At 40.7% G+C, this 288,358-nt stretch overlaps 5 protein-coding genes across 30 annotated transcripts; all 5 read right to left on the bottom strand.

Moving 5' to 3' along the window:
• Window positions 1–22,780: 22,780 nt before the first annotated feature.
• LOC139587536 (endogenous retrovirus group K member 9 Gag polyprotein-like) lies at window positions 22,781–24,910 on the bottom strand. Its single transcript, XM_071421970.1, has one exon. It carries the CDS (start codon window positions 24,908–24,910, stop codon window positions 22,781–22,783), a length of 2,130 nt encoding a protein of 709 aa, XP_071278071.1.
• A 51,542-nt stretch (window positions 24,911–76,452) lies between these two features.
• Window positions 76,453–96,015, bottom strand: AKAIN1 (A-kinase anchor inhibitor 1). Its single transcript, XM_071417677.1, has 2 exons — window positions 95,722–96,015; window positions 76,453–80,753 (listed from the first exon to the last, which is right to left on the bottom strand). Exons 1-2 carry the CDS (start codon window positions 95,735–95,737, stop codon window positions 80,563–80,565), a joined length of 207 nt encoding a protein of 68 aa, XP_071273778.1. The 5' UTR covers window positions 95,738–96,015; the 3' UTR covers window positions 76,453–80,562.
• Window positions 96,016–106,570: 10,555 nt separating this feature from the next.
• On the bottom strand, window positions 106,571–112,959 carry ZBTB14 (zinc finger and BTB domain containing 14). The gene is made up of 3 exons (XM_071417665.1): window positions 112,551–112,959; window positions 110,273–110,341; window positions 106,571–109,869 (listed from the first exon to the last, which is right to left on the bottom strand). The coding sequence occupies exons 2-3, from the start codon at window positions 110,273–110,275 to the stop codon at window positions 108,526–108,528; spliced, it is 1,347 nt and encodes a 448-aa protein (XP_071273766.1). The 5' UTR covers window positions 110,276–110,341; window positions 112,551–112,959; the 3' UTR covers window positions 106,571–108,525.
• Window positions 112,960–136,529: 23,570 nt separating this feature from the next.
• EPB41L3 (erythrocyte membrane protein band 4.1 like 3) lies at window positions 136,530–233,833 on the bottom strand. 26 transcript variants are annotated; one of them, XM_071417562.1, is made up of 26 exons: window positions 233,632–233,833; window positions 202,498–202,718; window positions 197,491–197,688; window positions 178,311–178,415; window positions 176,023–176,065; window positions 173,196–173,271; window positions 171,436–171,654; window positions 171,035–171,122; window positions 167,371–167,523; window positions 165,222–165,319; window positions 163,700–163,875; window positions 161,393–161,613; window positions 157,288–157,854; window positions 153,221–153,274; window positions 151,305–151,340; window positions 151,072–151,137; window positions 150,404–150,595; window positions 147,116–147,190; window positions 146,606–146,707; window positions 144,494–144,616; window positions 143,891–143,974; window positions 142,433–142,564; window positions 141,896–141,994; window positions 140,742–140,822; window positions 140,359–140,475; window positions 136,530–139,124 (listed from the first exon to the last, which is right to left on the bottom strand). In XM_071417562.1, exons 2-25 carry the CDS (start codon window positions 202,705–202,707, stop codon window positions 140,365–140,367), a joined length of 3,309 nt encoding a protein of 1,102 aa, XP_071273663.1. In that variant the 5' UTR covers window positions 202,708–202,718; window positions 233,632–233,833; the 3' UTR covers window positions 136,530–139,124; window positions 140,359–140,364. The 26 variants fall into 26 exon arrangements, with proteins under 26 accessions (XP_071273663.1, XP_071273561.1, XP_071273608.1 ...); XM_071417460.1 differs by having other exon boundaries at window positions 143,582–143,974; window positions 233,632–233,830; XM_071417507.1 differs by having other exon boundaries at window positions 143,582–143,974; window positions 161,393–161,559; window positions 233,632–233,830.
• LOC139587569 (uncharacterized) lies at window positions 144,623–146,289 on the bottom strand. The gene is made up of 2 exons (XM_071422005.1): window positions 146,272–146,289; window positions 144,623–145,857 (listed from the first exon to the last, which is right to left on the bottom strand). Exons 1-2 carry the CDS (start codon window positions 146,287–146,289, stop codon window positions 144,850–144,852), a joined length of 1,026 nt encoding a protein of 341 aa, XP_071278106.1. The 3' UTR covers window positions 144,623–144,849.
• Window positions 233,834–288,358: the final 54,525 nt, after the last annotated feature.

The raw sequence follows: 288,358 nt of genomic DNA, 5'->3' as shown, positions 1-288,358 counted from the left end.
TTTATATACCACATCATTAAAAGAATAGTTTAGCTGTGGCTTTTTGACCTAACCAAAGAAAAGACAGTAAGCCAACAGAAAGAGTCTGACCTAGCTGATCACACTTTTAGGTCCATAACTTCTAAGTGCAAAAGGTTAAAAATAAACAATACTAACTGTCAAAACTTTTTTTCCTGGTTAGGCAGTGTGCAATTGTTTTGCTTTTTTGATTCTCCCATTGAAGGTAACATATGACCACATAGGAAAATCTGCCCACGCAGTGCACAAAGCATCCACATCTTTTCCACCCATCACAATATTTTAAACAAAACTATTTCTTCCCTCAAATACAAGATCCTAGCATATCTGCCACACCTTCTCCCCCCACCCCCCCCCCTCAAGAAAGGCAAACAGCATTTTAATCCCTGAGAAATAAAGATCATTTTCTGTGTGTAGCTAATATGTATGGTTGCTATGGTGACACAAGAGTTGGCTAAATTCAATCAGTTCTCCCTATTATATGGTATTTTGTTTAAGAAATCACTGCTTCAAGAAGAAAGCTCCCTTACCCCCTTTCCCTTCCCCCATCATTTAAGAGTACTCAACAAGTTCATTACTGTACTGATCACTGTGACACCATGACCTTGATGTGAAGTCTCTTCTTGAGGAAACCCCCAATGAGCACCAAGAATAAACAGCTAATCAACTGTGAAGACATATGACACATTGCATTCTCCCTTTACCTTCCTCTATCTTATTTGATACATTCCTGAATACTTATACACAAAAATAGCCTCCGCAAAGACATATTAAACACACCACTGACCTAAGCAGCTGGATTGCTCCTTCCTCCCACCCCCATCAAGTTTTCCTTTTCTGACATTTCTCAAAGAAGCAGAATTCCATTTTCAGCTATGCAGAAGTTTAGCCACAATGGAATCACTTTGAAACCCCACAGTAACATGTGTAGTGTTCAACATCAATAGGACTGGGAGCTTTTTAGTCACTAAAGGAAAGTTCCACTTTCCAAATAAGTATTAAGGCTTACTAAGAGAGTTTGAAAAAAAAAAAAAATTGATTGAAGTAGATGAGACATGAGCTCAGTCCAATAAATATGTCTAAAACGGCCATAAAAACAGTGACAAACGAGTATAGTTAATATGGGATCAGAGAAATCTCAGCACAGGAAAGACATGGACTTACTGGAGCTGAAACACCTCTCCTATGAAGAACAGGCTGAGAAAACTGGGGTGGTTTAGCCTTGTAAAGAAAATGCTCCAGGGAGATTGTGTTGTGACTTTCCAGTATCTAAAGGGGGTGCTTTAGGAAAGATGGGGCAGATGTTTTAGAAGGGCCTGTAGCAATAGGACAAGAGGTAATAGTTTTAAATTTAAAAAGGATAGATTTAGGCCACAAGGAAGAAATGTTTTACAATGAGGGTGGTGAAACACTGGAATGGTTTGCCCAGACAGGTGCCTGGAAACATTCAAGGTCAGGTTGGATTGGACTCTGAGCAACGTGCTCAAGTTGGAGACACTCCTGTCCATGGTGGGGAGGTTGGACTAGATGAGTTAGAAGTCATCTTCAAACTACTCTATGATTTGATAATTCCACATAGCACCCAGGGTGTTTGTCAAGGCTTTAAGAACCTGGTTGTTAGATTGTTAATGGGTTTGTCTTAAAACTGAGCCTTTTGTGCCCTACTTCATGATGCAAGCAACCTCTAGAGACTCCGTAGTAAAAATACAGAGAACAAGGGCACAGAATGCCTCTACCTTGCCAGCAGAGTGAAACAGTGGTCTCTGTGCAACATCTTCAGATAATTGTGGTAAATTTGAATTTGAGCAAGACTTTTACCTAGGCATATAGTAATAGACAAGGGGCAATGCCTTTATACTGAAAAAGTGTGTCTTTAGATTATGTATTAGGAAGAAATTATTCACAATGAAGATAGCAAGACCCTGGAACTGGGTTGTCATCTTATTGCAAAAGTTCCATACCTTCTCAGCGATTTTCCATGGGCAGCTCCTCGCAGCACTAACTTTTTCTTCACAGCACAGCCAACATACTCCAGTTCTCTTCTTGATCAGCTAACCCACTCTTTTATAGCATTCATCCACATTGGACACAGCTGTGGCCTGTTAAGGGCAGGCTTGCTCCTAATGTTAGGTAATTAGCACAGCTGCAACTCCTCAGGGATGAGATTGCCTTCTGCACTATCTCTATTCTCTCACATTCTATCCCCCCACAGAGCTAGTTACCCTGAGAATCGATGCGCTGTTCCCAAAGTTATTAAGGTTGGATGGGGCTTTGACAAACTGGACTAGTGGAATGTGCCCTTGTCCATGGTGGGAGGATGGAATTAGAGGACCTTTAAGGTTTCTTCCAACCCAAACCCATCTGTGAAAACTGCAGACGTTAGCAAGATGTAAGTTTTTTACACATGCAGAGACTAACACTGAAATCTGGGAGTTTCAGATATGCACTTCCTTTTTAACCCTGTCCACCCTTGTTGCCACTCATGGAAGCAGGATCCAGGTTTACTGATGGCCTTGAGCCAGTGCAGGGAGAAACAAATTGTTTCACTTCCTCATCCTGCTGTTGGAAAAGAAATACTGCCAGAATTGATGATCTCTTGGGACAGAGAATAAAGCCTGAGCTGAGGCAAGCTTTGCACTGTCTCTGCAGCATCTCAGTAACATTAGGGGTTCCTTTCAGCTTTTGTCTTTTGCTTCTCATACTTGCTGTTCATTCATCATAGAAATAGACAAGCTCATATTTTAATGACAACTTGAAAGATCTCTTTTCGTCTCTTTCTAGCCAAGGACATTGAACTCAACTCAAAATACTGTTTCAAAATGTTTTCCCCACTTAAAAACCCCAATGAGCTTTTAATACACATTTAAGAAATGCTAAAAAATGTATTTTATGCAGCAGTTGGAAATTATGCTAATCCTAACAACCATCTTCCAAATTCAAATTGTTGCAATAATAGAATTGTGTAAATTTGTATTGTAAGAATGCTTATACCACCAACATGGCAGCACAAAAAATCTCACATCTAACCAAAGGAACTCTCAATAAGATGTATGGCTCATAATGGTGACAAGCCTGAGGCCATTTATTTGCCATAATTCTTCAATTCCACTTTTATTTTTATTCTAAAGTTGTATAGTTAAACTGACAGTAAAGAAAACAAAGCCACAGGTAAACAGAGAATTGTAAGGTATTTTAATGTAAAAAAAAAATTCAAGGTTTTAAAAAGGATTGTCTGCCACAAATCTGCAAAGCAAATCTGAGACTATCATGGAATGTGTTATGTTATTTGCATTCAATTATTTGCACTAAGCCCTCACTGACTGATGCCTGGCAGAAGAGATTTATTTTGTGCATCAAAGGATCTTTCATTTGGAGTTTACAATGAGCAGATGGGAGCAACTGAGAGTAATAATCTTTCTCTCCCAGTGTACTTAAATAAGTCACCAGATATTGCTTGGTGTTAAAACAGAATGGAGCTAATGCCCTCTATAGATATTACTGAACTTTCTATGCAGAGAAATGCTTAGGAAGTTTAGAGAGTTGTTTGGATAGTACCAAAAAGTCCTTTCAGGATCCTGCTCTTTACCGTGGGATAAAATAACTTTTAAAAGACAGACACTAATGGCATCAATAACTTTACTTGATAGGTACCATAGCAACACCACTACCAAACTCTGATGAGCTCTGGAAGGTGTCAGAAACATTTCAGCAGTTTTATTGAATTTTCAAAGCAGATTTACAAAGGTTAATGCACGTCAATTATTTACTTGCAAACCTTCTGAAGGTTGTTGGGTTTTGAAGCATGTAATTGATGGAGGAGCGTGAAAGTGGAGGCTTCATGGACTGCCTCAGCTAGATGGCATAAACATGCCTGAGAAGTCATAGCCCTTCTTTAGGGAGAAAGTGCTCCAAAACTTTGGGCCAGGGACCTTGCCAGCAGCTCACAATATTAGACAAAGTCTTTAAGTTACATTTTTGCTGCTGATTTGAATCTTTTTAGGTAAACCTAGCTTGAAAATGCAGTCACATGTAACAGAAAGTTGAAACTACCAAGGCAAATTATTTTGGCAGAAGATGAACTGTGCAAGGAGCAGAGATGGGAGAACCAGGAAGCCAACACTTGAGCTAGACATCTGTGTGAATGGTTGAAGAAGAAAGCAAGAAATTACAGGCAGCTTTTATAAATTCATCACCAAAATAGAACCCACATTCCTTTCTACTCTTTGCCTGCCCTTAATTCACCTTTCCTTTTGCTGTACTTGGGCTCATGTCCTCATTCACCATATTTTTTCTTCAGAGAAAGACTCAGAACTGGTGAAGCCCCAGTACCAGCTGGCATGAAAGCAAGGTCATTTCAGAAGAAGCATTACTAGGATGGCTTGGTTTTCTCAAAGAAAAGAAAATGGGAATGACAAGCTTAAAATTACTGTAAAATATGGAAATGCTTACTGAATACCTGTGTGCTTTTGTTGGGTTGTGGTTTCTGTTTGGGTTTTTTGTTTTTTGTTTTGTTTTTTTTTAAATCATGACTCTTCTAGATTTCCTGTTCAGAGAAGACACTGCAGCATAAATTTTAAAATAATTTGCATATACCAGCATTGAAAGATTTAACAAAAGGCTCTAGGAAACATTGATTTCCAAATAATTTTTGTTGAAACACTGAACACACAAAGCAAAAAAACCTGCCCAACATTTACACAAGCAGAGCATCTGTTTGTCTCACTGAGTAGAAGAAATAAAAAATATGTTTTTCCCACAGAAGAGAAAAAAATTTTAAGAAACTGATTTGTATTTGGTTCAAGAAGCAACCAAGATAGTCTCAGGAACTTCCTGCAACACCACAGTTCTGAAGAGACTGGCTTAGCCAGTCTTAGAATCTTAAAAGTTTTAGCTCTGCACAGATGTGAAATAACCCTATACCAAAGCAGCTCAGTGCTCAGCCATACCTAAATCTAATTAAGGCTCAACATTTCTGTGCCCATATCTTTGACAGTTTAATCCAATGAAACATACTCAGATTGGTACTACTGTATACTAACAGGATTAGTTCTTCTTGCCATCAAGCACATTTTACTAAGGATGGCTAATGTCACTCTACCTTCTGAGCACATTTTATGAAAAAGGACCCTTTCCACTGACTTACTGAAGAGGAGGAGTTTGTAAAGGGGAAATGAGCTGCAAGTTGTCAGGAGGGCTCTTCAGGCAGGTGCTCCAAGTCAGCAGAGATGTGGTGTCTTGAAGTATGAGTCAGACTCACATCACTGCACAGACTTGTAATCAAGGTAAGGTTCCATGGCACCTTGGATGACTTTCATTTCAGAGGGCACTCAGGACCTTGTGTGTCCCATATTCTCTGCTGATGAGTCTGGGTACCTGAGCTCAGCCTCACTTGGGACTGTTCCTGCTTCAGCACCCTAAACTTCACCTTCGTTGGTTCTAGCCCTTCAGTTCCTGTGGCAAAGCAAGCCATTTTCTCAAAAAACGCAAACAAATTTTGGAAGCCAGGAATTGAATGCCAAAAATGGTCCTTTGAGCTACTACACAGCTCCTAGAAGAGCAGTGGAAATCAAAACTTTCACAACAGAGCATTTGAAACAAGTCATATGCACTTTCCAAAGAGGAGGGTATGAGGATATTTGAAGCACAGGCACATACAAATATCTGGGGCCTAGGTAAGCTTGGTCATTTCAGTGTAGCTCTGCAAGGTGGGGGTTTTTGCAGCTATAGGAAGGAACTCTTTCCTCAGCTCAGCATATCAGCAACACAGCTTTCATTTAAAAAACACCCAAACTACACTTAAGAGAATGTAATGTCTGGAATAGATCCTCTTTTTGAAGATACTGGATGTACATATAACAAGGAAATAAGTTGCTATTTATAAAGATTCTCCTGAATACCTTAATCAAATAGGCATTGGTGGATAGCTGAGACAAATATTTCCACCCTCTATATTTCTACCTGAATTCAACAACTTATACATATAAATGAAAAGCCCCACAGGATTAATACATTCCCAGGTTTCATCAGCACCTAGAAATGGCTCATTTTGCACTACCTCTGATCATCTGTCCTCATCTGCTTGATTGCTAGGATTAATCTTGAAATTAAAATGCCCAACAAAATTTCAAAGATTCACATTACGTTCTACAGCATGGTGGTGTTTTTTAATTTTTAAATAACTTGCCTGTAATGCTGTGACTCAGAAGAAGTGTGAATGACAGAAGGAAACTTATTAGATTAAAAACAGTTTGTTGGAGAGAGTAGGGAAAATGAATTCACCCACAGGAACAGGTCCAATGTTTTATTTTATTAGCAGAGATTCAGGAGCCTTCTTCCCACTCCACTCTCCAGCTCATGCACTAATCAATGTTGTAAGGAGCCATTCGAGTCAAGGCCATACAAAGCCTGAATATGGATTAAATTTGTCTCAAATAATGTAAGAGTAGTCCTAAAGTTGAGTTCAGTTTAGGTTACAGCTTGAAGAAATCCATTCACCTCTGGATGTTCCAGAAGGTAGGATTTTCCCAGCTTTTATCGCAGAAGCCCCCTATGGAGATAGGTCCCCAAAAGCACTTTGCCTTTAGGTACTGAGCAGCCCTTCTCAGTCAATGCATAGCCTGCAGTACCTTAGCAGATTATTGCAATCCCCTCTATCTACTTTAAACATTTTCCTCAAAACAGCAAAAACCTTGCATATGCCAGCCACACGCTTTCCCACTTTCAGCCTTTGCCTCCAGGACCCCTTAATCAGGTTTTTTCCCCTAGTGCCACAACCGAAGCAAGCAGGTGTATTTGCATGCCCCAAAAGCAAGCCCCAAAAAGAGCTGAAGTAAAAGACAGTGCCCTTTTACACTCAGTGCTGAAATGAAGCCAGCAAAGTCCTGGTCACAGAAGTCACATTTTTCTCAGGAACATGAAAGTTTTCATCACTGACTCTCCAGCACACCATGAGACATGTCCTGGAACCACCTACACACACTCTGCCCTTCCGCACATCCGCACAGGAAATGCACAGGGAAAAGTTTCTAAGTCCACATAACACTTGTGTGCTGACCAAGTAACAGCAGTTATTCTTACAGCCCTGTCATGCAGGGTTAGAACAAGACTGTGGCAAGGGTTTTTGGCATTTGAAAGGCAAACTGTGGTGGAAGAAAAGGTTGTAGAGTGGAAGTCTAGCATTTGCCCACAAAAATGATTTCACAGTTATAAGGAAGGCAAAATTTGGGAATTGCTGGGAAAATATGAGGTAATGGTGATTAGTGCTGAAAGGAAAGAAGTAGCAGAAGGCTGGACCAAAGCAGGCTACATAGCAGTGCTGAGTTTAAAAAAAATCAGTTGTTGGTGATTCAAATGTATCATTAAGTATTTCTTGACAGTCTCACAACTTCTTCCACTGGAAGTATTCCTCAGACACAAACATACTGATATTTATTATAAGAAAGTACACTTTAATCTCTCAACAGATTGCTGAAGATCTGCCATTGCAAAGAAATTAAAGCACGCACGGAGAAAAGGGCAGATGGAGTAGGAGATACTGGTCAGGCAGCAGGTAGAAAGACAAGTTTATTTGGGCAAAAGAAAGACCTGAGCTAGAAAATTTTGTGCCCTGGAATTGTGTCCTGCTGTACCAGGATATTCAGTGTAAGAGAAGTGATTCTCCTTTAGTGGTTTTTTGTAAGGAACAGGCAAGTTACACTGTTCAAGGAGAGGTCCCAGCTAGCAAGTGCACACAGAACAGGCAGTTCAGCACTTGGAGTTGTGTGATGAACTTACAGCCAAACTGATATCAATTTCTGAAGGCAGTGACTCTGTCTTACCAGACTATCTTGTTGTATTTAGCACAAAATGATCAACTGAATAGAACAGTTCAGCATATTATCAGAAGAGGCAACACCCTTGTAGGACTTACCCAAAAGAGAAGTTTAAGGTTCTTGAAGAGAGTGATTTTCTTTCTTATCACTCAAATTTCCCTCAGTGTTTCAAATAAAAAACTTTTTTTTAAAAAATAAAAACTACTTAATGGAATAATTTATTCTGGTTTTCATTCATAGAACTGTCAGATAACATAGTAATTTGCTTCACATAAAAGATCTGAACATTCAAACATAGTTATAGAGAAACTTCAAAATATACACCTTTTCATTAAATCAGTATAATTATTTTGCTGTCTAAACAGAAAACATCTTTTACTAACTATTTAAAATACTGATATTAATTTTTTAAAAAGGTACAAAAATTCAAGATTTTTTAAAGCCAGTTCCCACCCACATGACATTCTACCACTCCACTGTGTGCTCACAAACTTGAAGGCTATGATTACACATGTGAAATCCACAGCTGCATTAGGATTTCAGCAGAAGGTATGAAACTCAGTTATTCAATACTTGCATCACATTTGGTGACCTGACAGATGTTTTACTAGCAGCTGGGAAAGAAATAATTGGCAAATTGAGCACACACTAAAGTAACACAATCTGCTTCTGAGAAGCAGGTGTAGGGTTCAGGACTGAAATAGCCACATACAGACAAGTGTATTAGCAAGATACCCCAGGGAAGGAATAAAAATTAACCAGCCTCCTGACACAGAAAATGGCAGGTGAAATATTCTAGGAGAGAGGAAAAATAGGGCTGGTTTACTTCAGATTTTGAAGAACATGAACCTGGCTTAGGTTTTGTGCAATACATATCTGTTAAATATAGAAAAGGTATATGCCACCTCAAAACTAAACTATAAAAATTCTTGTAATTCACAGATCACATAGGAACAGCTTTTTTTCTTTCCTACAAAGTAAGTAGACAAGAAAAAAGGAGAAAGTAATCTAAGGCTTCCATATGTTATTTTCAACCCATTTGACTACTGATATTACAACAAGCAGCCTATTATATCATTTTCCTTCTTCCTGTCTTTCAAAGGTACCTGTGGCTTTCTCAGGTCCTCTGAGTACAAGAAATGTCACATCAGATAAAATAACTGTGGTAATGGCAAGGCAATTTCAGGTTGTGAAATAGAATTGCAAAGTACAACTGGGGAAAAGCCCTAAATTGTGCCAAAAGACTGCTGAATTAATGCAGGCACAGAGTATTTAACATAAGCTTTTATGTTGGAAGCAGTTGCCTTGGCAAAACAAAGTTTTCTAGAAACAGAATAAAATCCTTACAGCTTGTTGTACTGAACAGGAGCAAGCAAGCAGGAAGGACAGAGCTGCACTAGTGTCTGCCTCTTCTGTGTGCCTTTAGTGTCACTCCTCACTCACTGTGCGATTAAAAGAAACAAAACCTTTGATGTCATTGTGGCTTCATGTCTAATCAGTGATGGTGGTCTATAATGCAGTTGCTTAGATATGCATGATCTTGGTTTGGGAGAATGAGGCCTAGGACTAAATCATAGAGTGAGGGATTGGCTTGAGTTGGAAAGGACCTTCAAAAGCCATCTAGTCCAACCCCCTGCCATGGGCAGGGACACCTTCCACTAGACCAGGTTTCTCAAAGCTCTGTCTGATGTGATCTTGAACACCTCAGGAAGGGAGCATCCACAACTTCTCTGGACAATCTGTTTCAGTGTTTTACCATCCTCACCATTAAAATTTTCTTCCTTATATAGAATTAAAATATTCCCTTCCTCACTAAAATCATTGCCCCTTCTCCTGTTACTAAAAGCCCTTGTAAAAAGTGTTTTTCCATGTGTCTTGTAAGTACCTTGAAGATCTCATAGTTGTGCACCATGCTATATATCATCTACATTCCTTCCATAAGAGATCCTCAGAATGCTTAATAAACATCTAATGATTTTAATAACACCCTGGGAAATGTGCATGACATTTTACAGAGGGATGAAGAGGTATCGAAAGATTAATTGCCTTGCCATACACTGACTTTGCAACAAGCACCTGTCAGATATTTTGAAATGCACAGATGACTTCAACTTCTCAAGGAAAGTCAAAGCTCCAGTGACTTTGATACAATTATGTGTACAGGCACATGCTGAGGATAAGACCAAAGCAATGAGATAGCTTAGTAGAAATGTGAAAAGAAAACAAAGATTTCCTCCTGGTGAAATTTGGATCTGAACACCTATGTCATATCTCTGAGATTAAATATTGTTCCTGTGTAGTATACCCTGAAATATTTCTTCAGGAGCATGATTTTTAATCAAAACATTTAAAGTTTTAGAAAAAAAATTTTAGAATTTAGAAAAAAATATCGTTTTCAGAATATAGGGAAAAATAATCTTTCAACTTTTTTAAATGTTTCATATCAGTATTTTTATTGTTGCAAATTCCACATTACCTAAGCACATGCAAACATCAGTCAGTGCAAAAGTTGTCTAAAAATCTCAACACTGTGAATGACCCTAGAAGTTGATGCAATGAATCAGTTTGAGTTAGAAGGTCTTAGACATAAACATGTATTTTCCAAATTTATTCCAGGTTCATCTCTCTATTCCTCCTTTTGTTCTACACTGCTGTTGTCAAACAAAAGTGTGTAAGAAAAGGGCTTGGCACAGTATCCTCTAGGTTCAATTGAAATTACTCAAATGAATTATGCAGTGGTAACAACTTCAGACAGTTTTCACAGAAGACAAATGAGTGAGTCTTATGTCAAAATATGTTAATGTTTCAAAAAGAACATTTTTTATTGGCAAGAATTGCAATCTTAAAAGCTGTAGAAGCCACACCTTTCTCAGGCCCTGTGATCAGTATTTCAAGGGCAAATGAAACTGCTAAGCAAATCAAGAATTACTATCCAGGTTGTCCATTTATTTGAAGCATTTCCACTGACGTGAACATAGTGTGCATTGACAAGATTATCTTTGGGGAATAAAATAGTCATAGTCTCCATGGAAATGATGCATACCAAAGAGCAAAAAAAGCAGGCTGAAAATTTTGGGGTGGGATTTTTTTATCTGGTTTGGTTTTATTTTTTTACAGAGATAACAGCTCTATTATGTGCCTCTTAGAAATATTTACAGTCTCCATTATGACATCAGTGATCCTTAAAAGGCTTTTAGGTCTAGGCCCTAAAGTAGCAGAAATTTTCACATATCTCCCCCTGTTAGACGAATACAATACATTTACCTCAAGAAAATGATGTGTAAATAATGTCTGTTATGATTTGTGCTTTCTCCCAAGTAATCACATGAGTATACAAGTTGGTGGTTTGTCCTGCTTCATTTTTACCCTTTAAAAAGGGGAAAAAAAATTGGTCTATTAACATTACATAAAGTCACCAAGTCCAAGGGCTATTTTCAATAGTTGCTTGGGTTTGTTTTTAGCCCTCAGGGAATTAATCATACTTTCTTTAGACTTTGAATCCTCACCCCCCTTCAGTGGAGTCCAACAGAGCACAAACTAAATTGCCAGGTGTTGGGGGCGTTTTTTTAAAAAGGTACTGTAAAAGACTCAACCAGTTTATGTAAGCTACCTGTTCCTGTGGAAAAAAGATGTGCCTACCTTACTCCAGTCAACAAGACTTGTCTCACTTCCACCAGCATAAATGTAGCTGGACTCCACCAACAATGTTTGAGGTCAATGGTTTCCATACCAGCTTACTTCTCAGCTGCAGAGTCTGAAACAGCAGAAAAACATTGTTTTATTTCTGTTCCTAAAATTTAACTTTCTTTACACCTTACCTGGACTTGTGACTCCCTTTTGTGCTACACATTCACAGACTGCATTGCTATGTTGGAAGATAAATACAAAAAAAGGAGCTACTGCTTTGCCATAAGCAAACAACACCTAATCCTATTTATTTTCTTCCTAAAGCACTGAAGATTTGGCTCCATCTTATACTCTGTCTTCAGTTCGCAAAAAATAACTGTTGCATAAGGCGTGAATAATATTGTGTTATATAAATATCTTGTAGTATATGAACGTGAAAGTGTATATTTATGGAGTGAAAAATGCGTAAAAAGCCAATTGCTTTCTTCCATTTTAACTTAGTGGGAGTTTTCTGCAACAGTTTTTAACTATACTCTTTAAAGCTTAAGTGTTTTCCAGGCAGATTTGGGAAAAGCTGGCAAAATTCCTTGAACTTCAGACCCCACAAAATGAGTATCATTTCTTCCCAGTTTCTTATGTCCTCACAGATATGAGCTACATAAGAAGTCTCCTGCTATCATGCTGCTTGTCTCATTATTAATGTTGTATCTGAATTTCAAACCAGTAATGAGACAAGGAGGCCTGGGAGATATTTACTATAATAACAATATCATGATGATGCTGCATTCTAGTATTCCCTAGTTGTTACAGCAGTGGTGGCTAATTCCATGTCAAATGGAATATTTGCTATTAAACTGACTTCCCTATGTTCCTTTACACAGCAGTGTGGGAGTCCTTTATTTTCCAACTGGGTTGTTTTCCTTTGATGTTGCTTTGCTAGTGAGTATATCTCTTCTGTTTTGCTCATGCAAAAAAGCTAAAGCAGAAAGCCAAAAATAAAATTGCAATAATTACCATTTTGTACTTTTACTCTCTGAAGGGACTAGCTGACATAAGAGATTTGCAAGAGCTTCTATATCTTTCTGAATCCAGCATAAGGCAGTTGTCTACTATTTACCCATAATTCTGCACTCTTTTTTTTACTTACTTACTCTTGTAGGGTTGGTTTTTGCCTATTTTAGAAAAGGTACACTTTTTAAAAAAGAAAATATTATTCACTCTTAGTGTGGTAGCAAAATCTGAGGTAACTTAATCTAGTTGTTTACCAAGGCAAGACAAAATTATTTTAGTGTGTCCCTTACTACTTCAGGCAAGATGAACCTGTCTTCCAGAAGGCTTGCCTTTATCTTGCCCTTCAAATGCTCATGTTTTACTGAGGTACAACAATAAAGAAGCCAGCCTGTAATGTCACCACCTCAAGGTATTTCCATGATTTCATTAAAATGCACCTTTCTGAAAACTCAATCAAGATTACTTTTCTCCTTAGCAAGACATAAAAATGCTTTTGAACAAAACAGAAAAGAAGAGGCCAAACTAAAAGATGTGGCTCAAATTAGTTTTGAAAACCAAGGAAGTGAAACTGCCTCAGGACCTCTTTCATGCATGATTTTTATCTGTTTGTAGAAGTATGGATAGCAGCTATTTGTAACAGCATCTATTTATTACAGAAACAGCCTTACCCTGGGTTTGATGACTTTATTTCACAACAGAATTACCCCCTTACATAATGCACTGACAAAACTGCAACTCTACACAGCCCAGTGGATACATGCAGAGCACACATTTGCACTACCATCACCAGAGAAGTTTCACAGTTACGTAACTTATTGGTACAGGCACAAATTAACCTTGCAAATAAGAAAAGCCAAAGATGAGAGAGACAAAGAGAAGACCAGATACTTTAGGTGAATTGCAAGCAACTTTAATGAGGCCTTTGTTTGATTTTTTGCACTTGTTGCCCTTTCTTCTTGCACTGAAACTCAAACCTCCCATGGCTGCTACTCATCGCAAGGGTGGCCATGGGGTCACGGAACTCAAGGCCACCAACACTTCACCTAAGCCAGAATGCAGTAAGATATGAAAGCAGACACTGGTCTGCACCACCTGCCTCCACTCCATGAGCTGAGACATGAGTTACCTTAAGGGGAAGGGCAGGAGCTGCAGTGGAGGTAACACTGAGCAGGCACCACATAACCCCAGAGACTCCAACCAGGGGGAAAGAGCCTCTGTGCTGTGGAGCATGCAAGATGTGTCATACTGTAAATCACAACTCCGTGGTAGTTGCTGTGGTAACCACACCTTTTTAAAAACCAGTTGGCAGATAAAACATTTATACACTATCACACCCTTCTTTTGCACATAGGTGAAAGCTGCAAAAGCCCTCATTTGGCATAGGCTTTTATTTTCCTTCCATGCATTCTCTACCACCACTTCCTCAAGTACTCAAGACAGGTCTGCAAAGAATGAGATATAGACTGGTTTCCCCAATTTCTCTATACAGAAATGAATAGTAGCAGCCACTCAGGGATAAAAAAAAAACCAAAAACAACAAAACCCAGCTTTAATCTTTTATTGTCTTTTCCTCCTGTCCCTATTGTTCAAGATTTTGAATGCATTGTTCCTAACTTGAATTTCAGCTAAGCTGTCTTGCTTGTTTTGATACACAGACAGCTCTTTTCCATGAGTTTACAGAAAAAATGTTACCATATTACAGTGCTACTAGGATGCTTTATTACTTTTATTATTAGAAGGTACCATGCTAAATGTATCAGTACAATTCCTTATTAATTAGAGAGTCTTCCATAGCACAAGAAATCCTAATGCTCACCCCACAGAGGACAAGTGTAGGACCTATATTTGAACTTGATCCCAGTTCACTCTAAGTGACTTTGGCATGAAGAATCCCCTAACACTGCTTGGTATTCCATGTAATGGAACCATCACTGGAACCTCTCCTTTGACCTTGCTCAAAGTGTGCTGGATCTGCTCTCCTCCAAATCACATTGAAAAGACAGAAATGAAAGGGAAACCCTGGCAAAAACAGTTCCAAACACAACTCTTAGGTTGTACAAGGACAAAATTAATGAGCAAACATTTCTGGTACACTGAAATATCACAACAGTTTGTCCTACAAGAGAATTCATGATACCCCACAAACCAACCTAATGCATCCAAAAAACTTATGGATGGATTGTTTCACATATACTAAATTCCTGTATGTTCCCAGGAATTCTGTTTATTTATTAATGGATGAATTATCATAAAAGCCTCATGGTTAGCTGCTGCTGAAGGCCTATTTACTGTATTTAACTAGGCCTGAAAGCACAATACAATATATTACAGGCTCATAAATAAAATGCAATTTTAAACACTGAGCTCAGGATGCATAGATTTTTAGCCTACTGTCCTCAGGATCTTGAGAACAGAAGGCTTATCTGTGGTGTCATGGGGTCTGTATAATGATCCTTTTATTAATTAGTATTAAGGGAAGAAAAACCCAATCAATGGTGCACTACTCTTGTACTTAAGAAAATCAAAGTACAACAAAACACAGTCCCCAGCTATTTCTATTTTTCTTAGGGGGAAAACAAGCCACGACATGACAGAAAACAAGCCAAGCATGCCCTGTGCTAATCTACAGAAATATATTAGGAATTTATTTAAAAGATTCCTTACCAAATAGATGTCTTATTGAAGTTGAGAGTGAGACTTTACATATAGGGTTGTTCACCACCCTCAGAGGCTATTTGTGACCACAACAAAGAAATAGCGGAGATCAAGATACTTGCAGAATCAGAATTGAAATTGAGGGTTTGGTAGAAAAAAAATACCAAAATGGTTAAAAATGCTGCCATGGCTCATGGAGCATCTGTATGCTCATGCATGAGAATTCAGGGCCTAATTTATTTCCTGATGATGTTCCCAGAGAGGAGACAAATTTGAACCAATATTGTCATTGCAGTTTCCGCATTCTGAAGGAGGAAAAGAAAAAAGCCAAAGTTGTTTCTTGCCAATACATGGGAAGGAGATAAATGTGCATTCCCACCAGTGCATTGTGCCAGTGGAAGGTGGCGCCTCCTTCCTGCCAGCCCACCCAGCTGTTCACTAGCAGCTGGTGCTGGGGATTTCTGTCTTCCTCAAATCCCCTTCCATCAAAACACACAAAGACCAATCTTTGCAGCTTGAACCAAGACAGATAATTTTGCTTGATTTGGAAGGATTTCTCACTTGTGCAAAAATCTTAGCCAACAAAAATGAGGGGGAATCACTCTGATGGGGTGGGGAAAACAAGACAAGTTAGCAGGCAGAGGTTTCCTGCCTGCAGTTTAAGTGTTGGTGAGATGACGACTCTTTTTATTTTATTTTTTTAAATTTTCTTAAACATGAAGAATTTCTCCAAATTAAAATTTCAGAGTTAATCTAATGATGAAAAACAGTATTGAGGACTATGTCACAGGCAGAGTATAGCCTATCTTTTTAAAAGGGTAAAAACCTGTCACTGAGCCAGCAGCTCAGGGGACAATATTCCATAGAGGAAAGATGGTGCAGCTTCACTGACTTTGTCCTTTAATGCCTACCTGCAAGGATCTTCTGCATTCTGCATGTGTGATGGATGATCATTCCTCAACTATGGGAGGTGGTTCTCATTATCTTCATTTCATGAGGTACACTCCCAAAGGCATTTATATTATTTCCCCTATATCTGATTAAAAAAAACCAAAAACAAACCCACAGGAAGAAAAAGTCCCAAAATCCAAAAGCAAACAAACCCCACTGTCCCACTGTTTGCCACAAATCAAAATATCTAAAGCAGCAATAAAAAGCTTTATTTCAATTATGCATTTATTATTAGTTATGCTCTACTCATTGATTTTATTAGCAGGGAATTAAATTGTATTATAAGGTTATTTGTGTCACTTGCAAAGCTGGGACTTTTATCTTATTCATCTCTTGAATGTGTAACTATGTTTACTTTCAGCGTAACCACATTTGCTTTCATCAGGAGGGAGTCTGGCTTATTATCTCAAATGTTATTGCCATATACTAAGTGCAAGAAAATCCCAGTAAGAAATGCTTTCATAAAACAGAGATTGTTTTGCACTAATGAACTTGCCTGTTAGTGGAAAAGTGAAAAAGGTAAGAAACAATAGTGTCCTTCAATGAGGAAACAAAATAAAGCTTCCACACACATTGCCATGACTCTTTTCTACAAATAATGGTTTGTGTCTACGATATCCTATATATCAAAACCACTTCTAATGCTGTTGCTATAACAAAGCACCCTGCTTCTACTGTGGGAATGATCTTTTTACCCCCCTCCCTTTTTCACTAGTGGCTCATATACAGCATATGTTCAAAATCCCAGCAAAGCCTGAAAAACACAGCACTTACTCACTGATGATTCCTCTATTGATTCAAAGGCATTCAAGTTATTATTAGTCTCCCTCTGTGGATGCATCACCACCAGTACTAGCTGACTTCCAATGGTAATTGTCCACCTCTGTGAGACTGAAATTGTCAATATCTCAAATCAAAACAATTGGCCTGAGACCAGCTTAGATCGATAGAGCTGATGGATGATGCACACTCCCACTCCACTTAGGTTGGTAATACAAGCAATTTTAATGTTTTTTCATTCTGTACTTCCTACAGCCCAGTCATTAATACTCTGGGATAATTGGGGTTGAAGGATTATTGAAGTGAGCACAGTGCAACTGAATCAAGGTGACTCTTTCCCCACACTTGTCTCCAACCCTTGTTAGATGTACTACAGCCTGAGCAGCTGCTGTGTTCAGCCCACGCCAGGTATGAAGCACTTCAGCTCTGCCTTTAGCTTTGTGATCATTACAGCAGGTCAATGTTGTTGCACACTGAAGCAGGAAAGAAGCAAAAGGAAGAGACAAAATAGAAAAGGAATAGAAAAATTGCAGGGTAGAAAGAAAAGTCCACCATCAGATACTGTGTTCCTTTTCCCCACCCCTCATTTTGTTATTATTAGCTTGCCCTCCCTTCACAGTTTACGACACCGTTGAAATTTCTATGTAACTATTCATGAATTAGGCTTATTTTGTAACTTTTCTAACAGTTTAGGAATAACACAGAGACTCTGGAATCCTTTCTGAGCCTGAGAGGTAACTGAACCAGACTCAGAAAGGATTAGAAAAGAAAATTAATATTTGTCTAAGAGGTAGTTTCTGAAGACTGAGGAACTGAGAAATATTGTCAAACAAAATGACTTCTGATGCAAAAAAAAATTCCTTTTTCTGCTTTTAGATACCATAGACATGGGTTGTCTGCATTTTAATACTTGGTTGTTTATTTCTTCCTAAAAAAAATCACTTAGAATTGCTGTTTTCATTATATACTGATTATTAGTGATTAAGTATATCTATCAGACTGATACCATTTGCCATAGGTTAAATGTTCTCAAGATGTGGAATTATTTTAGAAGTAAGCACAGAAATGTCTGCAGTACTAGGAATATTAGCAACAGCTGACACACTGCCTCTAAAAGAGTATTTTGTACAAGGAAACTAACAAAAAATTTAAAAAACCCAATCTTCTCAGTTTTGGATGCTCAAAGTATCTATGAAGGCCTAAACCAAGCCAACTCCGACTCAGATCCTCCCTTCAATTGCTACAAAAGTAGCTTTAGATGCTTTGAAATCCATGACCCAGTCCCAGCTTTTACTTGGGATTGCTGCTCCAAGTCACACTAGAAAAGGCAATCACACAAACAAAATATTTGGGACTTATGATGGGCATCAACTCCTCCCCAGCAGCACTGAGGTTCAGAACAAAGACATTGTCATGTACTTTGGAAATCAGATTTCACAAAAGCACTGGTTTGCATTTGCCTGCCACAAATGTTTCCACTGAGACACCTTTTTAATTTGTAATATGAGCAATTTTTAAATTAAACCAAGGTCTCCAAGAACAAGTCCTTTCATTGCTAAAACTTAAACCTGAAAAAAAAACCAAAAAAAAATCTTCTTTCTTCTCGAGGACTCTGCCAGCCACTTTCCTCAATTTTAATGCCTTAGAGCATCCTTGATCATGCTCTTATGAGAGCACTGCTTTTTTAGTCTTATGCAGACATTTAAAAAGGTAGCATCTTATCAACATACTATGTGCATAGTAGGAAGTTCAGAAGATCTTCTCTCCAGAAACCTTCTCTGCTTCTCAGTTTTCTCTGCTGAATACAGCATCAATATCTTTCCACAGAATGGCTTCCCATTTTAATGCAGTTGTAAGATCACAAGCAGCAAACATCTTCTAACATGAATACAGTGCTTTTCTCTTCAATCAGCAACAACCCCCACCAAGCCCTCTGTATGCTTTTTTAAAATTTTTTGATGTGTATTTCAGAACCGAGAAATCAAAGTCAATGCCTTTCAAAATGAGGTCATGCATAGCTCCAAAATTATTTCCCTGCCAGACTTCCATTTTCAAATAAAAATAGAAGACCAAAATTTATTTTTACTGTCGCTGTCGAGGCGGTCACGACATAAAGCAGAGACCACAAGCAGTCTCAGTTGGCAACACTTTATTATTGAATATGGCTGATTTTTATACACTTTCCAGTTGTTTATCCTTCTTCTATCCTTACTATTGGCCACAATAGATCAACATAATACTATTGGTGAAAAAGTTACGGTGACTTAATTAACTTTCTAAAAATGTTTCATCCAGCTGCAAAGTTCTTCTGTCCCTCCTCTCTCGGTCTCCTTGGTTACAGCCTTGGAGAGAGCTCCTTATCAGTTTCTTCTTACTTCTCAGCTTCTTCTCGCTCCTTTAGCTAACAGGCCCGCTGTTAGCCCCTTCCACAATTCCCCCTTTTTGTTTTTGGACTGTAAATACAGCTGCTATGGACTTTTGCAGGGCCCTTTGCAAAAATCCCAGCAGAGAGGGGACATACAAAACCCACAATCACAACCATCGACAAAATTCCCACTCTTAATACAATCATTCCTGTCCTTCATCCATCTTTGAGTACTGATATATGGCCTTAGCCAGTGTCATCCGCATGTTCTGCTTCAACTGCGGAACCATCCATCCTGTCCTTTCCTGCACGTTCTAGGTAAGGTTTAACACAGCGAGCAGGAACCCATCGAGGACCATTATCTGTCAAAACACAAGCATAACCCCTCCCCCAGGTTATCAGTTCCACTGGGCCAGACCATATACCAGTGATCAAATCCTTAACCCATACCTTAACATTTCTACGGAGATCTGGTTGCTTAGAATTCAAAGAAGAAAAATGGTAAAAGATTGGAGATAACTGTGAATCAGGTAGGGGACGCAAAAAGTTTAACACATAAACAGCTTTATCTAATCTCACTTGAGGTGACTCCTGTTGCATTCCCCCTTTTTGTTTTTGAACCTGACGTTTAAGTAGTCCGTGAGCTCTTTCAATAATTGCTTGGCCCGTGGGGACATGTGGAATGCCTGTAGAATGCTCAATGCCCCAAGCACGAAAGAATGCTTGCATTTTCTGCGAAGCATATGCTGGGCCGTTATCTGTTTTTATGTGACACGGAACACCTAGAATAGAAAAGGCGTGATAAAAATGACGAATAGCATCACGAGTTTTTTCTCCTGTGAATGCTGAAGCAACCATTGCATGAGAAAAAGTATCAACTGTAACATGAACATACTTAAAGCGACCAAATTCTGGTATTTTAGTAACATCAGTTTGCCATTCTTCTAACGCCGAAAGGCCCCTAGGGTTGGTACCATAATACTGAGTGACATGAGTCATGTGACAGTCAGGACAAGAAGAAAGGATTGATTTTGCTTCACCAGAAGACAATTTGAATTGCTGCTGTAAAGCTTGAGCACTCTGATGAAAAAATTGATGAGATAAAATTGCCTGCTGCAACACATTGGGTACAGTTTTGATTGCAGCAGCAGCTACTAGAGAATCAACATAGGCATTGCCTTCAACAAAAAATCCTGGTAATGATGTATGGCTGCGAATGTGCATGATGAAGTAAGGATGTTTTCGAGTGCCAATAACTGTCCATAGCTTTACTAACATATTAAACAATGGCTTCTCTTGAACATTATACAACACTGCTTGATCTAAATGCTTAACCAAATTGGCAACATAAATGGAATCGGTAACTATATTTACAAGACCAGGAAACAAAGTAAAAGCCAAAAGAACAGCAGAAAGTTCAACCAGTTGAGGAGATCCCTGCTGAATCATTGTCTCATATTCCCAGTGATCATCCTTTCTCCAAGCCACAGCTGCTTTTCCGGTTTTCCCGGATCCATCTGTAAAAACCGTTATACCTTCCACTGGAACAGGAGAACAAATTTGTTTCCCCTCAAAAGGAATCTCTTTAGTCAGGGTTAGAACAGGATGAGAAGGCAAATGGTATGCGATCTGGCCTGTAAAACAAGATAAGGCAGACTGCAATTCATGATTATTTTGAAAGCACCATTCAAAATACCACTGTTGTACAGGTATCACAATGGTCACAGGGTCATGTCCCAAAATCTCATGACATCGCCTGCGGCCCTTGATGATAATGTCTGCAAAAAGCTCATAAAGTCCTGGAGCTGTTTTCCGAGATCTGAAAGATAAAAATATCCATTCCAGAATATGCAGTTGATCTTCCCAATTATCATTCCATTGACACAGTATCCCACATGGTATTTCATGGTCTTTCAAAATAAACAATTGAACACCAACAGAGATATCTATCCTGTTAACAAATTTGTGTGCTAGGGCTAATTCTATTTCTTCTAGGGTCTTTTTTGCCGCTGAGGTCAATTGCCTCCTATCAGTAGAGGAGGTGATGCCTGACAGCAAATCAAACAATGGCTGCATCTGATGATTAGTTATACCTAAATATGATCGAATCCAACCTATCAAACCAACCAATTTCTGTACATCAGTAGCAGTTTTAACATCAATGTCTAACTTTACAGGTTGAGGCATAACTTGAGTGTTGGTCACCAACATACCTAGATATTTCCAAGGCATGTGTTCCTGCACCTTCTCTGGAGCAATGATCAGGCCAAAAGCCTTCAAATTTGTCACAGCACATTGTTTAAGAGCTGATAACTGTTGTTTGTTGTCAGATGCCAACAAGATATCATCCATGTAGTGATAACAGTAGCAATTTTTAAATTGCTCCCGCACTTTTGACAAGGCCTGTGCCACAAACCATTGACAAATAGTTGGCGAATTTTTCATGCCTTGGGGAAGTACCTTCCATTGATATCTTTTATCAGGTTCCGCATGATTTATAGAAGGCACAGTGAAAGCGAACTTTTCTTTGTCCTGCTCAGCCAATGGAATAGTGAAGAAACAATCTTTCAGATCAATGACAACTATTTGCCATTCCTGTGGAATCATTGTGGGTGTAGGAAGGCCTGGTTGTAAAGCTCCCATTGTTGCCATTACAGCATTTATCTGCCGTAAATCATGTAAAAGTCTCCATTTTCCCGATTTCTTTTTTATTACAAAAACAGGGGTATTCCAGGGACTGAATGATTCCTCAATATGTCCTGCTTGCAATTGTTCTGTGACTAATTCTTGCAGGGCAGTAAGCTTTTCAGTAGTAAGGGGCCACTGGCGAACCCAGACAGGCTTATCTGTCAACCATGTCAGGGCTACGACTGGACGTTCATTGCCCTGCATCACAGTGGCCCCCATTAAAAATCCGTAGTAATTTTGACACCCCATTGAGATAAGCAATCTCGTCCCCACAAACTCTGAGGAGCATCGGCAACATAGGGTCTGATGTTAGCTTGTTGGCCATCAGGATGTTTCACATTAATTACAGTGGCTGACAGGCCACCTGTTGTAGCACCACCCAACCCCAGGAGTCCAAAACTTGCATGAGTGAGAGGCCACGATTGAGGCCAGCAAAGTCGCGAGAGTATTGTGACATCTGCTCCAGTGTCAATCAAACCTGTTACTGATATAGTTCCTGGATGACATCCACTGGCAGTGAGAGTGCATGTCTTTTCTGGACGGCTCTCCGTTACTTTCTCAGTCCAGAACACTTGAGGTACTCCTGTTGATCCAAAACTTCCTGCGCCGCGACTTCGGTCCACTGTATTTGGAACAGAACTTACAAAAGGTACAATTTGAGCAATGCAGGTTCCTTTCTGAATAGTGACAGGAGGGTCATCGATGGATACCATGGCATGAATCTGTCCTAAATAATCGGCATCAATAAGCCCTAGATGCACATGAATACCTCTAAGTGTAGTACTTGACCTCCCTATTAAAAATGCACTCAATCCCCGTCCTATCGGACCATAGGCATCAAGGGGCACTTTACATATTTCTTTTGTCAAAATGGTTACTGTGTCAGCGGTGGGTATATCAATCCCTGCGGACCCGCTTGTTGCCCCTGAGTATTGCTCGCAAATGGGTAGCTTTGCAGTGCTGGGAAGGCCCGCATTTGCTGTTGTGGTAGTTGTTGTTGTTGGGGTATTTGTTTCCCCACGCGCCCCTTCGCGCTCCTCTTTGGGTTTCCCTGCAATAGCTGACCATTTGCGTGATATTTACTCCTGCACTGTTTAACATAGTGCCCAAGTTTAGCACAGCGATTGCACACAACATCGCTGCTTGCACTTGGCTTAAATGTTGTTTTCCGGACAGCATTTGACACTGTGGTACACTGTGATCTTACATGCCCTTGTTGTCCACAATTATAACATTTTGCTGAAGGTCTTAGCACTGCAGCAAGAGCTGCCATTTTATGCTCGACTGAACCAACTTTTGAGCAAGCAGTAACCATTTCAGACAAGGTGGGTTCCCCAGGTAAAGTATCAATAATCTTTCTGCAATCTGGGTTTGCATTTTCTTTAGCCAATTGTACACACAATTTGTCTCGCAAGGTTTCATCTTCTACCTGTTTCTCAATAGCTGCAGCAAGTTTTTCTGCAAATTGCAAAAATGGTTCTCTCGTCCCTTGCTGTATAGTGACATATTTCTGTTTTGGAGCTGCCATTTCCATTGTTTTAGTTAAGGCACTCATGCCAATTTGTTGAGCTTGTGCCAAAATCGAAGGATCCCACCTTGCCTGTAAATCTGGATTGGCAAAAGGCCCAGTGCCCAGTAGGGCATCAACACCCACAGCATGACGAGGGTCGTGTTGAGGCAACTGCATGTTTGTTAAAGCAGTGCGTTCAGCCGCTCGCCTCCAAGTTTCTTGAAATACACCGTATTGTACTGGCTGGAATAAAATTGTAGCAAGATGCGCGATGTCATAAGGTGAAAGCAAATCTGCATTAATCACACGTATTAATTGCATTACCTCTGAGGAATTAATACCGTACTGAGCCACTTTCGATTGGAGGTCTTGCACAACCCTCCAGGCAAAGACGTGATGACTGTCATCCTGCCCTGTTCCAGGAGCTGCTTTAAAAACTGGAAAAGCCATAGGGTTATCACAAGCAACATTTGCATTGACACTGTTCTCCTGAGGTACTCTTGGAGCACCTAACCTTTCTATGGTGTCCCAATTCTTTTCTTCAACTGCTTTCTTCCTAACAAATTCCCAAAACTCCTTAGGGTGTCGAGGAAGCACAGTTACTTGACATGGAGGCAAAGTCCATGGGGCAGCAAGGCTAGAGCTCTTTGGAGGTAAAGAGACCAGAGCTCCTTGCCCCAACTCAGGTGTTACTGCAGGCGACTCATCACTTGCTTCGCTGCTGCTGTCACTGTCAGGTAACGGAGGATACGGCCTTGCAGGTTGTTCAAGCCGCTCAGACGGGAGCGGGGGGGCGGACGGCTGGACTAGAGCGGAGGGAAGCGGGGGGGCAGATGGCTGGGTTTGTCTCTCTGCTAAAGACATTTCAGCTAACTGGCGTAGCGGTGTAGTATATACAGGCACCATTGCGAGCTGCTGTGCAGGTGTGTGATAAGGAGGTTTAGGGGTCTGATAAGAGGATGCTACGGCAGGTTGCCCAGAAGTTTTGGCAGCTTTCCCAGAAGCCTTGGCAGCTTGCCCAGAAGCTCTGGCAGCCTTCCTGGAAGCTTTGGCAGCCTTCCCGGAAGCTCTGGCAGCTTGCCAGGTAACTTGCATGGCACCCGGACTTTCTTCAAGTTCCCCATCAGAGGCCCCCTCTGCCTCATCCCCCCCGTCAGGTTCTGTTATCAGCCCCAACTCTTCGTCCGCATCCCGCTCTGCTTGTTCTCGCTCTGTTTTCCATTCCTTTAATGCCTCAAAGAGCGATTCCCAAGTAACTGCTAGATCGACAACCGTTTTATCTCCCTTTCGGATGACTTCCCACAGTCTGTCCCCGACTTTTTTCCATGCCTTAACACTAAATGCTGTGTGGGGATCAGTGCCAAAATTCTGTGATTTAGCCCACAGCAGTATATTTCGAAGGGCATAGTCTGACGTATTAATTCCCTTATTTCTTAACAAAACTTTCCATGTAGCCAAAACATTTTCTTCCTCTTTAGTTAAGTTATGTCCCATTATTACTAGTTGGTGGCTCACCTTCTTCCAGGTGTCTTGATTGGAGAAAATCAGGTCCGGACCTCCCTGTGGCTTCCACCTGCCACTCTCAGCTGCACCAACGCCGCCTCCCCCACTACGTCCCAGTGGGTCACGGTTGCCAGTTGCTAGGACCTCGTATGGGCCCCCACCGACTTCTTATCACGTCGGGGATCACCAAATGTCGCTGTCGAGGCGGTCACGACATAAAGCAGAGACCACAAGCAGTCTCAGTTGGCAACACTTTATTATTGAATATGGCTGATTTTTATACACTTTCCAGTTGTTTATCCTTCTTCTATCCTTACTATTGGCCACAATAGATCAACATAATACTATTGGTGAAAAAGTTACGGTGACTTAATTAACTTTCTAAAAATGTTTCATCCAGCTGCAAAGTTCTTCTGTCCCTCCTCTCTCGGTCTCCTTGGTTACAGCCTTGGAGAGAGCTCCTTATCAGTTTCTTCTTACTTCTCAGCTTCTTCTCGCTCCTTTAGCTAACAGGCCCGCTGTTAGCCCCTTCCACATTTTACAGCAGACGAATAGTCTCTGTTCAGGGGTAGAAATTTTGTTTTTTCAAACATCTGAAATCAAACATCTGGCTCCACAGGGAAGGCCGAATTACAGAAAAATATCAGTTCAAAAGACGAAAACAAGAAGCCATTGCTGGCAACTGGAAAAAGGAAGCTGAACAGAGAATATTATGCAGCTGATGCTAAAACAAGTCCTGCCAAGCCTCAATGGTAATACTTCACATTCAACTAGTGTCCTCAGAGGCATGCAATAGTGCACACCAGAAATTTCTGCATAGAACTAGAGCTCCCACTTCAGCCTTGGAGTGTTTTACTTCAGTCATAACATAATAACTCAATTTTATAGTGCTCTTTGACATTGTAGGAGAAAGTAATTTACAAACAGGGGGACATGATGTGCTCCAACAGGAAGCCTGCTACCTCACAGCTCCACCTGATTTATTAATTTCAAAGGAAAAAGAGAATGGCAACTGCAGCCGTAACAAGTGTTTTATTTTCTTTTCAAGTCTAGCACCCATTAATAAAACTAGGGAGAAAGAAACTTTCAATGACATAATAATATACACTGTACACCTCAACATATCCAACACCCAGAACAGTGGTGACAACACTTGTTCAGGGACTACCTTGAAACAGCTTATTTTGTACTGCTGAAAGACATTTATGTGTCAAAATGATAGGTGAAAGCATCACCAGCAAGACAATTTCCTGCAAGATCCCAGCGTAAAGTGTTTCTATACAATACCAGTCATAGGTTCAGCTGTTCAGTCCTTCATCTCCAGACAACATTATTCCCATCATTATCTTCACCACAATGTAGTAGAAATAGTTATTTTAGTGGCATAAAGGCATGTATTTTGCTTTTTTTTTGATCTCTTTAATAGTGGAATTGAAGCCATTTTTGCTGTCTGATCTTTCTTACTGATTTTGTTTTATTTCAGCTCTTAAGTTAGCCATCAACATGCTTCAGAAGCAGTTTCCAAACAAACATAATATATCTGTGAGGTCTTCTCAGAGCTGACTGGAGATTACAAGACTGTAAGCGTGCATTACTAAGGTGGTACAGTTTTAAGTTTCTGGTGAGATCTGGGTGAAGCTATCCTTATGTCAGTAAACAGCTTCCTAAAGTCCTCCTGAGGTTAAATTACTTCTAAAACTGACTCTGCATCTTGTCCCTTTCAGGTACTTCTTCAATCCCTCTTAATTTGTATTAAGAAGAAAACGCTAAAAGTTTTAGCAGTTTTCAGTGCACTCTAAGTTTTATGCATAGTGAAGGTTTCGTATCCATCTGTTTTAATTTTCTTTTAAAGATATGTTGGCCCAAAAGAGATCTGTTTATTCCATCCTGAGTAAAGTAGCTTGTGACTGTGTGCAATATTGACAATCTGCAGTGCCATGCTGATTATAGCATCATAGTTGGCTATCTGTACGTTGTATGAAATGCACAATCACTATACAGTATCAGTCAGAGCTAACAGGCTATTCAAATTCTTAAATAGCAAACGTCAAATACCGTCCGCAACATCCAGACTTGTTCCCAGCTGCCAGAAGTATAGGCACTTTCTCCTTGAGCAGCTCTTCCTCCATCTTTTCAGAAGCAAGGAAGAGATCAGCATGAGTCAAGACAATGGTTATTGCACCCTAGAGACACAACAGAACCCAAATTTTACTCAGTTCCTAATGAAACCTGATTTGTCTTCTTCCCCTTGAGAAAGGCCCAATGTAAACTTAGTTATTTACAGTCTAACTTACTCAACAAATAAAATATTCAATTTAATGGCCTTTATTGCAGCCATGGAGAAGCTTGTGCTGGGTTCTTTGATAACCCAATAGTAGGTCCACTCACAGAGCATGATTCTGAAAATCAGCTGAAAATGTAAGATTTCATAAAGTCCAAAGCCTTAATTCTTCATCCCTCACTTGAGTGTCCTTCTCTCCCTCACTGTTTCTCCCAGTTTAACTATTAAGCTCCACTTCCAAGATTAAATTTTCATAAGGACACTATATTTTTATAGCTCACTTTTCCTGTTTAGTGATTTCAAACCAGAACACTTTAGACTGTTATTTTACCAAGTGTAAAGTCTCACAAACTGTAGCACTTTGGCCCCCTTACTGTTTGATAGTGCCAAAAGCTGTAGCTCACAGACATGCCAAAAATATGTTGTCATACTTCAAATAGCATCTTATGTTTAGCATGATCATTCCAACATAGATAAGATTTCAGGGAAACAATTGGCACCTTTATGTTCAACTTCAAACAACACCAGAGAGGTCCATATTGAAGACAAACATTTACTGCTCCCTGAGATCGGAGGCCTATTCAAGGTCAACTGAGCAACAGATTTGAAACAAAAAAAATTTGACTATTTCTGGAAACCTTAGCTACATAGCTTGCAGTTTGTTGATTAGTTGTGTTTCATTGCCATGAAGTTATGCTAAAACCATGACAGACATTGCTGCTTCTGTATAAACAGTGCATGAGAAGTGATTGCTCTTCCACTCAGGCACAGCATGATAAGGCACAAAGAAATAAAAAAAGAAAAGATTCCTACACAGCCATAAAAATAGTACATCACTTGCTTAAAAATTTTAGATATAATTTTAAATACATGCAGAAAGCAGATAACACAACCTTGTAATGATTGTAATAATTATCAAGTAAGCTTTTTGAAATTGTGAGGCTAATGGCATTGGACCTAGAGCAGAGTCTAAGCAATGAAAGCAGCAATTGTAAAGCAATTAACCTTGTTCTACTGCTGTAACTTTTTAGGATAATATTAAAAACCACTTGCCATTTTTGACCTTTAGAAAATAATGAAAGACTAGGAGATATTATTCAACCAAGAGAAAATTTTGCTTCAATGTGTATTTCCCTCTCATTATTTGGAGTGATTGGATTCTACTTTGAGCTCAAAGAACAATCCTGTGCTGGTGTAAATTGCTGGTAAGATATTAAATTTTTGTTACAGGTCAGGTTATACCTTGCTTGGATTGCTGCATTTAACTCTGCTTTAAATAGTTAGATAGCTTTAAAAGATAGCTAGACATATTACAGTTAAAAGGGCAAGAGCAAGGCACTTCTTGAATAGAGCACTCTGGCTTGAGAGTCTCCATTAGTATCAGATGAGAACCAAGGCAGAGAGGAAGCAGTAGAAATGGTATTGTTTTAACAAAGTAAAAGCTTCTTGTTTGGGAGGCTCTATACACAAGCGTGGATGAAATACACAACCATTTGCAACAAAACATATTAGCAAAGATTATTACCAGGCCTGGAGAAGTTCCTCCAGTGCAAAGCACCTATGCAGCCTGAGTTGGTCTCTCTTCTGCACCTCCCCTGATGACTTTGAGGAAAGAACAGATATAGCATTCAAATAAAAATTATGGAAAAAAAGGAGAGACACCAAGATGAAGAAGTAGCAAAATACTATGGAGGACAAAGCCATCATGACTATGATAAATTGGACAAGTGGTGCAAGAATATGAAAGACAATAAAGAATGAAGTGATTGATTTTTCTACTGCTAAATTGAACACCTAACTGCAAAACAAGGACCACAGCCTCACAAGGACTGGAGTTTCAAGTGCAAAATAATAAGTAGAAGTCCTTCTCACCAAAACCACCTTCTAATGCAGATGAAGTTGGGTACATGTGCTGCATTTATGACAGCTGCATTTATGGCAAATGGTCTGTTCTACTTCACACTGATGACAGCCGTCACTGAGCCTCCAGTTTTAAGCACTACACTTAGAGAGACAGAAAAAAAGATAGTAAAATAAGACACCAAGGCGCTCATTCCTGTTGTGAGGGGGGTCACTAGCATGAGAGGGGTCAGGTTGTTTGGCACCTGAAGGGCTGGCTCCTAATGTAGCTGCCATCACTCCCACTCTTCCCATTTTATCCACCAGAAATGATCCACCTCCCTCTTCCGACATGCTCTATCTGCCCTTGCACTCCTGTGTCTTTGGTCTCTGCATGGCAAGTGTTTAATTGTTTTATTTTCAGTTCTCATATAAGTATGACTGTACTTGAATTGTACTTTCCAAAGTGGAAATACACATTGAAATCAAGGTGCACTCTTAAGTCTGATTACCCCAGGTAGATTCATATTGCTCAAAGGATAAAAAGTTTTATGATTAGCAATGCTACTAACCAAAGAGATTAAATCAATAAACTGATACTTTAGTCTTCTTGTGCTCAGTCCTTGGAAGGGGGGTAGTTGTATATGTTGACACAAATAAACAAATAGAAAATAATCTTCCTAGACTACTAGAATAACAGTTGGATTGCATACTACTAGAAAGATAGTTTTGTGTTTAAAATTTGTCGAACACTTCCCTTGGATTGATATTCATGCTGTATTTATCCAATCATGCAATTCATGTAAACAGCCTTGAGGGAAGGAAAAAAAAATTACCTAAGACACTCTGGTTCAAATATTTCAGAGCAGCAGCTTCCCATCCAATTAGATTTTCATGCCTTGGATCAAGTTCTATATCAGATCTAGTTTTTTGTGCTATTCTGTACACCATAAGCATTGTAACAAACACCCCTATCTTTGAATTTTATGCCATGATATTTCATTTGGAAAAAACCCAAACAAACCACTTTTCATGGAATATTGCTACAATAATTCTAGAGTCTTTTTTAAACTTCTAGTTTTTATGAATAGCATTGTCAGCCTACACGTTCCCTTACTGCATGGCTACTCTGATAACTGCTTAATTGCTACAGCAAAATAAATTTTAAAAAGTGAAATCTTACATGTCATATATTAATGTTTTATGTTCTATATTCTTCTTGGCTACCTTCCTATTGAAAAGGCATTATCCTAGCATGTAGTGACATCAATTCTTGTTGGGACATTTGTCTGGCTTTGCTTGAAATACCATCTAAAGTTTCTGTGTGTTCACCTCAGAGCAGAATTCTACAGGGCCTTGCAAATTACTATATTCCACTCAATGCTGCCACTGAGATGTGAAATACAAGCACTTCTTTAAACTATAAAACAACCTATAAGACTCATTTTCAAGAAACAAAAATCTTCTATGTCACCACAAAGATGCTTGTTTCTCTTCATGTTTGAGGGTTCTTACATCTTTCCAGAGACACAGAACAGCAGAGTCCAAGGCCACCATGATATTCTCTGTGTTCATGTTTCAAGGAACTAATGTGGCTCAGGTATTACCCCGATATCGCCAGAAGGAGCCTGTGTCTCCCTCTCTTTCTAAATTTAATGTTGATCTAAATTATTGATATAAGCATCTTAAAAAAAAAAAATCAGAAACAAAGTTTTGAGGGGGTCAGTGTCCACCTTTCACTCTGCCCCATTTTTAAAGATATCAGGGTGGTTTGATGCCTCCCTGAGAGGAAGGGAGACAGAAAAGTGGATGGGATGGGAAACCAAACACATGTCCTCCTAGTCCAGAGCCAGCTGGCTCAATCCCTAGAGTGAATTTTTCGGGAATGAACCAGTAACACTTCTCCATGGGGAAGTAATGAAGAACGTTTATTTTTTCTGTCTGTCCTCCACCTGTGGATGTACTCTCTAAACTTTTGGCTAGTTTTAGCTACAAAATAAAGAACTAAAGATAGTAATGTTTTCATTAGCTTCACCCTGCCTTGTATCATTTGACCCAAACCATCAATAACTTCAGGGAGCTTGAGCACACACTGATTCAGAACAAGAACAGACACTTTATGAATGTGGATGCTTGCCTTATCACACAGAATAGTTAGGGTTGGAAGGGACCTCTGGAGATCATCTAGTCCAACCCCCCCACCAAGGCAGAGTCACTCAGAGAACACATCCAGGTGGACTTTGAATGTCTGAATTCTCTCCAGTATCAAAGAACAGTTTGAGTTGGAAAGCACCTTAAAAACCACCTAGTTCCCAACCCCTTGCCATGGTCAGGGACACCTTCCCCTTGGCCAGGTTGCTCAAAGCCATACCCAGCCTGGCCTTGTACACTTCCTGAGATGAGGCACCAGCTACATCTTTGGGCAACCTGTTCCAGTACATTACCACCCTCATAGTAAAGAATTTCTTCTTAATATCTAATCTAAACCTACTCTCTTCCAGTTAAAAGCCATTGTCCCTGGTCCTACATGTCACTACATGCCCTTGTAAAGAAGTCTTTATCTATCTTGTGGGTCCCCCTTTACACAGGAGAAGGACACAATAAGTTCACCCCAAAGCCTTCTCTTTTCCAGACTGAACATCCCAAATTTTCTCAGTCTTTCCTCATAGGAGAGGGGCATCATCTCTTTAATCATCTTAGTGGCCTTCCTCTGGAATCATAAGAACAGCTCTATGCCCTTTCTGTGCTGAGGACCCCACAGCTGGATGTAGTATTCCAGGTGGGATCTCACCAGAACAGAACAGAGGAGCAAAATCCACTCCCTTGCTCTGCTGGCCATGCTGCTTTTGCTGCAGCCCAGGACACATTTGGCTTTCCTGGCAGTGAATGCACATGGCTGGGTCATGTCCAGTCACTCATCCACCAGCACCCTCAAGTCCTCCTCAGCAGGGCTGCTCTCAATCTCTTCATCATTCAGCCTGTGTTGATATCATGACTTTTCCTTGCACTGGGTCATCCTAGAAGACACGAGATTCCCATGGGCCCACTTCTTGAGTTTATGCATCTGAATGCATCCCATCCTTCAGGTGTGTCTCTGTCTTGCACTGCAGGGCAAAGGGACACAACACTCCTGGCTCCCCGTGAGTGTTTTTGCAGTACTAGGCCAATACACACAGAATGTGGCAAGTTGACTACCATGATTCCTAATTTTCTTGTGTGAATGCTGCTTGCAGTCTTCCAGTTTATATTATGGTCTTACTCTTTTACAGTCATTCAGCATTTGGTCTGAGCAAGTGTTACAAGTTCTAACAGACACTGGACACCTCACAGTATCTGTCACTGACTTTTTTAAAAATAGATAAACCTCTTTCTTTGCATCAAGCAGAACATGGAGAACTTTCCATTACAGTTTTCTCTAGCAATACAGCAAAAGATTTGCTGCACTTAAGCACAATGACATTTTACACAAAGATGGGCTGCACACAAGAACAGTGGGCAGAAGCCTGGGCTTTCTCAAAAAGATCCACAAAAAAACCAAAACAATTAAAATAATAGCTGACAGAACAAAAAGAATCAGGTACTCAGTTGAAATGCTGCTTCATTTTACAATTCTCTAATGAGGTGTACTATGACACAGTGACCAAAATAACTTTTGGTAATGGGACTACCTCTATTAATCTACTTATAAGGAAGCTGTTCATTAATTAGGGTGGACAGAGCAATCACAGGGTTGCTGAACAAAAGCAATACCAATTCACACTGTTGACAAGTACCTAATTAGAAATTAATGGTAGAAAACTGTCCAAATATATAAGCCCCATCTATCAGAGACGTACATAGCACAGGTGTACATAATGAGAGAATCTAACACATCCATCTTCAAAATAGATTCAGGAATCTGTTTAGAAAACATTAACCCTTCATTATACTACTAGTTCAAAGCAAGAGTGTTGTTAAAACCATCTCATTATTTCAATTGTAAGTCCTTTGGAGTAGACCTCCAAATTTTTGCTTACTTGAAGACTGACAACCCCAAATCCACCAAACAATAAAAAACTCCAAACCAAAACCTGGCAGCCAAACCTAAACCAAGCTAAAGTAAAAAACCCACCCAAACCCATCAGCACAAAATACTCAGGAGCTACCAAACCTCTGAGCAAAGATGGTCACGAAAGAAGATTTTTGGAACTCCTAATTATTCTGTGTACAATAAGGAGAATATAGGAGATGGCTTTACACCTTGGGACAGCATGCTAAGGAAAGCTATTTATGCAAGACAAACCTAACAACTTGTACATGTGCGTGTATGTGGATTTGTTTGGGTTTTTGCTTAAACTTTGAGAAGGATGAATATATGACAGTCATATTTTCTGTCATCCATCTCAAGCAGGGCACAACAAATACTTCACAAACAGTTTATTCATCTGGAAATGCTGATACGCTTTAAAGATTGAAAGACCAAGGGCTTGATAAGCAAGCTTATTGCAGTGCATATCTTGCCTCCTCAATGATTTTTTTATTTTTTAATAACAAACTACATTTATTAATCCCATATCTCCTAACACATCATGTGGAGCTAAGTAATTAGTGCAAAATCTTTCATAAGCTATGTTAATAAACCCTAGACTCTCTGTGCATGCTTTGGGAGAAATTCAATAAGCAAAAGGACTTAAACTTCCAAATAACATTTGAGAAATTCATGTCTGAGGCAATTTTTCTTCCCTCACAAAAAAACCTTAAGCCTTTCTTTCGTTCGTGATGTCCTAGACAAGGAGGGAGACCTGACTTGACCTTTTTGCAGGTCTGTGCTCTGGGAGTGCGACTGCTCGCCTCTGGGGACCACAGAAGTATGTTTATTCCCTTGAGGCGTGTCAGCCTTCTTTGAAGGGCAGGGATTGCTGCCCTTCCAGGGCCCTAGATGCTGACAAAGCCAAGGTCCATCAGGACAACAGTAAGTATTGGCAGTGTTCGTGACTTCAAGACAGAGTGAGACACATCTCACTTGCTCATACTCAACGTACACTTTTCCCACACATCACTGATGGTCTGTACTTGTGAGGAGCAGGACTTTGGCACTTTCTTGATCCCTCTCCTGGCTTTGTTCCTGTGACAGATTAGGATTCTCAGCAAATTACGTGGGTATAAGGTATGTGTGGTAAGGCACCTGAAGAGAGTTTTGTAGCGCCTTTGGACAAGGCAACATATTCTGGCTGTATTTTCATGCAGATGTTTGGGTGCTCAGCCTCAGATGTTTTCAGTTTGTACTCTAGCTTTTTAGGATGAACAAGAAAGGGTTTAGTCCTTCTTTTTTAAACTGACACTTTCTTTCTAGTAGATGTCTGTTTCTGATCTTCAGGCATCCAGAATTTGTTCTTACTAGTGCAACAGACTGAATAATCTGTTGCACTAGTAAAAGCAACCTCTGCTACAAGGTAAGAGCAACACTTAGGCCAGATTCTGAAGGTGGCAGCGAGGTAGCCCACACCCATTTGGAGGCACAGACAGACTCCAGCTGCATCCCACAGAGTACACAGCTACAGCAGCACTCACTTGGTTATTTCTGAACTCTTAGCTCAGGTACTGGCTTTTCATCTATATGAAGGACAATGCTGACAAGTTGGTGTTTTTGTTTCAGCTGAAATAGAAGAAATTTTCTTCTATGTATCTTGTACAGTGCTATGTTATGGATTTAGTATGAGAATAATGTTGAAAACGCTGGTGTTTTAGTTGTTGCTAGGTAGTGCTTCCTCTGAATGAAGGCGTTTTCTGTTGCCCAGGCTCTGCCTCAACACCAGGAGGGAGCAGAGCCGGAACAGGTGACCTGAACTGGCAAAGGGATATTCCACACCATGGAATGTCATTCTCACTCTATGAACTGGGGAAAATTGACTGGGAGCCACAGAGAGCCGCCCAGGGACAGGTTGGGCATTGGACAGTGGGTGGTGAGAAATTGTACTGTGCATCACTTGCTCCTCTTAGGTTTTATTCCTCTCTTTTTATCACAGCTTTTTTGTTTGTTTTTGTTCTGTTTTTGTTGTTTGTTTGGCTTTTATATTTCCATTATTAAATTTATTTAAACACAGAAGGGTTATCTTTAGTTTCTGATTCTCCTCTTCACTGGGGAGGGGGGCAGTGAGCAAACAGTTGTGTGGTGCCTGATGGACAGCTGGGGTTAAACCATTACAGCTGGGTAACTTCACCTAGCCTGAAGGCCAAATCACTCTGCAGCTAGCTGAATACCACTTACACTGTAATCCTAATGCAGATTTTGCAGCTTTTTATCTTGTTTACAGAAGCATGCAGTAGGAAGACACTCAGCTTTCCCACACTGTTGTTTACATCTATCTTAAATCAAGGCCAGTTAGTTCCCTCCCCTTGCTGTGCTTTGCACATCTTTTGCAGGCTACAGAATGCAGTGGTCTTCTGTCCTCACTCTGTGGTACTTGCTCATGAGAGAACCAATGCAGACATGTCTCCTGCCCTCTGAAGCTGAGCAGAGAAAGAAGAGAAACCTGTATTTTCCTTACTACTGTAGCCCATCCTGCTTCATGCTTGAAAATAAAGGTGGGGGAGGAGACAGAGGGAAAACAAACAGACCACTAACCGTGAATGTGGTCTCACCAAATTACTTTTTGTGTTAATGTGAACATTTCCCTCTGTTTCAGTGCCGTACAGCTTTACTTCATTATTTGTAGCTAACTGTGATGATGGAAGATAATGATTCCGCACCGTAAATTAGATCCTATTATATGAGTTGTTTCAGATTGTCATCTTGACATTAAGACAATGTTACATTTTTAGAAGTAGACAGGAAATTTGCTCTTTTACTTGGGAAACTGGAAGCAAAATTTTGCTTTTTCAAAATGCATGCATTCATGAATGGCTGAACAAATCAATTTCCCCGTGGACACGCATCATTTATCAAACATACTGGAGGATCTGATCCTGAAATCCCTGTCACACAACAGTCCCACTGAGGCCAGTAAGGTCATTCTCAGAGCTACAGGACCAGGCTTCTTCATTTGCTGGCAAACAACTATTTTGCAGACTACTTTTAGATCCACTCTCCAGAAATACCCTGAGTTGCCAGCAGTGACCTTTGGATAAGCCCTCACTGTTGATCTGTCCTGACAATTTGGCAATAACCTACAATCTCAGCATTTCAGAATTGCAAACAGAGATTGAGAAGATGATCTGTCTCTCTACGGTATGGGAGTGTGGCATATTTATCTAAGAGATGCAGCTCATCCTAAGAAAAAGGCACATCTAGAAACAGCTAAAAAAGGAGTAGAGAAATAAGAAAAATAAAGGAGATTACATTGAAAGGCAATGGAGAACTGTAGAAAGAACATGAGCTACAGTCAGATACAAGAGGAGTGGTGCTGCCCCAGTCATTTATTTCTGGGTACAAGCCATGGACAGGGGTGAAAGAAGTGCTTGGTTACACTCAATCCTATGCATAAGTAGTCTGATGCCACACCAGCAGCTGCTACTATCAGGAGCAGTGGTAACCAAGCAAATCTTTATGTGCGTGCATGTTCTGATGCAATCCCTTGCATCTATTGATACTGGAATACCTGCATATATTCTGTTTGCACTACAAATCAATGTAATTTGGGATAAATGTTTTCTTTCCAATGAAATCTTCATGTGCCTCTGGAAATGCTAACAAGGAACTGCATAGTTAACAGCCATCCAGGCAACACTTATTTCACTGAGTTAACATCTCTAGATGACACAGTGCTGTTCTTGAACAGAGACTGGTAGGGTAAACATGGCCAGATTTATAAAACTTCCTTCAGAGCAAAAGTCAGTCAATTCGCTATATGGGCAATGAAGACATAAGGGCTTTTGAAGAGTGCCCCAGTCATTCAGCAAGTCCACTCCACTGCCTGTGGAGTTCATCTCCTGAAAGGCCTCAGAGGCCATGAAGGACAAGCAGCTGAATGTGAGCCAGCAGCATGTCCTGGCAGCACAAAAGGTTATACAGCAATCTTGGGCTGCTCATATCAGAAGCACAGTCAGCAGACCAAGAGATGGGATGACCCCCTTCAGATAAGCATTTTTTATATTGCATTTGGAGTACTGTGCACAGATTTTGAGTCCCCCAACACATGGGTTCAGCAAAGTACCACTAGGTTGGTCAGGGTTTGGGCACCTGCTCTCTGAGGAGAGGTTCAAGGATCAAGGCATGTTAAACCTGAAGACAAGACAGCTCCAGGGGCATCTAAAAGGAGACCCTCAGTACCTTTGAGGTTACCCAGATAATGGAGGCATTCTCACCACAGCAGTGCACAGTGGGGAGACACTGGGGATAGGAAGAAGTCAGAGGCACAGACTGGATTCAAAGACAGAATTTTGCACACTGAAAAGAGCTGTGCACTGATCCAGATTGGCAAGAGAGGCAGTGCAGGATATGTCTTGTAGTTTTCAAGACCAGAAATCCCATAATAATCTGTTCACTTTGCTTGGAGCAGAAGGCTGAACCAGAGATCTGCTGAAGTCCTTGCTCTGAATGAAGTCTTTTTTCATATGTGTCCATGAAACAAACTGACCTTGAAAGGCAACAGTACTCCACCCTGTCACCCTCACAGCAACACCATCCTCCTCTGTCTCATAGTCCCACTGCTTACTCAGGGGATGTTTTCTCAAGCTGGTAGCTCATCTTCCTTTGGGGTGCACAAGCAGGTCTCCAGCCAGGTAACTGGGGCAATACCTCAAAGCTGAGAACTGTCAATCCCAGGACAGAAGGGGCTCAGGTCCAGATCTCCTGACCCCCAGAGAGAAGGTGGACAGAAGGAGCAACAACAACACTGACTGCTCCAGTGTTGGGTAGGAGATGAACATGAAGCTACTGGTTCGTCCAGCAAAACTGAGAGACTAAGTGGACTTTAGGTCTGCCTCAAAAGCAAACTGGCTAATAATGGACAGGAATACCCAAGTCTGGATTATGAACTTTCCACAGTAGCTGAAGATTGGATCTGTTTGGATTTGGGGGGTCATCACTGCTAGATGACACCATGAATAGGCAGGCTGGAGAACTTTCTTGGATGCAGGAGACAAGAATTCACCCAAGATGGACTTATGCCCCTCTGTAGGCAACCCACAGCTTTCAGTGATTTGAGGTGGAGAAGCTGTCAAAATTCAGTGCTTATGGCACAGCACAGCTCTCAGAAGAAAGAAAAAAATCTCATACTTATATTTAGCAAGTGAGCAATGAAGCAAAATGGCATAGCAAATGCTGACGGTAGTGGTGAGGCTGTGGGGGTGGGAAGGGGGCGTGAAAACTGGCAAGAGCTTCAGAAGAGTGAGTTTTGGTATTTCAGATTAGGAGGTAAAGGCTAGCTGCTCTGCAGCAGGTACTGAAATTCCAGTGCTGTAAAAATTTAAACATCATCTGAGCTTTCTCCTATCTCCCACCCTTCTGTCTTGTTTGAAAAATATTTACAAGGGGGTGAAAGGCAACCTTCAGACGTGTGACCATAGCTGTGTGCTGATGGTTTCTATAAATATGGGTTTGCTGAAGCACTGAACTATATTCTGCTGCAGTATGGCATTATGGCTTCTGCTCAGCAAAAGCTGTTCCTATTCTCATTTCAGACCCCCGCTAGTGTTGGCATCTGGCTCTCAGCTCCATGACTTTTTTGCCCTCCATCATCAGAGCAGAGAAAACCAAATACTTTCAAATCAAGCTTTGGCTGTAAGGAGCAAAGTTTGGGTTTGTGGCTCAGACCTACATAATCAACAACAAAAATAAAAGTGATTTTAAAAGTCTGATGATTCCAGTCTTCATTCTGGGCACTGCAAATAATTTTGTGCTTAGCCATCATTCCTTTTGTGGTTTTGTCTGTGTCCATTCAGTTGTCTGGAGCAGCGACAGAGAGTGCAGACAATTTGCATTTTATTTCCCCGCTTTTCACAGCTTACTCCTTCCCTTTCTTCAATAGTCCTGCCACCTGCATGTCTGTGGTAGACCCATTTGAAACCAAATTGCCCTGGGGTACAAGCATAGGTTTACATTCACAGCCCTTCAGTAGTGGCAGGAGGCTTGCAAAAAACTGCATGCTTTTTTCTCCCACAAAATCATATCTCTTTTATACCTTCTCCATACTGTGGAGTGGCAAGTCCAGTTCATGTTACAAAGAGAGAAACTTTGTTATCCTAAATATAGGAAAGGGGTTGCACAGAGATATGTGCTGGAGAAATAATTTGTATTTTATATTGGTAGGCTTAAAGCAAAATGGCTCTAATGTCTAAAAATGTCTGCAGCTCAAGTTATACATAGAATCAGTAGCCAGGAAATTTTTATTTGCTTTATTGCATCATTTTCCTCCACTTAGAAATCATATAAAGTCAATAAAGCATGGAAGTGTGAGACTCAAACATTCAATTTTACTGCTCCCTTTCTTCTCTTACCTACTACCTCTACTAAGTATTCTATTTTTCCATTGAATTTTTCTCCTTTAAATGGAAAGAGGATTTGTTTATGTGCTTATTTTAGCCTTATTTGGGCTGTAAAAGAAAAAAACCTTAAAATTATCTTTTTCACATGCTTTGTTATAGAGCTTCTTCAGTTCACACATTGCAGTTTCACAAAGCCTAAACTGATCATCATGTAGATTATTTCCAACTAAATAGTATTGTGTGGTTCTGGATGTGTCCATCCATGAAATAACCTCATACCTGACCTAGAAGCAAAAATTACTTCCACATTCTATTTTTCTAAAGGCCTTCCTGCTTTGGCATCTATGCTGACTTGCATTGGTAATTTGGGGAACAGCCAAGAGGGAGATTGGTTTGGTTTTTTCTTTTTAAATCATCTTCCCAGAAGCATCTGTTTCAGACATTCCTGGAAAGAGGCTGTTGGACAAGATGAACCTCTGGCCTGACCCAGTGTGGGTGTTCTGCATCCTCCAAGGGCAGAAGGTCATGTCACATTTAAAGGGCTTGCAGCCAAACACTTCATTCCAAAGAGCCTTGAGATACACATTTGAATCAAAATACAACAAAGGCTATGAAAGTCAAGGAGTTGGAAGACCTGGTCAGGAAATGATAAAGACACTGTAGATAGACATGTGCAAGAAGCAATTCAAGCAAGAGAAAGTGGTGAAAATTTGTTAATACAAAAGTTCTGGGTTTAATAGTGACAGCAGGCTTACTAATTAGACTTTAGTAATCCGTCCCTCCCAGTTGTGCTGTTCTTTTAATAAAACCTGTTCTAATAAACAACACAATTTTGAAAATTAAATACAAAGGTTATAAGTGTACCTATATATTTCAGATTTGTTCATGTTATTTTAATCTAGCAGCAAGGATTTACTGAAAAAAAAATATAACCTGAAAGAAGAGCTAAGTCATGAACAAAACCCCAAAATGAAAACAACTCTACAAATTCAACCTTGAAATAAGTTGCCTTTTCTTAGCTGTGAGGATAATTAGATATTAAAAGAGCTTATCTGGTAGGTGGTAGACTCAGCAGAGACTGGAGTCTTCAAAGATTAAATATTTAAAGAGATAACTCAATCCAATGTGGGAAATAACCTCTTAAAATCCATCATGAGAAGAAAGCCCCCCAAACACTAAATCACCAGAGGTCTCTTGTGACCATAACATCTGAACATATAGATAACACTATATATTTCCTCCTCCGGAAACCATGCAAGACAGTTTAAGACACTTTGGAAGCAGCAGAAAATAGAATCCTTCCTTTCTCCTGAGTTCTGGATGGCGCTATCAGACAGGGGCTTGCAGCCTCCATAACCCTGCGGAAAGATCTTCAGGGAGCAGGACAGGCTCACCCAATCTGTGCCACTGTGTGGACACACACAAGAACTTGTGGCACCTTCCCCTGCCAAGAAAACCAGTTGGCTGAAGGTTGGATTGGGCACTGTAGTCTCTAACTGAAGGGTATGCTGGTTTGGTGTTTTTCTTTAAGCAGACAGACTCCAGCAAAATTCTACTTCTCACACAATCTGCATGTGGCATTTCACCTACTTTCCTGCAATTTTGGGAGTCCTGAGTATTGTGAACAGTCACACTTGCTCTCTGCCTGTAAGTTTCTTTTCCAGGGGCCAAACTGTACAGTGCTAATGAAAGTACCACAAGTTAGGTCATCTGAGGGAAACTGGACAGCTTAAATCTCAGAAGCAGTCAGCCATGCCAACAGAGAGGTTTTTGTAATTTAAGACCTGAAAAGCCTTTTTAAGCTGCAGGTTTGCTTTTCACTATAGCTTTCCTACAAATCATGAGCAGAGCAGCAGCAGCAGGAAAGCACAGTGCTATTCTTATGAATCACTCCCCTGCTCCGCTGCATCTCTATTTGTGCTTAACATGTGACATTAAGGCCTTTTCAGAGTGTCTAGAATCACAGAGCAAATGACAATAATACCTCATCAAACAGTCTCCCAAGTATATAAATAACATTTCATACAAGTCTTCCCAAAGCATACATTTACATTACTTTAAAATAAAAAAGCCCACAAAAATTTACCTGCCTCACACTGTTCTTCAAAACAGTAAAAAAAACCAACCAACTATTCAAGACTCTTGGGAAAATGAGTGAGTATGCAACAGATTAACATGCTGTGAAGCAACTGTTCTCCTGGAGCTACTGGGAACCTAATGATATTTTTATCCTTGAGAGCTGTAGATTTTTTTCTTGCTCCTTTGGAGAAGGGCCACTACCAAGCCCAGGTTTTGCTTCAATAAGACATAGACAGCAGTCAGCCCAAGAGTCCACTTTCTTTTCCAGCTGTACCCCCTCAGCACATCCCCAAGCAACAGCAGAGCTTGGGAAAGCTCATGGAGCTATTGAGGGACACAACTGACACTCATTTCATTTCATCAAGGGTTCACTAGGCACAGGGAAACACTCAAGTCAATGGTAACAGAACTCTGGTTATAAAACAGCTGTAAAAGAGAAGATGATTTACTAGAACCAACAACTGTTAGAAGATACTTCTAATTTAAGCATCTTTGATAATGGAGCATTTTATTGCCTCAGTGTCCAGGTTTACATCTGCCTCAATTTCTGTAGCTCCTCCAGGCCATACTGCTGCTGGAGCACTGACCTTTCCAGAGCAAGATGAAGTCTAGTGCAAGCCAGCTTATGGCACTAACCCAGCCTCGGCAGCCTCATGCCAAAACTCTTGGGACATTGTCCTTGCCAAGAACCCCACAAAAGAGACCCCTGACAAGAGGACCTAAATAAGTGGGGTGGGGAAGAAGTTTGCCATGCTAGGTAGACTCCCTCTAGAAGCCACTGCCCTCTTATTCAAAATTTAAGACCAGGTGCTGTTAAACCTGATCTCCTACCCTTCAAGGATTGACAGCTCTTCACAGTTCGACTATAACATGATTTTGCCCAACATTTTTTAAAACATCCAATTATTAAGCTCAATGCTTACCACAATCTTTTGGAAAAAAAAGTCACAGGACTTTCAGTACTGTTGCCAACTTGACCTCACATCTACATACTCATGCCCCAGCCCCACCAAAGCAAAAAACCCATTTTTCTTCCCTTCAATAGCAGCAAGCATCATGGTTGTCCACAGAATAAAAATTTTCTCTAAGTTCTTAAGGGAAGAGATGGGGAAAAGAAAAAAAAAATCAAGTCACCTGGAAGATATTAGCAATGTGCTCTGCTGCACCAGTAAGTCATATTTTGTTGTCATACACAGCAAGAGTGGGGCAGCTTCAGCAGATTAGGGCCCACCAGTCCATATGGTGCCTACCTCCATCTCTTCATACCCCTTGGAAAGGAGAACATGGGAAAGTTTTAGTCACTTCTATCCTCCTGCAGTTTAAATTTCAGTTTTTAGGTAAGTGATACCGAGGAGACAGTTGCAAATCAGTTTTTAACCAAGAACACATGGACTAAGAATAGTCACCAGCAATTTGGATACATCTTCCTTCTAACATCCCACAGCAGCTAGAAGTTGCACACTTCTGTAGTTTCCCCAGGAAATATATTCAGACATTTTGCAACTCTCAGCATTGATTTGTCACTGAAAATACATGGAATATCAAACAATTCTTTCCTGACTTTTATCTTTATGAAATATAAAATTTCCCACCTTCCTATACCAGGAGGGATTTCTGTTTAATGATTATGGTTATTGAAAACTTGGTGCAAGTCAAGCTAAAAAGTTCTCTTTGGCTTCCAATTTAGCTATTTGCTCAGTCGCTTTTTATGACCTCTGAAAGTGGCCCAGAATCTAGACAAAGTTTCAGTTTAATCTTTTTTACTGCTGTAACCAGTATTATGCTGTTAGTGTGTCATCAGAGGATGGTTTCATTCGGTGCATCTTTCTTCCATCCTCAAAAGGCTCCTACTGAGAATTGTCCCACTTGCTGTCTTTGGAAAGGGTCCTTTCATTATTCCTTCAGTGATTTTTGAACGGCCACAGCCTGGCTCCCTGAATGGGCTTGACCTGGTCAGGAGTTTTGATTCTTCTTTTTGTCCCCTCCCTGCAGTCCCTGGGGCTCTGGCACCCCTGTGCAGTTTCTTCAGAGTAACCCCCTGTAAAACTCTGCAACTTATTGCAAACTTGGTAAATGGAAAGCATTAGGACAAAGGATTAGAACAGATATAGAATTTCAGATGCTGATGTTGACCTCAAAAGTTAAAAACTGCCCTTTTCAAGCCATCAGTGTCACTGCCAATAGCTGTGACAGTCATATGTCCCTGACACTTTGGAGGGAAAAGCAGAGAGAGGAAACAGTCTCATCATACAAGTGCTTATTTGTTGCACACTCTTCTGTGGCTGACCACCCATATCCCAGTCAGATGTGCCCACTAACATCTGCAGTTTACTGAATATGCATTTATCTGTTAAAGCAAGATGCTGAACATCCTGAAAATAACACATCCACCAGAATTTTGACCCCTAACTATTCTGTCTCTTCCAGATACTGATCTCTGTTGGATGAAGAGTTCTTGTTTGCAATTTTGTGAGAATTTCTGACAGCCTTTTCTGAGCAAGGTTTAAAGCAAGTGAACTGGAGATCTCTTGTACAAGTAATTTAAGTCAGAGCACAGGAAAGAATTGTTAAGAATTGCAATACAAATTTTTCCATAGCAATTTGAATTAGCAAGGTTAAGAAGAGAAACAAAACTCACAGTCAGCTATTTCCCACTAGACTAAATCACAATAACTCACTCCTAGTAGTTGTATAACTTACTCATGTAAGTTGTGTCTAGAAAAATCTGCTTTCTGTAATACAACTCTAGATTCAAGTGCTTGAGCCAACAGCTGGTGAGGATGTGGCCAAGATATTTTCTAATCCCAAATCCAAAGTGATGCATATTTTCATTTAGCACATGAAGCCAGTTGACACCCCTTGCAAACACATTTAAGTTTGCTCCATCTTGTAATTAGCACTAGATGATGACGGATCTGCAAAAAACTCTTTTTCTATAAATGTTATATCTTAATTAAGATCCTACAATCCATGGTCTACTTATTGGCTTCTACAAACAAAACAGAGTAGTGAAAGCCTAAGCTAATAGCATTTCATATTTACTCAAATACCAAATTCTTACACCACTTTCTAAAACACATCCACTGAACAGCCCAGGCCATTGCATGTCTAGGTACTGGACAGTCTTGATTTATCAGACAGATAGCCAATAGTTTCAGACATTCACCAAGTCTGGGCCCAGAGCATAATACTAGTACTCTTTTAGCTTATGCCAAAGGAGCCATATCTTCTCTACAAAAATATTTTTCCAACTAACAAGACACAGCCAACACAGCCAGCTAGGGACCCAACATGACCAGCTGGGGTTGATAATAGTATATTATTTGCTTGAGAATTTAACAAAGAGTCTCCAGGTCCAATGTGAAGATGTCTAATTGCATTTGCAGTCATGGTAACTAGTTGATCCTCAGTAAAAGTCCATCTGGAAAAACTTGTAAGGCCTGTGCAATGATGATCCAAAGTTAATTTCTGACTGTATCTTCATATACATTGTTTCCATTGACAAGATCTTCTAAATATCTGACTGCTGTTGGATTTACAGCACCATCTTCAGTACCTTTGCCCTGCTCTGGGTTTGCAGCCATGAATCCCTGTGCAGCTCCCTCCACTCCTCTGCCCTCCCTTCTCCTTGCCTCACCTACATAATGCTAAGATGGGAAAGGTCCGTCACCAATCTATTCCCTGGTGAAGTTCCTTAACCATTCTTCTGGGAAAAAACCTCAAGCCTCAGTTTTTTCCCTTTCCTCCTTTCTGACCCTCTACCAAGCTCTGATCCCTCCTTTCTGCTCTCTGCTATTTTCTACTCCTTACTGCACTTCAGCTCTGTTCACACCCCCTCTCAACCTGCTGGATTTGAGCAGCTTCTTCCCAGCTGAGCATTACCTAAATATAGTGGGGCTGGGGGGAAATCCTAAATAAAAAACCACAAGCCAATCTCTGCTCTGTAGGCACTGTCAGTCTCAGGTGCATTAGCAGGGAAAACAAATGCTTTCAAATAGGGAAAAAAAAATCCCAATGACATCTATAAATGAATCAATAAAACTGATATATCAGATGCATCAATGGACTTTTCATAATTGCAGAGAGTGCTCTGGAGGGCAGTCACATAAAAAAAAAATACAATTTTAAAAACCATGTGGCTTGTATATGGCTAGTTGGAATGAGAGCAGCAATCTAAGATGAAAGTCACTACAGAACAACTTAAGCTTTTTAAGCACCTCTCTCATGTATATTTGAGCTGTGTACAACTAGGGACATGCATCTTAGAAAAATATTCTTCCAACACAGTGAGATTACTGCTGCCTGGAAATTTTTTGAATCCCATTTCACTTATAGCTCCCGACAATGTTAGTGACAGCCATGTCACAAAGCATTAGGTAAAATTGTGAGAATTAATTATGTGCTATTTGTTTAACTTCTCTTGTCATCCATCTCCTCTCCTTCTATTTGAAAATTCATTCGCTCACCTAAATCATTTTCTTCTCACTCTCACTGTGTGTTACCCAGTCCCACATTTGCATTAAGCACTTATCTCCTTTTTTTCAGGAAAGGAACAAATTTGAAAAAATGGAAAACCCTTAAAGTGTTTATGCTCCATTAAAACTTAATTCTGCTTTTAATCCCAGACCAGACTGTTGATAGATTAATTCATATTAAATGGAACTTGAGTCTCTGTAGTCCCTTTTTCTCTAATGAGGCTAGAACAGAAAGAGGATGCTACTCATTGTGAGCAGGGATATCGCTTTCTGGTCCCACTATTTAATTCTACCTTATTATGCGTGTTCAAAAACTTTACTTCATTCTCTAGCTCCCATTTCAGCTTTCATTAACTACATAGTCACAGTTCACAGAACAGAATTGGAACAATTACTATGAGGGTCACAGTTCTTTAGGAAGAGAAAAGCAGTTGAGAAATGCTATCTTCCCTGACTGCTAAAACATAAGCTCTTTGACTCAAACATTCCTTTTACCATGCCAGGCTATTTCTAAACCTCATATACAGATCCAACATTTACCTTAAGACAAGCTGTAATACTGTCATGCTTGGCAATATCTGTTATTGTGATTTGCTATTGATATGATTCCTCAAAATAAACCCCAAGCAGAACATCATTGAAATGTTGTCAATACACCAGGTGCTTCTAATTATAAAAAAACCCAACAAAACAACAAAACATGCAGGCTTGTACAAGCACACCTCAGCTCTGCCAGTTCTGTTTCTATTTCTTAGTAGCATTTAATAGCTTTAAGCACCAAGTTATCTTTTTAAACATTTCCACTCTTTGTTTGAAGACATGACATAACTGTTCATAAAGCCTCATTCTCTAAATTCCTGAAATGCCAAATCCTTCCCTTTGCACTTGGAAGGGATCATGGAGAGCAGTCACCATGGAATGAATCTTTGCCCTGCTATATCACAGCTGTGCTCAAAGCAAACCCACACTAGACAAGCTCACTTTCTGTGCTCAGCTCCTGAGGTGTTTGCTCTGGGGTCACTGCAGTCTCTGGAGCAGGCAGTGACACCACCAGCTGCAAGGGGCACTGCCATGCAAGCACTTTCCTGGACCACAGTTTGCTCCCATCCACACATAGGAGAAATCATTTCCCTTGTTAACATCACACTGACAATGCAGACAGCATCCTGCCCGCCAGCCAGGCAGCTGCTCCCACTCCTGGGGAGCTGTGCATCAGCAGAGCCTGCCTGTCCCCACTGCCCACCACAGCTCACTGCACAGCACTGCCTGGCTCCTGCAAAGATCCCTTGGCTTTCTGCACCCCTCAGGGCAGGGTGGAGGACTCTGTGTTTGTTGTGGTGTCTTTGTCACCTCTACATTTTCACCAGCCCTCTGGTACATGTCTGAGCATATTTCCTTCTGCAGTAGGGTTTCCAAGAGGAGAATGCAACAGGGCAGACCAGGCTGTGTATTCTGCTGAGAACAAAAGGGGTGTGCGATGACCAGACCTTGATTTCCACACAGCTTTTCTTAGGCTTCTCCAGGAAAAGGATGAGGTATTTCCAGCACAACAGCTCAGTCTAGCAGAGGTCTGATTATCTAGCAACCCTTGTAATTTTGTGAGCTTCTGCTAAGCCATCCCATGGCACCAAATTTACTAGGCAAGATTTGACTGTGTTATGCTGCCCACCAGATGTGTGTGTGAAAAACAGGCACTCCAGCTGCCCCAAGAGAGTAAACTCTGCTGACAGTCTGGGGCTTTTAAGGCTTCCCTGAAATATTTAGTGAAGAAAGTGTTCACCTGAACACAAACACAAAGTCCTGCTTTCCCTTTGGAGAGGAGGGCGTAAAAGCAAGAGGAAAAGTAAGTGGAAATAAAAAGAAAACCAAAGATTAACTGTGATTTTGTCAGTGGAAAGGTACCTGTGTTTCAGCCTCATCACTTCTGCTCACACTGTACTTGGCAAGTTTACAGCTGTCCTGGTCAGTTGCAAGTAGAAGCAGCAGGGTACCTGGATGCAGAAAAGAGCCTATGGGTCTAGGCAGTGATCCCTTGGAAGCAAACAGCTGGAGCTAATAGGATAACACATGAACAAGTCCAAGTGAGTCCACAAACAGACACCCTAGATGTGCCTAAGATTCAGGCCCACAATCCTCACCACTGCAGCACTTAGATCACATAGGCTCACTGACTGCTATGGAAACATCCTCAAAATAGTTTGCTTTTCTAAGTAAAGAATGGTGATTGAGCCAGTAATTATTTATTAATTAAAACTAATATTTTAAATTAATATTTAATTATTATTTAACCCTTATGAGAACCTTCAAGAGAGAGGAAAAGGTAAGGTATGTTCAGCAGCATGGTGATGTACAGAAGGAAAACCATCTGCACTGCCAAAGGCCACAGAACAACCTGTAAATCCTGAGTTACAAGTAACAAATAAAAAAGCATTGAGACATCTGAAGTGACTCAGAAACCCATTAAAAATAAAAGAGTCCCACAATACTAGCCAATAGAAGAAATGAATTGTCTTGTTTGGGTAATTTAAGTAATAATAATGTTTTTGAACAAAGTCTACAGAGTGATAAATGCAAAACATAAATCACAACTGACTGATCTTGTTTAGCAGCACCAGGAAATTTCCCTCTTGGAGATGGAAGACAGGGGAAGCCTCTTTCTCTAAGAAAGATAAACTGGAAATCTTTATCATAGCTTTTTGATAATAGCATTTTACAAGCTTTCTGTGGACACATTTGCATTTGAATTCATCTGTCTTCATAAAAGGTCTCCTTCCCTCTAATCTCCCTAGGTGAAATTTCCCCTTTTTTCCACTCAACTTCTGCAGACACTTGCAGACAATGTTACACCAAGCAGCTTTAATTATCTGTCAGCAGCTAACAGCAGCAACCATCAGGACAAGGAAGATGGAGAATGGGAATATTTACCAAGCTGCAGCCAGCAGTGCAGGGTAGGCAGCTGCTGGCCAGCTTGCAGCCAAAGCCCTACACTTTTCATCTCTCACCTGGCTACACTGTTGGAAAAATACTTGGACAAGCACCTTGGTTCTTCCTTGTGTTTGCTGGCAGCACATCTGTACTCTGACCTATATGGCATTAACTTTCCTTAGCAAAGCAGAGGTACTCAGTCATTTACATCCCTGGTAAAAGGGAGAAAAGAGGGGAAAAAAGGTAGTGTTCCTACTCTCAAAGGATCATGCTGTGAATTGTATCAGGTACATTTCAACAGCTTGAACACTAATCCAAAAAGATGTACAGAGAAGTGAGGGGCTGCAACTGCATACAGCAAAGCTAAAGGGATTTCAGTGTAACATATACTCTGCTTTTGGTTACCTTCCTTATTGAACCATCTATCTAAACACAAACCAAACAGACAATCCACAGACAAATCCCCAGCGTGATATTTAAAGGCAGGTGGTGTAAATAATGCAGAAGAATAACAAAGGAGCTTCTGGCCAGCACAGGAAAATTCATCTTACACACCCTCAGACTCCACTCCTAACCTGATGTTCAGAATCCCATTGCAGTTTCTGCACTGAAATATTTGTGACACTTCACTGCCACCAAGAGCTTCAAAGGACATACTGTGCCATTTCCTTTTTTGAAATAGGCCTTTTTTCCCCCCTTTCAGGGGGAAGACAGTGATAGACAATGAAAAGATAATGCTATTTTAGTTTCTTTGCTACTTCAAATGTTCCCTCTCCCAGCCTGTTATAACATTGCATTACACAGGGAAGAAACTGTTCCACTTCTGGGGTTTCCTCTACTTCTGTTTAATGTCAGTGACTCTTATTTCCAGTGCAGAGATTGTTATGCTTAAAGCAGATTAGCACTTCCAGAAAGAGGCATCAAGAACACATTGCTTATACAGGAGCAGAAATGTCATTAGCAGGAATCAATGGTAGCAATATAAGTCAGAAGACAGAAAGGTTTGTACGGAAGTATATCAAGATGTTTGGTAGCAAATCCTACCCAAAATCAATAGGTACTCTATGAAAAGGATGCATACACCTTCACAACTTGCAGTGTAAAGAACTTTCATCCTAATTACAAATCCAACACTTCTTGCAAGACACCTGCCACCATAGCAGGCTGCAGCAGCAAAAGGGTGCACTCTGACTTTCCTACCCATTGCTCAGGTGTGTCTTTTCTCCTCATTCTCCCACATGAGATAAGGGCCCAGACACTGCCCCAGTGGTTCTGGTTCACCATTCTGCTGTCAGCATTACCTCCAGTTTATTACATAAATTCCTCAAAAGGCAAACATGTGACAAAGGACTACAGCACCCTAAGAACCAAACCCTTCATGGCTACTGATCTCAAGTTTTACTTTCCAAAGAGCAACTCTCCTGTACTTTAAGGCAGAGAGAGGAAAAACTTGAAAGAAGCATCAGTTCTCAGATTCAAACCTATCTGGGTTCTTTCCAGCATATAACAAAACCAAAACCACAACATGACCCTTTTGGTTCTTCCTAATCCTCTATTTGAATATGGGACTTTGCATATGTAAAATAGGTGTTTCATTGAAAAGCATCATGCTCTTCACAATTTTTTCTATAATTGCAAGTAACACAGAACAAAAAATTCTGCTCTCTGGAACATATCACTGTTTCATGCAAGGATTTCCACCATGATTTAGAAACCTCATGGTACAGAACACAATAAATCATTTAGCTGTATACCCTAATTATACATTTCCAGAATAAGTAGCAATCATTTAAATGACAATTTCCCCTTCTAGGACGTTTTTTTTATTTGATTAATGAACTACAACTCTATCTGAGAATTTCTGCTGTCAACAGTTTGGAATCATTCAGATATTCATAGATCACAAACACAACAAGAGGAAACACTTTGAACTGTTCCTTAATTAACCACACATCAAGTAATCATTAGTTGTGCAAGTGATAACAGCAATTAGTCACAAAGTACATGAAACAACATCATCAGCTTTTTTATATGTTAGAACAATGCCTGAGGGCTTCTAATGGAAAGCCACCGTTCCAGCAACTCACAAAGAACTTGGTCTTATCCTCAAGAGGCTTTAGGATTCAAATGGAAGAGAACAGCAGAGGAAGCAGGTGAAAAAAAAAAATAGGACAGAAACAAAACAAAACAGGAAGAGTTTTGACACACAAGTATCAGATTTTTTTAAACTTTTATTCCAGGACTCACTTAGAAAAGGAGCATTTAAAGAAGAGATGAAATCTAACAAAAGGCAGGAACATATGGGAAGTAACTAAGAGAAGAGGGAAGTCAGCCCAGGGCAGAGAGAAAGAGAGAAAGAAGCTTCTCTCAAAAAAGGCAACCAACCCCACAGAAGAGCCCCCCTAACCACAAGTGTTATGAGCACATTACTAGCAGCCATGGTACCTTTTCCTTTCAATCTCTGCTTCCCATTGATCACAATGCAGCTTTTCCTCAGATTACTTCAAAACTTTAAGAATCAAGTCAGCTAAGATAAAAACACTGACTACCAAGTCTCCCAACAGAGGCCCATCCTGCTCTTTTGTAGCTGTGGGTGGTAGAGAGGTGAGTAATCCCAGCTGGAGCCTGTTGCCTGAAGTAGGTCTGCACACCTGCCTGCCTTTCTTCACAGGTGGGTACACAGCTATTGTGCTTATTAAGGAAAACATTCTGAATGATTCAGTATAGACTTATTATAGAAATGTTGCAACAATGAAATCAAGTAATTAAGCTAAGCTTAATTAACATAAACCCATAGAGCACCTTTGTGCTCCTTATCTTTTCCTTCTTTGCTTCTCTGGGTGATAAAGTGATGGCGTGCATCAGGGATTACCAGATGGTGAAAAAGAGTGAACATGTGTGTGCACTGAGAGATGGATAGCACAGTAAATGCAGTAATGTCTAGACTGTGATACAGAAAACACTGTGGGGAAAACAAGAGCAAGCCTCGAGCTCTGAAGTGTGATTGTCTTACTTTCCAGAGAGGAGCAAAAAGCAATTTGCTGAGATTTGCTGTTCTAATAAAAAAGAGGTTGCACTTCAGATCTCTGGCTGCAGCATGCCCAGATGTATAGCTTACAGGTAAGGAGCAGTTAAAATCTCTCAGGGTGGGTACCACCAAGGTGTAGAGTAGCTTGAGGCCTTCAGGTTGCCTGAGTACCTGGGGGCTGCACTCCTGTGCTGTGCCTGCACCTGTATTTAACTGGTACCTCAGGGATACCTCTGTGTTCTGCTTTAGGATCTCAGGTGGCCTCTCCCAAAGCAGTGGGGAGAGTCTGAGATGGAAGGCAGGTTGGGCAGCACAGCACAGCACTGTGGCTGCAACTGGAAAAGCAATAGGGAAGGCATGTCAGGAAAAAATCAGTCAGAGCTGAGAAAAAAAAGCACATGAAGTGGCAACAGTGACAGCTCAGGCTAGCCTATGTGTTTGGCAGGTAAGTGCAATGTAATGTGCATTATATCAGCAGGAAATGAGGCTTCATGTGGCCATCACTCTAGCAAGAAAACTCTAATTGTCACATAAGCCACTCATATTTTATTCAGGCTGAAATTACAGCCTCAGAATGTGGCTTCAGCTGCTTTAAATCTGCATGACTCCACAAATGCCGGAACAGGCATGCTGATTTAAACCAGCTAAGTACCTGGCCCTGAACACTGACCAAAGAGGCATCCTGTGCCTGCTGGATTTATGGACATGCTGTGTTAGCATGGATGAGCTCCTCCTTGCAAGCCACCCCTTTGTGTGGCCCTGTGCTTTGAGCCTGGTCCCAGCTGGGCCATGCCTGTGCTGCAGAGTGTGCTTAGTCCAAGCCAGAGTGCCCTACTTGCCCATGTGCCACCGTGCAGGGAGGCAGGGATATTGCATCCTGATGCCCCACTGGGATTCATCTGAGGCACATCCCCAGTCTTGGGGCTCCCTCTGGGATTCCCTCTGTGACCCATTCTCACTAGGCTGAGGAGCATCCCTGTCCAGCCCCTGTTGCACCAGTGCTACAGCAGGAGCCAAGGAGACCAGAGGGCTGCTGTGCAGCACCCACTGTATGTGCATCTGGTCTGGCCATTAGCAAGCATAAGAGAACCATTAGATGCTGTATAAAAAGTTGCAGTTTTCCTGGCTATTTTCATCTTAGGGTCCTCTGCACAAAGCCCTCTTGGTGCTGTGTCCCCTACAATGCCTATTTACACAGAAAAGTGTGGCTTCTGCTCTAACCCAAAACCTAGGCTTTTTCTCTTTGCAGAAGGAGGTTGAAAAGTGCACATTGCTTTTGAAATCTGTCTCTGAACATTTCTTTTAGCTGCAACCACAGATCACATCTCATAAACAGCCACATTTTTCAATATGAGTTTCATATTTGTTGGTTCCAATCTAATTATTTATAGAAATGCCCTTTTCCTGTGATCCATAATCTTCTCAAATTTCAATAGTTTCTTGCTGTGAAAAATGATTCACTCTGGGCTGACTGTATGGTGGTAGCTGCATATTTGTTCATTGTGATGCATTTTTATCCAGAAAACTAAGTCTGGAAATGATTCCTGGGTAACAGTTGCCCTGAAGAGCACTGCCAGTAGGCTAATCCAGTCTCCAAATGTCCAGAATCCTCCTGAAATTAACTGGAAGTGATTGCAGAAGTGGAGTAAAGGTCCTTAGCATATTCTGTCAAATATTTATTGCATCTATTTTCTCCCCATTGACAGATTACACAACTGATGTTTCAAGGCAATTTCCACCCATGAAACATAAGCTCTTTGAATTAAAAAAGTGAATTCTAGTGTTTAGATAGACCCACACAAGCTTAAATTTGCATTCAAAATGAGAACTGGAAAGCTTAAATGCTTTCATGAATGCCTATCAAATCTTCCTGGTCCCTGAAACCAAACACAGACCAGGTTGCTTGTGGGACTGCAGCTATAGTCCTTCCAAGGCAGGGGGTAAGTGCAAAGGAAAAGAAGCCCTTGGGAAGGAAATTGACCCCAGTTTTGGTGAGCTGAAAGAGCCTCATTCAAGTCAAGTTTACTGCAGGACCACAGCATTGTGCAGACAGTCAGAAATTCCTTTCAGATTTTCTACAGTATATTTTAATAGTCCTCTTCAAGGTAATAGCTTGTAAGCAGAGCTTTTTTGCCTTTGAAGGTAGATTTTTACCTTGGAGAGGAGAAAGAAGTATACTGTTTCACCATTGAGAATTCCATTGAGATTGGAATTGTTACAAAAAATCACTCGGGCAGTCCATATTAACATGTTAATTATTATTCAACAAGTTTTCCATGGCAGCCTAACATCAGTGTTAATTTCTCTGGGTAAGTTTTGTTACAAACCACTGCAGCATAGTAAACAGAAAACAGATCATTGCTGGGAGGGTTTGCTTTGTCAGGTGTCACCCTAATTCGTGACAAATGCAGCCTTGTGGGCAGAGTTAGATGCGTTGGGTTGGGAGCAGGGAAGGTTTTTCCCTGTTGGATTGAGCTGGTTGCATGACCCCACAGCCCTGCAAACTGCAAAATGGAGCATGGCAAGCTGGATGTGTTTCAATCAATAATTAGACTCATTAGTGTGGCGTGGTGAGCTGGCCTCCTGTTTACCTGCAGCAGCGGAGAACCAAATTTGTGTCATTTCTGATTCCTGCCCTCCACGTCGCAGCTGCTCAGCACAGACACTTTTTCCCAGGCAATTAGAGAACCTCAGACAGGAGTTGGAGTGAGATGGAAGACACTGTGTGTTAATTAGGGGTTTTTCAACTAATTGACCCAGTCATGCAAAGGGAGTATCTGAGATTTATTGTCATTTTTGCTAATTTCACCATTCACATCCCTGAAGCAGTGTTACATTGCATCAACTTAAAACCTTCCCCAAACATCCAGAATTTCAATAATAAAAGGTTTTGCTCTGTGAGAGTTTTGGTGTGGGAAAAAAGGACCCATTTATCAACTATGTCTAAAATATCTGAAAAATTCTACAGCACAATAATATTAGCACTGTTTTCTAGAATGAGGAATATTAACATATGAAAATTGTTTCTATGAAAATATACAGTGAAACAATGAATCAAACAAATTAATTAACCCAATTAATCCAAACAAATCTTGGGTTCTAGTATTTTTACCCAAGAAAGAAAGAAAGAAGAAAGAAAGATAGAAAGACAAAATTTGTACTGTTCCTGATTTCCCTAATGTAGTCTCCTAGGTGAGTCTTTGGTGGCAAAGTCTTGTTTCCTATCCAGCTTTTCAAGGTTTGCAGTGGCACTCAATGTTTGAACAAGCTATAAGCCTTGTTTTGGATGCATGTGATCTTCCACACTTGTACAGGCTTTATCTCAGCATCACATCTCAGAACCTGTATTTTTTGTCCAGGTTGTTTTGACCAGGTACAATGATGATGCACTACTTCCATGCTATGCCCTCTAAATCCTACCTCTGTCATCTGGAAAGCCACTAATTCTCACCATTTCCAGGGATATGGGACTTCTGCCCTGGCAGTAAGGTTGTTCTTTCACCAGTAGAAAGGGGACAGCCTTGTGTGAGCAGCCAGCTCGAGCAGGAGGCTGGAGAATTAACAATCAGAATCGGTGGGTTTGCCAGCAGCTATTTAGATTAGATTAGAAAAGGTGTTAGGAGAGATTAGCTGGGGATGGGCTCAGAGATAGTGATAGGGGCCAGTGGGGACATTAGAGGGCATCCAGGGACAAGACTTTCTGGACACAGGCATTCTCCAGTCTCAGGGGAAAGGTTGTGTCAGGTATTGCTCAGTGCCTTGGAGGAGGAGGTGATGGACACAGCCCCAAATGACCATGCTCTGTAGCCTCTGGCTGAACATTGCTGCTGCACTCCTGTCCCAAACTGTAAATTGTCCTGAGAAATCAGCTGGTCAGACACCTTCAGGATCCTGAGGAAATTCACAGCAGGTCTGTGTACACATGGCAATGTTGAGCACTTCCATGGTGGGCTTGTGTTCTCTTGGCTTGCCCATGAATTGAGATTTACAGAACAGGCAGCTTTCTGAGGACAATGTAATTTCCATTTGGACGTTCAACAGGAGATCATTACCTTCCACAGTGGCATTGTCTTCATCAAGCAAGATGATCTTCACCATGAACATTACCTGACTTGTAATCCTCTCCTTTAGCCCCTATTCCATGCTGTTGAGGGTCTGCCCATGCTGCCATCCCATGGCTGCAATTCTGCCCCATCTCTAACTTCATCTGCATATAACTATTTTCCTTGCTCTGCTGCTCTTCCATCTCTCACCTGGAGTTGTTGTAAATGACCTTGGAGGGGAGACACATCTGGCTTGTTTTTCTTGGTCCTTGTAGACAAATGGTTGTCCAAAAGAGTCCTCCACTTTTTTTATACATTCCTCAAGGTAAAATTCACCTACTTCTTGGTCCTGGATCCTCTCTGCACACATTCTCCTCCTGAGATCTTCACAAAACCCCCAATAATTACAGTAACCAGATCCACCACAGGGTGGGAGAGAAGACTTGTGAGTTTGCAGTTTTCCATGCTGGTAGTTCAGTAGTTTGCAGTTTTCCATGCTGGTAGTTCCATGTAGTAGTTCAGGAGGCTTAATCCTTGCTCGGCATAATACACTCATGTCTCAAAATCCACCTTTCCTCTAGTAATGTGGAGGAGCATCAGCAAAGGAGGACAAGGTGGTCCTCAAATCAAGAGGCCAAGGTCAGCCAAGGTGGGAGAGGAATGCCAGGGAGATAAAAGGCACTCTGCATGGAGGAGAAGCCCCCATATATTTAGGTGGCATGGTCTGCATAAAGATGCCTCACAACAGGCCTGCTTGGAAAATAAGGCTCAACAGACTGGGAAGTAAAATGCTTTCCCAAATTCAGAAAATTGAAAATGTAGGGAGTAATTTTTAACAGCCTTGGCTCTGCCCTGAACGTACAATGAATATAAATTCCAAGTGGACACAGGTGATAAGAGGAAAAATGTAGGACATGGCATAAACTGCATTTGCTCTTTCAAAAAATGCAGATGCTGCAGTGAGCATCCAAAGGTCTGTGAGTCACTTCATTCAAGCATCTTCCCAAAACAAGGGGGCACACAGAAGCCAATGGTTCTGAAGCATCATTCGCTCTTGAGGGAATGCAGCCCCACCACAGCAGCCTGGTATCTCCACTCCTGCACATCTGATTTTTGGGCAAAAAATTGATTTCATAGAGCTAAAAAACAATAAATCAAAACCTGTAACCAAATCAAGAGGGTAAAAAAGCCAAAGCCCAAACGAAGCAAACATATAGCTATACAAAATGAAAAACTTTTTTCTATGGGGCAGCTGGGCTACTTACACCTAAACAACCACAGCACTTATAAGGATAGGTTCAGAAGCAGAAAAAATTATTTGGGACAGTGAAGATTAAATCTTCAAAGCAATAGGATAACAAGCTTGAAAACACAGTAAATTTTGCTCATTTTTATTGGACTGTTGTTTTACAACTATAAATAATTTCTAGGTTCATTGACAGCACGAGAGCTGCCGGGCTTGCTTTGACCCCCTTCGGGCTTTACCGCCGTTTCCCGGAGGTGCTGCCGGCAGTGCCGTGCTCGCCCCTCGCTCAGCCCCGCCCGGGCCGGGGAGCGGCGCTGCCAACGCGGGCGGGTGCGGAGACACCGCGCCTGCGCTGGCGGCAGCGCGCCGCCAGGTGGCGCCATCGCACCGCCGCCCGCCTCCGCGGCTCCCGCGCACCGGGACGGCACCAACCGGGCATGGTCCTGGTACCGACCTGGCACCGACCTGGCACCAACCTGGCACCGACCTGGCATGGTCCTGGCACCCCTGGCATGGTCCTGGTACCGACCTGACATGGTCCTGACACCAACTTGGCACCCCTGGCATGGTCTTGGTACCAATCTGGCGTGGTCCTGGCACCGACCTGGCACCGCCTCGGCATGGTCCTGACACCAACCCGGCATGGTCCTGGCACCCCCGGCATCGCCCTGGCACCTCCAGCATGGTCCTGGCACCCCTGGCATCATCCTGGCACCGTCCTGGCACCCCCAGCACCATGCTAGCACACCCGGAATCGCCCTGGCACCAACCTGGTGTCGTCCTGGCACCACCTGGCTTCACCCTGGCACTGAGCTGTCATCACCCTCACACTGCCCAGCATCGCCCTGGCATTGCTCTGACACTGCCCTGGCACCGCTCAGGCACACCCGCATTGCCCTGGCATCACCCAGCACCACTGCAGTGCCCAGCAGCACCTGGCAGCACCTGGCACCAGTTGGCATCACCCTGGCACCGATTTGTCAGCACCTGGCACTGCTGGTCATTGCCCTGGTACTGGCTTGGGAGCACCTGCCAAGTGCTGCATGGCTGCCCTGTCACCACTCTGGCTTTGCCTTGCATCACTGCAGTGTTGCCCAGTGCTACTCAGCATCAGCTGGTCCTGAGCCTGAACTGGCCTGGCATCACCTGGCAGCAGCCCAGCACTACCTTGACATCACCTTGGCATTACTCTGGCATTGCTCCAGCACTGACCAATAGATTCAGGGAGACTCTTCAGGACATGTTCATTTCCCTCTACATAATTAATACAAACACAGTTTATTAAATGCATACATTGCTTTCCATTTTTAATCCAATGAATTATTCAGGATGAGTACTTTATTAGGCTGTTCGTCTTCTCTCCTTCCCCCTTGGGCTGGGTCTCTCATATTTATCACCAGAGGGATGCAGCACAGTCATTTCTGCAGAGAAAAACTTGTCTGGGGACTGGTTCTAAGTTTATGCTGTGTGGGCAGCTTTTCAAATAAAGTTAAATTTTTCTTCTTCCAGAAATAGAGGTGCGGTACAAAAGTTTTGTGTTGGAAAGTTGCAACCCAGTTTATCACTCAGTGTTTTTAGAGCAATTCTTTGGTCTGTGCTTCATGTGACTTTTATCTTAGTGCATTCACATAAATCATGGAATCATTTAGATTGGAAAAGACCTTTCAGGTCATCAATTCCAACCACTTATCCCAGCACTGCCTGTCCACCACTAAATCACATCCCCAAGTGCCACACCTACAAGTCTCTTAAATCCCTCCAGGGATGATGACTCTACTCCTCCTTTGGGCAGCCTGTTCCAGTGCTCAACAACCCTTTCAGTGAAGAATTTTTTCCTAATATCCAATCTAAACATCTCTTCTGGCCATTTCCTCTCATCCCAGCACTTGCTACCTGAGAGCAAAGACTGGCAGATGCCCTGCTCACTACACCCTCCTTTCAGGTTATAGAGAGTGAAAAGGTCCCCCCCGAGCCTCCTTTTTTGTCAGACTAAACAAGCCCAGCTCCCTCAGCTGCACTGGTAACACTTGTGCTCCAGACCCTCCAGGATTTCCACTGCCCTTTTCTGGACACACACGACAAACTGCGAATAACAATGAAGTGTGCAAAAGAACTACTTTCTCCCTGAGCAAGTTGGTCTTGCTTTTCTAGTGCAGACTCCAAAGTGGCTGAAAAATATCTGTTTCTGAATTAGGGGAAATTCCATCAGATCAGGAAACAGTTTGATTGGATACTTCTGTCAGCAGTGCTGGCTGACAGCAAACATGGGCACACCCAGCTGCACAGAGCTCAATGGGCTTCTCTATGAATTTTGTCTGGCCTTCCTACACTTTGAGGCACATTTCGAGAGAAAAAAAAAAAAAAAGCAAAACAAACAAAAAAGTCTCAAACCAAAATAAAACAAAAAAACCCCAAAAAACAAAAACAAAAAAAAAATCAGGAATTAAAATATATACAACTGTTGATATATCTTGACAGATTGTCTGTCAGTTTGTTTTCTGTCTAAGTTCTGTATGTTTTTTCAACAGCTTTATGAAACGTGATTGATGAAGAGAAAGATTTCTGAAATGTTTCTCAGGGTCACGGTGGAAATAATTTTTCAGCAGAGGATTGTGAGCATTTCCATGCCAGAGCAGCCATGGAAGGAGCATCATCCTGCAAGCTCTTGTTCATACAAATACTAGATGATTTCCAGAGGGGCCCTTCACACTAAACTATTCCTATCTGTCTGTCCCCTTCCCATTGCTCTTCTGGGAGTTTTGCTGTTTCTGGGAGGTGCTGCTCATTCTCTGTACCTGCCAAAGTTCATAGGACCTGAATCATTCAGTGCTGCCCTTTCCCAGACTGAGTCCAAAAACCCTACAGCTAAGCAAGTCTTGGAGAGTTTTTTCCCAAGAGCTCTCAAACAGCCACAGCAATGACCCTCCTCAGCTGGGCTGCCCAAAAATGCCCACAGGGAACAGCTGAGGTGTCTGACACCTCAATGAGGAAGGGCAAAACAAAACAAAACGGTCCAAACACCAAAACTGAGTTTCAAAGGAAAGTGAGCTGGACCAGCTTTATGCTTATGAAGCATTAAATAACCAGTGCCAGCTTTGTTTTTACAAAATACATCTCCTTAAGGAAAGTTAAATGTGCTGTTTAGTGTCTACAAAGAGATCAGCAAAGATTTATTCTTTCTTTTAAATACATAGTAGAATGGTCTTGGTATGTATATAATAAGTAACCCATAAAACCTTAAGGGGAATTTTTATCCCAGAGACTCATCTCTGTCCTTGATGATTTAGTAGTAAAACTACAATCAAGCTTTGGACACATGGGATTATGAAAAAAGATTTAAAACATTTTTTTAAATGCCTAATGACACAGACTCTTAAAATATTTTGAGAAAGGAATGCTGGAATCCTTTGAAGTGACTTTCAATTAGGCTTTTAAATGAATTAGGATGTTATTTCTGTGTAACAGCTAGACCATAAATTTAGTTTCTAATTAAATACCGTGTGAAAACTTCATGTCACACGTCACTGCTTGCAAATTTATTGGCTGTTGGATTTGACTGAAGTTACTTAGGGAGATGCTTTTTTCTCCTTTTCAGGGGCACAGCAACTTCCCTCTGGGAAAACAAAGGAAACATTCCATTGTGCTGTTCTATGGGAAAATAGCAGTTTCATTACTATAAAAACCCAACTCACAGACTTCTTTTGCAGCTCTGGTCAAGATTTCATTTGACTTTCTCTGCCATAGTCTCCCAAGCCTATCTCTGTTCTCTGGAGGAAGCCCCCTGTGCCTGGTGTCACATCATTCCTCAAAGGGTTAATGAAATTCATTTTTACTGGACCAGTTTCAGTCATATCATACTTTAAGAAAAATATGAGCAGCTTTCACTATTTTATCACAAAAGCTAAGAAGCAGATGATGCCAAGTCCTATTGGCAGCATTAAGGGACAATGTATTTTTAATAATTACACAGTATTACAGGTATAACTGTTTCTCTGAACATTATGCCTGATAGCTCTTTTGTCTCTGTCCTTTCTTACCCTTTATTTCTCCATCTCTCTAAGCATCTCCTCAATTTCTTCACCTAATTAAAATTAATATACCATATTTCAGGCTGTAAAAATAACCCTACCCTTTTCATTTTTGTTCTCTTTGCTCTGATTCCAAATGACATCAGTTCAAAGCAAACTATTATTGGACACTCAAACATTTTTTTCCCAAGGTAACCCTTAAGTATTCCCAGCATTTAGTGATGACCAGTTACATGGATAAGTCAGTAGTTCACTGTGACAAAAAGAACATAAATTCCTTCATTTCCTTCATAATTTGGTGAGAGTAGTCACCAGAGAATCACCTGAGGCTAGTTTTTGAGCTGTTTAGTTACAGAAATGTGTCTCTCTATGAGGCAAGACGCTGTGGTTCTTTCCTCCAGGCCATCCTTTTCAAGCCTTGTGTCTGTGTGGCCAACAACATGAGTGCAGTGGGGCAGGAGCATGGCACAGCACAATCCCTGCCCCTGCATGTTGCAGCTCCCTATTCAGAACTAAATCCCCACCTTAAGATGGCATTGCAGAATTGCTTGACCTGACACAGCAGCCTGCAGCAGCCTTCTCCAGAGGTAACTTGGTGATACATTGCTAAGGAGCTCATGGAAGCATTGGTGGCACACATTATTTCCCCTGGGCTGAGCAGTGCACTGTGAACTCTACCCTGAATTTCTGGCTGAGGCACTCCTGCTGTCACAGCTGCAGGGTCTGGGACACCAAAGACCCAGCCACAGGTTTATGCTGCTGAACATTACACTGTCCACTCGCTCTGCCTGGACCATTCAGAGGGGCTTTCCATAACATTTCACACTTTTTTACCTAAATCTTCTCATGAGTGTGTGGTTTAGGATTCCCCACATTAACCATATATGAAGAGTTTCAACAATCACTGTCCTTCATTGTTGAAGCCAAGGAATAAAATTGTGCTCTTGTTGTTTTGACCTAAAAGCAATAGAATATAGATGGTTGTTAATATTTAACTGTACCCTAATCTTTTTATTCATGAAGAATATTTACTCATGTTCCATGAGGGTGGGATTTGCCTGACACAATCAGGAATTGGAAAGTGTCCTGTACTTTTTTTTCTAAACAACTGAGTTGGAAACAGAAGTGCTCTCAGCCCCTCCCATGCAATATAGCCAAATGTTGGAAGTGTTGTAGCAGACACTGGTCTGGATAATCAAGCACCCAGAAACAGACCTTTGGTTTAGAGATGCTGTAGGCAAATATAATCTCAAAAAAACCCTCAACTGGAGCCTGACCAAGCTTAGACTGCAATGTAGACCCTCCCAAAAAGTCTACATAGGTGTTGTGCTTGATGCAATTACTGCAGTCTAAATCCTACCACTCTTACTAACAGGTATTTTTCCTACCTCACAGGCTTCATGATTTTACTCCTCTTTTTTTTTTAATTTAATTTTTATATGAACATAAGCCAAAATTTTAAAACTGTTGACTGATTCTGTGTTTGATTTGCCATCTCTCCAAAGTTCTGATTTTCCTAGTATGTGGGGCCAAAATTTTGTGAGTTCAGACCACATTAAAATGTCAGAAGTCAGACAAAATACAGGCTCTCAAAATGCAAATGGCAAATGGAATCACTAGCAGACTCATAAGTGAGATGAACAAATTTTATTGCCAGAAAACATCATTACCAGGTTCCATTAAAAGAAATGTTCAAATGAGGGCTTCTCTAAATACATGTCTAAAAGGCTTTCAGAACAACAGAAATGGGAAGGTGAAGTTTGCTGTCTGCTTTCATTTAGGTTTAACAAAGGTCTAGCAAACAGAGAAATTAGGCTCTTGCAAAGTCTGTGAAAACAGCTAGCTGCACAGGCCATCTGGGGGAGTCTTCAGTGAGACTTCCTAAATTACTAGACACTAGAGAATCCACTTAGAAGACAGATTTGTCCAGATGCCATTATTAGGGAAAATACCTTTTGTTGTTGTTTTCTGTTTGGTTTGTTTTGCTTGTTTTTTTTTTTTTTTTTTGATTTTTAATATGTCAGCCATAAGACTCCAACTCTGAAGTCTGTTCTATTTAGCATTGTGCCTTCAGAACAAGTTTAATTTTCTGTCTTTACAAAGTTCATTGCTCCAGAATTTTTCCCCTAGGTAACTTCTGAGAAGTCCTTTTTCTGGCCAGCATTTTAGAGGATGTTATTTTACTTTTCAGGATGATGCAGTGGCTTTGTTGCAACCCTGTGAAAGTTATAGAAATGCAGGTTCCAGCTGTACAGAATCCACTACGTAAATGACATGACTGCTCAAATGTCTCTCTTGCCATTTCTGAAAGGACTCAATTCCTACTAGAAATAGTGCAAGTACATGAATCTTCTTATTGACTACACTCCTGCTCACTTTTTCTTAAGGTCAAGTCTTTCCTGTCATGATATGTACCCCATGCTTGGGTACACAATTTTCACTAACCACAGAGTGGTCTCCATCTTTATCATGGAAAGCCCTCTCCCCTCTTCCCACAGCCTTCAACAAATCCATCTTCTTGTGTTTCCAGGAGGAAGAAGAAAAACCCTTCTTTCCCTCCTCCTCTGTGTGCATTGTATATCAGAATTAGAAAATGGGTTCTTCTAAAGAGTTAGCCCAGTGGTGCCAAAATAATTGAAATAATTTGTGTGTTTGGAAAGAATCTTCATCTGGAATATTTATCATCTTTTATCTACAGAAGACATTAAAAAGACTCAGAATTGTGCTAAATATACAAAATTAAAATGATGATCTGAAGTATCCTGTGGTATTTCAATATGCACTGGCAAGTGGAAAAGGTGTGTTGATGTGGAAAATTCTTAATTAACATTTAAGTAAGTATCCTCTGTGTAACTGTGTGTCTATCCTCAGCTCACTGTGAAAGACTTTAATATCCTCATGAATTCCCTGCACTATAAATCCTCAGTTTTGCATCAGGGAGTGTCATGTATGATCAACAGTTTCCTATTATAAATTGTGATGGGTACTATTGAGCTACTTACCAATAGGATACTTGCCTCGGACTTGGAATGAATATTAATAAAGCTGTTAGTCCTCTGTCAATAAAGCAAGTACCTTCTCAGTTTCAGTAACTGAGCACAGTAATTGCCATCACTATCCTTAAATGTCAAATTCATTATTTCACCTCCAGAGCAGCCAACACAAAAAGTTATTTAACATAGTTCTTAAACATCAAAATTATTTTATTTTATTTTATTTTATTTTGAAGGAACTTGAAAGCAGCATATCTGTTTGTCAGGCAATGAAAAGAAATACCAAACACCACTGAAAATCTGTGTTTTCCTCATTGACTTTCCATGCTAGCATGGCTCCCAATAATTTCTGATCTGTGAAGACAACAGTAGATGACAAACAAAAGTGAAGGATATTCCTGCAGGGCTGAGGGGTACCCAGCACATAATTCAGTTGATGTTCTTTTGTTTTTTTTTTTCCCTGTGTAAAGTAAAGGAACCCATGGCTGGTGATCAGGATTGCTACCTGTAGCTGGGTTCCCTTAAAAAGACTTTTACTACCTCTCCCAGCTTTGCAGACCAACCTAAATTTTCTAGAAGAGACAATTGCATGTTCCAGAGGTACAACCAAGGGCACACAGAACACTCTGGGGCTGTTGGAGCAGACTGGCAAAGATGGGATAGAGATGTGGGAGGCTGAACTCAGTTGTCAAAGAGGCACGAGACGACTCGTACCACTCCTGTCTCTTCTCAGTTGGATACTCCACAGGAATCAGAGACAATTGGGTTAGAGCCTGAGAGAGGGGTTAAAGTGCTCTGGAACAAAAAAAACAGCCTCAGAAATTATGATAGGAAAAGTACTCAAAGAATCACAGGTAATCTTCCTGTTCTTTCTAGACAGTCAAATTTTGAATCTAATATTCACATAAACTGATTTAAAATGTTTTGTTTAGAAGATCCCAGACTATGCTGTAAAAAACCACTCAGAATAAGCAGAAAAAACCCAAATTTCCCATGTTCATAGATCAGAGAAAGCCATTTATAACAAAGGTTAATTTAGGGATCTAATTAATGAACAATTGATGTGTGTGTTGTACTCAGAGAAGTTATACACTTCTCAAAACCTCAGCTATTGCCTCATTGGTTGATGAGAAGCTCAACATGAGCCAGCAATGCACCTTCACAGCCCAGGAACACAACCATATCCTGAGCTACATCAAAATAAATGTTGCCAGCAGGTCAAGGGAGGTGATTCTGCCCTTCTACTCCACTCTTGTGAGAGCCCACCTGGAGTTTTTCATCCAGCTTTGGTATCCCCAGCAGAGGACAGATGTGGAACTGTTGGATTCAGTCCAGAGGAGGGCCATAAAGGTGATCAGAGGGTTGGAGCATCTCTCCTGTGAGGACAGGCTGAGAGAACTAGGATTATTCATCTTGGAGAAGAGACGGATCTAGGAAGTCCTTGGAAAGCCTTAGAACATATTCCAGTGTCCAAAAGGGCCTAAAAACAGCTGGAGAGGAACTTTAGATAAGGGCATGTAGTGATAAAACAAGGGCAAATGTCTTTAAACTGAAATAGATTAGATATGGATTAGATATTTGGAAAAAAATTCTTCATTGTGAGGGTGGTGAGGCACAGGAACAGGTTGCCCAGAGAAGCTGTGCAACCTGCAATGCCCCATCCAGGGAAGTGTTTGAGTCTGGGCTGGACGGGGCTTTGAGCAACCTGGTCCAGTGGAAAGTTCCCTTGCCCATGGTAGGAGGCTTGTGCTAGGTTGCCTTTAAAGGTCCTTTCCACCCCAAACCATTGTCTAATCTTATGATACAGCATTAAAAATAATTTAGATTTTGAGAGAATATTTTGTTTTTAATATTTGGCCTGAAAAATGCTGAAGAGAGGGCCTCTGAGAATGGCCCATTAGCTGCCAGTGAAATTGAAACGGTCAGATCAAAAAAATGATTGGGGTAGAAGCAGTATTCTTGGATCCATATTTGCAGGTCTCTTTTCATCCCAGGAAATGGTTCAGAAAATGCCAAGACTGTGAAGACACCCAAGGCTGAAGAGCAGGAACTCTGTTGGAACTGCATCAGCCAAGTGGGCCAGCCAAACCAGACACTGTTCCAAGGGATTATTCTTCCTTCACCCCCATGTGCAGGTTGCTCTGCAGCACACAGCAGCTGCCTTTCACCATCCTTATAACTGGCACACTAATTGTGCCATTTTGAACAGCTCTAAAATAAACCAGACTGTAGTCACATTGAAAAAAATCATATAATATGTCTGTATCTGAAAGCTGACTACAATCTAATTTCTTTAAAGGTTGCCTAATAACTATATCACAAGAAACAGTTCTGCAGGAGCAAGGATTGATTCCGCTTCCTCTCTTTTCTCAGGGAATAACCTTAAAAAAACTTTCAAATTGATGGTAATTTACAAAGGCCAGACAAAATAAATCTAATAAAAAGGTTTGCCCCAAAAAGGAACAGGCTGTTTAAAGAGCTTAGACCTCCAAATAGTCAGCCTGTGTGCTCTCTAATTTAATACTGGGGATCTTGGCTAACTTCATTAAGAGGATGACAGTGAAATTGAGATAAATCATCCTTTGGTGAGGGGGGGACCAATACAGAGAAAATTACAACCAGCAGGACAAATAGGTTATATTATCACACAGGTAACTTAATTCCATTTTAGTGTTAGAATTAATTTCATTAACACAAAATATGTATTTTACATTGGAGCCAATGTCATTATGAAATTAAGCACATTGTATGATTCACATAAATGCATCCACAAGATGCTGGACCATTCTTCAGATTAGTTCTTGGCTATTTTCCCACTCATTGAGTGGGAACTTTCAAATTTTTTGTAGTAACTTTACAGTTGAAAACATCATTATTTTGATTTTTACATCTTCACGAACTAATATGTCAAAAATATCTTTACTAACTCTGTCACTCAGTCTCAGAGTTGTTCAACAATTAGCTTCTGTTAAGTTTGAAAAAAAATCACTATGAAAATATGCCTGTTCTTACTATCTCTTAATATTCATGCTAGGCAAATACAGGTCTTGGTGGCCAGAAATAACCCAATATTAAGAGGTTTAACCCATTTCATAGAGCTTTAGTTCTGTCTTGTAACTGCTGTCTGAGGTTTTTTTCCCCTGCAGGGAATATCAGTGATTCCTCTAAAGACTTTTCCTCCAGAAAGCTGAGTCACTTTTTTTATTAAATTTATTCAGCATAAACTGTGCATTTTAATAACAATTTTTTCTGTATTTTGATTAAAATTGCACTGAATAACATTCCATTCTTTCTATTCAAAATATAACTTAAAATGAAATAATTTAAAATTTTATTTCAAGCTTTGTAATAGCAGCTTCTCAACACCAGCCTTCCATTGCTCTTCATCTGTTTGTGTCCATTCCTTTCCAAAGGCAGAGTGCTTGATGCAGAGGGAAAGGCTGCCCTGCCTCTGCCATTCTTTTATCTCATTTTTGGGCTGTTGGTGGTGTACATCTATAGGACTGTTTCCATTCCATGGTTTGGAGGTGACCTGAAAGGGATAGATGTGGGTTGTTTTTGGCTGAGCCCAGCCCTTCTGCTCTCATCTTCTCCCCTTTGCACTTCCCATGGGTTACTTGTCCCCTCTGGATGGGAGTCTCAGTGGAAGTACAAGTTTTGACTGTGGATAAACACTGAGCATCACAAGACAGTGCCCCATTAGTCATTTCCCAGTGCATCATGCAATGCTGTGTTTCACATGGCAGCTGCCTGACACCCTGCACTTTTCAACGACAAACTCAGCTTTAGAAAATGGAGTTTAGTCAGTCCAGCTAAGGAGCACACAACCAAAATGTGTTCTAGTTCTTGTTCAGTCCTACTTATGGACCCTGTCATATTGAATTTACTAATTTCCTGAAACAAAGTTTATATTTCAACATAAAATACTGTAATGTAAGACTGAATGAAACCCAAGAGCCTTGTCTGGACTAGGAAATCTCTTTTTAATACTTTTATCCCATTTGCATTGAGTTAGAATACATTTCCTTTAGTAAATGCACAGGAAAATATTCTTCTTATAATTGATTGATTTAAAAGGGTTCTGCTCTACATCACCAAAGGGGAATAATACAGACCTGTTGTGTCAGACAACCTGATTTTGAAATAAGAGCACTAAACATTATCAACTGCAGTAACTGACCTGTCACATCACCTACATGAAAAAGACTTGAACAGTTACTTATAATCAAAATTGTAGAGTGGAGAATCACTGTGTATGTCTGACTAATTCCTTGCAGATGTGTGCTAATGTTAAAATTGGAGCAGTGACAAGGGTTACAATGTCAATGTTAGGTTGGATGTGACATATACACATGATTGGGGTCTAAGAAGAAAAAATTTTTTATTCTGCGTGTTCTCTAGCTTATACACTCTTAACAAAGTATGATCTTAAGTTATTAACTACATTACAATAACATTATATTCATTGGTGCAAAGCAGTTAGCATCAATATAATTGGCAAAAGTTTTAGAGAAATTTAATAAGGCACATATACACATCTACTTAGTCTAGTTTACAAAAATTTTCCTGTATCTTTTCTAATCTGTTTCCATGCTGACAGCCTTGTCTTCTTCCTTGCTATAGATACACTTGAAAATCACCAGTTGTTATTTCTTCTATTAACTCAGCTTTGCTTGCAGGCCAGCTGTCAAGCCCCTCCATATTACACAAACTATTATCTGCCATCACCATCCATGATAGGTCTCCTGGCTCTCTCTCATGGCCATGTCCCTGGCCACGAGCTGGCCTCTGCCTTACTTGGGCAGGGACAGGAGGTGTCTGGTCCTGCCCTGTCTCATGCATGGGGCAGAGTCTGTGGAGAGCCAGTTGCCCAGGATGACATCTATGTCCAGGTGGCTTTTTAATATCTCCTGGGATGGTGACTTCACAGTCTCTCTGGGCAACCTGTGCCAGTGCCTGGTTACCTTCACAGTGAAATGCACGCAACAAAATTAAATAATCACAGAATAAAAAAAAAAAAAAGAAAAAGAAAAAAAAATTTCTTTTTAAAGTCTGAAAGATTGCTGGGAAGGTTTCTAAACCATTCTGAGGATGGGAGCAGCTGTGTCTACAGTGGCACTGCCACAAGAGCTCCCTAAAATTTCCACACAGGGGTACCAGCCATGCAAAAAATGCATGAGACACCTCAGGGGGGCTCTGTGATATAGCCTGACATGACACAGCAGAGTGCAGTGCTGCCTGCATGGCTGAGGAAGCTGCAGGGCTCTGTGGTTGGAGCCCTGGGAAAGGCTCACAAGGGAAAGGTAGTGCTTTTGAGGTTAAAACAATGTTTAAAAGGAAAACTAAATTGAAAAATAGATTGAAAACCTCTGCCAGAAAGCTCTCTGAGATACTGACCTTTTTTGGACTGCTTCACTGCAAACACGGATGAAAGCCTTTTTTTCTAGCATCCACAAAAAACAGAGCTATGTAGGCTGTTAAAAAACCCTATTTCTTATTTTGCTGGCATCTCTTTGTAGAAAGGAATTCAAGACTTTAGCAAAAGCGTATTTTCCTCTGATGCCACAATTCACAGAAATATAAAATATTCCTAAGAGTTATTAAAATATTTATAAGAGTTGGGAATATTCACAAATTTAGGGAATGACTGCAGTAATTTAACTACGGCAAATTCAGCATCAGTGACCAATAAGGAAAGAATTTTCATGGGAAAATAGTGTCATCATTTGAATTTTCAATCATTTTCCAACTGTTTCAGACTGCAAGTGATGTTTTGCTTAAATGTTCAGAAATCCTGAGGCATATCTTCACTGAGTGGTTACTTTTGCATTTGCAGCTAAAGAATCTTAACAAGTTTTCTATGTTCCTGGCATTTCTGTCTGTGAATCAGGTAAAAAATGCATAGCTGCAATTTTTATTTTATATATTAAAAGGATTGAGAGTAGTCTTCAGTGAATAAATAAATAATACTACTATTTCTTTTACCATATGAGAAGTTACTCTGGACATTAAGACCAATCAGAGCCTGCATTTGCTGCAGCTCATAATGTAATGCATTCTTTGAAGAGTGAGTTTCAACAAAGACTAAATAACAAGTTCTTTGGTTGTAGATACATCTTTTGGCTAAAACTCATAATTACAATGGAGAAGAAAAAGAAAGTGTAATTTGTTTGTGTATCTTGGTACAAAAGAAAGAATTTGTTGTAGCTACTGTTTCTGAGTTGTGTGTGTGTCTCACAAAGTTTTAAGCATTATTGAAACCTGATAAAAGCAGGTAATAACATGTTTATATGAAGAATAGTGAATGCAGTCAATGATTTCCCATATTTTAGCAAGAAATTGTTCTCTCCTTTTTAATATGTGCATTTACTCTCCCTTTCTCTCCTTTATGTGTGAATTTTGATTTTTCCTTTGTTAAAGTACCTATGGAGAGAATATTTGCCCTTTGTAAACATTTGCTTAGATAGCAAATATTTCTGCATAGGTATCAAATAAAGGGTGCTCCTGTAATTCATGTAAAGAATTCAAAACCTTCAAGAAAACCCCCCAATCTCCAAAAGTCCAGGTCTACTGAGATGTCTCACAATGAAGTAAATCCTGTTACAAATAAGCCCTAGAGTAATCACATTTTATATAAAGTGTATATCATATAAAGTAATCATATTTTATACAATGCTCAGGCAGGCTCAGGAGAACTGCTTTTTCCTTAAAGCATCCCTCAAAATCAAGCCTTCCCCATTATTTTTCCCTAGATGCCCCATCTTTGAGCAGGAAGGGGTGTCACATCTTGAGACCCTTCTGTCAGGTTTCGTTGCATGGGCCAACAGATACAAAAGATTTCAGGAGACACAAGTCCTGACAGCTAATGCGAGCGTGTAAACCTCACTTTCTCAGGAAGTCAGGCAAAGAAAACTTCACCACTGACCCCAGATGATCACATAGAGGGGTAACTTGGGTTCAGCTGAGCTCATTGTGCATTGTTGCATAAGGTTTGTTGCCAAGACATGGACTGCAATTTGTACAATGTGAAAGCAGCAGTTGCAGCTTTGAAGCCACTGTTGGAAGTGTAATTGGGTAAAATCCAGACTTCTTTCAAGATAGTGAGAATCCTGCCAGGATTTTTAAGAGCTTGGGTTCATTAACTGTAACTGGGTTCAGAAATAAAGGCAAACATGAATAATATTTTCTCAGCTCCTAGGAGAAATATTCTATAGCTCATTCTAATTATTGATTTATTTACATGACTCTTCTAAGGTAATTTTAGAAACAGGTAGACTGCAGACTTCAAAATGGTAATGAGCTAGAGCCAGTGCCCCTCCAGGTGCTGTTCTTACAGGAACATCATGTACCTTTAATGCAATTAAAACATACGCACGTACAATTTCTAAATCCCAGCTGGAGCCTTTGGCTTTTCTTCTTGATTTGCCCTGAGTGATGCATAATGGCTAACTTGGCAGGCTGCCTTTTCTGCACAGAGACAGGTAGAGCTAGTATGTGAAAAGAGATGACTTATAAAATCCCTTACCCCACTTGCTAGAGAAAAAAATTCTCCCTATCATTGATTTATCTCTAGGAGGTTCAGCTGAGAATATATGTTAAACCAAAAAGCTGCTCATATGAGATTTTAGGACTACTATGGCTGACAGTGAGATCTTAAGGAGTTCATTTATAGTACTAGGAAAGTTGCCTGTCAAAAGTAGAGCCTACTGAATATTTATCAGCTACTCCTGCTCTGACATGTTCCAGAAAACACCCTTAGAAATCTTTGTGTTTTGAAGTTGCTAATGGCTTCTGAATCCATCCACGTACCAACTGTGAACACAAAAGTGCAGCTGCTCTCTCACCCCTTGATTTCTTTCAGCTTCAGCCAGAACAAGTTTTCTTTGTTTCCAGATAAGTTAATGGTTTCCCCTTAACAGCAAAAGATTTTTTTAAAAAGACAAAACTGGCACCAACCTGTCTCTCTCTCTCCCACAAATACAAGCAGAAGACTTGTCAGAAAACTACCAACAACAAGTAGCAGTGTGAAAGACTTTTGGGATGGAGTTGACTATGAAAACAATTCTGACAGTCTGACCCATATGTTTAGTTGTGGGTTTCATGTCACATCACAAGCTTTCTGCTTTCATGCATTAACCCTAACCCCAAAAAATTAATGGGGGTGTGATGTGAGCTATCACAGAGCCTGTGATAGCTCAAATCACACTCCCATTACTGCATTTGAGATTTGGGGCTTTTTTTCCATGCATAATGGAAATTAACTGCATTTGAAGTTTGGGGCTTTTTTTCCATGCATAATGCACACATGAAGTAGGCAAGAAAGACTGAGTAGTGAGGATCTGCTCTGGTCTGGGCAAGTTTATAGTGGTAAATAATTTATTTTCCCAAAAGAGACTCCTGTTTCATTTACCCCAAAACAAACCATGATTTATGTTATAAAGGAATAAAGATTTGTAGGGTGCATCTGTAGGAGAATGGTTTCCTCAGAGCATCCCTGTAGATCTAGTGTCCCCTCAGAATTTGGACTGGTGTTTTCAAAAGTCTTTCATGCCCATTTATGGCCTGTATTCCCCTTCCTTTCAGTGTTGGTGGTCTGGTGGTGTCCTTTTATATTTTGATAAGGAAGGAAATGTAACAGAGGAGGCCAGGGCCACTAACCCTGTAGCTTCATTACTGCATGCCAGGAAGACTGGGTAGGAAATAGAGTTTTTAGCTCTACTTTTGTGTAGCTAGGCCAAAACCATGGCTTCATCACGTCTCTTTATAAAAAGTTGTTGTTCTCCATGTGACTCCAGTGTTGGAGTCTCAGTCCAAGGCAGAGGCAAAATGACAGCAGGAGAGACACAGTCACAAAAAGCGACAGTCACAAAACAAAGAGGAGTTGTCTGTCTCCTGTAGGTGTCTGCAAATGTACACTGAAGCCTTAGGCTGATGTGTTGTTCCTCTAGAGAGGCATACTGAGAGGAAAATGGGTTTCTTTTGGCCTTCTGCAGAGCATTTGGCGTCTCCCTGCGTGATGACACATTTGTTGTCACCACCAACATGAAAATTCCTATGTGAAAGTATTTTTTGTGTCTGTAGATATGGGTGCTTGAGTGAAATGAGGTGATCACAAAATAATAAGGAACGTGGCAATTACCAGCAGAACTCATTTGTTATCTGTTGTAGAGCCTCAGCGGTGGAGGAAACAGTCATCTGGGCACCCTAATGAAATGTGACAGACGTTCAGAGAGCGAGGGCTGATATTTCCTGACAGCATCACCATCTGCACTCTGAAAGCTGTAGAATCCAGACATCATAATCTGTTATGGGCTGTTTATTATTGTACCTCCTCATCACAGGCCACGCGGATCCTGGGCTTACATGTCATCAGCTTTGGATGCAGTCCCCTCACCTCAGCTAGGATCCTAATCCACAGACTCTCACCCTGCTCCCTAGTTGGATGTTTAGCTTTCCAAATAATCATGTCAGTAGCCTCAGATGCAAATATTTGAAAAGGGTGGGGGAAAAAAATGAAAGAAAGGAAAAGTCTTCTAGCCTCCCAGCAAGCAAAATAGATGTTAACCTAATTCTTACCAGGGCAGATGGGGTTGTATAATCTGATTTCCAGGAGTAAGGAATTTTTTCAAGGAAGTAATGTTTTAGTATATATGATACTACAACAGTTTTCACAGCTTCAAAATCCTAATGTGGCAGTGGTTTTATGATCCTACTTCTACACCCAACACAGGCACAGGGAAAATTGTTAAAGAATCAAACATGCAAAAAACCCCAGAGTTTTGCCTAAATCGAGGAAAAATATGTTGCCTCAGATAGACTGGAGCACAGAGATTTAGACGGAGACTACAGGACTAACCCAATCCTTTCTTTTTCCATGCATCTTTTTCAGATAAAAAAGATTTAAAAAGTGACCTTGAGAGAAAAAAGTACGGCCTAATTAAAGAAAAAATAAGCAGGGAAAAAACCCAAAATAACCAAACAGTGAGGGTTAACTTTACCCTGCATAAATGAGTATTTCCTTACGTTATAAGGAAGAGGGGGAAAGTCTGAAGGCACAAATCAAGTTACCAAAGCAGTGGTCAAGTTACCACTTTGGCCTTGAAAAAAATGCTTTTTTCTGAGGTACCTTACCCTGAAGAGTGGCCTTGAATTTCCAACTTGTTGGTGAGTGTACTGTGTTTTCTTTTCTGCCTGGTAGTGAGGTAGCAAACATGGGGCACTCAAGGTCTCAATTTTTTCTCTTTTAAATGAAACAAAACTGAACAAAAGACCGACACAGTCCCCCCCAGAAGGAGTGTCTTGTTTTGCTTCTCTGTCTCATGGAGGAGTACTCCTATCCTGATCATGTGAAAGCCCAGGGTCTTTTGCAAAGTGTTATTCCTCAGAGCCTGGCTTGAGACGTTGCTTTGTTGTACACTCTGCCCCTCTGAGCACAGTGATGAGCAAGCTGTCACCTGACACAGGCACTGATCTTTGAAGCCACCTTTAGCAACTAGAAGGAGTTCACATAAGTCCTGAACTGAAACAGCTCTTCACTTGGTTGCATCCCAGTGTCTCAAGTGCTGAGAAAAAATGGAGAATTCGAGTCTTGTGTTCCTTTAGCTAGTTACCAGTAGGATGTATGACCTGGGGCTGATTTCACAGAATCACAGAATTCTTTAAGTTGGAAAGGATCTCTGAGATTATTGAGTTCAGCCTTTGACTGATCACCTTGTAACTAGCCCTTGTTAATTGGACTGTTAATGTTAATATTTCTTAACCCTGAAAAGCTATAAAATTGAGAATGATGTGGGGACACACTTGGTTCTTGCACCACTGGTATCTCAGATATCCCTGTTTTGTGGGTCTCCTGATTTGCCTGATTTCTGGAAGTAAATACATAAAAGTAAAGAAACATGAGGTGAAGAGAAGAGCCACAAAAGCAGTTCAGCGCTGAGAGGGTCATTGGCATAAACAGTGCAGTTCTGACACTCTCTGCAGGTCTCAGTGATTGAAACAGAGGAGGACAACAAGGCTCCCTGTTCCTGCCTATAGATTTAGCAAGTGTAATACTCAGTAAAACAAAGTAGTTGTATAAAAGTATCTATGATTCTGGGAAATATGATGGGAAGAATTACAAGATCTGAAAAGTTTTACATTAAGTTCTACTTTGTGACATATATAAACTTTTTCAGCTGGTGGACTACCAAGAAAACTATTAGATCCTCAGCAATGTAGATATTAGACCTAAAAGTCTGCTCTTATACCATAGGGGATAAAAAACCAAATCATGTATGTCATCAGCTGAAGTCAGCTGGGTCTAATAAACTGTGACAAGTCAGGACAAACTCTGTTCCTGAAGCAGTTTTTCCTTGGAAGGAAATATTGAAGATCACTTGGCTAAACTTTATGGGTAAAACATCAGCCAGTGATAGCAAGGAAGCATTGGCTAACAGAGTTGTCCTCTTTGGAAATAAACACATACAGGGATATGTGGGAAAGAGCCAATATCCCTCCAATGAGGCAAAGAAGATTTATTATATTCACTCTCCCATTTCGGGAAGCAGATGGCTTCTACAGTTAGTCCTGTAACTGAGGATGTTTAGAATGAGCTGCTTCACGGGAAAGAAATGAGGGGGAACAGCATTAGTAGGAGTTATGTTTGCTAAGCAAATACAAGGCAAAGGCATCTACTGTAGCAACTGAAGAGAGGAGCTAAACCTTCTGGGATTCATGTGCACACAGAAGAGCAGCTAATTCGCTCCATAGGGCAGGAGCAAATGGGTCACCTTGCCAAAAGACACAGTTCAAAGTCTTCCACAGACACAAGGAGGTATCATTTAAATCTTCAGAACAATACAGTAGTACTTATTTTCCACCTCATATTACAAAGCAAGCAATTACAGTCTTCACTAGCTGGTGTTTCTAAATGGGGTTCAACTCTCAAAGCGCACAGGAATATTTTCCTTAAACTGTCAGGAGTGTCTTACTCTAACATTTTAGAATCAGCCTAGAATAACTGAATTCAGTTTCCAGCTTATGTAAGAGTAAATTTTCTCTCTTTCTGTGCAAGTTCTACATTGAGCTACTGTCACAGTGCATGTGAATGAGTCATGATGATTTGCCCCATGTGGTCTTCTGCTAGAGGCAAAAGGAGGAGAAAAAAGCAAGCCCCAAAAATGCCAACACAACTACAACTCCCACACAAACTCCTTCTCTTTAGTACATCATTTATTTTTACTCATCTTTAGTGAAAGAAAAGATGAAAACCACACCAAAATGGAACATGTAACACCTCAGGGGTTCTAATGAAAGCCAAACTATAAATGTCAACTATTGTTGTTTTAGTGTTAGAACTAGCAAGCTCGTACAACAAAATCCAAGTAGCAAGTCACTGGAGGAAAAGTGATGAGAAAAGAAAAGCTGCTTATGTTAATTAAACAAAGAAAATCTGCCTGACAGACAAGAACAGCTTAGAAGCAAATGAATTTAAAATATGTATCTATTTCTTGGTGTTCCCTGAGCACACAGATAATATATGTGCTCACCCATTCAGTCTTAGGGATTAAAGAAATCACTGGGCATGTTGACTAAATCCAGGGAAGATGATCTTTAAAAACAAAAGTTCATGCATGTCCACCTGGTTTTGTGAATGAAGTTCTGGAAGCAAAGAATAGAGATCTTACTTGTACTTGTTTTGAACAGCAGGATACATCACAAATTAAAAACCTATTACCCAAAATAGGGAAAAAGATTCTGCCAGACCACACCATGAGACACCAAAAGCTAATGAAGAGAAAACCCATTCATCAGGCTCCATCAGTACTGCTGCTCACTCCTTACTGAAGCAGTGAAGAAGACATTTACTAATAGTTCAGGTTCTCCTCCCAGCTCCCACAAACTCTTTTGGCAACTTGATCCCTGTGTTGTAGGAACCCCATTGTGAAAAATACTTTATGTCAAGAGTCAGGTTTTTATTAATTTAATTTCTTCTCAGACCTGAGTGGATAACCAAAGGAATGGGTAAATCACATATTCTTTCAAGAATTCATTTTACTTCCTTTTATATTTTCTACTAATTGAAATTAAACTTTTTTTTTAGCAAAGCCTTCAGTAATGACACATTAACTGTGTATTTGACATAGGCACACATTTAAAGAACAACTGCAGCATATTTCATGGTAATCATATTAAGAATAGTTACAAAGAAATTTTATGTTCTTACCATTGTAAACATACTATAATCTGAGACATTGAAAAATATCACCAGAAAAAAATAGTCATACATAACTTGAGTAGAGTCAGTCAATCACCAAGACTTCTAGGTGATTGTTTGCTATTGAATAAACATCCAAGAATCTCCAACTCATAATATTATCACAGAATGCTTTTTTATTTTTCTGAAATGACAAAATTAATATGGCTGTTTCCAAGTCACAGTTGTTGGTTTTATTTATTTTAGAGCAGAGATTTCCAGTGTAACCACACAGGACCAAAAACTTGATGTACAGTGGCATTTAGTAGTCTGTTACAACATCCTGCTGTGGCCATGTGAATCTCCATTTAGGCATTGCTGCTTTATTAATCTTACAAAGAAGAGTGCATCATGATAATAAAATTGTTATAATCAACCTGAATGACAACATAACAAGCATAGTGCAGGATAGCCACACACACATGATTCCTCTGCTCTTATGGAGTTGTGATAAATATAATTTCACATATTTGTACAACATTTTACTTACCACTATAAGTGCTAATAAGTGGTAAGTTTGTTTTAATTACTTATAGATACCTTTTTGATTGCCTTGTATTTCTAAGATATGTATTCTTTTGTGCTGAATAATGCATCAATTACTACAAACCTCATGAGCACAGAGTACTTCATGAGATTGTCTAATAAGCATATAAGAAGCCAAGGCTCCCAGCCATTTTTTATTTTCCAAGATATTAGACTTCTGATGGCATTGGTATTCTGACAATGATGGACATGACTATTAAACAGTTGAGTAATAAATAGTGTGCCTAACAGGACTAGGGCAGTAGCAAAGGGACAGTAAAGGGATATTGTAGAAGTGCACAGTGGGAGGAGGAGTGGAATAGGCTCATATGAAGCAGTGGCAGAAGAAGTGGCAAAAGCAGTGGTAAAGGCCCTGGATTTTGAAATTCTTCTTTTGCCAAAATGATTAATTAAAAAAAAAAAGGCATAAAAAGGAACAGTTTCAAAAATACATGAAGGTTATTATCAGTAACAAAAAACCAAAACATAAAAAATCAAAACCAACAACAACAAAAAAAACACCCAACCAAAAGAAAACACCTAACCCAAACATATTTCAAATGTCTGGGGACAAAAAGCATTTAAAAAGTAAAATAATTTTGAAGAAGTGGAGATGTTCTGTATCTTTCCTTCCTGCAGCATGGTGAGTCCATGGCAAAAACCATTTTGCACCACAGAGTCTCTCCAACAGGTTTGCTCTCTCTCATCCACCAGACTTGTCTGCTCATCAGCCTCAGAACTGAACCTTTATTCATGATCAGTTTTCTTAGGCTCTCAGAGAGAAAAATGCAAAGAGTGCTTAGAAAAGAGTTACCTCCCAAACAAAGGTGAACTGGTGAAAAAGCTAATGGTTAAAAAATCCCTATTACAAAAACACATACATACCTCAGGACCCAACTACTTTCACCTTTCAAAGTTTGCTTGAATAAAAATTCACCCAGTGTCTACAGAAGTGAACCACCTGTTACTTGGAATCCAGGTCAGTTTTTATTACTAGATTATTTGGAACACTTTCAATCATGTTGAATTCCTCTTTGCATTGTTAAATGAAAGAAAATTGAGCTAAATCACTGTCTTGTACGAGTCAGTGCTGTTAAATTTAAAAAAGAAAAAAAAAAGAAACCAAGCAGATTACCAAGACTTAATATTACAGTATTTGGTTATTCATGATTAAGCCTCTGTCTGAGAGAAGGAATCCCAAAATCATTTAACACAAGCAACAGGACACAGTAATAGCCAATTATTTAACCCACAGTCTCTTTGAGGATCATCTAGCTGAGTAGAAAAGCCATTAAGAAAGTTTTGCAGGGCATCTTCCTCTTTGTATTTCCAGGTGTATTACTACAGGAATTCATTTGAAGCAGAGCTACAAGCCACTTCTGGAATTAAATATACTGTTATTCATTTCACATGTGTAGTAGTGCAATCATCATTACATAAAGGGAGCAATAAAAGTGAAGGGTACATTTATTTACTTTATATTTTCAGAAACATCATGGATTTCTTCAGCTATATAGAGCAGTTGAAAGGATAAGCTCTATATCACCAGCTTCACGCAGTGCTATTTAAGTTGAATATGTAACAACTGCAAATATCCAAAGTCACTTTACACCCAGCAGGTGAGAAATACCTACCATGACAGAATTCAGATACTGTATATTTTCATCCTTAAAGATATTAATATATTCAACCCCCCTTTTTTTAAGACACTTCAGTCTTCACTGTCTGTAAACCAAGACCCAGAAGAATTGCAAAACTGGAGCAAATTTTGGCCAAATCCTTTTCTTCACATGAGTTCCTTTTCTTTCAATACCAAGAAAATTAAAAGGAATAGTTGAGGCACAAGTGATTTTTATGCAGAAGTATAGAAGTATTTAAATAAGTAGACTAAAACTTCAGTATTTATCTTCTTTTAAAAAAAGACATAGATCATAGGTATATGATCATAGTCATAGATCACAGTCACTGCAGTCATACTGGATTGCCTTTTTTTTTTTCCCCCAAGATGAAAAAATACACTGGTTCACAGAACTTACCAAATCCACTTTATACTGCCATTTCACATAGTTCATATCTAATCAAAGCAAAGTACAAACCCGTGCTTCAAGGGAGCCTGAAATCATTCTGCTACACCTGACAATAAACGATTTCTTCAGCCAAGAGAGCTTCAGTGAGCCCAGTAATGCAGAGAAGAGTCCGTCCAGCTGAACTGACGTAAATGGTGCTCGCAGAACTTAGCATGAAAGTGCACTGGCAACAAGCTTTTGAGAATAAGCTCATATCTTTAGAGCTTGTGCTTGAAACTACTTTTACAGCTATGGTTATATTGTTTCTGTTAAGAGGCACTGCATAAATATGGAGTTATTCATCTAATGCACTTAGTATTTCTCAGATGAGGACTATTGCAGTTTTTCCCTATGTCTAGGTGTGATAATACTTTGGTTTGCTTTACAGCAGTAGCATTGCACTAGCAATACAGCTGATACTAAAGAGAAGGCTGAAAACACTTGCAGACTGGAGTAGAAAAACCCCAATCTCCTCCTTTACTTCTTTTCATGCTTCTTGGTTAGTTTTCCTCTTTCTAGTTGGAGGCTTGTACCGGTGTTTGTCCGCTTCTCCTTTTGCTGGCTCTCCTGGGAAACTTGTTGCACTGCTCGGAGGATGGCAGTCTGCACAATCTGCTTGCTGGCAATCTGCAGCTTAACTTCATCTTGCTCCAGCCCTGGCTTCTCACCTGCCAGAGCCAAACAAAAAAGAAAAGGAACTAAGAATTTGGGGCTAGTCCATGAAAACGTGAAGGACAGAAAAAGAGGAGGGGGGAAGCAAAATCACAGAGTGACTGAGGACAGTTTATTACATAGGAGACCTGCCAATACTGAAGAAGATAAATTAGGGAGGAAAGTGCCTGTGCGTGCTCAGCACCACAGGACTGAAAGAAGGGGGAGATTTTGAGTCATACAGCTCAATTACCCACTCCCCAGCACTGGGGACAGCTGTAACTTCACAGCTGAAACAAAAACAGATGTGTTATGCAGTAAGACAGGAAAGGAAGGTTTTCTCATGCAGCTGTGATTCACATCCATTTTGTCTTGAGCTATGCCTCTGGATAGGGAATTGGACTTTATTTTGCAAACCTGATATGTATTCCCTCACCACCACATAGAAAAAAACAACTGTTTCATTAACATTTCTTTTATTTTTACTTCAGATTAAAAGCCCTCATCTATCAAATCCCAATTGACTTCAAGGTACAAGATTTTGTTTAGGGTAGCTTTTTAACCCTTAGAAAGATTTTCAAAAATATCTGCAAAACATTAAGAAATACTCAGATTCCTGTAGGTAAAACAGAGAACATTTTCTATGACAACCTGTCAAATACATATTTTTATGCGAAACTTCCTTGTTTGGCTAAAGTGTTAAAATTTGGAGAAAAATGATGTAGTATGACTACTGACATCTGGTAATGAAGAAGAGTAGTTTATGTTAAGAGGTTTGCCTTTAAAAGTATTTTGACTCCTGACAAAAGTGGCAATTTGGACAATATAGAATAGTCTGTAATGGTCACAGCTGATACTGATTTAAAAAAAGAATTCTTATGTGCACTTATTGGCATATAGGAAATCAGTTTCTAATTGAAATGCTTAGCCTAGGTGCTACTGACATCACTAGATTTGATTTTAAAGATGCTCATCTCAGTTCTTTCTTAGTTAACTGTTATGCTCAAGTATTTCATTACATAGGATTTGTAGTTTACTGTCTGTTTTAATTACATATATTAAGAATTGTATCCTGAGAGAAATCAAACAGAGTGAATTAAAGATCAGGTGCTTTTATGAGAGGTGCATATCTGAAATTGTGATGAATTCCCAATGTTCAGGTTTTTTTCAAGGAAACTTAACATAGAAAGAAAAGAATCACTTGTTTCCTTAGGGAATATGCTATATGCTTGAGGGAAGAGACAAGGGGTCTTGCACCTGGGTCAAAGTAATGCCTAATATCAATGCAGACTGGGTGGTGAATTTATTACCAGCAGATTTGTGGAGAAGTACTTGGGGATACTGGCAGACAAAAAGCTGGAACTAAGATGGCTTGTAGTCCAGAAATGTATGCTGGTCTTTACAAAAAGGGCATGGCCAGGAGTAAAGGGAGGTGATTCTACCCCTGTGCTCAGCTCCAGTCAGACTCTGGTGTGTTGTGCCCAGGTCTGGGGTGCTCATCACTGTAAAGAAAAGTAAGAGGTTAAAGCCTGTGAAAACATAGAAAAAGTGTTTTAAACTCGAAAAGCTGACTGAAGAAATCACTTGAATTCTTGGCACAGTCAGCTTCCCTGATTCAGTTTTTTCCATTCCTCAGCACTTGAAACAGTGTGGTTTTGGACGGAATTAAATGTTATTTAACAGATCAAGTATAGATAGTTCTTTACTACTCAAATATAAACTCACATTTTATCACACAACTAATTAGTCTTCTTGCCTGGCTGAAAAAGATCAGTCAACATATCTGATGTTCAGGAGATAATGTATTAACAAAAGCAGGGATAAACATAAAATTCTAAATAAAAATGAATATGTTGGAATAGACAATGAGGTTATATGAAATGTAAGAAATTTGCCAATCCTCAAAGCCACAAACCCCCAGAATATATAATTGAAAACATACTGTGATTAAGCACATCGCTGTTGAAAATTACTCAGTTTGCTCTCCTTAGGGATGCTTTGTTATTTATTTGGTCCTTGCCAATTAATCTACAAAGTCTGATGTCTAAATATTTTTACTTTAGAAAGGTCATCCATAGCAACAATCAGTTGAACAAAAAGAGATTTCAAGTGCATTTCTCTCTGGGCTTTTCAGTTGTTTATTCAGGAGCAAAACCTGTCTGAAAGCACCACACAGATAAGTGAGATGTAGAGTATGTCTGCTCAGCTCTAAGTCATTAGATGATTCTTTTATTTGCTGAGATAACCAAGAACAGAGAACTCAAAACCTCTGGACTACCTCTGCCCAGCCTCTGAGGGTTTAGGTATGCACAGAATGGAAATGAAGCAGCTTGAATAAACTTAATTAATATTTGTGTAAAATTGTTAGGATGATAGCAACCCGGATAACAAGAGATAATTGGCTTCAGACACAGAGAGAATCAAAGCTGTTGGCCCGGGGTGATGTGAACAATGAGACCATTGGCAGCTTGTGTGGACCATCTAAATTAGAAACCAAGTGAAAATGATAGTTATTTTGGAGGGTGATATCTGACACTGTGTTTGACCCAGGTCTGAGCCTGAGTTGGGACCATTATTTGTAGGAGCTGGACTGCCAGAGATTTCAAGCAGTCAAAAACAAACATCCAGCTCCCCTGGGTATATCGTACATATTACAGCTGGTCCAACAGGACGTGATCCTGGGCAAGTGGTTCTAGATGACCCTGCTTGAGTAGGAGCTGGGCAAGATGACCTTTAGAGGTCCCTTCCAACCACAAACTACTCCATTCCTGGGGATTTAGCTGGCTAGGCTGCAATAAATCACAACTTTTCCACTTCCCGAATGAGTAAACAGCAGTTTCCCAAAAAAGCATCCCCACTACCTCCTCTTCTTCCAATTATTAATTTCAAGGAAAGCAGTTGGAAAGTTGTTTTCTGAGAAGCTCACTTATTTATTGATACACTGGACCTACTCTGAGCAAGAAGAAAGGAAAGCAGAGATGACTCATACAAGAATCCCAAAGGGTCTGAGCTGGAACATATCTATATCCACCTTGCTGAAATACAGACTGCTGTGGACATCCAGGCAGAAATTTGAGTACCTATAGAATTAATTAGGTACTTTAAGAACTGCACTTTTTCAGTCAAGTGAAAAAAAATACATAGCTCCTGCTGGCTAAGTGTTTCATGTTTAGCTAATCAAAATGAGAGTTACTAAGATGATAAAATATAATTCTTTTTTACCTACCATTTTTTTAAGATTTGAAGTATAACTGTTAAGTTAAAATTCCATGACAAATATGTCATTTGAAGTAATTTCTGGGAAAAACTTGAACAACATCAGAAACACATGCAGCCTATTAGTTTTCCTTCTCTAAAGACTACATTTTTCTCTTGAAGTTAGAAAATCTTTACTTGTTCTCTATCTTTGGATGCTCGCCCCTCACACCCAGCACCCCAATTCTGTAAATAAAATACTGAAATGTCTGGGTTAAGGGATGTTAAATACAAACCAGCAATTTTATCATCAACACATGATGAAGCCTCTTTAGCATGTTTTTATTACCTTGTGCTACTCTCCATAAATTTTATGCCAACTAACTCAGCAGATGAAAAGTAACTTTTAAACACTGGTCTGGTTCTGCAATCCAAAATACAGTTTGAGAGATCCAAAACACATCAAAATCTTGGACTGGCTGCAGGAGTCAGTCACATATTCCATTTCTACCTAAAATTAGAGGCATGTATCAGTGCCTTGAAATTGGCTTGCTTGAGGATGTTTGCCATGAAGGGAAATATGACAGAAGTTTGGAAAAAGAATAAAAATATTTGAAGTAAATTCCAAGTATTCATTTCAATTAATAGAACTAATATTAGTTTAAGTCTAAGGACTCCTTGCGTGTAAGACGTTACATCCTCTGAGAAATTTCTACACTATTTAATATTCTAGAAAGTTATACATGGAAAAAATACACTAAAGAGAAAAAGCATTTAGACATCAAATGTTTAGGAAATTTACTCTGGTTGCACATCAGCCTTCTCTCATTTATACACTTCATTTTCTTCAAAGTATCCTGAGTCACTTCCTTTCTAGCCTGCAATCAAAGTAGTCTCCCACACTTTCTGTTGATATCCCCTGGGGCTATTTCCTTTCAGCTAGCTAGAAGTTAAATTTATTTCACCTTTATAAAACACTCCTAATAAGTAACACTCAATAATGGCTGATAAGTTTGACTCAACAACTAAGCTCCCTGCTGTACATTTTCCTAGGATTATTTGGAATACTATCATGAAGGTAAACTATGACAGGCATGATCTTGCAAAGATGCAAGTCTATCCCAGATCCACTAATGCTGTCAATAAACAGTGAGGAGTTAAAGACCTTTACACTCACCTTTCCCCAAAGCTCGTAACGTTTATTGTTCCTGTATGTTGTATAAACCACTTTGAATTTTAACTGTATCTAAAAATAAGAATAAAAATCACATTTCCCTAAATAAACTGGTCAATTTAAAACTCAGAATTACGCATAATGCATTCCCCTGTTAGCTATAATTTAAATTTATGCAACAATTCTGAAGCTGAAAGAGCCAAGAAGTAAATATATTTTTTCTTCAAATTTACATAAGATTGTACAGGTATAGTCTTTAACTAAAAATTTACCATTAGTTTTATCAATATGTTGCTTTGGATTGCAATAATTAATGATTATTCTTTCCTGCAGCACCGCAACATTAGAATTAGTTTTTAAATAAGAATTATTGTTATTACTATTATTAATTCAGGAAAAATGAAAATTTTAAATGGAATGAAAGTGTAAATAGACAAGACCATGATGATTTTACTTCATCAGAAGGTCCAGTGTGGATGCATGGGAGCTGTGCATACAGCAAAAAGCTGCATGTTATTATGTAAATCGTGTTTATAAACTACAGATTTTGAAAAACCTTACAGAATCTGGCAGGTTTGTAATGACATCATGTATGTGTGAATGTTGTAATAATTAACATTAACATTCTTTGCATCAATATTGATATTCTTCTACAAGAAACCAAGCTCAGTTCTTTAGCTTCCCTTTGCCATTAGGCAGTAACATATCTCTCCATCTTGTTGGCCACAATATAGAAGTTGAGCCTCCTCTGGCAAATATTTTGTAACCTGTGAATTGATGTGGTTAAGATTTCTCCTTCTTTGATTTGCTTTAGAGGTTGGTGCTGGGATTTCAGCACAAGAAGCCTAATTTGAAGAAGAGATTCACAATCACAAAATGTTGATGAGTCATGTTAATTACATTCAGAGTGAATGAACATGGCAATCAGCCAGGGCTGAAGACTTCACAACACATGTGCACAAACCAACTTTGCACATGGGAGTCACTAAAATATTCTACAGAATTAGAAACCCAATTTGTCTCAATGTCAGTAATGGTGCAAGCTCAGAGACCTCATTAAAAGGTCCTACAACGAAGTTACAAATTTAATATTTAAAATAAAAAAATAGTAATAAATGTATTCTTAACTGCACTAGAGTTAATTCTGTCGAGTACCATTTCTCATGCTCTAAAATAGAGCCCAGTGAGGTCCTGACTAATAGCTGTCAAGCAGCAGGAGACAGTACTCACTTACCCTGACTCCTTGAGGAAGAGAGGACACTGAACATATCAGAAATGCCAGAAATACTTTAATGTAGGATCCTGTGTTTTTCCAATTTCCTGACATGCTGTGCGCAGGGGATTTCTACTTAAAGTCAATGTTGCAAAGTTAAGGTTCAGTTCAGGTTTATTTTCTGCCCTAGCCTCATACCCAGTTCTTGCTGTTCAGCCAGCATGGAAGAGGGACTGTATCATGAAGGGGGCCAGCACAGACTACTTTGCTCTTCAAAACAAATTTTAAGAATGAAGCTGGAATAACTATGCTCTGAATACAAATAGAGGAGGAATATAAAGGCAAAAGAGAAGAGCAGAAATGCAGATAAGCTGTCTCAAAAGACATACTAATGTCTACACAGCAATACTTCATTGTACCTTTTTATTCAGACATTAGCTATATCTCAACTCAGGTTTTGTAATTTTTTTCCACTGAGTTTTTATTCTTTCTTAAGAGATAAGAATATCTGAAATTCTCTTTGGGTTTTTTGCTATATATAAAGCTATCTTTTTAAAGACTCCAGCAAGTTATTTAATACAATTTGAAATATGCCAGTGAAAATGAATTTTTTAGATTAAGAGATTGCTGAGACCTCTCTATTCTTAAGCATTTTTTCAATGTTTTAGTAAGATTTCTTGCCATAGTTCAATAATATTAACTAGAACCAGATTATACACTTCAGTTTATATATTTTCTAGGTATTTTCACATATAGGAATAACTTCACTCCTTAAGGACTGCATCTTTCAGCTTTGAAGTCTGAATGTAGTTAAAAATATTAATCACTGACAATTCTGTCACACCCAAACTCAAAAATGCGTTACTCAGATTTTGGTCCCAAAAGGAATATTTCTGAATTCAACACTGTAAACTAAGATTAATTTAACAGGGTTTTTGAGTCTTAGGCTGCAGTTCAGTGTATTAAAAAGAAGATATTCCCTAAAGAGCATCTGGGACCAGCTGCTTCAAAGTTAATGAAAAATTTATTTTCTCTTCATCTGCACAATTTTCCTACTTCTTTTAGAGAGCACGTTGCAAATACTAAAATAAGAAACCTCTCTACACCAAAAGCTGATTCTTCCAAGGTGGGAGAGGTCCAGTGGCACAGGTGACCCTTATCATAGAATCATAGATTGGTTTGGGCTGGAAGGGAGCTTAAAGAATATCTAATTCTAAACCCCCTGCCATGGGGCATCCAGAACCTCTCTGGGCAACCTCTTTCTGTACCTCACCATGCTCACAGTGAAGAATTTCTTCCTAATATCTAATCTAAACCTTCCCTCTTTTAGTTTAAAACCACTCCCCCTTGTTTTATCACTATCTACCCATATAAAAACTCAATCTCCCTGTCCTTATAAGCCCTTTTTATGCACTGGAAGGCTCCCTGAAGGTCTCCCCACTGTCTTCCCTTCTCCAGGCTGAACAACCCCAACTCCCTCAAACTGACTTCATTGGAGAAGTGCTCCAGGCCTCTCTTCATCTTTTTTTTTCCTCTTCTCTGAACCCACTCTAACAGGTCCATGCCCTTCTTGTGTTGAGGATGCCAGAGCTGGATGCAGCACTACAGGTGGGATCTCACCAGAGTGGAGTGGGGGAACCACCTCCCTTGACCTGCTGGGCACACTACTTTTGATGTAGCCCAGGATATGGTTGGGTTTCAGGGCTGTAAGTGCACATTGCTGGCTCACATCCAGTTTTTCATCCACCAGTAGCCCCAAGACCTTCTCATCATGGCTGCTTTCAATGAGTTCTTCCAGTCTGTGCTCATCTCTGGAATTGCCTCAACCCATGTGCAGTACTTTGCACTTGGACTTTTGAACTTTATGAAGTTCTCAAGTTTGTCCAGGTCCCTCTGGACAGCATCCCATTCTTCTGCTGGGCCAACTGCAGAGCTCAGCTTTGTGTCATCTGCAAACTTGCAGAGGGTGCACTCAATCCCACTGCCTGTGTCACTGATGAAGGTATCAAAGAGCACCAGTTTCAAGATGGGGCCCTGAATGACACCACTCATCATCTGACCCCCTCTGCCTTCTATTTTCTACAGTTCAGGTGCTCAGAGATTCCTATCTAAAAAGAAAACATTAAGCACAGAAATCTACATAACTTTTATGTAGGTCTTCTGAATCTGTATCAAAAAGCTCATTTAGATCCCCATTGAAACACAGCTTTTGTGTTAGAAGACTTTCAGTATCCACCACTGTAGAGCATAAGCAAAGGGCAAGTTTTCAATGGAAGTTTATTTTGCTAGCTGCTGTGTTTGTGTTTCTACAAATTTTGTGGGTTTTGGTCTTAAAGAACTATATATAGGTTAATTAAAATTTGCAATATCTGAACCTGCTTTTCTTTTTAAGTGTAGAAAATAGGGAAAAGGTTACATAAGCTGTAAAAAGCCAGCAAAAATTCTGCTTTCGCCAGTGAAAACACCCTGCTACATTTTAGATATATTTCAATTTATACCAGATTATTCAGAGTCAAAAATTGAATTGTCTGGCCAAATGTCAGGTGAAGCAGAGCCCTTCTCTTGCTCTAAAATAAACCCCAAACCCCATAATAAAAACCCCCAGGAAAAAAAAATCCCCCACAAAAAGCCCTAAATATGCACATGCACAGCAGTACAGAAAAATTTCCCTGTTTATTTTAGAATGTGAGTGGAGTATGAAAGCTGTAAATGCAGCTATTAGCAACTGAGCCTGAGATTATATATACTCATATATATATAATATATATGTGTATAGATATATATGTATATATATATATGTATGTATATATATAGGTATGTATGTATCTATGTATATATATGTAGATGTAGAATTTTGTAGATGTAGAATCTCAGAATTACAGAATATGCTGAGTTGGAGGGGACCCATCAGGATTATTGGGTCCAACTCCTGCCCTGTTTGGCACAATCCCCAGGAGTCACACCATGTGCCTGAGAGTGCTGTCCAAATACTTTTGAACTCTGTTAGGCTTGGTGCCATGACCAGCTCCCTGGGGAGCCTATTTTAGTGCCATGACCACCCCTTGGGTGAAGAACCATTTTCTAATATCCAACCTAAATCTCCCCTGACACAGCTTCAGGCCATTCCCATGGGCATATACACATGCATGTATATGCACAAAGTCATGACAGAAAGTAAAACACAGATTATATAAACCTAAAAGGTACCTAGAAAGAGCAAAACCCTTTTTTGGAATTTTTAATTTCGTAGCTGTAATCTTGACAGAATCTCTCTACAACAGGATGCCATCACATGTTGTTTTCTACTCTTGGAATTGATTCTCTGTCTTCCCAGAGAAATATTTTCTGCTATATTAAGAAAACTTCAAGACAAAATGTCATGCCAATCAGCAAGTATTTAACAGAAGTGTTAATGGATATGCAACCCTTCTGTACTGATAAATCATGAGTGGATTCACTGCCCAAAGACAGAAAATTTAGGATTATTCTATCAATACACATACTACAAAGTGAAGCAAACACAAGTAATCCACAGGAGGTTATGTCTGCCTCACCACTAGTGAAATGCCTGAGTAGAACATGGCTCAATTTACTTCTTCAGGCAAAAAAATTTCAAACTCTCTTGAAGGATGAAAGACAGCATCTTCTAGAAACACAACTACAGGATTTGCAAGGGCAGATGACAGAAACACAGAGCTCACATCCCCTGACTTCCATTGCAAGGCACTCTAAAGGAACCTGAAGCATTTTAGGGCTATTCAAGTCAGCTTTTAATTTCTGCTAACATCAGTAAAGACTCTGTTCCAATTGATATCCACTAAATTTCTGTATAATCTTTCAAGTTTTTGTGTAAAAGACATGATGTGCATGGCCAACTAATAGCCAAAAAACTTCACAAAAGCTATAAATAAATTCGAATGCATTGCTTGCAAATAATTTTTGTTTAACCTAGTATTTGTAACATAATACAATGCATTATGTCCTTAAAATCTTTAATAGACAAGATTGGAGGTATAGAAAAAATCTACCATTCACTGTATTTTACAGTAAGGGCATTTATTTCCATTAGCACAATAAAAATTATACGATTGGAATGATATTATTTATGTCTATAACAAGTAAAAGAAAACAATTCACCTTCAAGAACAATGACTTGGAGGGACAAACTCTAGAGGTCAGTGTAACTCATTCCTTTTCAACATTTACAATTTGACTTTCCTGCTCAATAAACAGTTCAGTAAGGATGTTAATAAGGACTATATCACTTATTACCACTATCTCCCAACTATGAACAACTCCTTCAATATAGGCCATACACAGCCACTGTGATAACAGAATTCTTCTCACACCTAGGATTTAATCCAGTGACAGCGAAGTGAAAGGTGCCAGCCTCACTTATTCAAGCCTTCAGTTCTGTTAAATATTTGAAACAACAAATTGTGTGCCATTTTTAAACACTATGTTGAATCATACTTTAAAGAAAGATTGTACCTAGGACTGCTGATTGTTTTCTTAACTTGCTAATTTCATCACATTTCTGAATATCTATGAACTAAATTTCTTTCACCTCACTAATGAGGTCTGCTAGTGGAGTTTCACAGCAGGGGAAAGATGAATGTGTCACTGGGAAAAGGTCAGCACAAGAAACATTTTTCTTCAGCAAAAGAGAATAGGGAATTTCCTCCTATATGATTTCTTCCTACCAGGTGGCAAACACTTTGAACTATTGTTGAGAGCTGTAAATGCATTCAGACACTTCTGGGCAGCAACTGGCCTCCATACTCACTACCAGCCATAACAAACACCTGACAAAACCTCTATTATTTCAGACTGTATGAGGCTGACAAATAGTTTTGGTTTTCACTTTCAAATTATGTCCTACACACCGACTTTATCAACATTAAGCTATCAAATAAGAATCCTATATGTACACACTTTTACATTTTTTATTAGAGATTTTTGGGAGGGACTGCAGAACTTAGAGCAGTAGCAGAATGTAGCACAGCAGTTAATAAGGACAATAACTGTATCCTGTCTTGTTCTCATGGATGAAAGGCACTGCATAACTGAGTGCCAGAGTACCACAGTCAGCACAAAGACTGGAGATATCCCACAATAGTGTACCTTCAAAGAATTAAAGTTATTGATAGCAATTTTTGCATTCATGAACAGGCCCTTCCATACTGTCTTGATCTGGTTATTGTGGTCAGGAATCTGCAATAGTACCTGTAACACTGTAATCAAAAAAAAAAAAGAAAAATTAAGTCAAGAAATTTCACATCTTCACATTCTGCAACACAACAGGTTGTTGTTATCCCAGTTTTTCCACTGGAGAAGATCAGGACTATTCAGACCAGTAAGAACATCTGTTTCAGTTTGCAGCTGCTATTTCTTCAATTGCAGTGTAATGAGATTCCTAAAATGTTTGGTACAGGATGCATTTCTGATCTTCACTGTCATTATACAAGTCTGCTGTGTTGCTCCCAGCTTAAAAATGTCAAGAACAGCTGCACTGATGAAAAGCTCATTGAAAACCTACTGGTGTTGCTGTTGCATGAAAAAGGCGCTGAGCTGTGAACATTCTGACTTCTCTAATGTCTATCTTTAAACTTTGTGTTCACACTTTTTTAACATAAAAATATTGATACAAAAATTAATTCTATATCCTCCTCCTTCTAGAACTATAGGGTGTTGAATAAAGCATCTGAGTTTCTAGTTATAGAGAAACTGCCAGGTAAAAAGAATTCTTCAAATTAAACTGACAAATAACAAGATTCACCTGAAAGATGAAATCACACAATTCGAAGCAGACACAAGCTTAAGAAAGGGAGTGTTTGACCTGAAACAACCTGTCAATGTAAATATTCCAATCTTTTTTGAGGTATTCAGTTCAAAATTGATTCCTTTCTAAACTATGCCAACAAACAAACAAACAAATAAACGAAAAAACAAAACCCAGAAAATCACAGCTTTGTACTGGATGAAACAATTATGGCCTGCAGTGATGAGACTCTATTATTTGGTTACTTTATTTATGGTTTTACAGAGTAAGAGTAAGACATGTGTTTGAGTGATTTGTGCAAAATAGTATCAGAAAAAAATTCTTGAAGCATGAAAAACACCTTTGTATTGTGTTTGTGCAGACAAATCATAAGTAAATTTTATTTTTTTTATCTTTGCATTAGGAAAACATTTTGGAAATGAAAAGAAGCAAGGAATATGCCCAAGGTAATTTTTGGAAAAGTGAAATTTTGCAAAGAAGTAGCTTGATTAACAACATTTAAAGTTACTGTTAAATCTGGTAAATGCTGATACTGGAAGTGATCACATCTTGGTAAACTAATGATCTGCTATCAGCAAAAATCTTGCTGCATAATCTAATTTTTACTAATGTATTAGAACAAATAAATGTTTTAATGCCCCTTTATTTCCTACCTCACAATGGCATATATTTAATCTGTGGAATTATTTATAGTTAGCAATATTTTATAGGCTAATCTGGTACTGATATTTTTAAAATTCTGGATTATACCATCTTCTAAATAAAATTTAAGAAAAACTTTTTAAGATCTGCCAATTCAAAATTATGACTTCTCTCTGCTTTTTGGTCTAATCCTTGAAATTTCATGGTTCTCTACTGCAGTCTCATACATACTTCCATCCTTACATGCAATTTAAAATAATATATTGTTATATAGTTATTGTAATCTACATTTCAAACTGCCTAAAGCATTTCAATTCAGGAAAATTAAAGAAACTAAACCTTGTAATGTGTAGCTTGTGTGAATTTCATGTATCATCCCCCCATTCTAGAGGGCAGTACAACATGTGTGAATTATCCAGGAAAATGAATGCCCAGACATCTCACAGAGCTTGGACTGCATTTCCTATACATCAGCACATCATTAATCAATCAGCACAAGACAATGCAATGAAGCCCCAGCCAAATTAAAACAAGAAAAGGAAAAATGCCCTCCTAGTTCCTTTTCTGGAACAGTATCAATGTTAATTTTAAGTGGGAAGAATATGAATAAATGTAGAAAATGAAGAATACCTTTTTGCAGTACACTGTCTAAAATGAGCCAGGAGGTCCAATTTTGGCATGGAATACTGGCCATTTTATTCGAGTTTTTCTATCTATCTATTTATCTATCTATCTATCTATCTATCTATCTATCTATCTATCTATCTATCCATCTCAGTAATAGCCAGGCTTCTTTGGAGGCTGTTTGTTTTTGTGCTGTTTTGTTGTGTTATTTTTCTCAACACAGGAGATAATAAGTTTTAGGGAGTTGAAGATTAACAGGAAAGTATGTATTCAGTAAATAGTCAGTCAGCTTCTCCTTTTAAAAAGTAATTTAAACTTGATAAGCTGCTTCTACTTAACAGTTTATAAATATAGTCCATTAATTCAGAGTTCCAAAATAATATGTCCAAGACCTTAAGAAAAAGACCATCGTCCTTTTCATCTGCAAAATCTTTTCTTTGCTGTCAGCTAAATTACTTCCATAATTTTTATTTCTGGAAGAGAATTTTCTTTTGATTGTTGTTTTGTTTTCTTTTTTCTATCCCATCCTGGAACTTTATAATCTGACCCTAACCATTTACAGTTAGATAAATCTTTTACTTCCTCCTTCACACCCCAACAAATAAATGGAACAGAAAATGAGGTCATTCATCACAGTGAGATAAAATCAGAAAGTTGACAGAAGAAATGAAAGTCAGTTTCTTAGTAGACTTATAGTATTTTTACATCATATGGCCTTAAGTACTATGAAGATGCTAAAGATGCATAAACCTCTTAATTTTTTTTTTAATATCTGGTGAAGGGATAATGCCAGGGCAGAGCTGATTTGCAGGGAAGAAAAGCAGTAAAAATTGGAATCTACTCAGGCTTGCTCTGTTTGAACACAATAGATTGTTTTATCATCTCTTTTACTAATTCCCATTTAGTTGCCCTAAGTATTTTATGGCAATATTTGCAAGGAGACCATGGTCTTTTCTTTGAGTAAAGGAAAACTGAAGAATGACTATATAAAACAGTTTTAGACAGAGGATTTTTTTTCCATCTATGGATTAGAGTTGTGAAAAGAACAATTCATGCAGTTATTAATGAGCTTTGGGCTTTGTTCTCCTTCAGTCTTTGGATAAAAAATGTGCATGTTTTCATTATTTTAGCGGTAATCTCTTCCTGAAGTATTCCAGTCCCACAGAGCATTTCAAAAACTTGTACAGTTAATGGTGACAGTGTGACAGACAAAAGGAGTTCAGGAAAGAGCCACTAATGCTGAAGGTGTATTACAAAAATCAGTGGATTGTTCTATTAAGACAAATAACTTGATCCCAATTTCAGAGCATGATGTAAACATGAACATATGAAATAGAGAGCAACCAGGCAATTAAATAGACAAAATTAATGAGATTGTTAAAAAGAGATACTGTTTTTTATAAAATTTAACTGAATTGGGTAGCAAAGTTAGACCCAAGATTTTTTTTTAATACGAAAGTGTAAAACTTTTGGATTCTTACCCTTTCAGAGATTGGATATAGAATTTCATGAAAGATAAAACTTCTGTTAGCTTTGCAAAACAAAAGTATTAATAGTTATTCATTGTCAAGTTGCAGCATTTGCTTTGCCTTTTCTATTGACCCACTATTTTACTGAAAGTTATACATCTTTAATGAAGTTATTTTCAAGTCATGTCCCTACAGAAGATATTACTCATGACTTACATTTACACCCTGGAGCTACTGGGCCTCTCATCTCTCTCCATCCTTTTCTGAACAACCAACTGCCTATTTCCAAGCAGAATGTACCAAATCCAATTGAAAATTGCCATAGTTTTGCTTCTTTTATGAGTTAACACAAAAGTATACTATGCACTAGAGATTCTGCTCTCTTATACAGTGAACTCTCACATTAGACATGAACTGCTGAAATCTTCAATTTAGCTCCAGTAAAAACTGGACTAAACAAACTTTCTGTTCTTTTTAATTCAAATACTTATTTTATTTTGAGGGGGAGGAAAGAGGAAATGAAATTTATAAATTATTTCCATTAGTTTCAGGGATGGTCATATTAGCAGCCACTGTTGTGGGTGCAGAGGGGGATTCACTCTCCAGTCACTGAAAGGCCACATCCCCCTTCATGACCCTTTAGTGCAGTCTGACAAGCACAGCACCCTTCACACTTCTACAGGAGGCTCCTGTCCATGATGAGAACCCTCATAACCTTCGGATCCACAAAGAAATTCTAAGCTAAACATCCTCGTTTGAACCTACCTGCCTCTGCCTGCTGGCAGCTCTGCCTCACCCATTACCCACTCCCCACAGCACCTCTCCGGCACGACCAGGGCCTTCCTGCTAGGCTACCAGGCTGGGATCGGGATGCAGCTGTCCTTACCTGGAGCGAAAACCATGGTGCCGCCAGGGCAGCACGGCTCAGCACCTCAGACAGCTCCCGGCCCCGCTGGAATCAGAACCCGGCCGTCGCCCGGCCCCGCTGGGATCAGCACCTCGGCCAGCGCCCGGCCCTACTGGATCAGCACCTCGGCCAGCGCCCGTCCCGCCGGGCTCAGCACCACGGACAGCGCCCGGCCCCGCACGGCGGCGGAGGCGGCCGCGGTCCCTCCCTCCACAATGCGGCGGGGCGGGGAGGGGGCCGGGGCGCTCGCACGGACACACACACACACACACGCACACACTCTCTCTCTCACACACACACACACTCTCCCTCCCTCTCTCTCTCTCTCTCTCTCTCTCTCTCTCTCTACCAGGGAAGCATCACTGCCATAACTCCTTAGCCTGCGGTGACAGCAGGGGTAAGGGCAAAAAGGAGAAAGGCAGCAGCGATCTGCCCGGCAGGGAGACTGGCTAATTGCTCCTAATTAGCCCTCTCGACAACAGTCCCGCTGCCTGACATTTTGGGGTGCGCTGCTTTCAATGCAAGCTGACAGCACTGGTAATAGGCTTCAGCAACACCATACTTTGTCACAGCATTTTTGCTTCCAAAAGCTCAGATGCTGAGGAATTTATACTCTGATTTCACAGGCCCGTTAACCCAGCTGTACCCAACAGCAGCACTTTAAGAGGCAACATGAATATTTCGGCATATAAAAGACAACATCAAAGCAAAACAGTAAAGAAAATAATGAATAGCAATAAAATAAAGACTATGAGGGTCAACAACAGAAGACTACATAAAATTTCCTACCAACTTTTATGTTTCAGGTTTAATTTACTTTTGTTTGTACAAAAGTCAGGATTCCTTTGGGCCATGAACTTCTACAGCAGAAGTGAGAAACATGCATCCAGATGGGACAAGCTTTACAAAAACTAACTCTCCTCTTTAAGCCTAACTTACAAGAGGGATTCTGAAAAATATTATCAGTGCAAATTATAGAAAGTACATTAAAAGAAAAAGCATACCTTTTTGCATGTATATGTTTGCAATAGGCAATATATTTTCCAATCATATTTTCATAACCTAAGATACTCTCACAAGCTTATTTCATTCTTTTCATAGTCAAGCATTTCACAGACACAGAATTCTCCAGTTAACCTGAAATACTTGTAGTCTTAAAACAAGGCCTTATTCTTAAAATACAGAAAAGATGACCTCCTTAAATAATATTGCTTGTATACTTCAGCTAGAACTCAAGAGTGGCATCACTGTCAAAGTTAAACTAATTATTTGGTGGTGGGTTTTTTGGGGGGGAGGTGGGTTGTTGGTTTGGTTTTTGTTTGTTTTTTTTCTTTTTTTTTTAAGTGTATAACATCATTTCTCCTTGGGAATTCATTCCAGATTTATCTTCACTTACCATTTCTAGTATCCAGTTTCTGGATATTCATTTTATTCCTCTTAGCAATTTCAGCTTCTTATTGCTATTTGTTTCCCTCTTCTGTCTTATATTTCAGGGATCAGTTTCACTTCTCTCAGATGGCAACTGAATTAATGAACATAAACATACCCCTGGTTGCTCAGAAATGGTGTTCCCTTTAAAAATGTCACTTCAAAAATCTCTATTCTAACCTTTTCTCATCCATCATTATTCCCATTCACCTTAAGTATGGGAATGAATTACAGAAGAACTCAATTAGAAGAATTTCTAGTAAAAGTATCCCACACAAAATACAGAAACGAATACAGTCCTCAATATTCAGCATTCTTAAGAGAAAGGTAAAAGATACCCCATAATCTTTAGAAAATATTGACTGATCCATAATCTGAAAAGATTGCAAGAAAACTTACACTGGTATTTTTATGGTATAACTGTTATGTGACCCTTAATGCTCGATGGAGAGTTATCTATAATTTAAAAAAGGTATTAAAGCACTTCTCAAAAAAATTTCTATTGAACATATTTCTATTACATACATTCTCAAATTATATGGATGTTTCTAAGGGATTGTGTTTTGGGATGGTGGAGCAGCTTGCTAAAAGTTTAGTAAAACAATAAATACTATACAGTGATATCAAAGTCTGTAAGTAACCTGCAAAATTCTAGGTGGGTGTATGCAACTTGGTAACAGAACCTACATCATTTTGGTGAAAGAATCCAGTTCGTTAACAATAATGTCAATGAGCATCTTTCTTTAACTGCTGTCTGTATTTAATCTGATAAATAACTCAAACCAGTCACATTTTATTCTAGAGTTTTCAGTTTTCTTGCTCAAATTAAAGCTAACAGCAATGTTTTCTGTTAGAGGAAAAAATGTTATCAAAAAGCTTTTTGAACTTATTTTTGTTATAAAGGTAATTTCTGGATTTTGGATTGCGTCACAAGTTCAAATGCATCCAAAAAATCACTGAGATAACTGCACAGGACAGAGGTCTATAGTAAACTGTCACCTCAGAAAGAGTGTGCAGTTAATGCAGTACAACCCTGGAAACAAAGAGTGCACCACTAATTTTTTTTCATTTAACTTCAGATAAGTGGAAAACAACATTAGTTATGCCCACTTATACAAAAAAAATCCCTTGAGAATTAAGCATATTGGTAAAAAGGAGACTATATAATTACACACAATACATTTAAAGATGTTCCATCAACATGTATGAAATAGGAAGTACAAAAACACAAAAACATCTGCATATATTTTTATCAGTAATTATACAGTCCCTGCCTTGTATATCATTTAAATTATTGATCTTTAAGTGAAGAATTACTGATTTCATAACACCTGCCAATGTAAAATTCTTTGGTATGTAGCTTTAAATACTTTTTTAAGGATGTCTTGGCTTACTTATAAAGTACTTTGTTAAAAACTTGAACACTTTTTTAACAGACAGCTAACATTTCTAGACAGTTACAGAAATCATGTTGACTGATGTCACTTTAAATCATCCATGCTATTCATAATTCTGTAGATTTAGATCTGAAGCAAGCCCTTTATTCTAATGGAGCTGAGAACAATTATTTGGTCACATAGGTTCAGAAGCTTAGTAAATCTCTATTCAGGAAGGAGCCCTTTCCACCTGGTGACGTGCAAGGTTTCTATGTTTTGCTAACAAGAACGTACAACTAACATTTTACAGGTAGTATTTTAAACTCTTTTCTAAAAGAGTCATGCAGAATAAATCACCTAAACATAAATGAACGCATTCTATAATAAAATTAATATAAAGAGATAAGACTTCATATGTCTTACATCAACTACATTCAAAAGTATTATATTTTGTAAAATTTTTTTTTTTTTACCTAACTTCGAGAACGAATTATCTCTGAGCCTTTTTTCTTTATTTCTTCCCACACTTATACATTAATAATCAAATCTAGATTTTTGGGAGGGAAAAGTAGGAAACTGCTTGAATTATTTGATGTCTTTTGCTATATTGGCTAAGATCATAATGGTCTTCAAAAAGCAATTACAGTCACTGTAATCTTACAGTTAAGCTTAACATAAAAATCTTTACTAGCCGATGCAATATATTACATCTGAAACTGCAAGGAAGCTGTCTAGAGGAAATTGTGACTGGGTGTCATCAAGAAATATCTAAACATTAGATGACTATTTGAAATGTCAAATTGCAATCTGTACAGCGGGGATCACAATAGTCAGGATCCTAGATTTAGAAATCTAACATTTAAAATCTCTCTGATTAATATACCTCTAACAGATAGAAGTAGAGAATAAACAGAGAAAGTAGAACAAAAAGTAAAAATAGACACAAGTGCCATTCTCCTGAAAAAATAATGAAATGAAAAGCCGGTTACCTTTCCATGAGTGTTTCAGAGGAATAGCGCTGCACAGAGGCCAAAGAGATGACACCGTGAAAGCCAGAAATGCAACATTTCCCCCAAGACAGTAAAAAGTGAATACCATTAAAGATAAGTGTGGCCAATAGTATTTTACTACTGGTAAGTTGGTATATTAAAATAGTATTTTAATTCACTGGTCTATTCATTTTTCTTAATTAAGCTGATAAACTACATAATAGTCCAGGGCTGTGATTTACAACTATGAAAATATTTTAGACAGAGACTAGGAGAAATAGCTGTACAGTTTTGTGGTGTTTTTTTTGATTTGTTTGTTTGGGTTCTTTAAAGTATCACAAAGATGCATCCACCCCAGGACTTCTCACAGCCTGTAAAGATATCCCAAAACACCCACATCCATCTAGGTAATATTTCTAGCTGATTATATTGCCACCCTCACATCTGAATGCCTCGCCCCATTAATGATTATCTTCAAACAGTCCCAAAAAGAGTAAATTGGTATCTTTCTGTTATAGACAGGAGTCAATATTAGAGAAGCTGAACCCAAATCAACAAAAATCAACAAAAAAAATCAACCCAATCAACAAAACAAAGACCTAGATAAACCTCAGGAGGTTTAAATAAAAGATTCAATGACTCACCTAAAATATTAGTACATACACAACTGTGCAGTGGAGCCAAAGTAATCACTGTTCCCACCTGCCACACATCTGCTGGTTGTCAGTGTCCTTTCACCAAGACAGAGGAATGAGTCACAGTCCAAAATTTAGAGTCTCTCCATCACACAGGAATTCATTTCAGTCAAGTCCTTGGCTAATGACTTTGGATCTAGCAGAAACACTGTGAAACATAGGCAGAGGTTTTAAAGGACCTCACACACAACCACTGTTGTGTGACGTCTCCTGACATGTCTCCATGGACAAGGCCATTCTGCATCATACTGAAAATGAATAGGATGAGTTGGAAGCCTCCTTCAAGTGAAAGTCTCACCTTCAAACCTTTTCTGTTCCTATCAGCAAAACATTCACTTCACTAAAAATGAACATTTTTGTATGTGTCTTTCTTTTTTCTATGAAAACTGTTTTAAGACTCTGATCATGCCACAGCTTATTGGTGTGTGCAATTTGACACACAAGTCATAAAATTAGGCCTTTTTCTCAAGTTTTCAAGGAACTTAAATGGAGAGAAGCATTTATGACCCATGGCAGACCAGCTAGCCAATGAGCTAAGGAGAAGAAAAGTCAGCTTTAGAATGAATGAAGATTTCTAGACTTAGAAAAAAATACTATTAGAATTCTCAATCAATCAATTATATATTTTGATAAAAGTAAACCTAAATATTAAACCACATGCTTAATTTAATGCTCAAAGAAAAGAAAAAAGGTCAGTAAGATGTAAATACCAAAGCCATAATTTGAACGGGCTACTAAATAGCTTAGATTGTTCAAGAACTGAGAATAGGGAAATTATACTGAATCGCAGCAATATGAAATACAAATGGTAAATACACAATGCAGCTTCCTAACTGGTCTTATAAAGGCAAAAGAATGGGGATTTCATCATGCTTGGCTAAAAATTAAGCAATGTGAAGAAATAAGATAAATATGTGAATTTTAAATTAAGTTTGAAAACATCAACTTTGATACAAAAGAAAGGATATAAAACAGTAGAGTTCTAAAACTTTAAATTATGACAGCAAGACTCTCGGAGCGTAATCCATGTCCATTTGGAAAGCATCTATAACAGGACAATCCTATGCTGGTAGAATTTATCACATCCATCAAGTCATAGCTCCTGTTTGACTCAATTTAATATGTCCTTGAAAAAATGGAAGATCTGCAAGAAAGTCACACAGCTGGATAGAAGTTAATTATTGAAGTGGAAAATGAAACCTACACTTCAGATTGAAAACATTGACTAAGACTCTCAAAATGGGTAATTGTTCACTTCAATTAAAACATTTGTGTCTAACATATGTCTGATTAGGATGGCAGCAATGACATTTTAAAGTAAGCATTTCTCATGTATTTCAGGGTTGGTTTTTTTGTGCAGACTGAATTGCAAAGCAATTCAGCATAAGCAAACCTGTCAGGCTTTTTAAAACTGTAAGTTTTAATTGTTTCTATATAGAGTTGTAGATAACTGTTAGTCTAGTAACCAAGCCCAGTTATGTTCAGACCTTTAACTCCTCTGAAATACAAAAGGGTAGAGCTGCTACTTTCCAAATGGACTGTTGAATTATTTTTCCTAATTTGATCTCAGATTAAAAAAATTCAGAAACACAAAGAGAACACACATATGCAAATATTTTGAAAAATCAATTATTTCCAATACAAGCAGTCAAAGAGATCTTACTGCTTTTCAGGAGTATAAGATTTCCTGTACAGTCCTGTTAAGTTAAAGACTGAAACCTCACACCAGCATTACAAAGTTTATGTCTCCAAATCCTGGTATAAGTTCTATTTTATGTTTTAAAAGGAAGCATGCATATAGGGACCATGCTTGTTATCAGAGTTACTGGAGAATGTGGATGAATCAGTAAAACATCAAAATCAGTAATAGCTATAATAAGGCACCTTGTAAAAAGGAAATATTTAAATGCTATTACTTCAAATGGGGAAAAAATTCTTGTTAAATTAGCATAGAGAACCATGAGAAAAATCAGTGAGCAGAACTCATTTCCAGGGAAGAACTTTACACTGAAAGAAGGCCACTCTTAACAAAGAATGCCTCCTGGAGCCTCAGCTACACAGTTGAAGAATTACATTTAAAACTCATTATTGTCAAGTACCAAGTGGAAATTTAAGAAAACCTACGATTTTTATATCCAGGCCTTTAAACTGATTCCTATTTATAGGTAGAAATAAGCCAAAATCACTCAAACTTTAGGTTTGCCACAGAACCCTAAACTGAAAAGGCAGAAAATTAAATTATGATAAAAGCAGTCTAGCTGACATTACCTAGTGAAATACAGAATCTGTTCCTATACTTTGGATATATATTATCTGCATTAACTAAAAAAAGTGATTATTTTCTTTTCCCAGCATGGTATCTAAACCAGATCTACAAGAGATGTAAATTACTATGAAGTGAATATTGTTTACTTCTAATACTTGCAAAAATTAAATTATGTTGAAAATGTTTTTTTTCAGACTTTTGGGATTCTAGTTGTGTCCTTCAGTGAACTAAATACCTTTGTCTTTTATTAAGAACCCTTTCTCCTTAAGTTGAGCAATTTGCCACCATTCAAGACTGTGCAGAACTGTTGAATAAGAGGCAAACAGGAGTAAATTAATTTAAACAACAAAGGAGAAGGAGAAAAATAGCTCCCACAACTTCAATCCCCAAATTCCATCCTCCTGAAAAAGCAGAAGTGACGCACACAGATCACCCTGTTCAAAATCCCACAAGTCTACCAGCAATGGATGCTGCAAGGAAACGGTGCCTGATCCCTTCTGTTGCCTGGCAGCTTCTCACAAACACTGTGCAACATGTGCTGTGCTTCACCACTTTGTATTTAATGCCAAAATTGGGCAAGCCCTGCTCCTTTCCTTCTAACTCCAGCAACATGCTCCTGCCACTTACTTTGGATCAAACCTAATGAATTGGTTCAATTTAAAACTAACTCACATAAGCACTGAATTGCTTTCTTATGTAAAATCACTCCACTGACTTACTGTAAAGCCACAAAAGCCACTAAACCTGAGACAAACAAGAAGGAAATGTGCAAAAGGTAACAGGAAGAAAGAAAAAGAGAAAATGAGATTACCCCTTTTAGCAACAGTTTGCAGTTCACTATGACTGCAGTCAAAATACAAAGCTGCTGTCTCAGGAGGCAGCTCCACAATAGCTTAAGCTGCTCCAAACTGAGGCTGTTTTTCCACTGACCCTCGTGGAAGCCCCACCAGTGGAGCAAGTGGAGCTCCACTATACTCCATTCTCCTGTCTGAGCAATTTGAAATGCCACAACAGGGCTTTGGTCTGTAAGCACTGCTTGTGGTACCCTCTGCTCTGGAAAAAAAAAAAAGGATTTCTATTAGTGAAGAATGAAAACTTAGATGCAGGGAAGCTTGGTCTTTAGAATATTTTAAAAGAGAAAAATACAGTATGTTGCTTGCATCTACAGATTACTTAAATGTATAGACAGACCACTGGGAGGAGGTCAGTAAACTGCAAGTGGAAGCACTGCAGGGTTTGAGTGGTTTTGGTCATTGTTTTCAACAGAATGGGTTTACATCAGAAAACCCATTTTTCTAAACATAAAAACTTTCATCCTTTGGTGGAAAAAAAGTGCTCTCATGTTTTAATGATTTCATGAAGATGATCTGTATTGAATGCATCATATCTATGAATTTATTTTACTTCTGAATGAAAAAACAACTTTAGATCTATTGCCTAATGTGTAGCATGTAGTACTGTCCTTTATACTTCTTTAATGTGGCCTAGTATTACCAAAAACAAAGTACATTTGGAATTTTGATTCAGTAAGAATTCTCATTTCTTCTTAGTACCACTCGTTTTACAAACTCATGCTCTCAAACTATAAACTTATAACAAAAATCATAGAAAGAGTCTGAGATACAGGTATCCAGAAGTTCTGCTTTGGCCATGGTTTTTGATACCCCTATACCAAACAGATCAGATGTAGTACATCTTTATTCATACAGTCCACATTTTTTTCAGGTTTACCTATAAAAAGTAGATGCTTAGCTACTAAATAGTAAAAATACCAGTAAATTAAAAAATATGTATTATTTCTATTTTAAAGAGTTACATTGCTGTTCATATTGGAACCACTGAAGTTCACCAATTTTCAGAGTTCTATAAATATCTAAATGATCAGGGCATGCAAACAAAAATAATATAGAAGGACAGTGGAGAGAAAAACACTTGAAAACATATCAGTACTGTATAAATTACTATTTTTAGCTATTCAGTTATTTCAGATTTCTTGCATTATATTTAAAAATACTTCCTGAGAATAGGTGTCTCAACTCTTATGACACATATTTAACAAATCTATTCATGGAAATCTTCCATCTGTTCTGAAATGAATAAGAATGTTACTATAATTGTTTTAGATCTATATGAAGACAAATGACAGACCAGCTGCTGTAATGGAATTTTTAATGAAATGTTCACATTTCTGGCTGACTGGGCACACTACTGTGATCTAAGGACTAACAGAAAAAGATGAAAATTCCTTAGATCTGTCTTTACTGTTCGGGCAGAATTATCCTGTTCTGTACCTATCTGTAAATGCTTACATTCAGAAAAGTCATCTGTTGCACACAGTAGATGATGTAGTCTCTTTCATAAATGCTTTATCTTCTCTATAACACTACAGCTGTATGCATTAATAGAATACTTAATAGAAGATAGAGTGCCACTAGAAGTATACTCTAACTTTAGGGTAGACTTTCTGACATAATCTGGTATTTTATTCTGTATTTCACACAATTCTATTCATTTTAAGTATCCCTATTTAATGGAATCATGAAAGAAATCTCTATATTAGAAAACTGAGGACTGATCTTCAAAAGAACTCCAGTTTGGCTACCTAAATTGCAAGATTTTGAGGAGTATTTAGCATTCTGTAGCTTACTGGAACAAATAGAAGCTGACCTCAAACTTTTGCTACTGAAGTGAGCATGAGGAATTTCTTTTCACAAAACAAGCTTTAAAATTCTAATCACCAGGTCTAAGCCTTTCTGAAAAATTAAAGCAGAAAAAAACCCCCACAAGTACTCACTCAACTGTGATTTGCTTAATTTTCTAATATTTTCAAAAATATTGATAAGAGTAGTATGTAAAAGAAGGGCTGGGGAGACTTCCAGTTTCCAAACTGAGTTGTGCCAAATAATCAGCAGCATACCCATGGCTAATATGATTAGGTTGAGAAATTAGGCAGATATTGTGGTTCAAAATGTGTGGTTTTTTGTTCCTTTTTCTCTTAAAAAAAAATCCAAACAAAAAACCTTCTAAGGAATGTTAGTCTAGTCTGGCCCCAATAGAACCAACAGCAAAATTTCCATTAATTGGACAGAATCTCATCCGCTGTCTCAAACTGTAAAAGCAGTTGCTATCTTTGTCTAAGCAAAAATAAAAATGTGCCCATTCCTCAATGGACACAGCTCATACCTTACAGCTTATTGAGCTGGAAAACCTCATTGGCTTGGAGCTGATGCACACCTGCTTTTGTGCATGGTGTCTTCTGGCACAGACAGGAAAGAGATGGGAGCAGTAGCATTGTAAGATGCAGACAAATTTACCTGAACTTCACAGACACACCCCCACAATATATAGGCTAACATTCTTTCAGAATATACAGATTAGTTTAGAACACTCTGACAAGAATATATATACAGCTAAGGATATCTCCATCCCTCTACACCTGTAACTTCTACAGCTATAAGCAGAAACTACTCTGATGTAACACACAATGCTCTCACACTTTCCACTGTGAGTCTTCTCATGCAAGCCTGCTTTTCTATAACAATCTCAAATTTGCAGCCTGACCACTTGTGCTCAAAAGTCAGCAGCAGTTTTCTTTAACTGTAATACTTGAGTTTGGTCTTTCCACTCCAGTGTCTGCTGTCCCAGTGAGCTCCATTTTCATTTCTTACTTTCCAAAAAAAAATCCCAATGAGGATCTTCTTGAGAGGTTATGGAGTTTATCCCTCAGCTTCAAAGCAAAAGAAACCATATTTAAACCACTCCTAATAGATGTTTCTCTAACCCATTCTTGAATGTTACCATTAGTGGAGATTGCAGTACCTTCCCAGGCATTCTCTTTTAGTGATTCATATTTAAAATATTTTTTTTTTCTAATGTAATTGTTTACTGCTGTAATTTATGCTCATGGTTTCTTGCATTCTTCATAGCAGACCTTGAGAAAATTTACTTTCTTCACATTTTACACTTTTGAACTCTTATCATAACAGATCTGTTTTGTACAGTCTTTTCAACCCCGACTTACCTAGGAAGAAGTGCACACAATTTCAGATAAGAAAACATAGCAAGACGAATATATTTAGAAAAAAAAAAAGTAGATCCTATTTTGGACCTACTATCTTTATATCTATGATCATATACAGTAAAACATTTTAACAATGGTCATTTATCATGTTCCTCAAGAGAACCAATAAAATGCAATGAATACACATCCTCTGATGTTGCACAGGTACAAAATGTATAGTTTGTTTACAAACTAATATTACTGAATGTAAAATGAAGCAACATTTTAAAAAAATATATTGGTAAAGGTCCAAAGTTTACATTTTCTAAAATATTAAGGTCATGTTTTATTTACAGACCAGCATTTGAACAATTACTGGCATTTAAAGATAACTGCTTAACCTGATGAATACATGAATAAAACGAAGCTGTAAAAAAAAAACCTAGACCAAATAAAAACCCCTCAATAATTGAAGTTCCATATAACAGTTTCAAAACCACTATTTTAAATTTCTATTAAGAAAAGCAAGATGTGATCTACCACACAGTAACTTATCAGAAACTGGTCTAACACTTTGATATGCTATAGGTGTTGCAAGTGACCAATGTTACCAACCATGTGCCCGAGTGTGTTTTTTGCCCATTCCAACTTCAAATGAAGTTTTCACAACAGCTGTAGTATTTACAAATTTAAAATAAAGGGTCGATATACCTTTGGATTGCATTGCCACTGTTACTGTGTCTTCTCTTGATGACCACAAGTAGCAGACTGCAATCCAAAGACCACTTATTTCCTTGACTCTGTGAGTTAACTATTGTTATCAGCATGTACCCCAGCTGGTTTTAAAAAAAAAAATAGACTAAGCAACTGACTAATAGTGAACACTCACCCAGGATCAATTCTGACAGAACTCACTCACTGAAGTCCCCCTCTTGATGAGGGGTGGTGTGTCAAAAGGTGGAAGCTTTTAAACTTGAACAGGACCTATGAGCTGTATGATCAGCCAAGACACAAACCCCAGCTGAGCCTGCGGGCAGGTATGTGACACCCTTGGCTGCAGCTTCAGGAGTCTGGCAGTGACACCTGGTCACCTGCTCCTGCAGATACTCCTCTGCCTTCACTGTGCTAGGTTAGGTGACCTGAAGTTGCATAATAAAAAAAACCATCTCAGGCTGTATTAGCTGTTACTGATTTTTACTGGGTTTGAGTGAGGAGCATGTCTCCTCCATGCTCCACCCTTTTTCCTTCGTGGCCCAGTCCCACCTCTGGGGCCCTGTATAAAAGTGAACAGAAAAACAAATGAGGCAGACATTTTTGCCCACAGAAGGGACTGGTGAATGGCATGACAACTTCTGCTTTGCCAGCCAGAATCCCTGTGAATAATGCAGTTTTTTCAAGAATGCAAGTAATTAATTAAAACTTGCCACCTTTATAAAAATAGGAGGATATCTGAGGGAATGGAATAAGAAGCAATTTCATTTTGATTACCATCCTCCTTTACACTCTGTTGTACCATCCTACATTAGGTGAAAAAAGGAAGAATTAAAAAGCTTAGGGATTCAGTGTATGCTTCTCATAAAAATTGTAGGTACAACACCTAAGAATTATGAAAACCAAATAATTTCTTTCCATGTTTGTGATTTTTGAGATCTCAGCGTTTTCAAGCATAAGTCACTGATTCTTACTGATTGCAATGTTTACATCGTATTCAGTATTGCATACTGGATGAAGCAAAGTATCGGCCAGTGATGATCCCTGCTACAGAGAACTTGATCACATTCTCAAATTAAAGCAGTTATTAGTGCATTATACTGCTAGTGACAACAAAACTGTTTCACATTCTGAGAATACCCATCTCTGAAACGTTTTAACATACCTAACCAAGTGATGCTATGCATTCCTATGTAACATTCAAATCCTCTAAAAATATGCTTTCTTGAAAAGATTCTCAGTCTAAATGTATGTCAACAACAGATTTTGCTCCATTTAATTTCTTATATTATCTCTGATAAAGTTCCTGCTTTAGTTTTTAACTACAGGCTATAGTTTCTAATTGTTGCTCTGCTTCAGCAGCCATGGCTGCTGCCTGCAACTGTTCTGTTTCACTCTGGATGGAATTGGCTGCTGTAACTTGCTTTCTTTCACTGTGCATATTGTTCTCGTGCCTTTTTAGGTCAGATGCCTTAGCAAATGCTTTAGTGCAGGAACTGCAGACAAAAGGTTTCTCTCCTCGGTGCCTTCTTTCGTGGTCTTTTAGGTGGGACTTGTGCTTGAAAGCTTTATCACACATATGGCATGCAAATGGCCTCTCATTACTGTGAACTCTTTCATGCTTTTTTAGATCTGGTGCACGAATAAAAGACTTCCCACACACCTCACAACTGTAAGGCTTGTAACCCGTGTGTATTTTCAAGTGTTCTTTCAAATGAGCCTGCGTGGTGAAGCCCTTTGTACACATTTCACAAACAAATGGTCTGTCTGCAGTGTGTAGTTTTTCATGTTTTCTCAAACGCGCTTCATCAGAAAAGGTCTTGCCACAAGCCTGACATACAATGTGTTCCCTGTGACCATAAAGCAAGTACTCAAACTTCATATCCCCAGCTGCTGTGGTCCATCCTGGAGTTTGTTCATCTTTCACCTCACTTATGCCATCATTAAACGTGAGTGCCTGAGGCGTCTGAGATCCTAAGTCTTTAGATTCCGTTGTTTCCATAGGTTCTACTTCTTGGCCATAGCAGTTTACTTTTCTAACTTCTTCACTTCCCAACTCTTTCAGAATTGCCTCTTGCACTCTCAGAGTAGTGGTTGGTGATTTACCATCTTCCTGACTTGGGGGAGTGCCTTCTACTGTCACATCTGATGGACTGTCATCATGATCTCCAATCTCTTCCACCTCATCATCTTGGGTATCATTGGGTTCCCCAATAGAACGGTTCATTTTTAGACAGTACTTGCTCTTGGACTGTGTGTTTTCTTCAGGACTAGATACATCACGTTTTTGAGAGCAGAGTTTATCAAGAAATCGAATACCAAGGATCTGGCCTGAAGACATCATCAAGTTTACATCCTCTTTTTTAACAGAAATCTTTGCAGTATACATGTAATTGAGAACTTCCTCAAAAATATCAGAACGAAGAAAATCTATTTCTATAACTGATGAACTATCAACTTCAAGTTTTTTGAAAAGCTTTTTGAAGTAGGTACTGCAGGCAGCAAGCACACACCTATGGGCTCTGAACTTAACATCTTCAACCACAATAGCGATGTCACAAAATTCTCCTTCCAAACGTTGTTCATTCAATGTTTTCAGGAACACAGTTTTGTGATCGTCGTCATTATATTTAATGGTTTCAGACATACTGATGAAAAACTCCTGTAAATTAACAGGAAAATTTTGTAACTTTTATAAAGCAGTCTAAGTCACAAAACCCCAAGAGATGAAGTAATTTCCATCATTTAAAAAAAAACCCAACTTTTTTTTCTCATAAAATGACCACAAAAAGCCTGTTACACTGTAAAAGTATTACTCTGAAACTGATTTTAAAATTGTCAATGTTCAAAATTCTTTTCTTATGTTACACAATTTACAACTATTCAAATCTTTATTACAAAATCAAAAACTTTCTCTTTAAAACTCCAATTCTCATTAAATGTATGACCCAACTCATAAGTCATTATTATAGCCAAAGGAAATGTTAACACTAAAAATGTGTAAGAAATAGTCTAAATAAGTCTGCACGACAAACTATATTTGACATATCAAATATAAGCCTTACCATGAACAATGCGGGAAGTTTTCTAAGCAAATGATTATTAAATTAATCTCAGAATGGGCCACCTTCAGCCTGAAAGATGGGAAGATAATAACATTTCAGTATGTGATAATATCGATTCCAAAAATTATTCTGAGTGTTAAAAGACAGCATTTTCAATTATTTAAAGTTAGATAAAATACAGTTTAAATACCCAGTTATTTTTTCAGTGACACTACAGACAACTGTAGAGGACAACTCCATGCATTTATTTTCCTATGGCTACTGCACTTCCCTGGTTCCACTTTCCTGCTACTTAACTTTGCACTAAATCTAAAGGTCTGAAAAACCTCCCCAGGAATCACCACAATTAACGCAGTAACCGACCCATCAACAAGGTGATCAGTCTTCTGCTGAACCAGAGAGCTGAGCCAGCCTAGCAGAGGGTCTGGCAAGCAGACCAAACATCCCAAAGGACAGCAAAGCAGGGACAGGGATGGATGCACATCCAGGACCAGGAAAAGGGACAAGTGTACCAGATTTCCAAACTATAGAGATACCAGAAAACAGAAGGATAATGCAAGACACATAATTTCAAATTATTCAATCCCAACTGACATCTAATTGTGCCAAAGCAGGAAACACAGTGGAGAGGAGGGGAATTTAATACTTTGGAACAAATCCAGTGCCACCTGGCACAGATCTCCTGGGAATTTCTTCCCTCTCCCCAGTGGAGAGGAGGGGAATTTTATTATTAGATAATAAAATCTAATTTATCTGTAACCATATATGAAAGAGAAGCAGATGACAGGTATGATGACAGGTTTGCAACTCTTGGTGCTGTGTGTTTCACACGATATGGGAACACTTGGCTCTGCAGGTCTGGCACGTCCGCTAAAGTGTCCCTGGCTACACAGAAAAATTAAAATAAAAAAGTAAAAAAAGGATGGCCAAAATTCTTTTCTTAGTCCCAAATAATCAAATTTTAAGATAGCTAGATAGTAAGTCTGTAAATACTTGAAATATACAAAAGGAAACAAAACCGGAAAGCGGTATTTTATATATTTAAGGGCCGTCTGGTTCTGCTGGCCCAGGAAAATGTATCGGTCAGCATTGAAGATGGTAGGACAACCAACTATTTAAATGGGATTTTTTTCGAGTTCTTTGCAAGATGGGAAAACGCTTTCATCTTAAGCAAGCATCAGAATGTCACTGGCAATAATCTAGCAGCAATTGCACCGTCCTGTTAAGCAGTATGCGGTTTTGCTGCAATTCTGTCGACACTGAGAACGAATTATAGAAGTAATTGGCTGAAAATAGGGCTGCGGAGTATACAGGGGTGTGCAACTGGCAAAGAACAAAGTTATTCCTTTGCGAATGGAGCGGGTCAGGCACTCGCCCAGAGCGTTTCTAGCTCTGGTTACTTATTTCACTGGGCAATTCAGATTTATTCCTCCACACGCTTTTTACACGGCCGCTACCTCCGCAAGGGCCGCAGGGAGCTGTGTGCGGGGCTGCGACTGCTCGGGACGCGCTCGGTGCCTCCCCGCGCCGGCTCTCGCGGCCGCCGTGCCCGTGACCGCGGAGGCGCACGCCCGCTCCACGCACCCGCGGGCGCGGCGCGGGCGGGTTCCCGGCGGGGACCGGCCCGGCCCCTGCCGCGCCGCCCGCGCTCCCGGCCCGGCGTCGGGGGCGCCCCCGAGCGCCAGGCGGCCGCTCTCCGGAGCGAGCCCGGCGCTCCCGCCGCGCCGCCTCACGGGGCTGCGCGGGGACGGCGCCCCGCTCCCTCCTTCCGTCCGTCTGTCCGTCCGTCTGTGCCTCCCTCCCTCTCTCCCTCCCCCGCTCCAACGGTTCTCGCGCGGCTCCCGCCGCCTGGACGCGGCCGCGCGCCCCTTTGTTGCGGCGGCCACCGCCGCCGCGCGGGACCCGCGCGCCCCAGCGTGCGCATCCGCCGCTGGACGCGTCCTCTTCCTCCTCCTCCTCCTCCCCCTCCCGCAGGCCCTCCCCTCGCCCGCGGGAGGCAGGCGCGCAGCGGCGCCGGGGCTGCTGGCGGCGGGCGCGCCCGCGGCAGCGCCATCTCACCCAGCGCGCGCTGCCGGGGCTGTAACGGCGGCGGCGAGCGGGGGAGGGATGGCAGAGGGAGGGGGGGAGGAGGGGAGGGGGAGGAGGAGGAGGAGGAGGAGGAGGAGGAGGAGGAGGGAGGGGGCGTGCGAGGGAGAGCGCGCGCGCGCGCAGCGCAACGGCGGCCGGGCCGCGGCGCGGGAGGGCGCGGGGGAGGAGGGGGGAGAGGGCTCGCGCTTACCTGCCGCCCGCCCTCGCGCGCGGAGCCGCGCTTCCCGGGGGGCGCGGGGGGGCCGCCGCTGCCACTGCCGCCGCGCGGGAGGGGGACGGGGGAAGGGACGGGAAGGAGGGAGGGAGGGAATGGGGGGGAATTTGGGGAGGGGGTCTTGGGGGGGGGGGGGGCCCTGCGCGCGTCTCTCCGGCCGTCACCGCCGCCTCCTGCACGAGCACTCCAGTGCGCGCGCGCGCGCGCTCGGGGAGGGGGGGGGCGCGGGGGGTGCGTGCATGCGCGGTGCGAGCGGAGGGCGCGCCTGTGCCCGGGGAGCGCGGAGGAGGAGGAGGAGGAGGAGGCTGGGGCGGCGGGGAGGGGGGAGCAGCGGGGCCTGCGGCGCACCAGTTCCCATCGCCCTCCCCCCGCTCCGGGGGACGCGCGGCTCGGGCCGCGGGGGCGCGCGGGCCGCGGCCGTTCCCGCCGCGCCTGCGCCCGCCGCGTGTGCGAGCCCGGGGCGCGGGCACGGCCTCCCCCCGCCAGGCGGCGCACGGCGGCGAGCGCGGCGCGGGCTCGGCCCCGAGCCGGGCGCGGCGGGACCCGCGCGGCCGTTGGGCGGCGCTCGGGGGCGCGCCCGCGCGCGTCCACGGAGGGGCGGCGGCGGCGGGAAGTGCGGGAGCGATGCTGCCCCTGATGTGTCCCTTGCCCGCCACCGAGAGCAGAAAGGCTCTGCCCACCCAAACCCGCCCGCGCTCCCTGGTGCAAATACTCGGGGGGTTGGATTTTAAAAGGCATAACGCGATCGCTAGGAAGGAATAAAGGCTTTTGTTGCACTGCTCATCTCCCACCTCCGGTTTTCTTTCCAAAAAGCATCTCATGAGATGCTGCTCTGATGGCGCAGCTTTCACTGGAATAATTTGTACATGAATAAAACCTTACAGTGCTTCTGCTAGTGTGAAATGCAGCATGTCTGCTTGGGAAAAAAATCGGTCAGTACTTGTGTTGGAAAGTACAGCGAATTAAAGAACCCACTGGAATAGTGGAGTCATCTCCTGGGAGCAACAAATTGACCTTTTTCATTGGGTTGATAACTCCTTTGCCTTCCTGGGCTATTTTCTGAGAGGTTTTCTGTGTAATGCACTGACATATGTACTGGGTTTTGGTCCAGCTGGATCGCTTTGTTTTGCTGGGTTTTTTAAATAATTTTTTCCTACCCCCTGTTAAATATAATGAAATTAAGTCCCTATTTTGCCTGGGCAGTCAGAACTTCCAGGCTCGTTTTTGTAGTAACATTGTTACATTCAGAAGGCAGAATTAACTGTCTAAAATAAGACAAGGAGTAATGGGTTCAAAGTGAGAAGGGATATTTTGGTTGAATGTAGAGAAGACATTCTTCCTTGTGAGGGTGATGAAGCACTGGAACACGTTGCCCAGAGAAGCTGTGGATGCCCTATTCCTTGAAGTGTTCAAGGCCAGGTTAAATGGGGCTCTGAGCAACCTGGTCAAGTGGAAAGTGTCCCTGCCCATGGCAAGGGGGTTGGAACTAGATGACCTTTATGTTCCTTTCCAACCCCAAACCATTAGATGATTGCATGAAGTCTTTGAAGTATTTCTGATTCCTGTAAAAGAACTCTCTCCACTTTGGAAGGAACTTCCCTTTTACAATTTCACAATGTGCTATTTTTTTCTTTGACAGTGTCCCAAACGCTCCTGCAATAACCTTATTGCTCCTGAGAAGCACATAGCTGCTGGCTTACCACAATGACCAGCAAATGGCACTGCTTCATTTCGTTAGCATTGTCTCTTCCTGCTCTATCTGTACCTGACAGTGTGGATATGCCTAGCTTTTGGGGCTGGGCTCTGCTGTGGGTAATCAGAATTAAACTAGTGATTGAAAAAAGAACTACAAAAGTTACAGCTATCCATTTTTTCTCTCTGCTTTTCTGTATCTTAGGCTACTGCTGAATGTGTGTTTCTATGTGTTTCAAATTGTATCATTAGTAGCTCCCACTGAGATACTAAAATAGGGGAAGCATATGTTCAATATCCAGATTCAGTAACTATGGATTGTGGAGAATAATAAAAAAAAATTAAAAATCTTTGTTACTATCTAACTGTGTGGTGGGTTGACTCTGGCTGGATGCCTGGTGCCCACCAAAGTCAGGGTCAGCTGAGCAGGGGAGAGAAAGTATGTTGGAAGGCACATGTATTGAGATATAAGGGCAGGGGGAGGTCACTCTCCAATTACTGCTACGGGCAAAACAGTCTCCATTGAGGAAATTATTTTAATTTATTACCAGTCAAATCCAAGTAGAGAAATAAAAACTGAAACTTAAAACCTCCTTCCTCCACCTCTCCTTTCTTCCCAGGCTTAACTTCATTCCCAATTTCTCTCCTCTCTTCTTTTTTTTCCCTGCCAGCTGCTGAGGGGACTGGGGGATGGGGTCAGTTCACACATTGTCTCTGCTGCTTATTCCTTCTCAGGGAGAGGACTCCTCAAACTCTTTCCCTGTTCCAGCATGGGATCCCTTCCACAGCTGACAGGCCTCAATAAACTTCAGCATGCTCCCCATGAGCTGCAGTTCTTCACAAACTGCTCCAGCGTGGGATCCCTCCCATGGGATGCAGTTATTTAGGTACAGATGGCTCCAGTGTGGGTCCCTTACAGGGTCACAAGTCCTGTCAGCAAATGTCCTCCAGTGTGGGCTCCTCTCTCCATGGGTCTGCAAGTGCCAAGAGGCTGCTCCAGTGCAGGTTTCCCACAGGGTCACAGCTTCATTTGGGATTCTTCCAGCTCCAGCTGGGGGTTCTCCGTGGGCTGCAGCTGAATATTTGCTGCACCATGAACCTCCATGGGCTGCAGGGCAACCAACTGCCTCACCATGGGCTGCCCAACAGGGGAAATCTCTGCTCCAGTGCTGAGCACCTCCTTCCCCTTCTTCTTCACCTACCTTGGTGTTTGCACAGCTGCTTCCTTCATGTATTCTCCCTCCTGTCTCTCTGTTGCACAGGTTTTGCCCTCACTTCTTAACAGTGCTATCCCAGAGGCACTACCTCCCTCAATGATGGGCTCAGCCTTGGCCAGCAGCGAATCTGTCTTGGATTCTCTGGCATTGGTTCTGTCAGACACAGGGGAAGCTTCTAGTGCTTTTCACAGAAGTTACCTCTGTTTTCCTCCCCACTACCAACAGGTTGTTACACAAACTCAGTAGAGTATGTCATATTTTTCATTACATATTAATGTTGCACTAGGTTTTGGAAACAAGAGACAAAAGGTAAATGCCACAAAAATTCTGGATGAAAAGACCTGGGATTGAAAATATATATTATTGAAGATGAAGCATAAGAGTAAAACCCATCACATCTCCACTAGCATGTCTGTGGGCTAATATGTGTAGTCATGTCAGTTGCCAAAATCAAGTATTTTTTCAATTTACTGGAAAATTCCATTCTGCAAAAGAAGTGTTTGAATCATGTATCTGACTGAAACACTCTTCCTATTAAATGATCCTTTACCCAGTTAGCACAGATTAACATTTAGGCTTTGAAGTAATTCTGCTGTTTTCCTATCTGATGAACTAGACTGTAGATGCTGCAGATATGTTGAACCAACAGGCTGTTTCCAGACTGTTTGGATTGCAGGGATATCTGTAAGGGAAAAGAGTCCTTTGTAGGATGTTCTTGTTTTGTTTAGAAAATTGTGTAACAGGAGGGAAGAATGACAAGTGCCACTTCATATAACCATGCATGAGGCTTTGGAGATGGCCTGCAGGGAAGACAGAAGCTTCCATCTAACACTTTCTAAGTGATGACTGCTGTAAAATATAAATTAAGTGTGGATTCCTGTTTGTTTGAAATGGTTAGGTTTATGTCTGTGTGAGTTCCAAATGACAATAGAAACATCATGATATTATGGTCAGTTTTCATGTGTTGAGATTGTATCTTGGTCTTGCAGAACTGACCATCATACAAGGACACAGATTTTCCATGGGTCAGATTTCTTGTCAGGTTGAGTGCACAAAACAAGGTGAAGATACAAATCATCCAGTATTTGTGAAAGGGAGTCATAGACCCTGTTAGTATATTCCTGTGTGTCAGCAAGGACAGCAAAGCCTCCTGAGTGTGTAAGTGAATGTGTTAGGACAGAGGAGGGAAGTCAGGGAGCAGATGCTCCTTGCAGTGTGTGTTTCCCATAGCAACCTGGCAAATTTCCCGGCAGAAATTTGCGTGTGAGTTAGTCATGTTTTCACATCACTTACTCGTGCCTGTATTTTCAAGTATCCCCATGAAAGAGGAAATAGTAGAGACAACTGGGGAGGAGCAGAGCATAGATGATGGAGGTTGGTGGCACAGCCCCTGGCTAAGCTGTACAAATGGGTGGTGAGAGGCCACGCCACCCTCCAAATGACTGAACAGCACTTGGAGCTTGCAGTCTGCACCAACGCCTGAAGGGACACAAGTCTTGTCGAGAGAACCTGATCTGTAAAATCTTACTTAGTACAGTTGTATTCTAAGTAGACGAACATTTTAATGATATACTTTTCTCACCAATTAATGCTACCACTACTGCTATGGTGCGTTTATCTACAGTCATGTATAGTAATGCCTGGAGACAGATGATTGTCAAGAATTGTGGAAAATAAAAAGATGTGGCCATGTGAACATGGCAGTTCACACTCTGTTCGTGCACAAGACATCCCATAGTCTAGTCAGGTCTAGCTGTAATTTGCATAATTACACACACCCTATTACTGTCCCTGTTAATATCCTCTCTGTCTCCATGTCCCATCCCTATTCCCCCTATCTCTTTTAGGGGTATATATTTTTTTGTGTTTTGGGGTTTGGACTCTGTTTCTTCAATATTTTTATCTATTTCTCCCCTATATCTCACTCATCCTCCTATTTTTCCCTTTTTTTCTTTCTCTTTCTCCTTCATTGACAATTACCTTACACTCAGCCCAATTCCCTGACTTTGCTGACACCCTTATTTGATTAGAACCATATGGACAGGGAGTGAAGAAGGATGAATGCCACTTTCCAATGCCAAGTGCCAGAAGCATATAATGAAATTTCACTTTTTCTTCCTTTCCCATGGTGTTCTCTCTGTGTTTCCTTACTTTTGTGCCCTTGTCTTCCTACCTGATTCCTTCCTTCCTGATTCAGTTGTGATCCTATATTCTGGTGCTGAAGGTAAAAAATGCTACAGGTAGAGACTTTAAGGAGTAGCAGTGTCTACTTTATTCACAGCACCCAATGGAAAGAGAGCACTGAACAAATGTGGGAGGTCCCAGAGAAGAAGGAAGGAGGGAGATATATATTTATATATATATATTATCATTCTAGGTAAAGATGGTATCAAATGGATAAAAGCTTAAAATTACACATTTGTTTTTTAACCTGGGTATTTCTTGACCTTTAAGGGTGTAGTATGTAAGAAAAATAGAAAGCTTTTTGGTGAATTAGTTAATGTTCACTTGGTGAGAGCTGTATCTGTGCTTGATTCTTGCTTGTACTGCAGACCTGCCAGCAGTATAACATACTGCTAAGAAACAGCTGGTCCACAAATGTATTACAGCTTCTTCGTGCCTGATCTATCAAAAAAGAGCAAATTCCTCTTTCACAGGTCAGGTGCATTTTTGATTTACAGACCACATATAGAACTTGGTCCTATATGGTGGATTCAGCCATGTTTCATGTTTCTGTCAGTGTGCAGTTAATAAAAGAGGCTGCCATTCTGTGAATTATTTATGCGCTGTCCAGTTTGTTTGTGTAAGTAGGGCACACAAATTTTTTTGGATGAATTATCTGCTGGCATGAGAACGGGCAGAACAGAGCAATTTAACTCTTTTTTGAGCTGAGTGTTGGTTACCAAGATATCATGGATCTCATCAAGGCTATGCGAAAATGATTTTATTCACATTTGAATTTTAATGATAGAATCATTTATGGGTGGAAAAAGCCTCTAAGATCACTGAGTCCTATTTTTAAGCCAGCATGGCCAAGTATACCACTAAACCATGTCTCTAATGCCACACCTACATGCCTTTTAAATACCTCCAGGATGGTGATTCAACCAGTTCCCTGGGCAGCCTGGTCCAATACTTGATGACCCTTTTCCTGAAGACATTTTTCCTAATGATAGAATCGTTTGGACATGGCATAGTCTGCATTTTCTGAAAGGAGCCAAGCTTGCCAAATGCAAACAAGTGCTATTTACTGTGATGTATTTATTTTGTAAAAAAACCCAAGCTTTTATCTTGTGTTTGAATATTGGAAACTGTTCCTCATAATTATGGATAGACTATAATTGAAAAATCAGTCATCTCACAGCTACAGCCTTCAGTCCCCTCCAAACTTATTCTTTGTCAACCTCATTCTTTGCCAACCTCATGTTTTTTAAAACAGTTAGATGTTTATTGTTTAGAGCAAGAACAATCCATTTAATTCCCCATTGCTATATTTGTTAGTCAATGCTCTGTAAAAAAACTAAAATCAATATAGAGTATGATAGTTTCACATCACTGGACGACCAGTATTCCTGCCTTCATAAACCTCACACAAAATGCCATTAGTAGAGAGGCATCAGGCTCCCCCTAAAAGACAGCTTTGCCTGCTTCTGGGTGGTACAGCTGCTTGCTTCATTAGTTCATTGCAGGCACTTATCTGCTGACATTTTCCCAAGCAGTTGAGCATATTTTGGCATTGATATCTGTAAAGAGAGATGGAAAGTTTCGTTGCAGTGAACAAGCTCTGTGGCTTTATGTGTGACGGTTTATGTGCAGCCTATCGGGTTTGCTGCACATTTGCTAATGACCACAGACTTTCACCTTTTAAATGTGTGAGTTTTAGAATGGAGAGCACTTCTGCTATTTTAGTTTGTACATTTTAAGCCTTTTTCAGCACCTTTCTCCAAGGAGATCAGAAAGATTTCATACTGTTAACAACTGCATTTTCAATCTCACTATTGAATCTGAATATTTGCAGAAAGCATGAAAACAATTTTATGATAATGAAAGTAGTGATCTCTCAGAAGTGATCTCATCAAACAGCTAAGTCATTAAAGATTGCTGCAGGAACACATCACTAAAAAACCCCAAACCCACCATAACCACAGAAAATCATTTGAGCTTAACTGTACTCCAGTTAGAAGCAAAAAACCCCTTTTGTGCACAGTTGAAACAATTAAATATAATTAATTGTAACCCATTCAAGAATTAAAAAAAAATAGATAATGGAAGAAGTGTTTGATTAATTTTAATGGAATAAATCAGCCTAGAAAGCTGAAAGAGTCATCCTGATGTCACACAAAATTAAGGAACTAAGGTTTGGCTTTTCAATTCCATGGACAAACACACGACCTTCATTGCCAGTTATTAAAAGTGCAGAAAAAGAAAGAATAACTCTGGTGTCCATTTCTCTTCCCTGAAGTGACTTTTAATATTAAAGGTGGTAATAGCTGTCTAGGAGGAGGAATTAATTTTTTCTGTATGTCAGTTATTTAAACCATCTTCCTTCTAATGGCAGGAATACATACAGGAGTAGCAAAACACAGAGAGAGAAACTGAAGTTCTTCAGATGCTTGCTCTTGCTTATAACCTTTTCCTTTCCAAAGAACAAGCTTTACACATTGCCTTTAGGCAGCTCTGAGATGTGACTCATTTGTAGTAGCGATAAGCTTGTTTTAGATATCACTTTTTGCTGATGTTTTTTGCCACATGGTTGTAGGAGTGCTGCAGAAGGTGGAATCTTGTCTAGCAGCCTCAAATGCAGAAAATAAACCAGAAGTAGGAAGGTGAAATCTAAGGTTGGACTGACACAGATCTGGTAAAGGCAACAGCACTAGCAGGATCCCCCTGGCTGAGGATTGTCTGAACATCCTTGGATGAAGGACCAGTGTTCCTACAAAGGATCCCAACCTTAGAACAGTGGCAGGTGGCAAAGTGTTCCCCTTGCTGTCTGCTTTTCTTCTACTGCTTGTGGCAGCAAGCCTTGCTATTGTGTAATTTTTCTTTTTAATTTAATGTTTTGCAGAATGTAACAGATGTTATAAAATAGAATTAGTCTTATAAATCTAATAGGTCTGTACCTGTCCCAAAAAGGCTGCATAACTTTTGCCCAAGAAAAAGAATAGGTACAGGTAGAGATATATAGGTATATAAATATTTAGATATATCTGGGTAAGCTGAGGCAGGTGTGCATGGTTTTGGTTTGGACTTGTGATGGGTTTCAGTGTTTCATCTCCTGTTGAAACACAGCACATTTCTGGTTCCCATGTTCTGAAGAGGATGAAAAAAGAAAAGGTTTCAAAATTATTTGGACGGCTGTAGGAAGTATTTTAGAGTGAGAGACTTCAGAACTACTAGTTGTTTAGCTTCCTCAACAAGTATGCACTAGGATGAATTGATTACAGAGATTAAAACACTTTATGGAGAGAAAATACTGAGCAAATAAAGGGATCTTTAGTCCAAAGACTTGAATTGTCTGAAGCTGGAAGCTGTGACCATGAAACCATTCAGATAAGCAATGATGCATACTTTATTTCTAAACAGAGGGAATGATTAACTGTTGGAATAAACCAGCGAGAAAACGAATGGATTCTTCATCTCTCAAAATCCTCAAGTGAAAAAATGGATGCCTTTCAAAGTTATGCTTTGTCACACCCTAGTTAATTGGCTCAAAGTAACAGCAGCAAGTCACATTATGTCCTGTTTTACATAGGCTGTCAAATTAGGTGGTTATAGTGTTCTTTTTGGCTTGCCAGTCTGTGAAATACTGCAACTGCCAAAAGCCTGCATTAAAAGAATGTGCTTTGAAGTTAAGCACTCCATGGATAAAGAAGGAAGAATTAAGGTTACTTTAGTAATCTTCACTGTGATCCTCTGTGTATTTGCATTAGGATGCAGTCTTAACTGCTCAGTCACTCAGATTACCAAAGCTCTAATCCTAAATTTCTAGAAATCAGACTATTCTTTTGCTTGATGTATAGAAACAGCTCCTTCCCCTTTTATGTGGGTCAGCCCTAAGCAAGTAGTGCAGTGAACAAATAATTGTATAAAGGACTGGTGGAATGAAAAGCATTTTGAGTCAATGTCAAGTTAATGGAAATACATAGTCTTCAAGGAGAGAGGATACCCCATTAGGCCATCAAAATGCCTGTTCTGAAAGGCAGCACAGTTATGGAGATGTCATGATCCTGCATATTAAGAACAATTATTCTGTTCATAAATGCAGATACAGGACATTGGTCACTGCCCAGTTGCAGAATACAATGGATTTTTGCAGGGAGGATTTTATTTCTCATATTTATGTGTATTACCTGAGGTGCATACAAACATCTTGAGACTACCATAGGCCTGTTAGGAAAAGGAATGAAGGTGGGAAAAATTGCTGCCTAGAAATTTGCTTGGGCTCATTCTCCTCAGAGTCAGCAAGAATATTGCCCCTCATTAGGGAAGCAGATGTGGGCCCATAATTTAAAATGCAATGCATAGATAATACTGGCTCATTGACTAACATTTACTTTTGAACACATCACTTCATATACAGAAAAAAATTATAAAATTTAGGTTGAGCTATGAAATAATCTTTTAAAAGCATTGAAAAATATCTCTCTCTATGGCTCTGTACAAAGAATTTGGGAAATAAATTTACCAAATTAAAGTAGAAGTGTAAGTGCATTTTTAAGGGAGAGGGGAAATGGGATTTTAAATTATAATGTTGCCTACCTTTGTCTCCTAGTAGTCTCAAGAACATTAAAAAGTTGTATGTTAGAGTATGAAAGAAAAATGTAAGACTGCATTTAGGGATTTTTTTTTTAAAGTGTGCTTCTCTCATTTTAAATGCTATAGTGTTCAGAGATCACATCCAACATCCACGAAGGTACCTGGAATGGCTCCCATTGATTTCCATGTGAGACACTGTGAAGCAGTGTTAAAGATAGGAGTGAACACATCCTAGGTCTCTTCAGATGCAACAGAATTTTTGTTGTTGTTGTCATTGGCTGTTTTGTATTGCTTTGTTTTATTTAAAAGTCTGGTATTACCAGAGCATACTCCACAAATTTCTTTTTTTGTCTAGTTTCCTATGAAGTCTAGTGTCAAAAAACCTAATAATTTGTCTGTCTGAAGCTCAGATCTACCTGTGTTTCCATGTTGACTTTAAACACAGCACTCTTCAGTGGTGTTTCAGGGCACCCTAATAGGTGTAGGTTGACTTTGCTACCATTGCAGATGGTAGCTTACAAATAACCCAGTACACTGTAGCTTGTGATGTTTAACTATGGGAAAATAATCTGCCCTTGACTTCTGAGATAATGGGTTAAATGCATGCAACTAATGTACAAGGTCCCCAGGGATAAAGTATGTCCTTAGGAAGATGGGTAAACAAGTTAATAAAATAAGAAATGGAAGGACTAGAACATAAAAAAGTATAGTGCAACAGGTATAGCAAACTAATTTGCCTGCTGCAGCAAGAAGATATGATACTGATAAGTGCTTCTGACTGAGGCAGGAAACCTCTGGATTTTCCAGTTCCAGTTCTTTTATACAAAGAGTCTGTATAAAAGTGGTTGGAAAATTGGAAAAAATCCATGGGCTATAGCTACTGCACACTAAAATGGTAACCTAAAATGGCTGTGGTGTGCTGCTGCTCCTAGTGCAATGATGTACAGTTGGACTTGGCCTTCATTGTTCAGCCACAGGATTGTCAAAATTTCTGCCAAAACAGGCTATTCTTACCAGCTTGTTTGAGCAAGATTCTTCCCTCTGCTTGAGTACCCAGTATTGTGTGTGTGTGTGTTTTTCAAACTGAATTCAACTGCACATGGACTTTTCAACCACGTTCAGGTCTGTGCTTCAATACTTTGCAGTAAAAGTTGCAGGAAGTACAGGAAGCATAACTGGCAATAAATTACAGGCTTGTGTGAATTATTAGTCCCATGGAAATAAGTAGAAGTTACATTTGCCTGGTTTGAACAATTTATGCTTTATAACTACAGTCTGTTAGAGTCTTTTTCACAGAGCACATATAAATGTTTCCAGCAGCTGTGACTGCCAAATTACTTGGAGCAAGTGAACATTGCTCAGTCTCAGTATGAAGAGATTAATAACAATCATGCCTTATGCTCATCCCAAACATTACTCAATCTGCTTTACCTCATACATACTGGGGACTTAAATGCCCACTGACATCTCAGCCAAAACTGTGAGTGATACAACTACAGCCTGTGGTGGTAATACAAGAAGTCTTTTTGCTTGAAATGTGCTATAAAATCGAGTTATGTGCTTTAAAATAGAGTTACATTAATCATTTATAGTATACATGCAGCAGAATTTGCAAACTGATTATGTTATTCATGCGACTTAACTAACCTGCATTTACCATTCTGTCTGTATTTATTCACAGAATTCAAGGTGGATGGCTAAACAACCATTTCTGCTTTCTATATTCTGCAGTCTGCCTTCATGTTTTATTTTGATATGAAAGCAGTCAGCTGGTCTCATAAATGTGGAAGAGAAACATATGCCAAAATAAGAATCTCTTCTTGGAAAACCCTAGAAGAGTTTCACAACTAAGTCACTGACCATCCAACTGTAATACCAATGAAGATACAGCAACTTCTCAAAAACCTTGCATAATAGACATGCACAGTTCAGGAACAATTCTTACAGTCTCTCCTTGGTCCCAGTATCTGTATGTAAGATAAGACAAATGGGATAGGGATGGAGAGGAAAGAGAACAATTTTCATAATATTAACATGCTGGCTCTGCCTACTGTCTGCCAAGTAGTCCAATTTACAGAAAGTAATGTAGCCAGTCTGGATCATCCTTTAATGGTGGGTGCCAGGTGGAAAGCCTAGAGTGCTTTAAAATAGATTCTGTCCCTTCACAGACTTTTTCATCTCAATTGTCATCACTCCATAAATAAAATGCAACTAGCCATTGTGGATGTTCCTACCTGTTGGGTGGCGATATGTGCAAATAAAGCAAGTGTGTGGTACACCACTATTGCATATTGAATCTCATTCTCTGAGCTTGCCATAGTCAAAACACAAATTTCCACATGCTGGCCAGTGCTGTCCATCATGGTAGCACTCACTGAAATGATAATTGGGATTATTTGTGCACATTTTAAGCTAGAGATATTTTGTAACTGCAGCATTTTCCAGGCTTTCTCCTGTGTTAATAAGGTACATTGTTATTAATAGAAGTAAGCCCAAGTTCTTTTTGTCAGTTTTAGGTGCATGCACTTACCAGCTTTCACAGCTGTTAAAATGACAAGTAAGTTTCCATACACATTTAAGCAAAGTGCTAGGATAACTCTTGCTTCAAATACACCCCTACAAGAGAAAGTGTCTATTTTTTCTGACTGACATGACACCATACTGTGAATTTCTCCCATCAGTGCCTGTGAAACCAGTCCTAGCATGCACTAGAAATTTCTTAGGGCATACAATTGGGACCTTAACAGTGCAAGCCCTGATTTCAGAGGTGTCTTTCAAACAGACTGAAACACAGCAGGAGTGAGAGTGATATGACAGCAGCTATAAACTTCACCTCTTATATTGACATAGATTCTGTAGATGTCATTCATTTCAGTAGCAGAAGCCCCTCTGTTTAGACATGACATCCACATGTATATGACATCCACAAAAATATTCCAGAAATCATTTCACTTTTAACCCATGTGGTGTCTTTTGTACCTGGGAGGGCAAATGCTTCTCAGGAGATACTGTAACACATAAATCTGCACTTAGCTGTTATAACTCTGTCCAAATCCAAATTTAGAGAAAAATAGCAGGATTTTTTGTTTGTTTGTTTTAAGATCACCAAATATAAGTGCTGTACAGTTCTCAGGGATTTTCTTTTGTGAACATAATTGCCATCGTGTTTCAGAAGAACCTGAGATAGCCTTTGTTAGCCCTCTGGCTTTAAAAGCTCAGGTGTAGCTGTTTATTAAAAAGATATTTAAAAAGTGAATTTACTAGCTTAAGAGCATACAGCTTGGTAGGTTAATCACACACCGACTGTTAGAATCACAGAATATCTTGCATTGAAAGGGATCCAGAGACATCACCCAAGTCCAGCTCCTGGCCCTGCACAGGACCACCCCAAGAATTACACCCTGTGCCTGAGAGCATTGTCCCAATGGTTTTTGAACACTGTCAGGCTCGGTGCTATGACTGCTTCCCCAGGAAGCTGTTGCTTCAATCACGCTTGGGGTGAAGATCCTGTCCCTCTGCTTTCCCTTGTGAGATGTTGTAATTGCAGTGAGGTCTCCCCTCAGTCTCCTCTGAACAAATCAAGTGACTTCTGCCTCATAAGGCTTCCCCTGGATATCCTTACCAGTTTCCTGGCACTCCTTTGGATGCTCTCTGATAGCTTTATGTCTTTTTCATATTGTAGTGCCCAAGACTGCATGTGATACTCAAGAAGAGGCTGCTAATGATCATAATATTTAAGTATTTCATGCACTGCACAAGTCAGAGCATCTGTTAGAGCTTTGGATTGGTATGTTGTCTATTAGCCCACCACACTAAGTGTTAACAGTATTATATATGCTTGCATGTCTTGCTGTGACAGTTAAAGAGCCACAGGATTATGTATTGTCAATACAGAGGATAAATATGTCATAACAGCCTTAGGCATTGCAGGCTGCTTTGATTCAGCAATATTCTGTTGTAGTCCTCTAACACACAGTTAAAACTTTTTGCTTGCTCGTTTTGCAGGAGCAATTTAGCCATGAATTCTGCTCAGCTAATTACTTTGCTTTTCCTGAACATACAATATGTTGCTCACAGAAGTTTTACATAAGCAGCAACACAAGAAAAATTTGTGTGCCTTTTCCCTCTCAAGATCACTAGTGCAGAATGTCCAGAGAGAGGATGGGACAGCTTTTACTTTCTAGTCTTCTTACTTTCAAATACTCTCACCCACTCTGACTTTAAGAGCACTCAATCTCACCTGACCCTTCTATTATCTCCTGGATACCTGGTATGTGGACCCTATAGAGGATTGCCTTAATTTTGACTTACTGTTGTCTGTTGAATGTCTTTCTCCTCTTCTCAATGTCCCTCATGCTCAGATGTCAGTGATCTCCTTGTTGATGGATGATTATATCTGCCCATTTCCTCATCCTTATAAGTTTATCTAAAAACTCCCTACAGGCACAATTACTGAGTTTGTGTCTTCCCTGAATAAAATCCCCTGTGATCTTTGGCTCCATTCTACCTTGGTACAGTATAGTTTCTTGCCTCACTGGCCCCCACAATCATGTCCTGTCACTAGTCCAGTCATCAAACATTTCATCCTAATTTCTTAGTTTACCTTAGGTTTTCTCTCAGCCATTGTGGGACTATTTTGAGTTTGTTCTGGAAATTCTCTATAAACATGAATAAAGTGTTTTTCATGTCCTACTTAAAAGTTCCCCTTTTAAAACTCTTTATAGTAGACAAGCTTTCTATTCCCCTAGGTGTCTCTAAAAAGTCCTCTCTTGCATTGCCTGTAAGCTGTTTAGTGGAAGAATCCACATTCTTGTTCTGTATGAGTTCTCTATCTTGCAAAATGAAGCTGTGGACCATGAGCAGAGGTTCAAGATAGTTTAGTAAAACAAACTATATACTCTACTGATGATGAAACTAATTGTTATTAGTTCCTGTCTTTTTGCAGTGTGTCAGTGTGAAATAAGTCAGCAAAGATCATGCCAGGTATACAACCTGTGTTCAATACAACCTGGGTCCAATACACTGGCTTAAACCTAGAGGTGTGGTCAGGAGCTTCTAGATTGTGTATTTACAGTTTCCCATGGAAGAAAAAAAAATAACAAAGTTAAGGTATATTTGCCTCATGACTTACATTCATATGGTAAAATGAACCTCACCAGCTTGGGCCCTGAAAGATCTGTCATATTCATAGGCCTTGATTTTCATTGCTGTAATTATGAGGCTGCTCTGATATTGTAGTTCTAGGATTTGCTCTGATTGCTAGTGATTTTATTGCCAGATACTGGGTGGAAAAATCCTGTTTGAAGGAATATTCATCTTCTGAAGTAAAATTCTGAGGCAAGATCATACTTCAGAGAAATAATACACACAGTTTCCTGCAACATTTAAAGATATACAGTTTTAAAGGGCAAGAGGGCTTTAAGAGATAGTTTGAGTTCCTGCTAACAGTGGAATGTATATGTTCTGTATAAAGTTTACTAAAATCCCAGAAGGTTTTATATAGAAATGGGAAGACCTTGCAGAGTTCTGTTTGCTGCCACAACAAAACCTGCCACAGCCGAATTCCTTTCTCTTTTCTCATCTGGCTTCAAGTTAGACTGCAGATCTTGTACTAACAAAAGTAACATATCTAGCAAGTACTGTTCACAAATTTGGTTGTTAGACTGCAAACATATAGTAAATTTTCTGTTCCAAATTACTTCTCCTGCTTTCAGTACAACCTGGTAAATCTGCCAGAGATCTGTTGTTTGCTCTAGCCTTCTTTTAGGGTTACATCTGTTCAGGTTATTTTGACTCCTAGACCTTGGGGTACACAGACCTTCTTTTCCACATTTAATCTCTTTTTAGAGACAAATATTTATTTTTACCTGTGTGATATAGGCAGATGCTTTATTTCCTTCTAGGTCTGTCACAACTCTTTCCCTGTCTGGCACCATAGAAAGGAATATGCACTGTAGAAAGGAATATGCATACTTTAATTCTCACATTACACATTTCCATGTCTTGAGACAAAGTCTCCCAGTGAGATTTCCTCTCATATGTTGGAAGCTGTGCCTTCCCACTGCCACTGCCATGCTTAATTCACTTGTACTTGCATTGGAACAAAGATACAGAAAATAATATCAAATCAAAATGAGAGGTTTCCCTGTCATTTCCTGAGGCTGATCTGAGAACTACCTGATAATTTTATTTCAAACATAAAGAGAAAAGAGAAGTAAAGGAATTGCTGTCAATGTTTGGGTTGTCCTATCATCTGCAAAAGCAAGATCTTGACAAACCATGCTGATGACCAGCATAACACACAAAATGGACATGTGGAGGAAGCTATCTCTGAATGACAGCAGATCACTGTTGTGAAGTGGATGGACATGTCTTTCCCAGTGAAGCAAAAATACAAACTGTCTGAGGAAAGGTACTGATCTTCTTTTCACCTTTGCTGTGTTGGAGCTAGGCACATGCTTCTTACTGTTGAAGTCACCTTCACGTGAATTTGAGAGGGATGCCTGTTTCTGCACATCAGATGACTGAGCTCAGTCTGGAAGAAGTTCCTATTAAGGATATTGAAGGAAATATTCAACTTATTCTGCACCAGCAATGAGATTAATTATACCTTAATATTTCCAATAGGATATATTGAATACGGACTAAAAATTGTTTTCTGATGGCAATAACACTAACACACACTGCATTTGTGAACTTCTGCTCATCAGCCACAGCAGCAGGGTATAAAGAACTATGAATTTGTAAGGAATAATTGTTGAAAAATAGGTACAGATATTTTGCAGCTATCATTTGATAAAAATAAAAATAGAAAATAGTAGAGGAGGGTATTATATTTTATAGGCTTGAACTTCTTTTTACGTAGCTTTTTTATGCATTTCTGTTCTGCTAACAGAAAGATTAATACTCAGTCACATCCAGAAAAGGGACTGGGACCCAGTACATGGGTATTGATAATTTGGAAAGATCCTAGCCCTGACTGCCAAACATAGCAGGCTCTGAGCAGGCCACAGGTATCGGCTGACAAGGGAGTTGGCATGAGGGAAGTTTCTCTGCCACCTTACATGGATATGGATATGGATGCCTATGAAAATTTCTGTCATCAAGGTAGTAGGGATATTGTGTTTGTAGGTTGAATACAAAAGACTTGGTAAGGTCAGATCTTCAGGTCTTGCAACTTGTGTTGCTGGGTTTTTGTACCAGAAAGATGACAGTAAAGCTCAGCAGGAAGTGTGGCTGTGATTTCATCCCAGAGAAAATGACTGAGATGAAGCTGAAGGCTTTGTTAGAAGAAGGATGAGAGCCAAGGGGTCCATAATGCATAACAGTGAGAAACACTGCAGAACACCTGGGAGGGATATAGGAAGCAGAACCAGGAGAGGCAGGTTTCTCCCCTGCGCAGTTCTAGATTAGTTACAGCGTACCTAGGCAGAAAAGGCTGGCCAGGAGACTGCTGAAAACCTGCTAGAAAAGGCACCACTAGATCCAAAAGACACCATCAGATCCAGTGCTCTCAGTATTCTCAAATACCACATTTTCTGAGGACAATGGCTTGCCCTGTCAGAAGCAAAGCCTGCATGGGATAATGATTTCTATCCATCAGTGTATTCCCAAGAGAATCAAGAGGGAAATTCTGCTGTCTTCACTTATTTTTTCTTCCTCTGGGAGAGAAATGGATGCAGAGACATCTCTATTAGCAGGTCTTAGATACTACTGTTGTCTCAAAAGATCATTATTTCTCTCCAGCAGCAAAACAGTGCAAGAGGTAGGTGAGTTTTAATTGTTGGTGCCAACACAGCGTGCATCAAATTGACAAAAGCTTTACTAATTGACTTATAAAAAATCTATTTGCCAGAGTAGCTGAGCACACAAGGCTACTTTGACCAAGAAGATAATTTAAGGTGAACATCATTATCAAATTATGTACAGCTGAAATCAGATCACTTGGGAGTCTCAGCAATAGCTGCTTTGCATAGTTTCATGTAGGTGAAGAAGTATTACTGGTTTAGTGTTGAAATACTTCAATCTTGTTCACTCAATTTTTAGTTTCATGCCTCTTTATGAGGGGGAAAATACAAATGCAAATATTACTGCATAATGAAATCCCTTGAAATTTTTGCTCATGGCTGAGCCATCAGCACAGCAACTGTGCAGGCATTGGATATAGACTCTATTCCCTAGTTATTCCCTGGCACACATTAAAAATATCATCAAATAACAATGCAGCTGTTGGTATCTAAAGACATGATTAGAGATACAGTTTAGTATTATATAACCTGAGGACGTGCTGTGGAATTTAGCAACATTATGGGGATGGCCTTTTCTGTTCTTATCTCTCTTCATCAAGGTCTTCAACTAATAGCATGTAAAGGTGAAATATTCCTGTTTCAGATGGTGGATGGACATTAGCCCATCATTATTTTTACTCCTTTTGGAATCAGCAATGGTAGTAATTTATGACTAAGAGTACAATTTACAGGATACATGCTAACAGAAGAGATATGTTATCTTGTATATCTGAACTTTTTGTTACACCTGTGGTACATTTTGTCTGATTTATTTTTTTACCAAGCGTCACTTAAACAAATTAGTTTTGTTACCTCTACAAAAGTTCTGCATTAGCATTGTCTGCCTTACCTCATTTTCCTAAACAAAAAACCCCAAGAATTCTACAAAACCCACATAGCTATTGGTTGTTCTGTATCACCATCTGCTGCAACACTACTCCCTTATTTTACTTGCACATACCTGGGGGTTTTCTTTCTTCCACATAATTGTTCGTTTATGGGTAGCCACAAGATTTTTCTTCCCCTTTGCCACCGTTGTTTTTGCCTTAAAGAAGTACAAAATTAAAGCATAGATACATTATAGAGTTTGACATGATAGCAAAGTTTTTTTACTGAGACTTGGGCATAAGATGCAGCTTTCTTGATCCTGAACTATTACCAGTTACCTTGTCTTTCAGTCATATCATCTTCCCCAGGCTCAAAAATAAGTTCCATCATACAAAGTGAAGGAAATAATTTTGCCACCATAACAGGTCAACGATACTGATGCTTTTAATGACATTTTGAAAAGGCTGTTGGTGGGATCTTTTCACATCACTGTGAAAGCAGGTTTTTAGTTTTGGCCAAATTAGTTTTCTTTTGACAAAAAAACCCCTTGTTCCAAATCACTAGAGCACTGGGATTTTGCCTGCCACAGACCCAGTTGGCTTCCTTGACACTGCAGGGTTAATTGTCAATAGAAGATTGACATACTTCACTGGAGAAACTGGAATCAGCTTCCCACATTGTACATGTATTTCTGGAAAAACAAGGATGTATAATGATAAAATTTGGGTAGGTAGCCAATTGGCCGTACTGTTGTCTCAACATCCATTAGCTTTGATTGCTGGGGTGATTTATGTACTTCACAACGCAGATGGAACCTGCAGGGTTTCAGCCAAGGTTTCTGTCACCCACAAGGCTATGGCAGAGCCTGTGCTTTGCCTGCCTCTCTTCTGCTATGCCATCTTCCTCCTGCAGCATTAAATGCACTGGTGTTGATGCACCATTTCAGTACAAATGTGCCAATGCATGAAATCAGTGAGCTGATACCTGGCTTGCTCAGCCTGTGTCACAGCAGCCTGGCTTTTGTGGATCAGAAGATTTCACTGACTTCCCAAGGTTTATGTAAGGGTCATGTGATGGGAGGAAACAGTCCCATTCCTCAGCCTTTGCTCTGAGCAGATCAGGTAGAATCCAGCTCCAGTTCAGACTCCAATGCCGGGCCCAAGTGAAGACACCCATTTGGTCACGGGCATTTTTATCAGTGGGAATAAAACTGGTGGTTTATGCCAGAACAGCTTATTTATCAACACAGCAATGATGTTACCCCTTTATTCTCATACACTAAAAAATATCACATTTCCTGGGGGGATGTCCATTTTGCCTTTACACAGAAGTTCTAATGTGGTAACAGACATGACAGAGCTGTTTCTACTAAACAGTGCTGCAGCTGTAAATATACACAAATTGCTTGAAGAGAAGCAATACTAACCCTTTCAATAAGTTAGAAATATGGGCTGGCTGAATCCACATTCCTGGGCAAGATCACAGCAAGGCAGTGTAAAGGAAGACTGGATGCATGCCACAAGCTCCAAAGACTTCCACAGAAAAGTGGAGTGAAACAAGGAGGGCCTTTGCTAAAAGAGTTGATAGAGAGTCAGAAGGATTTAAGTGAGCACAGAGGAGGACAGGATTGAGACAGAAAAGTGTGGAATGTGTCTAGAGAGAGGGCAAGTCATGGGGGAAAACAAAAATACTGGTTCTGAGCCTGAGCCTGGAGAAGAGCTGCTGTGCTATCTCTTGTGGGGGAAAACAGGTTGGCCTCCAGAGGGGGAGAGAACAGTTCTGGATAATGTTGACAACGTGATCCTAGATGTGATATTGAGACCTGGGGGGACCAAAGCAGACATTTTTACCATCAGAGGAACTAAAAATTTAGGAAGTAAAATTGTGGTAACAAACATGACACACTGTGAGGAGAAAGATCCCTTGAGATGCAATCATGAGGATGTGTTGAGGCTGTCAGGAGTTGAAGTAGACAAAATACTTCTATGGCTGTGAAAAGGGCAAGTTGAGAGTGAAGAGGAAGTAGATAGGCTGGTAATAGTCATTCTGCTTGTTGATTCTGCATGTTAATTATGCTCTCCTTGGAAGGTATGGGCAGGAGCCCATGCAGAAAGAAGTAGAAGCAACAGGCAGCACATAGATTGCCTTACCTGGGGGTGGGATTTATTTAAATACAAGAGTGTAGTTTATTATTGTTAGAGAAAAGAATATTTTCTACATATTCTACAGCATTTCCATCATGCATGCTTTTCAGTGACAGGTCAGAAAGAGGAGCAGAGAAAGTAGGGATGGGGTTTGAAAGGTCTGAAAGCAGATGACAACTCATCAAAGCTAATGGACCAGAAAACATGAAAGGTCCAAGTGTCAATGTGAGCAAAAATGAGCAAATGTTGAAAGAGATCATAGGAAGGTTGAAGAGGGAGAAAGTGGCTATAAAAAAAAAATCAGAGAGTGCTGCTTGATAAAATCACTCATGGGAAAGACACCAGGGATGAGAAGAATGAACCAAGACTGAAATTTATAGAGAGATATGAAAGCAAAGAAATATGCATTTAAGGACTGGGTGTATCATCATTGTAGGAATTGAAGTGGTTATGGATGACTTGGGAAGATTGCAGGAGAATTAGCAAGACTTTAAAGAAGGTTGATAGGTGTGATAAGAAGCAACAGCAAAATTAATAAAAAGAGAAGCATCAGATACAGTTTGCTTAAAAGCTGGGAGAAAAGTTGGAAGCAGAAAAGATGCAGAGAGAAGCCTGACAGACCAAACACAGGTGGATCAAGTTGGAGAATATGAAAGTAAGCAAGAAGAGACAAAAGATTTTAAAATAACTGGGAAGTGGTGGGATAACTATTGCAGGCTGTCTTCCCAGAGTAAGCAGATGTGTCCTCATTACAAGAACCATATCACACAGGTATTCAAGTCAGTCTTTTATTTCTGTGATATCAGGCCACATGTTACAGTGGTTTGTTGTTCCCTTTTTATAGAATGATATGCCAAAAAGTAGCTGTACTGACATCTCATCTGATTGCAGGAAAAAAAATCTTGTTACATGTCAATCACCTGATGGCCTTTTAAATAGAAAGAAACAAAAAAATATATTGTTTAATGGATATTCAAGGATGAATTCATCAAAATATTCTCAGAACAAATAATGTTCTGTGAAAATGTGTGGGTGTGTTAGTCCAGTAGCTTAGGATTTAGGAGCTCTAAACATGAGTGGTTAAATTGTCACCACCTCTGTGGCTATATAAAATGATTCACATCTATCTAAGTTGAATATTGATTGGAGATCGGAGTGCAGGAATATAAATGCCTTTAGAAGCCTTCATATGCCAAATGCATCAACTGTTTGGCCAGAAAACCAGGATGTCTGAGAAACAGCCTCCTAAATCCACTGAGAAATGACATCTGGGCTAGAATCACCCTTGATTTAAGGAAACATCATATTAGCTGGACATGTCCTACTGGAAAAGGCTTTGAAAGTTCTTAATTATTTAGTTTGTATACTCAGATATATTGCTTTAATTTGTTTCTTTGCATTTTTGTACAATTTATGATACACCCTTCCCCGAGCCCTTTAATGTGCTTTGTCTAATATTGTATATTTTACACTATAGCCACCCAGGATCATCCACCCAATAACACATGTCCAGTACTTTACCTGTGCACTGTAAGGCAAGGCTTGTGTGCAAACACACCCTCTGGGCTGTAATTCAGGCAGCTTGAAAGCTGCACATGTTCTGGGATCTGCTTTTTTGCAGCTCCTGTTAGCTGACATTGCCCAAGCTTTGGTTACACACAGAAGTTTAGAGTCATGGTACACCTCATCACAGCAGACAGCAAAGATACTTCTAGAAAATGGAAAAGAAATTCCTAGCCAACTCTGGACAAAAAAAACCCCACCCCACCCAAGAATAAAAGGTTTGACATTTAAGTTTTGTACTGGAGAAAGTAGAGCTGGTAGACTGTAGAGATAAAATCGAATGTATTTAAAAAGGAAAACAATTTCCAGTGTCAGAACTCCTTCTCATTTTTCTTTTCCCTTTTATGTCACTGTGGTCATGCTCAAAGACAGGCCATTAATTCTACTTACAGTGAGTGATGGTCATTTCAGCTGCAAGGGTGAGGTCACTGATTTATGGAGGTTATAGCTGAATTTGGGAACATGAGATAATGGAAGAAAGTTGACTGACTTTTTTTGTGTAATTTGAGCACATTGGTTTCCCTTTAAACAAGGATTTTTGAAATTCTGCTCCAGAAGCCCTTACAGGAACCATTAGTTCCAGCTGAGGAGCAAGACTGATGTTGAATAGGAGCCAGAAAAAATGGTGGAGGTGGAAACAAAAGGCATAAACCAGACTAAGCTACAGTCTGAACAGGGGCTAACATTATTCCAAGGTAATGGAATAATCTGGTTACAGTTAGTGAATATGGAAAATATTTTTAAAGAAAAACTAACAAGATGCCCCATTGTTTGTCTATATGTAAATCCTTGAAATGGAACTACAAGATGCATAAATAATAATAGTCATTTTAAGTATGAAGGCTGGTGTTTTGTGTTGCTCTGAGGCACTGGAGCAACCACAGGCAGACTTTGCTGATGTGGCACAAAATTAGTGACAAAAGACACAGAAACCCATTATTGACGGTGTAAGATTGATATGGCCTTTGGGATCTATAGATCTAAGAAAAGTGCTTATTTTTCTTTCTTTAAAAATAATATAAGAAATTGAGTTAGTGTTTCTCAGTTAGTGTTTCACTTGTCCAGCCATAGTCCATCCACAGTACCTCAAACTACCATATAGGATTGCAGGAGATCTCAGCATTGCCTCAGGCATGTCACAAACCCTCAATAGGAAACATTATTAAAAATAATGATTTGATTTCTGGTTCTGAAGAATCTCGACCATTATTGCTCTGGTATAAAAAAGGGGAATGTATTTCTTTAACTCGTCCTTAATTCCTGTGAAGATGTAAATGTGAAACTTGTACATGGGTTTTCTGATCTGAACTGACAGAACTGTTCTGGTGTAAGGAAAGAAACCTGCAGCAAGACTTGCCAGTGTGACTGCTGAACTGAAGCCTTGACTCAATGTCCAATTTATATGCCATGAAGAACTATTTATCAGGAGCTATCATTTTTGCAGATACAAATTGTTGTACAGATGAAGCACATAATCTCACCAACTGCCTAAATCTGCTCTGGGAAGAAATAAGTCTAAGCTTTAAATCCTTCTTTTGATCTAGTATATGGATTTAGAAGCTCATTAAATGTTTTTTAAATTTGCTTGAGCACAGAAACACCATTATTTGCCATTTGTGATGAGACAAATGGGGCATAAATATTAAGGACTTCCAATTAGCCTTAAAAAATGTTAGTGAGATGTATTCACTCTTTCTGTATGTGTAATGGTCACTATTGCTGTGGTCACTGGCTATGCCCATTCTTGCCTGGTGTGCAAAGCCCTTACCATAAAGGCTCGGAGTAGTCAGTTCTCTCAGGATTGAAGCTGGGATTCCAGTTGTAGCAAGTAAGGCTGCCTCCCCTGCTGGTGTCTGTGTTGGCAATGCTGCCCACAAGTAAAACACTGATGGTTTGTTTTCCAGGCTGGTTTATGTTGAGAAGCCAGACAAAGACCAACAACAAATGAGAAGAGACGGAGACAAAAGATGGTTGGTAGAAACAGGCAGGTGCTCTTTATTTCATGTGGCACAGCATTAGGCAGACAACCCAAGAAACAGTTTCTAACAAAAACCAAAACTATAACTTCCAGGAACCATCCCCCAAACAAGGGTCTACTACCAACAGTGGCACTGAGATGTCCTTGCCTGTCCACTCTCATCTCCTCATAGTTTATATGCGCTTAGGCGATATCTTAGTGGTGAGTGTCCTTTCCAAGGAGACTAACTTCCTACAATGCAATATCTTTAGACAGCATACATACTGTGAAGGATCACCAGAGTACAATCTCTTCAAGCCATGCTAAAATATAATGCTAACTCTGGAGAGAAGGCTGTGCGATGGCCTCGTGTCTCTCTGAGGTAATACAATGCTGTTTCCTAGCTGACAACATGAGGGGCACCTGAAGGAGGATCGGTATGGCTTCAGAGTCTATTTTTAAACTCCTGATGCAGTAGCGAGGACCTGGTGTGCCACCGGCCAGGACGGGGTGAGGACCTCCTCCAGCCCCGACCGCCGCTGGGCACCAGCAGCACCAGAGAGCTGAGCCTACTGTCACTCAGGGGCATGAGAACAGAGATGGTCTTGGGCTAGGAGGAGGAGGAGGAGGAGGAGAGGGCCATCAAAGATCACAACTGACCTTCAGCTTTGTTCGGTCATTAGGAGAGAGGTAACAATGACGGGGGGGCAGGGAGGGGTAACATCGTTAGCACTCCAGATTTAAAGGCATGAAGAATGGCTGGTGGAAGGAAGATGTTTTGGAGACTAAGGGCAAAGCTTTAAAAGCCTTGGGATATTACTTTTAGTTATTATCTACAGGTTATTCTCTCTATATATACTATTTTTCTTTCTAAATTATGAAAATAAACATTTATTAACAAGTCACTGGGTCAAATCCTGCTCTCCACTGAAGGCAAATCCATTGACTTCAATGGGAGGGAGCCCCGTGTAAACAATGAAGGGCAAATTTGGCCCTTTATGTCCTGAAAAGTCTGCTTGTACCCATTGCCTTTCAATCCTGCAAGGAAATACAGATTGAAGGGTCAACCAATCCTTACAAATTTCTCTTAAACTACCAGGGAAGTGTCAGTGAGATGTGGCAAAGGAGCAAAAAAAAAAGAAAGGAACCAATAAGTAATACTGCTTTAAAGAGAATTTTATCCATGTTTCAGAGCCAAAGTACAAAAAAGAGAGTGGATCTGGATCAAGCGCTACTGGCCTTTACTTTCTAAGCAACAACAAAATTCTTCATTTAGCTTCGGTGAAATGTTACACAACCAGAGAAAACAGAAGGAACCAAACAGTCCTTTTCCTTTGCAAACATCGTATGCCCAAAGGTGAACACTGTCACCCCTTTGGATTCTCTGCTAACTCCCACTGTCTGCACAGTGCAGTGTCAGCCACTGAAAACAAAACACATCTACTGTGCACATGAGTGAAACCTCTGGTGTCTTACAAACATAACATTTTGATGTTTTGAATACTAAAGACCACTAGGTGCTTTTAGACACAGAACAATACGATTTGAGATGCATTTACCACTTTTATTTCACTATGCAGAAACATACATTCACCATGTGTTGTGATGCAGCTGACAGTGTAATGGATGCTATCCCTTCCGTGGGTATTAGAGCTGGACACTAGAGAGTTTTCAGTGGACGTTCTGTACAAGTTAAGGCTTGACTCAGAACTAGATAGTAAATGCTGACCAGATTCTCAAACAGATTTTTTTTTTTCCTCTGAGAACAAAAGGGAAATCAATAGAAAACCATCACGGTTATTTCAGATTAATAATTTTCTAAAGCTGCAAACTAAGTAAAATACAGATTTTTTTTTTCTCCAAAATAACTACATATAATTTACAAGGTTAGGATCTGTGAAGGGTGACTGGAAGCTGACTCTGAACAATGCTGACAAAAATCATTAAAGTTAATATACTAAAATCATTACTACCTCATAAGGTATTCAGTCAGGTATACAAAGCACACTTTGTAAGCATTTATATGTTTTGATAAGAGTAAAGATTCATCATCGTTTATCGGGCAGTAATAAAACCAGATGAAACAAATATAAGATTCAAGTTGTTTACTGAATAAACTGTGTTATTGGCACATCTAATGTGTGGTAAAACATTATACACAGTACCTATACAGCTTCTAGCATTTTCGGGGTAATCTTCATTTACAATATCCGTAAACAAAAGGCTTGCCACCTAACAAATTTTAATTTGTTTAGACTTTCAGAAACTGTGAAAGGCATGAACTGTTTATGTGTTACATGAGATCACTGTTTATATTGTTTATGAACGTGCAGGTAAAGCTGAAAACTTAGACATTTTAAGAAAATTAAAAATGCTGCTTTTCTGTAATTTTATTGTTGCTTCATGCAATATTGTTTAACTGCTGCTGATTCAGATTGCTTTCTATGGGAAGGTATCTCTGCCAGTTTCTTTATTAACGGTCAAGATCAATTCTTCTGTACTGAAATTTTCCATAGTCAGATACAAGTCAGGAACTGAGACTCCGTATAGGTTCTCGTATTCCTACTGGTATGCATGTCTGGATTCATATGCATTCTAGGTTATTCCTGCAGAAAAGAGAACTGAGTTAATTATTCAAAGCAACTACACTCCTGCAAAAGAGATTCTGTCAATTTGTTCATACAAGAAAAGCTGTTTGGAGATGGCATATCCCACTATAAGCAACTTGGACCAAATCCAAAGTCCACTGACGCCAATGGAAAAAATTAGTGACATCAATAGACTTTTAAGCAAGCCACATTGAGCTGTCTCTGAAACAATTAGCAGAATACCACAAGAATCACAGCTACTCACTCCTTAGTGACTGGTTCCATCTTCCAAATAAATAACTGACACTGAAATTCAGTTTTCTTTAGGGTCTGTATATCCAAAAGCAGGAGAGCCAAAGAGCTTCAAAAGGTGCTGTGCATTATACTCTGTTACTTACACCAAGTGCTAGGGAATACATATTGTTTTAAGAATAAAATGCTGCTATCGATTCAACAAATCTGACAAGCAGCTTTTTCTTCCCCTTCTGCATACAGCATTCAAAGCAATTTGTGCAATGGTGCTGGCATTAAGAGCTTTTGCGTAGCAGGTTAGTATGCATGACATGTTTCTGCACACAGAATAAATATAGAAATATTGAGACGTCTGTTTAGCCAGCCACTACTGGGGAGCATGCCTTTGCTGAGGAAAAGCTAGACGCAAGGAAAGCTGCATTATCATCTCATCCTGATAAACAATGCTGCTTTAAAACATTAAATGTTCTTTCAAGTACAAGAAAGCCAAGACACCCAAATACCGACAAACTAATTCACTGCGTTTAAAAGCAAGTTGGACCATATCTTTGCAAGTCAGGAATTGAAGCATAACTTTCAACATATCTGCACAAGACATTTAAAAAGCAGCTGTAGGTTTTTTCCCTTGGCATTTTTAAACAAAAATGCACACCTTTAAGAACAAATTGTTTTTGTTCTTAAATGACACAAAAGCGGACAACAGATTTTTTATGACTTCAGAAGTAGAAAATTAGACTATAACAAAGCATGGACAATGAGGACTTTTCAGAGAGCCAACGAAAGCAAATGAGTAGTTTCTCTTTCTCCAGCTGGCACTGTTTAATGAAGACAGATGTCTAGAGCTGAATGTGGTTTACTTTCAAATATCAGAACTGATAACCAGCAATTTGAAAATGCCAGTGAGAGAAAGTGAAGAGTTAAAGGTGAAATATGGTAGGAGAACAACATCTGCAACATGCCAGCCCAGTAAATGCCTAGGAAAATCATCTGGTCCTCTTACCTGTGGTCAATCCTCCCCATCTTCTGGTGTGATTTCTGTCTCTTTATGTACCACTACTTTGGTCACTGACATGTCAGGGTGCTGCTCTTTGGCTTCTTTAATTGCCTGAGCCAGCGCCTATCCCAAGGAAACCACAGAAGGGCAGAAACAAAAAGGAGGTGGAACATGCATGATCAATAGCAAGGTGGAGAGATTCATGACATATTACACAATTTACAAATGAGGAAAATGATTAAAATATGAAATATACCATCACTGATTTAACTACTATTCCAGTTTAATATAAGGCATGCCAGTATGGATAATATCTGTCAAAGCAATGTTTAGAAATGTTCTCTTTTGCAGTCTTCAGGGCAGCCTTTTTAGCAGTTTGTAGCTTTTACCTGATCATGATCAATATCTGCGTCTCCTGTGATGACTATCCGTTTTTCAATTCTTGTCTCTGAGATGCCTCCTTTCACAGTCTAGATGGGAGGGACGAAAATGCATGTCAGTAACTCACTTTAGAGTGCTGCTACTCATCCCCAGAATGATCAGTGCAGGAACCCTCTCATGCCTGGACCAAAACAGCTCAAAGAGGGGACAACCTGGACTGCAAGTGAGCAGCTCTGGAGTTGGCCTGAAGGCTCTGAATGGACTAATGACCTCCAGATGTCCTTCCAAGATAGGTAATTTTATAATTTGAGTTAATCTGCACATGCATCAAAAGAGCTGTTTGTGTGCCAAAAATGCCAAACTTTTCCCATGAAAAACAGAATGAGAGTACAGACAGCCCCATATTCAGACCTATTTAAGTCCAACTGCATGCTTCAGAATTGCATACGGGGTGGCATGGCCTTTGTATGGCTCATCTACTAATAAGGGAACTTCACTGCAGAAAGATGAAATCCTGTTCTCAGTGAATATTGGTAGGAGATCTGTCACAAGACTAAGAGAATTTCTATTTAGGGAGGAACTGTTATTTAAATGCTACCTTAGAACCTGGAAGACACAGCATGGTTTGTCTGTTCAGATGAGCTTTTGGTCTGGCTGTGGGCAAGTTCCTCAGGGTACCACCCAGAAAGAGAGCCAAGGTGTTGGAGCTGACTGAATGTCCTGTTATGGCTACAGGATATGGATTCACTATGTGCTTTCAACACCATGCAGTGCTAATCTCAGGGCTGAAAGGCATAGTCATGTCAATGGAGCCTCATGTTCAGACAAGTTACTCCTTCCAGGAATATGCCAATATGGTTATACTCTTTCCAGTTCCAGGTAGCATTTGCAGCTAAATCAAGTGTTTCTGTACAGCAAGGTTTTGTGCTTGCATAGACATACCTTAAGGGGTTAGTATTCATGTCAAGTCATTGGATGATGTGTTAATCAATCTCAGCATAGCCAAAGACAGGTGAATAAAGACAAGTATTTATGGTAAATTTACAACAGTTTATCAAGAGAGTATCAGAATGTGTTCCCTTTCTGAAATAAATCATAAAACCAAAGCTAAGATAGCATACACCCTGGTGAAAAAGGAGCTCCCTGTTTTCTGAGGACTCACTTTGGTGATATGTGTAGTAGTTGTAGTGCTGGTGGTTTCAGATGTGATCGTTTGTGCACTCATCAATACACCTGGTTCAGAGTCAGCACCACAATCCACCTAGAAACCAGAAGAGAAAAGCAGTCACCAAAAAAATGATCCTGGGCACAGGGAATCGAGAACTGGACTGTTAAACTTCACTATTTCTACTGTTCTTCATAAAGTGACTATCTTATGGTATGGAAAAACTGCTATTAGGGCAACCAAGTGTGAGTATTTCTCTGTGTATCTGGAGGCTGTCCTTCCCCTCTGGAAGCACAGATGAGAAGATGACACTTTTAAATCTGCAGTTTCATCAATGTTCTGGAAAGGCCCTACACCAGGATGTGAGAGTGACCCTCAGGTAAGTTATTCTTATGTACATCCTCCTCATACTAATATTTAATACTTGAACAACTTAGAAAAGTTGACTCTAAAGCATACACTTAAAGATGGGTGAAGAAATGGGTTCCTTAAAGGAACATTAAATTAGAGCATGTCTTTTGCAGAATTTCTTACCTGAGAAGACTCATATGTAATGGTTTTTGTTTCTGTATGGACTACTGGCACTTCCTTTGTTGAAATTTCAAGGGTTTCCCCACCAGCCGGAACACTGCTGAAACTTATAGTCTCAGTCTTCACAACTGGTGACTGCATGAACAAAAAAAGAAAGAATTGGAACATTTAGCAGAGGTTATGGATTTCTCAGAATATTTTTTTTTGTTTGGTGCAAAGAAAGAATAGCTAAAAAATGTTCTGCATAAAAAAAAAAAAAAGATAAAATTCTCTTAATTACAGTGGTACAGACACGTATATAATGCTGGCAACATTTACAAAAACAAAGTCCAAAATGCTCTAAATGCTACAAGAGGCAATGGTCACAACTTGAAAATCAGGAGGTTCCCTGAGAACATCAGGAAACACTTTTTCACTGTAAGAGTGACTGAACACTGGCACAGGTTGCCCAAGGATATTGTGGAATGTTCTTCCTTGAAGATACTCAGAAGAAGCTCTCTGGACATAGTCTTGAGCAGCAATTCACTCTGGATGGCTCTGTCTGATCAGAGGACTGCAGCAGATGACCTCCAGAGGGTCCTTCCAGCCTGAACTGTTCTGAGAATCTGTGATTCTACATTTTTTTGAATGACAAGAGAATGAATTCTGTCCAGGCTTAGCCTTTTTATCTCTGGGGAAAAAACCCTGCACAAAACAGCTCTTGAAATTCTACTAATGGGGCTAAGATAAGGAACCTTGTCTGTTTAAGACACAGAACATTTATTTATAATTGCATCAAGCATGGAAAAAGCAATCTGTTTCCTGTCTTTGGGAACATGTGAACTTTGCCAACATCGATGGACTTTCCCAAACAGAATGCCAGCTGATCTTGTTATCTGTTGCATAAAATACCATGAAATTTGGTATTTCTCTGCAACATGAAAAGCAGTTACAAGTAAAACATGCATGGCATTTTGCTAATGATGGAAACCAGCAGCAAGCCTTGCAGGTGACATGCAAGGAGGAAATAAGAGGAGAAAAAACCTGCTTTCTGTAAAAGTACAATCATACAAGCTGAGCACACTTTACTTTCAATGACAGGAATTAACTTAGCCTACTATTAGCCTACATTCACAATTCAGCACAGACATGACCAATTTAACAACAAGTTACCTCAAAATGAGGTTTTCTTTCCAAAGACTCTGAAAGTTGGACTGTTGTTCTGTGCTCCTCCGCCTGCTCACACGAAGCAGCGGCAGCGACTCCTTCCTGTTTGGTTAGGGCTTTCCCAGCCTCCTCCCTTTTTTCCTCCTTGGCCCCCTCAGTCCCAGCAGAGCCCTCCTTCCCTTTCACGCCGGCAGCCACCGCCGACGCTGCCTCAGCCTGGGCATCCAGCGTAAGTCCGGCCACTTTAGCAGGATCCCCGCCTGCATGCACCTCCATCCCATGTCTCTCCTTGACAACTACAGTCTCCTGTACAACCTTCTGCACTGTATCCTGATCCGGCTGAACTGCTTGCTTCATGTCACTGGAAGTTATCTCCTGAGACGTCGTCGTTTCTATTCTCTGCAGGGAAGGAGATAAAAAACCCTCAGCATCAAAAGCAGGCAACACTATTTGTAGTAGCGCCCAAGCTTAATGTACTGTGAACATAAATTTTTAAAAAATGGGCATTATATTTTGCCAAGTTATTTCTCCCACGTTGCATGGATTTTTGTTCTCGGGATGTTATCAGTATAGTGGAAATGGAAAACAAAGCAAGAAGCAAAATTTTTAAAAGTGAAGAGAAATTTTGATCTTGGTGTTCTTCTCATTAGTATTGTGTGAGTTTTACAAAGGCAAAATACAGCACCCCACAAAATGACCAAAATAAAATGAAATAAAAGAAAAGTTGGTTGTAGCCTTTTTTTTTTTTTTCTTTTTGGTGAAGCTTCTGTTGTGGTCCATTGAATCAAAAGAAAACACACATGAATACATGCATTAGTTGTACAGTTCCATATTGTGCAAAAAAAACCATAAAATAAGAGAAAAGCAAAAGTAATTGGTGCATGGTTATGACATCAATGGAGGGAATCAAGCAGCCACCTGAGCCCAGGTATGGGAAGTAGAAGTAACCCCTCCTATGAACTCAGTTGGTTTTCTGGCGGACTCTATTAAAGTGAAGATATCTGAACCATCCAAGGCTTTTTCACTGGTGGACTGTTTAGTCTAAATAGACAAAGAAATGTAGAGTCATACACAGAAAAAAGGCAGACCCATATGCACAGACATATTAATTGCCAAAACCAGAGGCAGAGAAGGAGGAAAAGGAGAGAAGGTTGCAGGGGCACGGAGAGGTTGGAAACAGGAAAAGAATGGGAAAATAAATCAGAGCGAATTCATAATGGCTGTAGTAAGCAATAGTTACAAAGCGTAGTTGTTAGCATTGGCATTTTGCTGGTTCAAGCAAACCTTTTTTTTTTTCCTTTTATTAACAAGCCACAGCAGCAATACTGAATTTCAGTACATAAACCAGAAAGGTTGAAAGCCTTATATAATGCCTGCTTCAGACTGTGAGACGGATTCAAAGTATGAGAGAAAAAAAATAAGCCGGGTTGGCTGCTGTCAACATAAAGCCAGGCAGCAAGAGAACTCAAAGCTAGGGTGGTGTGAAGGGATTGCCTAAAAGAAGTCATGCTTTTATCTTTAAATCGTGGCGTGAAGTCAAAGCCACTTGTTACCACTACTCTTGATGCAGACGACTCAGTAACATAGTGAGCAGTAGCAATGGTAAATGGCTGTTCTCTGGAATATCTCCACTCAGACAGGCTCTTATCTGTCCGGGCAAACGCCCCTGCTTTTACACCTTCTCCGCCAAGATGCTTTTCTGCTTTGCCAAGCTGTAAGCTTTCCAGTGTACCAAGTAACTGCAAATCCTGGTCCATCCTTAGTGTCTTTTTCAAACTCTCCTCTTCAGGACTCTGCAATAGGGATTCTGCTTCCTTTATGGGTGTCAGAGAGTCAGACAGCTTTCTTCTTGTGCTCTGCACATCAGATCCCCGCCTGGCTTTCTCATCAGTGACAGGCTTGAGGACTTCATACTTGGCCACTATTGGAACGATTTTCACAGATTCTTGAACTTCCCTTTCCAGTTTTTGCAAAGTTTCTCCTGAAGGCTGTACTGTTTTCTCGACCTCTTTAGCTTTACTTGTCATGGTTACAATTTTCCCAGATACGGTATCATAGGACTTTCCTAGGGTGAACATTTTCTGCTTATTCTCCTCATTGGATTGTATTTCACTTTCCAAGTCCTCAAAGCTCTGCATTAGAACGGTACTGGATTTTAATATCTCAGGTGCAAAGGCAGTTTTACTGCTCACAGTCACTACTTTGTATGCCAGATTTTTTTCCGATTCACCATCAACTACCTCAGAGGGTATTTTGTCTATAATAACCCAATCCTCAGTGCCCTATATTTGAGATATAAAAGCTAAATTAGAATATCTGCAGGTTTATCTGTACTTCAGGAGAACTAAATTATGAAGACTTTTAAGAAATCATGTTGCTTCTTCTGAAAGCATATAATAACTTCTAGCATTGTACCTCTTAGAGCAGTTATCAAGCAAATAAACAGAATCACCTTAGGAAAAATATGATTTCTTTGCATATTCTCTCTCTTCAGAGGTCCATATAACATGGACCCAAAAATATTACTTTTGCCACACTATTTCTGTATTTGTTTGAAGCAAAATAGCATGTCAGCACGTAATTATAGTGGTGATTGGAATCAACTTGGGGTTAAAAATCACATATTGCAGTGGTTAACAAAGCTACAGTCAAAAACAAATTACAAAAATAGGGCAAATAAGCTCATTCAACTGTACCCTAGTTGTTACAAACATGCTGTTAATGACGTTTTAGAATAGCACTCTTCTGTATGTAGCCTGCACTGAATTTCCTTGTTTTCATTAGAACATCAACGCCCTTCAGGATTGTTTAAATGGAGAAGCACAACACAGCAAACTGTATAAACTAAGCATACTACTAAAAATTCTGAATGAAACTTAATTGCAGCATCTTTTTTCCTCCTCATGCAAATGTGCTATGTGATTTGCTTTGACTATGCAATCAGCATCCAGTTATTTGACTTTAAGACTGTAACTTCTGTATTTAACTAAGCAAATGATGTAGTTTAAAATCAAATGAGTTAAAAATAACCTCTAGGGATGATGGGATACTTTTCTGGATAATGATTTGATGAGAAGTAACCAAAGTGCCAGCAGATTCTCCTTCCTGCAGCTTCTTCTCTATCACACTTGGCTAATAGAAAAACCAATAAAAATATAAAGTTCACCATCACTCAACATAATCTAAATTCAGTTGACAATATAAAGGAAATGCATTCTCGTGACAGAAGTGCCTCATTCCCCGTTCTCAGTGAGGTTTATGCTGGAAATGCATGCAAACTGCAAACAACATCCAAACTGCACCGTGCAAGTAGATTTCTAACTGGCAAAGAAATCAGTCTCCATTAGGAAGCCATAAGCTCTGGAAAGGACCCATTCCTCAGAATTTGGTCTCCAGATTATATCTCTGCCTGGAACTTATTAAATAATAACAATAAAAAAATATGAAAAGGGAGGGCTTGGAAATGAAAAAAGATAATAAAATAATAAATCATTGCCATCCTTTCTGACTGCATTTCAATGAAGTATTGTTTGTTTTTACCTGCATTTCAAGGAATGTAGTACCTCCCTTCTGCAAAATTATGAGTTTTTCTGATTTTTCTGTTTCTTCTTTGGTCTAATGTCAGGGGAATAAATGATTTTAGTAAATGGAGGGTACATATACTATATTTCACAGTAGCTCATATTTCTCTACAAATTATTAATCTCATGGAAAATTAGGAAACAGAACTAAAGAGAATCGTTTTGCAGCACAGAGGTTTCCAATGAGAAGTGAAATCAGTGTCTCTCTATGGAGAGGAGACATGAGTATAAAAATGGTATGCACAAGTGTAGCACAAAACCCACCAAATTGAGTAAGACCCAGGTGTGGATGCACTGTGTTTGCTTCATGTCATATGATTTATTTAACTGGGGCTGATGCCAGCTCACACAGCTTCCACCAATAGCCCAGAACAGGCCCCTGCACCTTCCCTCTGGGCAAGGCTCTCTCCTGAGTTTGCAGCCCTCTCTGCTGAAGCAGGCAGAAGGTGTGCCCAGCGATGATTTCAGCTCTCTCTTTTTCTCTGCTGGTATTAGAAGTCTTAGAAGCACTTTTCCTACAGAGGGAGCTAACTGCTGTTCTACTATCCTGTAGTGTGTACTGAAATCTCCTCACTTTTATCCCATCAGCGCTTTCCCAGTGCTATGGGAATAATAAGAGTATCTCTATCTTGGACAACTGGGAAAATGTTAAATGTAGGCAAGACTCAATTTCCCAAGGCTTTTGAGCCCACCTTCTGGGCTGGCCACTGTTGTCATTTGGCCATAAGCCCCTGCAGAGCAAAATGGGTTTCTTGCCAAACCCTTTCTAGTGACTTCAGTAAATACTATACTCAATAGACACGCCAATGGAAGTCCTATAGCTGGCATGATAAAAGGGTACATATACTCAAGAGGAAAAACAGAAATTTAAAGAGAAATATGAAAATAGAAAGGGACAAATGGTTCAACTCCCTGACTGCAAGCAGATGCACAACGCCTTTATTCCTAAAGTGTTGGTTTCATCCAATTCAGGTCAGATTAGACATTGTCAAGGACTTTGTCAATATAATGGCTTTCATGTTCTACAGCTATCTGGCTGTAGATGTATCATGGAAGATATTTAAAACTATAATTTTCATTACTAAGGAAAACCAAATTATTTCCCCATCTGTTCTAAGAAACCAAGCAGTGACCAGTGGCTTAAAGTTAAACTGACCAAACACTCAGGTGCCATGTGCTTGAAGATCATATTTTGAAAAGACATCTTTTCTCCTCTGTTCTTGTTTTATTATAAGAAGGAGCTACAGGTAACAGCACTGAACATATTTTTAAAGTGGATAAGGTGTAACTTCTTTGATTAGCAGAAGGCAATACACTATCTTGACTTCCTCTGCATTTCTTAGTAGACATCAAGATGCTGATTTTGACCTATGGATGGCTCCAGCTTTTTTCTGGAAAAATCCCCTCTCATCAGGACATGTGAACTGAAACCATCTCACTTACTGGGACCAAAGGAATGGCCAGGTGCTATCTACGGCAAAAGTCATTTCAGAGTTAGGCTCTGATAGCTCAAGTCTGCTCTTAATTTTCCACAGAAATACCTTCATTTGGATGAGGTTCTGTGAAACAGATGTATTACTTAGATGCATGTATAATTCTTACCCTTTTCCTTTCCAAATGAATGGTTAAATTCAGATGTGTTTCATCAGGGTGAAGCCTACATAGCTGTGCAATACTTTAATACTGTTTGTATGTTTTAATTAAAACTGTTTATTACATTCCTAAAGTAATAAAGATATTAAACAAACAGGGTGGTGCTAAGTTTGCTTCCCCTGCAATCCTCTGATTCAGGCTCAGCTTGCCACCCTTTCCAAGAGTTCCTTACATCTTTATTATGATAAATGCATCCTGTTCATTGTACTTACAATTTTAATTCTTAGAATGATAAAACTTTATTTTTAACTACAATCAAACCAACCTGTTAGTAGGGTCTGCTATGATTCCTGAATGTGGCAGTAGGAGCAACACTAAAACTTCTCTGTGCTCCCCTCAAAAGGGAAGATTTGAGCACAGAGCCTGCTTTTTTACATATTTTAATCCAATTTGAATGCCACAGTAATGCACCTCTGGTGCCAGCATCAGCCACTAGCTATAATGTGGGAGAGGAGGAGGTGAGACCCCTTTCCTTGGCAATGTTCCTTTCCCTGTGAGGAGAAGCTGACACTTGCTACCTGCATGCCTCCAGGGATGCCCTTCCCCAGAGTTATGGGTTTGCAAGACCAACCTCTGAGGTGAGAAAGCAGAACACTCCTTCAATTTACACTTTCCAGACAATTTTTACTGAGTTCCCTACAACATTATATCAGGGCTGTGGGCACAGGAAAAAAATCTCATGACCTTTTATTGGTTTCTAATGCTAAAACCGAGAGGAACCCATAAAGATAATTCCTGTGAGACAGAAACCAGATATCCATTAATAATAGAATAAAAAAATAACTCTCAGGCAGACCACACAAGCTTATTTCTTTTTGCTCCACTGGACTTAAGCCAAGACACTACACTATGTATTTTATTGCAACACATGTTGCCTTGCTACCCCTACATGTCCTTATCCACCTACAGATCAAGTAAACACCAGCTTTTAAACTGGCAAGTTTCTCACAAGCGCTTCAAGAGTGCACAGTGAGCAAGATTTTTTTCACACACACACACTGCAGGAAAATGGAGATACTTAGCAATCTGCATTGGGTCTTCAAAGACAGTATCCAGCAGACTGCAGCAACCATCAGGTTCCATATGGAACTGGCCAAGAAGGTCTAATTATTGTCATTATTACTTCCCTGTTTTCAGAGACTGAGAGTTCTGCCCTTTGTTCTGTATTTTTCTTTCAAGCTTGGCACCATAGCTCCCACCTGTCTCACTACACCACTTCTCCCATCCAGTCACCATTGTTTAAATTTCCTCTCCATCACTTTCATGGTTTCTTTATGCATGGCTGGACTTCCTCAAGCTCACTGAACCTGCAACAACGCCTGTATTTTGCACAGGCGTTGGGTCTCAGAGAGACCCAGTTCTGCCACATGGCTTCCAGTGAATTTAATTCTCTATATATACATATATTTATATATGTATACATTTATGGTATCTGCTCTTCCTCCCATCTTTGCTGCTAGAGCCTGCGTCCTGAGAAAAGGGAGGGCCTGCAAGCAGGGATTGGCCTCTAACTACGGCCCCTAATCTAGTGAGAGCTGCTATAAGTAAAATTGCATAGACAAATACATAATGAAGCCTTTCAGCTCACGCTGACCTCTTCAGGCACTAGTGGTTCAATCATAGGAGCATCCTCCTGCCTTGCTGCAAGCCGAACGGGAGATGTGGAAAGCCTCTTCTCCCACTCATTAGACACAGTCGTTTCTGTGGAGGTTTCCAAGAAGGTGCGTTTCAACTCGCTTATATTGGTCTGATGTTTCATCAGATCTTCCTGGGTTTTGTCTAGATCCTAGACAGTTTTAAAAGAATAGAGCAGTTTGTGATACATCCTAAGCCAACCACACTTTAGAGCCAAAACACACAACTTGGTTAGTATAGAGGGAAGTAACAGCTCAGGGAGCCGGGGAGCACAGCACCAACACAACACTCTGTGAAAATGTGGCATTTTGAAAGAGAACAGCATAGCATATCTCGTACAAGTGAGTCTAAATACACTCTTAAAGAGCCTATCCATATCACTATAATTTGCACCTGATAAAGAGGCTCCAAACAAACATACATATGCGCGTGGAGGCACACACATAGAGGCACACGCATATATCGATACTGATAGTACAAGTTAGAGGAGTCATCATAATCTGAGAGAAAAAAATAATCTATTAGCAGGTGGGAGTACACAGTTCATGCATCATAGTGCAGATCCACAGTTTACCACTAAAACTAACACACATGTACGTACATGCACTGGTATATACCAATACCAACCTCTAACATAAGATTACTATGTTTGACATACACATTTTCACCCTGTATTCGCTTAATCAGACTATTCTGAAAGAAGTGAAAAAGAAAGGGAAAAGTAAGGGACACAGTATTGAAAGGATACAAAATGCTGTTTCTACACATTTCTTCACAGAGAACCGACAGTAACATGCTGAAAGAGGTGAACACCTCCAACATTGATACCTGAGCAACATCTAGACCTTTTGTTTCTGTACCTGTGCCTTTAGATCTCCGTCCTCCTCTTGATCCGACTGCCAGCATGAGAAAGATTGGAAAACAACACCTTACCCACTTGCATGAATGAAGGCTTTATGAACATTGGTGAGAGGTACACACTAGGTTAAAATCCCATTTTCTCCTCATTAAGGGTTTAAGGAGAAGGAGTAGACACACTGGCTTTGCACGGTTTTCCTAACTCAGAGCAAACGTCCACTTCTCAAATTTGTGTTTTGTTATCAAAGGGGTGGTAAACATCTTCCTTTTACAAATATTGCTACACTCCACATTCATAAATTTCTATTTATGGAGCAGCAGATGCACCTTCTCACCAAGGTCACAGCTAGTCTAGGATGGAACAGCAACAGCTAATGCTTTGGAATTCTGTAAACCCAGAATTTACACACAGGACATAATCTGGGCCACAAGAAAAGCTTGGAATAAACTCACCATGGGCAAACAACTTGCAACACTTTCTGCAGAAAGATGCACATTTTATCTGCTTAAAATGCTATTTCCCTAACCATAGTCCCTTTCTGTATTTCTGTAATTTTATTTTATATTTAGCCTGTATATATTCTTTCAGGCCCTATCATGTGGAATGGCACACACATCCCATCCACTTCGGTGCACATTTTCAAAAGCAACACCATAAGGACTGCCCCAGCAGCCCTATTTCCAAGGGTGCAATTTTCAGGTGGCAGATATACCACACATTTTGAAAATCAGGTATCCATATCCAACTGATATGTGCTATATCTTCTCCTCTAAATAAAGATAGCAACTAGGAATATTAACATGCATTTTTGAGTAACAAACTGAACATTTAAAATGTCACAATTTTATTATTGTTTTACTTTCTATAGTGCTCAAGGCCTATGAGTGGAAGAAGCACTTCAAAACATTTTGTACTTCTGACTCATCTCAACAGACTTTATGTTGTTGAACTGTTTGAATTCTTTTAATGCCCATGCTGCTATTTTATTGTTAATTTTCCATATAGTCCTATTTAGACAAATGACTCATGGGAAAATCTGTTGATTACTTTACAACTCCATTCAAATTTATTCTATTTACAGCCAAGGCTGAATTGTCCTGACGTGTCATACAGAAAATTTTTCCTTGAAGATAATTTTAACAGTCTCAAATTTTAATGAGATCCTCCTGAAAACCTAGAGTAGTGTTTGTGGTAAGACTCTGTCTTCTAGCAGATGTCAGATGAAATTCAGCTCATGTTTGCAGCTGCAATCATATTAATTATGAAAGCATTATATGCACTTCAGTGCATATAATAAAATTCAACATAAGGTTGAATTTGCCTGCACAGTCTATGTACCATGTTGTGGACATGAGGTTTCTTAGTGTAAGGAAAATATAAACATTTTACATTTCTCCTCTGAAAAGAATACCTGGACTAGTAGTGGCCATATGTGAAGATTACATACGAAGGCCGTATGTGAAATTACATTAAAGAAAAGACTTAGATATTTAAAATGTGAGAATATTCAGTAAATTTGAAAACAGCTTTTCATTGTCTTTTCCCCACTCTCCCACTCAGGCTTCAGAGTCTAAGAGCAAACAAGCAAACAAAAACCCCCAGGGCACAATCTGGCCAGCAGAACCCTCCGGGTGGGCAGCACTGGCGCGGGTGACACTGCCACTGCCCCCCCAGCCACACAACGCAGAGGCCTTGCAGCTTCCAAACCAAACTCAGGAATAAGAGGAGCCCACAGGGAACACCGGAAACTCGGCTCTCCTGGCAAAGCTGTCCCGCTTGCAGGCACGCACATGCACACGCGCGCAGGGAGGGACCCTGAGCTGCCGTAGCAGACATGTGGTCTAGCCCACAGGGTCGGGAAGAGACAAGGCCAAACGCTCTCCCCTGCCATAGCTGGGTGATGGCGACTGTACAAACCTCGGTGGCAGTGGTCTCACCATCAGCCGCAGTATCCGTCTGCTCACTGTCAGTCTATTGGGTTAGACAAGTACCCGGGTCCCGAGAGGAAGGCAGGAATAAAGAATAAACCCAGCTCATCAGTACACGCGGCTCACGCGGGGAACTGTTAAACTCAACATCCCTGTGAACTGCATTAGCATTGCTTTTCAAACAACGCACATGTCAAAGAAGCAAAATAAAAATGCTATATTAGTAAACAGAACAGACTCAGAGGAAGACTCGAGGCGTACTGTACACAGTATATGGCTTTACTGGAACAAATTTATAAGCCAAACAAAGCATTACTGGAAAACTGTTATTTGAATAGCAGATTTTTTTTTTTCCTTAAGAAAACCAGATAGCTTTAAAAAAAAGGGGAAAAAAGAGACTAATATTTTCTAATTGAACTTTTCCTCCCATAATGAATTTTACAGAAAATTATTGAACTAATTTTTTGTTCTAGCCAATATAAGTAGTGGTTAAATTTTTATCTGGAGGGGAAAAAGATAATTTAAAAAAACAACAACAACAAAAAAGCTACTTTAACAGTCATCTGACTTTCAGCCCCTCATTTGTACAGAGGTTATTCTTGTCTCCACATTTATACACCATGAGGCTGTCTGCATTACCAAGGAGTTCAAATAACCCTACCCCCAGCCCATCTACTGTCTGTGGAGTAATGGTAAGGCTCAGATCCCACTCGGTTCCAATAAAGAGCAGCTGATAATTGTTAATGATAGTAAAAAGAAAGAAAACTGCCATTAAAAGAAGAAAAAAATACTTCTCATTCCATTTAAGAGTATGGATGAAAGCAGGAGAAAAACAAAAGTAACTCCCCCCACCCCCCAAACACTTACTAGGTATGAGTGATAAAAATGAAACAAAGCACAGCATTGAACAGACTGATCTATCCCTGCTTTGCATGAAGAACGTTTTAGTGGAGAACACAAGTGTCACGATTCAGAGAGAAGGGAGTGGAGGTTACTACAGACTGAGAAGAGAGCTCAACAAACTACTCTGATGTCAGGTAAGCATATGGAAAACTAGTAAGTAAAGTGCACCCTACTGCCCCAGACTGGCACATCCAAGTTGTTTTGGTAGCAGTGAAAACTCTGGTTTCCATTAGCGATTTTCTGTGGTCCGTAGATAGTAACCCCAGCAGGCAATTTAAAGCCAAGACAACACACATCATCCTCCAATCCCATCAATATGAACAAGAACAAAAGAACAACCTACTGGTGGATGGAGTATCAGTCTCAGCTTTGAATTTCCTCAATTTTTTGGTCATTTTCTGACAACTCCATTGTTTCAAATGACAATGTTTTGATTTGTTTTCATACCCTTGTTTTTTATTCTTTGAAGAGCTTGTATTGTTTGTGTGACAGACAGAAGAATAAACAAGCATTTTGCACTACTTGCTAAGTGCATGAATGGAAGTGGGATGAAATTTTTCAAGTCATGACCACTCTTGAGACAGACCACATTTATTTTTAAATGGAAGTGTAATGTCAAAGCAGTCTATTAGGCTGGTCCAATTGCTTTCACTAAAGTGCTAGAAAATTGTTTCTTTATTAACAAAGGATCTCATGTCTTTATAACGTTATAGGCAATTGTAAAGATATGGCAATAGAAAAAAAGTATGCATTGTCACTCCTGTTTACAAAAATAAAAAGAAACAAAGAGGCATTAATGCATCTAGGCATTTAAAAAGAATTAAAAATCGTGTCAAGGCACTGTAACACAAGTCTGGCATATAGGGTTCATTTTAAGAATGTGAAGTCAATAGAAAATTAGCTGCTAAGGTAAAAACACAGAAGCTAGTGAATTCCAAGGGGTGAGATTCTGTCTTTGACTGCATGGACTAACTCCAGATGCATGGTTCAAGGGAGAACAAGCTCAACAATATAAGGTATTGGTTCAGGATACTGGCTGTAGTCTTCTGCATCTCTCTGTGCAATCTTTTGAGAACTGTGGGGGGTGGGAAACATTCCTATTTCTTTTACCACGAGTGGAATGAAATCCTAAATAAAGCATAAAGCTTGCTTTATTGCAACATACATATCTGCTAATCAGCCAATCAACAGCCATGGAGTCAAAGTCAGCATTACTGAGTTACTTGAAATAAAGATCTGGGGTTATCACAGAGCAGGGAATGGTGAGTTAAGGCTGAGTAAGGCAGGTCTCCTCTGGAGTGAAGAGTAAGGAAGGCCAGGCTCAGCTCCAAGATGGGCTGAGGTACAGCTGAGGTGGGGTTGGCAGGCAGGCGAGGGCTGGAGCAGGACAGAGGCAGCTTCTCCTGACGTGCTGTGGCTGCACCTCTCCTACCTTGCGATCGTAATTGCTGTGATTTGTTTTGCCAATGTAATGCAGACATGCCCGAGTTTAAAACATATTCACTTTCATGCAATATTTTGAACAAGAAATACCCCGTGGATTAGGCACAAGTCTGTGTTGTATGCCAGGAAGCACTGCCAGAGTAATCACCCTCATAAAAGAGCGATACTAAAAAGCCTATTTTAGATGTTTTTATGCTCAATACTTCCTAACTTTGCTAACAAAAAGAAGCACTTATTTCTGAAAGAGGAACAGACTAATGTATTACATAAACACTGCCTCATTATTGCCTCTAGAGCTGGAAATATATTAATGCTGTTACTGCTATTAGATTAATCCAAGTGCAGAGCTAATGCAAATTGAGACCTAAATGCTGTCTCAAAATAAGGACAAGAAATAAGACAGTAGCATTTTGGATGCCTTTTATCAGAAATCATACATTATTTTTTAGTTGTAAGGCATCACAGAGCCAAAAGCATTTAAAGACAATGTTTTTACAAGACAAATTGATGTGACTTTTGGCTTTCCATAAAAAGGAAATTAAATCCTGCACCAACTCTCACAAAACCAACAGCAGCAGATGACAATGTTCAAGTCGGTTATTGAAGAGAGCTACGGCAATGGACTATCGACAAGTGGCCAAGGTGGCTTTTTACATGGCCATCTGGTCTGTGACCATCTGATCTGGGCTTTTTTCTTTATATACAAAGCAAAACTGTACTTTTGTATCTGAAGTTGAAGAAGAAAACAGAAAATCTAGGAAAACCTGAACTCATTATTTTATTCTTCAACAGAGAATAATCAGGCTCCAGCAAAAACTGAGATGCCAGTTTCTCTGTTACTTAAGCAGATTCCTTTCCTATTTCTGGATTTACCATCACATCCACAGTACCCAGAACCACTGCAGACTCCTGCTGCAACTGGTTCATCTGCCCGTGATGACCCTGGTGGCTTAAGGCATCAGTTTTGGCAGTACTAATCTAACACTGCAAATGTCAAGGCAGCCCACGTGGCATGCTCCTGCAACAGCTGCAGAACAGCTGTCCCAATCTGACCCCTCACTGATAAGTTGGATTTAACCATGGGAAAACAATTCAATCTGTAGCAGAGATGGGATCAAGGCTGAAAATCGAGATCCAGGTTTTGCTGGACCAGAAAGCCTTTTCTGGGGTTCAGCTACAGCTGATAGCCTTTTGCAAAAAGCTGAGTCTATCTGGACTTTGAACATACTGAAGTTGGTGAGGGTGCTCATCATTGTTAGGCAGCTAGTCATATACATAAATGTAGACACATATTCATATATTTGGATGTTCAGTAATTATGCAGAAATATACTTAATACCCCCTATTTAGATAACTATCCTAACCCTAAAACTATTCTAAACTGATAGAGGGAAGAAAAAGGTCTTGTCATGTAGTGCAAGTCACGTTGAACCAACTGACACAGTTCAAGCCAAGACTCTTCTACACAGTGTTGTGCCTAACCCTGGGCTCCGAGCTGTACTCCCAGCATGAGAAAAAAATAAAAAAGAAAAAAAAATAACTAAAACAAAAAACAACAACCCCCAAACCAAAAAAAAAAATCCCTTCTAACATATCAGCACAGACAGAAATGAGGCTCTGAAAGTAGGACCACTATTGCAGCAATCTAACACTGGTTAGGACTGAAGCACTGAACACGAAAAAGAGTGTGTTCGATGCCGAGGTACACACCTCTTCCTCTGAACTGTCACTCAGGTCATTGGCAAGTGAGGCACTCAAGGAGGCCGCCTTGGGCTCCAGGTAGCAGAGGCACATAGCCAGAGGAAAGGAGAGAGTGAGGGCGTATGGCACTGAGAAAGAGGCAGAGAGCAGAAAGAAAAAAATGAAGAGGAAGCAAGGCACGAGGGAGGGGGAGCGGATGGGGAGGTAGTGCTGCACACTGGCAGGCAGGAGGTTGGTTTCGGAGAGGTTAGGGAGCGACAGGTAGCCATCATCATCCAGGAGGGAAGGAAATGACTCTGGAAGTTGCAAGGAGAAGGAAAACAGTGTTCCGCCTTTGCCGGCTTTTTGCTTGTAGCCAAAAGCCACGTCTTGCTCGGCGGAGCAAACTCGCCCCTTTCTGTCAGAGTCTGGCTCCGACTCGCTGTGTTTTGGAGCGCTCTCTTTGGGGGCCTCACAGCCTAAGGACTTTGTCCGAGTGCTCTCCTTGCATCTCCTGCGAAGCTTTGCTGAAGATACATGGGGGCCAGGCTGAGAGGATGGTGAAGAGTGGTGGGAGTCAGTGCCAAGCAAAGATGGCTGGTGACAGAGAAAGGGCAGCAAACAAGGCGCAAAAGCAAAAGGACAAAAAGAAAACTGTAATTAGTTAATTTTCTTCCGTGATGATAAATAATATATATTATATATTTAAAATTATAAACAGTATTTTAACACCACAGCTTTCCACTGAATTGAACGATTGAATGGTGCATGTTCCCACGCCACACACCACAGGTATTAGCGAATCACGCTTCCAGCTTACAAAAGGCAACTTCTTGATTCAACATTTGTCTAGTCCTCTGCAGCAGAGGATTTACATAAAAGCCTCCATGGCCACATGGGGAGTTTCAGGTGCTGCCAATTTCCACTTACTGCAAGATTGGTTTCTGATAATAAAGCTTTCAAACAAGAAGTATATGGAGAGCAACAAAGAAGGAAACATATTTCTAATACCAGCACTACTTGTGACAGCATTCTTGCAGTCAGGAGGAGACTTGGTGGGGGCCAAATGCTTCCCATCTATGCCTTGGACAACCTCAGCAGTAATAAGTAAAGCTCCAAGTCCTCAATTGCAGTATTTTTAAAAAAATCTAGGCCATAAACCAAATTAAAACACATTGTTTGGTGGAGGGAGCAGAAATCCATTCATCAATGCACCTGATGGAAAAAAAAAAACTGCTCAACAGATATCCCAGCAGCTGGTTCCTCAGCACGGCTCCCACCACTGGCCCCTGCTGGGCATCCCCAGAGCCCTGCCCTCACCTCTGCTCACTGTGAGCCCAAGCAGGCAGTGCTGGGGGCTCAGCCCCTCCCAGCCATGCACCCTGCCAGCCCCTCCATGCTGCCATCTCTTCAGCTGTACATTGAAAGAAGGGAGCTGAGACTTGAGGCTCAGCTGATCCCATAATCTCTCACTGGGGATCTGAAGGGGGGGCTGGCTAGAGAGAGGTCCTTGCCCCACACAGCCACATTTTCTCATAACCAAAATATAACCCTTTACCCATGGTGAAGAGGCAAAAGTGCCCCTGATGCTGTTCCTACAAGTTTTACCACAATGCCAAGAATACTGGCTACCAACAAGCAGGATTTGCTTTGATATGCCACTTGTAGGGCATTCAACTGGCCTTTCAGGTCATTTGAGGTCAAAAAATTGGTAGGAGGAGGGAGGTGGTTCAGTGGAAGTGGTGACTGTCATTTCACATGCTCCATGCAAGCAGAAACCACTGCTCTTTAGAAGGATAAAAACCACTGTCATCACCAAAATGTATACCCAGTACAACACATTTGCCACAACGCTGATGGATCAGAGATGTTTTGGCCAAAATCCCCCAAGTGCACGTAGCTGAAGTGGCCCACTGGATCCATGACCAAACCCTAAGTGCCTAAGCTGCTGCATCCATACTACCTCTCCCCAGGGAGCTATAACAGCCATTTCACTTTCACTATAGGCTCCCAAAAGCAAAATTACGTAAAAGCCACAACAGTATCTGCCTCCAGTTCAAGCTGGTATTGAACTGGAGCCAAAAGCAGATCCAAGTTTTAGACACAGATTGCTATTAAGCCTGAACTCTACCAGGTATATTAATGGTAGGAATGCCAAGTAATTACATGGAAGAACCCCTTTTCTTCCTGTTTCATATTTCCCTTTCTCTCTTCTCTAGCAATTTATCAATTCAAGGAATCTGTATTCCCAAACTAAGCAATCAGAACCAAGCCTAGCTTCAAACCACTTACAAATATCTTTATGGGTTTAATGTAGTAAGATCAAGTCAAAACTTAATGCTCATGGACTCACAGGTTTTTGTGTGAGCTAAATACACACACAAATACAACTTCTCTTTACTGTAAAGACAAAAATCCAAAGTAAATGTGTTCTTTTCTAATTCAGACTATTCACTTGCTGACATCTCTACAGTGTTAATATTTAGAATAACTTCTGTACTTCAATACACATGGATAAAACAAAGGCAAAATGTCTTAATGGAAAACATACCTAAAACATTTATATGCCCTTAGAAGGGATTTGATTTTGAGCTTGTATTTCTTGAGACATTCTCTTTATGATGACAGACTAAACTGTTAACAGGTCCATGTCGAAGCAGGACTGAGATCTCTGTAGGATTACACAACTGAAACTCTATTTATGATGGTTTAAAAAGAACTCATCTCTTGAGTGGGGGTAAAAATCAATCATTTGTGCATATATAAGTTCCATCAAATTAGTCTCCTAAAATATCTCTGAGTATTTCTATCCATATATAAGGAATAGCTAGATGATCTTCAAAATACAACTGATCCCTCCATTGACTTAAATTAACAAACACTTATAACAGAACTAGCTTCTTTTGAATGTTTTCTACATATTTGATTTTCATCATTCTTTCTCCACGTGGAAACTAACGGAGTTTCAAGAAGACCCCAGTTAAATTTTGTAGAGATTATCTTTTAAATACAGAGATTTAAATTTTGTAGAGATTATGCTTTTAAATACAGCACAGACTTTCAAAAGAAAATCTTTCTCATTCGCAATTTTCAGTAACTCAATTTGTTTCTGGTTTTCAGTACCTTAACCGCAACTCTTTTTGAGGACTTGATCCTTTTGCTATGTAGCTCATTGTGGCCTTATATGATAAATACAGGTTTAACATTTGCATACACTTGACAGTTCTGTGGATATAAATATATATATATCTCAAGGTTTTTCTTCCTAAAAGATGAGGGCAAACCTTACTTGTTTAGCAAGTGCATTCCACAAGTGCATTCCACAGTACACTTTCTAAATGCTACTCTACCGTATTCCTCTTCACTCACTGTCAATCTCTATTTACTATTTTTTCCATCCTTCTGTTTGGTTTACCCTGTTTTAATATCTCAGTAGATATTATGCACAACCATGTGTGTATGTGTGTCCTCTGTCCTCTGAGTGGTGGTGGTGCTGGGATTGAAGTTAATGAGGGATGACTCAAATTTAACAATTGATAAGAGAACCATCAATAAAAAATGCTTTTTTCAACAGAAACTTCAAACAAGGGAAGCAAATGCTTTTGTAAGCCAGAAAAAAAAATTGCTTATAATACCAGATTCATATCCAGAAGTTAATAGAGAAAAAATGCCCACTGAAATTCATGCAAGGAAACAGTGTTATAAGAAGTATAAGAGGAATAGTTTAAAGCACAGAGCTACATACAAGAATACAGAACTATTTTGTTGCCAAAATAAAAAGCCAGGATGGCCATACTAAAGTCAAAATATGACCGAAAACCAGAAGAACAAACATGCACCGCCAGGCTACTTCCGGGCATTTCCTAAAGAGCTGCTGAATGCTGTGTGAAAAACATCATTCTGACTGTTAAACATATTTCAAAAAAAAGTCCAAGGCAGGAACTAAACTTTACAATATCATATGAAAACTGAAAGGACTACAAAAACACTGATCCAAGACATGTATATACACATAGTATATTTCCTTTCACAGAACCAGTTTTATTTCCTCTTTCTCCCCCTTCCCTAAAAATTATGTGTTTCTCCAAGCACTCTCAAGGCAGCCTTGTTTAATACAAAACCCAGAAAATTCTACCTTGGTGTCATGGCGTATTGCTGAAATCGGGGTGACTTCCTCTGCTCTCTTCTTTTTGCCCTCTTCATCATCTTTGTCCTCTTCTGTCTTTTTCTCTGGAGTCACAGTGGTTATCAAGTTGGTCTGAGAGATGCCCTTTGTTGTGGCGTACTGGCCAGTACCAACCTCTGCAGCAGACACAGAATCCTTCATGTACATTTCATGGTTTTCATTCACTGATGCTAAAAGCAAATATTTAAAGAGGGAAAATCTGAAATAGCTTTTGCTGAGAAGCTGCATAAAATTAAAAAAGCTGGTTTAGAAAAACATTTGAGATAACACTGAAAACACAACTATGTCATGTTTCAGGAAACCAGAAGCATGTGCATACATTTAAATAAACTGTTTACTTGAAGCTCATAGCTTTTATATGCATATACATATATTATGGATGTGTATACACACATTACTGTAACTAATGTGTGCATTACACAGTTGTTAAATGTTAGCAAGCTGTTAAAATTAGCACTGTAGTAAAATACACATAAAAAAAAAGCAATGCATTGCCACAGTTATCAGGCAAGAAACATAAGGAGAACCAGCAATGACATCAGCCATGGGGGTGGAAGAGATTTTTTTTTTTTAAATCTGTCAGAATATAAAAATGCAGCTCAAATGCAAATTTAGTAACGTGCTGCATTACACAAAATGACAGTATTGATATAGCACAGGCATAATACCTGAGAAAAAAGAATTGTGATCCTTGTATTATTGAGTACTAAAGTCTGCCACTTAGGTGAGCTCATTATCCTAAAAAATTCTGTGATGTGATGACATTCAGTTCAGCAGACCCAACCAGAATATTTTAGGATGCAAGTGCTCAGTAATTAATCAGATTTAAATATATAAAAGTTATTTTGAAAGCAATAGTACCTTTATGGACAGAATGTAATCAAAACTGTAACATATGCCCAGACCCTGATCTTGACTATTGAGTAAATAATTTCTAAACCAACAGGATTATTCAAATTTATAAACTCACTTGCATCTGTAACAAATGACAGAGTCTGATCACAATGTAAGCACAATGCAGAATGTTACAGACTCATCTGCATTATAGTAACAATGCTAGTGATGAGATCATAAGCATTGATTTAAAAAACCTCTTTCCCCTATTTGCACTTAGGCAAATTAACAACTTGCAGAGTCTAACAAATGCTGGGTAAAGTGTCTCAGGTATCTTGTCTCTTGGGATTAAGTTTAGGAGGCAGGAGAAAGCAAAGGGAGTAGAGGGAGACATCTTATTTAAATGTTACAAACAAAATAATGCAGAAGGATAATTTCTGCTTTGAAACACATGCACAGCAATCAGGTCACCAGTTGCTTGGTAACGAGAAAGAAGCACATCAGAATTAGAATATTCCAAAATAATCAATGACAAGCAGCACCTTTAGAGGGAGAGAAAAAGGCTTGTCACACGTACTTTTAAATCAAAGCTTCTCCCCATCCCCACCACCAACTATAGTCATTGCAATTTGTGATATTCTGCAAGAGAATTCACCTTTTTTTTAAATCTGTAATGAATCTGAGTTTAGTCTCAGTCTTTTTTTCCTACAAAAATAAAGTACACAACTAGAGCCTCTTTTTACTCAACAGCTGACAACAGTAACAGCTGATGGAAGTAGCTGATACTCTGAACAACACACTGATTTAAACAAAGTCAGCAGCAGAACCATGACCTCCATGAAGCAAGGATAAAGAGAGGAAGGATGTACTATTAACCTATGTATGTTACTCTCCATTTCATACCTTCGAAAATAATGTATGAAAAAATTCTCTTAGTGCTCATTGGAGTAGGATATGAGGTAATTGGAATCAAGTGTTATTACTCAAGGGGAAAAAAAATTCTGGATTGAAACAACTTAAGTGAAAAACCTACGCACAAGAAAATCTCAGCTTCAACCAAAATCCAAACGGTCACTCATGCAAACTCTGAAAAAGTGTTAAAGCCTGACATTCTTGGGCAGGCAGGTCCATCCCATCCTTCCCCAAATCAGGGAAGCAGATATGAGGCCAAGGACAGAGGCTCTGTGGAGAGTGGGCTCCAAAGGACATCTTCCAGCCAAACACTTTGTAAGGACCACAGAGGTGCATTCAGCACAGAATTTCTCTGCATCCTCCTCCTCTACCCCTGCAGCAAACGTGCAGGTACTCACAGCCTCTACTCAGCCAAATATCAAGGAGAGGAGACGATGAGCTTTACACCTAATCTAAAGCAGTGACTACTGTGATGATAATGTTTGATAAGGTCAGTTGAGAGGCCCTTACCCCCATCCAAGCTGCGAGACATGGTGTAACGTTTACTGGAGGAGCGCTCAAAGTAAGGGGCAGGGCGGTCTATGAGGGCGCTGGCTCTTCTTGTCTGCGCCTGCGTCCGGCCGCTGTAGCGAAACTTGGAGCCCAACGTGAGGAACTTCTTTGGAGGTGCTTCTGGCAGCAGGAGCCTAAAACACACCAAGAAGTGCATCTGTTATTCCCCCTCCTCCAAAATCAGCCCACGGATCAGTTTCTGCAGAGGAGAGAAGACGACTGCTGGGTATCGCTCTCCATCGTAACCTGTGCCTCAGCGGTCTGTGGCTAAAAGGGAATCTAAAGGATGCCCCTCATACAGCATGACAAAATCACTTAGCTAAAGCATTTGAAGATCTGAATTCTTCCAAATGGGCAAGAATCACTCAGTTCCTACATGCTTGAAAATGAAATTTACTATTTTCTGATTACCAAAACTGAAAAGGTGTTCCTTGTACCAGAGGCCCGACTGGGCTGAAATGCAGATGTATCTCTTAAAATTTAACATGGTGATGTTATGCTGAGGACAAGGCCAGAACTGATTTCCAGTGAATGACAGGCAGTATTCATTCACAGGGGTGTAGACATTTTTCAGGTTAGAGCTCTCCCACCCTCGGTAATTTGGACATGGCAGCTGGCTGAAGAAGTCATTCTCCTGCTATGGAGTCTAGGCTTCAGACATTTATTTTTCATTAAAAATCAGAAAATACCCCAAAAATGCACACTCATTTCTCTTTGGATCTTTTGCTGCTAAGATTGCATTTCATATGAATGTACAGACAGCCTGAACCAACGGTTTTAAGAAAGGAGGGAAATTCTTCAGTACTCCCAAACATTCCCCAGAGGGGGTTCTTAAGCACTGGACATCCTTTCAAACTGTTGAAAATTTCACCCTTTTGGGTTTCCTTTTTTAAGTATCTGTTTAGTGATGTTCTTAGCACAAACTAATTACAGCACTTATTTCACTATTCCACATTTTTCTCCAATCTTCCTAGAAGTCAAAAAAATAGCTGCAAAACTCCTTAGTAATCCAAAACTTACACCTATGGGTTGTGTATTCTGGGTGACCAAAAAAACCCATGACCTACTACTGTCTGTACTTTCATATATAATTTAAAAAAAAATCTTCTTTTTTAAACTCTTTCCCACATCCCCCAGCAATCTCCCATATAAGTTGCTCTCTCTATGCAAGCTTATATGCAGTAATGCAGCAGAGTCCTTCATCTCTTTAATTATAGCAGCTGATAATATCGTGGCACAGATAAAGCAAAGTGATTAATTAGGACCATATGGTGATTTTAAGCACTATGTATCTGAAATAGTATGAATAATTTGGGTGCAACATCTCAAATTTTGAAAAAGCAAGTATGTTCCTTTATCTGCTCAGAGGTACCTCATGATCAAAAAGAAAATTTGATTTGAAGGGCTTAGTCTCTGCTGACAAAATCGGTATTTTCTGTCGCATTTTACATCACACCTTTAGGAAAAGAAATCCACATACCTGAAAAATGTATGGTGTTCAACACACACTTTCCATAAGCGCTTTGCAGCACGATGATTTGGCAACTTAAACCCAATAGTGCTTTCAAACTGCTCAAACTAGGTAGGAAAAAAGAATAAGTATGTTTTTGATGCTGTGCATCTATTTTTAGACAGTGTACACAGGTTTATCTCCATTTCCTCCATCTGTATCACCTCATTGCAAGGGCAAATGTATATGCTCATGTACATAACCACATATATCCATATTCTACAGAAAGAATTCTGGGAAAGAAGCTGTAAATGATAATCTATGGCAACCTTTGAGGATCATTTCTGGGGGGAAACACTAGTAATGAGCAAGAGATTTCTTATGGTGACAGTGATGTTTTGTACCCTATAGTAACAAAGAGTTCAGTTAAGACTTGGGAGACTTCTGAGAAAACATCATTCAAGTGTTTTATCCTGTTGATTTAATTTCACTAGTTATAACTACAGTGGGAAGCCTAGTAATAGCTGGAGGTGAGCAATAGTCCTTAGGGATTGATTTGGTCTCACACAGCCTTAGATTAAGGATATTTACAGAGAAAGTACTACTGTTAGTAAATCACATTGGTTAGAATTAATTCATCTGAGGAGGATGAGGCAAGACAGGTAATTGAAAAGAGTTGTCCATAGATAAAAACAGACCTCTTTAGATTGTACTGCAAATTTATATATTTCAGATGCAGAAGCTGTGCCAGCTATATCTGCTGTAACATGTTGGTGGCTACATGCAGATAGCTGAGTAGGTAAAACAGAGTTGCTGTGATGGGGGAAAGGTAGACAGAAAGGCACTTGCAAGGAAGTCTGGATCCCTATGGAAGCTGACAGGGAAATAAGGCAGGAAATAACAAAATAATAAAGATGACGTGAGTTAGTGAATCACATTATCATCAAATGTAATTTGGACAGAGGCTGCATTGATTATGGAACTATGGAACTATTTTACACATGGAACTATGGCCTGGTCACAGGATACTGTATACCAAGACCAGCAGAGCTCAACAGGGTAGCCGTGGTGCAGAGCTTCAGTGCAGGCATTGGGAATTTGTTTGGGTTCCTAAAATCAAATTCAAGGCTAGAAATTTGGTTAATAAAACTGTGTCTGCTGACAGGCAGGAGACGTAGGTTTGTGGATTTTGGTTTAAGACTCTAAAAAAGACTCAGGCTCAGGGGTAGGGAGCCCCAGCAAGTTTCCCAGATCAATTATGAAGTCAGTCCCAGAGACACTGGCTGCATTAAGGGAGAAATGCCAGTCCTCATCTAAGTGATTTCTGTCCTGCTGTACAGCTCCACACTCTAAATGGATATGGGGATTTCATCTATCACAGGCCAATTATTGTACCAGCATTTAAAATGGAAATCCTCCTTCGCCTGTGATGACCCTGAATTTCTCAAGAGTTATCATCCTATAGGCCAGGTTGGACAGAGCTTAGGACAACCTGGTCTAGTGGATGGCATCCATGCCCACGGTGCGGGGGTTGGGACTAGATGATCATTAAGGTCCCTTCCAACCCAAACCCTTCCATGATATCCATGATTTCTGGGAGAGTGAATGCTCAGCCCTTGAGGTCGGTATTTGCTTTGCATCCGGCTGAGCCACGAGAGGGCACTCACTGTACGAGGTTTCACATCCCCTTCCCCAGAGCCAGAACAGGAGCTCCTGCGGGCCTGGGAGGGCTAATGTGTGCAGTTACCCAAAATGCTGCAAATATACTGGTCTGATATGTTTATAAAGGTTGGTATGGCCTGTCTGCATCTCTTAGTGGCTGAGATAAATGCCAGTTGCATGTACAGCATGAGGGAGGATAACAAGCTCTCCATGGATAAGCAATATGCTTCTTAAATGCCCAAAGTATTCATGATATGGATGAGCTTTTTATGTGCAGATGGCCATATTTATTCCTTACATTAGTTCATGGATGTAAACAGAAAAACACCAAAGTTGTTTTTTACCGGCATCTTAAAGAAAGTGTGTACCTAACCTTCCTAGGAAAACCAGCATAAATTAGGAAATATAAATGGAGAGGAGTGTTAAAAGCTTATAAGACAAAACAAATCAACAAATCAGTAAAAACATATGTTTTCTCAAGAGGCTCATCCACTTAAGAGAACCAGGATGCCCTTACCTCCCCTGGTCGGATTTTGATGTAGAAGTTGTTCCTCTTGTAGGAAATTTTCAAAACCTTTGGCCAGGCAAATCTATTTATTCTGAGTCTGTCTCGATATATCAAGAGTCCACTTGCACAGACTCCTAGCATGATTTCCACTCCTTCAGAATCCTGGAATAGCAAGCAATGAACTTTGTTGAGTATTTCTATCCTTGCATCCTACAGTACTAGAGATTCCTGTATCCTGTGTTTCTATCTGAGCTACGTCTTTTTAATGCATCAGCTGTAGTGACCTGATTTCTGAGCGTTACCCTCCTCACTGAATGCACTCATGCAAATAATAGTAAGGTTGGGCAGGGTGAAGGAAACTGAGGGTTTCCAATGTTTCCTTATATTTAACAAAGACTCCAAAAGGAGGAGGAAAATTTTAGATGTCATTAAAAGAAATACATCAATCATATAGCAAAGCTTTATTAGCATAATAAAAAAAATGTTATTAGCATAAATACCAGATTGAAAGTAGGTATGACAGCATAAAAATTTACTTCTCCTGGTATCACTCATCTCCATGACTAAGCCTTGTGAATCCTTAGATAAATTTTTCTTCTGTAGTTTGCTCACCTTTAGTATGTGGCTTTAGAAAGTTTGCTAATTTCTTTAATGCTTTTATGTCTTTGCTCAGTATTTTCACTTTGAAATGCCCAGTGGGCATAAAGTCGGGCATTTGGACCAGAAAGGATTCTTTTTTAAAAGTGTGTGACTGTGACTGTGCTATAACCTATGTTTGCCAGGAGGCTGTAGCTCAGACACAAGAGCACTACACAAAAGATCTGTCCACAATCTTGTCAGAACATACCCATATATATTGTTTTTTTTAAGAAACAAATATAGATTTTTCTTTCCTTTAGAAGTCTTCAAATAGTCTAAAATCAATTTTCACTATCTTCTATCACTGTTTTTTCATTTAGCTAAAGTACTAGTACTGATAGAGAAAAGAAGAATCCCCTTCAAAGTACTGAGTTCTTCGTAAATTGTTTTTAAATAACCTAAAGTCACAAAAACCTGATTGCAGAAGCTATGGAGATGCTACCCTATGATAATCATGATAGGAATTCATCATATTCCTCTAGTTTTCCCAACCAGCCATCTTTTAGGCACTTGGTGAAAATCTGATTACACTTCAAGACCAACACAATGGTATGCATGGTCAGTCATGATGAAACAGCAATGGCACAGCTTGAAATGAAAAAAAAGGTTTTAAAATCACAACACAGAAATAGTGCCACGAAGTCACTCCAGTGTTAGAAAACACATCAATAGAGGACATATGTTCCAACAACGATGGTATCACCACTTAAAGATAGATTTTTTCTAAATACAGCTCATGTGTGGTATCACCATCAGGCACTACAGAAAAGACAAAGCTAATTTTTTTCAATGTACTTCAGTTTCACTTTCCTAAGCAAAGAGCAATATCTAAATACACTGAACACATTCTGAAATAAAAAGTCTCACTGCAGTAATCACACCACCTGGTGAATGTCTGAAATGCAAGTGTGCTCATACATGGCATGTTTCTGCAGGTGCAAGGGACTTCTTTTTATACACTTTCTCAAAAATTGTTGAGAAATACCTTCTTTCCTTATCTCCATCTTCACCACAAATCTAAGTTTATTCAAGACTTCTGTTACTTGTTGGTGTCAGAGACTGTTTTCCAATATGCTACTTCTAGTGTAAAATAAAAGGAATAAAAGAATTGGGCTATTTTCAGGAGCCATGTGGTTACATGGGACAGGAACCTGTTAGCTGTAATGTCCGAGGCACATCCCTCTAGCTCTGCATACAGATGGGGTGGCCTTCCTCAGAATAGTGACAGCCCAGAGGACAAGTCTGTCTATTTGAACATATTTTTCATCACAGCCTTGCATTTGATAACTGAGAACTAGTTTTAATCTGAGCTGGTGAGTCCAACACTGAAGATATCGGCACAACCTTAATGAATTGACATTTACATAGAGACATTTGCTGTGGCATGACTTCCAAAAGACATGCACAGAGATACTTGTTCCCTAGCCTGACATCATCAAATCTCACTGGCAGACTTAATTAAAACTAAACATGACTTCTTACGCAGAGTCTACTTTTCCCACCTTCAGTTCAGGTTTCAAGATGACTGTGGGGTTCCTTAACCCACAGACAGGCACATCTTGGTTATCACTGCAGCTTTTTAAAATAAAGAGCATCAGTTTGGAGAGAGATTAGCTTTTCTACTTTTTCTACTTTTCTCTGAGTCTTTCAATATGAAAAAAAAAAAGAGCAAACAGGATACTAATACTTTTTCAGGAAAGAATAAATAAAATGGTTATCTTATAATATTCCATCTTAAAATGGGATATTATATGATAACACAGCTTTTCTACAATATTCTGAAAAAACACTTAGGCCTTAATGTTATGTTATGTAAAATTTTCAGTAACAAAGCCTGTTACTTTTTTAAAATAGTAATCCATTTAGTTACTGGTTTTTGGACTTCTTCGCATTGTGACATTTGCCAATCCATTTCTCTCTGCTCCAAATGTGCCTCAAGACAGTGTGTGTATCTGCAGGATACAGGGAAGGCAGTGGCATCCCTCCTGGTAGATGTTGCCCATTGAGCTGTACACAGATTCTTCATTTTCAGTGAAGGCAATTAACAGAACACAAAAGATTGCCTTGAATTCTGTAACACACATGTACAGCTCCTATGAAATGCCCCAGGGACACGGTCGCAGGCTCTTTCAAAATCCAAGCTGCAAATTTATCTCAATTCTTGAAAGGAGCTGCTGCAGCAAAAAGCCAGGCTCACAATAACTTGACCTTTACAGAAAATGCGGTTCCCTCCACAGGGCAGGATTCTTTGGTTACATATTCATTTGCCAAGGATGCTTGCTAACCTCAAAAATGTTAAAATCCATTAGTCTTACTCTGAGAGTGAAGAAAACAATAGTAATTATTTATTTGGGGAAAAAAACCTTAAAACCAAAAATTCGACAACCAATACAAGGCTAATAAGTGACTCTCTCCAGCCACAGTATGAATGACCATGTTTTATTCATAACTTAGCCTGCTGATGATTAGAGAAACTACTTGATCATGGGAGAATGTTTCCAGGAGAATTACTGCCCTCCCTGTCAACCGCAACAACCAGACTTCAGGAAAGAGACAAGCTGCTCTCTCCCCATTATCATCAATCTGATTAGTTTTCCAGCACAGCTAAATAATTGCTTAAAGTCCTTTGCAGCATAAAAATGATCTGCTATCCAGTTAACATAGCATGGTTGGCCTTACTAAACTGGAAAATGTAGCTGAATGAAAAGAAAATTCTCCACTCTCTGGACAGCTTCTAAAATTCTCTCTCATCAACTCGTCCACTCAGTATTTTCCTCAAGGATAGCATTTGTTTAATCAACATGAAAGTTGATGTGCAACATCTTTGAATCTATAGGATAAGTTATGTTATGGTTAAAATATATATTTATGCTTATTTCATGAGTCACCTTTCCTCATGTTGACACATGATTCGTCCCGGTCTCAAAAATACAAGAAAAAATAAATCAGGGAACCTATGCAGATCCAAGTACTATGCCACAGGAGAGTGGCATATGTCTTTCACTATGGCCAGTGAAAGAACCAAAGTACATACCTTGGCATGATGGAGATCTACTCCATACATTGATAGTTTTTTGGCATTCTCCAGGAAATGCATCTCAGCTTCTGCAGGTGTCATTCCCCTGAGGAAAAGTAACCAGTTCTAGCATAAATGTTAAGGAAACAGAATCCAAAAGAAAACCCAGCAGCTGGAAAACATTTTCAGCCTGTCAGAACTATAGTTTTACCCCTTATGTAGCTGGGTACCTACCAGAGCCACAGCTCTAGTGCAGACCCTGTTAACTCACATGCTGCAAAGCTCTTCTCTATCCAAAGACATGCAGAGGAGCCTTGCCAGAAAAACCTTAAGTACACCACTGCAGAGTTTAACATCTCCTGATGCACCAAGATGGTACCTGAAGCAGGCTGGAGCTCACACTGATGCCCTGTGCTTACCTGTGGCTCTTGTGCAGCTCGATCACTTTGTCCTCCAGCTCTTTAGTGTGGTTGGGCGCGAAGCGGAACTCGCTGATGTAGTCGCTGCCGTACTCATCGGGGTCGTAGTCGCCGAGCTCCGACTGCACGGTGTAGGAGCCCAGCAGGGCCAGCGTGACGAAGGAGCAGGGCAGCCGGCCTGAAACGATGTCATCTCTCAGCTGCAGGCAGAGGTAGTACCTGCAAGGGAGCACCAAAGCAGCTCAGACAGGGCTCCTGCACCGCTGCCCCCAAAGAAGCACCGCCCGAGCACTGGAAAGAGGCCTCGGATCCAACAGGCATTTGCAGACAGCCAAGGCCAGAGATCTTCGGCCACTCACAAGGACAATGATAATTTTGTAAAACAATCCCAGAACTCCCAAAACCCCAAGCTCTTGCCTAATGCCTAATTTATCAGTAGGAACACCTAATTTATCTTTATACAGCAGCATGGAGACATCCAAATAAAGTTATTACTTTGTTCAGTGAGCTAGATGAAGAAATACCCATTAAACATACTAGATTTCTATCACAAATCACTTACATATAAAACTACCTGATAATTCTTTCAGGAGAAAAAAATAATTAAATCTCTCATATAGTGTTCATTTAAGAATAGGAGAACACCAATTCTTTCAAAAAACATAAACTGTCTCTTTAGCAGCATGTTGTGTTTTCTCAAAAATACATTTAAACAGCAAGTGCTGTTAAAACCACAGAAATATGCAGTGGATGGTTTCACCAGATACATGAAAACAAAAAAAAGAAGTGAAAAGCATTGATTTGGTGGCAAAGGCAGAACTCCCGTGGGAAATTTAGGAGTCTGAAGAGGAGTAAAGCAATCCTTTCCTTTGGAAGTCCTCTGTTCAATTGTGAACTCTTGGCACACTGTCTTCCTGCACAGTACCTTCCACAGGGGACCCTGATCAAGGCCAAAGGCTTCATGGTACCTTAAAAGCACCAAGTAGTCCATAAAACACTGAAGGTTCAAAATATTCAAAGGTTACCAAATGTTGCAACAGGCTGAGGAACAGTTTGCTGATGGCACAAAAACTCATCACGTATCAAAACTTTTGTGCCTCCTTTCAAGGAGGAAATAAGGTGAAGTTTTGGGTTTTTTTGTTGTGGTTGCAATGTGAATACAAAACCAGAGTAGAGGTGTAGAGTGCAGAGCTGAGCGACTTGCAGAGGAAGGAGCAGCTATTAATTACCACCATATTCTCTATTCCATGCACACTGATCACTTACTTTGTCAAATGATACACAAAATTTGCATAGGCATGCTTATTCTCACCTATCCTGGCTTCAGCTGGGAAAGAATTCATTTTTTCCCTAAGTAGCTGGTACAGTGCTTGCTCTGTTTTGGATTCAGTATGGTCACCAAACCACAACAGTATCTCACTTCTTTCATAGTCATGATTTTACTTACAGTAATAACTTGTTACTACTGGCCAAAATGGGCATCAGGCATCTTTGTGAATATTAAAATCAACTCAAATGAATTTACATACTGAAAAATCTGGGGATTAGGCTTAAACTACACAAAATACTTCATAACACAGAGGATAGACACTGTTCACATGATCTTTTTTGTCAACGTATTGCATATTTTCCATAAACTCATATGAAAAACAGAGACAACTGGAATATAAAACATTTATTTTTTTGTATAATTAGAGTGTAAGTGTTACCAGAAACAGCTTTTAAGCCACTTCTTAAAAGGTATTTAATGTTTAAAACACCTGGTAATGTCCTCAGATAGCTGGGCAGGGTCTGGAGGGTAGAATTTCACATTAAATGCAAACTGCCAAGCACCACCTGGAAAAAAACATAGATTGACTGAAAGTACACTGCAAATGCAAATAGAGATGTTCATGCTACTCAATCACCAGCAAACTTAAAAATATCCCAGACAAGCAACTAATAAGAACAGGTTTTAGAATATTTTTCCCATACATCGTACTGAAGATACTGTATTAGATCAGATTTTACAGCTCTTTTCTTATTTAGCAGGAGTTTCACTGAAGTGAGGACTCTGAGTGAGCAGTAATTTATTACTAATACTAAAAAAACCTCTCAGTCTGAGAACAAGTTTTATTGAAAGTAAGCACCACACAGTCTGTACAAGTTTTAAAAACCAATAACCCAAAGCACAGAGACCACAAGCCAGAGTAAGAATGGGCTCTGGAGTAGGGTGATGTGCTGAGGTCTAGCTGCCCAAATCAGCTCACAGCATCCTCTCAGAGTGCTGCCTCAGCACATAGCTCCTTTCTTCAGCAGACATAAATTATTGTGCAGACAAAACTGCAAGGACAAACAGAGAGTATGACTGCAAAAGTACATAGCACTGGGGAATTCTTATTTAATTTTATTTCACTAAATTTAGTTGACCCACGGGATGGTTACTGGTTTGTATCTCAGCAAAATTATTTCTGGAGTGTTAGCTTTAAATGTTGTAAAAAAAATTAATATCAAGATTTAAAAATAGAGTTGAACATAGTAGGTAAATTTAGAAGCTGTTCTGAAAAAAAAGGGTTAGGTTACACTAGCACATGACTTGAATGCAAATGAAAAGCAATAACAAAACCCCAAACCACACTGTTCCTACAAGCAACAAGGAAATTTTATCCCATGGGAGGTACCATCCACTTTGGTTATCCACACATCTAATCTCAGATGTTCAAGGCCAGGCTGGATGGGGCTTTGAGCAGCCTGGTTTAGTGGGAGGTGTCCCTGCCCATGGCAGGGGTTGAAATTAGGTGATCTTTAAGGTCCCATCCAATCCAAACAATTCAATGATTCTATGAATATGCAAGAAGAGTTTTTATGTTAACCATCAGGAGTTCAGCTCTTGGCAAGATTTTTGGAGTCCTTGATTCTAGGAACTTTTCCATTTTCTTGGAAAGACAGTGAAAGGAAGATTTGGCTGGAAGTGAGGATGGGGCATGGTCCCAGCAGAGAGTAGACCATCCCCAAGGTGGGAATGCAGCCAGAGGCGACACTTGGTTCCACAACAGATGGAAGGGACCATGGCCTGTAAATCTATTTCTTGGCACAAAAAATAAATCAAACCTATGATAAAGCCTATCATAATAGCACAGATGGTTAAGCAGTCTTCATATTTACAGGGTTGGAATAAAACCCAACACTGTGCAAGTTAGTGGGTTATAACTAATGGGATGTGAACCATTCTCAACCACTGGGATGAAGTCCCAGCAGTGTGGTCTGCATGTTGTACAACTCAGCCAGTTTAGCAGGAGTATATATATGCTTTGGAAAGCATTATGGGTAACAGCACTACTTTTCCACTGTTGGCCTGTTCCAAACTTCTGGGATGAATTGTAGAGAGAAAGCAAATTATTACTGTAATTTTCTGCAAACACAACTGTCTACTGCCTCAAGTCCAGGATGAGACTCTTCTGCCCTGCTTAATCTCCCACTGTCACAACCTTTCATTGTCTATTTTGTGGCTTGGGTACATATTAAATGCATTTCAAATATGTGGTGGAGAGCTGAGCTGCTTTACTTGTATTTACCATCTGTGTAAACTGACTCATTGTGGTCTAAAGCACCTTCCTCTCCAGATCCATTCCTTCATGAAACTTAAAAAAGGCACATCTGCATTACTTGTTTTGCAGATCACTTACTTGTAATGAAAATAATACTGGAGGAAAGGGGAAGTTGTTCATAGTAACTGGGGAAATTTTCCCACCAGTGTAAATTAACCCTTTTAATCTTGGAAAGGGAAGGGATTTCTTTGCCAGGCTTTACCCAATTAATGTGAACTACCAGATACATTTGTTTGTGGAAGCAAAAGTGCTAGAAGAGGTCATTTACAAAATGTGCAAAGAAAAAAATATTACTGGGGCTTTTCTGCCCACAGAAGTCATACACATAGGCATTTTGTAAATTTTTAAAAGTGAGGGGAAGTAAAAAAATGCAAGTCAAATTTTGAACCCCACAGTCTCAGAAAGGTTTTTCTTTGAGCAGTTTTTGAATTTCCAATACATGAAGCCCAAAAGTGAAATAGAAATATAGATTTAGAATATAGGTTTTTGTTTTTAGTAGAAACTTATACTAAGTTTTTAACTAGATGTTTAGTTATAACAATTGAGCTTTTAAAAAGATTATTTTGAATTAGAAAATTCATGGTCATTTTTGGAAGAGAGATCAATCTTCTGAAATGAAGAAAGAAAAGATATTTTAGATAGAGTAATATTTTGCATCAGTGAATTATTTCAGTATGGGGCATGAACAGTGCTTCTGTATATGATATAAATATCAGTAATGCAAGAAATAATTCAAATACATGGCCTAGTCCCTAAGGTTACATTGCTTAATGTCAAACTTCAGGATTTTGCATCACTGCAAATGTCAAGTTGTTTTCAGCAACACAAGTTCACGTGTTACGAGCATCAGTAATGCTCCACCATCATCCTAGCATAAAAAAATCTAAAGGATGTACATAATTCCTTTGCTAAAGACTGGGGACAGGATACAAGAGACGACTGGAAATACGTTTTGTCCCCATGGGGAGACACGTAGAAGGGGCAACGATAACAAACTTACTTCGGATCTGCTTCTTGATTTCCTTGGCAGGGTCCAACCAATTCTGCAAAGAAAATGTTTCCTTTTTTCAATTTGAATTAGAAAACACAATAAACATTATTTTTAAAACAGTGCTATGAGTCAAAGCTAGAACATGTGAAGCTCTGCCACTCCTTTCTCCTTGGAGTAGCAGTAAGCAGGGCTAACACTAACTTTCAAGATGTGGTCCTGGGTAGAAACAAGATTTTTATTAACCTTCACAGACTTTGAGGGCCTGAATGATTTCAAATAAAGAATAAAAAATAGGAATTGGTAAAATGAGCCCACAGAGATCTTTTTGCAGAGTATCTTCAGGGAAAACAATTTCTGCAAGCTTGTTATAAAGAGGTGTTTTTGATTGATTTTTTCCCCCTCCAATCCTGGAAAGGTGGAAAAGACTTGGCAGACGATAAGCAAGTGCAGAGTAGGGATGTTTGCAATGCAGCATGGGCATGAGGGGCTCTCCAGGGAAAATAAGAGGCAGAACCACAGCACCTCTGCCCCCATCCACACCATGCAGAGCCCCATGACTATGCAAGACAAAACCCCTGCTGAGGAGGTGGAGAATTATCCCAGTGATGTGTTAGTACTCCAGAGATTCCAAGAAGCAGATGAAATCCCTCTGGAGGAGGCACACAGCAGCTTGGGGTCTCAGTTCCTCTGCTGTCTTGACCTCTAAGAGAATCAAATTAATATTTAAAATGCGTCAGAGCCCAGAACAAAAAGTTCGCTTTCCCCAGGAAAGTTCCACTTTCTCCAAAGAAAGATAAACAAATGTATCAGAGAGACAATAAAACACTAAAGAAATACCAAACAAGCAGAACACAACAATCCCTCCCCAACAAAAACAACCAGTTTGCAGCTGTCCAAACCTGCTCTGTGGTGCAAAACCTGAGCCTGAAGATCTCCAGCTATTGCTGAGCACAAAAGCACATTATGCACCAAGAAATTAAAGACACATTAGGGTTTCTGTTTACAAAGATGACATGGGATGTGGGCACATATGTTGTCTGGCTGGAAGTTATGTGCCAGAGGACGGTGATGAATTGCTAAGTACTTTGACATTAAAAATATGCATGTTATTGATCAATAAAAGGGGTGGCAGGCAGTTGTTCTTTTAACTGTTCAGCTCTGTAAAGTAACCGGTGACCTATAAATATTTAGTGCTTCTAAACCATGTGCTAATAATGAATCCATGCTTCTCTTTCCCATAGGAAAGCATAACTATCTGAAAATGCACTTAGATTTCTGCCTAGCTTTTTTCAAAACTCAAAACTAAGCACATGCTAGGGCATTATCTTGTGGTGGCAAGGACCAAGTATCTGCTTAAGTGATTTTCTGAATTAGAAACAAAGAAGCCTGTAAAGAAAGGGGGAAAAGTAAACAAAAAGACTGATTTATTTAATATCATATATATTTGAAACAAAAGGAAGCCTAGAAAACACAACTGTTGCTCCCACAAGACATAAACAGCGAAAAAAGTAGTAGAAGCTCCAGCTCCATCATGGAAGACCTTTCAGGCCACACAAAGCACAAAATACCCTCAGCTGATGAGCTCTGCTGAGCTACTGTGCATACTGCTAAGAAGTTTTGTAATGGTTTCTGTCAAAATATTTATCTTAAAATGCCAAAATAGCACAATATATTTTAAATTATGCTTTGATACACTCTCTTTTATGGTACCATGTCCCAAACACCTTCACATTAGATCATCTTCAACACTTGTAATACACAGCTTGTTTCATACGGAAGCTGGAATGCAGGACAGCAGAATGTGATTCACTGTTGCTACCAACTGCTTCTGAAGACTAATGTCCTTAGTCAAATCAACAATAATGCTAAGATAAAGTCAAGGCTTAAAGCCTTCCCTTATCTTGGCAGTTAGCAGGAAGAGTCAGACATCTCCTGCCTATTTGTGTCCCAATCACTATTATTAAGCCATATTTTAGTATTATGTGTTTTGCAGTGTATCTATAAGTGTAAATCTGACTTTCATCTTGACAGTAAAGGAATAAATCATACTAGAAAGAGCATCAGCTATATGATTAATATTTTCTATGTCATAAATTGCTGAAAGAGAGGGAACCCAGGGAAGCACAGGAGATGATCTTGAGGAGTAGAGTCACAAAAAAACAATTGATCAAACTGTGTATATGGAACTTGGCAAGGAAGATAAAAACAACTTCTGGATTGTTTGCAGCTGTCTGGGGAGTGTCTCAGGGAATTCTGATGTTCACATGCCAAAGGCCACCTGCATTTTTGTGGGTTACCTTTTGGTTTTCTGTGTCTCTGTATGTTAGCCCAAAGTAGTCTTTTTCCAAAAGGTTCAGATGCTCACACACTTTATCAAATAGCACTTGACCTCTGGAACGTTTCTGTGGGAAATAACAGAAAACAAATAAAAAGACGCTTAAGTTTGCAAAATAAAGTAATATAAGCATTAAAATAACACCTTTTCTGTCAAACCAGTAACCTCAAAATGATTCAAATCAATGCATCCATCCTTCCAACCTATTGACCTGGAGCTTCATAATATTCTGCTGAATGGGGCAAATCCTCTTTTCCTAAAACCTCAAGTCTTGCAGAGTTAGAAATAAGTCATGTATGTCATATTTCAACTTCCAGTAGGAAAATCTCTTCTGTCTTTCAGAAACTCCAGTTTCAAGAGCATGATGAGGTCACACCTTTGCAAACCAAAGCAATTCTTTGTGTGCAAGTAGCAACAAATAGCAGTACAAAATATTCCTGGTCATGGATTATCAGAGTTGTGACTGGGGGGGCAATCCACTGGAGGAAAAACCAAACATGGACATACTTTTTGCTTTGGTAACAATGTGGACTGATTTCAAGACCCATTTTTGTCTAATACACAGGGAAATGTGATTATGCCATCTATGGAAATCATGGGAGCAGCCTAGTATCTGACTGGGAACACAGCTGGGTAAAATCAGCTTTCCAGTGCCCCAGTAACCTTCTTTACTGCTGGCATGTCAGATGAGAAGACCTCTCACTGTCAGCATCTAGAGCCCTTAGCAGAAACTTTGTACTATCTATCACACTGGACAGTAAAAATTCAGGTCATCCTGTTTCTCAGCGTTGTATGTGAAATTGAGAAAATAACCCTCCAGAAAACCAAACAGACAGAAACATCCTCTTTATAACCTACACATGCCAACTTTGATATGCATTAACTACGATAAACAATTCAAAATTATTTGGTCCATATTTATCGCTGTGTTTCATCACTGCCTGCTTCCCAAAGTGCAACTCAGCTAAAGGAAAAATCTCCCCACTTTATTCTGACCACACGCATACATAAATATTTTAGTTGATGTCAGCACAGCATTTTCTTTATCTGTAGCATACACATGGCTAGAAGCAGACTGGAAACACACTACTTGTTTCAAAGGCAATGCAGGCAGTTGACAAAAAAGAGGAGAGAATGCCACCTCCAAATTTACATGCATCTGCCAACAGAGCTGCACCCAGACTGCAGTTCCAGCCCAGCAGCCTTGGCTGGGAGAGGGCAGTTCAAAATCCAAGCTCACACAGCTATGCCAACAAACCCATGGAGCCCAATGCTGGCCTTAAACTATTTTAGAAGTCCTAAGCAAGCCAAGAGAAAAAAAAAGGAAAGAACTGAGGGTTGCTGCCTAACACCCAGTGAAAACATCACAAGAGATGATGAAAGGAGTTGTGCAGCGTAATCTAATTTGTGTTAAATTTGGTATTTTTACTGGCATTCAAATGGTATATTGGAAAGGACAGTGGAAAACATCCTTTACATTTTATCAATGGAGAAACTGAAGCGTGGCCTAAAAAATGTTCTCCATCTGAGGAAGGAAAACCAGGCCCAGAAGTGCATTACAAGTGTATTCCTGTAACTTCATTTACTGTGCCTTCCAGCATTATTTGAGCAAACAGCTCTAAGGCCTTGTTCTGTGTGTCACATGCTTTCCACGCTGTAAGTAGGAAGCATAAATATGCCCCAGCTCCTTTATAGTGTCAAAACAAATGTTTAGTTAATTCTTCACGCCCTGAACTTGAAAGCAGGTAACAAGAGGTTGCTGGTTTTATACTTGGTGCTCTCTGTAGAGGAAGAAGCAGATAAAAAAGATCTTAATACTAGTGTGTGGAGAGGAAGCAACTCAGAATCTTTTAGCCAAAATGGTCACTTTTCTGCTGTAAGCAAGCAATGCAGCATTTTGACAAATTTCTTGCTCTTCTACTTGTTAACATACTAAGTAGTTGTACTGAATTGGAAAAAACAAGCAGGTTAGCTCTAGAGGACACCAGCTCTGAAAAACACTGGTCTGCACCAGTGCACCATTTATATGTATTCGAACTGTGGCACTTCAGTGCTCTCTTAATTTTAAGAGTCACTCAAGGCCAGCACAGGAGCTGTTTTATGTGGCCAATCCATAGCTACAGAGATCTACACAGACGTCTGTTTTGAGAAATAGTAGCGAGCAGCTGCAAGGTATGATATTTTAACAGGGAATTACAGGAAACAGCTGTGCAGGACTGTGCTGTAATAAAAACCAAATGCCCAGAAAACCCCCAGTGCTCAGTATTTCTTGTTTGGCTACACACTTCAAGTGAGAGTATCTATGGCAATCTGGAACAATTTTCTTGGCAATCTAACCTCCTCTTCCTCCTCCTGTATGAAGATGCCCAAGTTGTACATAAGTAATTTTCCACAGAATTCCTGCTGCATCAGGATGGGGGAAATCCTGCTGGTGGTGCAAGAGGACATGAGAAATCAAAATGTAACTAACAGCCCCCCCTGGCCAGTGTATTCTCTTCACCATCACAAGGTAAGAACTGGTGATGGTTGAGGGAAAGCCTGACCAAGATCACTTCTCCTCCTACAGAAACAGCCATTAGTGTCCAAACACTCACACTGAGTGTTGGATGAACCTCACATCATAGCCTCACCACTGCCCCTCACCCTGCCTGTTCCCAGGTCAGAGATGACCTGTGGGAGAAGGATTTAGAGGACTCTGAGGGAATTTGAGCAGCCTAAAATGAAGTCACCCCTGCTGTTCTCCTAATGCAAGAGAAATCCTCATGCATGCCCCTACACATAGGCAGCAGTGCCACTTTGTAACCATGTGTTGTGAGCAGGCACAGTGTTTCTGAAGCATCATTGCACAGAAACAAAGTGAAGGGAAGCTGTTGCATACATTCATGGAAAATGAGGAGGTTCAATTAGAAATATATAATTAAATCAATTGAACAGACCTGTTTTGCCCTTGTTATTTGTTTTTATTTTACTGCATGCCCAAATAACCCTGCCATAAAAGGCAAGGATATCATTGCTTTGGCAGGGAGAGAATGGGAGGGGAAGAGAAAGGTCAACTTACAAAATCATACAGCTCCTCAATTCATCTTAAAACTTCCTTTTCCATTATGTTGGAGTGACAAGTCTAAGATGATGAAAGATTGACAGTCTGCTGGTTACTGTGGATCACAACTTAATGCCAAAAATGCCAATCAATTCCCAGCAGTCCAAAAAACGTGGATCAAAAAATAAATAAAAAAAGAAGACTTTGTGCTATAAAATACTGACTTTGTAAATGAAAAAAAAATTCTGAAAGGTAAATCTGGCAAGAGCATCCACTAGAAATATTGTCAGATATTTTTCAGGCATGAATGGGATGAAAGGAAATGTGCAGACGTGATAAAAGACGCTTTGCTTAAGCTCCGGGAAATCAAGTAAACAGAAGGGATACAACACACAGATTAAATGGTATAAATGAACACAAAGGTCTGGGAGCAAAAATGTTATGTTTTTTCACAGCCTCATCCCTGAAGGTCTATAAAGGCCAGGGCTCTCTCTTGAAGCTGGAATGGGAATAAACAGCCTCCTGGTGAAGTTCCCAGTGAAAGGAGCCAGCAGCAGCAAACTTGGCAAGCCAGTGCCTGCCAGCAATTCTCACACATAAGGAGAAGCAGCCTCTCTTCTCACCAGCTTCTCCTCAGTTTTGATGCTAAGTTTCTCCTTCCTTAGGATGCTGAAGGTCACTAAAGGCTCTCTTGTCCCCTAGTGGGCTTCTGCACCATGCTCAAATCTTCCCACATCATCTTCTTCAGCCCATATCCCTCCATCATACCCCCATCACCTTACAAGATCACCAGACCAAGACTGTGTGAACACAGAGTGAAGAGCTCAAAAATTCAAGTACTTCCACCTTTGCTCTGCCTGGATAACAAGATTAATATCAAGTCAATTATTCTCATTGGCAAAAATTTAGCTACAACTTTCAGTATTTCTTAATGCAGAACAATAATAAGAAAGTTTTCCTTTATTATGATTAAACCCATAAGCTGTAAAGTACCTATAATAAGCAAACATTATCAAAATGACAAAATGCAAGTGTTTGTTATCACTTCAGCCACAAACTATGTGCTGTATGGTAATCACAGAACCACTGATGGCTGAGGCTGGAGGGCGCCTCTGGAGTTTGCCTAGTCCATTCTCCCTTCTCCAGAAGCACCAACTAAAGCAGATTTGTCACGATCATGCCCACTTGGTTTTGAATACCTCCATGGATGGAGACTCCACAGCCTGTGGGGGCCACCCTCATGTGATTTTTTTTTTTCTTCTGTTTAAATGGAAATTCCTGTCTTTCACTTTGTGCCCCTTGTCTCCTGTTGTAGCAAATGTGTACCCCCAACCACATTCTGGCTCTGTCTTCTTCACTCCTCCCATCAGATATTGATACACATTGCTGAGATCCCCCTGAGCCTTCTTTCCTCCAGGCTGAAGAGTTCCAGCTCTCAGCTTTTCCTTGTAAAAGACATACTCCAGGGCCTTCCTCATATCTGTGCCTTTGCTGAACTCTGCCCAGTATGTTCATGTTTCCCGTGTACCGGGAAATGCAGAATCAGACTCAGTACTTCAAGACTGAGAAAAGGGAAAGGATAATCTCCCTCAGCCTGCTGGTAACACTGCCCAGGATGGTACTGACCTTCTGTGCTGCCAGGGAACATCACTGACTTCTGTTCACCTTTTTGCCCATCAGGACCCTTGAGTAATAAAAAGCTCTGTATTGTGCCAACCCAGCTCCCAAACCCATATGTTATTGTACTGTGTTAAGCCACAAGGAAAATTACATCAAAAATGAGCAACCAGCAACTTAATACAAAGATATGATGCCAACTTCCTTGTCCTACAGGTGGTAGTAAGACTCCAGAAAATTCCTTTGGGAGTCAGTAAAATATAGGAAAGAGATCAGGAAGATTTCAAATGTTATGTGCTGGATTGTGCATCCCAGGCTGGAAGCCAGTTGTGCCAGAAGAAAATTTATCAGCATTCAGATCTGCCACCTCCAAGGGACAAATTTTATTTCTGTGAAAGGCAGTAGGCTTGGCTGCCCCATGCCAGGAGGCACCACCTCTCCAAAAGGTCTTCAAGCTGCTGTGCCTCTTGGTTTGGCAAACCTGTCCTGTCCCTGAAACAATCATTTGCAGTCTTTCTGCAGGCCATTTTGGCACCTACCCTGATAATGCAGCCTGAGCCTCTTCTGTTGCCCCTCACCCTGAATGACCCACTTTCACTTGTTGGGTAACCTCCAGCCTACAGGACCAGCCACCTTTCCTAGCTCTATGCCAGTTAGAGCTGTCCATGCTGAGGACCTGTCAGTACTCAGGCTTCTTTCAGACAGAATCCAGCCCTCTGTCTGACAGATTTCTCACTGGAGGGGCAATGCCATTCTGGGATTGGTAGCTCAACATGGCTGAGGAGCCTCTGCTCTCAGAGGGTTTCAAGACATTGGCCAGGCAATGCCACAGCTGGCCTGACCACACCTGCCCCCTGCCCTGCCCCCTGCCCTGCTCATGTCAGGGGTCTCTCTCCAGTCCCTTTGAAACATCACAGCCATGACACTGGGATCCCTGTGCACCTCCCCAGGTGCCAAGGGGTTCAGTGTCTGATTACAGGACCGAGTGTTGGTCAACTCTCAAGGCTCTATTTTTGCTCACTAGCAGATTACCCTCCTCTCACTGAGAGGGAAACAGGATGAGGAGCTGATGAGCAGCAAGCAGCCCTCTTTGCTTCCTAGAAATGAAAACTATTGCAGCCTCCAAAGTGACGCACTTTGGGGCGGTTCTGCTTTGGCATTCAATGCTGCAGTCTCATGTGGGTGCAGAACGCTGAGCAAGGGCTGCTTGCAGCATGGAATCAATTACAAGGGATCACATTCAGACCAAATTTTGCAGAGCTAGGGAAAACACAAAGTGAGAACAGAGTTCTACAGCCAGACATCTATAACAGGATCCATTTTTGCCACTAATAACCATCAACTCCACTGCACAGTAACCACAAGGTCAGGACAGCCCGATGAACTGAAACTCCACTTCCCTTTCTGCTCAGTCAAGGAGCACAGCAAGATGAAAATGTATCACAGCTGTGGACCTGGATTTTAAAAGGGATGAGTTTACATGTAACTTTCTGCACAAATACAAATGCAAATGACCTTGCTGCTTTCCTGGGAAAAGCTGCCAAGCTGCCAGTGAGCAATGTCACACTAGCTCCAGCCTGGCATCCAACTCCATACAATTACTGTAATAACTCTAGTTAGGCAGGATCGCTGGAATAAGGACAAACAGATCAGTATCATGAAATCCCAGTACGAATAATTGGACTCAAAGTGATGTTGAGGTTATCTGGTTCACATTCCTAATTAGCATTTGCACTTTCCAATGGATCTCAACAATGCACTGTATAAATGTGTGGGCTGGCTCTAGCCTTGCATGCTGTAATGTATTTTGGCATGTGGCTGTACTAACCTCTTCCTTTTCCCCTCTTACTTCTGGTGGGAAAGAATTAGCCTTTTTTTTTCCCTTTCCAATGTTTCAATGTTTTTTTGATGAAAAATTTTCCAATTGTGTGCTGAGCACTGATTTTATTTCATTTAACTGTTACAATTTAAATTACTTTTTGCAATTTAATTTGGTAGATACTTTCATTTTCTACACTGCATGGGCTGCATGGTAGTCTCCTATGTGCAAACACAAGTAAAACACCATCTACTAAAATGCATATGGCAACAAATAAAGAAGCATACACAAGGGGAAGCTTCTCCATCCCCATATTGCAGCTTCTGCAATTATTCTTGCAACACAAACAAGTGAAAATGATTAACTGGTTGTCAGGAATACTTTGTACTCACCACAGAGAGCACTCTCTTAACAAAATTCCCCCAGCTGAGTCTCTGAGTCGCTGAATTCCAGCCTCCTGACAACACAATTTCTCATTCTTTCCTCATGAACTACCCCATTTACACAAAATATCTGCCAAATCCCAGGAAAAAAACCCCAATACTCCTGCAAATACTCATTACTTGCAAGCTAAAGTGACCAAGCCTGCAATATCACTTTTGTATTGAGAATCCCATTTCTGGGGGAGGGATATGAACATCACACATCTGTAATAAATTAATATGCATAAGCAAGTATGTATATAATTTGATGCATACAATACATGGATACAAACAGATGTGAATTTGTAAGTGAATGTTCATTGTAGTTCCAAATGTAGAGAAGCTTGTGGCCACATCATATTGCTTCTCTATCTACAGAAAGTCAATCAGAGATTCTAAACTCACACAGTCGTTCTGGTAAGGAGCACATTTTCATCTGTGAATGAAATAATAATCAACATACCATGACATTTCCCATGTTTTTCCTGAAAAGACTTTGAGCTGTTCAAGAACCAAAGAGCTGAACTGAGAAATTCTAGGAGCTGATCATTGCACTTTAGGCCAGAAAATTTCCAAACATAGAAGACATGTTTTTTGAACATGTCTTGATTGAAGCCAGCAGAAAGAAATAGCAATTTTTCTCAAGGAAGATAAATGGAAAAAGTAATTCCAAGGAAGTTTAACTTAATTTCACTTCCACACATTCGTAATTTGCATTTTCAAAGGATTTACTCTTTCCCTGTTTATACTTCTCCACAGTTTCTCTCCACAGGGAAAAGAAGATGAAGCAGAAAGGTGACAGGAGTGAAAATAACCCCTGAATTTCTTCAAATCTCTCATTTATCAACTGAAGTTCACAGCAGGAAGCTAAGGAGAATCCAGAAAGAAAAACAGGATAGAGAATCTTTACTGGAGTCTTAACTGGCTGAAAATCAGCAAATTTTCCTCTGGTTTACTGAAGTAAATATCACATGTGTAACTGTAGGATAAAAGCATCTGGGAGCATAACATGACTTAACCACTGGAATTTAGGTCTCTAAATCCCCTGCCGTGCTTGCTGAAAATGGCACTGGCAGTTCCAGAAGCATCAATAACAGTTAATTCATCTGAAAGTTCAGTGTGTTGCAGGTCATGTTCTAGGCATTCCACAAAACATTTTCAAGTCATTTCTTCTAGGGAAAGAAACCTTTGGCAAAGTTAGCAGTGCAACACTGTACACCAAAGACAAAGGTAGGATATATATTGACAAAGCAAACAACAAATGCCCAAAAAAAAAAAGCTTAAAAATAAAGGAAATTAACTCATTTTGACTTTTTATTCCAACTACTTGGTTTCTTGCAGAAAAAAATCTGCATATGCAAACCATTATAAACCAATGGCTTGGGTTAGAAGAATCCTTAAAGATCATCTAGTTCCACCCCCCTGCCATAAGCAGGGACACCTTCCACTAAACCAGATTGCTTGAAGTCCCATCCAACCTGGCCTTGAACACTTCCAGGGACAAGGCATCCACAACTCTGGGAAATCAGTGTCTCAGCACCCTCACAGTAAAGAATTTCCTCCCAACATCCAATCTAAATGTTCCTTATTTTAGTTTAAAACAGTTCCCCTTTGTCCTATCACTATCTGTCTGAGTAAAATGTCTCTTTCCCTCTTTTCTGTAAGCCCCCTTTAACTCCTGGAAGGCCACAATAAGGTTTCCCTGGATTCCTTTCCAGGCCAAACAACCCCAACCCTCTCAGTCCTGTCTTTACAGAGGAAGTGCTCCAGCCCTCTGAGAAACTTTGTTGCCCTCCCCTGGATGAGGAGGAGACATAAATGTTCAAAATATAACACATTAATCATAAATGTTCATAAATGTATCCCTAGATGGACAGAACCCTCTCATCCAGTTTGTAAGCAGTTGGCCACCAAGTGTAGGAGATATTGAACAAGACGTTTTTGCCAGCCTCTTAGGATGCAATGGGAAAAAGGACACACTCCAAGAAAAGAAAATGTTCAAAGCAAAATACATTAATTTTTTGGTTCTCAAAAGTTTTCCATACTTCAATGGTAAAATGTATTTGGAAATGTCCCAAGTCAAAACTCCAGATAATATCTACTTAATAAAATATTTAGCCAAAAGTGCGGGGAACTGAGAATTAGTCAATTTCAAAAAGATTTTTCTGAAAAAAGCTATATCAAAAAGACTTCTTTTTTTCTTTTCTGTTATGAAGCTACCTCATGTACAGAAATGCTTTTCCTGAAAGCTGCATATCAATAAAACCTCTCCAACTGTTTTATTTCTTTATTAACTTCTTTATGTGTGAACCTTCATAAAACATCCCAGTAGGGGACTGATATAGAGTAATAGTTTGAAATAAAACCTGCAATAATATTTTGCATATCTGTCTCTGCCTTTTAATTTAGAACACTATCTTATACTGCCTTGCACATATAAGTGATGCCACATAAGGAAACAGAGTAGATGAGAAGGTATCTTAACATAAAGTGATGATTGATCACTGTCTTTTTTCCCCCCATGATGGTAGTACTATAATTCAGCATCTTATTGATATTTATTGTAATACACCGTATTGAAATGTATTACCATTCCTGAAAATAACCTTTTCTGTCAACTGCTAACCAAGTATTTAGATCAACAGATAAACACGTAACACTGCCTATGCTACAGTCAGATACCTGCAGCAAATGTCAATGACATTGTATAATATGACATAGTTTTTATCAGGGGCAACCTTCTTTAATGCCATTTGAGCTGGCAATCCTAAACAGCCAGCACTAATCTACAAAAACCCAGAGGACTGCTAAATCCCAGTAAGACGATTGGTGACCTAGTCCCGATTCTGGCATCAAACCAAATTAGGGTTTTTGCCTTCTACATCAGCAGCAGAGATCACACCAGCACTGGCACCACACAATCTCTAAGTGTACTGATGGGTGCTCCACACAGTTTGCATCTTTGGGAAAACAGTGAGCACTCCTTTCATGACAATGCAACCATGCTGGGGGCACTCGATAAAAAATGAACACTGGAGCATGTTTTTGGATGTGGAAGTGTGAGAGCCATGTCTGCATGTGCACAAGGGCTACAGAAATACCTGTCAAATGTGATGATTCTCAAATGCATCCCAAGTGCATCAAGAGACTGCATACTGTATAAACTGAGGTCTGCTACCAGCTTATGAGCACTACCCTCTGACAAATGAATATAAAAAGTGGACACAATTTCTCAATTAGAACTTCTGTTCTCAGCACATTTATTAGCTTTGCACATTTGCTAAATCATGACATAAAATAATAAACAGTATTCCATTTATGAAGGCCTTTCAGCAGAGAAAGTAACACCCTCACTCAGCTTTCTTGAGAGCACAGATTGTTTGGGCTAGGATTTTAGCTAGACATGCAGCTGATCCATTGGCTTAATGCCTCCTGATTGCCCTACAGCCTCCTGCAAGACACTCTGCAGTAACTCAGGCAGGTCTCTTGGGATTCATGCAGCAGCTGAAGCTTTCCAGTGGTGGCTATAAATATTTTCCTTATTCTACCTATACTTGGATAAACTCAGCAAACACTCATCTCTCCTCATCTCACGTGCTAACTGTGCACAAGTCTAGTACCAACATAGCAAGGGGAACCAATCACTACCTGAGATATAAATAGTCCTTGGCATTTATCAACAAAAAAAACCAACCCATAAACAGTTTGTTTATTTTCAGCTGAAAAAGCTCTACTGTCAACATAGTCCGATTTACAGAGTAATCTTGCCATATGAATTTAAAAGCCACAGAGCTCTCTCTGACCTACATTGCCAGCCTGGAGTGAAAAAAAAATACACTGCAGAGAAAGATGCTCTTGAGGCAGAAGAGGGAGCAGGATGATCAGGCTTTTAGATTTGGGGTACCTTAGATGGTATTGCACCACCAGTGCTGGGGTTTTCATGAAAACTAACATATCCTGTTCTCAGGCTACATCCAAGATTTATCCACTTCAGATCAAAACCATTTCTGCCAGAGTGAGATAAACCATGAGAGACAGACCTTGCTGCCTATCAACACTTTGCTTTGCAAGCAGATACTTCACCACCCAGCCCTGTCTATGATATTCTGTTCACTGTATCAACAGACAAGGATGAGAAAACATAAAAGCAGACCAGTGCTGCATGGGGCTCAGCTGTAAAAAAAATAATCACCCATATGAGGCGTTAAGATTTTCTTAGACATGGTAATATATTTAGAGGATGATAATAAAGTGAAGGTTTACTTAGTTTAGGTCTGGAAAGGGCAACTCTAAGTGTTGACATGGGGACAGCACCTATAAATTGGAGCAACTAGAAACAGAGTTGATGAATTTAGACAGCTTGGTTGGGACTGGAACAAGCAGCAGGCACTTCATTGACACAGAAACAGAGCAGGAAACATGACAAAATGCAGGGAGGCTTGGCAGGAGCGTGACTGGGCAGCAACATGAAAATCAGCAACTACTGTGTTGGTTGGGCATGAGGTAGAGGGGGGAATGTGCACACTGTACAGAAACAGCAGAAGGCTTTGTGTGTCCATTTGGAAAAGGGAAAAGACAAAGCCTGTCATCCACTTTTTGATTTATATTCCAGCAGTCATTAAAAAATACACACAGAGGTTGGGTGCTGGCTGCACAAGGCACTCCAGTAAGAAGCTGGAGGCTCTCTGGGGCCAAGACCACCCCAGGCAATAAGCCTGGAGAAGACAAACACGAAGGGACTGATGCAGTCTTACCCTGGTGAGGCCATCAGCAAGGATGGTGACAAGGACAGGACCCCTGGAACCAACAGACATCTCTCAGTCTGGAGTGAAAGGCAGGTGGAAGATCATCCTCTCCTGGACTCTTGCAAACAGATTAACCAGCAAAGAACCCTGCAGCACCTCAGTTTGAGTGTGCCTGATCAAACCTAGTTTTTAAAAACTTTGCCAGATGGAGAACAAGCTCCTGTTGCCTGGCTTGCGTCCAGCTGGTTCCCCAAGGGGAAAGAACCAGAGGCACTATTTCAGTAGAAAGTTTTCAGCTAACCATTTATTACCAAAATATATGCAATTTCAGAGCAGCTGAAAGTATTTGTCCATGTAGCTGGACTGCTCACAATAGTTTTCAATGTTATGAAAAATGGCTGGCACCTCCAAGGTATCAAAATGACTATTTTTGCCTGATAAACTCAACATTTCACTGCACAAATAATTTTCAGAAACTATTAAGAAAAGATGCTCATTAAGAGGATTAGATGTAGAAAATGTAGATCTGGAGAAAATGTGTACATTTTATTTCTTTTAAGCTTCTGGCATTTGATTGTGACCATGTCCTCTGCTATGCCAAAATGTGTAATTTAAGGCCCCACCTGCTGTCCACTTGGTACATCTAAAGGAGTGACTTAGTTTTAATTCTTGGTTCCTCATTCAATCTCTAAAATACTTGCATATGAACTGGGGAAAATATCTGTCTAGTTGCTTAGGTGTCTGCCTGCCAAGGTTATAAGAGACCTTCCCCCTGAATAGCACACAGCCCAGATATTCCCAGCCACAAGAGGCTGTCGGGGGACCTGAGCCTGCCCTGGCAAGGCAGAAATGCTCCAGCCCCACTTCCTCAGCCTTGTGGCATTTCAAAAAGGCTTAGCTCAACCTGACTTGTTTTAATTTAGATTTCTTTAGCTTCAGTGAAATAAGAATAATAATCATAATCACTAAAAAGGAGCCCAAAAATTTTTATTTTTGTTTCAATTACCAAACTGAAGAAAAAAAAAACCCTTTCTCTTTTCAGCCTCACAGTTGATTATTATGAGATCATTATGACATTGGTTCTGATTTCCAGATCATTATGCTTCTTGAATTGACAATTATTTTAACTCATAAAAAGAGGCCTATGGTATTTGGAAAAACCAAGTCAGAAGAACTGTTTATTAACTTTATTCAGCTGAAACATATTCAGGCAATACTCAGACTCCTACTGACATGTGTCAGGTAACATAGATCTTAAGTGAATCCCCTGGCTAATCCAAGTCAGCCCTAATTAGAGGGTCTGGGGACAGAAAACATGCTGTGTAACAGCAATGATGCCTCTCAACCCAGCCACTTTTAGTGAAACATATCCCGGGGAAGAAACAAGACTCAAAACAAAGGTCTTCATATTAAATTAAGTGAAGTGCAAGCAATGAGTAGGTCAAAAGGAAAAGACTTATTAAAAAAACTCCTCTTGCATTCAATAATCAGTTTGGTATGTAAAGCCATTTGCAAGAGACTGTATGGAATTCATTAAACAATTAAAATGTGCAGGGGGTAACTGAAACTGTATCCCCCCAGAATGCAGAGTGCATCTTATTACAAGGTTTCCTTCCTGACCTTAAAACCTACCTCAAAATCAAGGAGAAATTTGATGTTAATAAACTCTCTGTGCAAAAGCGGCTGGTGGGTCCACACATGGAAAGTCCCAGGGAAGGGCTGGCTGGGACTGAGTGGGGAGGGGGACCACAGGGCCATGCAGTCCCTCTCTATCATACAGAAACACAGGAGGATTCTTCCTCCAGATTTTTCCTCTTGCAGGTCAGGAAAAGCAGCACAGGCAGCCACTGCTCTCCTTCATTGCTGGCAGAGGTGGCAATGCAGAAATAATTCTGCTTGTTCTCAACCCTTCAAGCCTGTCCAAAGACAATCCTCAATAACTTATTTTTTAAGGAAACATCCTGTATTCACACTTTTTAACAGGAAAATGAGAAATTAATGTGAAAAGCAATACTTCAACCATTAGATAATCCATTTATTTCATGTCCATTCAAAAAGGATTATCAACCCATACTTGTGTAGGGCAGAAAGGGACCAGTTCACTCCAGTCTGCTTCGGTCCATGTCACAAGCCCTGTTTTCAAATGCATGAAAAGAAAACTTCTTGCTATTCAAACTCAAGCACACAACTCTGATGTCACCTGAGGATGTGGGGAAATCCATTAAGAAAGTGTGGTCTCCACCAGGGAGGAAGTCACCAGAAGTTCATTACAAAGGTGTAACAGTGGCTGCAGCACGGGACACCGAACCACTGCCCAAGTTGCATGACTGAGAAAACTGGAGTTAAAAATACCCATATACAGTGTATTTTTACTAGTCCCTTCCCACCTCAGCTGACCCCCACTCACACAGAAGTGGGGTTAACAGTAATACTTTGTGAGCTGTTGTTTCTCCATGTGCTGTGCAGCTTATCTGGATCCTACGTCAATTTGCTGTTTGATGTAGGGCTGCAGAGATGCCACAGACAGGCTGCCATGGAAACATTTGTTTTCATTCACTGGTGGCCTGCATGATAAGAAAGTCTGAGTGGTACAGGAATGACGAAAGAGTATAAATTACCAATGGCCTCAGACAGCTGAGCCTTTCAAAATGAAATCTAATTATTTTACCATTTATTTAGACAGATTATGTTACAGCTTTCTGCCCTCACATTGTGAGTGACAGCATGTATATATTTAGAGCAGCAACAAAGACAAATTCCAACTTGTTTTAGGAAGACACTTTAAATTAGGCTATGTGTAATGGAGAGCATGACAGCTTGTTCCACTTGCATCTTTTAATTAAAATGCAGTGGTCTAGATAACAGAAAATTGAGATGGGGCTGATATGCACAAAAAGGGAAATAAATCCTAGAAGAAACATATTGTACTACAGCATTTGAAAGCTCCTACTTAAAGCTGAAGAAACCCAGAAATAAGTAATTTTTGCTTGTTTTCTTGAATCTTAGGAAAAACTTGAAGTAGTGCGTTCATTGCCTTTTTTAGGTTATCTGAAATTAATTTGCAGTCTTGGATATTGCTTTCTCCTTAGCTCTTCAAACCAATGAATGCAAAGCATAGGTCTAGCTTGCTTAAAAGAGACAATTTGAAGTGCAGTTGTGGCCACAGCCCTGGCCTTGAATGCTTTGACAATCAACATTTCTGAGCATGATGCTGGCTGGGAGAGCACAATGAACAACCCAAGGAGAACCACTGCCAGCAGGGGCAGACATCTGGTGGAAACCACCAGGCTTTGTCCCTCTGAATGGACTGCATCGACTCCTGTGATCCAACGCCCCTCAGAAATCTCCAGGCTCTTCATGACATGGGAGAAACACACAGCTGCCCTGAGGCTGTTTGTCTTGGCAGACTGGGGACAATGTCAATGTACAAATACCTCTTTTCCAAAAGCCAACAGCTTTCCCTGGGGAGGGGAAGCACCATCAGGTGGCCATCCCACCTTGGAAAGGAAATCCTGCTCTGAAATAAGGCTGCCACTACCATCTGCAGGCTTCTGACAAGAGCAGCACTGGGGGTACAGATGGTGACACTGGTGGTTTATGGTTTTGGAGGAGGATGAATGAACAGGTTGGGTTACCTCCTTAACCTGGTTTTGGCTTGTAATGTGTTACTGCATGAAAGACTTTCTGGGTCAAGACAGATAGAGCACACAGGCAGTAACACTGCAGGGCCTCAAGGGAAAGCTTTTACCTGGTATTTGCTTAAGATCCTTTCACTGAATGGAGACTACATTAGATGACCCCCTGTTAACCTCAGCTTTGAAGTTGGCTCCACTACACTTTCCCTCATACATCTCATACAACATGAAAAAACCCCCAGTGTCACAAATGCAAAGCCCTGAATGTGAGAGAGATTGAAAGATATAGCAGCAGACAGTGAAAACGTTCAGCATTAAAAATGGAATAAGAAAGAGGGGCTTCTGAAACGAAGGACAGCAAGGGCATAATGGATTAACCAAACTTGCCTCAGAAGTGTCTCAATCTGTGAGTACGTGCCACGTCGGCTGCCAGGTCATTAGTGGGATGAACACATAATTGATAAGCTGCAGGTTGTGCTCTACTGGAGAGCAATAAGCTCCTTTAAATTACATTAATATTTAACATACATAAAAAGCATTTGTCATTTGCAAAGCACTTTATAGAGTAACTGATGGATTCTATAATGATCCCCAACTCCCTGAGTAGGGAATGCAATTCTGGAGAGATAAATACCTGGCCTGCATCCAAATCAAGATTCACTGACAGAGCTATTATTCTAGCTCAAAATTAGGTTTCTAAGTTTCTAGTCCTTCCAGATTACTTTGCTTTGTAGCCTTCAGTGGGTAGAAGCATGATACACACAGAGCAGAAAGAAAGGAGCTGACAACACAGGGTGACATTTCTGACTCACATTTAAAAATTGTCACATCCCTACCTTGGGTCACTGTCACTCTGAAAGATCCAGTTATGTGGGTTGAACACAAGAAATGGAAGTATTAAATATTTGATTGCCATGTTGTCTGTCCCTCCCCCTTTTCTTTTAAAGAATTAGTCTTGGGGTACTTACTGACCTTCATCATTTGTTGTGTGCCTTACTATACTTTATATTTTATATATATATATAAGAAAGAACTGCAAGTAGCTCACTTGCTTACAGCATGGTGATAATAACACCAAGGGAGCGGGTTCAATCCCTGTATTGGCCATTCACTTAGGAGCTGGACTTAATGATCCTTTTGGGTCCCTTCCAACTCATAATATTCTGTGATTCTGTAAAACTTCGTGGCTTTGTGTGCTGCTGACAGAGAATAACACACACACACACACACACACACACACATATATATATATCAGTATGTATGTATGTATGCTTGTGCATATATACATTTTCCCCCCTTTAAATTGATACAGTGAGTTCACTTGAAGGTGATCCTTAAAATATGATAGCATTTTTTTGAAATATGATGGATTGTTTCTCATGCTGCAGCACTGAGTTTCTGTAACTGACAAAGAACTTTATTACCCAAAACTCTTGTAGAACTTCAACTTCAGCCACCTACACAACTTCCTGAGATGTCACCTGAGACAGACCCTCAGCTTCCCTGCCCTGCTAACTCCCTTTGTGAATACTTTTTTACTCCTCTGGAGAAAAAGCACAGTGAAAGTCACATCATTTGTCTTGGCTGGACTCAGCATCCTTTTGCTGTAGCTAAACTTTATGCATGTAGGAAGTGGACTTCCTTTGGATCTACCAAGAATTCCCATGGGCTAGAGTGGGCTGTGCCACAGAAGCACCTGCAGTTGTATCAGCAATACAGATGCAAAGTCTGAATCACACTGTTTAAGGCATGTAAGGTGTCATCACCACCCCAGCTGCACTCATTCCCTGAAATATTTGTTCCTCCTAACTAACTTTGTTTCAATGTACCCCATGGTCTACTCATCATCATAGCCTTACAGCTTCATCATTTGAAAAGTCATCCTTTTAGGAGCTCTCTTCTCATTAGTATTACATTCTGCCAGGGAAGCCTGATCATCTTAGAAGCAGATAGAATGATTACTGATGACAGTCAATACAACTTGAAAATATTTCAGCAATGTAAGTAGAAAAAAATCATACAAAACTTATATTGGACATTATTCAAGAGCTATTCAGAACTTGCAAAGCAGAAGGAGAAATTTGACAAGCAATAAAACAAGATGGCTTCCATATGCCAGCATTTTTATGCTTCAAGAGAACTCAAGTAGTGAAAGAGTGAAAGTTCCTATAAAAAGTATTATTCACAGCATTTTTTTTGCATAAGTGGAAATCTAACATAACAAATCTCCCTTTCTGCTCCATCTTAGATTCTGATAAAGCTCAGCCTGCTAGACAAGATTTCCATAGAAATCTTATTTGGTAAGATTTGCTTGATTGTATTCCAAAAAGTGACTCACATTTTAAAAGCAAGTGGCAAAAGCTGAAATGAGTTGACTCTTTCCATCAAAGCCAGTATGAGTCATTCCTCCAGCTTAATGGCTCCCACACTATCCCTGAGTGACAAAACTGAGACTGCAGGTCAAGAAATGACCATTTAATAGTCACAAAGGATGGGTCCAGATAGCCAGTCCTAGGCTGAAGGAAACAACATGGGACTTGGCCAGTGAAATGAAAAGATACTTAGCCACATGGACAGCTAATATGCTGTAAGAGTAGTAAAATACCAGCTTCTCTTTGCAGCTCACTCCTAGAATGACAACTTTTGACCCAAACTGTAATGCTGGGGTTAACTAAAAACCAACAAGGTTTTTCCTCACCTGCCACTCTCCAAAGCACCTAAAATGAGAGCAGCTGAAGGACAAGGGGGCTGTGTGCAACATGATTGTAAAGATGCCAAAGATTTGGCTCCCAGTCAGGTACTCCTTTTCTCCATCCCTTCTCCTTCTCCATGCTCCTGTGGATTTCCCTTTCAAGCCTGCAGACTATTTAATCTCTGCCTTTATACTCTCCTGTTCTCCCCAGGTGGCTTTTCTTCTCCATGGAATTCAGCAATTACCCAAAGGATGGCTGGCTTAGCCAGGCCCTCCAAGACTCATCCTTCCCCTGCAGCCACTGCTTGGTCAGGCTCAGCCTTGTCTTGTGTTCATGACCTTCTGACCTAAAACAGGACAAGGCTGGTCCAGTGCCCAAAAATCACCTTGATGACAATGACTGAATGGAGAAAGGGTCCACCCTGAGATGCTGAATTTTCTCATGCTTACTCTGAGATGCTAAATGTGCTCACTTTTTGCTTTTCTGGGGCCTTCTGGAGTTGAAGGCATCCTCTTAGCATGGGTCTGCCCACAGGCACAGACTGGCTTTTAAGTGACAGCAAAGATCATCCCTCCCAAATGTAGGGAGGTTCCTCTCAGAGTCCCAGCAGGGAAGGCAAGCTTCCTTGCAGAAAAATCACAGCATCTTTTTGCCAGTAACATTCAAACACAGTTATGATTCACAGACATCATGGAAAAGCACACAAAACTCTCCATTCTCACTGCCATTTGTGCTTGACATTTTCCCCACTTGCCCAGGGTGTCTCTCATGCCCGCAGTAATCTCACAATAGTTAGAATTTCTGTATGGACAATGACTCAATGGAAGACTCAACTCAGTAAAATACCAAGGAAAAGAAAAGCCCAGTGAGATCAAAATCCTTTTTTGTTTATGGACTTTGTTGCCCATACTTTGTTTTCTGCATTCTGCTGTGGCTTGTGCCAACAGAAAATTAATCCACAGTCTCTGGCTGTTTCAGGGAGTGCTCAGAATCCCTCACCTAGCTCAAATCTGTGCACCAACCTCCAGAGAAAACAATGAAAGTATCTCTGTGCTTGCCACTGGTGAAGTATCACGCCATTCATCCTTTTTCTTAAATTAGAAATACAATTTTCACCATTTATCTCCTGACAGGATGAAAAAAAAAAATAAGATGACAAAAAGCCATTTACCTCTACTTCACAGGCGTATTCCGATCCATCCAGGAGCGTCACTTTGCATTGCATATTTTTCGGTTTCTTGACGATCTTTAGAGGAGACTTGGAAAGTTTGCTAGACGAAGATTTTTGAGAGAGCTTGTCGTCCTCTAGCTGCTGATATTCCAACTGTTTTGCACTCGCAGCAGCAAACTCCTGTTCCCTCTCTGTAGCCTATAAAGAGAAAAAAAAAGATGCTTTTTGAAGTAAGATAAACCAATCATGCCCTCCAATTCACTGTACATGCTGCACCCAAGCATTTATATGAGCCTTTTTTGGAGGCTTGGACAAGAAAGCCCCTGATGCAGGACAGTCTTTACTGAAAATATTTCCCATATTCCTTCCAGCCCTCCCTTCTACCTCCAAAATGTACAGAAATGCCCGTGAAGGAGGGGCATTCGTGAAAATATTTTAAGGCTTCTACTTTTTCCACAGGTACAAAATCCCACTTCCTGTACTTGCTTTTTGGCATCTTGGAAGCACTGAGTAATCAGTGAATTTTGTTGATGAACAGATACTCCTACACTTCCTTGATATTACTTTGAAGTCCTGTACCTGTTAAATAATACGATGTTTCCATGGTGTCATATGAATAGAAAAACACCATCAAGTTTGCACTAATTTTGCTGTCAGTGGGAAAACAGTCCCTGAATGAGAGCATGGCTCCCCCCTGAACAGCATGAATTCATAAGGGGATTCATCCCTGGGAGAGTGAAAGGCTCCTCAAGCACCCAAGCAAAGGGTTAAGAAAACGTGACAGAAGTGAGGGGCCAAACAACTTTAATGTGCAGCCAGCTGGCTAAACACACAGGATGAGAGGATGAATTTTGCTCTCTGCTGATGCCCAGTAGGTTTCTCAAGCTGGAGAGAAGTAGGTGCTATTTGGAAGAGGGGCAAGAAGTAAATGACCCTGGCTGCTTTTGCTCAGGTTTATCTGAGGGTCAGGGCATTTGAATTTCCCGTGATGCAGCACAGTCCCCAGTCCTCTCCACAGCTCTAGATGAAAGCCAGAACAGCTCTACAGCATTTCATCCTTCCTAGCAACAGCACTGTGCTGCAGTCATTACCCTTCTCATCAGTTATATCCCTGATAGACTCCAAACAAAACCTCAACAGGAGTGCAGTAATACCTCATCTAGAGCTTAAGTTAAATAAAAACATCTTTCTGTTATCTCACTACAAGGCAAAAAAACCCCAACCTGCTCTGGCTCTGAATTATTTCAGTGTAATAAGCAACAAGCATTAGTGGAAATATATTGTAAATTAATCCTGCAAGTCTGTTTCCATTCATTGTATATAATAAACCTTCATGAGAATGGAGCAAATCCATCCCAAGGCTTTAAGCTGCTTTGAGACCAGAACAATGTTGCATCATATAACCTGAAACAACATTGTACCTCTAATCACAGGGTACTGTCCCTGAGTGATTTAATAGAAACAAACTTTAAGTTTCTCCTCTGCCTTCTGACAAGGGGGGAAAGGACAATTTGGAGCTGGCTGTGATCCCTACACGGTTAGCTGCCACCAAAGCCCACAAATTACAAAGAGGTATGGCAAGACCTCACAGTCCTCCTCTCCCTGCAAGGAGGACACAGCAATGGCCTCCTGGGCATTCCTGGGTGGGGAAAGTGGAAAAGAGTGGGGCTTAAAAGATAAAAAGGCAAGAGTTGCTTTCAAAATCTATTGCATCTCCTGGGCCATGAATGTTCTTCCTCAGGAACAACCTAGCACCAGCCATCTTTTCCCCCATCTAGCTCCAGCACAAGAGGAATTCCTCCTTCCAGCAGCTGGACACCAGCTCTGTACCTGGATGTCAAGGTACTCACATACCTTGAAAACTGGTGGGAGATGAAGGCACAATGTAGGCAAGTGGATCAGCTGTTTGCTGAGCATTTAACACTCACAGCAGCTGTGATGAAGAGGGAGAGACCCCCTGGGATCACAGCAAGGCTTGAGGCCAGCTAGCCTTCTACCACATCTGCAGCCAGCTGGCAATTGGTCCAGCCTTGTGCAAGGAGAAATAAACAACACTGAAGATGCCTCCTGCTTGGGCCTCTGTGCAAAACTGCACTGCTGCTGGTAGGCAGAGGTGCTGTGATGATTTCTGTATGTTTTGTCAAAAGAAATCTGCCAGGAAAGGCACACATATATGCATATATGTTGGCAAAAAAAGTAATTCCAGTGATGGGGAAAAATACACTGTCTTACCAGTGGCTTATTACATTTCTCATGTGAGGGTTAGCCCTGCGCTCCAACAAAAAACAACCAACAAAATACCCCAGCATGGAACTAATCTCTTTCAACAAAACAGAAAAGCTGCTTGAGAAAAAAATCCACAACAAGGACACCCCTCATCCATTTAAATCTTAGAACCATACTCAGCCTGTGAGCAATTTATGTGAATCCCAATGGACTAGTCATTATTTGCCTTCATAAAGACAGTCAGTAGTTCAAGACTACTGCAGAGTTTTGCTTATTTATAAATATTAAAAAATATTACTGAGGTTATTTTGTTTGTTAAGGTTCCCATCTACATTAAGATCAGGGGACTGTGTCTAGGTTAAAATCATACAAAAGGTTTTCCTCTCATTTTTCTGGAGAACAAAACATGCCAAGAACCATTAGAGAAAATTCCCCCAAACTATGCTGACATGTTTAGGCATTGAGGTACTTTCAGACTGTATTAAGTCTCTTCTTCCTAAAGAAACCTGACATCCTGGAATCCAGGAAAAAAAAAATGGCCAGTGAAAGACCCATGTACACAGTGAATTATTTTTCAATCTGCAAGCATAGATTCATTTCTCCTAAATTCTTCTCCAAGGTATTTCTGCACTGTTTTGTTTGTTTGTTTGTTTGTTTGCTTGTTTTGGGGTTTTTTGGGTTTTTTTGGGTCATTTTTTTTGTAGTTTCTGTGTCCTGTTTTTGCAGTATTTTTAAAGTACTATGGACAAAATTCTAATGCAGCACAAGTTGCTTTAGGGTTTGCATTTTTTGAGCAAAATCTCTCTCATGTATGACACACTATGTTCAAGCCCTTCTAAATCTGGACCTCCTCTCAAAGGATGCCTCTGGAGTCAGGGGATTCAGCAATAAAGATCTTGGATCTTTAGCTCTGCAGCTTCTCACTGGGGTATGAAGTGATGTTGCCACACTTGCAAAACACATGAATCCCATCTACTTATGGTAGTTACTCAGAAACTTTGGTGCCTGACCTTGTGTGATGCCACCTTTTCTTTCTCAAAGAGACAGGAAGGCAGGCAGAAAGTGAGGTTGCATTATTACACCTGATAGGAAGGACTCATTTTTCTGATACCTGTTAATCTCAATATGAAAAGGTTATTCACCTACATTAAATTGTTGGGGGGTTTTATGGGCATAGGATGACAAAGAAAAGTTACTGTCATGGATTGGTAACTTAAATCTTCTTTCCCAAGGTTCTCTCATACAAGTAAGAGCAAAAATACACTCTCTCACTGTGATTATGGACAGCAAGAGGGAGAATAAGATCCTTCAGTTTTTGGCTTTTTAATGACACTATTGCAAACAGCTTTGTCTCAGTGCTGCATTTAAATGTTCCTTTCCTGATATGCAGACACTTAAGGCACTATGAAATACACTGGGCTGATCAGTGCAGTTGGATTTGGCAGTCTGCTTACAGCATGGACATTTGGATTCAGTCTGGTAATCTCAGCAGGAAGGTGTCACATATCCCTTTCACTAACCCAGTTCTTCTATCTTGCCTTCTACAGAAAGCAGCTCACTGGTGATCTTTGGGAAAAAAAGGGGATCATGCAGCACATGAGAGCACCCCATACCTCTAAACACATGTGGACAGGCTTGGTGTCTAAATTAGTTTGGGCTTTTTTTTGTGTGTGTGGTTATTTTGGAGTTGGGCTTATTTTGTTGTTAGGAGTTTTTTGTTGCTGTTGCTGTTGTTTATTTGTTTTACATTTTTAATGTGAAAAGAAACTTGAAGTGGAAAGATTACTGAAGATGTCTGGAAAAACATCCACATAAATAATAATACTTATGCCAAAGACTGATAGAATTACACTTTTAATCAATGACCAGTTTATTCAACACCTATCTCTTCTGGAGAAGCTTTGCTTCTTTTCCCCAAACTAATCTCAGGAAACTTCTGATCTATTTGAGAGATAAAAATTGCTTCACCAGCATTGTCTACCCCAACCAGGTAAAAGAACAGGAGCCCACTTCAAACAGCCAGAATTTTTAAAAAGATGGAGAAGAGGAGGAGCTAGACTGGCTTATTCCACTCTCCAAAGGTAAATGTAATCAGATGAGGGTCATAACCTTACAAAGCTAAAGGAAGAGATTTGCAGGTACCTCATTAATTGTATGTCACTTACCCATGAAGAAAAATGCCTGTTAATCCTATTGACTGGAAATTATTAACGGAAAGAAGAAAGCAGCTTCTGGAAATTTAATAAGTGCAACAATGAACTAAATGGAAAAGCATGCAATAGCTCTTCTGAAACCTATTACATGAATAGCTCAAGTAATTATAATGCAGTCATTTCAGACCCACGAGAAACTTAAGGGACCACAGCTTCTTCATGGCTCACACATCAGACAAGCAAGCATGAAATCAGTGTTCAGCAGGTGTCAAAAGAAATGAACTCTGAAAACATTTTCAGCTTCATAAAAACTGACACTGTTTGCTATCTAATGCAAACGCAAGGTCGAAGATGTTTCCTGCTTAGTTAATGAGACTGCCCTCCTGTTTAAGCACTGGGGGCAGGAATACCTGCCGTGAATTTGAAAACATTCTGCATGAGAACTATTTTTCCTTTAAACGCGAAAGACCAACCAGCCCAGACCTACAGCATCCCATCAAACACCCTTCCACGCGTATCTGAACGTATATTTGCGCTCCACGCGTGCCAGGCCGGTTATTCCCCGGGAGCAGGAGGTGGGCACTCAGCCAGCTGCGTGCAGTGAGTGTGTGTACGTGGGCTGCCTTACCTGCTCCTTTCTGACGGGCGTGCTGTGCGCTGCCACAGCCGAGAACTGCTCGAGTGCGGTCTGCTGCTCTTCACTCGGCTGCTGCTGCGGCTGCTGCTGTGGCTGCTGCTCCTGAGGCTGGGTCTCTGCCGCCCCTTCCTGCGCAGGGCTCTCCTCCTGATCCTGCTCTTTATCCTTGGACTCGGAGTCTGATCCCGATTCTGTAGTCATGGTTGGTTATTCTGCAAGACAGGGTGAGCAGACCTACTAAGTACAATCTCATGGATGTGAAAGATCAGATGGTTTTACTCTCAATATCCTCAGCCTTTAAAACTTAACTGCCTATCACACTGGACCAAACAGAATCCCTAGGAAAGCTTCCCTGGTGCAAAAAAACCAGGTGTAAATGCATCCATACTCTAGAGAAAAAATACGTTGCCAAAAAATCTTATTCTACATAGTAATACACAGACATCATAGGACTTATGTGCAAGTTAAATACAGAATACATAGCTCGCAATTCATAGAGAGAGAGTAACATATTGGGCCTTAAATCTAACAAAACCCAGTGGAGTTTGGGTTTCTAAACCATGTGGAAACTTGAAAAATGAAATCTTTTGTCCTTTACATTTAAATCAACAGGACTTAAGCTCCTCAACATCTGCACTCCCTTTTGGAAATGTACTTTTAATGCTTCCAAGCAATATATTAATAGCTGAACTAGATGATCTTAGAGGTCTTTTCCAGCCTAAACGATTTAATGATTCTATTCATACTAGAAACATCTGAAATGGGTCCACCAATAACAGTGCAAACATACATTTGCCCTTAAACCCTGTTCTGTCCTCTCCACTTGAGTTCATCTACATTTCTGTCATTTCTTTATAAGTGCTAGACCATCTAAAAGAAACCATAAAGACTTCCATTAAGTCATTCTAAGTGTTAGATTTCAAATGAAGGGAATACAACTTTCATTGAATGTGAAAAGTCTATGTTTCTACATAACTTTGTCCAGTACTAAATCAAAATGAAAATATTAGCAATCTTCATTCAAAATTTTAGCTACTTTAATTAGTTTTGTTGCAAATATGTGGCTGGCACCCAATTCTCAAATTAAATACTTGCAAACCCAAACTTTAAAAAAAATACTGTAATTTTTTTACCAAAACAAGGATTTGAAAAAGCAGACTGTGTCAGTTCAGCAAAGGGAGTATGCTTTGATGTTTGTTATTCATATGTTCTCAGATCTCACAAACTTATTCTTGAATAGTTCGCTACTAAGCAACTTGAAGGCAAACCAGTTTCCTGCAATCTATTTCTGTTAGTCATCAGGACATGATTTCTTTAACCTGGTAGCCATGGCTACTGTGCAATTACAGGTGATTCCACAAAACACACATAGGCTAATTCACCTGCTAGAAAGTCACTGTGAACTCCTAACATACACTACAATGCTTACTAGTAGAGGCAAGTTTATTATAGAACATAAGGGAAGTGCAAATCTTTCTCTTTTTCTTCACTTAAATGTTTGATAAGCTAAATTGGTTGGCAGAAAATGTTATAAACGAGGCCAATTACTATTTTCAAACTCACTTGTGTATTCTGCGCTTTCAAGGCTAAGCTCTCCAGTGAATACATGTCTCTGCAGAGCAAAGCAAGTCACAGCATTCAGCCTGTGCTCAGCTCCTGCACTGAGAGGAGGGGGGTGCCTGTTCCCACCCCCTGCCAGCCAAAACAGCACGAGAGAGAAGCAGAACTAGAAAGCATACACGGCAGATTTATGCTTCAGGCCACATTTTCAAGGTACTAACATGTGACACATGTGTTTAGAAACACATCATAAATTTCTACACTCAAACTGGCACAACTGTATAAAAAACCACTTTTTGAAATGTGTTATTTAACAAATTGTCCTTAGCATCTACAAAAAGCAATAATTAACTTGGGTCTTAAAATGTGACAGTGAGAAAGGTGTTCATTTAATCAAACTTCAGCTGTCCATATCTGAGATGGTCACTTTAAATGCAGAGCAGAAAAACAGACGTTTCAGAGAGGGATTCGTCTGACCTATTTTAAATTCCTGCTTTAAGCTGTGATAAATCACATACTAGAGCGACTTCAATTTGCTACGAAGGAAGCCTAAACAAGTTCCTCCAATGCAGATCACTCAAACCCATTCTCAATGTTCAATTCTCCTAAGCCATTCTTTTTTGTATGCTTTAAACATTAAATTGAACAACAATATTCATCTCTGAGAGTTCTGCTTTACCCATCTGTCAAATCAACATGGAATAAACTATTCTTCATCTGACACTCATTATATCTGCCTTGCTTTAAAAGCACCAGGTCTCCACAAATGTCTCAAGTTTGCCCCCACCCACCCCACCCTGTTTTGTACAAGTGCTTGAGGACATGAAATTCAAATTAATCAAATAATTACTGCAGTAAACTCAAACTATGTGTTCAGTTTTCTTTTCTGGAAATCATGAATTAGTAAGTTACCAAAACCTAACTTACAGCTACAAAAATCATTGCTCAAACATTATGAAAGAGCACCTATGACCAATACAAAGAGTAATGCATGAACTAAGTTGTAATACTTTTTCCCTCCTCTTGATATTACTTAGAGAAGTGTAAATAAACAGCAACCAGCCTACTTGCTGTATGATCTCTATAGGATCAATTTGCCAGCCAGTACTAACCAGAAGTCTGTTGTCTATCAGCTGCTATCACCCTGCCTCTGAAAGCTCATTTTTGCACCTGTGTAGCTTCTTTCCTAATGAACATTTGTATCCAGTCTGTTTGCAAGTATGGAAACAGACATTTAAAATAACCCCATAAAACACAACTTCACCATAGGATGAGATGTAAACAAGTTTTACTGTTCCTGCCAGTTATAATTTTGAATCTCAGGGAACAACAAATGAGGTTCCTATATCCTTCTGGGACATTCTTGCATGAAGCATAGCCTTACAATAGTGAGTTACTCTCTAGGAGTCACTGGTTTTCTCTCCAGTTCCATGAGTTCTTGCTGGCTCTAAGAGTGCTTTATTAGAAAACTTTGTGTGCTTTATCAAATCTTTCAGCATAAGAGATTTCCTGGATACAATATTACTATCATTAGTCAGACAGCAGATGGATTTAATTAACCCAGGGCTGCCCATTTCCAAATGTCTTTATTTCCCCATGCTTGCAGCACGTTTAATAACAAATACCGAGAACAAAATACTCTTCTTCCCACACTGTTCTCTTACAGGTGTAAATAGAAGCAAAGCAAACACATTGCAAATCCCATTTCTTACTAACTCCTCAGATGAGAATACTGTTAAGATTTATCTCCTTCCATCTAGCGCGGGTTGAAAATACATTAATTACAAGGCAGGAAACAACATTCCTCTCTCAGCGCAAACCAATAAGTTGTTTTGCCTTCCTCAGCAAACAGCTGCTTATCCACATGAACTCTGACAGCATTTCATTTGTTATAAGTAGCACAACAATCCTCCTAGGAAGAGGTAATTTCACTTATTGAAAGAAATAACAGTAATCTTAAGAAATTTACCAACATAAATATTACTCTGCCTTTGTTTGTATGCAGCAAACCTGACAGAATAGCTGGTAGTGCCTGAACATTAATCAAGCACCCAGCTGACTGAGAATTTCTTATTCTTATTTATTTACTATAACTGGCTATGTACCAAAACCATGACTTCTAATGTGAATTTCAGCACAGGAAGAAAGAAAACACTCAAGTTCCTTAAACTTTTTCTGTTGCCAGCACAGCCTCTGTATCAAATTCCCCTTTCCAGCAAACAGAAAACAAGGCAATGAAGAGAAACTGGGAGCACTAACTTATACAAATGAGGTAATACTATGCAAGCCAGATGTGCTCTTGGATAGCTACACTTTGGCTTACAACCCAGTATTCAAAGATTCCAAAAGATTAGCTGAATCCAAGCTTAATACAGATGCTGCTATAACTGGATAGTCCAAGGCAAAAGTACATTTGGCTGCAGAATGAAAATCAGAATGAAAATTAAGATTTTTGATTAAAGGGAGGGGCAGGGGGAGAGGGGAAGCCCAAAACTAGCTTCTTTTAATCTACTACTAAAATTTTAAGCTAAAAATGTATGTACTGTCAGCAGTGTAAAATAGACATATCAGTAAAATATTAAAATGTCAGTGTTTTAGTGCTGCTGACAACAGGTAAGGGAGTATAGATATTAACACACTATCAAAGTATTAAAACGCAACCTCAAAAAATCAACATGGCATTCTATAATGATTTTACATATAATGTAACCAAATCACGGAAAATAAATCTTTTCCTACCTTCACACTACACAAAGACATTACATAAGGATTACAAAACCTGCAAACCACTTATGTAAAACCCCTGCATCCTAAAACCTGACACAACATCTAGGCCTTCTTTCCTTCAGCTACCAACCTATTACAGCTTGGGAGATTCCCACTTCCATTACCAATTACTCACCATAGACTTACAGAACATAATTTACTTTTTTCCATAAGGGAACCAAAACCATGTTGTCCTCTGTGTCACCTGGTCTCCTGCAGCAAGTGACAGCCCCAATCTACTGTACAAATTCATACATTCAAAAACTTGACACTCTACCTCTCATTTTCAGAGCACAGACTTTCTGTGCTGCATCCACAGAGCAACAAAATTCACAGCTAATTGACAGCAGAGCCCACAGTTTAATTAACGCTGCAGTCATAAATGAACCTTTATTTATATATAAATACATGCTAGTGAAAATATCTGCTATATTAAGCAAACAGAAGTCACATTAGACAAGAAATTGCAAATTGATTCCGAATAAATTGTGATGTAATGAGAAAACAAAATTGAACCAAGTATAATTAAATGAACTATACATAGCCACTAACTATTTCCTGTAATGCATGGATTAATGATTTACATTTAAATGCTTCTTTGATCTGATTAATTCTCTTTGTAGAAAGTTCTCCTTTAATTACAGTAATTCTTGAAGATTGTTATAAATCTTTGCAAAGGTCCAAATTTGGAAATTATGTAACAAAATAATGATTCCATACTTCAAAAATAATTTTCTGCATAATGAGAGACATATTTATCCAATAACGATGAGATGCTGATGAGAAGAGCATATGGAGAACAATATTGCTGCAATGAGCAGTGACAGAAATGCCAATGTATGTTTCAAGAAAAGAATACACACCACAACGCCGACTTCTAAGCTTGAAATATAAACTGTTTTCATCAAACTGCCTGAACCTCAGCTCACTTCATTCCAGTTTTCCAGTTGGGTTCCCTTTTAGGAAAACAATAATTTTCTGTTGATCCTCTTTAATGCGGATGAGTTTCACCCTCACAAGCAGGAGGCACGCAAGCCACAAACACCTGGCACAGGGTCCCCAAGAGTTCAAACCAGCTCTTTCTTGATCCATCACCAGTGCCAGCAGCCTTGCAGAACAGGAAGCCTCACAGAGGAGGCACTTCCCTGGCCTTACAGTTACTTCAGTAGATATCAACAAGCCAAAGGGCCTGGAGAGATGTGTCCTGAATGGACATGGGTGGGAACAACCCCAAAAAGGGCCACTGGATGCCCCCTCCCAACCTCATGCTCCTGTCACCTTTCTCATGCTGGCACCTGTGTGACTTTGGGTGCCTGGTGGTTCAGCTGGGAGGGCTGGATCTCCACAGGATGGGGAGGGGGAAACAACAGCCCTCCTTTGGGCACTGATGGGTACCCCATCTGTCTGACACAGCTGCAGGGCCCCAGCCCAGCAAGTGCAACCCTCATGCTTCAATGCACAGACACACCAGCTGTGCTGGGAGTTCACTACTGCACCTTAAATATACACATATAGGCACAAACTCATTAGAGTCAGCACATTAAAAAAAAAAAGCATTAAAATAAAGTCAAAAAAGTAATAAGAAAAGAGACAAGAGGGAAACCAATGGAGAAAGGTGCTAAGCATCTGGATGAGCTGCCATTGTGCCAGCAGAGAGTGCTCTGGGCTAAATGACTTTACAGATGTGGTGGCAAAGGACAGAGGCCCAAGCACAGATGCAGGAGGGAGACTGCAGGGAGGACAGGGAGATGCTAATCAGCAATAATAAAAAAAACTGGTTGGAGGTGTTGCAAGATATAGCATGATTTAAAATATTTGTTTGGCCTTCTAGGAAGGTGCATGATACAGATTTCTTTAAAGTTTCTTGATGAAGATGAAAGGAAAACCAGATGCAACATCTAAGGAAGTAGTAATATTATCTGGAGGAGATGGAGAAGGCACCTTAAAACCACCAGACACACCTTTCAAAGGGGACAAAAAGGGAACTGCAGACATGAGTTACCCATCAGGACCCAAAACTCCCTGATCCCAGGCACACATGCACCCCTTGGCAGCACCACCACAAAATGAAAATACAGCCAAGTGTTTCTGGAGAAACTTCACCTAGAAAGCCTGAGGACAGAAACTGTCAGAAGCTTTGAAAGGACCTGGGAAGGGGAGGAATATATCAAAAAGGGATTGTACAGCAAAGCAGAACCAGAGACACAGGACTCAGGGATGAACATAAAAGAGAAATGAAGACTAGGATGCCGAGTGACTTAGAATTAACCAAGAGATGTGGCAAACAATAAGAAGAGAGTCTCTATAAATACATGAGAAGGAAAACCAGGCCTGTTACAAAATATGAGAAAGGCTGAATTCTCCAGTGCCTCATTTCACAGCAGCTAGCTGGGACCAGATAATGGGGGCATATTTCATTTGACACACAGGATGTGCAAGTTCAGGTTGGATGGAGTAAGGGAAGAACAGAGCAAACACATCAGTCAGCCAAGTGGTTTCAAGACAGCAGGAGCACTGAAAAGGTTCCTACAGTGCTTGGGGAACCACCATCAATCATCTTTAAACCATTAACCACTGCTATGCAGATGCCAGAGAGGCCAGGTAAGGTCTAAAAGAAATGAAAAGACCAAACACAACACCCAGTCTCACAAAGGAAATGTGGAAGCAGAAAAGCCAGAATACTTCTAATATCAAAGTTACTGGAGCACACTGCAAAAGGATTTCTAATCCTGTAAAAATAATGAGATAAGGAACAAAAAACAACAAATGGCCAACATTAATGTATCAAAAAGTCATGTCAAACTAGAGTAATGCCTCTCTCACTCTCTCTCTGACAGGGCATCTGTCCCAGCTGATAAAAAGGAAGTAGAGTAGTACAGATGACAGAGCCTATCTTTAGAAAGGCTTTTAAAACAGCCCCACATGACTTTTTCATGAGTGAAGTACAGAAATAGCTTATGTTATCACAAAAGAAAAAGGAAGGGTGGGGGGTGGAAAGGTGTACAAGTGATTAGAAGAACCCAAACCCTAGCCCACCTAGCCTACAAAGTTATCAGCACCATGATGATAACATGCAAAAACTTATTGATTTCAGGAATCACAGCTATTTGGGGATCAGTGGAAGATGGGAGACTGCCTGATCCGTGCTCAGTATCACACTGATGAGGTTGGGATACACCACTGGCATCCTCTCCTGATTTAAAGAAGAGCAAAGGAGTCTGAAAGAAAACCATATATGTGCTGAATCTGACTGCATTCCTGTAAGGGTAATGGCAGCAGAAGTGGGGACTCAGAAGTGAAAAGTGGTGAGGAAGATGTGGCTTAGGCAGCAGGAATGAAGCAGCATGAGGGTCTGATGAATTTCTGTGGGACATAATGCTGGAGGTGCTCTGCTATCTGCAGCATCTGCAGCATCAATATAATATTATATTATCAAATATAATATGCTATCTGCATATTATATTTAAGATTGGGATTCATTTTTTTTTGAAAAATATGCACTGAAGAGTGTCAAGAAGGGAGTAGGAAGAACAATAGCAGCTTTAGAAAATGTGACCAGTGGAAAAACACTTAAGGAGCTGGATTTGTTTACTCTGGGAAGGGGAATAGAAAGAGGGGCTGATAAGAGCCTTGCAATACATTCAAGCTTCTTGCAGACAGAAAGTAATCAAGCATTTGCTAACAGTGGAGCAAGAGCTTGATTGGCATCAAGTGGGATTTAGAGTAGACAGCATATCAACTATAATGACAGTCAAGAAGAGGTTATCTATAGCGGTGTGGAGTCATCATGGGACACTTACATACTGACAAAAAAGCAACAAAATTCTCTGTTTGCAACTTTGTAAAGTGTAAGATATTAAGATTTCTTCTATTTTGCTACCCCTTCCACTTTGGTTGACAACCCTGAATTCACAAAGGGCATGTATTCACTTCTTTTTCAGAGCACCTGGATGCACAGGGAGACATTTTTGTCCCCTGTTTACCTTTAATTTCTATGAGTCAATGAAATTACCTGGGTCTGCTTTGTTCTCTGAAGGGGGGACTTCACACAGCAATAAAGCCCAGGATCACTGCCATTTCTGCTGCCCCACTTGCACACAAGGTTTATGAAGAGTTTGACTGACCAGGTTCCCTGAAAACACCACAGATCACCTTCTGGAGGTCAGAACATCTAGAGCACCCCAAGGCTACCCTAATTTCTGAACAGGAGAAGAAAAATGAGGCCATCATAGCATGTTTTGGATCACTTTTTCCTGTCCTGCTGATCCAAGCAGTTTTCCCCAGGGGCAAACATGGATTTACCAGCGGAAGAAGGGAACTGCATTTTCCCACTAATTTCGCCGTTCAGGTCTCCAGGCATGGGGTGCAGTTGCTTCTGCACCCTTCCCTGCATCCAGAGTGAGGGGTGGCTCTGTCCCCCTCATCCCCCACTGCCAGGATTGATCCACCAGCTCCAAAAGCAGCGTTGATTCCAGCCACTGCCCACCACTCAAGCCAGTTCCTGCAGATGGCTCCTGCCTGGAAGATCTCATGTACACGAGCTGGCAAGCACACACCTCTCTGAGAGTGCTGGGTTTTAACTATAGAAATGCACAATTTAACCCAAACCTGACAGTTGTTTTATTCATTAAAAAAAACCGAAAGTGAAAGCAGAACTCCTGAGAAACACGACTGCTTCTTATAACAGACTTCAGCAAAACGTCTGCTCCCAAAAAAAACTTTAATCCACTCAAATACTGCATTGCAGGAAGGTAAAGGGAACCAGAAATAATACACAAACAACTTAGTAAGTCTGTATAGTGAGAAACAACAGGGAATTACAGGAAGGAGGCCGATGTGAGGAGGAGGAGAAGGAAATGAAGAAACATGTAATGGAGAATACAGCAACATCCCACAGATGTTGATCATGAGAGAATTGCAGAGAAACACACCCAACTTCACCCCTCATTTCCACATTTCACTAAAAAAATCTTGGCCAAAAAAAAAAAAAAACCAAAACAAAACCCCACAGCAAAACTAGTTGCAGTTTGATTACAAACAATTGATAAATACTTCATTCAGAAACTAAAAAGGCAAGAAACAGCCCTCGATGGCACAGGCTGATTTTCTGCAAACAAGTGACTTTGATTACTTGGGTTACATTTACATGAGGTTTTGACCTTTCTAAATTGCTCTGGAGCCAAATGTGCACATGGGGCTCCCTGTGCAGCATTCACTATTTAAAAGTTGTATTTAATGTCACAGAAGCTGAGTGTGCTTCAGGCATCACATCATTAAAGTTCATATTCTCTTATATTGAGCAGAAAATAGAACCAATTCAAACTTTAAAAAAAAAAAAAAAAGAGTTGCACGGGGTTGCTGACACATGGCAGGTGTGCTACATTATCACACTACCCTCAGGCCAAAATACTGTAACACCTGTGAACAATATTTTTTGTTTCATGCAGTACCTAAATAGACTGTGCTCCAGTGCTCCCAAGCCGGTGACCTGCCTAACCTCACAGAAACAAGAGAATCAGACAGACAAGGTACAAATCACAGCATCAAGCTCATCTCCTCCAAGGGCTTCTGACTCCCTCTGACCAGACATTTATCATTCCAGCTCAGGGGATGGAAGAGCCTATGCAGTAAAAGAAAATTTGAACTGTAATTTAAAAATACCATCTCAACTTTTCTGATTTATCTTATTAATTAAAATCCAGCAATTAAACCACTTGTTTTTTGCTTTATTTTACTGAATAGTGATTGAAAAAGTCACAAAGGAATGCTCACTGACAAATCAAACCCTCCCCATATTATTACGTCCAAAGGCAATGTAGCAGTATAATTTTTTTGTTTGGGTTTGCTTGGATTTCTTTTCAGTGACTGGATACTTTTCCCCCATTTTTATGGTTTGGAGGGAATTCACTTACGTTTTTGTGGCCTTTTTTTCCAATCCAGTGTGGTTCAGAGATGGAAGAAAGGAAGACAGGCATTTTGCAGGCAGTGGCCTGATGTTTCAGCTGGCCACAGCCATTCCCAGTGTCCAGCACTGCTCCTTCCCAGCACGACACAAATCAGCACCGTGGCTGCAAGCTCTGCTCCCAGCTCCCAGCCCTGGCACAGGCTCACAGGCACTGCTGCCCTGCAGCATGCTCAGCTTCAGCAGCTTTTCCATAAACCTCCCCAGAGCTGAGCATTTTAAAAGCAGTTTTTAAGGGGGTCATGAATCACTTCTTCTCAGAAGCAGATGTCTGACCTGGGTCATGCAAGGCAGGATGCCTGAGCAATGGCTTCCCCCCACAACATCCCAGAGCACTGCTTGCTCTCCATCTCTAGGAGCTCCAGGTGGATTCCTCCATGCTGGATTAAAATTGAGAAGACTTCAAAAATTCAGACAGATGCAAAAGGAAGGAAGAAGTCACAGGCAGTGAAAAAAATGCAGAGGAACCACCCTGAATTCATGCTGGGTCCTAGTTAAATAAAGGCATCTCTGTGTGTGAGAGCCATCATGCTGAGAACTGGGGACAAAAGTGCTCCTACTTAGTCTTCCTCTTTTCCTTTTGTTCCCTCCTATACTAACATTAATTTTACACCCTCTGTTTCAACTTTTGAAGACACTAAATGGGTCTGGTGCAGCAAGACTACTTGATGGTGAGGTATCACAGTGTTTTTTGTTGTAACAGTCTCTGTTTTTCTGAAATGGATTATTCATTTCATATTTAGCTATTAATCTCCTGGGCATTCATGTCAGTTTTGAATATAAAACACATCCTGCAATATCAAGTAAAAGACTTTCCATTATGGAGCACTGCATCAGGAAACCACAGGCTCCCCAAACAAATTAAAATCTTAGTGTACCTAAACAACCAAACCCATGGCATCAGACACCTAGGTTTTTATACCTAAACTCTTCTGGGATCTCTATGCTCCCCAGAGCTTTAATTACCTGCTAGAGATTACAAAAATACTGCTCAATTGGCACCAGCAGCTAGCCCATGACACGTGTGCTCCAGGTTACACTGTCACTGCAAAAACAATCTCCCAGCATCATCTGAAAATGCAGTTCAACATTTCCCTCTCCCCCACTCCCAAGACTCAAATGCACATAACCAGCAGTCAGCCCTAACGCCTCACAGACACCAGCTGTAAAATCATGTGTTGGATGCAAACCAGGATCTGAGGATGGTGTGGGAGCAGGGACTTCTAGGAACAAATTGGTCAGTGGAAATGCACGAACAACAAGTATATTTATGGTGGGTCCAGGCATCTGTAGAGTGAGCTCACTTAAAAACAGCCAGAAAGCAGGATTCTCTCCAGAGCCAGTCACACTTGGATTTAGATGTTTTAGAACTTTTTTAGTTACATGTTTCCAAAGCACAGGAAGCTCCTTTCACATCTCCCAATGCACACTAGTTCACTCCTGAGGGTCATTTGCACAATCAGCTCTCTAGGGTATTAAGAGCAAGCTTTCGGCGTCTTCACATAACATCCCAGTAAAGCCAAAACCTTTCACCATCTGTGCAGCTACACCATGCTACAAGGATTTGCAGACCAGCATCCAATACAGCCTGACAAAGAAAATAGCTTTCTTTAAAGAGGCTCTAACCCTTTTTACCTATTAAACCCTGAAATGCTCCACATACAGCTCCATAGTAATTACATTATATAGTCCTGACCCAGTGTTATACTGGATTATGCTGTCTCTGAAGATGGATGTCACCAGATCTGGCAATTCCTCTGCAATGTGTATGACCTTCTTGGAGTTCAGACACATAGAAATGACAGCAGCTCAGAGAGGACAGAAGGGGTTGAGGCAATTGGGACAGACAGGTGGCCTGAAGTGTCCCCACAAGACAGCAGTCAGAAAACAAAAAATGAGGGAGGAGGGCAAAACAAGAAAGCAGAAAGTTGCAGTAATTCAGCTTAATCACAAAAAAAAAAAAAAAAAAAAAAAAAAGAGGGAATAGACAAACTCTTGCAGCAGAAAGAAAAGTTCTTTGCAGCTTTTAAATCACTAGGATTTAAAAAAAGTAAGTCATATAAATCTAGGTTACTCAACAGAAAGTGAGCATTTAAAATGAGAATAAAAAATATATATTCTGTATCAATATTCATAATTTAAAAGGAGAAGTGAAGGTAATTAAGCTAGATGCTGCAATTCCCAAACTCTGTAATAAATGACTCTAAAATTATTTCCTTCCCCACATACTTTTTTAAAAATATACCTTTGCTAAATGTTTGATGGTGTGTTTTTAAGACTACAAATTCTGTCCACTACAAAAGACCACTAATTCTGTCACTACAATCTACCATAATTTAAGGGAGACTGCTACAATTCAGCAACAAAGTGAGAGACTTTGATACCGGATCCTATTTAATGTGCTGAGTTTCAAACTTGTCACATGTGCTAATGAGGTAAATGCCCAAATCAGTGAAACAAGTCCATGAACAGTGGCTTTTGCCATCTTTCCTCCTGATATTATGCAGGAGCCTATGCAAGAGTCTCTGGCCAAGTGACAAAGGACTGCTGTGCATTGTAACTAATGATTATTTTGTACCAATCCATTTCCTTCAGTACCCTTCAGGTCACAGCATGTAAAATTCATTTACATTCCACACTATATGCTAGTTTGGGTGGAAAAAAAAAAAAAAGTAACTGGGTAACTGTCTAACTCCTTATTGGAAAATTTGCTTAGAAAGGCATTTATAATTTCAAAGTTTAACATATCAAACAACTTTCTTAGTGCACAATTCAACCTTCTCAGGAGCTAATAAACATGTAGGAAATACTCCCTAGAGCATCACAAATGGTGACTCAACAACCACAAGCTTCTCCTAGAGCTATGTCTGATGCTAGATTAACAAGAGAGTCACATTTCACCTCTCCTTCCCCTCTTCTGCTCCCTCTGTAGTCTGTTTTCCATGGGGACACAAAACTCTGTGCCAATATTCACAGTGCCATTACATCTGAACTAAAAAATGAATGAGGTAATCCACCCCCTCCCTGGATGTCATGAATGCTCCAGGGAAGTGGTACCCTGCAGCTGGGCTCCAACCCGTTCTGCTCTCTGTCACCTTCACTATATGCATGTGTTTCACTACAGCTGAGGCCACAGACACTTTATCCTCAAGCAATCGTTGCTTTAGAAGTTTGCAAAGAAGCAAGAAACCAACTAACTCTTTCCCCAGCTCCAGAATGGCATTAATGATCCCTACAGCAGCAGCCACCACATTTTCTTTGAGAGGTCCAGACATGCAAGCATGCCAAAAGTACAAAACAAGCACATCAGATGCATAGTGGATCTTAATTAGGAGCTCATCTTGCACACTGACTTCAATGCTCCATGGTCTCCTTCCCAGCCCACCTTGTCTGAACTCCACCTGACATATATTTATGTCAACTGTTACTAAAATCCCACAATGCTGAAGTTTACATGTTCCCCATGTAAACTTCATTCATACATGGGGAACTCCATTTATTGCAATGACTCCCAAGCCGTGCTATTTGGGAAAATTTTCCCAAATGTCTGACCTAGTTCTTGAAATGTACTGAGTTCTCCTCACCCTGACAATAGTGGGTGCATAGCGTGGCTCTGCAGCTTGCAGACAGCTGCTGTTTGCCCCTCAGACCACTCTCTCCTCTGCCTCTTCTGGCAGTCCTATTTTTAGTTCTCTCTCAGGCTCTTTCCTCTCTGCTCTGTTCTCTTTGCCATCAATTCACCTCTTTCCAGAGCAACAGCATCCAAACCCTACTTTCAGCTGAAGATCAACTGTCCTTACTGACACTGAACAGCTTGCAAGGACAGTTTTATATCTGAACTTTACTCTCTTCGTACCTCCAGCTAGCAAAGAGTTCAATATTTTCACCATATTATGACAATATTATCAGCTTAGTTTTAACCTTTGATTCATTCATAATCCCACACTGTTTTCTCCACACTGCTGCCTAAGGATCTCCATAATGGATAAAAACTAACTTAGCTACATTTTATCCAACAAAAAGTGAGGAAAGAGCCCTACTTACTAGCTAGATATTATTTGATTTTTTAAAAAATTTTATATTTACAAAGTCTCTTCTCTTTTTCTGGGTATCATTCAAAAAATTAAAGCATTTATTATCATACAAGATCTAGTTTCAGTGACAGGAGTGCACATGATTTATGTTAGAACAACTGCAGCTCCCTGTATCCAAAGTACATTCATGCCACGATACTCTCATATTTATTAAAATATTAGGGGGTACCAATTGGAAAAATTTCCATTTTCACCTATAGTTTCAACTCACTGCTGCCATACACACTCCAGTTGCTTGACAGGTCTTGGGGGTGTTAGAAACTTGGCCAGGCTGACCCCCAGCATGTTTGCTGTAATGGTTTCACAGGAGCTGAGAACACCTTCCAAACAAGGCAGGAACTCAAAAGTTCTTGTCCACTTTCAAGAGCCACAGGGCCATTAAGCCGACCTAAGTGGCATTGCTGGCAGTGTCACAACTTATTAATAAACTGAGAGCAAGCTCACATCTGCTAGGAAAGGAAAGTCTAGTCTCCCTCATTTTATGGTCTCTAGCTGAGTCAAGCACATTAAAATATGTATTACCTCTGTCTACCTGTCACTTCGTGTAACATGCTTAGGTGAACCCATGGCTGCAAGCCAGAGCCCAAACTGTTCCAATGCAAGCAGTGCTTTTGGGGAAAAGTTATTTGCAACAGAAGTGTCAGGTTCCTCTCAGTATGCTGGCAAACGTTTGCCTCAACCCTTAGTGAACCAAAAGTTAAATGGTGAGGAAAGACTGCAATTTCAGGTTAATTCTGGGCATCATAATATGCTCAGGAAATGAATGACATGCTCTGCCTTAGCAATGAAAAAATGGAAAAATAAAGAGAGAAATCGAGACTGATTCCTTTAATATGTATTTTAAGAACCATTTCAATACTGGTTTCTGAGGAGGGAACAAAACCCCAGCCTACATTACACTACCAAGAAGACCTTCTCTTCCTACCTTTGGTACTGAGAATGAATGTGCCTTGGGGACATGAAGCCAAGAAAGAGCTGACAGGCCAATATAGGATTCTGCTTCATTCCAACCAAGTGGTAGACAATGGTTGGCATTCAGACAACTGAAAACTTGCAGAGAAGCTAGTTCAAGCTGGCTTAAGTGGATGCAAGTGTGGGCTTGGATAGTTAGGAGTTCTTAAGAAGAAAAGCAGCTTGCAATATTTCAGGGTGGGGTTCTGAGACTTTCTTTTTTGTCTAATCCATTAGTAGTAAGTAAGACCAGGAACATGGCGGGGTCATGTGTGCCCAGAACTGCATCTAAGCCTCAGAATTACAGCTGCAATTAATGAGTTCTCCAAGGGGGACTTGGAGGGTCAGAGGGAGGAAGGGAGAAGAATCAACTGGAGGGAAAAAAACCCCACCAAAACTGAAACTACCCAGAAAACCACAGCAGCCTGCAGAGTGAGCAAGTTAGAGATTTCTTCTCTTGCTCACATGCAAGCACACAATCAAGGGCACAATTTCCAAACCACACACATTTGAGGTTCTTCCCTGTTTCACCCCATTTATAATCTTTTACAGTCTTGTAAAAGTGCACTGCCTTCAAAAAGGCAAGGATTCTTTTTATCTCTTATTATTTCATCTGCAATTCAGCACTTGATCTGCACTGACATAACCTTAAGTGACACAGGTTCAACTATTCAGCTTCTCCATCCCTAAAGTGAGATGCATTTTATTAGGGCTTTTTCCTTTTTCCTCTTCCTCTGCTCACACTTCAGATGACAGGAAATGCCTGCTGTGAATTCTTGTCCAGCATTTTAAAGAGCATAAGAAGTGCTTTCTGTCCAATGCCAGACAGCTTCCCATGAACTGTAAGCTCTCCAAGAACCAGAGGTGTAAATCTCTTTGTCCCTCCCCAGTGAGTGGGAAGCAGCTGGGCCAAAGAGGGAGCCCACAACCTCTGTGTGGGTGTGTGTGCCACTGCACCCACCCAGCACCTACTCAAGCCAGCAAGGACAGAAGATACCATCAGCCCCTTCACTCAACCACCCAGCTCCAGCTGTAACCAAAACTGGCAAGCATCCAAAAGCTCCTGATTTTTTATGAATATTATTTTGTTATTTTTCAAGCACTCGACTGTACCACCCTATACACCACAGCCATACATTCATTAAGGTTGGTCACATGCAAGTAAGTGCAGACAGGCTGAATTATTTTTGCAACAACCTCAGTGTTGTAACACCCAGAAGTCCCATATGAGACAGTTTTGCAGCTTATTAAACTAAATACATTTCTGTGCACTGCAAGTTTTAATTGTCAAGGAAGATCATGTGCAGCTATAAATCTATGAAATTTTATCCAACAGAAAGTGAGGAAAAAAGCACATGTTCAACTTAGTTCAATATTAATGGAGAAGATGATTCTTTGAGTTTATTCCTCTAATACTGCAGCCATAGCTGTCTGCAAGGTACAGCAGGTCTGCTACTATGGCTGAATAGAAGGCAATTTTAAAACTCACATACAAGAAGGATAAATCCAAACTTCTCTAAGACTAGAAACACCAACAAGCCATGATTGCACATCTGTTTAAAACACTCTTCATAACAAAAAGGCTGTATTTTTGGTTTGGGTTTCATGGGCTGGTTGGGTTTTTTGGGTTGCCTTTGGGAGTTTCTTGGGGTTGGGGGGAGGGGTTGATTTTTTTGTGGGAGTCTTTGTTTTTCTCAAAAGATGGTTCATGTTATCATCCTCAGTCCTCTCAGAGGATGACATCTGCTTACTGCAGAAAGCAGTTTTTTGTTAGAAAGCAGACTTGTTAAGTCATGTATGCACCTAGCAGGCTTAAGTCTGGCACACATCCCTTCCAACTCCTCTTCATTCAAACAAAATTTATATAGTGAAAAACCTGTGCCATAGAAGAAAAAAAAAATGCTATTTAGCTATTTTCAGAACAGACTGAATGTACCTGAATGAAAAACCTAAACTGAGTGCCTGGGAGAATGACAGGAAGACTAGTTCAGCCTTAACACTGTGATGGCTGTAACCAACCTTGCCCTTTGCAGTGTTTCTAACCTCAGCAGTAGTGCCTGACCTGTACAATGGGATTTATGTGTACCCTGAGCAGATGCAGAACTATTTCCCAATGTATTGCTTTCAAAAGCAAAAGGATTTGGAGTTTCCCTCAAACTGCATGTGTGAGTCTGCAACCCCAGCTATGACATGCTTACAACCCCTACACTCCATGCCATGAGTTTTCTAACTTGTTTTAGTTCACAGGTCTTTGCAGGCACAGGCAGTGTGCTGCTTGGGACAAGAGCAAAGCCAGTGCAAGGCATGGGCATGTCAGGGCCTCAGACCAAACATTTCATTATATGGATCCCCTTCTCTCAGGCCAACTCCACTCTCCTAATGAGGATATGAGTACATGCTTCTCTCCTGGTTTATATTTATCCCTGGCCCAGGTGCTGTTTTCCAACTGTGAACACAAGCTCCCCTGTGCTGGGGACTCTGAAAGAAAGAATTTCTCCCCCCTCCACAAGTGCAAGGGGGGGTAAAATGAATTCCCTCAAACTGGTGTCACATGCCAAGGCACAAAGGCCTGGTGTTTTTGAATGTTCAAAGCCAGCATATGTTTGTCCCTACGCTTATCTTCTATATGTTTTTTGCCTCATTGAAGCCTACAGCAAACAGCTGTCATTAACATTCACCCCTTCTACCACCACTTTCCTTAATCCCTAACTGACTTCCCAGCCTATAATTAAACTTTCCAGCTGCCACACTAAGAGATGGCACCAATATCCATCATTTATTTCTAAGTAGTCCTTAAAAGGCTCTTTTTCCAATTTCCAAGACCATGAACTAGAATCAAAGCCTCTTGCCCTTACAGGTTTTTGGCTAAAAACCTTCCATTCACTTAAAAACTGTCTCATCTTATACCAGGGAAATTAAATGGCAAAATAGTATTATCTTAACAATTAAACTAATGCATTTTTATAGTGCCAATAGCTGGAATGCAAAGAGCTTAAAAATTGATGCATAAACACTGCTTGTGTTTACACATTTTGTATGGAAAATATACTAGAAAGAGCTCTATAACCAACAGCATTTACAAAGCTGTTTGGTTTAAGCCCAAAGTTTAAACAGGAGCCTGAATTAAAATAATGAAAGGCCTGATATCTTACTTTAGATTGCAACAGTAAATTGGGGTTAGCACTTCAATCTTGAAAATGTATTTTTCACATTCATGTAAGAGATTATTTGAATAGCAAAGCTAGTTGACAACATTTCTGTCTGGTACTATTCTTGCAGTGTTCAAGAGGACTTGATATTTTATAAGAAAATTACTGGCTTCACAGTTGAAAAAGGGAGAAGATGTCTGAAGCTAATGCTGTATTTTTTGGTAACGTGACATAAGAAGACCCCCAGAAATCTGAACAAAGCAGGTGAAGGCAGTGTAACACCCAGTGGGAACACAGTGTGGGGTTCAAAGACTCATCATCCATAAGCCCTTCAGATCCACTACAAGAAAATCCCCCCAAACAGCCATAAAATGTTGTTATTTTTGTAATCCCCAAATGTCTGGGGCACCTGCTGAGCCTTTGAGCCTAAAAGGTTTCCCCAACCTAAACCCACAGGCTGGACAGTCATGCACATCCTCAATCCCAGAGCTCTGCAACTCTGCACACCAAAACCCAGGAGCCTGTATCTCCAGATACTATTTGTTATAGAGCAGGGCAACATCTGCTTGACTGCTAAAGCACTATTACCAAAACCAGCAAGCAGGCTCCATTCATAGCATGATTGGCAAGTGCCAGCTGGCAATCCTGACAGCCCAGAGCCTGTAGTCCGCTGATCAAGGCTTAGGGATGTTTGGGATCAGCCTCCTCGGTGTCTCCTTCACCATGTTCAGGAGTCACATCATGCTTTGGTTTTGCCTTTTGCCTTGTGTGTCAGAGTAAAATTTGGTTCCAAGAGGCAGCCTTCATGTTTATGAAACTGCAGGTTGGTTTCATAGAGGATGGAGCCGCAACCTTGCTGGAAGTTACCAGCCATTTAAACAAAGTGGGGCCCCTTCAGGAAAAGAGTGCATTGGTTTTCCATGTTATACTACTGCTTGAGATTAACAATTCAACATCCAGGTTTTAATGGATTTCCATAACTGTGCATAAATTTATCAGCTACTGTAAGGCTATTTTGGTAGGCTACCAGATTAATCATTCAGGTTTTGTCAAGTCTATAAGCATCACTTCTCAGCAAAGAGATCATGCCAGACAGGTGCAGAAATTCAAAGCCTGAACAGCTATGGCTTTGCTCCTAGCAGCAAGGCAAAAAAGGTCAATATTTTAGGTGAAAATGGATACCCTTTCAGTTCTCTCTAAACTACAGATGAAACTTTTCTCCCTCCTTACATTAAACATATAATTTTAAAGACGGGTTTCAAAGAGTGCGTGTGACACTCTTAAGCTTCAAATACGTATGTGTTGAGAGGTTAGGAGAACATGAAAACAGTATTTCATTGAAACCCGTTTGTCATTTTTAATCACAGGATAACTCTAGAAGAGGTGTGACTGATGCAATTTAAATTTTCACCTGACAAATTGAATTATTCATCTTGGCGGCGCCTACGACAAAAGACCAAGCGCAGCAGGCAGTCAGTCAGCCACCAGCCCCAGGAGCTGCTACAGAGCATCCTTGAGAAGGGGAAGCCATGTCCTGTAGCACCACAGGGTGAAGTCCTGCTCCTTGCAAGCCAGGAGAGCCCAGCACCTCGTCCTTGTCCCCACTGCTACCTCCTACCATTTGTTTTCCAAAGCAGGGGAGGACTTGGGGCAGGCCTACCGATAAGAAATGCTGTGATTTGCAAGGAAGGCGACAGAAACAAAGTTGAGGCCTTTATCTGCACCTGGAAAGAGCTCTGTGTACTGTACTTGTGGGTCAGACAGGAAGGACAAAGGAGACTGAGTGGCTTTTTATTTGAAACTGAATGAAAACTTTTCCTGTTGCTAGTCACTACTTCATTTGCCAGTGATGGGGCCTGAGGAAATGGCCTGAAGTCTTGTCAGGGGAGGTTTCAGTTAGAGATTAGGAAAAGGTTCACCCAGAGGGTGCTGGTCACTGGAATAGGCTCACCAGGGAAGTGGTCACAGCAGTAAGCCTGGCAGAGTTCAAGGAGTATTTGGACAATACTCTCAAGCCCATGGTGTGATCATTGGGCCAGGAACTGTACTTGAAGATCCTTGAAGGTCCCTTCCAATTCATTTTATTTGGTGTGTCTGTGAAATACTCCAAGCTCACACCAAGTTTTCAAGGAATTGCCTTTTTCTAATGGAATGCACTTGTCATCATGCCTTGTCACCCCAGTACTGGAAGATACCATGCATTTTTCAGAACTGGAGTGACTGTTATCTTAAGCAATGCTATATTATTACTCTTATACCCCAATTTTGTGCCTCTCTAGTATTAGTGATCAATAGTTTCCTCACTGTGTGTGCTACCAGAACTGAGAAAGAAATAAAGTTCCAAAAATGTCCACAGTCTTAATAAAATGGGGTTTCCATACACCACAACTTCAGAATAGTAGGCTAAGAGTAGGCTATCCAAGATCTTAAAACAAAGACTAAATGCCAGGAGAAAGCAGGATTCCTTGCCTGGAAATGTAGAGATGTTGGGCTTAAACATGAGATTAGTCAAAGAGTGAATTCTGCTTAGCCCACATCTCCAGTATGTTTTTAAGTAGGAAATAATTCTATCCATTATGTAAACTCTTATTCAGACTCTTGTTAATGTTTATGCTATCCCTTCTGAATTTCTGGACAGTTTCTTTCAGACTCAGCAGCCAACATTTAATTAAGAAATATTTAACAACTAGTGTTTTTTAAACAACATCACGTTTGCAGAAATAATTGCATATCACATCTACTTTACAAAATCAAAATACAGCCAGTGGAAACCAGATACAAAACACATGCTTTCAGCTGTGCTAGTTTTGTTTAGAAAATGAACAGACAATGTATTTCCTTGGCTGAGACCTTGATCTGTTTGCCAAATACTGTCCTGCAGAGCTTTTTTTTTCTTACAACAACATTCCAGGCACAGAGGACGCTACCAAGGAAGCACACTCACAGTTCTGCAGGTTAGGAACAATGATAACCTTGGCGTGCCTTAAAAGAAAGGTGGCAAAGCATTTTCAGTGAAGCACACAATGCAGTATGTAGTTAATGTATCTGTTTTATCCCTTTATAGCTGCTCAGAAGCCAGAGAGTGATGGGTATCTTCTTAAGCAATTAGAAAGTTTTTAACATGAGGTTTTGTTGCCGCATCTTCTAGTGCATGCCAGAACTTTTTCACTTGGGCAAAGAAAAAGCACAGCAAGACTTCCTAAGAATCTATGGAAATATCAAACACTTATACTGACTTCCACAGACTGGTTTAAAGAAGGAGGCATAACTACACCAACGACATTCTTCAGAGCAGCATCACAGGATCAGAAGGTCATGAGGGGCATCTTTTTTTGTACCAGCTCTTTTGCTTTTAGATAGAAGAAACACTGGCTAGAGTTAGAAAGGGGCACTTCAGATGATGGAAAATGCAGGACACAGGGAAACAGGAAAATAAATCACAATACCCAAACTCCTACTGGGGTGAGGCAAGGTGATTCAGAGCAACAAGGGAGGGGGAAAATACAGAGATCACGTCTGCAAAGCAGATAGGTTAAAACAACATTGGAGCTCGAGAAGGAGGAAGTCCAAATCCAGGTAAAAAGTTTGCTTTAATACAGACATTACTGTAACAGAGGCTGCTGGTATCCTTCTGGTCAATGTAGCCATTTTGCCCCCATGGGTAACCCCAATACCATGCAGTTTGCCCCGTACTGACAAGAGACATTTTATGTCTGTTCTCCAGCACATCAATGGGAAGCTGGTAACAATTTAAAAGGAAGGAACTTTTTTTTTATTCTTCAGCTCTGCATCCTTAATTCAATCACTGTCCCCTAGGGCTGAGAAAAGGACTGGCTTTACTGCTCTGCGTTATCATGTTGGCAGAGAAGCTACACATTAAAATATTCTGAGTTTATATATGATGCAAGTGTAAGAAAAACAGTTTCAGGTTCATACAATGAAGAATAAGTCAAGAAATCTAAGTCAAAGAAGTAGCAGATGAGGAGAGAATATTTTCAAACCTTAAGTATGAAATTCTGTGTGGTCGAGCTTCACAAGAGCTGTGGCCAACAGGTAACAGATCAGAAATAAGAACCTTAGCACCAACACTTAGAAGCATAAGGTTGGCTTTTCAAGTATGTTTAGTTTAGCTTTCAACTAAGTTCAGCATTTCTTTCATATATACTTTCAAGTATACCAGCATTTCACCATCACAGTAATTCTGTGGCATATTTAGTTTGTGCAAATAAAAGTAGATACATTGTTTATGCAGACAGAAAGCCTGGTTGAATATATTTAAATATATTGATGAAGGAAGTGGGTGCTGTATTTTCTCCCTATCTTGGAAAACTGGTGAGAGCAGAAGCATTGTCTGCTGGCTCTGCTTCTCCAACCCAGGCATGAAGGGATTCCCAAGATCAGGATAGTGAGTCAAATCAGCTATTCTCTATTTCTTGAGAGTGTCATTAAATAGGGTGGCATCAGGAGTGGCTGTGGGTGATGGTTTGGGTTTTTTTTTTTCCAAAATATCTATTACAGCCCATGAATAGATTATTGTAATCCACAAATACTAGTAGTGGCACTGAGGGCAGAACTGAACACAGAAAGCAAACCACTGTCAATACCAGATCTAAGCTGGCATAGAGCCTGTCCCCAGCCTCTGTTTTCTGCACTTAGCACACTACCCCTGCAAGTAACTGATGAAACCCCAGCAGTGCTGGCACACTATTAAAGGATCCTCCTAATTGCCATGCTTCAAATTCCAGCTCTAAGCCTGCTAAGAGAAAGTCTGCAAAACTCTTTAATAAATCATAGAAATCAGAGACGAAAATTAGGTCATGTCACCCACGCCTCCGATCTGCACCGTGAGTCTGTTACCCCTACAGTGCTGCCGAGTGCTCCGTCTCGACAACTCCTAAATGATTCAAGTGCTGAGGCTTCTCCCAGTTCCCCAGGCAGACTGTTACACAGCCCAGTGAACATCACCATCCATAGGCTTTTCACTGACCAGCCTCATCCTCTCCGTACCAATTTTATCTTTGTCCCATTTTGTTCTGTTCCTATTTATATCTTCCTCCAACTTCCCCCAAATCTGCTCTTGATGCTACCTCAACCACTATCCGGCAAAAATTGTTGCTCAGGAAACGTTCTTCTGCCTCTCCTGTAATACTGCTGTAGTGTGCTGCTATTTTTAGGAGAAAAAAGGAGGTGGTAAGGGAATGAAAGGCTGCCAGCTCCAGCTGTACAAGAATAATGCTCCAGTACAGTGGAAACTACATTACAGTGTTTCTCTTTAAGCACATATAATTGACCAAAACCTTAGTCTTCTGGAATGATCTAAATGGGAAAGATAGAAGAAATGGAAAAGACAAACTCCAAGGTTAAAAAAAACCCCTTGTCATCTCACTTTACCTTTCAATCCTACAGCTGGGCTCTTCCTTCTGGGGCTGTTCTTGAGATTTTACAACAGCATTGCCCAGTTAGACACATGATTAAAGTAGCAACATACTGCCACTATCCTAGAATAATTTAGGTTGGAAGGGACCTTAAAACTCACCAAGTTCCAGCGCCCTTGCCATGGACAGGGACACCTTCCGCTAGACTGGGTTGCTTAAAGCCCCATCCAATCTTGCCTTGAGCACCTGGCCTTTGGCAATGCTTTCAGGCACATGGTGTGAATCTTCCAGTGTTCTGGACAGGTCCAGGAGTTGAATTTTATGATCCCTGATGGGGCCTTCCTACTCAGTATATTCTATGATTTTATGACTTTCAGGGATGGGGCATCCACAACTTCTCTAGAAAACCTGGCTATTCTTCCTTGTCCTATCACTACATGCTCATGTAAAAAATCCCTCCATCTTTTCTGTAAGGCTCCTTAAATGTCCCAATGCAGTCTCCCCAGAGCCTTTCTGCTCCAGTCTGAACAACCCCAACTCTTTTAGTCTGTCTTCTTAGCAGAGGTGTTCCAGCCCTCTGATCACATTCATGGCCCTCCTCTGTATCTGCTCCAACAGGTCTAAACTTCTCCTGTGCTGGGGAGCCAGAGAGGGAAGCAATATTCCAGGTAAGGTCTCATGAGAGCAGAACCACATCCCTCAGCTGGTTGGCCACACTGCTTTTGATGAAGCCCAGGATGCTGTTGGCTTTCTGGACTGTGATCATGCCTTGCTGTCATGTTGAGCTTCTCTTACACAAACACCTCCAAGTATTTCTCCTCAGGCCTGTTCTCAATCCATCTCTCAGCCGGTATTTGAGCTTGGATTTTTCCTGACCCCTGTGCAGGGCCTTGCACTTGACCTTGCTGAACTTCAAGAGGTTCACTTGGGCCCACCTCTCCAGCCTGTCAAGGTCCCTCTGAATGCCATTCCTTCCCTCCAGCACCTTGGTGTCAGCAAACTGCACGATCATTAAAAAATGATCAATTAAGAAACCTGCTTACAAGAAGCCACTTCACCTTGTGCCAGCCCCTCAAGTGGAAGTGAGACCTGTGTTTTATGCCTGCTCCCAGACAAAGTGACATGCTAACCTCCAAAAAGGCAGCTGCCCATCATTCCCCAACCTCCCCAGCCAATGCCGGTGCCAGACACCACACACAGAGGGCTCTGTGCAACCAGTGCCTGGACTATCAAACCATCAGACCAAACTAAAAGACCCTGCTTTCCTGAGCACACACTTTTATACATCACCCACTGACTTTATCAAACCTGGTATTTACTGATATGTAAGGTTAGGAACCACTACCAGGAACAAAGTAGAGGTATCAGTTTTTTTGCTACAAATAATTCTCACAGGCAAGCAGTGATGTTTCTCTTTGTATATATGCATATGTCCATGTATGGACTCCAGTGCATCTGTGGGGCACCTTCTGGAATCACACCGTGCTGGGAGCAGAGGGGCTAAGCTCCGTCTGCCCCAACAGTTGCTCTGCAACAGCAGTAATTTAATAGAAAGAAGAGAGTGATAAATACAGAGCACCTGGTGAAGTAATCATTTCCAGTGTCCTTAGAAAGATTTCAGCTTCCTGACCTAAGCTACAATTTGGCTGGGTCAGATTTTGATCCCTCCATCTAAACCAAACTGAGCCTTGCTTCACAGCCAGGCTTACCGATTTCCGTGGGAAGACTGGCGGACTAAGATACTCCCCAACATGAGTCAGGGTGCAAGAACAGGTCTCTCAGTTAGTATAAACATATGTTTCCTAGGTCTGGAAGAGCTGGTGTGTTTTTTTGTTTGTTTTTTTTTTTTTCTTCTTCTTCACAGCCTGTTTGCATTTCCTGGTTTATTAAACTAGACTTTATTTGCAGCCAATACATCCTAGGGAACTGGAGGTGTTACACATAATTGCCCTCAGATTCATAAAGACTAAACAAAGCAACCTCCACCACCAAGAAGTCCCCCTGCTCCATTGCTACCAGCAGTGTCAAGTTCCCTGGATGCCATGAGTGGTGTCAGCTCCTGCCACCAGGGAAAGGGCTGCTGGTGCACCCCAGCATGTGGCTGTCTCCCAGGATTTACTCACCTCCTCCTGGGAGGTGGAGAGTGCTGTGACTGAGCTGCTTCAAGGGATGAAGCTCTGAGGATAAGGAATATAAAGGAATAATCCCAAATGAGGAGGAGGAGAAGCAAGCGAGTGGCCAAGTACTTGGCCACTTTCTTGGGTGATGGGAAAAATGGAGAGTGCCAGAGGACAGGGTTCTCTAGGGATTCCACCAAGGAGCCCAAAGACAGGGGGATCCAGCCAGTAATTTCAGCCAGGGAAAGGGGACATGCAGGGGGAGCAATAGGCAAGAGCTTGACTGGAGGAGCAGGACACGACTACAGAGTGGAAGAAAACCACAGGCCTAAGTGTGCAGCTTGCCCTAGCCTGATCTGGGCCAGGACCAGGTGTTTTCCCTACTTCTATCCCATGAACATCCACTGCTCATCAACAGGGCTCCAAACAAAAGCCCACCAGGGTCAGCTGTTGCCACCTCAAATTATTCACTCACTTGCTACCTGCAGCCCATCTGGGAACAAAAACCAACTCCTGTTTTGGGAAAAAGGCTGCAGTAAAAGCCAGGCAATGAGCACATGCTACACCTTTGTAGTCCCAAATTTAACATAGCCCTAAATCAAAATCATCAACCATTCTCTATCCCACACAGGAGCTTTCTTCTCCCAAGTCTCACCTAATAGAGCAATGCTGTGACTGCTTGCCCCTGACCCATTTGCCAATAAACATCTGTTTCTTACAAATACCCGCACATGAACAGGTATTCAAAATTGTATCCTGCTTTTTCCTCTTCACATTCCCTTACCCTTTCTGAATTTTTTTTATATTCACATATGCTTTCCATTTATTCTAGCCCTTTATCCCCAACACATGCTCCAAGTCCCCAGTTTCTACATTCTTTTTTAACCCTTTAAACTGAAAGACTTTTCTCAGTGGGATCAAACATGCAGTGGAGGATCCTCATGCAGATTTCAGTACTTCTTTTGTTTCTCAGCTTGCTAACAGATCAGTTTTGATAGTGAAGCCACTGAAAAGGAGTCTCTGTCTGTGGCACACAAAGTATTTCCAAGATCTATAAAGGAAAGGGTAAAAATTGATGAGGTCTATGTAGAAAAGCCACTTTTTTTTGTTCTGCGTACTTCTTAAACTTTCATTTATGTAATACTCTTTCATATACTGCATCCCATAGGATGCAAATAGATTCATGATTTAATAGATTATAATTTCCTTTTTGCTTTTACCCACTTTATACAAGAACAGCCAGCTCCACTGATACAAAGTAAAATTTAAAGATTTCATTTTCCTCCAGAGACAAAAAGCTGACAATTACTCAAATTGCATTATATCAATTACTCAGGAAGGGTGCAGGAGATATTGATTTTGCTGCCTATACAGCACACTGTCTCAGATTAACTCAGTTGTCCCAAATACTGACCCATTTCTGCTTTTCCAGAGCTACTCAGTCCTCAGCAATCCTCCCGAGCTTCCTCTGCACTGATGGTGATGGTGACAACGATTGAGAGTGGCAGGGCAGGGAGCAAAGGGCCTGTAGGTTTTCTCTTACCAAAGCCAGGGAAAGTGCTTATGCTCCTCTTCTCCACTACCTGGGCTGTTCCCTTTAAGAAATGGAGATCTTCCCAAAGCAAACAAGCCTTTCTCTTTGGGTGTTTCGAGCCAGCTATTGAGAGAGGCAGCGCTATGTGTCCATATACTCATTTAGACTTGGACCATTCCCCAGCCATTATAAATGGCTAACACTGGAGATTGAAAATTTAGAGAAACATGCAATAAAAGCTAGCTAATCTATCATTCTTCCAGTGGTTCATCTCTTTTAAAGACTTCCTTTAAGCTACTGACTCAAACTGCTTAGTGATGCTTATTTAAGTCTAGTTCTGGGTAACACTCTTATACTCTACAACTTTTATACAAAATAGAAACAATCCATCATCCAGAAAAAACACTTTCAGTCTAATTTTCAGCTTAGTTGACAGCAATCATATTTTTCAGTTATATGCATGCATTTATATTCACTTGATTAGAGAGAAATTTTGTTTGAACAAAACACTTTGAACATTCAAACACTGCAGTCATAACATATTTCCTGTAAAAATGTGATAAATAAGATGCTAAACCACAAAATCCTAGGGCCATGCTATACACATTGAGAAAACACAATCCTGCAGACTCACAACAGCCCTCCCTGCATAGACTGACCCTTTGTTTTCAAAGCCCAACTTATATTAAACATGCACTGAACGCACACAGATTCTCAGCCAAGGATGTACTTTGATGTGACAAAGTCACATAGTTTCACACTTTTGTGTTGAAAACGCTGTAGCCCAAGAAATAAAGCTGATGCTTCATCTCATGAGAGACAAGAAGTCTTTTATAACCACTTATAAATGGTTTGATGTTTTCCCTCAGACAACAAGCAGTCATTTACTGGTACATGAGATTTCCATGAAAAGAGTCTGAATGTCACCCACCGTGAATAACACATTTAACACATTTCAAGAACTTTCTGTTAACTCATAATCATGCCTGAAATACAAAAAAAAGTGACATTTTACATATTTTAGGAAAACAACCATGCATAACCCCCATGAAATTCACAACCATGCATCAAACAACAAACATAGTAAACATAGGTGCGACCACGCTGCTGTGGGACAAATCTACCATCACCTACCCCTTCCCGGATTTCAAAGAAAAATCTCTGAATAACAATGATTTCTCATTAAAGACTAAATATTCAGCAGATTTCCACTACAGACAAGAAAAGATTTCATCCCGATTAAATGAAACATTACGTAAGTTGTAGCTTCACCTTCACTTGCTCCTTCTGGGAAGAGAGAACAGAACCCGGACCCAACCAGCCCTCTCCAGTTTTGGTGCAGCTCTCCAGCAGCCAGCCACAGCCCTGCCCAGCGAGGAGCCGCCAAGGCTGAGGCGCAGGGGGAGGATGGGGATGGGTGCCACACCCTGCGCCCCCCCTCCCCCGCGGCTCCTCCCCAAGGCTAAACCTGCCCACCGCAGCAGCGGGCTCCCATGGGATGAGCTCCTGATGCGCATCCGACCAGCTCCTCGTCCTATGGGGAAGCCTTTGGGGAGAAAAGGCCATCAGCTGCACCACTAACAGAGGGATGTGACTGCAGGCAATTAGAGAGGGGAGAGGCCGGGGCTGCGCTGGTCTGATAAAATAGAGCCAGTGTATTTTTAATGTTTCCCGATGTGTTTTGTGTTCCCTGCCGCAGCAAGCAGGTCGACAGCACGCCAGCAGCTCAAGGAGCCTTCGCGTTCATGCAGTGCCATAAGGAATAAACTTCCAGCAGCTCTTACCCCAATGCAGTGCTCTCAGGCTCTCCTCTCCTCGCCTGATTGCCATGCAGCTCCCATCCTCACACTAGAGCTGAAACTTTCCAACCCAAGGAGACCAGCATAGCAGTATTTGCCTATACTTTATTATGCATGTACACGCTCAGAGGTGCAGCAAGAGCAGTGAATTTAACAACATCAGTGATGCAGCATGATGATCTTGACCTTTTAATACTCTCTGAAACGACTCTTCTCCATAGAATTAGAGAAAAAGCATACATTCAACTGCATCTGACCTTTACTGGTCCAAGCCTTATGTAGTTTGCTTAAATTCTTATTCTTAATAGGATTTAATAATACTTGCTTTCTTTATAAAAAACCTTTCAGTTTTCTATGGACAGAGACAATTGTTGACAACACTAAAAGTAAAACAAAAAAAGTATCACTCAGCTCACCAGGCTGTAAAAGAACAGATGCGGATGGGACACACCTAACCCGGAGCTTTTTCCCCCCCTTTTTTTTTTTTTTTTTTTTGGCAACCGGGCCTCTGACTTGCAATCATTTTGACAGAAAAACACTGTAAGTAGTTTCCTTCAACTTCGAAGCAATGTGCATGTTCAGTGGAGGAAACAGTTTCCATCTCTGCCTCAAACAGGGGCACACGCCGGAGAACCGCGGTGAGAGTAACAACCGCCTTGACCCAGCGCTTTCCTCCTCCAGCACAGCCCCAAGAGAAATTAAATCGAGAGCACAAGGCCAGACAGGGATGATTTGCTCTTGCGATTTCCACAGGAGTGCAAGTTTTTAAGCTTCTCGCTATATGTGATGAAGTTTCGCCTTTGAATTAAAAATGGGACAACCGAAAAAGACAAAATCCTTTTCCACCGACCCGCACCGGTCCCTCTCTGGCAGCCCAAGGGCGCGGAGCCGCACCCAGGATGCGGGAGCACCGACGGACCCGCTCAGCCCCCACGCTGGTCGCACCCGCGGCTTCTCTATTCCCCTTTCCCCACACACCTGGCACCGACACTTCCACGCCGCGCTCCGCGGGGCCAGGAGGAGGGATGGGGAAGAGTGAGTGAGGGGTTCCAGTGTCCGAGCCGCGCTCCCGAGCACCTGGGGCAGGGAGGCGCGATGGCTCCAGCGCGGGGCGGAGCGGAGCGGGGCAGCCCAGCCCGGCCCGGCCCGGCGGGGCCCCTCGCTGCCGGCCAGGAGGGGGCCGGCGCGGTGCTGCCACTGCAGCGGTCCGGGGCTGCGATGTGCTCCGTGCATAACCACACCCACCGCATTGCAGAAGCCACGGCCCGGGGCGGGGGGGTAGGGGGTAACCCCCCCCCATGGCGAGCAGCGCAGCCCCGGCCGGGCCCCCGCACCGCCCAGGTGTGGCGTCCCCCAGGTGAGCGCGGCACTGGGCGAGGCACGGCCCTAGGGGGGCTGGGGGTGCGCCCCACCACGCCACACGCCTCGCCCGCCCCCCTCCGCCGCCTACAGAAGTTTCCCACAGAAATGCGTATCGTCCTAAAAAAATTAAAATTGCGCTCGCCCTCCCACCGTCCGCCGCCCGGCAGAGCTGCGGCGGGAGCAGCCGAGCCTGTGTGTGTCCCCGCAGAGCCCCCGCCGCCCTCCCCGCTCTGCGGGGACACCGCTCGCTGCCTGCCCCGGCTCCCCCAGGCAGCCTGGCCGCACGCACACGCCGCCCCCCAACTTAAAAATGGCTCCTAAGAATGATGTAGATATATATATATACACATATATATTTATATATGTCTATATATACACACACACGCGTATATAAATAATTAGGTATCTATTATAAAAAGGGGGAGATGCGACCTGCCCCCGCCCCCCCGGGCATACCCTCAGCTCCCCGCTGCGGGGAGGGCACCGCGGGCGGCGGGGCCGGAGCGGCGCGGAGCTTCCTCGGCCGCGGAGCGGAGCGCGGGGGCGGCGGGCGCGGGGCTGCTCCCGGCGCGGCGGCGGCCACGCGTCAGCAGCGGCAGCGCAGCCCGGCTCTGCCCAGAGCGAGCCTCCGCCGCTCCCCAGCAAATCAGGGCTGCCGAGGCTCCTCCGGCGAGAGGGAGGGAAAAAGGAAAGGGGAAAAAAAAAAAAAAGGAAAGAAAAAAAAAAAAAAAGAACTGTACGCAGGGGAGAGCGGCAAAAGCTGGATGCCAGCAGGTTTGTGAAGGCAGCCTTCCCGCCGGCCCTACTCTCTGGGCCACCGCAGGCTGCTCTCCGGGCACGGCATAGAGCCACCCCGCCAGCACAGGGATCCCCACCTGTGTCCGGAAGGATTCGGCCGGTTTTTGGCTCAGCTAAATGAATCCCTGTATTTAGGGAGATGAGTATAGCTGCAGCAGTTTCAGGCAAACCCCTGCGATTGAGAAGCTCCCTGTCAGCTTAAAAGCAGCAAGCTGTGAGCTGGCAAGATCTAGCTTTGAATTACATGTGGGGGTTTTAATGGGGGGGCCTTTTCAATTTTAATTTTCAGTGACAAACTACATGTTCTTAAAATATGAACCATATTTCCCTCAAGAAGATTGCCAAAGTATAAAAAAAAAAAGAATAAAATATAAGTCCTGTTGCACATCAGCTCCTGATCCAAAAGGGATAATGTGAAACCAAAGATGACTTTGAAGTTTGTACTCCAGTACAGACCACAACATGCCACATGTCAGAAAGCATCAAAAATTTGTAGCGCATACAAAAGTAGTTTGGGAGGGGATTAATCTGACTTGCACCATTCCAGTATGGTAAATACATAGCTCCTCTTAGAGCACAAAACTGACTTCTCCCTTCTACACACACAGGAGTGGCTGTTGGGTTTGAGACTGCTGCATCACCGTGCTCAGAGGCACTGCTCCTTTGCTTCTCTAGGGGACCAGAAGCAGCTGAACGTGCTCTTTTCTGGAGGAGGAATTGACCACAGGAAGGGCAGTGATGGCTTGGCTGCAGAAAAGTGACAGATGAACACGGTCTGATGCTGCACCTTCAATCCTGGTACAGTGAAGTGGATAAATGAGGCTTATTCTCTCTTTAGATAGGGCACTTACAGAGATCCCAAAGCTTATGAGATCCAAATCATACTCAGGACTCCGACATGAATCAAGGGGAGAGGGAGGGGCAGGGAACAGCTCTTTTAATTAGCAGCATTTCTGGGGGATTTAAGAAGAGAAGGAGGTTTTGACAGTAGGCAGAATCATACCATTTCTCAGATCTGCAAAACTGTGCTGCTCTGTATTTCACGTGGAATTGTAGCCAGCCACACACTGCCCTCTTCACCTGCTCTGCAAGAGTGCCTGGCACACTGTAATGTGCCTGAGAAGGAAAGAGAATTCAAAAGGAAAATGCATGCCATCAACTAAGAGAGGCATACCTCTGGTCACGCAGTTGAAATAACAAGACTTGTATACGGTTTTCCACCAGGAGCTCTGGAAGCCATCACAAATCACAAGGGAACGGACTTGACAGCTAAGATGCACATTAGAGTTAACAAGGTTTGATTTGAAAAAAAATAAAACAAAACAAGAGGAAAGTAAGAAAAGGGCTGACTTGCTCTGAATCAAATTGAGTCTCAAAAGCAAACTAGGAGACTTGAGAAATATTTGTGAAAAAACAGCAAGAATTTACCAGCTCAGTCTTTGGCAGCTCTTGCACTGCCCATTACAGAGGAAGGTGTTGACATCACTTTTATGCAGACACATCACAGGAGTTATTAGTGCTCCCCAGCCACCCATGTCGTCCTTGAGCAGTACTGCAGGCAGATTTACCCCACAGTTACACTATTCTCTGTGATCCCTTTTGTGGATATTCTGCATACATAATGGCATCTTTCATCTGAGGCTCTAGAAGACTTCCAGCACATTGACTTAACCTCAAAGCATCAAGTGGTATTAACAGGCTGCTCCTACAAACAAGAAATCTTTGCAACAGATTAAAGGCAGCTGGTACCTCTGGGCTACCAACATGGGCCTAAGTTTCAGAGCTCTCAAGAGCTCTCAACACAGTATGTTTTTTTATTTTCAAATCCTAATTTCTAATTCCAAAGTGGATTTGTTGCCCCACTTGTCAGGACTTTTGTCAAAAGAAAGCTCCAAGGAAGTTTAGGTTTCCATTATTCAGCATTTTAATTTTTTAAATTTTTTTTCAGTAATTTATAGCAAGCCTGAATCCATACTCTTCTTACATGGGTGGGAAATGTGAATAACCCCCCTGCACTTCACTGGAATTAACATAGTGTCCATTTACAGAAAAGGAAGACACCAGATGACAAGTCCAGGTAGTATGAGAAGAGACTGATCTCCTGCCTTACTATGGGACAATAACTTTATTTTTGCTATTTTCTTTTCTTTCTGGAGGTGGTGCTTCACACCTAGATGTCAGGAGCAAATGAGTTCCATTCAACTCCCAACACATCAGGTTTGGTGCAGCCCAAGGCAACCCCTTCTCACCTCCACATAAGGCCCTGCTGGCAGCAAGTCACACAGCCCTTACTGCCTGCCATGGAGGAGTTTTTAACTCCTACATTCTGCTTATTTAAAAACAGGACCAGGTTGGGTGGGATGCAGGTGGGATGCCACACACTGACAGCTGCTCTGAACGCACAGCCTTTGAACCCCTCCACACGCTCTGCTCTAGACATGAGCTCCCTGGGTGCTACCACCCACACACCATCTCCTCTTTATTTCAGTGACTGCAGAACACTTCTCCCACCCTGCTCCTCTTACACCATCCCCTTTCCTCTTCTCATATCCAGTTTGGCCCATTCTCCCCCTCTCTCTCTATTAGCACCATACCTATTGGCCAGGGATTTCCCAGACATCTATTCCTCCTCAGCCCTTACGAGAGGCATCTCTTCATCTTCCCTCTAAAGCAGTTTTCCTTCCCCTCATACCATATATCTTCCCCATATTTTCTCCATTTTCTGTATTGAGATGTCAGGACCCAACTGTATGAGCAAGAGTCAGAATCACCCAGGAGAATGACCCACAGCTGGGGAAGGGGGTAAAATAGGTGGAAAGTTCAGCCTTCCATTCTCCCCTCTATCCATACACCCCTTTTGCCCTTCCAGTTTCTCAGCTTTGGTAAACACTTGCAACTTGCTTGGGAAAGCCCTTCAAAGGGAGGAAGAAAAAGCCACAGAAGAAATAATAGCAAACATGAAGCAGGTAAATTAAAGGTGGGGAAGGAAAAGGTGTCAACACACACACACACACACCCCTTCCCCACAGGGTTCCACTCAGAGGAAAACAGTGGTAAGGAAAACAGGCCTGTGCAAAGCATTTGGCCACTACAAGGACTTTTTTTTATAGGGGAGAGGAATGGGGAGACACATGGTCTCTGCCAGGAAAAGATGAATAGGCAACCCTGGAAGAACAGGGACAAGGATTATTGCCCAGCTCTGGGAACTGATGCCTAAAACATTCTTGTGATTCTCTAATTGATTGGACATGGCATTCAAAATAGCACATAACAGAAAAGCAAGACACAAAAATGCTATCAAACTCAGCAAAAAGCCGTCTTAAGTCCAGCCAATGATGAATTAGCTGGGCACAGCACTTTGAGAAATGGCAAGTACTATAAAAGTCCTAGCATTAATACAGCATTATTAAGAAGATACTTCTTAGCAGACAGGAGCTTGGCACTATCTGTCTAGACGGGCAGATGGGTTTGGAGTCAAACTGATTTTTTTTTCTTTTTTTTTTTTTATTATTACCGTATCCACTTCCATTTATTAAAAGCAAACCATTCTGTCCATGACTCATGCAGCTTAACTTTCTGCATGGCAATGAAACAAAATTCTCATAATTAAGAATGATCACTGTGAACAGATGAAGGTAAGATTTAGAAATCAAACCAAATTTTCTATTTCTGTCTTCACTCACTACAAACATAATGCCGACTAATTGGCCAATATTACCATTGCCTTCAAATATGTCAGTAGTAAACCTGTAGATGAGCTATCCTTAAGCAGAACTCAGTGACACAGCAGGTTAGATTCATTCTTGACACTGGTTTACTGACCTCAGAGAAGAGATTTATGTGGTCTGTTGTCTGTAACTCTCTGCCAGTCACTGCCAAATCCACCCCATTTTAAGACTACCGAAGGAACAATAAGTAAATTTGGCCCCAGCACTGTGCAACTGAAATCCTGCCCATAGAAGATTTACTGCAATTAATTCAGCACTGCCCTTTGCCACTTTCATATCTGTGGCTACTTTCTGGCTGAAAGCATTAACTGGATTATCAAGGATTACCTCCTGCTGCAGTTCTCCAGCCCCCATTATGATCCAAAGGGAGTCACATTTTATAGATACATGATGCTTTGGGATGAACCAGAGGCTGTGACCAAAACATATGAGAGTTACCTTTCAGAGAGAATAATAAACTGAAGCTTTGAATCACAGTTAAGGTTTTAATTTTTTTATTTATTTTGTTTATTCATAGTCATTAATACGGTTTAACTGTAGCTTGATTTAATATATGCTGACTACAGGAAACCGACAGTACAATATGCAGTCAGTACAAATTTATTTTCATTTCATTAGTGTTCCTGAACAGCCCAACAATAAGGGAGGCAAGGACAATTTTCATTTTCCAGTAGCAGCTCTAGGACCACAAACTTCCCAGATGGCAACCATCTCTATGGAGGTCAACACAGACTATTTTCCTTTACTAGGTTGCCTCCTTCCTTCTTTTCCATACCATTAAACCCAGTCTTGCATTTTAGTTATAAAACTATTTTTAGCTCTTCTATGTCTTTTCATCTAATTCAGAGAAAGATTTAAGATGAAGTTTACCTAAGCATAAGCTAGAGTCTCACTGAGTCAAAGAAGAATCAATTCTCAAATTTATGGACTACTATCAGAAATAGAAATGCCATCCTGAATCATAACTGCCTTCTACAAATCCCATGAGGAAGATGTCTCTTCCTCATGACACCTATAATAAAATGGCTTGCAGTGGCCAGGTTAATAGGCATAGCCCCCAACTGCTTTCATATCATTTGTCTTCGTTAGCTGCAAGATTTACCAGGGAGAGAAGGAACTTTAATGAGTGTTTGCATAGCACCCAACACAGTTCAGCTCTCATCCTAATTAAGGTTAAAAGCAATTAAGGGAAGCAGTAGTAGATTCTTGTTTAAAATACAATGAATGTTTATGTTTATCATCATACTAAAATGTTATTGGGAAAGGATAAGAAGGCCTGCTTGAAACAGAACACATTTATCCTTTATCTGTGTTGTCTTATAGGCTAAGATGTCCCAGGTTGCTTTCTTCAATGGTTGAAGGATTCCTTTAGGCTCAAGGATTCCTTACAATTGAAACATTTCTGGCCTGGCATGTCTAAACAAGAACTTTAGGTTCACTATCTTTCCTGTTGAGCTATCCCTCTCTATTTTTAATCTCCCAGAGTGACAGAAGAGTAGAAAAACCCAGATTGGACAACAATAAGTAAACTCTCAGAAAGAGGAAGGGCTGGTGTTTTTAATCTATCAAATATACTTTTTGAAGAAAACAACAGCAACAAAGCAAACCCCCAATTTATGCACTGTAATTTCTCTGTCTCTAATTAGGAAAGTGCACAGTTGTTCCCAGTATGCTGCCTCATCTTGCTCTTACATCTTCCCTTGCACAAAACTTTACAGCAGAAGTGGCTGCTCTTCACAAAACAAGGACCTGGGGCTGTGCCCGGTGGCTCCAAGCCCACCAAGCCAGATGTCACCCTTGTTCCTCACAGCCTGTCCCTGGCCCAGTTTGCCACATTCTCCCAGTTAGACATCTGCAATACCAACAGGAGAAACCTCTTTATCAATCCACAATTTCTCAGTTGCTCCTTCCCACCTCCACCTCCTGCCCCTTTCACTAAGCCACTCCAAATATTTATTAAGTCTGTGGGAAGAAGCAGGCAAACCCTTTCAAGTTAGAACTGAAAATAGAGGAGAAGCAATAAATCTGATCAATTGCTCACTATGATTTCCTGTGAGAGCTCATCAATATGAGACTGAGGAGTGGGTGCTGTGGTGTGACATGAGCAGTGAAAATGACAGCAATATCACACCACTGCCTCTGTCAGGGGCCATGCCAGCTTGTGCTGGCATCAGATGATGTTGGGCATCAGCCTTTATTTATGTGAGCAACTGATCAAAATTATACCTTTATCCTTCAGCCCCCACCTGAGTGGGGCTCACAGGGGCTGGCCCAGCACCAGCAAACAGCCTCTGCACATAGCCAGGAGCTCCTCCACCTGAAATTCATAGCTGCTCAGACACTTTCAAAATGCATTAAAACATCATCTGATCCAGATTACAGTTTAAGTCTCACATCCAATTCATGGGACACTGCCAGTTAACATGAAGGTAGTGAAGAGACATTCATTCCTTCCTTCTGCTTCAACAGCTTACTCCCTCTGCAACTCGCTCTCACTATCAGTACTCATGGGGAAAAATCAGAAGTTACTCACTGATACAGGGTATTTGTGTTTTTTCCTCAGCAAATATAGTGGCATACCTTAAAGTTACATGCCTTGTGTGTACCCAGCAAATTGTATATCAGGATAGAAAGTAGCAGAGGGTCACACTCCACTGTCTTCTTTCTAACTGAAATGCAGCCAGTTGCTAACTTGACACAGACCTACAAAACAGCTCTGTGATATCTGCCTTGGAATCTCTGAAGGGTAAATCCTCTTAATAGCATCAAAATGACACTGGTACAGTTGGGGGGGTGGGGAAAGGCAATACACACCATAACAAACCATCATCTTCAACTTACAGCTTTAAACCAAACAAATTTTACTCACCCAAATGATAAATGGTATGTGTCTGTCCCCTAGGCACCAAAAAATAGCCAGAAAGGCATCTCAGCCTCTCACCTTTTGAAAAGCTTTTTACACTTTTCAAATAACAAGTATCATGAACAGCCTCTCACAGTGCAAATGTTTAATTTATCACACATCCCTTGAAACAATAATTTTAGGACTGGGTTTACTTGGTGACCACCAGGCTCTGCTCCCAGTCAGCTTGTGTGCAAACATCTGTCCAGCTGCTCCCACAGAAACGCATGCACAGCCCAAAGTTGCCAAGCAACGTCCTCGATGCCTTAAGCATCAGGCCAGCTCGCCTGCTTTAAAAAAGTTACTCAGAAAAATAGGCTGATAGGAATGCACAAGCTTACATAAGGATCCTGCATTTAGAAGAAGAGATGCTCTGCTGCTTTCCCAGGAAATTAATTTTTGGGTGCACAATTTTTTTTGGTAGAAAAGTAAATGTCATAATTTCTGTCATCACATTCAAGAAAAAGAAAAAAAAAAAAAAAAACAAACCAAAACTAAAACAATTTGTGTGCTGAAGTTTCTAAGGTTTCTAAACTAAAACAGGAACAAATATTCAGGTTGAAAAATCTATTTGCTGAGCAAAACCACACAAAGCACACACTGCCTTTCCATTCCTTACCCAAATCCAGGAATAAGCAAGCATCCCTTCAGTGTACCTGAGGGCTGACACAGAACCACTGGTGACAGTTAAAGTCAAGCACATGTCAGTGGTTTCAAATCCATAACTAAAATAATATATTTACAAAGGGCCTGTGAACCAAAGAGTTCCAGGCTATAGTCTCCTCCACATTTGAACTAATTTTTCTCAAACTTCAGTCAAATTATTTCCAAGGCCCTCTTAAACACACCAACCAGAGTAGCCTAGCCCTCCCACTTTTCAGGGTTTTAATGTAGCTCCTCTCTCAAAACAAAGTAACAAACAGAAAAAGTAGGACTGGAATCTCTGTTTCAAGATAAAATCATGTCGACAGATTTTGTCAGGGCTTACACACAGGGCTGGTCCTCAGTTTGCCAACTTGCCCGTTCTACTCCGATGGCACCATGGTAATGGATTGCATCACTCTGCACTTGGGTATCTTGACCCATCTGCTTAGGAGAAATTTGCAATTGCCATTGCACCCGTTACCATGCACCATGAACAGCCCTTTCTCAAGCAAAGCAACCAGACCTTGTTGATGCTTGAGGTGCCAGACAAGGGCAACAAGGCTGGAAAAGGAGCATTTTCAGTTTAAGACATTGTTTTCTCCTGACAAGACACACAGTGTAAGACATAATGAAACCTACAAATACTTTCTCAAAGGAAAAACACAGTGGCATTGATACAAAGCACTACATTTACACAATATGCAGTGCACAGTTGTTGCCTTTACAATTGCAAGAAAATTCTATAACTCAATTAGTTTGGAATTAAATGTCCCAAACTTCTCCAATTCTGACTTTGTTATTAAGTCCATTCCTGGAGGTTTGGGCCATTTTACTGCTCTTTGTACAGCAGCTAATCTATAGCCTAAGAGTTATTTTTATAGATGAAAATAACAGAAGAACAGCAGAAGAAAGAAGTTACAAAGAAACACAAGCAAGCCAGATAAATGAACTCATAAAACAGCCTTCAGAGGGTTCAGATGACTTCAATGAGTTGCTCTCCTATCTTCCTTTCACATTTTGGGGAGAAAAATTGGAAAGATGAAAATGAAATATGGGAAAGGTCGCGTTCATAAGGTTTTATTACTGCTCCTAGTCCTCTACACTCCATGCTTGCCCCAGCAAGCTCAGTGCTTTGAGTAGCCCTCTGGATCACTCTACAAGGCAGGCAGGAGCACATGCCCTGGCAGTGTGTGAGCTGACAGGCAGCACTGCTCACGCTGATCATCTATCACCACACACACTGCGATAAATCAAACAGGATCCCTGCCCACTCGGGCTCACACCAAAACAAAACCCGTCCCCTAGACAGAGAGGCAAGCTTTGCTCATCTAGACCATCCATCCTAGACCACCATGGCTACACCACCAGCACTGCTTGTCTTTATTTGTCATGGCACTGCACAGGATGGATTGGAATGCTTAGCATCAAAGATGCTGTGGCAGTGTCTCATGGTGCAGAGCCTCCGTGTCTCTCCCTGCACCAGCCACCCTCTGCTTTGCATTAAGCAATACAAAGTCTTGCTTTATTTTCCTTTGTGGGGGATTCTGCCATGCTTTGAAGGAACCTGAAAGTGATTATACAGAGGAATGATGAAACATGAGCTCTTGTTCTTGTGCTCCAACCAGACAAAAAGGCAGGAGATAGAGTGACTTATTCTTGGAGAACTCAGCCTTGAGTATCCACCACAATTGTGGTGACGCATTTCTTAGGGCGCACAAATGCAAAACCCCTTCAGAGAGCAAGATCATTTTCATGTAGTACTCTGAAATTTTCTTCAAGAAGAAAGTGTTCTCATGTCATCAGTGAATTCCTCACTGGTAGGTTTTCAGTTTGTTTTCCTTTCCCCTATTTTTAATAAGTAGCAAATAATAATGATAAGAACAACAGTAATAATAAACTTTTGATGAGCAATTCTTGGAATGAATAACATGACAAAAGGTCTAGCCTTTGAGAGAAATAAATTTTCTATACTCCACAACACCCATGAAATCAAATACTCTGACTGTCACTATAGCTGTATGTCAGCTATAATGATTAAGGTAAGGACTTCTGAAGTTAAACTCACCAATGATGAATTTACAAAGTAAAGCAAAGCAAAGTTTTGTTTTTCTGTAATTGACTGTGATCTTGAAATGCATGTAAATTACAAGGTCTGTTGCAAAAGCTGCATCATCAATGTGGATATTTTATTCACTTCACTTCAAAGCATCTTTAAAGCTAAAATTATGTTCCCTATTATTTATCAATTTTATTTCAGCTTATCAAATAAAATTTTCACTTTGCAACTTCCCAGACATCCCATTATGTGATGTGTCTAAAGTTTGTATAGAATTCATCAGTCGATGAACACAGCAACGCAATGTTCACCAGGCAATTACAGCATCTGAGAAACTCGCCATAAAACAGCAGTTACCATGCATTATGTACATGCAAACTGAGCCATTATGGTAAGATAATGTAGCATGTTACATCTTAATTTCTTATCTTTGAAGTCCTTAATACCCTCAGCTTTCTCTACCATGAGTACAGCAACTGCTCTTAACCACTTGTTACCTCTTTCAGAACCTGAAACCTATAAAACACTTGCCCTGTGTAAGGAAAAGTTCAGGTTTTTTTGCTTGCTTCCAAGAGAAAAAAAAGTGATGAAGAATAGAGACATTTCTGAAATGCCTACAGCATTACTAAGTTAAATAATAAGGAATATTTTGGATAGGATTTACTTAGACCACAGAAAGCGGTTATAGTTACACTTAGGCCTTTGCAAATATTTGAGAACTTTACAGATGGGGAACAACCGTGCACAGAGATGTCATATTTGAAGCAGAGTGAGAGGGAGAAACAACAGCTTCTTGTAACCACACAGTGAGTGCTGAGCTTGTACGAGCCCAGAGAGCACCTCCACCTCCCACCTGTAGTGGGAACTCACCTCCACAAACCCTGCACTCAAGCTCAAGGGAGCTGGAGAGGTGAAGAACACCTTCAGTGTCCTGGGTACCTGAGCATGACTCCAGAGGATACCAGGATCACACTGCAGGAAGACTTCATCTTAATTATCAAGATATGATCAACCTGGTTCATTATGAAGGACCAACAATTAATCTGACCTGAGAAATCTAGGTTCTGTGGAATAGATGAGATGAAAATACTAAAAAGTGGAGCCAAATAAAACCAGCCTGAAATTTTTATCAGCAGAAGTATTTTGAAAGCATTGCAATGTAGCAATAATGTAATTTCAACTGTATTGTATATTCTCTTTCACAAATTTCCAATGTTCCTATATTTGTTTCTACACTGGGTTCTCTTTATACACATATATTTGGGGATATAAAAATATACCACATATCTTAGATAACTTCAATTCTTTCTTCTTCCTCCCACCTACATCTCTACTTTGCTTAAACCTTATGGTTCCAAAGAGTAGTAAAAAAACTCATGGAAGGGAAGCTGAGTATTGTAACAGCTACTCAAATGAGAAAATTAGACATGGGAAGGAGAGGTGGTATGAATCATGCTGAGTCATGTGACATTTCTTAAATCCCAACAAAGAAAAGTTTTAAAATTTTTTTTAGTTAATAATAGCATTGTATACCTCAGACTCCTTAGTGGACAGACAATATTTGTCTATCTTATTTGACAATAAGCCTGCTCTTACCCAGGCTTCTTATACCTCTATAGACTATAATTTTCCTTACTTTCTGTAGTCTTCATTGTACTCTGATAAAGTTTACTTTCTAGCATAGAAGAAATTCAAAGTAATCATGGCTATGAGAATGAGAAAAAGAAATCAAGACATTTTGTCCAAGTGCTCACTATTACACTGAGAATGCATCCCCCTGTTCTAACACTATTATGTTCTCTAGTAAGTGATTTTATGAAGTGGTATCCTCAAGTTATTCTAAGCAATAGAAGGATATTAAGAAAAAATTTCTTAACTGAAAAAGATAACAAGCACTGGAACAGGCTGTCCACTGAAGTTGTGGAATCTCCATCCCTGTAAGTGTTAAAAAAAACCCCATGTAGATATGGGACTTATGGACATGGTTTAGTGGTGGATTGGGCAGAGCTGGGTTATTGGTTGGACCCAACAGTCCTAGAGGCGTTTTCCAATCTTAATGATTCTATGATTTTCAAGACCAGAATCAGAGCCAGCAGTTTGCTTAAACAAACAGGTTTCAAATCAGATTTGAAAGCTGCACTGACTCTGAGCACGCTGGTGAGAGGAAAGGAGGGGTCAGACAGAAGCAGCCCTGCTTCCTCCATACCATTTCCTAACGCATACTCTGCTCTCTGGCAGCAGCCAATAATTATATTGGATTTCACAAGAGGGCTTCTCTGCCTGGACAGTTGGGTCGTTTATAAAACTAGGAATTACAGCAGCATTATAAACCACACAAATAAGCCTCCTCTCTGCTTGTTTGCACGTGGGTTGCCCATCAGCAATACTGACAGGCCTTATCTCAACACATTCTTTTCCAACCAAGCCACTGAGAAACAACAGAGACTTTCTAAACCTGTTTGAAAATCCTATCACTCACTCAACAAGGGCCTTAAACAGACTATCAGGAGTACAACACAGGTGGAAAAAAACCCATAAAGTCTGTTCTATCCATACTGTCTGCCACAGTACCTTTACATAAGCAAACATGCTACTCCTCCCTTCAACAAAGAGGTCTAATCTCAACAGTTCAGTAGGTGAAGTCCTCACTATTCAAAAGGACAGGAAAACTCATCAGTTTAATGATGAAAGGCTGCCCCTGCTCTGTGCAGGGTGGCCAAGCCCAACAAAACCAACAGAAATACAGTGTCAGAGAAACAATGCATTGTCTGACTGCTCTGTTTTGCAAATTAGACAAAGACTATTTTAATAGCTGTACAGTTTTGAGTCAATTCCTTTATTTTCATTTTATCCAAGAGTAGCAATGCTGTATTTGTGGAGAATTTTTTTAATACTTTTTTCTAAATAAATGAAAAGAGTACATTCAAGAGAAAGAGCTAAATTATGCTCAGCAATGAACTAATTATTACAAAATACACACTCATCCCAAAAGAATTCTAGCTTACTATTTCAGCCCATTTGATAATTCAATTCAAATGCAGACAATATTTGAAAATGACACAAACACACCAGCACGTAAAAAGACAGCAATTGTGTTTAATATGGACAGTTAAAACAATTACAGTAATTTCTCATCCAAGCTACGTGTGCAGTTGATTCTGAGTGCATCCCTCAGCATCAGACCCCACAGACCCCCCCAGTGCAGCACATGAAGGTCAGCTGCTCCTAATGCCGGAAATTTAGTGAAACAGCTCGGTTTGTTATTGCATTGGAACTGCCTTTAGTCAGGGCAGCTCACAGCTAAATGGCAGGCAGAGCAAGCAAATTCAATTAAAATAGCTCTGAGGCAAAAAGGAGAAGAGTGTATTAGGAAACTATAAATGGGAATTTAAATGGGTGCTACAAGAGCACGACCAGCCCACATCACAACCCCATCTTTCCCTCTTTCATGCCCATGTTTTTCTCTAACAATGAAGAATATTTTTAAATAGGTTGCTCCGTTTCACAACTTTATCTTATCTTAGCATGCAATGAGCAGACACAGAAGAGCTGGGTTTTCACCAATCCTTCCCTGTTGAAGAGAACTTTCAAAACACGTGGTCTGGACTATCCCTCTTTCCCAAGCATATTTTTTGTCCCCCTCCACAGAGAGGAGGCACAAGGAGCATCCTTTTGGCACGATGCCAGGCTGAGCACAGGCAGGGCATGAGCTGCCATCAGCCTCTGAGTGAAGAGGAAGGGAAGAGTAGGGCACAGCCCCCACAGCTCCAGGGCTGCTCTGCCAGGAACTTCAGAAATTAGCCTGAAAGTTATTCAGGCCAGCAGAAACATTGCCAATATTCACAGATTCACACAGATGGGCACAGAATTTTTTTTTCCTTCCTTTAAATCATTGCAAGACACTGCTCCACATGTGGTCAAGGGTAGTATAATATTTTCTTGGGCTCACAGCTCAGGATGGGAGTAGTTTGGGGCCTATTCCCTAGAGCTGGTTTTAATCTAAAGATCCTAGAGAAGAACATTACCCATGAACTGTGCAGCCTCCCCAAGAGCCTTATCTTCTGTAGTAGGGCTCATCCATGCCTTGTTTTGCAATTATTTGATGCAGTTCCTTCCCTTCATCATTGCTTGTGGCACCACCTTTATTTCCCAGCTGAAGAAAACTATCTAGATAAGCGAGAATCAAACCCTTTTTAGTCTCAACAGATATCAGACAGTCCTACATCATACAGAAGAGCATCAGGAATAAAATTAACATTTTATGTTCCACTACTTCTGTGTCTCTCAATGAGAGCCTCTCTTATTTTTTAATTTTTAAATCAGCTGCCTATGTGTTTACATAACATCTACCCTAGATCCTAACAAAAATTTGTTTTCAGTGGATCTCTGTTGCTACAATAGCTGTGATGTGCAGCTACATCCATCTGCACCAGCACTGGATCAGATGCCAGGACTCATCCAAATTACCAATTCAGTTCTGTTTCCTTGACTCTGCCACAAGTTAAAAAAAAAAGTCATCAAAGCAATGTTCAAGTATCAAGTAAAGCACATTACACAAGTTCAACCTCAAAGTTTTACTTATCAGAGCTAACTAAAAGCAGGCATTTTCTGAACTGATCTAAGTAAAACAAAGTTGTTTGTGGTTGTTGTTTTGCTGTGTTTTTTTCCTTTTTTTCTTTTCTTAGCATCAAAGTTATTTTCTCAAAGCATGGCCAAATTTTCATTGTGGTTTACATGATAGTCTTAATAATCAGAAAACTAATGAACTTGGGATGAAGACAGACCTCAGAGGACAATGAATAAAATCTTTTCTGTCCTTAGTACCATCTACTAGTAGGATCACCTTCCTTTTAAGAAAGATAAAATATTTTTCTCCTGTATTTTCCTTTTTTTTCCCTCACATCCAATTTATTTCACAGTTTTAGTGATCCCTTTCTGATGCCAGTATGAAAATAACAATTTTTTTCCCATTAATACACATAAAGCTACTTTATTATTTCTTCTCTTGTAGCATCTCAAAACTTCAGGCAGTGAAAGGAGCTAAAGCACACTATAATCTTTATACATCAACAACAGGTAGCCCTTGCTTTATACAGCCAGAATTAAGACTAGGAACAGTACTAAAGTGAAATTATTTTGAAACTAAACCCCCTTTTCACAGCGAATCCCAGGAAATTCACATTTCTTTCATGTAATTATGTTTATGTTGTGTCTAGAGCAAGTGAAACTTGGCAGGAGTGCAACACTCAGCAGACAGATATGGCAGCAGGAGAAAAGATAGCAACTCTAAAAATAAAGGCTTCAACAGTATCACAAGCAGGAGCCAAAATTCAGAAGAAACATGTATTCACTATCAGTGAGGTTAAAGAACTGTTGGAAACCCGTGCAGCAGAACAGTCCACCCAGCCTCTGAAAGATAATTTTACCTTTTCTTTAAGCAAACTGGACACGACAACCTGGACTTCTCCTTTTACATCAGTAATGCTGAGTAATGCAAGCAGACTGAGAAGCTTCAGAGGAATCATTAGGGCCAATGCTTACAACAAAAATATTGACCAATCTAATAGGAACACAATTTTATAGATAAAATTACCTACCAGAATACATTAACCTTATAGAAGTCAATACTTAGAAATGGCAGAATTAAGTTGCATTCTACATGCACTATGTTCAACCTTCCTCTTTCTTCTCTTTTTTTTTTTTTTTTTTTTTGGCCAGGAGGGAACTGCTGCCTAGTGGAAAAGGTAAAGAGTATTTAAGGAACTGAGTCATGAGGACAGTGTTATCAATTTCCTCACTTCCTTTCCTGTGGTGCTTAACACTGATAAACGAGCACTGCAAGAACAGCCATCAATACTGATAATTGCCACCTTTCCAACCACATTTTCTGCACAGGGGACTGAGCCACACACATGAATGTCAAAAGCATCCATCAGTTTGGGATGCCCAACTGGTGCCACCCAGGCAAGATCATTTATACCACGTGGTATCTTCTAGCACAATCCCAATACTTTTCAGCTGCAGCTCATTATTTTTGTACTGAAATTCTCAAATCACAGCTCAAACTTCAGAAAAGGAAAAATTCAGATAATTGACATAACCCCAGTAGGGAACTTCAGGGTAATGGACAGGACTGAACGGATCAGTCCAGCCCAGCCTGCTACTTCATCACCCCCATGGCCTTGCCCTATTATCACAGCCCTTCTGCAAAATATAAACAGAAGCTGGTCAGCTTCTGAGCACACCCCTTAACAAGTCCTACCTAGGACAAAGCAAAGAGATCACTCTCTAGTCCCTTCCCCTGACTTTTGTCCTGCTTCCTTCTTTTCCCCCACTTTCTGATCTTCATCACAGTCTCTACTCGGAGGCTTCCCTTCCATCCATGCCTAGTCTTACCAACTTGAACTCAAATCCTCATTAAACTTAAACTTTTTGTGCAGCTCTTCACTCAGTAAGGCCTTGCCAAAAAGCCATGCAGCCTGCCAAGCTAATAGGCTTTGCCTGAAAGCACAAGAACAACAGAACATTTGAGAAAGAACAGAAAAAAATCCTAATATAGGTAAAACAATATATTATCCTTTCATTCCTGAAAACAAGGTTAAGATCATTTTGGCTTGGTAAAAAGCCCAAATCCCTTCTCTTCCCCTCCAGGTGAGACATAGACTCCTTTTGGATAAAAGAGTTAGCTGAAGTATTTCAAATCAGGAGAAATTGTGTTGAAAAACATTTTCCATGAGAAACACCTGACTAGCAGTCTGATAAAAATAAAAGGGTTCAAAAAGCATAGGATTTGAATTGAATCATTGAATAATTATGATTGGAAGAATCAAAATCATTAAGTCCTATCTCCTTGCTGAAAGCAAGGTTAACTTCAAAGTTAGATCAGACTGCTCAAGCATTTGTTCTGTCAAGTTCTGAATACCTTCCAGGATGAAGACTGGATACTCCCTGGGCAACATTTGCTGATATTTGATCATCTTTACAATGAAATTTGGTTTTTTACACCTAGCAGGAAATCCTGCTACCGTACATTTCCAGGATGAGGCTGATCCACCTTATTTATAGACAATTCATAAGATTGCTCTTTGATTACTTTCTTCTCTGAGATATATAAAATCACACTTTCCACCTCTCTTGGTCCTTCATTTTATTCTTCAGCCTCCTTGCTATCTAGATAACCTTCATTCTGAAAATGAAAGCCTTTCTTCCATGGGAACAAACTGGGCATGGGACTCCAAATATAACCTGTCTTTTGCTGACTAGGGGGAACTTCTCTTGACATTCCATCTGTGCTCTTTTTTAAACATGGACATGGTTTAGTGGCAGACTTGGCAGCGTTATTTTTATGGCTGGACTTAATAATCTAAAGGGTCTTTTCCAAGCTAAATGATTTTATGGTCTGTGATTCTGTCGTTGCCCTTCACAGCTGACTTATGTTCAGCTTGTCCACCAAAAGGACTTGTAGGTCCTTTCCTGCAGTCCTGTTACTGAGGCAGCCACTCCCCAGCCACTGCTTATTCCCTCCTAGGTGCAGTTCTCTGCATTTTTCTATGCTGAGCTTCACAGGACTCCCTCTTGTTCCACCAGTGCAGTTTTTTGCGGCTCTCCCTAACTCCTAAAAACTTCATTCCTTTGCATGGCACTGTAATGGTGAATGGGAATCACTTACACTCACCAAGGGAAAAGTCTTTGGAGAATAAAGTCCCTGGCAGGACTGCCCATCTAGACCTGGAACCTAGCACACCTCTTAACAGCTCGTGTCCAAGCCTAGGATTGAGACACTCCTGCTCACTTAGGGAGCCCCTCAGTGCCCACTGCTTTCAAAGGCAGCTCCACTAATGCAGGGCAAACTCTGCAAGTTCATGAAGCCTTCATTAGAAAAGGTCCCCCAAACCACTTCCCACAGAAGGAAAAGGGTATGTTTCTTCCATCATCACTTCTGGAAATATTAACTACCCTCATCTGAAGGCAGACAAAAAATCAACACAAACTAGGAAGTACTAAACCAGATGTGCAACAAGAAGAAATGATGGATCTTTTGGGGAACAAGATGAAGGACGTAGAATTGACAGGTTTCTTTTCCCCCTCTCTGATAAAAGCATGAAGCTGATGGATGATTTTTTTTAAGGAACATATTGTTAAAAATGTTGGCAACATATTATCAACCTCTAGGGTATATTTAATCAATTAAAATGTCTGTCTCTGAAAGAATCAAATTAATATTAGACACAAAAGTTGAAGAAAAAGCAGGAAGCTGGAGAAAGGAATAGGTTTAGCTGATTCATCCCTCTGAGATTCTTGTTTAATTACACTTTGCCCACAATGGAGAATGAATTTGTTTCTCAAGTGTAAAGTTCATGGAAGGTAAATCCATCCATTGCCACTGCAGCAATGTAGGTAGGATGCTGTGTTCCTACAGTATTTAATTGACCCAGTAAGTGATATGACTAGCTTCCCCCCGAGGTCTAATGCATGGCCCCACCCCAAACAGCTGATGGTGATCTCAGCTGGGGTGTAATCACCTCCCACACCAATTGCATTGCTGTTTTGCTGCTTGTCTAACAAAATACTTTAACAGAGTCCCTGCTGTGGCCAGCTTTGCTTCCTCATCATGCTCTGCCCCCTCCCATACTACTAAAGCCCCATGTGCTACATTCCTAGGGGTTTTTTGGTGTGATTGCATTTGGTATCTTGTCCTCTGCTAGAATTCTGAGAGGAGGGCTGCTACAACAGCAGGTGAACTTCACTATTTGTACTTGACACACGTTTCTACTGTGGAACAAAAATAAAAAGGAAAGTTGTTTGCTAGCAGTTCAGCTCCACTTGTGGTTACTGCATTGGATGTCAGGGTCAAAAACTAGATGTGAAAAACACAGATCTGATACTCTCTGTAGGGAGCCAGTTTCTCATCTGTCCCAAGCTGGCACAGCTCCACATAGGCAGTTTGGTTCCCAGTGTAAATGGGCTATAAACATGGCCTTTGCTTTATCTGCGAGGCTTGGGGTATCTTAAATTTGACAGTCACTGAATAAAACCTTACTCTGAAGTTTAGAGGCAAATTATTGAACTGGCTTGGTAAATTACACTTCATTAGCTGTAGGAACATTACAATTTCAGCCTTTGTTATTTGAGCCTTCAATCTGATTTTGTCAAGACTCACTGCACAATTTTCTAAAGCATATTATTCTGAAAGGTTGTGCAAATGGCATAAAAAACAGCAATAGAGTAATGACTTTCTAAGCAATAGCCAGGAGTGGTAGGAATTCATTTTTTCAAAACCAAAATTTTCTAAGGCTTCTCAGATCAAGAGTCCTCAATGACTTCATATTCTCAACCCAAAGTGTAAACCCCAAGGAGTACGGCAATGTGAGAGCTCTGCATTCCTGTTTGTGAGGAGCCTCAGTGAGCTGTGATTTGATATGCATCAAAGCAAAAGAATTGCCAGCTACCAGCAGAAAAGACATCGAAAACAAAGTTTGAATTACTTTTGTAATTCATCAGCTAGGTATTAAGAAAAAGAAAAGAAGAATGACTGATTCAAAGCCTGTAAGGAATTACTAGGTTTAAATTTACCTCTGGAGAGAATGAAATCACATCTGGAGCTTATTAACTTTTTCCACAGAAGCAGAGCATATTCACTTGTGAAATCTTAAACAGCATGAAATGATAGACACGTAAAATAAAATTTTAAAAAAACAGATTCCAATAAAAGATTTTTAAAAGAACAGCTTTAGGCATCATAAAGACTGTGGTCCTACAAAAGTTACTAAAAATTTTTAATGTAGTTTATTCACTTCCTAATATTATTCTGCATATTCTCATATATGATCAGTTTTTGTATTCTGCTGTACTTGAGAAGAGCAACCCCATGACAGTTTTAAGCTGTAGGTTCTAAAACTGGTTGATGTACCTCAAAACCGTGCTCAGAGCACAGCCTTGGCTTGGGAAGTTTTCAGGAACAAGAAGAAATGCAGCCACTGAATTAACACATGATATTTTGGATCACGTTGCTTTTTACCAAAGATGAAAAAGATTTGCATTTGCTTTTGGGTAGCTTCAGAGAATAATTCAAAGAACCAGGCTCAGGTTTCAAAAGCTTAGGGAACCTTATCCAAGAACTCTTTGCCACCACAATCACATGTGACATCAGAGAAGGTACTGAAGCTCCATCTGCCACTCGGAGAACACGCCACACCAAATCCCTTCAGCACCCCAAATCCTTCCTGCTTCAGACTGCTGTCACTGCTGTGCTTGGGCACTACTGGAGCACAATGCCAAGGACACAGGGGCTGTACCTGGATGCTGGCTCACATTAGTTACAAATATCCTACAGAGCCTGAGACAAGGTTTCCCATTCCTGGACCTGCAACACAAGTGAATGAAATCTGTGTTGAGGTGAAGCATACTCTCAAAAAAGCAAAACCAAATCTGAAAAACCTACCAAGAGCTTACTTGTCCTGGCAGATCTGCATTTACTCCTCCCATCACTGTCACTAGAAGCAGAATGAGGCATTTAGGTAGAATAAAAAATAATAGTAAAATGAAAATCAAGTCTGAAAACCTTTGCTGTCATTTCTTTTGGAAGAAGTGGAGGAGGGGGAACACCTAAACCTTAATTTCCTGCTCTAGTTTGAAATTGGTACAAAATGCAGCAAAATAAAGTCCTGCCCAATTATGGAAATTTATGGTGTAAATGAAAAATCTCTGCCAGCACCAGCCAGCACACGAGGCTCCCACCTACTTCAGGATGCCCTGGAACAACCCACCGCTCTATTTGACCTCAGCTTGGTTTGGCCTCATCAAATAAGGACCCCTTCCATTTCTGCAAACACGTTTTTCTCACAAGCAATCATGGCTGAACACCAGAGGAACGTTTTGGCAACAGCAGACAAGAGGCATCAGACAGAGCCATGAAATCATGGAAAATCCAGAGTATTTAAGGAAGTTAATGTCTGTGATTCCCAGAGACGTCACTGTTGGATTTGGAGCGCAGGAGGTTTGCACAGCCACAGCCCAGGCAGCAGCTCTCTGCACAGACCCCAGTGCTGCTATGCCTCATTCTAAAGAAGCTGCTGGATCAACAAAGCAAAGCATCCACAGCATGCAGCCCCAAAGGCTGCCATGCACTCACAGATATTTCATCTGTGGTTCCTGCCACCAGAGAATTTCTCTGATTCACAGCAGGGAGGCCTCACTGAGCAGCTAGAACACTCCCATCAGGTCATCAGCACTAACTGAGAGGAGGAAAAGAGCAATTTTAATGTAGCATAGCCTAGGAATTTAATCCAAGCCTCCTGAGCAGGGTTCAATTCTCCAGGAGGCTGGAGAATTATTTCACCTTACCAAAACCATCTTTGTTCTCCTGAGCGCTTCCTAATCCACAAAGTGTGTAAAATATTCTAATCTCATAAGCACAACAGGGTTCTCTATCAAAACCAAAACCATAGCCCACGCCTTCCTCCCCCTCCCCCAAAAAATAACAAACCCAAAACAAATCAAAACAAACCTAAACTCAACCTACTAAAGAGCTCTGCCATTACTGAAAACAGAGATAACCCAACCCTACTCACCAGTGGCACCCACATTGTGAAAAGCTCAAAATTCTCTGAATCTTTACACTATAACAATGAAGGTTATAAGCTCAAGGTGATACCTTTAGACATTTTATTCCCATTCCTCTTAGCATGTTTTGTAAAAATGCCACGTGTACTGTATAGGTCAAAAAGTCAGTCCAGAAAATTCTACATGCAAGACATGAATAAACCAGATCTTTATCTAAATCGTTATAGTGTTATACAGAGGGTAAAAACATTTGCATATAAGGAAACAATGTGTTTCTACAAAGAACTTGCAGGAACTTGCAGTCACCAGCTGGTCAGCAGCAGAGCTGTTTCAAACTTACCTTAGGTTTTCAGCAATATCCACGTTCCTAAATTGTGAATTTGAGAGACACACAGACTTAAGAAACAAAAATTATTCACCTCTGAAACCAAACTACAGAAAAAGACTTACACATAATTCACATTCGTGCTTTTAAAGTACATTCCTCACATCTCACAATCAATTTTATCTTATACTCTCACTTCCCTTTCCAAAATTCCCAATACCAGGGATGGAACACATATCAATATCACAGAAAATACCATTGCAACACACTTTTTTTGGAGGAAAAGTAAAATTAAGAAAGCATGTTTAACTTCTTCCCAAAGGATCAAGAGTTCCAGGCAGCAAAAATTGCTCACCAGAGCTGTCACAGGGGTAGAGATTTTTGAGGATCTGCACCAAACCTGCAGGAATGCAAGAGCCTTCCCTGTAGTCAGCTGGCTGTCAAAGAGCAATGGATTACTTAGCCAAATTACAGGAAAAACCAATTTTGAGGTGATTTGTTTGATTTTAAATCCCGATTGTGACTCAAAACAATCTCCCTTAACCTCATCCTGGTACCACTGTAAGAGACTTCATTAGGACTTGTGTTTCCATTAGACAAAAAAAAACCGCAATCAAACCCTCCAGTTTTGCCTGTGTAAAGAGCAGCTGCACTTTGCCGGGACACCCAAGATTGAACCAGAGCCTCTACTTACCCTGACTGACAAAATGAAGTTTCACAACAGAAGTAGGAAATGGAGAAAAGTCTCCATCTGGGCTGACCCATGGATACTTTTCCTCCACTTGTATGGAATAATTTATCCATGTATACACAGCCAGAGCACAGTATTGGAGAATATGACATTTTTTATTAGTTCTTAATGTTTTACTATCTGTCCATGCCAAGATAACCACAGATCATATCTCATCAAATGCATAACGAGCCAAATTATTCTCTACCACTGTAAATCAGTGAAGGTCCATTGATCTCATTACAGGAGAGCAATTTACACTTGCAAAGAAGGTGGGGGAATACTTCTAAATGAGGAAAGAGGACAAACCCTTTAATCATGGGAAACCCAATTCAGGAACAAAATGCACACAGAAAAAAAAAAGGCTTTTGTTTTGGTTTTTTTAGCTGAACAGCTATGTTTATACCAAATATTCACACTCAAGAGTTAAATAGTTTAAGAACAACTTACTGGGCTTCAGAGACTTTGAGGACTCTCTGCAGTGTTTGCAGAGTTGAATAAAAGCAGTTTCCTTTCCCTGCAAAGCCACCAATGCCTGGGACTCACTTGGCATTCCTAAAGCATTCCTCCCTCCATCCCTTGGCAATGATAGCCAGGGCCACTGACCACCAGCCACCCTATTCACCATCTCCTCTGCAGCCACCACGGGTGACACTGCCAAATGCAACACAGAAACCTGAGCAGCACCTCTGCTAATGTAATTGCCAAAGCGTCTGGTGAACTCTGGGCACATGTTTTATAAATTTGGGGCAGGGGGAAGGATTCATGAGCAAATGAGATATCCTGATCTCTCAGGAAAAAGGCTGAGAAGATGCTGAAGGAAGACAATTAATTAGGGGCAATCTCTTCCAATGGTCCTCCCAGGGAGCTGTCATTAAGAAAAATTTTCTCTGCTGGGCAAGAGGCCACAGACACCATCTCTGAGGATGGGATACTTGTAAAACCAATAGTACATTTTTGGGGGATTTCTTGGTTTTTTGGGTTTTTGGGTTTGTTTTTAATGATTTGTGCTGGTATAGTGTTTTCCATCAACTGCTGTTGCTCCAACCAGTGTTGTGTTGAATTGTTACCTTCTGAGACCCACAAAAGAAGATAGGATGTATCTCAGCTCCATACCAGGTAGAATCTACCCTAAAGGGAGAGAAATTTACCTCTCACAAAGCGCTAGCAAAAATAAATAATAATAATAAAATAATAGTTATCATCATCACTGGACTCAAAGCGCACCATCCCAGCTGGGGAAGGCATATGGAAGAAGCTGCAAAGTCTGTACAGAAGAAGTCTCTCTCTGGCACATAGAAGAAAGGATAATAGATCTCTGCATATAAAAGCCCAGCCTCCTGCTGATGGAAATAAGGATGTTTGGATCTGATTAATAACTGCAAAATGCTTTTCTCTGCTTTACAAGAGCCTGTTAATGGTATATTACTTTCATTACCAGGAGGAGGTATGTCACTGTAGGAAGGAACAGCAGTTGCATCCCTCCCAAGTGCTGCTTCAAGGCAGATATTGCAACAGGGGCATAGGACTGGAGCCAGAGCCAATTCCTGGGATGCAGCAGGGCAGGCAGGAGAAGCCCATGGACACCCAGCAGGCCTGTAATTAGCAATTACTGCTTTTCTCTTAGTGTCACCACAAAAGGGAGCCTTTAGAAAGATAAAAAGCTCACAAGAGCCATTTATGAATTTGAGGTACTGGTCTGAAAACTTGACAGTTAATAAAAGTCCTTTTCTGACTATATTTTGTACAGGAACCAGGGGAAAAGGAGAACCTAGAGAAAGGCAGCAAGCAAGAAAAATTGTTTAATATGTAAACAGAAGATTAAAACATAGAAGTTAAGAGGACTACTCTGTATTTTATCAATTGTCAATCTGGAAGAAACATCCAAGTGAAAGCTGAGGTACTGCAGGGAGAGGGAGAAAAGGAACTGGACCATGAACATGAGATGGGGATGGCGGAAAAGAGTTAAGAGAAGGATGCTCTCCTGCTGGACTGGCAGAGCTCCAAGCTAAAAACCATGATACCAGAGGAGGAGAGAATTAATTTATCCACTATCTGCCACACACACACTGCAGGACATTTGTGTTATTCTGCTCAGTGGTGATATTAAAACCTGGGCTATCTTCAGGCTGCCATTTAACCATGGTTAGAAAGAAAATCTCCAGAAGGTAAAATCTTGTAGCATAGGAGCAAGCACCAGCAGTTCCTGAGGAAGTGCAAGGGAAGGATGTTTTCACCAGCAGTAGTGATATATATTCTTTCAATCCACAAGTAGATCTTTATGTTTCTGGCCAAAACACAAATTCTCGTTCAAAACACAGTACCCCATGATGGATGAAAGAAGTGTTCATGCTGTATGTACAAAATGAATATAAAAATAGTTAAGCTGCTGTAATTCAGTGTATTCCTATTCAATAGTTCAGATTTGATATAATAATAAAAATTATTTAGAGAATAACTGTGATGAGCCAGAAAAGTACTGATTCATTTGTGCCTGACATAAGAACAAATCTAACTGCATTAAAATGAAATAATTAAAGTTTCTTCCAGTAAATATGAACATTTGGAAAATACACATCAGTAACTAAAATGTTAACTTTATTGCAATGATTTTCTTCTCCCCATGAGACACCATGTACATATCTAAGGTTGGCATCAGACATCAATTACGGGCAGGGAACATTCTGTAGAGGTTAAAAAACAAAAGCTGTCTTTGGTGACCACTCTAGATAGCAACAGCAAGCCAAATGGCTCTACTTCTGGGACACGTCCAAATCAGTTCTCAGCCTATAACCACAAGAAAATGCAAGGCTTTTAAAGGGAAACTCATTTTTCAAAACTTTAATGCAGTTCAAAAGATTTGTCCTGGTAAGTGATCCAAACAGAAACAAGCTTTCCAATGCTGCTCTTAGGGTCCTGGGCCTTGTGCTTCCATTCTGATCTCAATCAGAAAGTGGGTCTGCAACACTTTGCTTCAGCTTCAGGAGAGCCACAAAAACCAGAGCAGGAGGGAAATGAAAAGAGCTGGTAAATGCGAACATAGCATTTAAATTAGGAAAACTGGGATAAAAGGGAAGAATGGGAAACCATCCAGCCACTTGTGAGTCTGTGCAAAGAGAGTCACCAGCCTTGGCAGCACAGCACCCCATGCAGCTGGCCCAGGGCCAGCAAAGGTGTGGTACAATGGGATGAGGTTGGCAGTGAGGTGGGATCGAAGGGACCCAGGGCTGAGACAATGGGCAGAGCCCTGCCAGAGACAGGAGGACTTGGTGAGAGGCACCTGGGCTTCCTGCAGCATGACAGGAGGGCATGGAAGGACAGCAAGAGCTGGTCACAGTGGGGAGGCACCAAGCACATCAGCAGGTGGAGGTCAGAAGCACTAGATCATGAAGCGAGGGGAAGATCCAAAGGAGACATCTGTATGCAGTGGGGAGGGAAAAGCACATCTGAGTGTTGTAACAAAACAACAGGTCAGGCAAAACCACAGTAAGACTTCAAAGGGAAACCCCAACAAGGAGTTACAAGTGTGCTTTGGGAGGATGGACTGCATTTGTTAAAAAAAGGTTCTCAATTTCTGTCTCATTATTTCCTTCTTCTAATGATAGAATAGGTGGCTTAAAATTTTTCATTCCTATTTCAAGCAATAAGAATTTATTAGGAGCAATATTTTTCCAAGACAGCTAGGGACATAATCAGAGACTCACAGTATGGTTTGGGGTGGAAGGGACCTTAAAGTTCATCAACTTCCAACCCTGCCTGCCATGGCAAGGGACACCTTCCACTAGACCAGGTTGCTCAAAATTTTAGGCAACCTGGCCTTGAACACTTCCAGGGATGGGCCATCAATTGCTTCTCTGGGCAACTTCTTCCAGTGCTTCAATGTTTTCACAGTAAAGAATTTCTTCCTAATAATCCAAGAATTATAAAGTCACTTAAACTCAAGCATGTAAGAGGGCCTTTTGACATTGAGACCATTCAAATACTCAGTCTTAAGCAAATATGGAGTATGTGCATGAATTAATAAATTAGGCATGTGTCTGATTTAATTGCTTGATGGCCTCTGCACCTTCTGCTTCACTTTCAGACTGCAACCCCTCTTAATGCACACACCCTTCTCTCACCTACCTTCTTGCCAGCAGGCTTCAAGCAACAGGGCTCTTCCCACTTTTACTTTTTTAAAGCTGGAAATGTTGCAGCAAGCCATTTTAATAATATACAGAGTAGTACCACTAACATCAGCAACAGTAAATTTTACATGCAAAGCAATCGAGTTCCTACTGCAACATATGTATGAAGTTATAAAAATAGGCTGATCCGAGATGCAGTGCAGCCATAGATTTTTCAAGGCACATTTCCTTTGTAAAAAAGATAGAGGTCTACATTCTCTCAACAACAAAATGAGTTTTCTTTCTCACACCTCCATCCAGAAAAAGGAAATAGAAGGGTGTTTCATAATGGGTGTCAAAGTTATCATTTCCAAATATCCCAGAAATGATGGTTTATTTTCTATTAAAAAATAAACACATTGAAATACAGCAGGTAAAATAAGTCCAACCAGGAAAGTTACCACTCCTGTGTAGTCTAGCATTGATTAGTTCCTGTGAGCTCTATAAATACACTTGGGTGACAATACCACCTGAAATATCTCACTTGGTGGCATCATCATTTATCAATACTGCATTTTTCCTGCTCTGATTGAGCTATTTCTATGTAACAACAAAATTGTTCTTGAAATATTCAAAACTCTGATTACTGCACTTTTCTGAGAAGCATATTTTTTTTAAATATTATTTCTCCTAGTACTGATAACATTTACATTTTTCTCTGGAAGAAAAAGATTTGTCTTCATAGCTTCTCTTTGTATTTTACTTTATTTTATCTTTTCCAACACTGAGCACAGTAAGGAAGAAATATTTGCATGCTAATGAAAATCAAGGTGTGAAAGCCATTAAATCAAACAAAAAGCAAAATCACCTCTGGAATTAATGAAACTACTTTTCTTCTTTCACAACATTAATTCAACACTTTCTTTTACACACCAGTTGACTACTTGTCAATTCTTCCCTTAACCAAAATTATCAAGAGAAACAAACTTTCATGAATTCAATATTGAATTGTGCATTCTTAAAAAAAAAAGAAAAAAGTTATAGAATTTTTTTTTTTTTGTATGCAAGGACATGGATGTTTTAATTGACAAATTTAGCTCACATACCAATTTTTCTAGGATCTAAAACTTTTAAGTGTGTGTTGCACCCTTATAACTTAAGAGCAAAGCAGAAATTTGAGAAGAAGGATAAAACCATCACAAATGTTATTGCATATTTCAGTTCAATCTAGTTTTATATTGCTATTTACACTGCAATCAGCTCCCAGATAACTCCAATTAACCTCATGCCTATTTTTTAATGGAGAATAGCTGCAAACCTCCTTGGGCTTCAAGCAAAAGGGCCTTAGTGCAAGGGCAGGCAGTCTGGCATAGCGAACTAATAAAACCTGGATTACTTGTAACCTGCAGACTGCACTGCCGGCAGACCAGCAACTTTTGGCCATTGCATTACAAAGTCTCATTTTAGAAGGAACTCTGCTTGGGTTTTGTAACCAAATAAACCTCAAATGATTTTAATGGTGTGTATTTGGGTTTAATAATGCTATTTAAAACTATATATTAAGTTGTGTAACTTCTACCTTCAGACCAGGCAATTTCATTACTTTCCCCTATAAAAAGTGGCTTTAATAACTAAGCTTTTAAATTGTTTTCCCCATAATAAATAAATGACATTAAAAGGCACTTGTCAGCACTGAAGATCTGGATCCAGTCCCAGAGTAGACATTAAGGTCATAGATTAGATCAAGCCAACAAAACACTTAAAGCAAAGGTTTTCCCTTTTAACTATAGCAATTTTTAAACGAGATACAGTAATATGATTTTAATGCCAGGTGAATGAGGTCAGACAAAGAAGAAATTACGTCAGCAATAACAGGCAAATTTGTACTAATTTCATGTCTACAAATTAGTACAAGCTTTCCTTCAGAAATGATTTATGTCTCAGCATAGAAGAAACCAAAAGCAAGACATTTCACAACATCAAACTCATAAGAACAGAGCTACAATGTGATGATGTTTGCTATCATTTCTTATGGGCACATTAAGGAGGATGATAGCATCTCTTTCTCAACTAAAAAGAAAATTTAATGATAAAAGCAATGGTTTAGGTTATGAAACCAATCCTCTCAATCTCAGGACAGTAAAGTTGCCTTCCCTATTTCTCTTCCTTCAGTTTAAATGAATGTCCTTTTAGCAGCACATTTCTGGCTCATAAATTTCCAATGTCACATGCTACCATGGCAGAGACCCAAGAGGTTGTGCAGCTACCAAAGACATCAATCCCCAGCAGAGCAAGAAAGGAGTTCAAGTCAGGTAACCAAAACCAATGCAGCACTGTAGGTGCTAGCTGGGTCCAGCTCCCAGGCCAGCAGGCTCAAGTTTGTGTGGGGAAAAGGGACAAAAGTGCAAGAGAGGTGAACATACATCTACTGTGACACAGTGGCTGTGCCCACCATGTTGAGGAACATTAACAGCCAGGACCTGATCACACCACAGGTGAGAAAATGTCTGAAATGCAGAATGGTTTATGTTGGAAAAGACCTCCAAGAACATCGAGTCCAACTGTTAACCTACCACTGCCAAATCCAGTGCTAAACCACATCCACACACCTTAAAAATACCTCTGGTCTAAATTAAGGATCTTAGCACACTTAGTCTAATTAATTGATATATTAGTGTGTACTCTCTCTCAAAATACACTACCCCACACATCAATTAGCTGATGCCAACTGTCTGCCCTTATTATTTACTTCCACAGCACTGTGTATTTGTTACCTCTACCTTAAAAAAGAACAGGTAGATGACAAATTATTTTATTCCATAATTTTACTTGGAGATATCAAGTCTAAAATAGTTAAATTATCTTAATAGTCAAACATTTTCTCCTCCTCTTCCCAACCCTTTTATTTATAGCTTTCTTTTTCTTTCAGGTTAAATAGGTTAGGAATAATTACATCATCTTCATGACCTGCACTACTTCAAACCATTAATTATTTCTGCTCTTTTCCATTTCATCTCTGTGTTAGCATTTTACTTCTCTAACAGCGCAATATGAATGATCAGAAAGCTCCAAACCCAATTTTCATGTATTGGAACCACCTTTACAACCTCATGTTCTCTGCTTTCCTTTCCAATTCCTGTCACAAATTCTGCAACAGCTCTCCAAGTACAGCAGAGCATCTGTCTTCTAGATTACCCTCAGTTTTGCCATTTGCAGTGCACAGGGACTATCTGGCATTTGCTTTGTTCCTTTAGTCTCTTCTCTGCTCAGCAGAGGGACCTGCTGGATGCAGCAAACACACAGGACTTCCAAGCTTCCCCTGGTGCCACCACCACGTTGCCTTGCTGTTGATCCTCATGAATAAATCCAGACTTCCTGAGGTTTTTCCTCCTCCACAGAGCTTTACCATATACCATCCTGGACACAACCAGGAAGTGCTGGTGCAGTTGTGCCATGAGGCCATGTTGGGGGAAAAGGACAACTACTTTGGGACCTTCTCTCCCCTGCCAGCAGCAAGCCATCTCCCTTGGTCATGAGACACCACCACTGTGATCCCAGAGTATTGGATATGACAAGCAGAGGGGTTTCACAGCTCGCCTCTCACAGATTCCAAGCGACAGTGTGAGTGAAGTGTCCCATCCTGTTACCTGGTGGGTGACTGCAAAAGGCCCTTCCATGTAGGACCTTTGAAGTTCATTTTGGTGTTCATTACCATGCAAAGGGCATTTGTGAGTGGTACAGTGTTTGAGTTGATGGCAGACAAAAAATAAATACTGCCTTGCCCTTCTGCAACCTTACAAATACATTTTAAAGGTAAAGCAGCAGTTTAGATTTGACCCAGATTTCATTATGTTTAAAGTGACAAAAGGATTTAAGGAAAACACAGGTATTTCCAACTTTTGTTTAGAAATTGAAATATAACCACATCTTCCAGACAGGAAACTAATAAACACAAAACCCACAAAATATGTAGTGATCTACTAGATTACCATAAGACCCAAAAGCCTCAAGTGACACAAACATGTTTGCTGTCCTTGTCCTTCACTTCTAGAATAAGTGTGAAATAAAGTAACATGGAAAATTAAACTAAATTTACAATGTGGTATTTTATATTTAGAAAAAAACTCAACAAGATAATGAAATGTTGGTTTGTTTTGTTCTTTTCCTATAGAAGACGGCATTTAATAGTAAAAGAAATCCAGATGTCTACTCCAATGTCATCATCTCTTGTGAGGCTGAGAGAGCAAATTTACACCTACAGGGGAAGTTTAGAGGTTGCCAAGTACACCAGTGTCTTAAAAGCTTAAATTAAAAAACAAAAAAAAAGTAACAAAAGCAACAACACCAACAACAAAGGATGAGCTGTCAAGAAAGTGTGTGTATGTATACATACTCTAGCCCCCTCCCAACTTCTGGCTGCCTTCCTCAGCCAAATGAAACCAGCACAGCCAAACACTGGGAGGTTCCAGGGCTTGGCAGTGATGCCCCATGCCCAGGGGGTTTCATCACCCACATCCCATTTCTACGGCTGTCCTCTTCAGCTCCAGTCCTTCCCCCAACACTGCAGACACGTGGGCAGCCCAGCACCCCACCACAACAGCTCCCCATTTTCACCCCACGTCCAAGGTACCATCTTGCCACTCCCTCCTGGCACCAGATATTTCCCGTTAACTTCGTCCGCACTCGGCTCACAAGTGTCAAGTGGAAAGCCCAGACCCCAAATATTTTACAGATGAAACAACAACAGGCTCTCTGCCAATGACTCAGGCCTGGATCCCAGCCCCTGCTCCACACTTCTCAGGCAAGTGGCAGAAAACAAGCCAAGAGTTGTCTGGGGATTTGCGTGGGGGATCTCCTCCACCTGGCAAGGGCAGGCAGCTCTGCAGCCGCAATGTGAGCAACACCAGGGCAGCACCCACAACCCCAGTGTCTTTGATTAAGGGCAGGGGTCTGCAACACCCCCATGCAGGCAGGCAGGGAGGGGTGGTGGCTCAGGCTGCTTCAGTCACACTCAGCCCAACCACGGTGCCCACCTGCCTCTTTCCTCATCAGTCTCACAGTGCTGTGAAGTGCCAGACTGCTCAGGGTAAAAGCTTGTTTAAGTGGCCCCAAATGTCCCTTTAAGGAGTGGGAAAAATCACAACCACACAAAACCCCACTGTAGTAATAATGAATCAGTTGTCAGATAGCCCAGGTTTTCCTCTCTGCAGGTTTGCTGCTGTGCCCTCTTGACCAAAATTCTGAGTTCCTGCTTCTTCAGTATGGAGTGTAATAAGTAAATCTGCATTCAGTCTTAAGTACTTAAGAAGTTTCTCAAGTTGTTCCAGTTTCCAAAAATAAAAAAAAAAAATCTTATTGGTGCTTCTTGTCTCTGTTTCACAGCATTTATTATCGGGGCACTAGAGACATGATCGATTAACTATCAAATACTATTCTATTTTAGTTAAAAATAGTTCAGAATGCAATATAATTTTTAATAAAAAAATTAGTATTTGAGGGAGGGTTAAATATTACAAAAACTGAAATACTGAGAAAACTATAGAGGATGGAATCCCACATGCTTCTTTATAGAAGCATTACATATTGGAAGATATTCTGTTGACTTGATATTAATACCCAATACACATTTCAAAATTCATTACTTTGTAAAAGAACCCCACAATAAGTTTTCTAACTTTGATTTTGTAGATGACGCTGGTTTCCAACATGCCACATCAAACACTGTGAGAGGAACTAACCACAAAATATTCCAGGATCACATCACTGCCATGCTGGTTTAATTTCTTTTTATCCATGTGCTATTTCATAAAAGAATTATTTTAGCTTCATGTGCATATGTAAAACAGATGCAGTGCTTCAGTTTCCATTCCCATACTGGCTGTACTGGAAAAAGTCTCATTCTAGATAATCATCAGCAAAATCAATGCCTATCACAATTCCTCCTCTATGTCCTTTCTCCACACTGCAAGGGCGTTTAAGAAAAGGAACTGGAGTCTAATCTTTAAATTAAACACTAGATGGAGCCCACTTCCCAAGCCTGAAAAATGAAAGCTCTCCTTGCAGCAAACTCTTACAGCCTATTGCGATATCTGGTCATGCATAAACATGACAGGACTCACAGCTGCAGTGATTGTCCTTAATGCAAAAATATATACTGTCCAGCAATTATATCTCTGCATAAAGGGACAGTCTTCAATACCAGGCAACTGCAAAGAGATTTTTATTCCTCTACAGATATAATAGTTTGGTGTAAAAGACCCACAATACTTGAAATAAATTAGGCACACATGAATTTTGTAAGATCATATGACAAACATAATGCTGGGTTGAGAGAATTGTGGCCCGGTCTCACATCTCTTTATTTTGACAATAAACTGTACTGATTCCAACTGCATGAAAATTTTCCACATGTAAATTAAAATTAAATAGGAAGAATCCTTTTTCAGTTGGTTTGAATTAGCTCTAGCAAGAAGGCTCATTTGTGACAGTTGATAAAATGCCTTCTCTCTCGAATGAAACATACCACACATTCAACGAGAGATAAGCGAGCTTTGGTGTTAAAAATAGGACTCAACAACACCAAACCTCAGCACAACTATTCTGGTGAGAAAGAAAACGAAGAAAAAGGAGCCAAGTTGCCAAGATCCAAACTGAGCAGCCTCGCCTCGTGGACACTGGATAAACCCACTTATCTCAGGCTCCACCACAAACAACTGCCAGTTCTGCAGTATTTTGGCCCCACTCTGGACTGGCCTCACAATGCAAAGGGCAGGCAGAAATTGCAGGCAGACAACCCTTGGCCCTTCCTTTGCTTATTGAAGGACACACTTGCAGGAACAGCTGGGAGCCAAGCAGACAATAAAGTTGTGCAAAGCCTCAGACCAGATTGCCAGCAGTGCAATTCTGCTGACAGCCAAGCTATCACTGATTGCTTTAGCCTTTGCTCAGTCCAGGCCACTGCCTTCACCTCATTCTGTTCCTAACAAATCTATGGTAATAGCTTCACCGAGGTTAAGATAACTGCCTTTGTGCTTATCTTTACCACGGAAAGCTACCTTTTGCTCACAGTGATCCATTCTTGTTCAAACAAAATTACCCACAGTAACCCTGCTTGCCTCAGGGCATTTTATAAACTGGCTGGGAGGAGAGACAAAGGGAAGTTATGACCTACCACCAACATGGATCCTAATGGCTATTTCCAGAAGGGAAAATACAGTATCTATGATGATCAGTGGAAGTTTTCTTTTTCCCTAAAGGGCCCTAGTTACTCCTTATTTCTGTGAAAAGCCTACATAAAACATTTCCTTGGTCCCACATCCCAGTGGATGAAAGATGGTCTTTGGCTTCTTGCAGGTTACCGCTGGGACGTTCTAAGAGCAAGCAAAGCTCTTCCAACATGAGCCCTGCTGCTAGGAGATGGTGGCTTGCACTCACATCACGCTGACAAGTGGCTGCTCGACCCCACGAGAGGCACGCACGGGACGACGATCACATGTGTTTATCAGAGCTGGGGCTTGTGAGCAAACATACTGCAGCCATAAAAGCAATGGGCTTTGCAGCTGTAGCAAGCACACAGCCTGCTCAAACATTGATACTTCAGTCTGTGAAAATCCTCCTTCAGTCCTATTACCTTTGCCTCCCAGTATATATCTAAACTGGACACATATCTGGTCCCAGATGGGAAGATTGATTTGTGCCTTAGTTTTGTTTATTTATTTTTTTAACAGTGGGTAAGCACCTAATAGCAAGCACCTAACGTTTCCTTTACAAGTAAATCTCAAAATAATTAGCAATTGTTTCACTCTTGACCTAAAATGATCTGGGAGAACACACCCATGTACTTCCACAAGCTTCTGGTTCAATAAACCAGGGACTTTATTAGCAGGAAGAATATCTTACCAACCACACAAATTAAATGTCAGCAAAAGGAGGAGACAATTGAAGTACCAGCCACAGTTGTAGGTTTGACTAAATAGCAATGTTTAACTACTTCCTTATCACAATCTTCCTATACAAGTATAATTTAGGAACCTTTGCCACTGTAATTTCCCCTGCTTCATTTTCTTTACGGCTATGCTTTTATGTGTCAGACTAAATACTTGTTCATCAGCACTATTATGCATGCAACAGCTGAAAATAACCAGCTATGGGAAAAACAAAGAGAAGAACAAATACAAAGGCTTTGCATATGTATAAAAGAAATTTTAAAAAAAGGCAAATTACCCAGTGTAGTATCTGATGCTGTAGGGAAAGTGGACACAAAGCCCCTACAGTTAAGTTATTACATAAGTGTAACTCTGAAAACACTGTGCAGACACACAGAGCAGAGTGGCTACAGACAAGGTAAAGTTAAACCTAAAATCTAAAGCTTTCAGTTTCTCACAGCAATAATCCTGGTGGCTTTCAGTCTCAGAACATGAAAGGGATGAAACTCTGGCCTAGCTGGGAGCTCACCTACTGACTGCATCACATCACAGCTGGGGCATGACTGGCAAGAATGACAGTTCACTAAGTATGTGGGTGGAAGCAGATGGAATAGTGGTTTACAAAGTGCAAAAATAAGCAAAAAAACTTAAAATCCCATTTGGAATTACTAACTGTTGTTTTCCACATTCACCTGTGTTGCCTCCAAACACAAAGGAGTAAACTAATCTGTAGGTTAAACTAATGCCCTTCCAGTAGAAAGAAAAATCAAGCAAAAAAACCAAAAGCAGACATTTTCTGTTCTCTTTCAAGTATTTGCCAGACTAACTCCAATGTTGCAGGAGGCCATCCTCCGGAAAACACTTGGAGGGTGGAGGGTTATGTAAACCATTAGCAGTGCTTTGATCCCCCAAAGGCTCTGTGGTCATCTCTGACACACCCACACTCCTCTTTTTAAGTCCACCTATCTCACCCTGCAAGGCTGTGCCAGTACCTTGACCACTTTTCTCCCTCTCTACAGAAGCACTGTTTGGCTTCACATAACCACCCACAAGCACCTACAACACTTTGGGGAGCTGGCCCATGTTCAGTCTGATCAACCCACAGATTTTCATCCGCCTCCTATTTGCACTCCCACACAATTTTTGAAGGAGTGCAAATAGCCATATATCAATCTCTTAAAAAAAAAAAAAAACAAACAAAAAACCAACCAACTAAACAAAAAATCCCTAAAAGACTGGAAGTCTTCTGCATGAAGAACTTTCTCCTGAAATCTCTTCCCACAAAGTAAGTGGTATGTTAACCAATATAAACAAAAGCCAACTTATTATTTCCAAAATTTTAGAAATTAGTTATAGAGCTACCATTGGCATAAAACAAAGAACATAGACCTTCTTCAGAAGCAGCAAGTGTCAGGTTTTAATTGCTTTGCTCAATTAAAAAGTAAAAGCAACAAACCTTCACAGCCCCAGACAGCACTCCAGATGCTACATCCCTTTTCATCTTACAGCAGCCACCACCAGCTTGCTGTCATCACAACATACTCCATGACCATGCCACTTGACTCTTCCAGTTTTACTCTTTTTCCCAGCATAAAGATCCCTCTAAATTCAAGTGGTTTTTTAATGGATCACACATTAGTTCAGGCTAGGAGCAGGTTCACAAGGTCCAGGCTTCTGCTCCAAGTAGGGCCAGCTGTGAGATCCAGCTCAGGGTTTTGTTCAGTCAGGTCTTGAAAACTCCCAACGATGGAGACTGCACAGCCTCCCCAGGAAACCTGTGTCCCTGTGTCCCAGCTGTCTGTCCTCAGAGTGAAAACATTTTACCCTTGTAACCAGTGTGAACTCCTCTAATTTCAACTGGTATCCACTGTCTCTTGGCCTTCCACCACTGAGAAGAGCTTGTAATGATGTCACTCTTTCAGTGAAAAGAAAGCACTCCTTAAACTTTTAGCTCTGCTATTTATCTGTTTATGCAAAGTACACTTTGCTCTGTGATTTAGATTGCTGTTTCAGATTTTAACTTTGTTAACAGCATTTGCCAAAAATTCAAATATAACCAAATCAGAGTGAAAGTGAAAAACAAATCTAAGAATAAAACTTGGGTGGAAAGCTCACCCATGTGATCACATCAAACTTTCCCTGATGTGCCATGGTGATGGCAGCACTTCAGCACTCATTACTGCATTTCCAGATATCGAAGAAGCATCTCTTTATATAGGTGCAACAAGAGAGCCAATTACTCATGCAGATTCCAAAATAGGCCAAAAAAGCAACATACATGCTGGAGCAAAGCTATGAGGAATGCAGTCTGCTAGTTCTCAGACTCAAAGAGTTTTGAGCAGTGTGTCCATCACAGTAAATATACATTGCTTCCTGGCCCCAGAAGCTATTGCTCTCTCAGGCTCCTCAAGGCTCCTTAGCACATCAAAGGACAGCAATTTGAATCAGCAGTTGCCTTACAGACCTTACTGCTACTCAGTCACCAAATTACCGAGTACCAGTCATGCAGAAGGCTTCTTAACTGCACTCAAGCCATGGAGCTGAGGAGTGAAAAACATAACCAGAACTAAGAGCAAAGGTAAATGCAGCAGTGCAACAAATGTTCATTCTGTCTAAAAGGTCACATGATATGTGATTAACGCCATTATCCTCCAGGACTCTGGAAATTGCCCTGAGACAAGAGCTTCCCAGCATAAGCTAGGGATCAATAAAAAGGATTAAGCAACAATACTTTAGAAATGATCAAAAGTAAACTATCAGGCTTTATCTCAAATTTTCTCTAAATCTGATAAGAAATTCTTAAGTTTGATGTCCACCTTTCGGTCTCAGGCTCTTTGCACCAGTGCAAGAATGCAGGTGACACAGACTGTGCGCCCTCAAGAGACTGAAAAAGGAGGAGAGGGAGAGAGAGCCAATGTCAACCTTCCCCCCTCCCCCGAAGGGGTGTGCACCAGCTAAACTCAGCCACAATCTGTCAGCAAGGAGCCAGTGCCAGCCCCACGCTCGCTCCCACGCCTTGCCCAGGACAGGGCCATCCCTGCACCAGGAGCACTCGCCTCACCCTGGCATAGGACATGCAGCCAACCCCCCTCCCAAATCACATTTGTCTTGTCCCTCAAAACTTAAGGCTGTACATAAGCGAGGCTGACACCACACAAGTGAGAGGTGAAGCAAGTTGTTTTCCCTAATTAAACCTATTAGTAGTAATGAGTCACTCCTGCTAGGTCTAAATAGCTCAGAGATAAATCCCAAGGCTGCTAAGCTGCCAACCTCCAGGCAGCTTTTTTACTCCTACAGACAACACTGGGTAAAATACTACCACCTCCAGCCATGCTCCTGGACCAGATCTCCAGGTTGATCTATTCAAAGCAAATGTTTTCCCTGCAGCTGTCCAGTCACCTTTATTGAAAGCCCTAAGTGCCAAAACCTCCTCCTCAGGGAGCAACAGCAGATGTCCCCAGTTGAATATTCTGCAGGTCTGGTGTCTGCACACAATGAAAGAGTGTGACCCTGACAGAGCTTTGAGCTTTTTTAATTTTAAAAAAAGAAACCTCACCAGAGACTACTTGGGATGGAAGACCTTTTCATGGAAAATTCTTCTACAATATTTAATACAAACACATCATCAACACATCATCTCTTAAAAGCTCACATCACAGGCAACACCGGCATTAGGAACAGTAAGAAAAACAACACAGTGCTTTTCTAAAAAGCCATCCAATGAATCTTCTGTCTGAACTGTTTGCAGAAACAACTGAATGAGCCAGAAAAGAAAAATTAAAATGTTCTAAGCTGTTGCTTCACAGCATGTCTTACAGAAAAGTAATTTAAAAGTTATTACGAAGACAATAACACTCAATCTCATAACATGACACTATTTCAAATTAATACAGAGCATGTTAATTCCTTCACCTTTGCCAGTGATAAAACAGAATAAGGAAAGAAAAAACCCACTCCATCAAAAATAATTTTAAATTTAGTAAGCTTTGCCTGTTGCATTGACAAAACCAACACTGCAAAAACAACCTTAGCTTTCATCAAGCACAACTTCCAATACATAACATCCTTCCTCTTTCTCCCAAGCAAGTAGAAGTAAGAGAAACTCATTTTGCAGACTCACCAAAATTATCCATATTCCAGGAGGCAGCCGTTCATCCAGATTGTGAAATCCATGGTTTCAGCACAGTCATAGCCATCAGCAGGAAAATGAAGAGAAAAAGAAAAAAAAAAAACCTCTTGAGATTCAATGAACAAATACAACACTACTGTTTACTCTTACTACTGAACATAAACAATCCTCCACTCTCCAATTTACTCTAGAAAGAAATAAAGGACCCCACAATATCGATGTTATTAAAAGAATAATAATTACAGTCTAACAAAGATCTGTCAAGGCTGACCTCAGAGGGAACATTGTGTGAGGGGGGAAAAATGTATTTTTAAGAAAAAAAAAAGCCTTCTACTGTACTTCCCCCATCAGGCAGTAAGAGGTGTGCAATATCACAAATAGAAAAAGGTATTTTATTTTCTCTTATACTGCTCACATTTCAAAAGCCTTGATGAGGAGATGTAACACTTGGCAAGGAAGGAAGGCAAAGCCACCACAGCGACTGCTCAGTTTCAGAATCCTCAGTCAAGGATGGGGGATTGGTAATTTATTCTTTGCAATTAAGGGGGCCTGCAGCCTACCCCACAGCTGAGTGTCTATGCACTATAACACATCTGCAAACCATCAAGAACACCCAAGCTGAAAAAACTTTTTTTTTTTCAATTTGGACTTTGAACAGTGTCTGAGTGACCAAACTCAGTGTGTGTCACTTCTCTCCTACTAGTAGAAACCCAAGAAAGAATTTTACAGCTTTCCCAGGCTCAGCATTGATTTCTTTTGGCAACTGTTCCAAAACAGTCGACCAATTTAGTGTTTGGGTTATTTTTTCTTTTCTGTTTGGTTGGGGTTTTTTTTTTAATTATTAATCCTTTGGAGACAAAATGCTTCAAAGAGATCGGTAAAAATGCCAATTGCTATGGGTTAACCTTAACAAACTGCATGTGTGTTTGTAAGGGCAGACAAAGGCATGCTCTTCTTTTGACTGGAAAAATCAATTGCATGTGCAAGTTCAGGAAGTGCACAAGGTCCTGAGCACAGACCAGCAGGGGAGGAGAATGCTGAAGCCTGTGGTGGAAGGAAAGGAGGCAGTGAAGGAAATGCTGTCATCATCTCCCAGCAGCTCCGTGACCATCAGTCTGATCACCAGGACAAGGCTGAGAAGATGTCAAAAAGCAAAGGCCACTGCAAAGTCCCTTCCAACAGATTGGGATATATCTTCTCAGTTCACATGTTTCAACCACCCAAATTCTCCAAACCCACTGTTCTCAGGAATAGTCATCCTCACAACTCAATGCTCTTCTGCTGGGTCCCAGTAAAGGGACTTTCATTTTCACCTCCATAAATCTCAAGGCAACTCAGGAGGGCAGTGAGCCACCAGCACAGCCCCTGATGCAGTTGCTGTTTGATCTCTGCAAAAACTATGCCTTGTGAAGGCAAATTTATCTGCTGGTGTCAAAAAAAAATGAAACTGGCACAAGCAACTAATTTGCAGCTCCCCCCTACTCGATGGATAATGGCTGATGAGTTACCTCCTCCTCAGCCTTCACGGCCCATTAATAAGACAGCACGAAAGGCTACAGAAAAAGGAAGATGATTGCTCACATATTTACCACTTTGCTAGCAAACAACTTTTTTTGTTGTTGTTGTTGCTGTTTTTGTAGGAGTGCTTTTACAGTAGAAGCCTTTCCAGTGCCTTCATATGAAGAATATCGGGGAGGAAAGGGAAAAGAGATTGCAAAGATTTACCTTCATTTCTGATTTCTCTTGTCAGTCTTGTGTACCCCAGTCCTTCCCCAGAGCTGCAACCATGCCCCATTACTGTCAGTGTGACTGTATCTACAGATTGCCCTAAAGATATTACCTGGCTTTTACCCCTGCAAGGTAAGCTAAAATTACTGGGAGAACATTTTTATTGGAGCAGACACGACTCCAAGGTACTCCCAAGGACTGTAAAGGCCATTGAGTCACCTGACTGGTCACGGGACTTCATATTAAGGAAAGTCAGATTTTGATGGTAGCATGGAGCAAGCTTAACATTAACAAATTTACCAGGATATGAGGGGTCACACGAAAGCAGATGTTGAGTAGGTGGGAAACATGGTGTGCAAAAACAAGGAAGGAACAAAACAAAAATGTATGGATGACTCACAGCTGGCAGAATTCGTGCAGGAGAGAGCTGCTGAACTGGTTTATTTAGAATGGGGAGGAGACAGGAGAGCAGCAGCCCATTGACAATACTGCAGATACACTTCTGAGTGAAAACAAGAGGTGGTTGTTCAAGTTTGACACGTTATAAGGGGCAGAGTTCCATTATCAGCTCAGAAGATTTGTGGGGGGAAAAAAGGTCACAATATGCCATAATGGGATGGATGAATGAATGAGATGTAAATTGCCTTGAGAATTGCAGCAGTATCCACTGCCTACACCACATGCCAGTTGCTTGGGTCAGGGGGAGGAGAGATACATAAGAGCAAGACCACAGGGATATTCTGAATTTCCCATGTTCCTTTTCACATACTATTTTTGCATGACACTGGTTATGAAACTGAAAATGTTGGTTCAGCTTCAGGCAGCAATTTTAGGGTCAATTGCTTCTTCACCAGACACTGAAATCACAATTTGTCAAGCATCAAATTAACTGTGAACATTTTAGGGGACAGTGAACTTGAGTTATGTGTTATTATTGGGTCCCCTTCCTCAAAAGCCTGTCTTCTAATCCCTCTTGATATGGCAGGTGCTTTTTTTTTTTGCTAGAATCACACTTTAAGATGAACTCTGCAATTACACTACTTGCTTTTTGCTCCATCAACTCATTTCTGACTGCTATGCACTCTTGAAAGTGCAGATCTCAAGTGGTGGAATATGCTTTCAAAACCATGTGAAGCGTTTTATCAATTTATCACAAGAGTACATCAATATAGGTTTTCCAGCTGAAAGCATTTAAAAGTCTTCAGGAAACTTTTATAGTTCAGCTTGGACCCACTCCTAATCCACAGACAGGGTAAAAGACTCATCTGGCACCAGCACACCACAAAATAAGTAAGCAATAAAGCCTTAATGAGGTTAGCTGTCCAACAAAGCCCCAGTACCCAGGGCTGTGCATCTCTCCCTAATAGTGTCAGTACAACAGAGAACAACTACAAGCCTTGGTGCTGCAACTGATGTCATTCAGTATTCAGCTGAGTCAAACTGGTTTTTAAACATCATTCCAGGCAATGCCCCAGCAGGCTAGGAGAGATGGAAGCTAGTGGAAATTGGAAAGTCATTGCTGGGAGTTATGTCAGATTTGGATTTATTGTGTCACCTTCAGTGGCAATTCTGGGTCAGAATCAAACTTTTATATTTTACTCTTATATGCAAACATTAGAGAGTGAATATGAAAAATGTATTCTTTAAAATGGAAAAAAAAAGTCCATCAATATTCTGCAAGTCCTATAGGTCTGCAGGTAATTTAAATGAGAAGTGATATTTTGTATCCAGGTGGGATGCTCATAAATCTTTTGGACATATGTGAGTTAAGATGAAGAAAAATATGAAATCAGCGGTGCTGTGAAAATTCTACATTTAAGTGATACATTACAAAGTTGAGTTTGGTTTGTTGGGCCTCCATTTCAGTTCTACCTTGCCAGCCTGGGATCTGACCATTGAGGTGCTTGTGAAAGCTTGCCACACCATGAGACATGAGCTATGCAGCTGAAAATTCCCACTTGCCTTCAGTAAAACAAAGGCAGCACTAAATGTCAGCTCTATCAACATTTCCCCTTTACCCCTGAAATACAAAGCCCAAGTGCTGTTTGAGTGTCACCAAACACAAGCTGTGCTAAGTCCTCAGAAGATGAGGAGCTTCAGGTCTGTCTTAGCAAAGTTTCATAGTTTCACCCAAGAACACGTGTGTGGAAAAGCTGTACACCTGCATGCAAATAAACACGTACATAACCACAGCATGTGCATGTAAACACAAATGCATCATGCATATGTATAAAGGATGTATGTGAAATTGGTACGGAGTGGCTCGGCACCCAGCAGGTGGCACTCACACCCTGAGCTCCCGAGGCTGGAGCGCGGTGGGCGGCTGGCGCTCCTCGCTGCTCTACAGGAGGCACCATCTCACTGAGAGGTAAAACCACCATGGGCACAAAAGCACTCACCACCCTTTTGCAAGGCCTGATGCCTCAAGTCCAGCATCTGGGCCAAAATCCCATTTAGCTTACTGGCCAGGCACCCCCTCCATTAATTCCCCCGCAGCTGCAAAGCTCCTGCTTGACTGCTGCTGATTCTCAAGTGCTCTTGCAGCCTTTCCAGAGGAGCAGCATTTTGGGGACTGAAAGGGTCCTGGAATATTTTCCATATAGAAGCTTCACATTATGACATCAAGAACAATACAACTAAATGTAAAGCTTCCTTCAGACTTCATCACTTCTTTTCTCCATTTGACACACCCAACTAGCTTTCAATTAGTCCCACTAATAATTTGGGCTTTTGAAGATCTTATGAATGAGCAAATCAGAATTGGCAGAGGAAATGCTGTTTTCCTTTGATTAAAATTAAAGACTTGTTTTCACCCTAGACTTGAGTATCACTATCATATGTACATTCTTAATACACCTCCTTCTAAAGCCGAGTGGTGCTTCAACTTCAGCTGAGTGGGTTTGTTTTTAAAAAAATATTTTCCTTTCCAATTCAATATTCCACCCATCTCCCTTCCTTCTTAAAAAAAAAAAAAAAAAGAAAAACCCAATAAAATCAGTTTAGAAGCATCAATTTGAAAACATCAGCTCTTTGTGGAGCAGTGCTGTTCCCTGTTAAGAGAATGCTTCGTGTCAGATTGAAAGATACCTTTCCAAGGTCATTTCATGTTCCAATGGGTTTGTTATGAAGTTGTGGAATGGCAGATAAGGTTGCATGAGATAGCAAAGTGCCTTCCTAAGCTAGTTCTGGGCAGTAATGTGCAACCAATATTTGAGCAAGGGACTTCAAGAAACTTCATATGCTGAAATAAATGCTGCTGCAGGAAGGACAGAAGTAGTACTGAGATAGTGATAATCTGTTTCCCAATTTAAAAAAAAAAGGCCATTTTCTTGGCAAGTTTGCACAAACTGTACATGTTTGTGGCACTTGGCAAAGGTTGGATGCTTCTAGGAACATTAGGGGGTATCTCTTCAGCAAGTTAAAATACCCAACCCTGTGTCATAATGAAGATTTGATGCTAAAAAAAATGCTCAATTCAGAATCAATAGTGATGCCTTCAAATTGCAAGAGCAAGGATACAAGAGTAGTTCCCTATTAAGTACGAGGACCAATAATTTGCAAGGTTAAAAAAAAGGGGGATGAAAAAAATAAAAGCTGCATATCTAAGAACAGTTCTTTGAAAGTCTTGTAGTTACAAGTGTGAGGAATGATGATCCAGTATTTTTAGACTGCTTCTAGCAGGTCCCAAAAATGGAGGAAACCATAAAACAGTATCCTCTTAGCAAGCTTTTAATACTGCCTGAGCCTATCCCAAACTCTGAAAGAAGGTAAGCATCTGGCAGCACACTGAATTGCGTGCCACCATTTCAGCCATCATACTAGGGACTAAATGCTTCCCTGGAAGTAACAGAGGAACAAACATGCAAACTCCAGAGAGAAGCGGAGGAAAAGATCCTCCTCACAAATGGTTAGCTACATCTTAACGTGGTTTCAAGCTTGATGAAGGATCGCCCGTTTGGAATACAAAAATACAAGTACTTGGCATCGAAACAGCCCTAACAAAAGGGTAGGGGAGCCTGAGGGGGTGTTTTTTCAAGTCCCAAATGAGCATTTTGGGGGTCTAACAGACTGACAGGAAAAAGATTAGAAAAATGGCCACCCAGAACTGAACTATGCACAAAATGCAGAGTTTCGGCGCTTCCAGTTCTGCATTGCACCCTGCGCTCCCAGCCCCCCGCATTCCCACAGGCTCCCAAACGCCCCCTGTTCCCCCTCCGCTGTCCACTGCCGGGGAGCGGGGGGGGCTACGGTCCCTCGGCGCTATCTGCAGTCACCCCGGGGCTCCATTACTACTACTTTTCATTTTCCTGCTAGTATCACTTTTCTAATGAATTGCTGTTACTACAGAAATGTAAATGTCACCAGCTGAGTAGTTCGGGTTTTTTTTTTTTAAACATCCGAAAAGGTAGGGAAAAGGGGGAGGGGAGGTGGGGAACACCTCATTAATATCCACTATTAAACATTTTTTTACGCTAAAGCAGCACCGACCCCGCCGCCCGCAGAACCTTGCGGCTTCATCACCACGAGCCCCAAGCCTCAAAAAGGGGTTTCAGCGCCTCATCAGCACCGGCTGGGCTGACCAGCGGATGCTCCCCCGGCCGCGCTCCGGCTTGCGCAGCGCGGCCCCTGCGCGCCCCCGCAGCCCACCCGCCACCCCCGCCTGCACCGCGCGTAACTTTGCGGGCTGATCTTCCGCGGGAGATGCTGCGCTCCGCGGAGGGCAGAAAGGCGGGAAGGGCGGCTGAGGGACAGGGTCCGGCAGGAGCCACAGCCCGCCTGCGGCACTCCCGCACCGCACCGCGGGCAGCAAGTCCGCCCCGCCACCGGAGCGGGGGCAAACCCTGCCCGGGCACCCCCGAAACGACCCACGGCGAGGACGAGCGGGGGCACGGGACTGCCAAAAGGAGAAGCGCGGAGAGGGGAATGGAAGAAGCGAAAGACGCCCCCGCGCCGCAGCCCCGCCGGCCCAGCCCTCCCTGCCCGCGCAGCGGCGCGGAGCGATGCGCAGCAGCAGCGCGCCCCGCGGGGGCAGCGCAGCCCCTCGGCCCTCCCCGCTGACCTCAAGCCAAGGACAGCTCGGCGGTCCCGCTGCGCATCGCCACCCGCGGGCCCCGCTGAGCGCAGCCAGGCCGGGCCGGCAGCAAGGGCGGCCGGGGAAGCGAGGGGAGCGGGGGCTCCTCACCTGAGCCTGTCCCGGGAGGTGCTCTCCGCCGCCGCTGCGGGAGGGACGCGGCTCCTGCCTCTCTCCACAAAGAAGGCTAGCCCGGACAGCCCCGGCCCGGCGAAGTTACGCGCCGTCGCGGAGCCGGGCTCCCACCTGCAGCGCCCGTCAGACTCCGGCAGCCGGCACGGCTCGGCTCGGCACCGCACGGCTCGGTTCGGCCCGCCCCCCTCCTCCCCATTGGAGCCGCCGCCGCCCCGCCTCCGCCCGCCCGCCCGCCCGGAGCGCCCGCGGGGGCGGCAGTGGGCAGCGCGCTGCGGGACCCTCCTGCTGCGGAGCTGGCGGCCGGGGCAGGTGAGGTGCCTCGCACGACTCCTCTTGCCACCCCACCACGGTCCCTGGTTTGGCTTGGCTTTTTTTTGTTGTTGTTGTTTGTTTTTTTTTCTTTTTTTTTTTTTTTCTTTTCTGCGGGAAGAAGGAAAGTACTAAAAGCGGGTCCGTGAGGTTACCTTATGCCGGTGTTCCGTGCTGTTAGGCTTATGCGGAGCTCGTTGCCGCAGCAGGCGCCGAGAGGCTTTGATGCAGGCACTGCCGCCCGGTCCGAACATCTGAACATGGTCACTAATGCCCCGAGCAGGCAGCGGCAGCTCAGGCAGGATGTCACAGGGTGAGTAGTCCGTGACAGATCCAGGGAAACCGCAAACTTCTGTGCAGCAGCTAGAGGATAGGGCCGGTTGAGCTTCCCGAGGGCTTCCCGAGCAATGCTGCCCACAAAAAAAACCTGAGCACCTCAGCTTTTCAGTCTTTTTTTTAAATTTAAATTATAGGCAGCCCCTTCACAAGTGCACTCTAGACACATGGAAGGACAGCATTTGGGAGCTGTGGGACAGAAACAAGAATGCAGCTGCACTGGCGGAAGTTTGAAAAAGCAGTTTCCAAACAGTGGAAATTCCCCCTTAGATCTGAGAGAAACCACCCTGAAATTCTGGGGAAGTGAGGTTGCAGTTCCTGGGAACACAGCTGTCTCAAGATAGGAAATTTTCAGCCACATTTGGAGGTGATGGGAATACCCATACAGTAGTGAGAATTTCCTGGACCAAAGCATAAGGAGGACGAACCAGAACTACTCTCAGCTGACTTGTCTTCGGTAAAATGGTAGTGAGAAGTCCCTCCAGACAAGCAGAAGACTGTTCCCAGACCAGGAGCTTTGGGTGTCATGCCTAAGTCATTAACACCAAGATTATACCTGACCCTGCCAAGGTTTGTAAATCACGCCGAGGCTGACTTATCCCCCGTGGGAGGCAGCCAGAATTGCTGCATTTAGAAAGCCTGCTGACTACACAGTGCCCAGCAAATCCCTCTGCTCGGCGGCAGGGAAGGCCGTCTCCCTTCCCGGAGGCGGCAAGTGACAGGGCAGGGAGGGCTGTGTCCCAGAGGCCACAGTGCAAGGCGGCCGTAGGAAGGGCTGTGGCGTCCCTTGGCTTCCAGCCAGCAGCCCCTGCTGGCACCTCTGCCTGAAGTTTGCCCACAGTGCAAATAATTGCTGAGATCCATCACATGTAGTCTTAAGAGTTCAAAGGATACCCGTGGGGGAGATCTCCTTGGGAGGCGGGGCACGGTGTGCCGGCTTCCAGTGGCAAAGGTTGAAGTTCCAATGGGGAAAGTTTTGTTCAGCATATGAGATAATTTTCTCTGATAAGTTATGCTTAGGTCGGCTCAGAGGGAACATCCTGCTATTGAAGAGAGTTTTTTTGTTTTGTTTTTTTTTTTTTTCTTTTTTACTATGGATCTATGTATAGTTAAGGACTTTTACAGCTTTGAAAATTGATATGCAAGAGGCGCTCTGGACGAGGTGAGTGACTTGGGACACGACCCGGGCCGATGCATCAGCAGGAATCCAGTGAAGTGATGTCAGCAGAGACGTGGCTCCAGCGTGTGGAATCGTGGTGTGGGCCAGGCTGCCCAGCAGGAGCAGGGCTGCCAGGCAAGCAGTGAAGCTGTGAGCAGGAAAGTGGCATTGCCATGCCCCACAGATTTCCACTGGTTATTGTGGAATGGACTGACAGTGCACCTCACACTACAAGGGGTTTCTTATCTCTGCCAAGGTTGAGGTGGGCTCTAGGAATGGTCCAGGTGTGTAGAACAAGTGTGTGCTAGGTGACAAAGTGAGTGAATGCTAGGTTTGTGAAGGCTCCTGGGGGAAGCTGGTGCTTTGCCAAGGTGGCAGTAGGTACCTGGGGCTTTAGGGGAACTGGATTCAGGTAATTCATAAGCGATCACCCAGCCCTGGGACAAAATGGCTGAAGGGTATTTTGTTCTGCTGATGTGGGAAAAGGCCACGCCAGTCCCTGTTGGAGAGGCATTAATTAAAGGAACTAATGGTGAGTTCCTAAAATATCTATCAGAGTGATCAGGATGTCTGCTGAGAGAAATCTGACTTGCTGGGCTTCAAGTTGTGCCAAGCCATTGTGTTCATCAGGAAATGAGGGTGTTCTGGGGCAGGTAAAAGAGAAATAAATCACGCTGACCCTCCGCTGGTGCTTTCTGCTCCTATCTCCAAAACCGGGTTTCAGGAGGTGGCTTACATACATTTGTTACATCGTTACTTAATAGGATGTAACAGCTCTAAGCCTTTTCTTTTTTTTTTCTCTCTTTGTTTTTTCTCCTTTTTTTTCTCTTTTTTTTTTCCTCTTTTTTTTTTTTTTATATTGTTGTTCGTGCTTTAAGCACGCTATATGGGAGTCTCTTCTTACTAAAATTACCATCCAAAGCACCCCTTTCTGAAACTCCCCTGCCAAGTTTTCCCTGCAAAGTCTGCATTAGAGGAATGTTAATCTGATTTACAGTAACCTGACATGACAACTTGTGGTAATAGGTGATAAAAAGTTGAATCCTTGCGACAGAGAGGACATTCATCTCTGACCGTGATATGAACGTGGGATATCCCAGGGGGCTGGCTCAGGAGAGCACAGATCCTGTGAGCACAGGGTGATGAATGAAGGGAAGAATTTGCAGCATCACTCTAAAGAGCCATTTACACCAGAGAGCATCATTATTTCCACACGTTTCAGCAGTTCCTAGTGCGGGCTGGCCTCACATATCCAAACTTTTATGGGCCCTCTGTATTATTTGTGTGGCAGAAGTGGGTTTTTTACTTTAAATGAACCCAATTAATAATGCTTCATCTGCCACTGCTTATTAACACACTTCCAGGAGATCAAGTGGTGGGAGAGGGGCTGGCAGCAACTGAACTTCATACTCTGAAGGAGGAGTCCAACATTTTCCTGAGATCTGTGCTCTGAGAGTGAGGCCAGAGGTGCAGATTTGCAATTAAGTTTAGGTGCCCGTAAAAGTGGTAATGAATACTATAGTAATATACCATGCAGATGGTGTTTTCTTTGCAGAAAGACCTTCCTGAAAAGTCTCTGCATCCCCACCATCACTGGCACATCAGCTGGCAGCACTGGCATCCTCTGGCCCCAGGCACATCCTGCAGACCTTCCACCATGGCACCAATCCTCACTGCTGTGCCATGGCAACATGTTCCTGAAAAGTATCCTGGTGTGACAGCTCACCTGCTTAGAGCAAAATCCAAAAGCACTTGTTTAAATGCTCTGTTTCCAGTAAAGGAAACTCTACACCACAGAAGCTGCTTTGTCCCTGCCTGGTCATTTTAAACTGGGGTTTGTTAGAGGGACCAGGGCAGTGTTTGTTAAAATTTGCCAGTCCCTGAGGATTGCTTTCAAAGTGGAGAACATTATTACCTGAGATTAAAGCTATCCCCAGCTTTATTTTTGTACCATCATCAGCACACGTGATGTTTAAAGACAAAAAGACAGGAAGAGGCAGCATCCCTTCCCCAGCTAATATAGGGTTTGGTGACTGAAAGAGATTTATTGAAATCAATGTGCACTTTACCATCGATTTCTTTGTGCAGTGAGGCCTCCTTTAAAGCTTGTCAGCTCTTCCTTGTAAAGCTGAAATGAGACTAACCTGATGTATCAACAGTGAGTAGTTTGAATTGATACTTCTCTTTCTCTTTCTCTCTCTCTTTTTTCTCTCTCCAGGCAACTGAGACACCACAAAATAACTTTTATTTAAACATGTATTTATCACATTTACTGAAGGTGTCCAAACTGCCTAAAAAAATAAAAACTGAATGCAAAATTCAATTTAGCATTGGCAGGGGACTTGACCAGATGATCTAACTGGTCGTTTATTGCTAGCTATGACTATAATTGCATGTCCACATCATGCTGTTTAAAATTTTAAATTCAACCCACACCATATTTTTATTCAGTGAAAGGAATTTACTTTAGCATCATTCTTTGCCCATGTCAGGAGAGCAATTTTTCACTGATGATAAGAAAATGCCATTTTTTTGTTTTAAAATTGCAAATGAAAAAGCCATTTCTATGTCTCCGGAGCTTTTATTTATTGATTGTCTCATTATTTCGTGAATAATTTCAATTAATTTTATAATAATAACAATCTGTAGTGCACATCTATTGAATTGTACAGAAGAGACTTTAAATAAACTATTGTGAATTATGAAACTATTTTGTCATAATGTCATGAAATGCTGCTTTTTCAGGCTCCATAGCTTGACCCCTAAAAAGAATAGCATGAAATACATTATTTGTCATTTTAAGGGGACTGACAGGCTTCTGCTATGAGGTGACCTGCACAGTGGCTGAAGGGAGAGCAGTGGACATTGTTTACCCTGAAACATTTCAAGGCAAGAAAGGCATTTGACATTATTTCCTCATTCAGACCCTCATAAATAAGCTGTCAATATATATGTTAGGTAAAAGGACAGTGGGATGGACTGAAAACTGCCTGAATGTCCAGAGTGTTGTGATCAATGGCAGTAGGTCCAGTTGAGGACAAGTCCCTAGCACAAAAGGGCTCAATGCTGGGGCCTCTTCATTAATGATTGGGACGATGGGGCAGAATACAACTTTGAAGATAAGACAAAATTAGGAGGAGTGGCAGATACACCAGAAGGTTGTGTGGCCATCCAGGCGGACCTTGACAGCTTGGAGAAATGGGCAGGTAAGAATCTAATGTACTTTAATAAAAAGAAATTGCAAAGTGACTAGAGAGGATCAACCCCAAGCACCAGTACAGGCTGGGGGTTGATCAGCTGGATCAACCTGAGGGTTCTGATGGGCCTGGAGGTTCTGATGTATGTGCAGAGAAGGGCCTGGAGGTTCTGATGTATGAGCAGCTGATCCCCAGCCAGTGATGTCACCTTCATTGCAGCAACTGGCCCTTGCTGCAAAGATGGTCAGTGGCACCTTGGGTTGCAGGATGAGGCATGTAGCCAGCAGGTCAAAGGTGGTGATCCTTCCCCTCTGCTCAGCACTGGTGAGGCCACAGCTGGAGTGCTGGGTCCAGCTCTGGGCTCCCCAGTACAGGAAAGATACTGAGACACTGCAGAGAGGTCCAGCTACTGGCCCTAGAGATCATTAATTGCAGATCAGTAATAAGTTTCTGAGGTGGGAGGAGAGGCTCAGGGAGCAGGGATTGCTCAGCCTGGTGAAGAGAAAGGGCATCTTACATATGTATGTCAATACCTGATGGGAAGGAACAAAGATGAGACAGACAGGCTCTCTTCAGTGATTCTCAGTGCCAGGACAAGAGGCAGCTGGCACAAATTAAATCACAAAGAATTCCATCTGAACACAAAAACCCTCACATTTTTTACAGTGATGGCAGTCAAACACTGGCACAGGTTGCCCAGAGAGGTTGTGGATTCTCCCTCCTTGAAAATATTTAAAAGCCATCTGGACAGGGCCTTGGGCAATCTGCTGTAGGTGTCCCTGCTTGAGCAAGGGGGGTTGGACAAGGTGACCTCCAGAGGTCCTTTCCAGCCTCAGCCACTCTGTGATTCTGTGAGTAATTCAGATACTGCACAGAGCACATTCTTCCTACTTCTCAATGAGAAAACAACAAATGGCTCCACTGCAATTCCATTTTGTGACTTTGATGAACGGAAATATGTTACGCATCATTAACAACATGCCAGCATATTAAAACCATATTATGCTTGTAAAATAAAGAGCATTTTTTTCATTGCCATCAAATTTATTTCTGAGTTAATTTGAAAAATTAAATAAATCCACATGGATCTCCCAGCTAGCACTGCCAAGTATATATATTCTTTAGTTTGAAATGAAAATACTTCTGTTCAAAGTTTGGGATAGAATGCATACACTCCCATGTTTCAAATTAAAACATATTAGATGATTTTCAATCGGAAAGCTATGTCAAAGTGAAGGAGATGGCAGTATTGCAGATTGTCCATTCTTCCTTATAATGGCTCATCAGTCCAGGCCAAAAGTGCAATAAAACCAGAGAAACATCTGTCCTTGGTCTGGCTGACGTGAATATGCAGGAGGCATATTGTGTTTTTGGACAGAACTGGTGGCTGCCTGCAAGTGTGAAGTCTGGACAATCCCAGACCACACTGAAGTGGAAGGGCATGCTGATCGTCTTTCTTTTAGATGAAATGAAAGAGGAATTAAAGCCTCATTTATTTAGTGGTAATTGAAACAAGACAAGCCACCGCCCAAGGTGCAACACAATATAGGAAGGCTGGATTGGAAGCTCAGCCACATGGCTAGAGGGATTTCACTGAAAATTGGTTACAAAACCAGGAAATGGGGCATTGATTCGGTTGAAGCTTTGCATTAGCTTGTGGATGGAAAGAAGCACAAACCAAGCAGTCAACCAGACAGGCAGAGTGTGTGTGGCCCCAGAAAGGTAGCCAAGAGCAAATGACTTCTTTTTTCTTTCCAGCCCTGAAAAGCCCAGAAAAAGATCTCACAAACAGGAAGACAGCTTCTAACTTTCTTGTCCTTCTGTGTTTCAGTGGAAAAAATACTTCTATTTTAACAAAGAGATTTTCCCCAACTTGTAAAAACAATGTCGACTTGAAGCAGCCCTAGAACTCTGTGAACATTGGCTTCCTGCAAGGAACAGCCTTATCTAACTGCAACACCATATAACCTACAGCACTTAAATCAGTCTTCCATAAAGCAGGCTGGAGTCCCATCCCGCTGTCAATTAGAACTCCTCTCACAAAATAGACTGAAAAAGATGTGTATTGCAGCCTTGGAGCAATACAGCTTCTCCCACAAAGTTATGAAACCTTTCTTCCTTTAGGGATAAACAGTAAAGCAACATCTAATTTGTATGAATAACCCTTTCAGCTGCTTAAATACTTCCAGTCTGTCAAATTTTTACACTATTCTGATTCTCTGAATTAATCTTCCACACCTATTATTTTAGTGCAAACAGTGGATCATGCCATGTTCCAATATGTTTCCAATATGTTTCATATTTCCTACTGTGCTTTTTTGAAGATTTGTGATTTGATATCTTTTTCAAAATGGTAAAATATCAGCCAACTCTCCTGTAGATTGTTCTCCAAATAAAGTTCTTTATCTGATGGTCTGTGGCATGGAAAAATAGTCACTTGCTCATAAAGCTGTTCAGTCTACTTACGGTTCTTGTTGAACTGAGAATTTGCAGAAATGCGTAATTGTGCATGGACTATGGGTTTTTCCATGCCAAGTCTGTCTCTAAATGTGATGCCATTTGTGTACAGAGCTATCCAGATGTGTGTCACAGCTTGATTTCCTGAGGCTGTCTAGGGAAATGCTTCAAGAGAAGCACTGCTCTCTACCCCAATGACATGAAAAATCCCTTCAGGATGCTGTACAGTACCAGAGCAGCAAAGCTTCATTACATTTGCTTTTAATGTGTCCCTTTTCAGCTTGTTGAAAATCCATCTTTTCTTCTGAACATGTTCATGAAGCTCACATAAAATGCTTTTTGTCATGTCTGACTAAACCTTTTTTAATTTGACAGTGGAAATTATGCTTCTGTACTCTTAGATGGCTGTTTGTAATTTGGGCTTTTTCACTGATACAACAAAAATAGCTCCAATCTGAAGGTGAAAATTCGAGCCTGCATTTCTGTGCCAACACTCACAGAAGAAGTCTAGCAACACAGGGGGATACAAACATATGCCTTAGTCCTCTGAACGAACAGGTGCCTCATAGTTAAAGACAGATGAATACTTATTTGGAATATTATTTGCCATTACCACCCCCCACTGCAATGCTAAGGACTCACACCCAAAGCGCAGCATGGCAGCTCCCCATTTTTGTCTTCTCATGCACCTGGTTTATGCCAAGGGCTGAGCTGGGAAGGGTACATAGCTCTCTGAAGTGGGAGGTAAGCTTTGACATGTAGGGAGAGGGGAGTAGAAGTAGGATTCAGATCCTCAGGAGTTTGGGATGAGCCTATAGACTGAAATCTTACCAACATTTGCAAGCTGCAAACCCTTGGTTTTTTGTTGGTTTGGTTGGGGTTTTTTTTCCCTTCTTTCTTGCTTTTCTTTCTTTCTTTTTTGTTTTTCTTGACAATGTGCAGTAGTAGGGGCTTATAATTGCCCTTTGCTATAGCTGGGGATCGGAGCTAGTTGCAAGGCAGGTGCTGTGATTTGTGGGGCTTGCCCTGCTCTGCAGAGCCTGTGCTCTCCCTCTCACAGTTCCTGGCCACATCTCCCACTGTGTGGCCCTCAGAGGACAGCCTCCAGCCACATGGGCACTGCATCTGCTCTCATAGATGGGCAAGGATGGATGTGGAGAGCCAGATCCAGCTGCAGGTAAGGCTGGGCTTGTTTTGATGTGAGCTGCCAAGAAGCCTAAGACATTAAGCGGAGCATGCTTGTGTAGCTGCCTATTTTCACTATTTTCTTTTAAAGCTTTGGCTTTTATAGTTGAAAAAATAAAGATGACAAGTGAACTGAAAACATTCTGAGGATCAGAAAGTTTGTAGAGGTGCTTCCTGACAGCATTTATATTATGGTTCTGTCATACCTCAATGTCACTTACAGTTACTGTGACAGTTGCTATTAAAACCATTGAGATTATTGTATGTGATTTAGCAGCATTGCAAAAGAATCATTGCACATAGTTAAGATTCATAATCTGCCGGGCATGTTATATGCAAAAATAAAAAATGCTTGAAGCAGGACTGTCTAATGAACTCACATGTGTTTTCAGACCATACTGTTATCCCTCATTAGACCACAAATTTCAAATTCTGGAGAGGAAGGGTTAAACTTCCTGACAGCTGCAAAAGTTATCACAAGACAAGTGCTACCTACATATATCATTAAAAAAAACCCAGAAAATAAGTTCAGCCCTTCCACAGTGGTGACTGAAAGAGAGAAGATGGTAATTCCTTGGTGAGATAACGTTTGTCTTGGGTGAGTATCAACATAAAATCTGTTTTTAATCTCGTTTTCAATTTCAACAAAAAGGATCAAAACTAATTATTAAAATAGCACCTCAAATAGACTTCTTATTAC

Source organism: Agelaius tricolor, unplaced genomic scaffold (genome assembly GCF_023055355.1).
Source record: "Agelaius tricolor isolate 1412-34295 unplaced genomic scaffold, bAgeTri1.0.p SCAF_2, whole genome shotgun sequence".
Lineage (NCBI taxonomy): Eukaryota > Metazoa > Chordata > Aves > Passeriformes > Icteridae > Agelaius > Agelaius tricolor.
This window is presented reverse-complemented; position numbering and strand designations above follow the sequence as displayed.

Bases quoted from the DNA above. Each gene is read 5' to 3' on its own strand.
- EPB41L3 (XM_071417460.1), bottom strand. From the start codon at position 202,707: ATGACTACAGAATCGGGATCAGACTCCGAGTCCAAGGATAAAGAGCAG. The intron at 178,416-197,490 runs GTAAATGGCTTT...TATTTCCCACAG, and splicing joins AATACGCCTGTGAAGTAGAG to AAACGTTCCAGAGGTCAAGT. The intron at 171,123-171,435 runs GTAAGCACAGGG...ACTTTTCCTCAG, and splicing joins GAGCTGCACAAGAGCCACAG to GGGAATGACACCTGCAGAAG.
- LOC139587536 (XM_071421970.1), bottom strand. From the start codon at position 24,910: ATGGGACATAACTTAACTAAAGAGGAAGAAAATGTTTTGGCTACATGG.